The sequence below is a fragment of the Loxodonta africana genome, chromosome 6 (genome assembly GCF_030014295.1).
Source record: "Loxodonta africana isolate mLoxAfr1 chromosome 6, mLoxAfr1.hap2, whole genome shotgun sequence".
Classification (NCBI taxonomy): Eukaryota; Metazoa; Chordata; class Mammalia; order Proboscidea; family Elephantidae; genus Loxodonta; species Loxodonta africana.
In genome coordinates this window covers 31,511,655-31,800,012 of record NC_087347.1, presented here as the reverse complement: position 1 = coordinate 31,800,012, position 288,358 = coordinate 31,511,655, and the positions used below count along the sequence as shown (strand labels likewise).

The window sequence follows — 288,358 nt, the reverse complement described above, 5'->3', positions numbered from 1 at the left end:
GAGGTAATTCTTTGTTGTGGGGAGATGTCCTGTGTATTGTTATGATGTTTAGCAACATCCCTGGCCTCTATCCACTAGATACCCAGCTGAGACAAGTAAAGGTCTCCAGGCATTCCCAAATCACCCCAAGGGGTGGAGATAGAGCTAAAATTGTACCTAATTTGAGAACCACTCATCTGGAATGATCATCTTAGAATGGACTCTGACAGGAAGCATCCCGGGCTAGTTCTGGCTGTGGCTTTGGTGAGCCAAGGGACATTTTGGGACATTCACAAACAGCAGCCCCTGTTTGTGGAGGTTGGCCTCCTCCGTAGTGAGTTAGTGGCCTCTAATGCCATAGGTCTGACCTCAGGACACATATTTCTTTAGTCTCCTCAACCAATTTTTCATTTCAAATCAACAGCCTCTCCTCCCCGGAAGCACCTCCTGTCATCAAGAAAAAGTTGTCATTTCCAAAATTAATGTGTTGACAAGTTGGGCCTGACATTTCTTACACACACTGTGCTTGTATTTGTTATGATACAAATAGCATGTCGGTACCATCCTGAGGAAGAACATCAAGCCACCTTCCCTTAGAACACCAATTTGCAGCAAGCGTGGTGCCTTTCAGTTGCCACCATGGATACATCATATAGACAGTCATGAATCATTCATGAACAATTCTGAATGATTTATTCCTGCACTCCAAAGTAAAGGCATAACACACTTCAGCTTGTGTCTAGACAGAGATGTATTATAGAGATTTCTATGTCCTGAGGTCGCCTGTTGCCAGCTTCAAAAATCCACACTCTTGGAAAGAATAATAATAATAAATGACAGGAATAAGGTTTGAAACCCAGAAAATATCATTAACAGAGCCATGTAGCATAGTACCCTATCTATTATTAAGGAGTTACCATGTCTTCTTTAGAGACAGAAAGAGCGCAACTGGGAAGCTGGGGCACAGATATTTGCATCAAAGTCTTGGCACAGTAATAGTCACAGCAAGAATTTTCCAGAACAAAGTATAGAACATCCATCAAGAAACACTCTCTAGAGAGTATGCAAAAGGAAGGCCAGAGAGAGGGATTTTTGTTGTTGTTGGATTTTTTTTTCCTCAGAGTTTCACTACAAGCTGTTTCTTTTAAGACTTTGTAGCACTGACGTCTTTCCCCCTTTAGGGAGAAGGTGAATCTATACTGTGACAGAATTTCTCATAAAATGATAAACATTTTACAACTTCCTTCTATCCAGGTCATTGAGAAATTCTTTCCAAACTCTGAACAACAAAGTTCCGGTTTCATCTGTTGTTTTCCTTTGAAGGCTTTGTTTGCATCCAAACTGTCACCTATCTGCTCCCATCTCTCTTCTGCTTTTGGTTCTTGGCTTTAAGTACAGCTATGTTTGAATAAGGGATCAACATCCTGTTTGTCAGCTGATGCCTGTTGAAAATTATTCCATTTCTAAGATCTTAGAGAAATGGTGTGCCTGAAAACTAGTGAGAAAACAAAACAACTAAACACTAAACTGTAAAAAGGCGATTCCAGCAACAATATTTGATGTGTAAAAGAATATATTACTAAAAAATTATTTTGTTAAATATAAAGTGTGTTAACCAGCAAACATTGTTTGTGGCATATTTTCCTTCCCCATTTCTCCCCTCTCTCTACCCTCGTTAGTTGATATCTAATTTTCAGTGGCTTCAATCGTCTGAAAGGGCGAGTATCATTGGACAATACTCAATTATAATTAAAGCTTAGGCTTAGCATCTGCCTATGTGTATTTTCATTTTTTATAAATCAAGACCTGACTCAGGGATCAGAGCCAGCCCTTTGCCAATGAGTCAATTCTGACTCATAGTGACCTTATAAGACAGAGTTGAACTGCCCCATGGGGTTTCCAAGGCTGTAATTTTTATGGAAGCAGACTACCACTTCTTTCTCCTACAGAGCAGCTGGTGGGTTCAAACAGTGACCTTTTAGTTAGCAGCCAAGCGCTTAACCACTGCGCTACCAGGGCTCCTAGGGATTGGAGAGGAGGCTCAAATAAACCAGCAATGAGAGTGTAACTATGGGAAAAGTTTTCTCTGACTCCATAACTGTACACAATACTAGTGATAATAACTATTGAGCATTTGCTCTGTGGTAAGCCCTGTGCTAAGCACTTAATTTTTAGTACCTGATTCAATCCATAGAGCACAACTAAGAGGGAAAGACTCTGCTTTGCTGTTGAGGAAACCAGCACACAAAGAGTTTAAGTGATTTGGCCAAAGTCATAGGTTAGGTAGTAAGTGGCAAAGAGGGAACTTTTTCTTATTATAAAGAATTCCAAACGTGCACAAATAAAGAGAAAATATTACAAAAATTTCCATATACCTATTGCCCAGACTCCAGTTACCAAATTTTGCACAATTGCATCATCTTCTTTTCCTTCAATATTGTAAGTCAAATCTCAAGCATCATATCATTTCACCCTACACCTTGCAGTCATTAGCTCTTAAAAAAAAGAAACATTTTCTTACTTAACCACAATATTATGTATTATCAAACCTAACAAAATTAATAACTCTTTAGTATAATCCAATATGCAGCCCATGTTAAAATTTCCTAGACTTTCTAACAAATAAGGAGATGGGAAGCTTTTGCATAATCCAAACCATCCATAACATTGCATTTGGTTGTTATGCTTCCTAAGTTCAAAGTACAGACTTCAACTGTGCCAACTGACAGCTCTGGTGGTGCAATGGTTAAGCAGCTCAACTGATAAACACAAGGTCGGCAGTTTGAACCCACCCAGCAGCTCTGCTAGAAAAAAACCTGAGCCTCCCGTAAAGATTACAGCCTAGAAAGACCCTATGGGGCGGTTCTACTCTGTCACATGGGGTTGCTATGATTCAAAATCAACTCAATGGCCCCTAACAACTGACAGCTATGAACTCTGACAGAGGCCTGGGGTTTATTGTTGATATTTGAGGCCTTGTGCTGTGAATAAAGGACCTCTGGTAGCACAGTGATTAAGAGCTAACCAAAAGATTGGTAGTACAAACCCACCAGCTGCTCCTTGAAAATCTTATGGGGCAGTTCTACTCAGTTCTAGAGAGTCGCTACGGTAGGAATTGACTCTACGGCAACAGGTTCTTGACTGTGAATAAAATCAGTTACCCAGTAGTCAATTCAAACTCATGTGTGTCAGAGTAGAACTGTGCTCCATAGGGTTTTAATGGCTGGTTTTTTGGAAGCAGATCACCAGGCCTCTCTTCTGAAGTGTCTCTTGGTGCTCGAACCTCTAAACTTTTAGTTAGCAGCCAAGCATGTTAACTGTTTGCACCACCCAGGGACTCCATGTTGGGACTATTACCCTTTTAAAGTTCCAAGTTAAACTCCCTCCTGGACACTGAGCAGGGCAAGCACCTTAATACCAATTAACCTCACAGGGGCTCCAAAAAGCACCAGAACAAAGACCGTTGCTGGTGACCAACATCCAAAAGACACTATGAGTGTGCAAACTTTCTTTGGGAAGCAAGAGTAAACTGTTATTCTTCTTCTCTTTGAGACAAACATTTTGCTTAATGGAGAGTACATCTGAAAACAATATTTTATAAATTGCCATCATATCCTGCCCTGTTGGAGGAAGAAAGAAAAAAGCCAACCAATAAGAAAATATCAGTATGGAGTTCTTGCACACATGAATATACGCCTCCGCTCCACCAACATTTTCTTAAAATAAGATTAGACTTCTTGCTTTTCCGTTTTCCATGCATCCAATTCTCTGCTCCTTATGTCCTTTGAGAAGGATTATATAGAGTTCATTTTAGATTCAGGTCTTATGAAGAGAACACCTCAATGCATAGGAGAGAAAGCTCTGAACTATGTCAAAGTCCTAGGTTTGTTGTTGTTGCCTGAGGGCTTAAAGAAAGGTATCTTTTTGATTTAGAAAGATAAAAATGCTATATCTCCAAGTCATCAACTTTTCCTAGACATTTTCACCACATTTGCAAGGATTTACACCTGAAGTTGGGGCACAGCCTTATCAGGGAGCCTCAAACTGTCTGGTGGGAACACCTGGTTATCCCCAATCAACCTTATACTCCTAGTAGACATTCTGTTCTTTTGAGGAACAAGACACAGCTAATGCCATCGTGCCTTTCATAGAGTAAGAGTTCAATGAATTGAGTTTAATGAATTTCTTTAATTTTAAGGACTCAAATTTGTTTCATATGTCAAATGCTTTCAGTTGTGGTAGTACAAATGGTGGCTTTCTTTTTAACGTTTGAAAAGCTTGAACTCATAGCCTTTGAAGCCCAGATTCCAATTTAATTAACCCCAGTAACTGTATTACAACCTGGCTATGAGTAAGGGCACATTTAAAAAGCTATATTTTTTGAATTAAGTGTGAATTTCAAAACCTTCCAGATGAATAATTATATAAGGCCAGTGGGTGTGGAGATGGGGAGGAATTTGTTTATAAAGCTTAGCTACCATTTCTTGAGCACCTTCTGTGTGTCAAGCATTGTATTGGCTACTCTACATGACAAAATTATTTCCATGTATTTATTCACCCATCCTCATAACCACCGTGAACTTATAGATCAGCATTCCCATTTTGCAGACTAGAAAACTGTGGTTCAAGAGATTCAATGGTTTTCTCAGGCTCACACAATCAGGAATAGGCAAGAGCAGCTCCTATATCAGAACACTGTTGTAAGGATTAAATAAAAAACGTTGTTGTGGTGGTTGTTGAGTGCTGTCGATTTGATTCTAATTCATAGCAACCTCCTGAGGCAGAGAATAACTACCCCATGGGATTTCCTAGGCTGTAATCTTTATGGGGCGCCCTGATGTTGCAGTGGTTAAGAGCTCGGCTGCTAACCAAAATGTTGGCAGTTTGAATCCACCAGCCGCTCCTTGGAAACCCTACAGGGAAGTTCTGCCCTGTTCTATAGGGTTCCTATGAGTCAGAATCGACTTGAAGGCAATGGGTTTGGTTTTTTTATTTCATTTTATTTTTTAATCTTTATGGTAGCACCTAGTCAGATTTTTCTCCTGCAGAGCCGCTGGGTGGGTTCAAACTGCCAACTTTCAGTTAGTAGCTAAGCACTTTATTATTCTGCCACCAGGGCTCCTACTAAATAAAATACTGCCTGTAAAACAGCTAATAATAGAGCCTGGAATGTAAGAACACCCTATTATGCATTAGCTATCATTATCAGGACTGGTAGTATCAGAAGAGAAATTTCACGGATAAGATGACACTGGATTTGGATCTTGCGGTTTAGGTACAAGTTGGACAGGTATTTGCGGAAATGATATTGTAAGCTGGAATATGAAAAAGCATATTTGGAGTGTGATAGGCAGATTTGATTTAAGTGTGAGGATGGAGATGTAGGTGCACTCTGGAAAATAAGTGCAAGAAGAAGGCCCAACTGCAAAGCCCTAGAAGATCATGCTAAGAAAATTGGAGTTGATTTTTGTTGATGCTGTGGTTTAATTAACACTGTCAAATAAGTGAGTGACATGGCCATATTTGTGCCTTTGAATAACAATTCTGACAGCAGAATAAAGGATGGATTGGGGTCTAGGGAGAGAAAACAGTGACAATAATGGGAAGAAATTACACAAGTCCAGGAAAGAATAATGAGGACCTGTCCCAGTAGTGTGGAGACTGGAATAGATCCACCGGGACAACAGAAACTCATGGAGGATCAAATGGGGATTCCAGAAGTAAAATCATCACATATCTAGCTCAGGTGATTAGGACGACATTGATGTTAATGTTGTTGTTAGCTGGCACAGAGTTGGCCCCCAACTCAGGATACAACAGTTCCATAGGGTTTTCTTGGCTGTAATCTTTATGGAAGTAGATCATCATGTCTTTTCTTCTCCTGGGTAGGTCTGAACAGCCAACTTTTCAGTTAGCAGCTATCTTAGTTGTCTAGTGCTGCTATAACAGAAACAACACAAGCAGACAGCTTTAAGAAACAGAAGTTTATTCTCCCACAGTCTAGTAGGCTAACATCTGAATTCAGGGTGCCAGCTATAGGGGAAGGCTTTCTCTCTGTGTCAGCTCTGGGGGAAGGTCCTTGTCATCAATCTTCCCCTGGTGTAGGAGCTTCTCAACACAGGGACCACAGGTCTAAAGCACACACTGTGCTCCTGAAACTACTTTCTTGGTGGTATGAGGTCCCTCCTCTCTTTTCTCATTTCTGTCTCCCACATCTCAAAAGAGATTGATCCAAGACATAATCCAATTTTGTAGATCAAGTCCTGCCATGTCAACATGACCACCTTAAATCCTACCCTACCGACACCACAGAGGTAGGATCCACAACACATAGGAAAATCACACCAGACGACAAAATGATGGACAACCACACAACACTGGGAATGTGCCAGCCAAGCCGACACACATTTTGGGGGGAACACAATTCAATCCATAACAGCAGCCAATCACAAACTGCTTGCACCACCCAGGTTCGTACAACAAATGCTACAAATGGAAACCTGTGTTTTACTTGGGGGTGGCTCAAAATCTTACTTTAGGACATGTACTAAAGATACTGGTAATTTATCAGGTGCTTAGGGCATGTCTTAGATGTGCTTGTCTCCAAGGCAGCCCACCTTGTTTCCATTTGCCAACACAATTTTCATCTTGATTTGAATAATTGGAATTTGAAGAGTCAAAGTTCGCCACTAATAATACGCTCTTTTGTAGTATTTTTGAAATGTAAATCACTGGTTGGAGTAGCAAGGAGAGCAGAATTCTTCACTAGTTTATGGCAAATATTGGTGAAATACAATTTGCATATTTTGATACAAACGACTTATAAGTTTCCAACATTTCTCTTGCCTTGTCAGTTCAGAATGTAAGATGTCAGTTTCATGTTCATATTGTTGTTCAACGGGGTTCTGGGAAATCAAAGAAAGGATTATCTAGTCGTCCACTGTGGTTTTTCTGTTTTCTTTCCAGAACATGTAGAGTTAAATGGTAAGTCAGGTCCTCGGAAAGCCTTTCAGTTCGAGATTTCCAACGATTTCCACCCTGTTCCCATTACATTTTTCTTTGCCTTTGTTTGTTTTTTGGTTTCAGTCCCTTTTTAATTAATCACAACTTTGGGTCAGCCAGACCCATTAACTGCATTTCTCATTTAGACCTTTCAGAGATGCAGTTGCAGATGCAATTTAATTTGTTGACCCATGATCGATAGCAATTAATAGCATCTCTTTAATCTTGTTGAAAGGTCTGACTTTGGCTTCCAGTAGCTACCAACTCAACGAAAAGGTATCCCACACACACACACAAAGGTTATTTAGCTCCCATGCAATAAGTCTCCTCAACCACCTACTTTTCTCGTGACTTAATATCCATTTTAGAAGTCACCATTCTCCACAGCATTCTCAGTTATCACACAAAGTTCATCCAGGCTCTGTTATAAGATCCCTCTACTGAAAATTCATTATGCAAACGTTATAGACCAGGAACTCTGCGAAAAATACTATAAAGTGGTTTTGTAATCCAGAAAAATAGATTAAAGCACACTATACTAATAAAGTCGATATTCAAATTTTCTGGGACATCTCCATGCTTTGTTTTGGCTAACCCAGTTACTACAATCCAGTTTTTTTTTTTTTTATTTTATCTGTTACATTAATTAAATAGCTTACTCATTTATTCAACAAATAATTCCAGCTATGAGACTAGGCACTGTGGATATAACTGAATAAAGTATTTATTTTCCATACCTCAAGGAGCTTAGAGTCTGATGGGGAAAAACAAGGCAAGTCCACAATAACAAAGCAGGAAGTGTTGTGCTCTGCAGATAAACAAGTGTGCTAGAAACATGAGAGAAAGGCAGCCATAATGTCCTGAGGCCTGCAGGAAAGCCTGCTGGCAGATGAAACTTGTAATCTTAGTTTTAAAACGGAAAGAGACCAGGTAAAGAATGAGACAAGGGTCAATGCTTGCTTTCATTTTATAAGGTGGATTTTCAGCTGATGTGATTCAGACCTTGTCACAACCCCATTTTGCTAAGAATGAAATTCATTCAAATCAGTAAATATGTGCCTGGCACAAACCAGGGTCTCTGAGCAACTCAAGAAGCAAAGACGGGTCACCGCCATATTGTAAAGGAGTCGTTTGTCTTGGTGCAATCAGCCCTTCTTTTCTATAGTCAATTCATTAACCAGTGGAATTTCCTCTCCTCTATCAACTTCTGAGCACCCAGTTCAATGCGTTTTACCAAAACTTGTCCTTGCATATCAGTAAGAATTTGAGTAAATAATGCCATCCTTCAATGGTATTGACATTGTTGGCTTCATCTGTATAATTCCTACTCAGTACCAGCCTGTGAATTAGAAGGCTGTAGCCCCTAAGAAAGCATCAGTAAGCTAGCCAGTGAAGTATTTTTGAGCAAGGATCCCTTTCTAGAATTTTGGAAATGACAATATGAGGATGACCACTAGCTCTTTACTCCCACAAGACCAGTCTTGAAATCAATTATCGAGAAGTTTCCTGTGTTACAGTTTTTACAGACAGATAATAAGATGCTAAAAGATCAGATATAAAATATTGCCTAGCATCTTGAATTATTGCATTTGAGGTAACTAAATATATAAATATAAGGCATATACTTTGTAAATTGTAAGTATAAAATGTCTAAGGTTCCTATGTATGTATATTTGTACCTATGTGTAAATAGTACAGATCTCTATAAAAATATCAATAGAAATGTCAAAAGCTATAGACATTCTGGTGGACTGATGGCTGTGTCATTAAGATCAAATACTTGCCATGTCTTCATCTTAAGCTAGTACAGGCTTTCTCTTTTACCTAACAATTTCAGGCTTGTTTAGCCTACAGTAATTCTTTTCCCACCTTTGCTTGGCTGTGAAGCATTTCATTAGTTCTGCTTGTTCATAGATTTAATTTCCCATCCCTAATCATTCGTAGCTCATGTGATCCATCGATTTCAGAAGGAGGCTGAACATGAATGAAGAAGAGTTGCTGAAGAGGCCGAAAATCAACCTGCCTGTGGAACCTAAAATCATTGCAATGACAATGAGATATCTGTTAAAAAAAAAAAAGAGAAAAAACAACATTTCTAATTAAATGTGCAAAATATTAACATAAGTATTTGGTTGGGTTTTTGTCTGAGGTGTTCTGTTTTTGCAACTAACCATCATTTCTGTCTGACAAAGCTTATCTTCCATCTACCTGCTCTGTTTACGATGTGACATAGCCCTGCAGGGCTCCACTCCTATATGATGAAGAGAGAACAACTTCTCTGGGTATCCAGATATGCACAAGGGTACTTACATGAAGTTAAAGAAGAACATTCTTAGAGCCATTTCACTTGTTTACATCCAAGCACACATATGTACCCCATTGGTTGGGCTGGATACTGTTCTCTATTCCCTAGAGAACCCAGCAATGCTCCAGAAAGTTCTTGCCACTCAACTGCCTGCTTCTCAGTCTGTCAAGTACCGTGCAGTCAAGAATGTTGGCTTTAATTGACTGAGTTTGCTTTTGATACCCGGCTGCATCTTCCGACTCATGAGCTATTGAGCAGCAGTGCCAGGCACACTTTGGATTTAAATCGTAGTACGAGAGATGCCTGCACCACTCGCAAATGAGACCAGAGCCAACCAGTGTTCCATTTCCCACTCCCTTTCCTCCAGCACAGTGCTTTCCACCAGCAGCCAGGCCACTGGCAACCAAGATTCCAGAGTCAGCAGCCTGTATTGCCTTTAGTGGAACCAAGGCTTTGAACCAGCTCATTCCAGTTCAAACCCCTGCTGAGAATTGCATTGCCACCTCAGATATACTGAATCAGAATCTACATTTGAACAAGATCCCCAGGCGTTTCTTATGTATAATAAATTTTGAAAACCACTGCTTTGCTATGGTCCTCAGAATTGCTCCACAACCAGCAGCATTAGCATGGCCTGGGAACTTGTTAGAAATGCCAATTCTTAGCAGGTGTTCAAACCAGAATGAACCAGTTCCAAGCCTTGAGTGGAACATAACGGCCGGATCTTCCTCTTGTTTAACCTCCTTGTGAATCGGCTGTCCTCCAGTGAGCAGGAAAGCTAAGGTCACAGCAGTTAGGCTATGAAATGATGCATCCAAAAAGCATGAAGTAACTCTCAAGAAATTGGAGGAGGTACACAGAATGAGGACATTTCACAACACCAATGTAGCGCGCAATGATAAATTTCCCTTTTGTACACTGGCCGAAGCGAAGCTCGGACATACAGCTGTAATCACATATTCCATCCCATTGATTTGCTCTGGCAGAAAATGGAAGACTGGTTATCAAGCCCATAAGCCTATTGAAATGATGTCAACTTAGAAAAATACTTTTTGTTTACCATATAATCTATATTCCAGCGCATATAAATCCACACCGTGTAGGCTGGGTACACAGCACCAGACCGTTTTTTTTAGCTGTCTTCAGGAGAAATAAAAGGGCGTGTTGCAAACGCATCATGTATGCATTGAAACACAACTAGAGACGTCTTCCCTAACCCTCTGCCCTGACACACAAGGAGATACAGATGCTTAAAACTGTTTGGTTAATTTCGGCAATTGCATACTTAGCATCATCAGAACTGAAGTTGAACTGAATAATCTGGTCCATAGTAATTAGATTTGAGACCTGATTTATGTCTATTGAACTGAATCAAATAAGCTGGATCATTGAAAGGCCCACTTCATTAATGGCTCTGTACATAAGGCCAGAATCAAATTTGTAAGGCCAAATACTTTTCTCCTTTATATGGATTTAAAGGATTCATATATTCTAAGTGAGTATCTTTTTATAACATTTCATTTAATTACACTATACATGCCATAGTGACGCACTGGCTAAGCACTTGGCTGCTGACCTAAAGGTCAGCAGTTCAAACCCACCAGCTGCTCCTCAGGAAAAAGATGTGGCAGTCTGTGTCCATAAAGATTTACAGCCTTGGAAACCTTATGGGACAGTTCTACTCTGTCCTATAGTGTCACTCGGTGGCAGTGGGTTTGGTTTGTTTTTGAGTATACATGTCTGTCGGTTTGTCATACTGTTGTAGCTTGTGTGTTGCTGTGACAGTGGAAGCATTGGCACAGGTATTTCAAATGTCACCCTTGGTGGACAGGTTTCTGCTCAGCTTCCAGACTAAGACAGGCTAGGAAGAAGGATCTGGCCACCTACTTTTGGAAAAATTGGCTAGTGAAAACCTAGTGAATAGCAGCAGGATTGCCTTGGAAGACGTGTGGCCAGGGTGCTCATTAGAAGCAAGAATGGTGAGATTTGTTTACATATTTTGGACGTGCTATAAGGAGGGACCAGTCCCTGGAGAAGGACATCACGCTTGGCAAAGTAGAGGGTCAGTGAAAAAGAGGAAAACCCTCAATGAGAACGATTGACACAGTGGCTGCAGTAACAGTCTCAAACAGCAACGATTGTGAGGATGGCACAGGACAGGGCAGTGTTTCCTTCTGCTGTACATAGGGTTGCTACGACGGCACCTAACAACAACAACATTCAGGAAAGTATACTTACTGTAAATATACTCAATTAATTTTCACAACCGAATATAACTGTGTTACCAGCACCCAGTTCAAGAAGCAGAATTATCATCAGCACCCCAGTAGCCTCTTTGTCCCCCCTTCTAGTCGATTCTCCATACCTCCACCAAGGATAACCCCCCACTAAACATGGCCTAACTCCAAACAGCATAACCCACTTTTGCCTGTCTTTAAACTCTATGTACAGGCAGTCCCTGGGTTACGAACTTCTGACTTCTGGACAACTTGTACTTGCCCTTTAGTGTTATGTAAATTTGCCATCACTTTGAAAAGGTTGAACTAAACCCTACTCGCAACAAATTCTTCACCGTAGTCACCTTCTCTTGCTGCATGTTTGGCTTTTAAATCATTGAAAAGGCTTCAAACCTTTTCTTGCAGTGAAACCTGTTGCCAGCAAGTTGATTCCGACTCATAGCGACTCTATAGGAGAGAGCAGAACTGCTCCACAGAGTTTCCAAGGAGCGGGTGGTGAATTTGAACTGCTAAATTCTTGGTTAGCAGCCAAACTCTTAACCACTGTGCCACCAGGTAAAGTAGAGGGTCAGGAAAAATGAGGGAAACTGTCAATGTGATGGACTGACACAATAGACATAGCTCTTAACCACTACACCACCAAGGAAGGGAGGCTAAATAAGAACAATACGCACTTGTTCCAACTTACCTACAAATTTAACTTAGCGACTTAAAGACGCAGTTAGGGATGGATCTCGTTCCTAACCCTGGGGCTGCCTATAAGTAGTATCTTACAGTATGTGTCTTTGAACCTGGCATCTTTCAGTCAACATTTTATTTGTGGAATTCATTAATATTGTTGCATCTCTCTTTCTTTTTTCTGAAAAAAGGAGTTTGGATTTCATTGACAGATCTACATCCCTTTATCTTCTAGAAAATATTCAGTTATTCATATTAAAATTCCACCTAAAGATCAGATACTATAAAGAATTGGCAAAAACTCTATAAATGTATAATTTTACCCCTTCTGGGAATCTAATACTATCTATTAATTTAGGAAGGAGTCCCTGGGTGGTACAGGCGATTAAGCACTCATTATCAGCCAAAAGATTGGCAGTTTGAACTCACCCAAAGGTGCCTTGAAAGACAGGCTGGCGATATGCTTCCAAAAGGTCACCAAATTGAAAACCCTGTGGAGCAGTCCTACTCTGCACACGCAGGGTTGCCATGAGTCAGAATCAACTCAATGGCAACAAACAACAAAAATACTAATTTAGGAATTTTCTGGACTCACACATTGGGAGCTACTTCTATGCACAGGTGAACTTTAAAGAGCATCAGAGGTGAGATTAAGTTTTTATCTTTGGAGGAGAGGAATTCTCCCTCAGCATAGTATTTCATCTCTTCTAACTGAATTTATCAGTTCTTCGTTTCACTCATGAATAAAGCCTTACTCTGGCTAGAAAGGGAAGCAAGACTCCCTGACTGGTGAGCTCAGAAAGATCAGATCTGAATTGTGGTTGTTGTTGTTGTTGTTAGGTACCATCAAGTCAGCTCCTACTCATAACAACCCTGTGTATAACAGAACAAAATGTTGCCCAGTCCTGTCCCATCCTTACAATAGTAAATATGTTTGAGTCCATTGTTGCAGACACCGTGTCAATTCATCTCATTGAGGGTCTTCCCTGTTTTTGTTGACCCTCTACTGTATCAACCATGATTTCCTTTTCCATGGATTGGTCCCTCCTGATAACATGTCCAAAGTAAGCAAGATGAATTCTCACCATCCTCACTTCTAAGGAACATTCTGGCTGTACTTCGTACAAGACAGGTTTGTTCGTTCTTTTGGCAGTCCATGGTATATTCAATATTCTTTGCCAATACCATAACTGAATAGAGATATCTGAGTAGAGAGGGGAAAAAAACACTGTGTCATTCAGGGTGGGATTACTAAGGACTAGAGAGATTATCGAAGCATTTTCCGAGGAGGAGCGTTCACCCTATCAGGAATTGCCTGTTCTGTAATCTTGGCCAAGAGTGCCTTGACCTGCCTCACCCCTACTCCTTCCCCTGGCTAACTCTTTTCCATTGCTCAGTTCTCAGCCTAAATGCCACTTACTGGGGAGAGCTAGCTTCACACCCAGACTGGCTCAGTCCCCCCAGGATGTTCTTCCACAGCCCCCTGGACTTCTCTTTTTGCAAAATTCATGACTCCATTATTAGTTATTCTTTGGCTGTCCCCGCCACCAGACTATAAGTTAATGAGGCACTTAACAGCGTGCCTAGCATATAGAAAATGTTCAATTAATATTTCTAAAATGAGTGAATTAATAAAGGAAAAAAATTAATGAATGTTATAGGCATTCCCAAGATACAAAATTAATTGAATTCCTAAATCCTTTGATTTGTTTACTTCTGCTTAGTATTATTAATTCAGGGAGGATATGTAAATCTCTGCAAAAAAAATAATTAAATCCAGTGTCAGATAAATCCATTTCTTTCTTTAAAAACAAAGTTTTTTCCTCATTTCTAGGAACATGTGTATTATGCAAAAACCAAACCAACTGCCATTGAGCCCATTCCAACTCATAGCAACCCCATAAAAACCATAACCAAACCCACTGCTGTCGAGTTGATTCCGATTCATAGCGACCCTATAGGACAGAGTAGAACTGCCCCCATAGAGTTTCCAAGGAGCACCTGGCGGATTCGAACTGCCAATCTCTTGATTAGGAGCTATAGCACTTAACCACTACACCACCAGGGTTGCAACCCTATAGGACAAAGTGAAACTGCCCCATAGAGTTTCAAAGGCTATAAATCTGTGCAGAAGCAGACTGCCACATCTTTCTCCTACAGAGCAGTTGGTGGGTTCGAACTACCGAACTTTTGGTTAGTAGCTGAGCCCTATAACCACTGTGCCATTAGCACTCCTTATGCATATTATAGGTTCCTTAAGGAAGAGGTCCAGCTGCTCAGCACTTTGATGCCAAAATACACCAAGTGATTAGAAGGCCAGTAGAGCAAGCACCTGTGATTAGAAAGATGCATATTACTCCATCTGAGACAAATGGGTCAACGTAGACTATCAACAGGCATTCTTGAAGAAGACTTGTAATGTGTGCATTCCTCCTTACCTAGTGGATCCACTTAGGAAGAAGCATTAGGCAAAGAAAGGAGATGGCTAAGATGTTGTATGTTTCTGTTTTTATGTGAACCTGCTGTTTTTTTTAGAGAAATTAGACTCTTTGGGGTTTTTTTGTTTTGTTTTTCTTTTTTACTTTTGAAATTCTTATGCTGTGAGGAAATTTACTAAAGTGACCACAAGAGCATGTTAATACAACGTGTTGGGACTTTCCTTACAAGTAATGCAGACAGCCACATGATGGATCCCACCTTGGCAATTATAGATGGCCAACATGACCCAATGATGGTCTAACCTGACAGCTATGATAAAGTCACAACTTTTTTATGCTGAGGTTTCTTTGGGGGAAAACAGGGATTCCTAGAATTCCAAAACTAGAAGGGACCTCAGAAGTTGTGAATTACTCAATTTGATGTGCATTATTAATTATAATTTACACATTCATAGTACATGAGTTACTTATGATAGCAATGATCCTATGATCCTTGCAGTGTGATCAGTTCCCGGAAACTTGTAGTCAATATCTTAAAAAGCTGTGCATCACCAAAGCATATTTGGTCCAGCACTACCCAAATTCTGAAAGTTCCTTACAGACACTCTCATTTATTTTGTTGTGTATGTTGTCCACCTGCTTGTCTCCCTTCAAAACTCCAACTCCTCACTCACATCCCAATTCAATTGTCACAACCTCTTTGGAGGCTTCCCTGACTACTCCAGCAAAGCAGAAGTACTGTACTTGCACACACCTCCAGCACTCTGTCCTGTAGTTGCTTACATACCTACACTAGCATGTAAATTGTTTGCTGTTTGGGACTCTGTATTTTTACCTGTGAACCTCGAACCTGGCACATAGCCTGGCATACTGTTGGTACTCACGACATTGTTGAGGGAGTAAACGATTGAATGGAATCATTTACAACTCCTGATTATTTAAAATATAGCAGATAACTTTCAAAATTCAAAATTAATACATGTGCAACGAAGTAATTTTAGAAAATATAGAAAGGCAGAAAGAATAAAGTAAAAATCAACTTTTTCTTAAAGATCACTAATGTGAAATTTTGGTGTATATCCTTTGGGACTTTTTTAATACTGTGTTGTTGTTGTTAGGTGCCATCAAGTTGGCTCCAACTCATAGTGACCCTGTGCACAACAAAAAAAAAACACTGCCCGGTCCTGCACCATCCTAACAATCGTTGCTATGTCTAAGCCCATTGATGCAGCCACTGTGTCAATCCATCTCGTTGCTTGCCCTTAAAAACCTGTTTTCAACTTACAAGTAGCACAGAGAGGTTAAGACTTCTTCCAAGGTTTTTCCAGTAACTACTCAATCATCCAAACTTCTTAGCTAAAGAGAAGAAAATCTTACATAAAACTATTAAACATGTTAATTTAGTTCAAAGACAGTTTAATGAGTGTTAGTTAATCATTGGGGTTAGCATTAAAGGTACAAAGATAAATACAAAAAAGTCAAAATCATCTTTTTTCCCCAAATTTATTGTCTAGTGTAGGAGAAAGAGACACAAACAAAAACTCTAAATAAAATTTCAGTATTTAGAGGTTTGCATGGGATGCGATGAAGCATAAAGAGGACTAAGTATTTCAAACTGGGTTTCAGAGAGGGATTTCTGGAGAAAAGGTGCTGCAGCAGAGTCTCAACAGTAGACCAAGGGCTAACCAAGTGCGGAGAATGAGCGGGATGTTTCAGCCAAGTGAACGCCAGGAATAAGGACACGGAGTATGAAACACAGCACTGCAGAGATTTACTAGCAAATCCATGGTGTAGTCAGATTGAGAGATGAAGCTGCCAAGGCAGGTCTAGGCCAAGTCGGGAAGAACCTTGTGAGCCCTGTTCAGAAGTTAGATTTCAGTCTGTAGGTGGCAGGATAACACTGAGGGGTTCTAGAGAAGACAGCGGCATAGTTAAATATACGCCCTAAAGAGGTGTTTCCAGTTCTGCATACACCTTAAGATGCACCTGGGAGAAGTGAGACTGAACTAGAAGCAGGATCAAACAACAGCCGAACTCAGAGCAAGAGAAAATGAGAGCCCACGCTACAGCCTTGTTAATAGGGATAAAAAGAAGTGGATAAATTTAGGCAATAGAATAATGAGGACTTAGGAACTGGCTAGGAGTTGCTGGGTGGGTGACACAAATGGCTAAGTACTGAACTATTAGCCAAAAATTTGGCAGTTCAAACCCATCCAGAGGTGCCTTGGAAGACAAGCCTGGCAATCTGCATCCAAAAGGTCACAGCATTGAAAACCCTATAGATCAGTTCTATTCTGTACACATGGAGTCGCCATAAGTATGAATTGACTTGACAGCAACTAATAACAACAGGAATAGGCTAAAGGTGGGAGTGGAGAGGAAGAAGCTGCATAGCTGAGTGAGCTCTCAAATAAAAGGGGAAGAGTAAGTTTGGGTTGTTATGGGTTGGTGGGAATATAATGAGTTAAGTTTTAGACATGTTGAGTTGCTGGAAATAGTGAGATAGCCAAGTGGCTCTTTCCAGTGCACTGGATATATGAGTCTGAAGTTCAAGCTTAAGCTAGGGATACAGGTTGAGGAATTAGAACATAGGTGAGCATTAAAACCATGAAAGCAGATTAAGATTGTCCAAGAAAAGACTATAGAGCTGGGAAAATATCAATTACAACACATAAAAATAAGCCACATGAAGATACATTGTGACTATGTTGTCTGTTGTTGTTATGTGCCATCGAGTCAATTCCAACTCATAGTAACCCTATAGGACAGAGTACAACTCCCCCATAGGGTTTCCTGAGATGTAAATTTTTACAGGATCGCCAGGTCTTTTCTCCCACAGAGCTGCTGGGTGGATTTGAACTGCCAACCTTTCATTTAGCAGTCAAGAGCTTGACCATTGAGCACCAAGCCTCCTTGTGACCAGGGGTGGATTATCCAATAGGGAAGGTAAGCACAGTTCTTACCTTCCTTACTAGATCATCTGTAGTGAACAATTTCACATGGGTTTCACCACATCATTGATTAGTAAGTAAGCACAAGTAAGTCTGTGCTTACTTTTCTTACCGGGTCATCCACCCCTGGCAGGGATTGTAAATTTGAAAAGAGGCTTTGATTCTGTAGGAAGGTGCTGTGAAGTTGGGAGAGACACAGATGCCAGCCATATCTGGAGGCAGAGTCTATGATGTGGTGAAAAAATGTGCAATTGTTCACAACAGATGACCTGGTAAGCAAATGTTATATAATCTGCCCCTGCTTGTGACCATGCTTAGTAGCTCATGAATACTGTATAGTCAAATATTCTTCTATATTCTATTCATGCTAAGACCCTTTTTCAGTGTTTCCAGTAGTCAAAAATATTAATTAAATCGTATCTACCTATATTTTAAAGGAGCACAGCCAAGAGCTAATGATGGATTAATGTTGAGCAAAATTTAAGTGGCCTGAATAAAAATTGATTCTCTGTTACATCAGAGACATTCAAGAGAATGATTTGGTGTTACTTATCCATGTAGATAAATACATATATTGCTGATATAGGGCATGCGGGCAATTTATTCTCATACAAATAATTCTTCCCTATACGTGCCAAAATGCTCATTTCCCAGTCCATTAGTTTCGATTTAGTATGTATAGAACACATCTAGAATCAATAGGACTTTGAAGGTTTCATTTTTAATTTTACTCAGATGAAGAATCTTCTGTGCAGCTCGATAGTTCCAGCGCTTCGCAGGACAGACAACAGGCCCCACAGGTAGCATGAGGCCAAGGTTAAAGCCCTTCTAAGTCAAGATGCTATGATACCCAGAGAACCCATTTTCATTGTATTGTAGGTCTTCTGGTGTTTTATTGGCATGTCCAGAATCTGAGAGCAGAAAGGGTGCACTGGGACTAATTTCAGCTGCAGGTATATAACTCTCAGCATTAAATTTTCCTCAACTTTCACAAAATTCAAGGTTACTGCTTTAGCTTATCAGTCTTTAGCTAACTTTTTGTCATGTACGAGAAAGAGAAATGGAGTACTATTTTTTTCCCAAAGTACAAAAGACAACAGTGTAATGGGAGATGTGGCTCCCAGTTTCTGCTGAATTAGTAAGTACTTTCTGAAGTAGGAATGGCTCAAATTATCATTCTTCATGAATAAAGTATTGGTTATTTGTGTACAAAGTCATTTCCCCGGCAAAGTGGTATTCCCTTGAGTTGTTTCTTTATTGTTAAAGATGGGTTTGCATATCCCTATCTATATTCATGTCTCCATTTGCAAAATGTCAGAATAGGGGTAGGACTAGGTTTGGAAAAATCAATCAAGTGTATAGTATATGAGAGATAATCCTGGTAGCAACTCAAACACAATCCAGAAAGTGTTCTTGTAGCAAAAATCCTCCAGTACCACTCTACTAGCTCATTTGCCACAAATTGACCCTTTACTAGCACATGAACAATATTTCATACCTATATTTGTATAAACCAGACCAAACTCACCACTGTCAAGTTGATTCTGACTCATAGAGACCCTGTAGGGCAGAGTAGAACTACCCCATAGCTTTCACAAGGCTATAAATCTTTGCAGAAGCAGACTGCCACGTCTTTCTCTCGAGGAGCAGCTGGTAGGCTTGAACCACCAACCTTTCAGGTAACAACCTAGTGCTTTAAACACTGTGCCACCAGGGCCTCTATATTTGTATAGTACTTAGCAATTTTCTGCATATTTTCCAATAAGCTATTTAATTTTTATTACCTTAACAACTCACTACAACAACAGGGCAGCTGTTATTATTGCATTACCTTATTCAAAAAATAGAAGCTCAAAGAAGTTAAATGGTTTGTATGGAATTATATGATTAATAATGGTGGAACTAATTTAGAAGCTAAGCTTTCAGATTTCTAGGCAAGACAAGCATTATCTTTGCTCTATACTAGGCTTTCTGCAAAAAAAAAAAAAAAAAAAAAAACAAGGTCTTCCCAGAGCTAGCAATGGAGCCTACTGTCACAGAATAAGGGATTTCTCTTATATTTACTAACTGGCTGCAGCAGATGACAGCACAATTGTGAGACAAACTTCATCTTTGACTCCCCTCCCCCCTTTCTCAGACTCCTATTTCTCTCCTCATCTGCCCACCTTCCACATGCAAACTTAGTGTTTCCAGAATGCCTCAGTCATAAGAAGTGTCATTCCCATCTCTTCCTACCAGAAAAATTCCTACTGGTCCTTCACAGACTCAGAGCAAATGTGGCTTTCTCTCTGAAGAGTCTCCTGATTTCTCCTGCAATCATTCATGATTCTCTCCTCTAAGTTCTCAGAGCCTTTGGTTCATATATTTTAATAGCACTTATTACATTATGTTTTAATATTTTATTCTATCCATTTTCCCACTGGACTGTGAATTCTCAAAAGATAAATGTCATCTTTCATCACCCCAAATCCTAGAAGAGTGAATCGCACATAACACATGCTCAATAAATGTTGCTTGAATACAACTCCTTCATACCTTACACAACCCTATCTATAAAGTAGGTATTACCTACATTTTATATATGAGAAAACGAAGGCTCTGAGAGTTTAAAAACTTACCCAAGATCAGACAGATATTAATAGAAGGACCAAGGTTCTTTCCAATTTGTCCCCAGTGTCCATTCCCTTAAACTATGGTGCCATACTGTTAAGAGCATCAAACTGATTTTGAGAAGAATGAAGCCGGGACCAGGGGTGGTGAAATATCTTTATCACAATAGCTTGACATAGTGTGATATTAATGTATAAATAACTAAACAAACAAAAAAATTGAACTGTGGAAAGTGTCTAGGGGGCCCTCAAAAATTTAAATATAGAACTACCATATGATCCAGCAATCCCAATCCTAGGTATGTACTCAAAAGATGTGAAAGTGGAAATGCAAACAGGAACTTGTACCCCAAAGTACACTGCAGCACTTTTCACAATAGCCAAAAGGTGGAAACAATCTAAATGGCCATCAGCAGGTGAATGGATAAACAAAACGTGTTAAACACGTACAGTGGAATATTACTCAGCCATTAAGAAAAATGAAGTCCTGATACGTGCTACAACATGGATGAAGCTTGAAAAGATTATCCTGGCTGAAGTAAGTCTGGTTGAAGTAAGTCAATCACAAAAGGACAAATACTGTATTATCCCACTTACATGAAACAGGCAAATGCATAGAGGCCACAGCTTACTGATGATTACCAGGAATGACAGAGAAGGGGAAGAGGGAGTCATTGCTTAAGGAGGACTGAGTTTTGGTTAACAGTGGTGGAATAATTTGGAAAAGGATAGTGATAATGGTTGTACAACATGACAAACGTGATTGATGTCACTGAATTATACATGCAAAAATTCTTCAACTGGCAAGAGTTTTGTTAAACATGTTTTTATCACATAAAAAAAACTTTTAAAAACTGAAGCTTTAAACAGACTACACATTTGATTTCTGAGAGAGGTGGCATTTTAGATCAATGAGAAATGAATAGCTTGTTAAATGCTCTGGGGCAATTGAAATAAAACCACTGCTCATTCCATACACAGATCAATTTCAAAAAGATTGAAGATCTTAACATATGAAACAAAATTTTAAAATGCTTAAAATAAACATGGGAAAATATTTTTATAAACTTAAGGTAGGAAATAATTTTAAATACATATACAGAGCACAAACCATAAAATAGAAGAATGATGAACTTGCCTACATTAAAATTAAAAACACCTGTGCATTTAAAAACACCATAAGAAAATGAAAAGACAGGACACACTGGAAGGAAATATTTGTTATACTTACCAACAAATAATTTATATCCAAAATACGTAATGAACTCTACCAGATCAATAATAAATAGATCATAACCTAAAAGAAAAATGGCCAAAAACATGAAAAGGGATTTCACAGAATAAGAAGCACAAATGGTGAAAAAACATGTGGAAACATGCTCAATCTAACTAGTAATCAGAGAAATGCAAATATAACCAACGGTGTGCTGAAACCAGCCCTAACCATCACCCTAGAGCTGATTTTACACACCCCTTCCCAACTCTGCATTTCCACACTTAGTTTATATCATGTTGGTAGCTTGAAATTGGCCATAGTGGGAGGATTTATACCGTGGAAATGGGCAAATGCTATAATTTTCTTTCTTTCTTTTTTTTCTTTTTGTCTTTTTTCAAGCTTACCAGCACAAGCTGAATTTAACTTAGAATGAGATATTATTTCATATTTATCAGATTGGCAAAAAGTTAAAAACATAACAACGCTAAATGTTGACAAGGATGCAAAATAATGGGAATGACAATTCTCACTACTCTGCTGGTAAAACTATAAAATAATAGAATTTGTTGGGACAACTTGGCAATAGCTGTAAAGTTGATGGTATATTTATTCGATAACCCAGCAATTCCACCTCTGGGCATACAGAGAAGCCCTTACATATATCTAGAAGAAGACATGTTCAGACATGTTTGTTGCAATACTGACTGCCATGGTCAGGAAATCAGAAACATCCTACATGTATAGTAAGAGGGGAATGGATAAATTGTGATGTTTCCACAACAAAATATTACGCAGCAGTGAAAATAAATGAACTAGAGCTGCAGATATCAGCTTAGATAAATCTCACAAGTATGTTCAGTGAAAAATTATGTTGCAGTAGAATATATAAAGCACAATACCATTTTATGTAATTTTAAACCATGGAAATAATTCTATATGCTGTGTATGCAGATATGTGTATGTGTATACAATTTCTAAATTATATCACATTGGCAAGCGCTTAAAGTCTGACAATATCAAGGACATGAGGACGCACTAATTCTCAGACATTGTTAGTCTGTTAGTAGAAGTATAACTTGGTACAACCCATTGAAGATCAATTTGGCAATATTTAGTAAAAATGCAGAAGTGCCTACTAGTACTCCATCAATTCAGTATCAAGGTACCTTAGCCTAAAGAAAGATTTTGCACACGTTGTTGTGTTGTTGTAGAGTTCATTCAGACTCATAGTGACCCCACGTGTGCTGAGTAGAACCGTTCCATATGCTACCCATAATCTGTCAATTTGGCTTCAAGGTATGTTAACCTAAAAAAAAAAAAAACTTGCACATGTATGTGAAAGGCATACTCGAGGATCTCCATCGCAGCTTTACTTCTGCAGGATTATTTTTGTGGTCGTACCTGAAGAGTGGTGGAATGTGGTTATTGATTTCGGCTCCTTCCTTTTCAGATGCAATATGACACCTGTGTTGGTGAGACCTGTGGCCAAAGAAAATGCTGGCCATGCCAGCTTCTCATTTGTCGCTCGAATCCAATTTGCTCAGGTGAACAGAGGGAAATGTTAGCAATGCCAAGATCCTGTGTCTGATTCCCATCAGAGCTAATTAGCTTCACTCATCTCTGTATGTAGCCAGCCACTTAGCTGTTGCCTGCTGACCCATGGAGCAACAGAGGCCAATAAAAAGACAGGGCATTGGCTGTTCAAAAGGTATAACTTCTATTCTTAGTCCCAGAATTTATAACCTAAGAATAAGAAAGAGGCAGTGGAAGGCTACCTTTATCCCAGATCAAGTGGCCCCTGTCATGTTAGTCCAGTCTTCTATGGCCAGGTGATTAACACTGTGCAAAAAAAAAAAAAAACTTTAACATAATGGAACAGCCAACACAAAGCAAGGAAAGGGAGAGGAAATGTAACAATGTTCCAATTTCTCATGAAAGCATTCCTAATTTCCAGGTTTTTCCTCTTTAAACGAGAATCTCTTAGCTCCCTCTTGCCTCAGGAACTCTGAACTTTAAAATTGACATGGATTATACTTCAGAGAAATCAGCAAGGGACACAATACACTGAACTCCTCAATACACAGACATTATTTTAGGAAAATCTATTTGTACTTTTCTCCTTGTTAATTTCACAGATACGATGATGACAGAAAGCGTATATGAGAGGTCTTTTTTGGTTACAGATAACAGAAAGCCAATTCAATTAGATCAAAAATAAGGGGGTGGTTGGCTTAAAATGCTAAAATCCAGGGATCTACTTCAGGCACAGCAGGATCTAGATGGTCATACTTAGGCATCTGTATCCCTCCAACTCTCAAGTCTACTTTCTTCAGATAGGCTCTCCCCAAACAGTGACCCAGATGTCCACAGGGGCTTTTGAATTACGTCCTACCAGTTTGGCAACAATAACAGAAAAATACACAACTTCTCCAAAATCTCCAAGAAGAATCCCAGGTATCATGATCACATGCCCGCCACTGAAACAATCAGTATTTCTAGGCTGATGCAGAGATCTCACGGACCATGCCTGGTTCATGTGCCACCACAGAGCCTTGGAGAGAGATGAAACCCCACCCCAACTGTGTGGATTGAAACAGATGAGGGCTGGTTTCCCAAAGGAAAATTGGCGCAGTGTTATCAGAAAAGGAAATGATAAGCAAAAGCAATACCCATTAAACCCCTTGCCATAGAGTCATTTTCAACGTATAATGATCCTATGGGACAGGGTAGAACTCTCCCACAGGGTTTCCAAGAGCAGCTGGGGGATTCAAACTGCTGACCTTTTCGTTAGCAGCTGAGCTCTTAACCAGTGTACCACCTAGATAAGTACAGATAAGCTGGAGGTTTCTGCTGCCAGCTCAGAAGGAAATATTATTAGTCAAAAGAAGATGGGCTCAGAAAGCATGGTAAGCTCAGTACAAAATCTTCATCATAACTAGAAAAAAAAAATCCAAATCTATTTTTTACTGAGTGGGTCAATATTGCATTTTCATATGGACAACGTATTTATGATAAGTCATAGTTATCATCTGAAAGCTGCTTCGTGGATATGAGAAAACAGCAAATACAGAATGATATTAAACAGGTTGTTTAACTCTTCCTCAGCCACTGTTAATATCACATCTAAGTCTTCAATTTTTGAAGACCAACAGAAACAAGGGGCTATAGCAATCAGTCCATTATAAATAAATTATTAAGAAAAATCATACGTGCTGCCTTTTCTAGCTCTCTCCATGCAAGGAATACCTCCTTCTGTATGTGTAATTAACAAATTTGTTTGAACAATTAGTTCCAATGCCTTTGTGTAACTTACTCTCAGCAGGGTAAAATGAGGCACTGGGATGAAATTTGTGCTTCTGGGAGGTATGAATTTCCAAACTGATAGTGCCCATTGATCAAAATGTGTTCTCTCACCCCAAGGACTGTTCACACGAAGTTGAAAAGGGTGTGAGAGGATAAGCTCACCACGTGTGCCCTATCAACTGCCAATTAGGAGGAACATTCCCCAGTTTCAAACTTGGCCTCTTTGGGTTATCTTTCCAGCCACAGGAATTAGGCATTTTTTGCCCTCATGGTAATGCTCTTTCACAATTAATGGCCGTCTCACACTGTACTTGATGTAAATTAATTCTGTGTTTGCCCAAATGACCCAATACCATTTCTTTAAGTGTCATATGGAACAAGCTTTTTGAATGTATTATCTGGAAGATGGAAAAGACATTCATCCGTGCAGGGTTTAGGGTTTTTTTTTTTTTTTTTTTAAACCCAGAATTAAATAAATAAGGGGCTCACCATATGTGCAGCCTGGGACATTGCTTGCAGCATTTAGTGGGGTCAGATTATCAAATTTCATTATTTGACACATTTTTCAGCCTTGCAACAGAGTCACAAAGAATTGATGGGAGTAGTAAATTCATTTTAAAACAGGTTTGTCACTTCATCAGGTATTCATTTAAGTAGAATTCACAGCATAACCGGATCTCTTTGGCCCTATATGACATGTTTTTCCAGAAGAAATAATAGTAAGTATAGAGATGTAATATGTAGTTAGACTTCCCATCTCCATGAGGTACCCAGACATTTGAAGGAAGAAATTACTTTCATTCTCAAGTTGCCACTCACTAGGGGATCAATGATCAGCTGTTTTAGGGCCCTGCTAAAGAGAAATCTAGAGGTGCCACAATCCTTTTGATTGTTAGCTAATGAAGCTAACAGCTATATTATAGAGAAACCATCATAAGAGATTTTGTTTCTGGTGAGAAAAAAGGATGAGTTGAACATTAAAAAAGTATTATAATACATTTTCTTACAGCTACTAAGCACGATCAAATAGAAAAATAGCATGAAATTAATTAAGAAAATAAAATTCAAAGAAAATGTTATCAAGAAATTTCAAGCTATTTCGGATTTCCTAAGCTTAGTAAATTATGTGTGTGATACGCACACCAGTCTGTAGTCAGTAAAATCCAACTTCTACTATGAGCCAAAGATTGTGAATTCAGTGGGTTCTTATAGAATTTTTTTTATAGAATGGCTTCCATTTAATCAATTCTCTCATGACCCCCTAAAAAAGCCCTTCAAAATATAAATTGTTGATTTCCCAAATACTTATTGAAATTCTATTTTGAAAATATAAAAAGCCATGATGTGTACAATTGTTTTGTATAACAGGCTTCTCAGTTAATAGCTTTCACATGTCATCATCATTAGAATACCACAGATGCAATAAATAATGTATAAAATGTCACCTTTATTACTGATAAAGATATATTGAAGGGCAGAGCTTAGATGTGCTGGCTAGATGGAACTGACTCCTGCCCCACAGTTTAAATGGGCAGTTCTCAACCTTGGCTTCATATTAGCATTCTCGACCACGCCAATTAAAAGAATCCCTAAGGATTTGCCCCAGCCGTCAGTATTTTTTAAAGCTCCCTAACTGCTTCCGCTGTGCAGCCAAAGTTGAGAACATTGAATTAGAGCAATTGTTCTCATAGCATGGTCCCAGGAGCAACAGCATCAGCACCACCTGGAGCTTGTTAGAAATGCAAATCAGGTCACACCCATATCTACTGAATCAGAAACTTCTGGGGAGGGGGAGGAACAGATCCTCTAGGTGCTTCTCACAAATGCTGAAGTTTGGGAACCACTGATCGAAAGCTTGGAACACCAATCCAGGGAAAATTTGGATCTGCAGAGCAGACACACTTACCTTGGATCTTCACTTTTCATTGGTCTAAAGTAGAGAGGGCAGGAAGTCAAAGGTGGATCCAGGTTTTGAGGATCTCAAAGCCTATGTAATTTGAAGACCCTTTTTGAGAAAAAGGAATACAAAGTTAGATACAAAAGTAAATATTTCAATGAGAGAAATCTCAACAAATGTTTAAATTTTAATGGTATACAAGTATCACAAATTACAATACACTATAATACATTTATTAATTAATTCCCTGGATCACCCCTCTAAAATACTCTTTTGATATATATGTATATATGTGTGTATATACATATACACACATATATATATAAAACCCGTTGCGATCAAGTCAATTCCAACTCAAAGCAACCCTAAAGGACAAAGTAGAACTGCCCCATAGGGTTTCCAAGGAGCAGCTGGTGGATTCAAACTGCCAGTCTTTGGCTAGTAGCCAAATGCTTAACCACTGCTATATATACCTATACCTATACCTATACCTATACCTATACCTATACCTATACCTATACCTATACCTATACCTATACCTATACCTATACCTATACCTATACCTATACCTATACCTATACCTATACCTATACCTATACCTATACCTATACCTATACCTATACCTATACCTATACCTATACCTATACCTATACCTAAAACCAATCAGTAGTTGGAAAATACAGCCTTAGTGATAGAAATGACATGATAGAATTTTGCAAGACTAACAAATTATTCATTGCAAATACTTTCTTCAACAACATAAACAGCGACTATACATGTGGACCTCGCCAGATGGAATACACAGGAATCAAATGAACAACATCTGTGGAAAGAGATGATAGAAAAGCTCAATATTATTAGTTAGAACAAGGCCAGGGACTGATTGCAGAACAGACCATCAATTGCTCATATGCAAGTTCAAGTTCAAGTTGAAGAAAATTAGAACAAGTCCATGAGAGCCAAAGTACAAACTTTGAGTATACTCCACCTGAATTTAGAGACCATCTCAATAATACATTTGACCCATTGAATACTAATGACCGAACAACAGATAGGTTGTGGGATGACATCAGGGACATCATATGTGAAGGAAGCAAAGGATAATTAAAAAGACAGGAAACAAAGAAAAGACCAAAATGAATGTCAGAAGAGACTCTGAAATTTGCTCTTGAGCCTAAGGTAGCTAAAGCAAATGGAAGAAATGATGAAGGAAAAGAGCTGAACAGATGATTTCAAAGAATGCCTCGAGAAGACAAAATAGAGTATTATAGTGAAATGTGCAATAAAACCAAAAGGGAAGAACACACTCAGCATTTCTCAAGCTGAAAGAGCTGAAGAAAAAATTCAAGCCTCTAATTGCAATGTTGAACAATGCAGGAAGCATCAAAAGATGGAAGGAATACACAGAGTCACTATACCAAAAAGAATTGGTCAAAGTGCAACTATTTCAGGAGGTGGCATATGATTAAGAAAGAACCAATGGCACTGGAAAAAGAGGTCCAAGCTGCACTGAAGTCACTGGCAAAAAACAAGGCTCCAGGAATTAACAGAATACCAATTCAGATGTTTCAACAAGCGGATGCACTGCTGGAAGTGCTCATTCGTCTATGCCAAGAAATTTGGAAGACAGTTACCTGGCCAACTGACTGGAAGAGGTCCATATTTGTACCCATTCCAAAGAAAGGTCATTCAACAGAATGTGGAAATTATCGAGCAATGTCATTAACATCACACACAAGTAAAATTTTGCTGAAGATCATTCAAGAGCAGTTGTAGCAGTACATCGACAGGGAACTGCCAGAAATTCAAGCCGGATTCAGAAGAGGTTGTGGAACCACAGATATCATTGCTCATATATGATGGATCCTGGCTGAAAGCAGGGAATACCAGAAAGATGTTTACCTGTGTCGTAGTGATTATGCAAATGCATTCAACTGTGTGGATCATAACAAATTATGGATAACATTGGGAAGAATGGGAATTCCAGAACACTTAATCGTGCTCATGAGAAACCTGTACATAGACCAAAAGGAAGCCATTCGAACAGAACAAGAGGATGCTACATGGTTTAAAGTCAAGAAAGGTGTGGGTCAAAGTTATATCCTTTCACCAGACTAATTCAATCTATATACTGAGCAAATAAGCTGGATCATATGAAGAAGGGGGCATCAAGATTGGAGGAAGACTCATTAACAACCTGCAATATGCAGATCACACAACCTTGCTTGCTGAAAGTGAAGAGATCTTGAAGCACTTACTGATGAAGATCAAAGTCCACAGCCTTCAGTATGGATTACACCTCAACATAAAGAAAACAAAAATCCTCACAACTGGGCCAATAAGCAACATCATGATAAATGGAGAAAAGATGGAAGTTGTCAAGGATTTCATTCATTTTACTTGGATCCAAAATTAACGCCCATGGAAGGAGCAGTCAAGAAATCAAATGACACATTGCATTGGGCAAATTTCCTGCAAAAGACCTCTTGAAAGTGTTAAAAAAAAAAAAAAGGAAAGATGTCACTTTAAGGGCTAAGATGTGCCTAACCCAAGCCATGGTGTTTTCAATTGCCTCATAAGCATGTGGAAACTGGGCAATGAATAAAGAAGACAGAAGAGCTGAAGCCTTTGAGTTATGGTGTTGGGGAAGAATATTGTGTGTACCATGGACTGCCAGAAGAACGAACAAATCGGTCTTGAAAGGAGTACAGCCAGAATGCTTATTAGAAGCAAGCATGGCAAGACTTCATCTCACATACTTTGGACATGTTATCAGGAGGGACCAGGCCCTGGAGAAGGACATCATGTTTGGTAAAGGAGAAGGTCATCGAAAAAGAGGAAGACCTTTAATAAGATGGATTGGCACAGTGGTTGCCAACAATGGGCTCGATATAACAACAATTATGAGAATGCCATAGGACTGGGCAGTGTTTCATTCTGTTGTACATAGGGTTGCTATGAGTCAAAATATACTCAAAAGCACCTAACAACAACCACAATAAAACCAAACCAAACCCACTGATGATGAGTCAATTCTGACTCATAGTGACCCTATAGGACAGAGTAGAACTGCCTCATAGGGTTTCCAAGGCTGTAAATCTTTATGGAAGCAGACTACCACATCTTTCTCCCACAGGGAGGCTGGTGGGTTCAAACAACTGACATTTGGTTAGCAGCTGAGCGCTTAACTACTGCACCACCAGGTCTCCATCTATATATATATATACAGATGAATAGTCTTTGTCTTTTCATATCATAAAAATTTGGTTATGTTTTCTATAGACAGAAAAATGATAATTCAACTTTTCCTCTAGCATGGTTGACCAAATATTTTATTATTGTTATTACTGAGAGCTTAGAAAAGGTGCCTTCAGCTTCATAAGTTGTAATGGCATCTACACGTTTAGGGTTGTCGTTGAATCTGGGAAAACCTCTATCAGCTTTCATTCATATATGATCTGTAGGATTTTTGGGCGTTTTAATTATTTCATTACAGCAATTAATCTTAAAAGAGTCTCTAACCAGGACCTTGGAAGTGACCTGTGCTAATGAGGGGTCCTAATGCTTTATCAGCTTCATGCTAAATCCATCTTGCACAGATTTTAATAAATTAACTCCCCTAATCAACTCACCACCTAGATAACTGATTCTGCTTTCATGGGGAGGAGAAAGAGATGGTGCAGAGAGTTTACTCCTATTTGAGTTTACTCCTAAAGCAGCAAATAAGCATAGCAAAGATATACAAAGGGACAAAGATACAAAAACTGATACAAACAAACAGCACTGCCTTATCACCTCATAAGGGTGTAGCTTAGGCACAGAATGAAATGACTGCTACTTTAGAACAGCTTCAACCTTGGGCTTGCTGCCTTTTATACCTCCAGCCACATCACCAGCCAGACATACCTTATTTACATATATACAATAATACTGCTACTTAGTGAACACATATCCAGGTCCCAGTTTTTAAAATTCCTTCCAGGCTAGTAATGAGACAATCTCTTCTTACATATACTTGCTTTATGGATGCAAGAGTTTTCCATTTTTGTCTATTCAAGAGCACCTAGAATATAACAAGTATTGAACTAATATTTACAAGGTGAATGAATGAATGAGCTTGAAGTTTATAAGAATTACAAGATAGAATCTGATAAGTATTATACATGAAAAGGAAACCCTAGTGGCGTAGTGGTTAAGGACTACGGCTGCTAATCAAAAGGTCGGCAGTTCGAATCCACCAGTCGCTTGTTGGAAACCCTATGGGGCAGTTCTACTCTGTCCTGTAGGGACACTATGAGTCGGAATCGACTCAACAGCAATGGAATTTTTTATATATATATACATACACATGAAAAACAAAATGTGTGCCTGTCATTTTTTTGTTTTTCTTTTTGTCTGATAGTTCAATAAATAGCTGCTGAAATGAACACCTGTTTACAAGCTGTCTTTTATCAGTATCTGTCTGCTTACAGACTTAAAAAAAAAAAGAAAATGAGAGAACATATCTTGTTGGAAAACTCAAGAACAGTTTAATAAAGTAAGTGGCATTTTGGATGGGTCTTAACGGTTGTAATTTGACAGATGACATATTTGAAGAAGATATTCCAGATGGAGGGAACCTCATTAGCAAAAGACGAAAAGGTAAGAAAACATGAGATGTATCTGAAGAAGAAGAGTAATACGGTTTCACTGAAATGTAGGGTGCCTGGAGGAGAGAAAAACTGGACTGATTGGGACTGGACTGTCAAGACGAAGAGTTGGGATTTCATTAGGATGATAGCTTTGAACACAGAAAGGAGGGATGGATGAGAGGAATATGGCATGGGAAAATTCTGCCAAACACCTCAAGTGGGAGAATTTATTCTCATGGGTAAACAAGACGATAGGTCATGCAGTGGAGAGGGAGTGATCAAAAAAAGGCTCTAAAACTTGAAATCTGAAATAATCACAGTAAGCTTACTGGGGACATGCTGCATAATTTCCAAGTCTCATTCCTGGAGTTGTGTCCAGCAGACAACTAATGAACAGACCTGAATCTTTGAAAGTCATCTCCAGACCTAAACTGTAAGCTCCATGAAGACAGGAACTATGTTTTTTCACCACTCAATGCTTAATGCACAAGATGATACCTACTAAGAGTAGTTATCTACAAAGATATTTGTTGGATAAAAGAATGAAGATTATTTTTGAATCAATGGAGGAGATTAAGATAGCTAAGTATGATAAGTGTAGAAATTTTTAAAAAAGGATCAAATGCAGAATATTAAAATACATCTATAAGTTGTAGTCTGCAAGAAGGAACAAGAAGAGGAATACTATCTAAAACCAACAACAGTACTATGATAATGTTGTGATGTAATAACTCCTAACACTTAGAGTAAGCAGGTTATTATTTACAGGCTTAGAGTTCACTGGAAGATAGAAGAGCATCTGTCCCTAGGACAGTTGTGGACCCCGGGAGCAAGAATTTACACTTGAAGTTGATATAGTTAAAAAGAAAAATTATGGATAGAAAGGGAGAGAAAATTTGAGTCTCCCACAGTGTCCCATTCTGAGTAATCATACTACAGAGGTTAGGGAGGGAATGTGAATATTACAATCCCAGAATGGTCTTTTTTATGACATAAATTAATTCTGTCACTCCTTTGTTTAAGACCCTCCAATGAGTTGCCATTGCACTTAGGAAAAATCCAAACTCCTTAATATTGCCCATAAGGTCCATCAGTATCTGTTCCCCGTCAACCTCTCCAACACATTTGGTGCCTCCATCTCCTATAGCCATGATACTCCAGACACACCTACTGCCTTGGCTTCTCCAACAGGCTCTGCTTCCTCCTGGTTTTCCCACTGATTGGAATGCCACCCTCCCCCACCACCACCACCTTCACCACCAACCACCACTTCTTGTCCCACTCACTCTTCTTCATGTGGTTAATATCTACTTATTCTTCAATCTCAGCTCAAACATCACTTCTATGGGGAAGCCTTTTCCCCTGTCCTTAGTCTAGGTCAGATACCCCTGTTACATACTATTAAAAAATTTAGAGTCCTACATATCTTCCTTTTACAGTCTTTGTCATTGTTTATAATTAGACACTTACTTGTATTTTTTTTAATTTCACTTTTTAAAAATTTATTTTATGTTTTGGTGGCTGCTGTTGAGAATATACGTAGCAGAACATGCTCCAGTTCAACAATTTCTAATGTACAGTTCAGTGACACTGATTACTTTCTTCAAGCTGTACAACCATCCTCACCCTCCTTTTCTAAATTGTTCTTCTCCCATTAATATAACCTTACTGCCCCTCTACCACCATCTCCACAAAACCAAACCAAACCCACTGCCATTGAGTCAATTCCGACTCATAGCGACCCTGTAGGACAGAGTAGAACCATCCCATAAGATTTTCAAGGACCGTCTGATGGATTTAAACTGCCAACCTTTTGATTAGCAGCCAAGCTCTTAACCACTATGCCACGAGGGTTTCCATCATCTCCACAAGGGTAGTGTAGACTTTGGCTCATTTTTATACTCCCAGCAGCTAGCAGAGTACCTGACATATAGTGGTGTTCCACAAATGTTTTTTACGTAATAAAATAATAATGATAACTCATTTCCTCACATATATTAAGCATTTACTGGGTGCTAGTCATTGTTGTAAGTGCTTAAAGTTAGTAGATAGTAGTGTAAAAAGCATGGACTTGAGAATAGATAGCCTGGGATCAAATCTCAGTTTTACCCCTTATTAAATGTATGAACTTAGAAAACTTATTGAACTCTCTGTGCCCCACCTTCCCCATCAATGAAATGGATATAATATAGAGTTGTGTGACAATTAGCTAACTAAAGACCAGAAAGAAGAATTAACCTGCTTAAATTCTCATAGCTACAAGCAGCAGGGTTGAGAACTGAACCCAAGCAGCCTGATTCTGCTATTAGCCACTACATGAAGGGATAAATAAGATTATTTCCACCTCAAAAATTACTGTTTAGAAAGCCAGAAACATCTATAAGTGCATGCCTCTTCTCCCTCACACTCAAGCCTGCTCCTTTCCTTCCTCCAAAGCAATAAGTTAGGCCATTAGGTCTTAGACCCACGGGAAAATATCCAAAGAACTGAAATCAGGCTAACATCTTCTTTCCCAGCAATGCCATAGAGGCAGAAGTACACAAGGAAGACAAACCACCATAGGTGGCCTGGAGTGGACTTACGACAAGCACTGCTGCATTTGTATCTTGCTTTAAAGTGGAATGTCACTTCTCTAACAGATTTCAAATGCCTTCTCCTTGCACACACGCACAGCAATATGCTCTATTTGATATTTATAATCACTTAATAAACACATGAAAGATTGCCCAGAATCTGTGTCCAATGATCCGTGATGACAAAGCATTAGTGACCAAATCCTTTTCCAGACCTGATGATATTTTGTTCCGGTAGCCAAGTGCTGCATCTCACATGAAACAAATAAGGCAACCATGCATAAAATTAACACAGTAAGCTCTCTAAAAAATTTGGAAAGGAAACAGGCCCACAAAATCATTCCATCCCTTCTGAAGGCAGGTTTCCTATAAAACTTTGAGTCACCTGTCTTAACTTGTAAGGCTATTTTGGAAATTATACCATCGTCTCCCATGAAACGCAATAGGGCATGTGCAGTCAGGGTGGAAATAAAGGGTGCAATGAAGCCGTTGAGAGGATGCTCAAAAAAAGACCACTTCATTTTATGGGGAAAGGCAACTGATCTCTAAGCATTGAGGGAGCTCTCAGCTCGCCCTTTGCTATTAAGTTAGCCTCACCACTCAGGTTTCCTTGATTTCTCCAATAATTCCCATAAAGCACCTCTGCCTCTGAAATCAGGCTTCTCAGGAAGACGTTCACAAATAAACCCCATGTGTCCTGGGAAAGATGTCTTAGTCACTCACACAAAGAACCTTACTGCTGAGGTTTGAAACAGAAATATTCGAAAACTGAACAATGATTTGATTTATTTACGGATGTATTGAGGAATACATTGTTAATTTCCTGCATGTGTCATATTATACTTGGGCAACATCTGAGAAGAATCACGGATCCTGGATGAAATGATGTTTAGAATGGCAATGGCTGATTTTACCTCTCCAGGCTCACACTAGCGTCTCTTATGAACTTCAAATGCCTGCTATGCCAGTTTTTATTCTCATTTACACTCCGGTTGCAAGAATGTGTTTTCAGAATGCATGTGTCTCAAGTCACTGCTGTACACTCACTGAATTAAATATATGAGTACGTTTGATGGAGTCATTTTGACCTTGTTAGTATTTATGTTCTTATGTCATTTTGAAGAAGAAATGAAAAACAAGCCTTGTGTTTCAAGGTTCTCTTTTCCAAAAGGGGACCCAGCAAACATGTCCTTTGTACGCCTTCCTGGTGGAGGTCCTGAACCACCACAGAGTAGTTTGCATATTAAATTGATAACATGAGTCTCTACGGAAAATGAAAGTTAAGCTAAAACACACCCCGAGGGGATTCTGAGGTGCAGAAATGTGATCTTGCTTCTGTATAACTAAAGCATTAATATTAATAGTGGGGAGGTGTACTGACTGAGCAAGCAATTCTTCTCCCCAGGGTGTTCTCACAGCTCTGACAATCCCACCTTGTGCTGAATGGTTTCCTGACTTTGAAGTCCAGGCACCAGGAAGTTAGCATTTTCTTGCAGATCCCTTCTTTTCCTTACAGATCAAAAAGAGCCCAGATTCCTTATTCAATTATAATACATACTTGCTTCCATAGTTACTCAGGGATTTCTCTGCCTCCGTCCTCCCTTTATGGAGCCCTGGTGGCACAACAGTTAAGCGCTCCACTTCTAATCAAAAGGTTGGCAGTTCGAACCCACCCAGCAGCTCTGTAGGAGAAAGACCTGGCAAACTTCTGCCATAAAGACTGTAATCAAGAAAACCTTCTGGGGCAGTACTACTCTGTCACATGGGGTCGCTGCGAGTGGGAATTGACTTGACAACACCCAACAGAAATAACGCTTCTTCTGTTGTGAGCTAACTCCTTCTATTTCCCAGTCCTCATGTTATAGTTGAGTTATATTATTTCCAATAGTAACTTGTCCTAGACCTCTGAATTATGGGAGCTTATGTTTAAGTTTAAGTAGGAAACCCTGGTAACATAGTGGTTAAGAGCTACGGCTGCTAATCAAAAGGTCAGCAGTTTGAATCCACCCGGTGCTCCTTAGAAACCATATGGGGAAGTTCTCTGTCTTATAGGGTCTTTATGAGTCAGAATCGACTCGATGGCACTGGGTTTTTTGGGTTTTAAGTAAATGTTAAGTAAAAAATAACCCATATTTTTGAACTGCACATATAAAGTTTCCAGAAGTTCTGAGAACCATAGCAGCCCCTCTGAAGAGAAACTGCATGCCACTCTGCCTTGGTGAGGATTCCCACTCATAAGCACAGCTGTGCCACCTCTCACTCCTTTTTTGGTGATAAGTATGTTTGGAAATATGGAGACAATGTGTGTGTAAATGTTGTAATTACTGATAAGTAACATGAGGCACATTGTGTAGGATGGTAGACTTCCATGTATCACTACTTCCATTTATTTATAAAGCATTTCAGTGAACGATCATGAAGACTACCCTATTTTGCACACTGTAAAAAAATCGTTTTAAAAAGTTACACACATTAGACCATACTTAATGGTCTGACTGAGACTAGAGGAATTCCGGCGGCCATGCTCCCCAGACCTTCTGTTGGCACAGGACAGGAACCATCCCTGAAGACAACTCATCAGACATGAAAGGAACTGGACAGTGGGTGGGAGAGAGATGCTGATGAAGAGTGAGCTAATTATATCAGGTGGACACTTGAGATTGTGTTGGCATCTCATGTCTGGTGGGGGGATGGGAGGATAGAGAGAGTGGGAAGCTGGCAAAATTGTCACGAAAGGAGAGACTGGAAGGGTTGACTCATTAGGGGGAGAGCAAGTGGGAGTACGGAGTAAGATGTATGTAAACTTATATGTGACAGACTGACTTGATTTGTAAACGTTCACTTGAAGCTCAATAAAAGTTAATAAAAAAATAGAAACTTATCTCTAGTAATAAAAATCCGTATTACAAACTAAAAAAAAAAAAAAAGTTACACACATTAGAGCTGCCACAGCCCATATTGATTTAGTTTTAGATTATGAGGGGCTGATTCAGTTTCTTAACTTCTATTCTGGCTTCTTTGAAGAGAAGTAGGACAAAATGGACACAAGGACTTTCTGTGTAAAAAGGTCACAATATTCTTCTATCTTATTCATAAGCTGCTAAGGGAGCTCTTTTCTAGAACATATCAAAAACTTACTTAAATCTAAATCATTCATTTCTCTTCCTAATAATTGTATCTTATAGTAGAGGTGCACAAATAAATATTTCTCAACATCAGAAAAATAAGTCTGTCTGCTTAGAATCCCAATGTACTTGAATATTAAGCCTGAAACAATATTTTAAGTTTCATCTTGCCCGCACTCATCATTTTATAGATGAGGAAAGTGAAGTCCCACAAAGAGAAGTGGTTTTGCACAAAATAACAGAATATATTGTATAATAATAGTACAGAATTGGGATACTTAGACTATTATAATGTAAGTTCCAGTTAAAGATAATGGATTGGGCCCATGTGTTCATCTCCTTGCTAGATACCCACAAAATATTAAATACCACTAAAGCATTAGCAAATAAGTGTTTTTAAATATGAACTATAACAGCAAGAAGAATGGGAAAGGGGAAACCTATAGATGAGAGATTCCACAATTCTGGAATATAGGAGTGGATGAAGAAGGGATAACTATGGAACAAGGCAGAGGGAGCCAGAGTTCTTGATGTTCACATGTGTGGCAGAGTCAAAAGAAGCCTTAATGTGCCAAAATGCAACAGGCCCAGAGAAAAGCAAACCTGGAATATAACAAAAAGACAGATGGTTATAGAAAAGAAGGTTACTGGAATAAAAGATGAATGGCAACAAAATGGAGGTATTGTGAAGTGTGGGGTGGGGTGTTTATGACAAGAAAATCATATCACAGGAATGTTATAAATCTTGTGATAATTCAACAAAAATTTATTGAGCATATAAAGAACTGCAGGAGTTAAAAGGTAAGCAAGAAAGAGTCTTTATCCTACAGGAACTTAGGTCCGGTGCAGAAGGCAAAGATATACACATCTAATTACAATGTAAAGAACCCTAGTAGTGCTATGGTTAAGAGTTGGCTGCTAACTGAAAGGTTGGCAGGTGGAACCCACCTGGTGGCTCCAAGGGAGAAAGATCTGCAATGTGTTTTTGTAAAGACTGCAGCCTAGGAAATCCAATGAGGCAGTTCTATTCGGGCACACAGGGTCACTATGAGTTGAAAATGACTTGATGTCACCTAACAACAACAATTATACTGTAAAGCACACTAATATAGATTCTAGGAGAATGGTACAAGCAAAGAAAAAGATTAATTCAGACTGTGGAAACCAGAAGGATTTTTTTACTGGAATTTATGGCCTAAAAAGACAAGTAAGATTTGGTAACTAAAAAAGATGATGGAAAAGTCTTTCATAAGGAGGAGTTAGGGAAAGCTTAGTCGTGGACAGAAACCCTGGTGGCAAGTGGTTAAGTGCTACAGCTGCTAACCAAGAGGTCAGCAGTTTGAATCTACCAGGTGGTCCTTGGAAACTCTATGGGGCAGTTCTACTCTGTCCTATAGGGTCGCTATGAGTCAGAATCGACTCGACGGCAGTGGGTGGGTAAGTCACGGACACTAAGAAGAAATATTCATGTTTGGGAACAGTTAATAAAACCAAAACCAAACCCATTGCAGGCCAGTCAATTTTGATTCATCGTGACCATATCTGTAGGACAGAGTAGAACTGCCTATAGGGTTTCCTAGGCTCTAATCTTTATGGAAGCAGACTGCCACATCTTTCTCAAGCAGATCACTGTATCTTTCTCCCACCAAGTGGATAGTGTGTTTGAACCACCAACCTTCCAGTTAGCAGCTGAGTGTTTAACCACTGTGCATCCAGGGCCCCTTCAAACTGTGAGTAAAAAAACAAAAAACCAAACCCCTTGCTGTCAAGCCAATTCCAACTCACAGTGACCCCGTAGGACAGAGTAGAACTGCCCCCATAGTTTTCAAAGAGGACCTGGTGGATTTGAACAACTGACCTTTGGTTAGCAGCTGTAGCTCTTAACCACTACACAACCAGTGTTTCCAATCTATGAGTAGATTACTAAAAACTGAGCTTGATATGAATGAGTTGCCAGGGATAATGCATTTACCAAACCGTGGAGGGCCTACAGTTCCAGAGAAAGGAATTTGGATGTTATATTTAAAATGTATCATGCCATTGAATGTATTTGGTATAGTAGAAAAGTATTCATATGTTATTTTTATATCAGCCTAATAGACATATCCCCCACCTGTCTGTCAGGTTGTCGTACTGTGGAGGCTTGCATGTTGCTGGAAGCTATGCCACAGATATTCAGATGCCAGCAGGGTCACCCATAGTGGACAGGTTTCAGCTGAGCTTCCAGACTTAGAAAGATTAGGAAGAAGGACCAGGTGATCTACTTCTGAAAGAATTAGCCAGTGAAAACATTATGAATAGAAGCAGAACATTGCCTGATATAGTGCCAGAAGATGAGCCCAGGTTGGAAGGTACTCAAAAGACGACTGGGGAAGAGCTGCCTCATTAGAGTCCACCTTAATGACATGGATGTAGTCTAACTTTTAGGACCTTCATGCTGATGTGGAATGACTGAAAATGAGAAAAAACAGCTGCAAATATCCATTAATAATTGAAACATGGAATGTATGAAGTATGAATCTAGGAAAATTGGAAGTCATCAAAAATGAAATGGAATTCATAAACATTCATATCCTAGTTATTAGTGAGCTGAAATGGACTGGTATTGACCATTCTGAATCTAACAATCATATGGTCTGCTATGCTGGGCACAACAACTTGAAGAGGAATGGGGTTGCATTCATCATCAAAAAGAACATTTCAAGGTCTATCCTGAAGTACAACACTGTCAGTGATAGGCTAACATCCAGATGCCTACAAGGAAGACCAGTTAATACAACTGTTATTTAAATTTATGCACTGACCACTAAGGCTAAAGATGAAGAAATTGAAGATTTTTAACAACTTCTGCAGTCTGAAATTGATCGAATGTGCAATCAGGATTCATTGATAATTACTGGAGATTGGAATTTGAAAGTTAGAAACAAAGAAGGGTCAGAAGTTGGAAAATATGGCCTTGATCATAGAAACAATGCCAGATAGCACATGATAGAATTTTGCAAGACCAAGGACTTCTTCATTGCAAATACCTTTTTTCACCAATATAAATGGGTACTATACAAATGGACCTCACCAGACGGAATACACAGGAATAAAATCGATGACATCTGTGGGAAGAGATGATGGAAAAGCTCAACATCATCAGTCAGAACAAGGCCAGGGGAAGACTGCAGAACAGACTATCAATTGCTCATATGCAAATTCAAGTTGAAACTGAAGAAAATTAGAACAAGTTGATGAGAGCCAAAGTAGGACCTTGAACATATCCCACCTGAATTTAGAAATCATCTCAAGAATAGACTTGACCCAATGAACACTAACGACCGAAGACCAGAGGAGTTGTGGAATGACATCAAGAACTTCATATAAGAAGAAAGCAAGAAGTTATTAAAAAGACAGGAGAGAAAAAAAAAACAAAATAGATGTCAGAAGAGACTCTGAAACTTGCTCTCGAATGTTGAGTAGCTAAAGCAAAAGGAATAAATGATGAAGGAAAAGAGTTGAAAAGAAAATTTCAAAGAGGGGCTCGAGAAGACAAAGTAAAGCATTGTCCAAGACCTGGAGATGGAAAACCAAAAGGGAAGAACACTCTCAGCACTTCTCAGGCTGAAAGAACTGAAGAAAAATTTCAAGCCTTGAGTTGCAATATTGAAGGATTCTATGCAGAAAATATTAAACCACTCAGGATGCATCAAAAGAAGATGAAAGGAATACACAGAGCCACTATACCAAAAAGAATTGGCTGATGTTCAACCATTTCAGGAGGTAGTATATGAGCAGGAACCAATGGTACCGAAGGTAGAAGTCCAAGCTATACCGAAGGCATTGGTGAAAAAACAAGGCTCCAGGAAAAAAAAAAAAATTTTTTTCTTTTTAGGAATTGATGGAATACCAATTGCGATGTTTCCGCAAACGGATGCAGTGCTAGAAGTACTCATTTATCTATGCCAAGAAATGTAGAAGACAGCTACCTGGCCAACCAGCTGAAAGAGATCCATATTTATGCCTATTCCTAAAAACAGGTGATCCAACAGAATGCAGAAATTAACAATACCATTAATTATCACAGACAAGTAAAATTTTGGTACAGATCATTCAAAAGCAGCTGTAGCAGTATATTGACAGGGAACTGTCCGAAATTGAAGCTGGATTTAGAAGAGGACGTGGAACCAGGGATATCATTGCTAATGTCTGATGGATCCTGGTTGAAAGCAGAGAATACCAGAAAGATGTTAACCTGTGTTTTATAAGCTATGCAAAAGGATTTGACTGTGTGGATTATAACAAGTTATGGATAACATTGTGAAGAATGGGAATTCCAGAACACTTAACCGTGTGCATGAGGAACCTGTACATAGATCAAGAGGCAGTTGTTCAGACAGAACAAGAGAATACTGCATGTTGTAAAGTCAGCAAAGGTGTGCATCGGGGTTGTATCCTTTCACCATACCTATTTAATCTCTAAGCTGAGCAAATAATATAAGAAATTGGACTATATGAAGAACGGGGCATCAGAATTGGAGGAAGACTCATTAACAACCTGCACTATGCAGACGACACAACCTTGCTTGCTGAAAGTGAAGAGGACTTAAAGCACTTGCTGATAAAGATCAAAGGCCACAACCTTCAGTCAGGGTTACAGCTCAACATAAAGAAAACAAAAATCCTCACAACTGGACCAATAAGCAACATCAGGATAAATGGAGAAAAGATTGAAGTTGGCAAGGATTTCATTTTACTTGTATCTGCGATCAACACCTATGGTAGCAGCAGTCAAGAAATCAAATGACACATTGCATTGGGAAAATCTGCTGCAAAAGATCTCTTTAAAGTGTTGAAAAGCAAAGATGTCACCTTGAAGATTAAGATGCACCTGACCCAAGCCATGGTGTTTTCAATCACCTCCTATGCATGTGAAAGCTGGACAATGAATAAGGAAAACCAAAGAAGAATTGACGCCTTTGAATTTTTTAATTGTGGTGCTGGAGAATACTGAATATACCATGGACTGCCAAAAGAATGAACAAATCTGTCTTGGAAGAAGTACAACCAGAATGCTCCTTAAAAGAAAGAATGGCAAGAATATGTCTCACATACTTTGGACATGCAGTCAGGAGGGATCAATCCCTGGAGAAGGACTGCTTGGTAAAAAGGAGGGTCAGTGAAAAAGAGGAAAACCCTCAATGAGATGGACTAACACAGTGGCTGCAAAAACGGTCTTAAGCATAACAACAATTGTGAGGATGGTACAAGACCAGGCAGTGTTTCGTTCTGTTGTACACAGGGTCATTATGAGTTGAACTGACTCTATGGCACCTAACAACAACACAATAGAGGAATGATTAACATTCAATATAATTCACAAAAAAATTTCATGAGTTTTGACAAATATATGTACTTAATGTAGCCACCATTCCAATCAAGATATAGAACATTTCTATTACCTCTGAATGCTCCCTCATGGCTTTTTTCCAGTCAATCCCAGCACTCCCCACCAAGGCAACTATTGATCTAATTATGTCATTATGGATGAATTTTCCCTGTTCTACAAATTTACATAAACAAAATTACATAGTATGTACTCTGTGTCTTTGGTATTTGTATTTATTCACTTAGTATAATATTTCTTGAGCTTTATCCTATCTAGCTGCTTCCTGCCCATGTACCACAGAAGGAAGCCTCTCCAGCAATTGAACTTGTCCACTTTCACAGACCCTGTAGTCAGCCATCCAGTTACTTATTGCAGTATATAACAAGCCACCTGTCATGGATTGAACTGTGTCCCCAAAAAATATGTGTCAACTTGGCTAGGCCATGATTCCCAGTATTGTGTGATTGTCCACCATTTTGTCATCTGATGTAGTTTTCCTCCGAGTTGTAAATCCTACATGTATGATGTTAATGAGGCAGGGTTAGAGGCAGTTATGTAAATGAGGCAGGACTCAATCTACAAGATTAGGTTGTGTTTTAAATCAATCTCTTGGGGGATATAAAAGAGAGAAGCTACCAGAGAGATAATGGGACCTCACATCACCAAGAAACTAGAGCCAGGAAAATAGTATATCTTTTGGACCCAGGGTCCCTGCATTGAGAAACTCCTCAACTGGAGAAGATTGATGACAAGGACCTTCCACCTAAGAGATAGAAAGTAGAAGTGAAATCTGCTGATATTTTAAGACCTGACACAACATCACATTCACTGTATTCTAGAAATTAGGCAAGCAGTCACAGAGCTTGTCCAGATTTCAGGAGCAGAACTATGGAAACCACTTTTCAATTTGTAGCCATTTCGAATCTATCATAGCTTTCCATTCAAAGGCAAGGCCTATTGAATAAAATATTTACTTAACGGTAAAGGAAAAAAAGCAAAAACTCCAAACCTGTTGCTGTTGAGTCAATTTTGACTCATTGCAACCTCATGTGTCACAGAGTAGAACTGAGTTCCATAGGGTGTTCTTGACTGTAATCTTTACAGAAGCAGATTGACAAGACTATCTTCCATGTTGCCACTGCATAGGCTCAAACTATCAACCACCGACCTTTCGATTAGTAGCCAAACGCAAACCACCACTCTACCTACCTGCACGGATTAACTTACACTTCTTCTCTGTATCAGCAGACATTCGATGAAAACAAAAGAAAGGACAAATAAACAATAAAAACAGAATTACACTGGAGGGAACAGAGCTAATGCAAATAATTAGAGAACTTGTTTTTTAGTTCTAATTTTTATTAAATTCTATTTAATCTGTAATTTTCTCCAAAGATTATATTGAGGATATCGTATCCATAAAATAATCACGGGTTGCTACTTTTAGAAAAAAAAAAGGAATCTGAAAACAAAAAGGATTCTTGGAAAATATAACTACCAAACTGTAAAATTGACTCGAGATATTAGATTTTAGGAAGGACATGGCTGAAGACCAAGTTAGAGACCCGAGAGATAACAAAAAAATAAGTTACTCAGAATTTAAATTTAGAAGACAAAATGATGAAACAGAGAAAAATTAAGGTGCACAGAAGCTATATCCAGAAGGCACAACACCTGCCTACTAGGAGTTCCATGAGGAGAATAGAGTTCAAATTAAAACAAAGAGATGAGCAGAGAAAAGAAAACAGTTTCTCTCTAAAATGATGCATTTTCAGGTCTAAAAGTCACGTAGTATCAGGAAAAGTAAATGATAAAAGGTTGACTCTTGGACAGTTTCTGGTGAAATGTCTGAACCTTAACATTAAAAAGAAAGTTCTAAAAGACTCCAAGAGATGGGTGGGTGGGGGGTGGGGGTGGGATCGTAAAAGGAAGAAGAATCAGATAAACATCAACATTAACAGTAGTGATACTGAATTCTAAAACAGAATAAAATAATGCCTTCAAATCTTTGTGGAAAAATGATATAAACTTATGCTTTATGGCCAGCCAAACTATCAAGCAAATGTATGGAAAATGTAATTACATTTTCAGACATGAGGGGACTCAGAAAACTTATCCTTGAAGGTACTTTCTGAAAACAGTATTAAAAGTTATATTCTAGCAAAACGATTTAAAAAAAAAAAAAATCCAGGTAAAAAAAACTGGAGCTAAGAAATAGTGGAACTAACCCAAGAGTACAATGAGGTGATATTGCAAGATCATAGCAGTAAAGCAGGCCAAATTAGGATAAGAAGTTAGAAGTCTTGCTTAAAGAATGTAGAAAATCTTAGCAAAGATTCTGTTAAAAGAAAAAAAAAAAAGTTCATTTAGACATCCTGGGGGAAAGAATACCAGAAAAGCTCTATGAGAAAGTTATGCTCCAAATATGAAATTTACTATTGAGTAAAATACAGAAGAATCCATTTGATCTTAATGGTGAGAATATGGCACAGGCTTAATGACCTAGCATTACTTTTCTTTTTCTCTGGATCTAATCATGTACTTCTTGGTTTAGCTCTGCAATGAATAAATAGATATTATAATATATTGTGTAATGGTTACTGTTTTATTTTTTAGATTCTACCTATGGACAGATATCAAAAAGCCTGGAATCAATCAATCTTTCTTTCTCTCTCTGAAATATGTGTATATTTGTATATGCATATATAAAAACCAAAACAAAACTCATTGCCCTCGAGTTGATTACTCATAGTGACACTACAGAACAGAGTAGAGCTGCCCCATAAGGCTTCCAAGGAGTGGCTGATGGATTTGAACTGTCAACCTTTTGGTTAGCAGCCGAGCTTTTAACTAAGCGTATAATACACACACACACACACACACATATATTTCCTTATACATGTTTTTTCTGCATAATCAATGGAATAGCTGACTAAGAGGAGTGAAAAAGAATTTTAGAGAGTGTAGCCATGCTAATTTTCTAATTTTACATACATAGATAACTGCTTAAAATTTATGGCTCAAAAAACAGAGGTTTAAGTATAGTATTTACAATTCTAAGGTAATAATTAGAAGGACATAAGATAATAATATAACTTAAAAATCCAAATATGACGGCAAGGTAGCATATGTACAGTAAATTTCTCATCTTTTGCAGTGGCTATTATTTAAAGTCAATATATCAAGAAATAGCGCTATGAGAGTATGACATTTAACGTTATGGGGTAACCACATTTTTTGCAGATGTGAGAGAGGGAATGGTCCCCAAAATACACTCTATCGCCCCTAGTAAGGAGCATGAGCTTTTTTGAAGCAGCTTTCTTGAGCTGAAAGCAGGTTCCAGAGAGACCCAGCTGAGCAGCTAGAGGGAATTTGGGTGATACCCCACAGCATCCACTACCGTGAACAGCGGCTACATTCGTTGTTGTGCTCTTGTTAATACTTCTGAGCTCATATCCAAGTGCTTCCATAATAAGGGGTTTGGTTGTATATAGGTTTCCAGTGTTACTTAGTTATAAGGTAGTTCCTTCGCATTTAATTTAAAAACATTACCAGTGTTAGGAAGAGTATAAAAATATTTTCAAATAATTTTTTTCTAACAAGAATGTCTTTTTGAAATAGACTTTTTGTAATACCATAGGTGGTTAGGAAATATTTGCTTAAGCCCTCTGAAACAAGACATATTCCTCTTCTTATGCAAGATGAAGTCTTGAAAAATGTGTGAAAGTTTTATCTCTACTAAAGACAAATTCTCTGTTAAATTTATCCTACTTCTACTCTGCATCCTGATAGGATAATAGTTCATATTCAACTGTATCACTCATATGCTTATAAGGCACAAAAGCAGTGAAGTTTTGTTAATTTTGTTTTTGCTAATTCAGATTTATAATTATTACAATAGAGGATGGGTTGGCATCTGTTTTTATTCTATGATTTTTAAAATAAAGCCTTTATAGTTTTTTATTAAAATGATACATGCTTATAAAATATTCAAAAATTACAGCAAAGTATAAAGAATTAGGCAATTAATCACTTAATATCATACCACTAAAAAATATCCAGTATTAATATTGCTTTAGTTTTTTTCTCTGTACAGATAGGTGGGTGGATGTATGGATTGATGGATGGAAAAGGATGGATAGACGGATGGACGGACGGACGGATAGACGGATGGATAAGTGGATAGATGGATAGGGAGAGAGATAGTGTACAGATAGGTGGATGGATGTATGGATTGATGGATGGAAACGGATGGATAGATGGATGGACGGACGGACGGATAGACAGATGGATGGATAAGTGGATAGATGGATAGGGAGAGAGATAGGTAGGTAGGTACAAAAAAATATGTATATGGTATTACATGTACATACTAATTTATAGGAACTTTTCCCCTTTGCAATAGAGTAATGACTAGTATATCAAATTCTTAAAATATTTGTAATAATTTTCTAGCAAAGTTTTTTCATTAAAGCTCATTATCCTTTTGACCTGTGGAATTTTTTTTTTCAGTTTAATATGAAACTGTTTGAATTAAATGATTTTTAAGATTATAACTTTTTTCATAATAAAAATATAGTTAACATACAGTAAATATTTACATAGGGTTAGGCAATACGTTGTGCACTTTTATAAGATCATCTCACTCAATACATCCAAAGAGCCCATAAATATTTCATTTATTACCTCCATTTGACAAAATAGGACTGAGTCCTAATAGAGTTAAGCTATGTATGTGTCTGAGGCCACACAGCTAAGTGGTAAACTGGGTATGAACCAAGGCATTCCAACTCCAGAGCCTGCACTAAAAAAAAAAAAAAATGTTGCCATCAAGTCGAGTCCTATTCATAGCAGCCTTATAGGACAGAGTAGAACCGCCCTATAGAGTTTCCAAGGAGTGGCTGATGGATTTGAACTGCGGACCTTTTTGTAAGCAGGTGAGATCTTAACCACTATGCTACCAGGGCTCCAGAGCCTATACTAACCCACACAAAATTCATAAACCTCTTGTTAAAATAGCCCAGCATAAGACCAAGCAATTAATCATTTTTTTTTCCTCTTATCTGAATTTAGAGTATCTTAAACTCTTGGCAATACACTGCCATATCTAGTTAATAATTATTAAGAATCATTCTCAATTAGGTACAGTGCCATGAAACAAAGAACTAAGAGGAAAAAATAAAAGGAAAAAAGGAAAGGAAGCTTCCCTAAAGGATTTTATCATAAAAGAACAAAGTAATAACCAAAGGAAAATTTTCATGTTTTTATAATGTTCATATTTATACTCTTTCAAATATATACATATATTTTATATTTTTACATAAAAACCCATTGCTGTCAAGTCGATTCTGACACCCTATAGGACAGAGTAGAACTGCCCCACAGAATTTCCAAGGAGCTCCTGGTGGATTCAAACCACAGATGTTTTGGTTAGCAGCCATAACACTTGACCACTTTGCCACCAGGGTTTCCATATTTTTACATATATATTTACAATCATAAAATGAATTGTGGTCTATTTCTTGCCTTCTCTTTTTTATGTACCCAATGCATAAATATACACTTTCTAGTAGCTAAGAGAATACTTCTATTCCATTCTGTACTCCGCTTCTTTTCCACAGAGCATTATGTATGAGCATTTCCCATGTCGTTAAATGTTATTGTAAAAAAAGCAATTCTTAGTAGCTCTTTGGATACAATATTAATGGGTACATTCTAGCATATAGTTGTACAATAAAATAGTTTAATTAGTCCTCACTTGTTGAATGTTTATGGTGTTAACTTTTTTTCTGTTATAAAACAGGATCTTTAATAAACTATAGAAAGGTCCTAGGGCAGAAATAAAATGATTCAACTTTTTCAATTATTCAAGGCAAAACGAGGATGAAAATGTGTTCCAACAAAGAGGTTCTGATACTTAGAATCCCAAACTCTTTTTCAGAATATTTTTCAAGCTTAAACAGCATCCTCTCCGCTTTCTATCTTTATATGAGGTAACCATTTCATTTTCTTCTTTAAATCTCATTTGTATTCAATGTATTATTTTCTTCATTTCTTTTTGTTTGCTTGTTTATTTGGGGTTCCACCTTTGACAATGCAAATAGCCAGTTACAGAATATCTAACTTTTGGGGCAAAGCAACTCTTATTTTTCTTACTATTTTACTGTCTTTTGTTTTCCAGTTAACACAGGAGGATTCAAACAGTATCAGTCTGTATCCAATTGCCCAGTCTGAGACTTTACCATTATTACTGAACAAAATTTCAGGCTTTGCTTTAGAAAAGTCAGGTACTTCCGGCTGAGGTCCAGTTCTTTCAATGTGATGTGATATTAAGGACTTTCTTTTCCTTAGCAGAGGGAAATAGTTGAGTGGATTAATTTTTCATGAATTTAAAAGAAAATAAACAAGATTAGCCAAAGACAGTAAATTATTCACCACGTTGCTTAATTTTAAATCCCCAGTTAATTTTTTTCTATCATTTTCCACATATACCTTTTCCTGCTTCATAATACTTCAGATACTAGTTAATAAATAAGTGTGCTTGCATGTTGATCACTGGGTTTAATCATGTGAATAAGTTCATCAAGTCCAAGGGACTAATTATTATAAACTTTCCACTGCATCAAGGAGCATTTTGCTAAGAATTGAATATTAAAAATGCAAAAGATCTCGCTCCGTGCAAAATGGAAACTGATTTATTCTCACAGGAAAAGGTAGTAGAAGCAGGAAGAAAATCGGCAAAAGAAAGCAAAATGTATTCTAATTGGCTTCCTTGAATCCATTTTGTTTTTCCTTCTTAATAAAGAGTTGGGGGAGAAGGCATTGGAAGTAGCAATCACAAGAAGACCAGAAACTGACCATCAGATAGGAAATTTAAAAAGCTTCTGGAATCCCAAGTGCCAAGGTTAGTTGTTGTAGCTATAATCTTTGGGTAAGAAAGTAGCGATCCATGTTTAAATTCAGAGTATGACTTCTCATGTATGAAAATGCATCTCTCGTGCATTTTCAAATTAATGCAGAACATTTGCTCCAAGGTTTTTGCCAATGTAAGTATAAAATATAAAACTGGCAATGGGAGAAAAACCTGCACTGAAGTTTCCGTTAAATGCTTATCAAGATCATGTTAAAAATAACAGTAAAACATGGGTCACAAGTTAAGAGAGCATTGGTATTTGACAACATTGTGCAATTTTGAGAATATCTCTATGTATTTTTGCTGGCTAGCAGTGCTGGGACTAGGTCTCAGGGATCTTTTTTTTTTTTTTCAGTAGTGTTTAAATTATGTTTCCTGGAACCCTGGGAATGACCACTCTGGGGATAGAGAAGTTGTTTTGATCTGTCTTATAAATTAGAGAAAAGCAAAATGTCATTTGAGAAAAAGTTTCTCTGTTTTTAAAAAATAAACTTCTCTGGGCCAACTCCCAGGGGAGAAAAACAAATACAAGATAGGTTAACCGTTGTTTTACCAACACTGTTGTTAAAATTAGAAGTACAACCCAGCTTTTACCCAGCCCAGCACCATTTTCTTTTTTTTTTTTAAGGATCTAACTCAGATACTCTCAATGGTCCACTTTGAATTAAAAGCTTCCGGAAATCAGATTCTATTTGGTCAACTTTCTTTTCATAAGTTGCCAAACATAATTAGAAAGTCAGGTTTGGAGAGAATTATTGAAAAGGAAAATATGTTATTTCAATGACCCAGCTTTCTTCTTCTCTGCTCCAAGAATCTCTACTAGGTCTATGACTTTGGCAAGCTATTAAGCTCCTTTCATAGACCATAGGATATATATGCCCATGTTACAATTTCTGCCTCTGGAGGTTTATTGGCAGGCATTTGAGCCAATTTAGTACATTCTGACACCATGGGGGATATGGGTGCAACTGCCTAGAAAACAAGGAAGTGGTTCTGTGCCACATTTGAGTGTTCAGAGCCATTCGTATGAGGGGATGCTTCCTGGAGGAGTGATCATGTAAAGCTTTTGTGTCTTTTGTCTTCTGTACAGGGAGATATGGCTTGCAAATATGTTTACTATTTCCTTTGTGTTATTAGGAAGGTACAGTTAACAGCATTTGGAAATATTTGATTAAATGAGTTTTTTGGGGAATGAAAGCAGTTTGTGATGAATTTCCTGGGCCTTGGTACCGATATGTCCTATGAGTGTGACATGCTTCCTGGAACATGGTACTGATATGGCCCATTCTAAATTTAACTGATAGCAATTGTGTGCAGGAAGTGCAATGTTTATTTAGCATTTCATGTATATTTTTGTGTGTTTTTGGAAAGTTGAGTAAGATATTTTACAGCTCAAGTGTATCCAGGGAGTGTAATATGCCATGGGGCATGGTACTGATATGTCCCACTTGCAACTGGCGCCCCATTTTTCCAAATAATAAAAAACTACCAACAAACAATGATTCAGCATCCATTCCATTAGTGAAAAAACATGGCATCACCAAAAAAATCCCAAAAAAAAAGAGGTAATAATGATTCACCCATGAAAGGGCTAAGTCTTAATGTGTTCAGTTTTTAAATGGGGATAATAATTATATCAACAAATTAAAATAATAGTAAGATATAATTTTATGTCTATTAGATCAGCAAAAGTAATAAAGTCTGACTATATCAAGTATTGCTGAGAAAATGTAAAGACAAGAACACTCCAGCACTGCCCATGGAAGGGTAATTGGCTTTAACCTTTAGAGAACAGTTTGCCAAAATCTACTACAGTTGAAAATATAGGTACCTTAGAAACCAAAGAGGCTGCTTCTAGTTACATAAATCTATGTATCTTATGGGAGACCTGTATGAGGATGCCCATTGCAGCATTGTTTCTTAAAGTGGAAAATGGGAAACAGATGTCCATCAACAGGAAAATGGACAAACCGTGGTATATTCACGTGGTGAAATATTATATAGCAGTTAAAATAAATGAACTGGAGCTCTGTGTATACAGAATGACTGGACAAGTTGCTTAATCTTTTTGTACCTCAGTTCCTCCATATGAAAAATGGGGATAATAATGGTAAACTATTTCATAGGGTTGTTGTAAGGATTGAATATGTTAATATATGTAAAGCCCCTAGAACAGCATCATACATAGTATACATACATAGCATCATACATAGCTCTACAGAGGTTCCTGTAACTATATACCTTAAAACAATGTCGAATGAGAAAAGTAGGTAGCAGAAACATACCACACATTATGGATTGTTTCAATATTCTGGCAAATATTACTCTTCAGGGTTTTAGCACAAGAAAATGAAATCCCGAGGGTATCTCAAATTCATAACGTATTCTGTATTTTTCACAAAAGTTTATCACAGATTTTAAAATAATAATGAGTGGCCACAATAACAAATAGTGAATCATTTTTATGTGATAGGGCTATATTAAAAGTTTTAGAGGTTTTTTGCAAATAATAACAATAAATGCATAGTTTTTTATCATTATGCATCAATTTATGTGACACAATTATATATTCAATGACATAAGAATAATCTCTAGCTGATATATTTGATAATAGAAAACATTCAAAAGGGGAATCTCAACACAAAAAAATGCCAATAAAATGAATTCTAAAATTAAAAAAAAAAAAGATAGCAAATATTCTAGACGTAGAAAACTTGCTTTCATTTTATCTTGACCCTGGTCAAATTTTTAGAGTTTGTTCAAAACCATTTTCAAGTTGGGCATAGGGTACATGTTACTGAATAGAAGTCATTTCTTTTGTAAACAAGTAAAATATTTTGTCTGCTTTACAATGAATCACAACGCTGGAAAATGTCAGTGAACTTCACTGGATAATTTTCAGATAATGTAAAACATTTGCATCTCTAGCAAGTTTAACAACACTACACAGAATCGTGTGCCGAAATTGCCAATTTAAGGACCTATTTTGCTTCTAAAACTTATTATCTCTTGTAACACTACTGATAGAATTTGTCTAAAGTATATCATTTTTTTATAAAAAAATTTTTTTTTTTATATATCATGCATATAAACTTACAAATACTTCTTTTATTTTCAAGAACCACTCACTGTTAGCATATAGAGCCATGGGCATCATATTATGTCCATGGCCAAAAGCAAAACTGATGAGATTGTGATCACTTGTCTCCTGTACACTTCTGCCCTGTTCCCGAAGATATCAATCTAATCTTCCACTCCGTTGTCCGTGTTTCCTGCATGTAACCTCCACTTGACATCGATGGATTCTTTCAAACCAGCAATGTCTCTATGTTGATCTTTAAGCTTTACTTTCTGCAAGAGAATTTTACTGTGAAAACCAGAATCTGTGTAAGACGAAAAACTGTCAGAGAAGGAAAACTCAAGTATTTTCCATTAAAGCGATAGAAAAGTGGTAACACTGCACCTTGGTAAAGGTGGAAAACTTGTGAGACCCAGAAAAAGAAGTCAGTCCCTATTCAGTTCTGGCTCTCGCAGGTTTCAATGTAATATTCTTTTCATTTTCCCAACTTTTCAAATGATTTTTCTCAAGATTTGAGGTTCAAAAAAATATATATATAAATTTCCCAAGGAATGATGGGAAGGAATTTTCACATTGTCTTACGCTGCGTTCTCTATAGAAGCAAAACCAGTGAATTGTATATATAGAGAGAGATTTATATCAAGGAAATGGCTAAGACAGTCGTAGAGGTTAAAATGTCCCAAGTCCATGGGTCACGATAGAGGCTTCTCCTGACTGACCTAGCCACAGGGGCTGGCGAACCCAAGATTGGCAGGTCAGAAAGCAGGGCTTTTACTCACAGGCTGAGAAGATCGATAGAGGATTGAGGAAATCCGAGATTGACAGGCAAGACCGCAAGTAAGCTACTAGCTGAAGTCCCAAGAACCAGAAGTCAGATGTATAGGAGCTAGCTGCAGGATCCAGAGTCAGCGAAAGCCCACGAGCCTTGCCAAAATGTTCACTTACACTTGATGCTGGCTGCACGCCCAAGGAAACTCCCTTTCAACTGACTGGCTACTCACAGCAGATTCCATGATGGAGGTGATCACATCACACCAGATCTCGTCATGGAAGTGATCACATCATATGACTGCCAAACCACTGAGAATCATGGCCCAGCCAGGTTGACACACAACCTTAACCACCACACACGGAAACCCTAATACTCCTGTAGAAACATGGACTAAAGAAATACATATCATATTCATTACTCTGACGGCAGCTAAGAAGTGGGAGGAGGATGAGTATGGATAGAGAAATAAAAGAAACTTGTATTTGCAATGCTCTATTTCATCTCTGAAAATTCAAAGAAAAAAATTATCAGTTATGTTTGTTAATGCTAGGTGAGGGGTACATATGTGTTTGATACATTGTTTTACTTTTTTTTGCTTTTTAAAATCCTTCCAAGCTGATCGCCTGGGCAGTTGATCATGTTGATTCCTGGGTCCCACTGCCAGAGATTCTGGTTCAGTGGGTCTGAGGGGGAGGGTGTGGGTGTTGGTGTTATGTGCCATTGAATCAGTTTTTGACGCATAGTGATCCCATATGACAGAGTAGAACTATCCCACTGGATTAATCTTTACGGAAGAAAATCCCCAGGTCTTTCGCTCAGAGTGGCTAGGTGGGTTCAAACTGCCAACCTTTCAGTTAGCAGTCAAGCACCACCAGTACTAAGAATCCTCATTTTTAAGCACCCCAGAGGATTGTGAAGCAGATGGCCAATGCAGAGAAACCCAGAAGCAAACCAGAGGCATTGGCAAGGGATCCTAAGTCATGGCCAGATGAGATTTACAAATCACATTCTGAGGCCGGAGGAACAAGTCCCATCAGCAGGAGTAGCCGGATGCTTTTGTCCTGGATGTGTGTAGTAGGAAAGTCTTCCTGACCCTTTGGAAAGCCACCATGGAGACACCTCTCCCACTTCAGTGAGACCAGCACTGCTGGGCTGACTGATGCCACAGCTCTTCACTAAACGCAATTCAATAAAAACAAGGGCTGATTGGGGAGGTCAGGAGAGGCAGAAAATGAAGGTCTATACTGGAGGGGGCAATATTTTAAGAATTTCCAAAGTCCTTCCTTATTATAAGAAAAATTTCAAGACATGTTCATGTATTTTCTTTCTTTATGATGTATTTAAAGGCACTGTCAGACCTCACTGTGTTTCTTCCAAAGCTTTTTCATAGCACTTTATATTTTCCAATTGCTTTGAAGTCATGAACCAGTTAATGATTAAATTATTAGTTTCAAACCCTCATCACAGAGTAATAATGTCAACTTCCTTGTTTCTCTTGATTGCTTGATTTTAAACTTTTTTTTAACTCAGTACCATTAGTTAGTCCATATGCTAATATTTGAGAAATATTTATGCCATGGGAAATTTATGTGTGTTTTATGATACCACTAAGTGCAGCAAGAAACAGGCTTTAGGGCTTGTAATGATTAAGAGAAAATAAATCCAGACTCCTGAATTCTAAAACCAATGTATGCTCCCCCTTTATTATCTCTCTGTAGAAAAATGGGGTCCTGCTGAAAAAGACACACAGCTACTTGGAGTCCCATGTTCCAGCTCTCAGAAAAAATCCTGGTTTTTGCATCAATCCTTTGTCTTCTGACAGCAGTGCTACTGAAAGCTTCCTGAACTGGACCTAATCTTCCGACTTCTGGGTCTTTATCTTGCTCACTTTCCTCCCATTTCCTTCTAGCTGTTGATTTCTGATGCCAAACTGCAGGGGGACTTCCCCTCCCAATTGACCTGACAAGGTTCATTGTCATCCTGATCAAAGCTACATCATGTGGAAATTATCTGAATATTTATCCAAATGCCACGGAGTAAGTCGGATGCCATCTGTACAGGGGGTTTCACAGACTGTAGCTCTGAGATTAGCATTTAAACGGTGACACGAGCTGCTATCGTGGTGTATTGGACAATACCAGCTATATACACAAATTTCCAACTTCAAAAATTGGAAAAAAATTTAAGCTGCCACCCATGACTTCCAGTTAATAAAGGCATCTGCCTTGCAGCAGCTGAAGCACTCTTTTCCCACTGTCCACATAAATTCAGCATCTATGATTAACAGTTCCAATTAAGAGTACTGGATATCGCAATGCCAGAATCTGGGTGGTCACTACCCTAACTCTGAAGTAGGTGGGTTGAGATGCTGGACATGATGCTGGACTGGGGAAAATCTGTCTGGGCTTTATTTGTCTCATGAAACATAACTAAAAATTACCCAGCTTCCATCAAGTCGATTCTGACTCATGGTGACCCTATATGTGTCAGAGTAAAACTGTGCTCCGTAGGGTTTTAGGTGGCTGATTTTTTGGAAGTATATCACCAGGCCTTTCTTCCAAGGCATCTCTGGATGAACTCGGTCTGTCAACCTTACAGTTAGGAGCTGAGCGTTGAACATTTGTGCTACATTTGTGTTTCACTCTCATGAAACATTAAAAAATAAATAAATAAATAACCTGTTGCCATAAAGTCGATTCTGACTCATAGCAACCCCTTAGGACAGAGTAGAACTGCCCCATAGGGTTTCCAAGGAGCAGCTGGTAGATTCAAACTGCGAACCTTTTGGTTAACAACCAAGCTCTTAGCCATTGTGTCACCAGGGGAAGCCAGAAAAAAGATAAGAAGACATGTCAATTTCCCTTACTATCTGTCCCCTAACTCCAGAGCTCTAAAGTTGATGTCAACCAAAACACTAACACTCAACCTTCAACTGCATGGAATTGCTTTCTGCAAGAGAACAGAGCATCATACTCATGCCTGTGGCTTCACCCTCATCATTTTACCGTGCATTTGAAAGACAGCATCTTCCAGAATGCAAACAGGCAGCAGCCAGTGTAATGGCGAAAAGCTGATGGAGAGAGTCATGGGAACAGCCATGATAAACTGCACAAGAAGAGTGCTACAAGCTGTAAAAGTACGACACATGGAAGCGAAGAAAGGAAAAAGTTTGCCAGGAATCCATGCTGAGAAATACTGATTTTTGATCCATTAGTGTAGAGATTTGAGGGGAAAAAAGGAGAAAAAGGAAAAAAAAAAAGTAGAAGAAGATGGTTTCTTGTAAACTAGAACTAAACCCACTCCTCACTTACCGACTGTCTCATTATCTGACATTTTGCATTTATGGCAATAGTAAAAAAATCTGCTATTCAACATTTTGTGCATTGATGATGTCTGGCAGTAATGAACGTTGAGGTGTGAGATTAGAGTAACGCTGGCTGTGATGGTTAAGGTTATATGTCAACTTGACTGGGTCATGATTCTCAGAGATTTGGCAGTTATGTAATGATGTAGTCATCCTCCATTTTGTGATCTGATGTGAGCAGCCAATCAGTTGAAAAGGGAGTTTCCTTGAGGGTGTGGCTTGAATACAATATAAATGGATGTTCCAGCAAGGCTTCTTCTCATTCTGGATCCTACATAACCCTGATTTTCTCATAACAACATGACCTTTGGAACTTAACCAAAGTGAGGAGTGGGTGTAATAGATTTGGTAAATGTAGGAAATTGGAGAACTGCATGTACAATAAGGGGATTAAACCTTCACTCAAGTGAAAATACTACATTGCAGGAGCGTGACACATTCTTTCTACAAGAAAATTTCAAGGTGACATTCGGTCACCTCATTGGAAAATAAGCAAAGGGAAAAATGAAACTAAAAATGATCATAGCAGCTACATAGTCAACACTGAGATTGTCTCCACAATATCCATTCCGCCCCCTTCCTTCACTGTAGCCTAGCCAAGCAGTTTGGTGGACTGATTCACCCACTCCCAGCTCAGGGTTGGGCTCAGTAATAAGGAATGGCACAATCAGCACAATGTTCAGGGCTTGGAAGTGGAAAGTTTCCTCTCTCCTGTTGCACAGAAACTGGGAACCATGGTTCATCTTTCCTATCATCAAAAAAGGATCCAGGCAGGTAGAGAAATGGAAAGAAACTAGCCCTTGCTGACATAATTATGGCACTGAATCAAAAAGAAACAAACAAATAAAACCAACCAACCAACAAAAACCTTAACTCCACCCTATTCCTAGGCTTTTCAGTCATGTGAATCAAAACACTCACGCGCCACATAACATCCATTTGGGCTATGTCTGACCACATAAACATCCGTGGTCCCATAAGGTTATAATAAAAAAATATATATATGGTTATAATAGAGTTCATAAATCCTGGTTGGAGAACATCTTTAACATAATAATACAGCTATAATAATATAAAGTTTTAATGGGCATTGAAAAGTAGTGCCCATTTGTTATTATGAACCATTGTACGTGCCTCGAATTTTTAATATAATAAGCATTATGGGGGTTGGTTCAAAACTACAGGTTGTAGTAATTTGGATGTTTATAACCCAGGCACTGCCTGTATATAATATGGTGTTCACACAATGTCCAAATCACATAACGTCCTGTTCCATAGAACATATCATGGACATTAAGTGATGCATGACTGTATATTCCGTTTTATCCTAAGTCTATTTGAGTTAGATTTTCTGTTACTTGCAATCATAAGCATTCTAATAAACTTGTGTTCATTAATATTTACTCTGCATGAATAATTGGACTAAGCACTTTGCATGTATCATTGCATGAATTCTTATCACAGCCATATGAATTAAATACTATAGGCTGGGAAAGTTAATTTCTCTTCTAAAGTATAGATTTTCTGATGGGAGTTGGTCCCAAAACCCTTTGGAATCTGTCTTAGTTTCTAGGGCTGCCATAACAAATTACAACAAAGTGGGTGGCTTTAAATAAATGAAATTTATTTTCTTACATTTCTGGAGCCTAGAAGTCCAAATCGGTATATCGGCCATGTCGATTCCTCCTGAAGGCTTTGAAAGAGGAATTGTTTCAAGCCTCTTTCCTAGCTTCTGGTGGGTGCAGGTAATCCTTGATATTCTTTTGATGCTTATAGATGGATCTGCTTCTGTTGTCCCAAGGCGTCTACCTTCCCTCTGTGTGTCTCTCTCTCCATGTCTGTTTGTCCATTTTTTAAGACACTGCTCAGAAGGCATTAGGATTAGTGTCCATCTTACTCCAGTATGACTTAATTGAAAATATCATCAAAGAAAGACCCTATTTTCCCAACCAATGTCACATTCACAGATACAGGGGTAGCACTGTTTCTAACAATAGGAGGTTAGCAAAGAATGGATTATAGGGAAGGACTGAAGGAAAAAGTGAGAGAAAAATGTCTATTGAAATAGCATGAGTGAGATTTACAGAAAGCCTGATCTGAGATTATGTTACATTGCACAGATGCAGAAATGACAGCACAGAGAAGTTAGTAATATGTTCAAAGTCACAGAGCTGGTTAGTTACAGAGCCACAATTCAAGTCTGGGAAATCTAATTCAGAGTCCATGTTCTTAACTACCCTGCTATATGTTGTTGTTAGGTGCAATCCTGTCAGTTCCAACTCATAGCAATCCTATGTACAAGAGAACCAAACACTGCCCGGTCCTGCGCCAACCTCACAATCATTGTTATGCTTGAGCCCATTGTTACACTCAGTGTCTCAATCCATCATATTGAGGGTCTTTCTCTTTTTTGCAGCCCCTCTGCTTTACCAAGCATGATGTCCTTCTCCAGGGGCTGATCCCTCATGATAACATGTCCAAAGTATGTGAGACATAGTCTTGCCATCCTTGTTTCTAAGGAGCACTTCTTCTAAGACAGACTTGTTCATTCTTTTGGCAGTCCATGGTATATTCAATATTCTTCACCAATACCACAATTCAAAGGTGTCAGTTCTTCTTCGGTCTTCCTTACTCACTGTCCAACTTTTCCCCACATATGAGGTGATTGAAAACACCCTGGCTTGGATCAGAGGCATCTTAGTCTTCAAGGTGACATCTTCACTTTTCAACACTTTAAAGAGGTCTTTTGCAGCAGATTTGCCCAATGTAATGTATCTTTTGATTTCTTGGCTTATGCTTCCGTGGGCATTGATAGTTGATCCAAGTAAAATGAAATCCTTGACAACTTCAATGTCCTTTCCATTTATCATGATGTTGCTTATTGGTCCAGTTGTGAGGATTTTTGTTTCCTTTATGTTGAGGTATAATCCCTACTTTGATCTTCATCAGTAAGTGCTTCAAGTACCCTTTACTTTTGGTAAGCAAGGTTGTGTCATCTGCATAAGGCAGGTTGTTAATGCATCTTCCTCCAATCTTGATGCCCATTCTTCATCATAGAGTCCAGCTTCTGGGATTATTTGCTCAGCATACAGATTGAATAGGTATGGTGAAAGGATACAACCCTGACACATGCCTTTCGTGAATTTAAATCATGCAGTGTCCCCTTGTTCTGTTCAAATGACTGCCACTTGAACTGTGTACAGGTTCCTCATAAGCATAATTAAGTATTCTGGAATTCCCATTCTTAGCAATGTCATCCATAATTTGTTACGATCCACACAGTCAAATGCCTTTGCATACTCAACAAAACATGGATAAACATCTTTCTCATACTCTCTGCTTTCAGCCAGGATCCATCATCTGACATCGGCAGTGATATCCCCAGTTCCACATCCTCTTCTGAATCCAGCTTGAATTTCTGGCAGTTCCATGTCAATATACTGCTGCAGCTTCTTTTGAATGATCTTCAGCAAAATTTTACTTGCATGTGATATTAATGGTATTGTTTGATAATTTCCACATTCAGTTGAATCACCTTTCTTGGGAATAGGCATAAATATGGATCTCTTCCAGTTGGTTGACCAGGTAGCTGTCTTCCAAATTTCTTGGCATAGACAAGTGAGCACTTCCAGCATTGCATCAGATTGTTGAAACACCTCAGTTGATATTGCCTCAATTCCTGGAGCCTTGTTTTTCACCAATACCTGCAGTGCAGCTTGGACGTCTTCCTTCAGTACCATCAGTTCCTGATCATATATGCTACCTCCAGAAATGGTTGAACATGGACCATATATTTTCGGTATAATGACTGTGTACTCCTTCCATTTTCTTTCAATGCTTTGTGCATCATTTAATATTTTCCCCATGGCAAATATTCACTATGGCAACTCAAGGCTTGAATTTTTTCTTCAGTTCTTTCAGCTTGAGAAATGCCGAATGTGTTCTTCCCTTTTGGTTTTCCATCTCCAGCTCTTTGCACATGTCATTATAATACTTTACTTTGTCTTCAAGAGCCGCCCTTTGAAATGTTCTGATCAGTTCTATTACTTCATCATTTCTTCCTTTTTCTTTCAAGAGCAAGTTTCAGAGTCTCTTCTTACATCCATTTTGTTCTTTTCTTTCTTTCCAGTCTTTTTAATGACCTCTTGCTTTCTTCATGTATAATGTCCTTGAGGTCATTTCACACCTCATCTGGTCTTCAGTCATTAGTGTTCAATGTGTCAAATCTATTCTTGAGATGGTCTCTAAATTCAGGCGGGACATACTCAAGGTTGTACTTTGGCTCTCGCGGACTCGGTCTAATTTTCTTCAGTTTTAACTTGAACTTGCGTATGAGTAATTGATGATCTGTTCCACAGCTGGCCCTTGGCCTTGTTCTGACTGATGATATTGACCTTTTCCATCCTCTCTTTCCACAGATGTAGTCAATTTGATTCCTGCATATTCCATCTGGTGGGATCCACGTGTGTAGTCGCCATTTATGTTGGTGGGGAAATGTATTTGCAATGAAGTAGTTGGTCTTGCAAAATTCAATCATACGATCTCTGGAATAGTTTCTATCACCAAGGCCATATTTTCCAACTACTGATCCCTTCTTTGTTTCCAACTTTCACATTCCAATCACCAGTAATTATCAATGCACCCTGACTGCATGTTTGATCAATTTCAGACTGCAGAAGTTGGTTAAAAATCTTTGATTTTTTCATCTTTGGCATAAGCGGTTGCTGTGAAAATTTGAACAGTAGTCGTATTAACTGGTCTTCCCGGTAAGCATATGAATATTATCCTATTACTGACAGCACTGTACTTCAGGATAGATCTTGAAACTTTCTTTTTGAGGATAAATGAAACGCCATTCCTCTGCAAGTTGTCATTCTTGGCATAGTAGATCATAGGATTGTCCAATTCAAAGTGGCCACTAATGCCTAGGATATCGATGTTTATGCACTCCATTTCATTTTTGAAGATTTCCAATTTTCCTAGATTCATACTTTGTACATTCCTTGTTCCAATTATTAATGGATGTTTACAGTTATTTCTTCTCATTTTGAGTTGTGTCACATGAGAAAATGAAGGTCCCAAAAGCTTGACTTCATCCACGTCATTAAGGTTGGCTCTGTTTTGAGGAGGCTGCTCTTCTCCAGTTTTCTTTTGAGTGCCTTCCAACCTGGGAGAGCTCATCTTCCAGCACTATATCAGACAATGTTCCGCTGCTATTCATACGGTTTTCACTGGCCAATTCTTTTCAGAAGTAGACCACCAGGTCCTTCTTCCTAGTCTTTCTTAGTCTGGAAGCTCAGCTGAAACCTGTCTGCAATGGGTGACCCTGCTGGCATTTGAATACTGGTAGTATAGCTTCTAGCATCACAGCAAGATGCAAGCCCCCATAGTATGACAAACTGACAGACAAGTAGGGGACTCTGCTATATGGCTTCTCAATATTAAGATTTTCAGAAATGTACTGTCCTTCCAGCCACTCCAAAACCCAAGTGCATAGCCATGGCACGACATTTAATAAACAAATACTTCAATGCATATGTAATAGTCAAAGTAAAAACATAGGCAATCTAAAAATTCCATAGTAGCCAAGAATGAGGGCACCAATTATGAATGTCCATATCATAGGTATTAAAGATGATATTTGAAAGAATATTTAATGTCATAGGAATAGTTTCATAATATATTAAGTGAACAAAATCAGATACCAAGCTATATCTACATCCATATATACATAAACAAACATGTGAATGATTTACACAAAAATATTTAGTTATTGTTTATCTCAAAGAGAGGATTTAGAGTTAGTTTTATTATCTTCATTTTTCTTCATTTTACGATTTTTCTACTGGACTTCTGCAATAATAGTGCACAATTTGGTAGTGCTAAATAACCCACTTGCTCTGATTTTTCATCTTTCCTACATACATCTTATATAGACAGAGCCTCACTATCTCATGCTTGGTTTCTTTAATATATTTGAGCACTAAACAGGTGCCAGAGCCTGTGCCTAGCACTGAAGTTACAATTGTAAATCAGACAAATATAGTCCTAAACCTTACAGCCTAGTGGAGAGCAATATATTGAACAAATAAATTAATATGTGATACCTGTTTCAAAAAGGAAATTACAGGATGCTGTGAGACTACCTAGGAGTACAAAGAAGGCCTGGCTGAGTAAAGAAGTTTAAGATAGAAAATATGGAAGTGAGGCGAGGGTTAGGGAAAGCATATTCCAGGAAGAACAAACAGCGTGCATGTTGTCCTTAGGAAAGGGAGTATGGAAATGGAGAAAGCCTGCAGAGGGATTCTAGGAGAACCACAGAGACCCAGGAAGGTCTGGAAGGGCCTTGGAGAGATGTTAATTACTGTGAATTGTGTCCTGAAGGTAATGGGAAGAGTCATCTGGAGTAGACCAAGAGATGTTGCAGGGAGACCAGTTAGGAGGTTGTATAGAAAGATGTGGCTTCAGCAAAAAGAGTGGTGGTAGATAAGGAAGAAAGCAGATGGGTCAAGAGATATTTAAGAAGTGAAAGCAATAGAATTTATTGATTGGATGTGGTTGGGTGGATGTGAGGAAACCATCAAATATGACTACTGATAACTGCCTTAAACAAATGGATAGAATGGATGTAATTTACTGAATAGAAGACACTGAAATTGGAGGAGGTTAGCAAAGAATGAAACAGAACCCTCACCCCTAAAGTTTAAATGAGTTTAACGTAATTTTGAGGTAATATCTACACTTTCTAATGAAAGGTTAAACAAGCAGAATAAGCAACTGATCTAGAACGTAATTTTCAGGGACATGTGAGTTAGTGGTTGTGTTTCAAAAGCCTTCATAAAGATAACTGATCCTTCTGACTGCTGGAATTTGCAAAGAAATCTATAATTCCAACAAGTGAAATAAACAATGTCTGAAGTAGTTCTTGCCATTATTTTATCAAGCAGAGTGTCCTTCCAGACGAATAGGCAGGTGCTCTTTGTGCATCAGCTCTAACTGGAATCTGAAGGTACACGGCTCAGTTTCCTTACAGTAACATGGTAAGTCACTTGCTTTCAGAGCTGGGTGACACTGTTACTGCTTCAAGTTGGAGCCTGTTTTTGTTTTATTTAGTAAGGAGCTTTAAAAATACCTTTTGTTTTCAAATCCTTTTCTGCTACTTCCTTTCAAAACTGACTATTTTGCGGCTTCATTGCCTCAAGGGTTCTCGAGCAGCACCACTCAGTGATACCCATGATTGATTGATCAGATACCTGGATTGGCACCTCATAACTGTTGAACAAGCAGATCAAGAAAGCCATGTGGGTGAGGACAGAGCTTGGAAAATTAAGGTGCCTACAGGGACAAGGCAAGCTGTATAAATGAATGAAGTAGACTGCGTATGGAAAAAACAAGTCAAGTAACAATGGAAAGTAACAGCCACAGTGGGTAAGACAGAAGGGAGTGATGGGGATTGTAGCAACCTAGAGTGAGCATGCCTTATCCGGAAGTGAAATAGCTATGGGGCTGATTGTTGCCATGCAGGAATTATGAACCCTGAGTTGCAACTCTTTGTTTTCCAAGAATAACCTGAAATCTTACATTTTTATGTGAGCCCCTGATTTGTACATATCATCAATTAATTCAATTTTTAAAAGAATGTGCAAACCAAATAAAACAAGCCTATGATAGGCTGTCAATTTGCAACTATGATAAGAAAAAAAAAAAAAACACATTCCCAAAATTTCTTGTTGCACATTATTTGAAAAGGGTGCTCGCTTCCAGTCTATGATGATCTTTAATGCCTCTCATTCTCATTTCCAAAGAAGTCATGAATCCTTTGCCCATAGGGCCTTGTCAGGAGGAAAAAAAAAAAAAGGAGGAGACACAGAAAATTAAAGCTTTAGAACATACTATCTTTGCCAGACACAACTGGCTGAAGAGTATCTGTGGCATCGTCATTCTTTGAAGGAGAGTCCTTACTGTATGAATCAAAACCATTTTTAAATATTCTTCACTGTTTGTTACTCAATGGCACAAAACAAGACAAAATGGAAAACATGCTCCCTGCCCAAAGGGCATGAAGTCTACACAAGAAAGACAAAACATTCCAGAAATAAAAACACCAGCTGGAAAGGAGGCATAATTAATGAAACAGTGCCAAGATTATTGTCTTGCTGCAATTACCAGGTGTTTCTGATGCTTCAACAAAAACTGATGACTTGTGGTGAAGGGAACAGATGAGGGAGTTACACACCCCTAGTCTACATAGGACTGAAATGGACTGTAAAATTCTCAAATGCTTCAGTGTCTCACTTTTGTCAACAAAATGGAGCAAGTAAAACTGATTTGCAAAGCACCATACCCATTGCCATTGAGTCGATTCTGGTTCATAGTGACCCTATAGGACAGAGTAGAAATGCTCCATAGGTTTTCCCAGGCTGTAATTTTTTTTAATCTTTATGGGAGCTGACTACCACATCTTTGTTCCGTGGAGCCGCTGATGGGTTTGAACAGCTGACCTCTAGGTTAACAGCTGAGCTCTTAACCACTCCACCACCAGGGCTCCTTGGAAAGCACCATAATAGTCCCTAATGACAGGCATTCTACAATTGCACCATTTTCTTGACTGTTACAGAAAATTAATGGTAGCAAATCGCCTTACCTTTTCCAGATTCTTCTCAACTTACTTTTTAAAGATATTTGCTGTTGCTGTCTGATGTTTTTAAGACTTTACTGAAGTGTTAAAGAAAATAAATGGTAAATATACACTGTAAACAACATAATATGAGCCCAGTTTTGTTTAAAAAAAAAAAAGAAGTATGTAGTCAAAGAAAAAAAAAAATTGGAAAGGCATAAATCAATGTGCCCTGGCTCTCTCTGGGTGGTTTTTATCTCAAGTGATTGTTATGATAAAAACAAGGAGAAACCACTCATATTGTATCTTGGTACTGCTCCTGAAAATCAACTTTGTGAATTTGTTCTGCCCTGTCCCTTGGGTGAAATTTCAGACAGTTCCCATACATTTTCTGGTGACTGTAGATAGTAAAGAAATAGTCTCTTTCTCTAAATAATAAAAAGTCCAGTCCAATCTAAGTCAGATTAATATTAAAACTCCAAACTGTAGTCTATTTACAAGTCTCCTCCCCCACAATGAGTGGTGTTGCTCAGGCCCTCTAGAGACCAGAGATTGTGTGATAGAAAAGGGACGAGAACTCAGCCTTTTCTCTTTCTCACTTTGTGCCCACCTCAACTTGCTAGATAAAATGTGAGCCTCTTCTCTGGGGCCAGTTGAGTGTAAAGACAGAGAAGAAGTAAGGGTAAAGGAGAGGTTTTCACTGATCTACAATCTGGTGTTGATGCCCTCTGGACATGGAAGTTGACAGTTTCTGTCAAAGAGATCTTTTGAAAATTCCTCAGACATTCATCTCTGGGCACCTCTGATTATACAATCCCAGAGCTCTGCCTTCCATGCCTTTGTCCCACCTTAAGAGGAAGCAGAGCTCACTCCCAAAGTGGGCTTCTCTCTTGGCTATGGCAGCTCTGGTCAAAAAAGTCTTAGGATTTCTCTAAGAAAGGATGAGATACCAGTTCTGAGTCCGCCAAACTCCAGCAGACAAATGTGTCCTTATCTCACTTGGCTTGAGTGAAGAAGAAGCAACCTAACTCTTCTAGACTCTTAAGACAGGAGATCGCCCTGGGTTAGTGCTGTTGACTGGTTCCTCTGTCTCTTAGTGTACCCTGTACAGGTGATCCCCACCTCATTTTAGAATGTGAGGTACATGGAATCTATTGTATTATTCTCAGCCTTCATGGTTGCTGTTGAAATTCTACCATTAAATATCCTTTTAACACATTGCTGCGTTATCTTCTTCTTTATATTTTTCTCTTTTTTTAATTTTTCTACATTAGTATGAATTATTTGACTATAAAAATGGAGTGCTTCTTTTTAAGGGTATCTGTAGGGTCGCTATGAGTCAGAATCGACTCGATGGCAGTGGGTTTGGTTTTTTTTTGGTTAGTGGTAATTTTGTGAGAACAAGCTGGCAGATATTGCATATATTTGTTTTTAAAAATTAAAATATTATTTCTTGACTAAATCAGTTATAGGATAATTCCCTTGAAATTTGTATTTTTTTTTCTTTTAGAATTTTGCCATGCATATAACCACCACAAACCACTTCTATAACACGTCACCACGCCCATGTACCATGTTCTCCTCCTCTCCCCATCAATATCACTTGCTAAGAAAAACTTAGTACTGGATATTTCATGGCGATCTGTTGATTTGAGTTTTCATAGTCTATTGAGGGTATCCACACAGAATTGGGGGTGTGGGGAGTGGCTGGCTTACATATCTCAAAGGCCTGGAGGGAGGGCAATTTGGCCGTCTGCTATCCTCGATGAAACACCTCTTCCTCCTGAAAAGAGCACCTCTCTTGTGATGACAATCCCATGTCCTACTCACAATCCAACTCCAGACATCTATGGTCATTTTTATCTAGACTTCGTGCCGCCACTCCCTTGTCCAATTAGGGCACAACACAACTCATAAAATTGCAATTCTATTACCAATTCTGCCTTTCTGAGATGATGATTTCCTTCGTTTTTCCCATAGTTGACTAATTTCATCAATTGTGTATAAATTTTACTAAACTAACCCCGAGATGGCAACCTGATTTTCATGATATTCTGGGACAGTTTATGGATCATCCATGTTCCCTATATGCGTTATCATTCAACAGGCCGGTAGTTTTCAAAATGGTCTGGTTAGTGAGAGGCTGCTACTTTATTTTTCCACATTAGAATTGTGGTGTTGGTAAAGAATATTGAATAAATCTTGGACTGCCAGAAGAACAAACATATCAGTCTTGGAAGAAGTACAGCCAGAATGCTCTTTAGAAGTCAGGATGGTGAGACTTCGTCTCACTTACTTTGGACACCTCATCAGGAGACAGCATTCACTGGAGAAGGACATCATGCTTGGTAAAGTAGAGAATCAGTGAAAAAGAGTAGACCCTCAGCAAAATGGATTGACACAGAGGCTGCAACAATGGGATCAAACATAACAACGATTGTGAAAATGGCATAGAACCAGGCACTGTTTCATTCTACTGTACACAGGGCCACTATGAGTTGGAACCAATTCAATGGCACCTAACAACAACAAAGGCTACTCATATAACAAACTCACTTTGATAAACTCAAACATATAATTTTAAAGGCTAAAACAACAAATAATCTAAAAAATTATAAATGCTTGCCATTTTGGAAGTCACAGCCTTAGACAGTTAAAAGCTTACCACGGGCAGTCATTAGTATATCATAGATGAGGTGTATCAATGAACACACATGAGTCCTTCTTGTTACATTTTAATGTGATCCCCATGGTGATTCAATATCCCAGAAAGAAAAAGTACAACTGTCAGAAATGTGATAAAACATGTAATATTTTTAAATTTTTATTTATTTTGTTGTTGCCATTAAGAATATGCACGGCAAAACATACACCAATTCAACAGTTTCTACATGTACAATTCAGTGACATTGATTACATTCTTTGAGTTGTGCAACCATTGTCACACTGCTTTTCTGAGTTGTTCCTCCCTCGTTAACATAAACTCATATATAACATAACAGAAACCCTAAGGTTTCTATCTAATTTTTCCAGTTGTCAGTTTGATCCCGTACAGATAGTTCTTAAAAGTGCATAATGTTCAAGGCAGACCCTTTTTACTAGTTAAGCTAAACTATTGTTTGGTTTTAAGAAGACTTCAGGGGATATTTTTGGTTTAAGCTTCAAAGGATATCTCAGGGCAGTAGTTTCAGGGGTTCATCCAGCCTCCATGGCTCTAAAAAGTCTGGAGTTCATGAGCATTTAAAATTCTGTTCTGCATTTTGCCCCTTTTGATCAGGATTCTTCTATAGAATCCTTTGATCAAACTATTCAGTGATGGTAGTTGGACACCATCCAGTTCTTCTGGTCTCATGGCAAAGGAAGCAGTTATTTATGGAGGCAATTTGCAACACATTCCCTGCCCTCCTTCTTTTCCTGACTCTACTTTTTCATTTGTTGCTCCAGGCAAACAGAGACCAATTCTTGTACCTTGGATGGCTGTTTGCAAGCTTTTAAGACTCGAGTCACTACGCGATTAACTAGGAGGTAGAGTTGTTGTTGGGTAGGACAGAAGCACTAAACACATTATTAGATCAATTAACAGGGATGACCCATGAAACCATGACCCCAAACCTCCAAGGAAACAAATTCTACAAGGCTTTTGGTCGTATATAGGCAGGCTCAGCAGCTACTCTTTTTTATTTTATTTATTTATTTTGTCATTGTTATAAATATGTCTATCACACAACTTTTGCCAGTTCAACTTTTTTACTGGTATACAACTTACGGACAGCATTTACAATAGTTGGCTGTGCAACCCTACACTTAATCAATGCAATTTTTCCATCATCAAGCCAAGTAAATTGTACACTATATCATTGTATTTCATCTCATCCATACATAGTCCTTATTTTAAAAATAAGGAACAAAGAGAACTCAATGACTTCTTCAAAACCTCAGAGCTAGTTAGCGGCAGAACCGGACAGGCTAACTCCAGGATCTGTGTCTTTATTCACTGTGCTGAACTGGCTCGAAGGCATCCATAGCTCTGTTATTTAGCTCCTCAGTACACTGAAACATTTTTAAGAAGCACTGTTTTAATTCTAAAAGTCACTGAAGTTCTGAAACTGGTAGAGTATGCCAGATGTCCATCCAATTTATTTTTCCCTTTTTTTTTTAATTAATTCTCCTCAATTTCTCTTTATTACTAAAAAACACAGCACTCTTTGTAGTTTGTTTTGGGGACTTTGGGAAAGGCTCTGGTAATTTGTTCACACAGTCATTTTCCGTTTGTTTTCTTAACCCCACCTCCCGTTTGTTTTCTTAACCCCCCCTTCCAAACTGTGTCAGGCCCAATAAAACCTAGATCCATCCCTGCCAACATATCAATTGCTTTCCCTGGGCCGCTATCTTGCAAAGGGACGATGGTATTTAAGATTTTTGAAAGAATCATCTTCTTCATGTAAACACCTGTAGCCATGAATAGTTCATGACCTGAAGAGACTTCTAACATTAATTAAATTCAGGCTTCCCTTTACTTGTTTTTTTTTTCAAGGGGAAAATACTCTGGCTCTACATTATTGACAGAATTTAAGAGGGCAGCATGATATAGTGGGAAATTAACTGTATTATGAATCAGGAGACATGAGTTCTGGCTAACAGTCACTCATAGTAACTCTGTGGTCTTGTTGTTTTAACCTCTCTGCAGCCCCTTGATATCTGAATTTATAAACTGAATGAGATAATTAGCATTTCCTAACCTGTCTCTCAAGTATGACTTGCTATGATGTTCTGATTCCTTCTGCTTCATTCCATTTTATTCTGAAGAAGTGAAGAACCAACTTCTTGACATCCAATGCCACCAAACGAGAAAACAGATCCCTGGTTTGTTCCTCCCATTCTAAAAAACCTTCCCTGGCTCTTTCTCCCTAAACTCCCACCCCCTCCCAAACCCTCACACTTTGTCATTAACAGAAGTTGGCAGCTCCCCCAACTGAATCGCTCTAAAAAATAACCTCAAGCCAAGCTGTTCATGGAAGAATAATATAAACAAATAAATCCGAGGGGCAAAAGGCAGAGCAGAAAAATGGGTTAAATGTGATACGAAGTTTAAAATTTATCCCATTGCCTGCAATTTGAAATGCCATTGATAAATTGCTTCACCATTTTCTAGCCTTAGAGACATCCACGTGGATTTAAGGGCTACTATGTTTGTTTGTTTGTTTTTTATGGCAACAGGCTTTTTGTTTGTTTGTTTACCAAGAAAGAATTTACAATTCCCCCCAAAAGAAAGAAGAGTGTTAACTATGAATAACTCATTTTAAAGAAAATAACTGAGTCCAGAAGAGAATCATTTAATAAATTATAGCCCTTGTGCACTAAATGGTGCTTCTGTGGCCTGGGGAACTTAATTTTTGTTTTTTTGTTTTTTTGTGAAAGTTCAATAGGCATCAGCTGTATAACTATCCTGATGGGATCTAGCCCAGAAACAGTATTGGATCCAACTCTTTAATAGAACATATTTGTTACAAGCCTACAATGGAAAATACCAAGTCAGATCAGAGACAGAGTGTATTTATGGCTGGGCTCCCAGAGAGCACGAATAACCAAAGTATAAGGCAGAAGGTAGTAAATGCCAAGAGAAGAAAAGATGAAGTATTACTGAAGCTGAAAGGAAGGTATAGAGTATTTCAGGGAAGGGAATTGGGGACAATTTCCTATGGATTTGAGCTGAGTTCTAAATGACAAGGACCTGGGGTGTGTGAGGTGAAGGGGAATATAAGGGACTGGCACAGAGAGGAACCGTAGAAAAGGGAGGGGGTTGTAGAAGGAAGAACGAATAAGATTGGAAAGGTTGCTTAGGGCACAGACATGGAGGGCCTAAAAAAGTTCACTTAAAGAGTTTGGGTGATTTTTGTTTGTTTTGTTTTTCCATAATAGGGAGTCTCACGTGATCCTTGAGTAAGGGAGTACAAATATCAGAACGTGCTTTAGAAAATAATAGGAAGGGGATTGTAAAATGGATTAGGGGTGGGCTTGGAGATAGTGAGAAACAAAAGTCTACTGAAATAGTCCTAGTGGAATCTGCAGAAAACCTAATCTGTGACTATGCTGTCCTTATTCTTTGGTGATCTTAGCACCCACCACCACCAGCACTGATCAGGATGCAATTCTGTGATTATTAATGACTGAGGAGTTGAGGGAGGGAAAGAGTGAGTCACAGTCTTTTCATAGTAAAAGACTGGAAGGTATAACCTCGTATTAGTTCTCTAGGGTGGCTGTGGCAAACTACTACAAATTGGATGAGTTTAAACAGCAGAAATGCATTGTCTCACACTTCTGGAAGCTAGGAGTCCAAATCAGGGTATTAGTCATATTGATTCCTTCTGAGGGCCCTGAGAGAGGAAGTATTACATGTCTCTCCTGGCTTCTGATGACTACCTGCAATCCTAAATGTTCCTTGGCTTGTAGAAAATGTTCACATGGCTGTCTTTCCTGAGTGTGTGGGTCTCCTCTCCTCTTTTTTAAGGATAGCATTCATATTGGAATAGGACCCACCCTACTTCAGTATGACCTCATGTTAACTGAACATCTTCAAAGACCCTGTTTGCAAACAAGGTCAAGTTCACAGGTACTGGGGGTTAAAGCCAAACCCGTGGCAGTTGAATTGATTCCAGCTTATAGCAACCCTATAGGACAGAGTAGAACTGTGCCATGCTTTCCAAAGCTGTAATCTTCATGGAAGCAGACTGCCACATCTCTCTCCCTTGGAGTGGCTGGTGGATTTAAACTGCTGACCTTTTGGTAGGCAGCCCAGTGTTTTACCACTGTGCCACCAGAGCTCCTGACTAGGGGTTAGAACTTCAACGTATCTTTTGGGGGGACACCATTCAATCCATAACTTAAGCTTTAAGAAGACAAATGCATTTTGAAAGGACAATCTTGATTCCTACAAATTAACTGAAAACTAGAGGAGGTTAAGGGTACCTGACAGGTGGGAATATAGGTTCTTGATTACTGAAAGGGCCTCAGAATCCTCTGCTCACTCATTCACTCACTCATTTACTCACCCATTCAGTCACTCAAGTGTGTGTCTGTCTGTCTGTCTGTCTATCAGGTAACAGGAAAAATAATTCAACAACCGTGTTTTCTTTTTTCCCTTGTTATCCCACCTACCTGTCTCAGCCTCTGAATACATGCAACTGTCTTAGTTATCTAGTGTTGCTATAACAGAGATACCACAAGTGAATGACTGGTTTTAATTTAACAAAGAGAAATTTATTCTTTTATAGTCTAGGAGGCTAGAAGTCCGAATTTAGGACACCAGCTCCAGAGGAAGGCTTTCTCTGTTGGCTCTGGAAGAAGGTCTTTGTCATCAACCCTCCCTTGGTCAAGGAGCTTCTCAACTCACAGACCTCAGGTCCAAAGGCTGTGCTATGCTCCCAGTGCTTCTTTTTTGGTGGTATGAGGTTCCCATGTCTCTTTGCTCACTTCTTTCTTTCATATCTCAAAAGAGATTGGCTTAAGACACAACCTAATCTTGTAGATTGAGTCCTGCCTCATTGACATAATAGCCTGTAATTCTGTCTCATTAGCGTCATAGAGGTAGGATCCACAACACATAGGAAAATCACATCAGATGACAAAATGGTGGACAATACTGGGAATCACGTCCTAGCCAAGTTAACACATATCTTGGGGGGACACAGTTCTATCCATAACAGCAACAAAGTACAATTGTCAATTAGAAAAATGAAAAAAAAAATTTTTTCATTGTATTTCTTCTAGATACAAAAGCAATATTTGCTTATTAAAAAATAAATAATTTAACTCAATTAAATAATTTGGATAATTAATAAAAAAATAACTGTAATCCCATCACCAGAGACAAGCATCTGGAAAATAGGCTTTTCCAATTGCATATATAGCTGTATGAACTATAAGTCACTAGATGGGTAGATTTATAGGTAGAACAATATGTATTTCTAGGTAAATGTTTCATTTGGAGTATTCATATAACCAATTCATTATCTGAGATAAATTCCTGTAAATTTAAGCTACTTTAAAATTTTGTTATTGCAAGAACTCAAGAAATAATTTAAACACAGAAGAAAATATTCTTTGATGGTTACTTGGGTGGGAAGGGAGAGTGAGGGGTATTCACTGATAAGATAGCAGGCAAGAACTATTTTAGGTAAAGGGAAAGACAACACATAACACAGGAGAGGTCAGCAAAAGTAGACTAAACCAAAACACAAAGAAGTTTCCTGAATACAACCGAATGGTTTGAAGGCCAGAGTAGCAGCGACTGGGGTCTAGGGACCATGGTTTCAGGGGACATCTAAGTCAATTGACATAACAAAATGTATTAAGAAAACATTTGGTGTCTGGGTCTTAAACGCTAGCAAGTGGCCATCTAAGATGCATCAATTAGTCTCAACCCACCTGGAGCAAAGAAGAATGAAGAACACGAAAGACACAAGGTAAATATGAGCCCAAGAGACAGAAAGGGCCACATAAGCGAGAGACTACACCAGCCTGAGACTAGAAGAACTAAATGGTGCCAGGCTATAACCAAGGACTGCCCTGACAGGGAACACAAAAGAGAATCCCTGATGGAGGATAGAAGAGTGGAACACAGACCTCAAATTCTCATAAAAAGGCCAGACTTAATGGTCTGACTGAGACTAGAGGGACCCTGGAGGTCATGGTCCCTGGAGGTTATGGTTCCCAGACCCTCTGTTAGCCCAAGACTGGAACCATTCCTGAAGCCAACTCTTCAGACAGGGATTGGACTGGACTATAAGACATAAAATGATACTGATGAGGAGTGAGCTTCTTGGCTCAAGTGGAGACATTAGCCTATGTGGGCAGCTTCTGTCTGGGGTGGGGGAGATGAGAAGGCAGAGGGGGACAGACGCTGGCTGCATAGATAGAGGGTGGAGAGAAGGAGTGTGCTGTCTCATTGGAGGAGAGCAGCTAGGAGTACATAGCAAGGTGTATATAAGTTTTTGTGTGACACAGTGACTTGATTTATAAACTTCCACTTAAAGCACAATAAAAAGAAACTTTTTTAATTTTTCAGTAGTAACCATGAACTTCCAAAAACAAAACAAAAAAAAAGCCTGTTATTGTAGCTTTAGCATCTCACAAAGTCATCACAAGTTTAAAACCTACACTAAAATTAAAGAACTCTGTTTAGCTCCCTCTTGGACCACATTATTGTCCTTACTTTAATTAGTTATAATATGCATATAGGACATTTGCTGTGAGGGAGCTGGCAGCCCTCATCAAACTCCAGGAAGTAAATAGGAGGCGCTTTTAATCTCAGTAGTCAGACTCATAAACGGAAGCATCCAGCAGTTCATAATGAGCTCAAGGTCATCCAATACATGAAAAGCAGGCCTGGAAATCAAAGCCAGGATTCTGCAGCCTGAAACTTTTCCGCAGGAACAGAAATCTCTTCATAGCATGTCTGATCTGATAGGTCTGGGCCTGAGAAATCATCTAATTCAACCTCCTCATTTTATAAATATGGCACCAAAGGTACTAAGAGGTTTTATGCTTGTGTGGGTTATGTGGTGGTTCATGACTGATCTAGAAAATTCTTTCATTGTTTTAAAACTGACCAGTGTACAGAACTTCCTAAATAATAGGGAGAAAAAAGAATCACAGGAGGTGATTTTCAAAATGAAAAAAAAAAGAAAGTTAATTAAAAACAAACTGTTAAGTGGAAATTAGAGTTCATTAAAAATGAAGAAGAGAGCCTATTTTTGACTTGATGAAAGTGATTTAGAAGTTTCATTTTTTTCAAACTCAGTGTCTGTTACTTCAATGAGTTTTTTTTTTTATTAACTTTACCTCAATGAGTTTTTAAATTATTAAGTCAATACATGTTTTATGATTTTTAATTAACTTTACTTTTTAAACATTGCATTAAGCTTTTCTACACGTGTAAAATAGATCCTGTCACTGTGTAATGTATTCTATTTTTGAGAACATGCATATGGGGGAGACTGTGTGGGGTGTGGTGTTGGAGAATGTTTGAAAGTTTATACATCAAAATATTGACATTGGATGCTGGGATTTCAGATGATTTTTATTTACCTTTTTCTTATCTGTACTTGCTTATTTTATAATTTTTCTTCAGTAAACATATATTTCTTATGCAAAAGGTATTTTACCAGCCAATCAATGATTTTCCCAGCATTGTGGGAAAATAACCACTTATTGTGCTTGAAAAACAACGTGCTATTAGCGTATTGGGGTACATATTGTGGATTGCCTGATTAATGCCCATTCAGCCTTCTTCTAGTATATCTTTCTGTACCACATTGTTTCGAAAGCTTTAAATGATATTTAAATCTCTCTTACAACTAGGGTTCCAGATGAGACTTTGGTTCTCCCAGTTAGACACTGCCAATGACATCCTCATTCAAGGGCAGAGTTTGCACCTGAGTTGAATGGGAGGAAGGCAGGCTGAGGCACCTATTTTGTTAGCGCAAATCTTGGCAGACCCCAGCAGAGGTGAAGAGGTCGTGTAGTCCCAGCCTTCTGACCCTGCAGCCACTTGCAGCAGTGGGGGCAACTGTCTGGATCTCAACAAAGGCTGAGTCTTTTTCTGGAAAGTCCACCTACGGCCCGCTTCTCTGGCTTTTCTGATGATATTATAAGCCATCTAATACATGGTAATAAACCCCGTTTCACTTAAAGCTAACTATAATAGTTCTGTTGCCTGCAATTGAACACTAACCTATGGAGTCATTTCAAAATGTTTTTATACCCCCTCTTTCCAATCCTCAAATTCTGCCATTAATTTTTCTCCTTTTCTAATGACAGTAATAATACCTGCCTCTTGCAAAGAAAAAAAAATTCAGGAAATACTAAAAGTTATACTTTGTTGTTGTTTGCCAACAAGTCGATTCCAACTTACGGCAACTCTGTGACACAGGGCAGAACTGCCCAATAGGGTTTTCTTGGCTGTAGTCTTTTCGGGAGCAGATCGCTAGGTCTTCTCTCCTGCAGAGCCCCTGGGTCGGTTCCAATCGCTGACTTTTCAGTTAGCAGCCAAGCGCTTAACAAGTGCTCCACCAGGGCTCCTAAAAGCTATACATTAAAAAGTGAAAACCTGTCCTCACGCTCCCCACCCGCTACCCTATATATACCCTGGAGGAATCCACTGTTAACAGTGTGTTGTTTCATCTCCTTTTAGATATTTTTTATGCCTATAGAAAACACAAATGCACAAAAAGTTTTCCCTTTTTGTCATTTTTACAAAAATGAAATGATATTATAGGTAGTCCCTGACTTACGATGCATTCGAGTTACCACAATCTGCTCTTAGGACCATCTTTTTTTTTGTACATCTTATCATTAATAACATGAACTACATAAAATGTTGCAGTGTGTAATTTGCTGATGTTATCATTCTCAGATGTTCACTTGAAGATGTTCAATGTTACGATTTACTGTTCAAAACGCTGTCATATAGCAGGCTATAAAAATTTAGAAAAAAAAAAAAGAGAGAGAGAGATATTCGACTTACATCAGAACCGATTTACAACGGAGTTACCAGAATGAACTCCGATGTAAGTCGGGGACTACCTTTAAAAAAAAAACAAACCCAATCGATCACATACATAACAATCTACGAACCCTGAGCAACAAACACAGATTTAGAGATGGAAAACAAACAAACACGGGGAAGCAGCGACTGTTTTCGGAGCCTGGAGCCAGCGTCCCAGTCAGTGGATTTTCTGGAAAAACTAGTTTCCCAGTGATGGCTCGGGACAGCAGTCCATATCAAACCACATAAAGAAGCAGACCATGACAGCTTCTACAACCCCCCAAACAAAAGAATCAAAATCTTTCCCAAATGAAGATACAATCCTGGAATTAGCAGATACAGAATATAAAAAACTAATTTACAGAATGCTTCAAGACATCACAAACAAAATAAGGCAAACTGCAGAAAAAGCCAAGGAACACACTGATAAAACAGTTGAAGAACTCAAAAAGATTATTCAAGAACATACTGGAAAAATTAATAAGTTGCAAGAATCCATAGAGAGACAACATGTAGAAATCCAAAAGATTAACAATAAAATTACAGAATTAGACAACGCAATAGGAAGTCAGAGGAACAGACTCAAGCAATTAGAATGCAGACTGGGAAATCTGGAGGACCAGGGAATTAACACCAACATAGCTGGAAAAAAAATCAGATAAAAGAATTTAAAAAAATGAAGAAACCCTAAGAATCATGTGGGACTCTATCAAGAAGGATAACTTGCGTGTGATTGGAGTCCCAGAACAGGGAGGGAGGACAGAAAACACAGAGAAAATAGATGAAGATATCCTGACAGAAAACTTCCCTGACATAATGAAAGACGAAAGGATATCTATCCAAGATGCTCATCGAACCCCATTTAAGACTGATCCAAAAAGAAAAACACCAAGACACATTATCATCAAACTTGCCAAAACCAAAGATAAAGAGAAAATTCTAAAAGCAGCCAGGGAGAAAAGAAAGGTTTCCTTCAAGGGAGAATCAATAAGAATAAGTTAAGACTACTCAGCAGAAACCATGCAGGCAAGAAGGGAATGGAACGACATATACAGAGCACTGAAGGAGAAAAACTGCCAGCCAAGGATCATATATCCAGCAAAACTCTCTCTGAAATATGAAGGTGAAACTAAGATATTTACAGATAAACACAAGTTTAGAGAATTTGCAAAAACCAAACCAAAGCTACAAGAAATACTAAAGGATATTGTTTGGTCAGAAAACCAATAATATCAGATACCAGCACAACACAAGGTCACAAAACAGAACATCCTGATATCAACTCAAATAGGGAAATCACAAAAACAAATTAAGATTAATTAAAAAAAAAAAATTGCTCATAACAGGGAATCACTGAAGTCAATATGTAAAAAATCACAATAATAAAAAAGAGGGACTAAATACAGGTGGCATAGAACTGCCATATGGAGAGTGATACAAGACGATATAGAACAATACAAGTTAGGTTTTTACTTAGAAAAATCGGGGTAAATAATAAGGTAACCACAAAGAGGTATAACAACTCCATAACTCAAGATAAAAGCCAAGAAAAACGTAACGACTCAACAAACATAAAGTCAAACACTACGAAAATGAGGATCTCACAATTTACAAAGAAAAACGCCTCAGCACAAAAAAGTATGTGGAAAAATGAAATTGTCAACAACACACATAAAAAGGCATCAAAATGACAACACTAAACATTTATCTATAATTACGCTGAATGTAAATGGACTAAATGCACCAATAAAGAGACAGACAGTCTCGGACTGGATAAAGAAACACGATCCGTCTATATGCTGCCTACAAGAGACACACTTTAGACTTAGAGACACAAACAAACTAAAACTCAAAGGATGGAAAAAAATATATCAAGCAAACAATAAGCAAAAAAGAAGAGGAGTAGCAATATTAATTTCTGACAAAATAAACTTTAGACTTAAATCCTCCACAAAGGATAAAGAAGGACACTATATAATGATAAAAGGGACAATTGATCAGGAAGACATAACCATATTAAATATTTATGCACCCAATGACAGGACTGCAAGATACATAAATCAAATTTTAACAGAACTGAAAAGTGAGATAGACACCTCCACAATTATAGTAGGAGACTTCAACACACCACTTTCGGAGAAGGACAGGACATCCAGTAAGAAGCTCAATAAAGACACGGAAGACATAATTACAACAATCAACCAACTTGACCTCATTGACTTATACAGAACTCTCCACCCAACTGCTGCAAAGTATACTTTTTTTTCTAGCGCACATGGAACATTCTCTAGAATAGACCACATATTAAGTCATAAAACAAACCTTTGCAGAATCCAAAACATCGAAATATTACAAAGCATCTTCTCAGACCACAAGGTTATAAAACTAGAAATCAATAACAGAAAAACTAGGGAAAACAAATCAAATACTTGGAAACTGAACAAGACCCTCCTGATAAAAGACTGGGTTATAGAAGACATTAAGGAGGGAATAAGGAAATTCATAGAATGCAACGAGAATGAAAATACTTCCTATCAAAACCTCTGGGACACAGCAAAAGCAGTGCTCAGAGGCCAATTTATATCAATAAATGCACACATACAAAAAGAAGAAAGAGCCAAAATCAGAGAACTGTCCCGACAACTTGAACAAATAGAAACTGAGCAACAAAAGAATCCATCAGAAGAAAACAAATAATAAAAATTAGAGCTGAACTAAATGAATTAGAGAACAGAGAAACAATTAACAAAACCAAAAGCTGGTTCTTTGAAAAAATTAACAAAATTGATAAACCATTGGCTAGACTGACTAAAGAAATACAGGAAAGGAAACAAATAAACCGAATAAGAAACGAGAAGGGCCACATCACAACAGACCCAACTGAAATTAAAAGCATCATATCAGATTAGTACGAAAAATTGTACTCTAACAAATTTGCAAACCTAGAAAGAAATGGATGAATTCCTGGAAAAACACTACCTACCTAAACTAACACATTCAGAAGTAGAACAACTAAATAGACCCATAACAAAAAAAGAGATTGAAACGGTAATCAAAAAAATCCCAACAAAAAAAAGCCCTGGCCCGGACGGCTTCACTGCAGAGTTCTACCAAACTTTCAGAGAAGAGTTAACACCACTACTACTAAAGGTATTTCAAGGCATAGAAAATGACGGAATACTACCTAACTCATTCTATCAAGCCACCATCTCCCTGATACCAAAACCAGGTAAAGACATTACAAAAAAAGAAAATTACAGACCTATATCCCTCATGAACATAGATGTAAAAATCCTCAACAAAATTCTAGCCAATAGAATTCAACAACATATCAAAAAAAATAATTCACCACAATCAAGTGGGATTTATACCAGGTATGCAAGCCTGGTTTAATATCAGAAAAACCATTACTGTAATCCATCACATAAATAAAACAAAAGACAAAAACCACATGATCTTATCAATTGATGCAGAAAAAGCATTTGACAAAGTCCAACACCCATTTATGATAAAAACTCTCACCAAAATAGGAATTGAAGGAAAATTCCTCAACATAATAAAGGGCATCTATGCAAAGCCAAAAGCCAACATCACTCTAAATGGAGAGAGCCTGAAAGCATTTCCCTTGAGAACGGGAACCAGACAAGGATGCCCTTTATCACCGCTCTTATTCCACATCGTGCTAGAAGTCCTAGCCAGGGCAATTAGGCTAGACAAAGAAATAAAGGGCATCCGGATTGGCAAGGAGGAAGTAAAATTATCTGTATTTGCAGATGACATGATTATATACACAGAAAACCCTAAGGAATCCTCCAGAAAACTACTGAAACTAATAGAAGAGTTTGGCAGAGTCTCAGGTTATAAGATAAACATACAAAAATCACTTGGATTCCTCTACATCAACAAAAAGAACATCGAAGAGGAAATAACCAAATCAATACCATTCACAGTAGCCCCCAAGAAGATAAAATACTTAGGAATAAATCTTACCAAGGATGTAAAAGACCTATACAAAGAAAACTACAAAGCTCTACTACAAGAAATTAAAAAGGACATACTTAAGTGGAAAAACATACCTTGCTCATGGATAGGAAGACTTAACACAGTAAAAATGTCTATTCTACCAAAAGCCATCTATACATACAATGCACTTCCGATGCAAATTCCAATGTCATTTTTTAAGGTGACAGAGAAACAAATCACCAACTTCATATGGAAGGGAAAGAAGCCTCGGATAAGCAAAGCATTACTGAAAAAGAAGAAGAGAGTGGGAGGCCTCACTCTACCTGATTTCAGAAGCTATTATACAGCCACAGTAGTCAAAACAGCCTGGTACTGGTACAACAACAGGCACATAGACCAATGGAACAGAATTGAGAACCCAGAGATAAATCCATCCACGTATGAGCAGCTGATATTTGACAAAGGCCCAGTGACAGTTAATTGGGGAAAAGATAGTCTTTTTAACAAATGGTGCTGGCATAACTGGATATCCATTTGCAAAAAAATGAAACAGGACACATACCTCACACCATGCACAAAAACTAACTCCAAGTGGATCAAAGACCTAAACATAAAAACGAAAACGATAAAGATCGTGGAAGAAAAAATAGGGACAACCTTAGGAGCCCTAATACAAGGCATAAACAGAATACAAAACATTACCAAAAATGATGAAGAGAAACCAGATAACTGGGAGCTCCTAAAAATCAAACACCTATGCTCATCTAAAGACTTCACCAAAAGAGTAAAAAGACCACCTACAGACTGGGAAAGAATTTTCAGCTGTGACATCTCCGACCAGCGCCTGATCTCTAAAATCTACATGATTCTGTGAAAACTCAACCACAAAAAGACAAACAACCCAATCAAGAAGTGGGCAAAGGATATGAACACACACTTCACTAAGGAAGATATTCAGGCAGCTAACAGATACATGAGAAAATGCTCTCGATCATTAGCCATTAGAGAAATGCAGATTAAAACTACAAAGAGATTCCATCTCACTCCAACAAGGCTGGCATTAATCCAAAAAACACAAAATAATAAATGTTGGAGAGGCTGTGGAGAGATTGGAACTCTTATACACTGCTGGTGGGAATGTCAAATGGTACAACCACTTTGGAAATCTATCTGGCGTTATCCTAAACAGAACTACCATACAACCCAGAAATCCCACTCCTCGGAATATACCCTAGAGAAACGAGCCTTCACACAAACAGATATATGCACACCCATGTTTATTGCAGCTCTGTTTACAATAGCAAAAAGCTGGAAGCAACCAAGGTGTCCATCAACGGATGAATAGGTAAATAAATTGTGGTATATTCACACAATGGAATACTACGCATCGATAAAGAACAGTGACGAATCTGTGAAACACTTCATAACATGGAGGAACCTGGAAGGCATTATGCTGAGCGAAATCAGTCAGAGGCAAAAGGACAAATATTGTACAAGACCACTATTATAAGATCTTGAGAAATAGTATAAACTGAGAAGAACACATACTTTTGTGGTTACGAGGCGGAGAGGGAGAGAAGGAGGGAGAGGGTTTTTTACTGATTAATTAGCAGATAAGAACTGCTTTAGGTGAAGGGAAGGACAACACTCAATACATGGAAGGTCAGCTCAACTGGACTGGAGTGGACCAAAAGCAAAGAAGTTTCCGGGATAAACTGAATACTTCAAAGGTCAGCAGAGCAAGGGCGGGGGTTTGGGAACCATGGTTTAAGGGGACTTCTAAGTCAATTGGCAAAATAATTCTATTATGAAAACATTCTGCATCCCACTTTGAAATGTGGCATCTGGGGTCTTAAATGCTAACAAGCGGCCATCTAAGATGCATCAGTTGGTCTCAACCCACCTGGAGCAAAGGAGAATGAAGAACGCCAAGGTCACACAACAATTAAGAGCCCAAGAGACAGAAAGGGTCACATGAACCAGAGACCTACATTATCCTGAGACCGGAAGAACTAGTTGGTGCCCGGCCACAATCGATGACTGCCCTCACAGGGAGCACAATAGAGAACCCCTGAGGGAGCAGGAGATCAGTGGGATGCAGACCCCAAATTCTCATAAAAAGACCATACTTAATGGTCTGGCTGTGACTAGAGGAATCCCAGCGGTCATGGTCCCCAAACCTTCTGTTGGCACAGGACGGGAACCATCCCCGAAGACAATTCATTAGACATGAAAGGGACTGGACAGTGGGTGGGAGAGAGATGCTGATGAAGAGTGAGCTAATTATATCAGGTGGACACTTGAGACTGTGTTGGCATCTCCTGTCTGGAGGGGGGATGGGAGGATAGAGAGAGTTGGAGGCTGGCAAAGTTTTCACGAAAGGAGAGACTGGAAGGGCTGACTCATTAGGGGGAGAGCGAGTGGGAGTAAGGAGTAAGATGTATATTAATTTATATGTGACAGACTGACTTGATTTGTAAACGTTCACTTGAAGCTCAATAAAAGTTAATAAAAAAAAAAGATCAAAAAAAAAAAACCCATTGCCATTGAGTGAATTTTGACTCATATAGCCGACCATAGAGTAAAAAAAAAATTTTTTTTTTATAGAGTACACATACATAAATCCCGCAAATTTCTTTCTTATCTTGCTATAATTATATGTAGAGACACTATACCTGCTTCAACCTTTCCCTATGGATAGACGTGTTACAAGTGCACAGTAACTTTGCAATCATCATTCTTTATCATATATCTTTGTGATGATGCTTGAATATTTCTTGATGGATTCAAAAGCTAAATGCAGAAAACATTAAATGTTAGCAGCTTGCATTTAGCAGTTTTTTTTTTTTTAATAATGTCTGCTTTTCTTATTACTGTATCACCAATGCTCAGAACAGCATCTGCCACGTAGAAGGCACTAAATAAATATGTGTGAAATGAATGCCAAGTGAATGATTCAAAATAGATTAGGAAATGTATTAATGTAATTCACCACATGAATGAATTAAAGGAGAAAAATAAACACACATACAGCCATCTTAATACATGTCCCCACGAAACTGGTAAAATTCTATATCCATTCCTGATTTTTAAGAAAAATTATTCATCAAGAAATATTAACTTGATAAAAGGACTTATCAAAAACTAACCACAAAATGTATTTCTAAATATTCATGAAAGAAAGAAGAGTTAACCACCTTCAAGAGCTCAGTTATAAATAAAAATAAACTGGCAGCCCTGAGATAGGAAAGAAGGCAAAAATATTAAAATAAAGCATAAAATATTAAATGACCTATTCACTTCCAAATAGAAATGCAAAGTAGGCCTAATCAAAAAGGAGAATCAGCACCCATAGAGATGTATTGAGCTTACTCTGAAGAAGTTCACCATATTGGGGGCAGACCTGTAGTCCAATTTTAATATCTGGAAAACTGTGGAGTCAGACAAGGGGGGTTCTCGGGGGCAGTGGTTGGGCTGCAGCTTTTGGGCCTCCACTAAGGTACTCCAACCCTCACAAATATATCCCCCAATATTCTGCTTTATTAGTTCTAAATGCTTCTCATTCCCTAATGACTGTCATTTCCAGGATATGAACAGGCCAAGACCAAGGTTCTTTTCTATTCAGGACTCTGTGATAGAAGATCAAATTACAGGAAACAATTAAATATTCCATAATTTGGGATGTTATATATCCGTTAAAAAACATAGGCAGCTTTATATGTGTTTATATGAAAAATACAAAACAAACAAAAACAAGATGTATTAAGTGGTGGAAAAAGGAAGGTGGCAGTAGGTATAGTATGATCATATATTTATTTCCTAATGGAATTATTAAAATCTAATTTATAATACCCCCACGTGTCTGTCAGTTTGTTGTACTGTGGGGGCTTGTGTGTTGCTGTGATGCTGGAAGCTATGCCACCGGTATTCAGATACCAGCAGGGTCACCCATGGAGGACAGGTTTTAGCTGAGCTTCCAGACTAAGACAGACTAGGAAGAAGGACCCGGCAGTCTACTTCTGAAAAGCATTAGCCAGTGAAAACCTTAGGAATAGCAGTGGAACATTGTCTGATATAGTGCTGGAAGATGAACCCCCCAGGTTGGAAGGCACTCAAAAGATGACTGGAGAAGAGCTGCCTCCTCAAAGTAGAGTCGACCTTAATGAAGTGGATGGAGTAAAGCTTTCGGAACCTTCATTTGCTGATGTGGCATGACTCAAAATGAGAAGAAACAGCTGCAAACATCCATTAATAATCGGAACCTGGAATGTACGAAGCATGAATCTAGGAAAATTGGAAATTGTCAAAAATGAAATGGAACACATAAACATCGATATCCTAGTCATTAGTGAGCTGAAATGGACTGGTACTGGCCATTTTGAATAGGACAATCATATAGTCTACTATGCTAGGAATGACAACTCGAAGAGGAATGGTGTTCCATTCATCGTCAAAAAGAACGTTTCAAGATCTATCCTGAAGTACAACGCTGTCAGTGATAGGATAATATCCATACACCTACAAGGAAGACCAGTTAATACAACTATTATTCAAACTTACGCACCAACCACTAGGGACAAAGATGAAGAAATAGAAGATTTTTATCAGCTGCACCAGTCTGAAATTGATCGAACATGCAATCAAAATGTATTGATAATTACTGGCGATTGGAATGCAAGTGTTGGAAACAAAGAGGAAGGATCAGTAGTTGGAAAATATGGCCTTGGTGATAGAAACAATGCCGGAGATCAAATGGTAGAATTTTGCAAGACCCATGACTTCTTCATTACAAATACCTTCTTTCGCCAACATAAACGGTGACTATACACATGGACCTCACCAGATGGAAGGCGCAGAAATCAAATTGACTACATCTATGGAAAGAGACGATGGAAAAGCTCAATATCATCAGTCAGAACAAGGCCAGGGGCCAACTGTGGAACAGACCATCAATTGCTCATATGCAAGTTCAAGCTGAAACTGAAGAAAATCAGAGCAAGTCCACGAGAGCCAAAATATGACCTTGAGTATATCCCACCTGAATTTAGAGACCATCTGAAGAATAGATTTGACTCACTGAACACTAGTGACCGCAGAACAGATGAGTTGTGGAATGACATGAAGGACATCATACATGAAGAAAGCAAGAGGTCACTGAAAAGACAGGAAAGAAAGAAAAGACAAAGATGGATGTCAGAGGAGACTCTGAAACTTGCTCTTGAGCATCGAGCAGCTAAAACAAAAGGAAGAATTGATGAAGTTAAAGAGCTGAACAGAAGATTTCAAAGGGCCTCTCAAGAAGACAAAATAAAGTATTATAATGACATGTGCAAAGAGCTGGCGATGGAAAACCAAAAGAGGAGAACACAATCAGCATTTCTCAGGCTGAAAGAACTGAAGAAAAAATTCAAGCCTCGAGTTGCAATAGTGAAGAATTCCATGGGGAAAATATTAAATGATGCAGGAAGCATCAAAAGAAGATGGAAGGAATACACAGAGTCATTATACCAAAAAGAATTAGTTGATATTCAACCATTTCAAGAGGTGGCATGTGATCAGGAACCGATGGTACTGAAGGAAGAAGTCCAAGCTGCTCTGAAGGCATTGGCGAAAAACAAGGCTCCAGGAATTGATGGAATATCAATTGAGATGTTTCAACAAACAGATGCAGCGCTGGAGGTGCTCACTTGTCTATGCCAAGAAATATGGAAGACAACTTCCTGGCCAACTGACTGGAAGAGATCCATATTTATGCCTATTCCCAAGAAAGGTGATCCAACCGAATGCGGAAATTACAGAACAATATCGTTAATATCACACGCAAGCAAAATTTTCCTGAAGATCATTCAAAAATGCTGCAGCAGTATATTGACAGGGAACTGCCAGCAATTCAGGCTGGTTTCAGAAGAGGACGTGGAACCAGGGATGCCATTGCTGATGTCAGATGGATCCTGGCTGAAAGCAGAGAATACCAGAAGGATGTTTACCTGTGTTTTATTGACTATGCAAAGGCATTTGACTGTGTGGGTCATAACAAACTATGGATAACACTGCAAAGAATAGGAATTCCAGAACACTTAATTGTGCTCATGAGAAACCTCTACATGGATCAAGAGGCAGTTGTTTGGACAGAACAAGGGGATACTGATTGGTTTAAAGTCAGGAAAGGTGTGCATCAAGGTTGTATTCTTTCACCATACCTATTTAATCTGTATGCTGAACAAATAATCCAAGAAGCTGGACTATATGAAGAAGAACGGGGCATCAGGATTGGAGGAAGACTCATTAACAACCTGCGTTATGCAAATGACACAACCTTGCTTGCTGAAAGTGAAGAGGACTTGAAGCACTTACTAATGAAGATCAAAGACCACAGCCTTCAGTATGGATTACACCTCAACATAAAGAAAACAAAAATCCTCACAACTGGACTAATGAGCAACATCATGAAAAACGGAGAAAAGATTAAAGTTGTCAAGGATTTCATTTTACTTCGATCCACAATCAACACCCATGGAAGCAGCAGTCAAGAAATCAAAAGACGCATTGCATTGGGCAAATCTGCTGCAAAGGACCTCTTCAAAGTGTTGAAGAGCAAAGATGTCACCCTGAAGACTAAGGTCTGCCTGACCCAAGCCATGGTATTTTCAATCACATTATATGCATGTGAAAGCTGGACAATGACTAAGGAAGACTGAAGAAGAGTTGACGCCTTTAAATTGTGGTGTTGGCGAAGAATATTGAATATAGCACGGACTGCCAAAAGAACGAACTAATCTGTCTTGGAAGAAGTGCGGCCAAAATACTCCTTAGAGTCAAGGATGGCGAGACTGCGTCTTACATGCTTTAGACGTGTTGTCAGGAGGAATGAGTCCCTGGAGAAGGACATCATGCTTGGCAGAGTACAGGGTCAGCGGAAAAGAGGAAGATCCTCAACAAGGTGGATTGACACAGTGGCTGCAACAGTGAGCTCAAGCATAACAACGATTGTAAGCATGGCCCAGGACCGGGCGGTGTTTCGTTCTGTTGTGCATAGGGTCGCTATGTGTTGGAACCAACTCAACGGCACCTAACAACAACAATTTATAATAGGTCAAGTTTACACATTTAAAGTGTACAATTCCATGATTTTAAGTATATTTACGAAGTTTTGAGCTTATCACCATAATCTAATTATAGAATATTTTATCACCCTAAAAAGAAACCCTATACACAGTAACCTTCACTCCCCGTCTCCCACCCCACCCTTCCCCCTTGCAAATACTAATCTCCTTTCTAACTCTATAGACTTGCCTATTCTGGTATTTCATACAATATATGGCCTTTTGTTACTGGCTTTTCTCACTTAGCATAACGTTTTCAAGTTTCACCCATGTTGTAGCATGCGCTTCATTGATTTTATGGGCAAATGATATTCTATTGTGTGGATATACCACATTTGATTTATCCATTCACCTATTGATGAGTAGATGGGTTGTTTCCACTTTTTTGTTATTTTGAATAATGCTGCTATGAATATCTGTGTGCCCGTGTTGGGGTGAACATATGTTTTTATTTCTCTTGAGAGTGGAATTGCTGTGTGATATGGTAACTCTTTAACCCTTTGAGGTCCCACCAGGCTGTTTTCCAAAGTGATTGTACTATTGTTCCCACCAGCAATTCCCGAAGATTCCTGTTTCCCCACGTCATCACCAACACTTGATGTCATTTTGATTATAGTGAGTCTAGTTTTTAGTGGGTATGAAGTGGCATCTCATTGTGGTTTTGATTTGCATTTTCCTAATGACTAATGATGTTGAAGAGAGCCCTGGTGACACAGTGCTCAGCTGCTAACTAAAAGGCCAACAGTACGAATCTACCAGCCACTCCATGGGAGAAAGATGTGGCAGTCTGCTTCCATAAAGATTACAGTTTTGGAAACCCTATAAGGCAGTTCTACTCTTCCCTATAGGGTCATTATGACTGAATTGCAAAAGGTTTAATGATGTTGAGCATCTTTTCACGTGTTTGTTACTCATTTATATATCATTTTTGGAGAAATGTCTATTCAGATTCTTTGCTCATTTTTAATTATTTATCTTTTTATTGAGTTGTAAGAGTTTTTATACATTCTAGGTACAAGTCCCACATCAGGTGTATGATAAGTAATTTCTTTTAATATGTGAGCTGTGTTTTTATTCATCTTAATGGTGCTTTTTGACACAAAAGTTCATTCTCATGAAGTCTTACATCGATCTTCTCTTTCATGGCTTTTAATTTTGATGTTACATCTAAATGTAAAGTGCAACTACTAGTAATAGTAGTAATAATGATAGTAGCAACTAAACCTGTCTAACTTCAAGGGGGGAGAATGACCAGGATTGGCCCAAAGCTGATTCCCACAAGGTGAAGATCACACATACCTCCATCCTTCAATCCTTTTTAATTCTGACACCAGCTGTCCCTCCCACGGTACTCTCTATGTCTCTTTTGGGTTCAGTAATTGCTGCAATGGCAGTACAGAACTCATAGACCATACTTATAGGTTAAGTGGTTTATGAAGGAGGTAACCACTCCAGATCATGAGCAGGAAGCACGTCGGCAAAGTCTCCTTTCTTCAGTGCAGGACAGCTCTCTGGACTGTGCAAGCCTCCTCTCAGGCCCTGAGTACGGGCTCCTCTTGGCTCTGCCGTCTGTCATCGTGGGCTCTGCCACTAGTCCCCTTCTGGGCCTGTTGCTGTCTTCAGTGTTACAACCTTTGACCAATGTTACAGCTCTTTTAGCAGTTCCCTTGCCTCCTCTCTCTCTGCTTCTTTCTGCTTTCTTCCTTCTGCTTCTTTCTGCTGTTTTTCTTCTTTCTTCTTTCTGTCTGACAAACCTCTATGGGGTTGGCTGTATATATACATAAACCCCTTATAAATTTCAAGGCACGGCCCTCCCACTGCTGCCACAAACTGACCAAGCCCCTCTCAGTAGGCCACAGACACCCCATTTGCATAGTAGGCACAGCTAGGCTACAACTCATGTCATTTGAATGGTCTATTGACCAATCCCTGCAAGGTGCATTTCCAATTACAGGGCAGGCTACAGCCCAGGACCAGGTAAAAATTATCAAAATCAAGTTGTTAACAACTTACCCAGGAAATGTCAATCAATCTGGCAAAAGTAACAGACCCTCTGAGGTAGAAAACTAGTGTAAAGTTAACTCCTCAGGCCTTAGGAGAAAAATCTCTCAAGTTGTTTTTCCACAGAACCAAGGCAAAAGGCCACATAAAGGAATTCGTTTCACCATACTAAGAAATCATTGCCTAACCCAAAGCATACAAAACATATGTAAGCATGTGTATTTTTTTTTTTTTTTAATCTAAGGATTAACATGAAATGTTAATAGTAGGTAACTTTGTGAAGGGGGTCAAGGAGTTGGAAAGAGAATTTTATTTTTCATTTTAGTCATGTTTATGACTTGACTTTTTTTACCATCTGTATCTAGCATTTCTATTTTCAATGTTTTTAGATCGAGATTGAATGCTGAGAGATAGCAATTGAATATTGTTGGTATCTTAAAGGACTTAATAAACTGAATCCTTCTTTTCTGATTGAATTCAGAACCAATTGAGATATACATATAGTAATCAAAAAGGTAGAAGTCATAATATCATCTTGAATTCTGATAAGGCCATAGTGGGTGGGATGGCATAACGTAAGAACTCACGGATCTGTTCAAACACCCTGACTTCCCTCACTCTGGTTTATACCTTTGAACAGTCAACCCAAGGAAAATTCTAAGAGCACATGCACTTCTTGAGGGTCAGTAGCTAACCCCGCTTCGGAACAAAGAAGAGAGAAAAAAAGACAGGAGGACCCTGCAAACCAAAGGACTTTTAATATATTGACTCCACTTGATAGAAAATTATGAACCAATGACTTTCACCCACCAACTAATTAGCTCATACCACATCCATGACAAGGACTAATGGTTGAGGCAAGAGGCTGAAAACATTTATAAAAACCTCTCATCATAGTCTCCAGAGAAGTGGGAATAAACATGCCCCCTAAAATGTTACCATGAAATTTTACCATGAAACAATTACCTCCTCCTCTTCTCATAAGAAAGCAGTCATATTGGATCCTCCAGTATGACATCATGTTCCCAATAACCCATTGCTGGCGAGTTCCATTCCAACTCATAGCGACTCTATAGGACAGAGTGGAACTGTCCCATTGGGTTTCCAAGGCTTTATGATAAATGGGGAACAGATTGAAGTCAAGGGTTTCATTTTACTTGGATCCACAATCAACACCCATGGAAGCAGCAGTCAAGAAATTAAAAGATGCACTACACTGGGCAAATCTGCTGCAAAAGACCTCTTTAAAGTGTTGAAAAGCAACGATGTCACCTTGAAGACTAAAGTGCACCTGACCCAAGCCATGGTGTCTTCAACTGCCTCCTATGCATGTGAAAGCTGGACAATGAATAAGGAAGGCTGAAGAAGAATTCATGCCTTTGAATTGTGGTATTGGAGAAGAATATTGAATATACCATGGACAGCCAAAAGAATGAACAAATCTGTCTTGGAAGAAGTACAACCAGAATGCTCCTTAGAAGCAAGGATGGCGAGACTACATCTCACATACTTTGGACATGTTGTCAGGAGGGATCAGTCCCTGGAGAAGGACATCATGCTTGGTAAAGTAGAGAGTCCTCAAAAAAGAGGAAGACCCTGAATGAGATGGATTGACACAGTGGCTGCAACAATGGGCTTAAGCATGACAACAATTGTGAGGATGGCACAGGACTAGGCAGCGTTTCATTCTGTTGTAAGTACAGTTGCTATGAGTCAGAACTGACTCAATGGCATCTAACAACAACAATCTTTATGGAAGCAGACTGCCACATCTTTCTCCCACAGAGTGGCTGGTAACTGCCAATCTTTTGGTTAGCAGCCAGATGCTTAACCACTGCATTACCAGGGCTCCTTAACTTCATGTTAACTTAACTAATTATATATGCAAAGACTCGATTTCCAAACAAGGTCACATTCTCAGTAACTGGGGATTAGAACTTCAATACATCTTTTGGGGGACACAAATCAAACCCATAACAGCAAAAAACAAAAAGGCTGTATAAACAGAGTGCTGATAACATACATTTGAAAGCAGTCACGGTATTGCCAAAGAAAATAAGGATTTATAAAGGGTCACAGTGTCTGTTCAGGACAAAAGAACATTGCGAATCTATAAAGAGGTCTCAATCTCTGATCAGAAGGATAACGTATTAAGGATTTCTTGTTAGGTGGTATTTTCATTTTTTTGAAAACAGGGCATGCATTTTGTTGTTCTTGAAGGTTTCTTCCTTTTTCAGTACAGAACAGACTGTGAGTCTAACTCCCGAAGGGCAGCTTATCTCCCTTTACTTTCTTCATTGGACAAGTTTTCGTATACTCATGGATTGAATTGCCCCCCAGAAATACATGTTGAATTCTTCACACCTGGACAGTGGATGTGATCCTGTTTGGAAACAAAGAGTTTTCTTTTGTTATGTTACTGAGATTTTAACAGTGTAGGGTGGATCCTAAACTTAACCACTTCTGAGTTATAAAAAGAGCAGAATAGACACATAGACTCACATGAGGAAGTTACCAAGGAACACCAAGGACCACAGGCAGACACCAGAAACTAAGACAAAATCAACAAGGCCAAGACCCTGATTTGGATTAGCCTCCAGAACTGTGAGAAAATAAATTTCTGTTTGTTCAAGCCACCCACTTGTGGTATTTCTGTTACAGCATCACTAGGGAACTAAGATACCATGTGTACAGCTGTTTCAGTCAAGTCTCATGTTCCCACTCATTCTTTAACCACAGGGGACTTTTAATGTTTTAATGTGGCAGGGAGTAGTTTCAAACTATCATTACTAAACCAAGTCTCATATTTAAAATAGCTTTCTACATATTTACCTGGAGCTCTGGTGGCAAAGTGGTTAAGAGCTCAGGCTGCTAACCAAAAGGTCGGCAGTTTGAATCCAACAGCCTCACCTGGGAAACCCTATGGGGCAGTTCTACTGTGTCCTATAGGGTCATTATGAGCTGGAATCGACTGGATGGCACACAACAACAATGTGTATTTATCTGGCTATTAAATTGAAATCATGTTAAGGACTTGCTGCTCTCTTTTAAAAAGTCATTTTTTGCCATTTAGTAATGAAACATAATTGCACAAATCAATGTTAATTTATGACAATGAAACAATAAAATATTGATGAAATAGAAATCCCTAGACTTAAGTAATGAGGACAGGCATTTAAATCAATTCTTCACACTGGCACTGAAGTGATCTTTCCAAAACACTAATCAGCAGTTTGTTCTTCTTACTTAAAACACTTCACTGCTTTCCACTGTTTATAAAATGAATTGGAACACATTAGCAAAATAAAATATATACTTCTTGGTCAGCTCTTAGAAACCCTGGTGGCGTAGTGGTTAAGAACTACAGCTACTAACCAAAAGGTCGGCAGTTCAAATCCACCAAGCACTCCTTGGAAACACTATGGTGCAGTTCTACTCTGTCCTATAGGGTCATTCTGAGTGGGAATTGACTCGACGGCAAAGGGTCAGGTCAGATCTTGCTTATTGCTCATCTCACACTACTCTGATTCCTCGTTTTATACTACAGCATACTAAGTTACTAGTAGCTCTCCAAGTACATGCTATTTTATTCCTCCTTGCTTGTATGTTTATCATTCTAATGGATCCCCTTCTCTGGTACCCACCCAATAAGATTCCATTCATCCCTCAAAATCCATCCCAGATTTTACCTACTCAGGAAATCTTTATACTAACTCGTCTACAACAAAATCCATCTCTCTTTTCTCTTCACTACTTGTGTACCTCATATATATTTCTATTGTTGCCCTTAATGACAATATATTGTGTGCTTCTTGGGAACAAAATAATTTTTGCATCAAAGTACATAGCACATTTTATAAAAGCAAGAGTGCTAAAAATTTTTTTAAATTAGATGGTACAGTTCTGATTATTTGATAAAGAAATACTTTATATTTCCACACATTCTGAAAAATTATGACAAATACTTACATGCTATATAGATCAGACTTGATCCTCACAGCCAGCTTGCAAAATGAGCAGGAAAAATATTTTCATATCATTAATACAGAACAGCTAGTAGGTGGCAACACTAGAAACAACACTCAAGACTTTTGAATCCTACGTTGTCCAATGCTCTAGATGCTACCTACTTTGACAACAGAGCATTCACTATCAGAGAATCTTCTGATCAGGTAGCCTGGTGAAAAAGGATCCTTATGAGATGAATCTCAAAATAACTACACAAGGGAAAGAAGCCAGGCAATAAGGAGTATCTACTGTATGATCCTATTTAAATAAAACTGTTTAAATAAAACAGTGGTTCTCAAACAAGGACAATTTTGCCTTCCAGAAGACATTTGACAATGTCTGGAGACATTTTTGTTTGTTACAACTGAGGCAGAGGTGCCACAGACATCTAGTGGGTAGAGACCAGGGATGCCGATAAACCTCCTGCAATGTACAGGAGACCCTCAACAACAAAGAATTATCTGACCCAAAACGTCAATAGTACCAGGTTGAAAAACCCTACTCTAGAAAATACAAACTAATCTATAGTGACGGAAAGCAGATCAATGGTTGCTTGGAGATGGAGGGAAAAAGGAGAGTTGGAGAGAGGGATTACAAAACAGCACCAGAAAGCTTTTCAGGGATGATGGATACATTCACTATCTTGATTGTAGGGAAAGTTTCATGGGTGTATACACATGTCAAAACAAATTAAAATGTACATTTAAATATGTAAAGTTCGTTATATGCAAATTATGCCTCAAAAAGCAATTTTTAAGAAAATAAGATAAAATGATACAACAACAAAAGGGTCCCTGTGGCATGAGTCAAGGGTCTCAGTGATCCTCTCTTACACAAGAATACCACACTCACCAAAGGGACAATAACCTAGCTACAGGATGTCATCATGCTGCACTGAATAATAAGTTTTCTTTCCAAGTATAATCCCGGGCATGGCAGGATCTGTTATCACTTCAGATGATGGAGTAGAGTTGAAAATCACATAGAATTATAAAAGGAAAATTTAGAGGCCAAGATATGGGTGAAGTTCAGATAAAAAGCACAAGTTGTTTCTTTATATTTCAAACAAACCAAGTCAGAACAGAGATGATTAACATGTTCTATCATGGGGGAAATTCTATTGCTCAAACTAAGAAGTTTGTAAACACCCATCAAAGTGGATGGCTTAAGGATCCTATGGAGCCACCTCCAAGCAATGCCCCAGCAAATACCCAGTGATGATAATACTGACTCTTACATGCTCCCTTTGTTGGCCAAGGCTATCACAGTAGACAACAAAGTAAAGTGGTAAATGGCAGTAGACAGTAAACCTCACCAAAATTAATATAACCCTGCTTCACTTGGACCAGCCTAACTGTGGTAGCCAGTCTCCAAGATGGCCTCCAACAATCCTACTTTCTGGTATTTACTTCTTTGTGCAGTCTCCTCCCATGCTGTACCAGGGTTTGACTGTGTGACAAATAAAATACAACAGAAATGATAGTATGTTATTTCCAAGATTAGGTTACAAAAAGCACTGTGGCTTCCATTTTGTTCTCCTTCTCTCTTTCTCTCTCTCACTCTCTCTAGTTCCCTCTTTCTTTCTGTCTGTCTCTCTCATCACTTACTCTGGGGTAAGCCAGCTGCCATGTCATGACCAGCCCCATGGCAAAGCCCATGTAGTAAGGAACTGAGTCTGTTGGCCAATAGCCAGCAAGAAACAGGCCTACCAACAGCCACAAAGACTGAAAATAGATCCTTTAGCCCCAGTTGAGCCATCAGATGGCATCTTGACTGCAGCCTCATGAGGGATCCCAAGACAGAAATACCTAGCTAAATTACTGCTCCATCCATGACCCTCAGAAACTGTGTGAGATGTGTTGTTCTCAATGGCTAAATTGTTGCTTAATTTATTGTATAATACACCAATCTACTCCTAAAACTTGGGAGTTAGACATAAGCCTACATTTGATGTGTCCCTAGTCTTGAGGTCCGCAAACTCTGACCCAATAGCTACTTCTAGGCTGGCATTCAGGACCTAAAACAAAACAAAACAATAACTACTTTGAACAAAGGAAGAAATACAGGAAGGATGTGGGGTGGTCAAAGGAGCAGATGTAACCCAATCTCCACTCTCTGGGTCAGAATAAAGTATCTGAGTAAAGGAAGGACAATGCTCTGATCTGAAAAAAGTATCTGTAGACATGGAGAACTTAACAGAAGTTTTTCTATGCACCCTTTCAATCTAATGAACTAAATGGTGGAATGTGATTCACATTGTTAAGTAGAGTCCTGTGGTCAATCAGTTTGCCTAAAATCTGCACCATTATACCTACAGCTTTGGATTAAGGGACAAGGCATTATCTCCAGAAGTCCCCACTTAAAATTCACCTGCCACCTGGGATGGGAGTTAGAGCCCTCTTACATTTATACTGATAGCAAAAGAGGGATCATTTAATAAGGTTAATTGATATTTTTACAAAAGGTACAAAAAGAAAACAACAAAAAGAGAGAGTGTGTAGGGACCAAGCTTAATTTAAATGGAGTGCTATCAAGAGCGCTTGATTAAAAAACCAAAAACAAAAACCACGCGTTAGTTTACAACCTTAGCATCTATGGGAATTACCTAGGGGAACTTTAAACATCCTGATGCACAGAACATACCCTAGATCTCTTACATCTGTGTCTTTGAGGGGAAGTCCTAGGCAGCAGAGCTTTTTAAAGCTCCCTGTGTGACTCCAATGTGCAGCGAAGTTTGAGAATCACTGAGCTATGGGATATGAAACATCCAAGAAGGATGTGGAAAGAAAACCAAACCAGTGAATTCACAAATTTGCCCTGTTCTTTTCATGAGGATAATCTAAATGCTGTAGCTGCTGCTGTTTACTTGACAACATAAAGACACCAAGCTATCTCAGTATTGTATTGCTCATTTTTTACAGCACCAAGCATGCTGTTGACATGCTCTAAACGTTAAATAATAACAATGGTTTGCTGTCAGCTACTTCTTTATAGCCGTCATTACTGTTGAGCTGGATATCAGGGAAGAGGCTTTGTTCAGCAAGTCCCAATTATTTGGACATAACAGGTGCTGGTAAAATCACAGACCTAGCGGAGAGATGGAAAGAGTGGGGTGTCAACAAAAGCAGGTTCTGGAGTACTACCTTGCTCTTCCCGCAGCTACCCTGGCTCCACTGGCATTCCAGAAAATCTGGGGCTATATCTCTCCTGCCTGATCTTGAAGCCATTCTATCCCACTCCTCATTGCTAAGATGTGCTGTGGCTTGGACCGAAAACCAGATAGAATGTCTCCCAGAGAACTGGTCCACTGGCTTTTCTCGCTTTTACCAAGATATTGCTGAGATCACATCAGGCATTGTCCAGAAAAATAAAGCCAATAAGAGATACATATGTATGTATAGCCAAACTCATTGCTGTCAAGTGGATTCTGACTCGTAGTGACCCTACAGGACAGAGTAGAACTGCCCCATAGAGTTTCCAAGAAGCAGCTGGTGGATTTGAACTGCCGACCTATTGGTTAGCAGCCAAGCTCTTAACCACTACCCCAGCAGGGCTCCAAAACCAAGCCCATTGCCATCCAGTTGATTCCAACTCGTAGTACCATATAGAACAAAGTAGAACTGCCCTATAGTGTTTCCAAGGAGCTTGTCTATCAGTTTGTTGTACTGTGGTGGCTTTCATGTTGTTGTGATGCTGGAAGCTATACCACTGGTATTTCAAATATCAGCACGGTCACCCTTGGTAAACAGATTTCAGGAAAGCTTCCAGACCAAGATAGACAAGGAAGAAGGACCTGGCAATCTACTTCCAAAAAAAAATTGGCCAGTGAAAACCTTATGAACAGCAATGGAACACTGTTTGATATAGTGCCAGAAGATGAGCCCCTCAGGTTGGAAGGCACTGAAAATATGACTGGGGAAGAGCTGCCTCCTCAAAGTTAAGTTGACCTTAAAGCCATGGGTGGAGTCAAGCTTTCAGGACCTTCATTTGCTGATGTGGCATGACTCAAAATGAGAAGAAACAGCTACAAACAGCCATTAATAATTGGAAAGTGGAATATATGAATCTAGGAAAATTGTAAGTTGTCATTAGTGAAATGGAACCCTTAAAGATAGATATCCTAGGCATTAGCGAGCTGAAATGGATGGGTATTGGCCATTTTGAATCAGACAATCATGTGGTCTACTATGCTGGAAATGACAAATTGAAGAGCAATAGTGTCGTGTTCATCATCAAAAATAATGTTTCAAGATCTATTCTGAAATACAGCACTGTCAGTGATAGGATAATATCCATACACCTACAAGGAAGACCAGTTAATATGACTATTATTCAAATTTACGCACCAACCACTAATGCCAAAGAAGAGGAAACTGAGGATTTTTACCAACTTCTGCAGTCTGAAATTGACCAAACATGCAATCAAGATGCACTGATAATTACACATTGCAACATGAAAGTTGGAAACAAAGAAAGAGTATAGGTAATTGAAAAATATGGCCCTAGTGACAAAAATCAAGCCAGAGATTGTATGATAGAATTTTGCAAGACCAGCTACTTCTTCATTGCAAATACCTTTTTTCAACAACATAAACAGCAACTATACACGTGGACCTCACCAGATGGAATGCACAGGAATTCAATCAACTACATCTCTGGAAAGAGACAATGAAGAAGTTCAATATCATCAGTCAGAACAAGGCTGGGGGCCGACTATGAAACAGATCATCAATTATTCATATGCAAGTTAAGTTGAGGGTGAATAAAATTAAGACAAGTCCACGACTGCCAAAGTATGACCTTGAGTATACCCCACTTGAATCTAAGACCCTCTCAAGAATAGATTTGATGCATTGAACGCCAATGACTGATGACCAGACGAGTTGTGGAACGACATCATACCTAAAGAAAGCAAGAAGTTATTAAAAAGACACGAAAGAAAGAAAAGACCAAAATGGATGTCAGAAGAGGCTCTGAAAGTTGCTCCTAAATGCAGAGTAGCTAACGCGAATGGAAGAAATGATGAAGTAAAAGAGCTGAACAGAAGATTTCAAAGGGCTCGAGAAGACAAAGTATTTTAATGAAACATGCAAAGACATGGAGATAGAAAACCAAAAGGATAGAACACGCTCAGCATTTCTCAAGCTGCAAGAACTGAAGAAAAAACTCAAGCTTAAGTTGCAATATTGAAGGATTCTATGGGGAAAATATTAAACTACTCAGGAAGAACCAAAAGAAGATGGAAGGAATACACAGAGTCAACGTACCAAAAAGAACTGGTCAACATTTAACCATTTCAGGAGGTAGCATATGATCAAGAAACGATAGTATTGAAGGAGAAAGTCCAAGCTGCACTGAAGGCATTGGCAAAGAACCAGGCACCAACAACTGGCAGAATACCAATTGAGATGGTATTCCGCCAGTTGTTGTAGTGCTGGAAATGGATGTAGTGCTGGAAATGCTCACTCATCTATGCCAAGAAATTTGGAAGACAGGTATCTGGCCAACTGATGGGAAGATATCCATATCTGTGCCCATTCCAAAGAAAGGTCATCCAACAGAATGCAGAAATTATCAAACAATATCATTACCACAACCAAGCAAAATTTTCCTAAAGATAATTCAAAAATGGTTGCAACAGTACATTGACAGGGAACTACCAGAAATTCAAGCCGGATTCAGAAGAAGAGCTGGAACAAGGAGTATCATTGCTAATGTCAGATGGATCTTGGCTGATAGCAGAGAATATCAGATAGATGTTTACCTGTGTTTTATTGACTACGCAAAGGTATTCGACTGTGTGGATCATAACAAATTACAGATAACACTGCAAAGAAAGAGAATGCTAGAATACTTAATTATACACAGACCGAGAGGCAGTCATTCAAACAGAACAAGGTGATACTGTGTAGTTTAGTCAGGAAACATGTGGGTCAGGGTTTTAACCTTTCACCATGCTTATTCCAGCTGTATGCTGAGCAAATAATCCAAGAAGCTGGACTATATGAAGAAGAACATGGCATCAGGATTGGAGGAAGGCTCATTAACAACCTAGGAAAGCACTTACAGATGAAGGACAAAAACCACAGCCTTCAGTATGGATTGTACTTTGGGATATACAAAAAAAAAAAAAAAAATCCTCACAACTGGACCAATAAGCAATGTCATGATACACAGAGAATATACTGAAGTTGTCAAGTATTTCATGTTACCTGGATCCACAATCAATGCCCATGGAAGCAGCAGTCAATAAACCAAATGACATATTACATTGGACAAAACTGCTGCAAAAGACCTCTTTAAAGTGTTGAAAAACAAAGATGTCACTTGGAGGACTAAGGCATGCCTGACCCAAGCCGTGGTGTTTTCAATTGCCTCATATGCATGCGAAACCTGGACAATGAATAAGTAAGACTGATGAAGATTTGACACCTTTGAATTATATACTAGTGAAGAATATTGACTATACCATGGATTGCCAGAAGAAGGAACAAATCTGTCTTGGAAGAAGTACAGCCAGGATGTTCCTTAGAAGCAAGGACGGTGAGACTTCTCGCTTACTTTGCACATGTTATCAGGAGGGACGAGTCCCTGGAGAAGAACACCATGCTTGGTAAAGTAGAGGGTCAGTGAAAAAGTGGAAGACCCTCAATGTGATCGATTGTCACAGTGGCTGCAACAAATGGCGCAGGACCAGGCAGTGTTTCGCTCTGTTGTACATAGGGTCACTATGAGTCGGAATCGACTCAAGAGCATCTAACAACAATGTATATATGTTGTTGTTAGCTACTGTCAAGTTGATTTGTGACTCATAGTGACCCCATGTGACAGAGTAGAACTGTCCCATAGGGTTTTCTAGGCAATAATCTTTATGAAAGCAGTCACCATGTCTTTCTCCCATGGAGCGCTATATTTTTTTTTCATATTTTATATCATATTTGTACCTTATATCCTGTATTTCTTATATATTTATAGGGTACAAACGATTAAAATACTCATGTGCTGACCAAAAGACTGGAAGTTTGAGTCTATCCAGAGATGCCTCAAAAGAAAGGCCTGGAGATCTACTTCCAAAAATTGAAAACCTATGGAGCACAGTTCTACTCTGATACACATGGGGTTGCCACGAGTGGGAGTCCACTCAACAGCAACTGGCGACACACACACACACACACACACGTATATGTATATGTATATCTAGAGAGAGATTGATTTTAAAGAACTAGTTCACCAAATTTTGTGGGCTGGCAAGTCAAAATTTACAGGGCTGGAAACTCAGGCAAGAGTTGATGCTGCAGTCTTGAGTCTGAAATCTATAAGGCAGACTAGGGAACTGCAAACTGAGGCAGGATTTCCATATTACAGAAGCAGGAATCTATTTTGAGGCAGAATTCCTACTCCTTCTGGAATCTTCAGTGTTTGTTTTTAAGGACTGCAACTGATTGGAGAAGGACCAGTTTTTTGATGGTAATCTTCTTTACTTTAAATCAACTGATCGTAAATGTTAATCACGTCTATAAAATACCTTCACAGCAACATCTAGACAAGTGCTTGGCCAGTCTGCTGGGCACATAGTCTAGTCAAGTTGACATATAAAATTAACCATCACAGATCATCTGCTCTGAATGTTTTGGGTAGTTGTAAAGGGAACATGGTGAAGTAGACAAGGCCTGAGGAAAACCAAAAAATAAAAAACAAACCTGGTGCTGTCGAGTCGATTCCGACTCATAGCGCCCTATAGGACAGAGTAGAACTGCCCCCTAGGGTTTCCAAGCAGCGCCTGATAGATTCGAACTGCTGAGCTTTTGGTTAGCAGCCATAGTTCTTAACCACTACACCACCAGGGTTTCCAAACTTTCCAGGTATTGATAAGGAAAAAACAATTAAGGATCAAAGCCTTAAGAAAATTATATTTCCAATGTCATACAAAATGGCCTTTAATTGTGAGTAGCTAAGAATTATTCCACTTTCAGGCTCCTGCGTGCCTATCAAGAATCTTTACAGTGCAAAATCTCAGCTTCTGTTTTGTTTTTATAATGTCTTCAGGCTTCCACTGGGAATTTCTTCAATACACAAAGGTGTTAATTGGAGAACAATAAAAGTATTTGAAGGACTTTATGACCTACCATTACTGTTTGGGAGAGCTGAACCTTTTTTTTTTTTTAACCTAGGAAAGAATATTTGTGCCTCAGCTTCTCAGGGAGGTAACTTCTTGTAGCTATAATTCTATCTGCATGAAACTATCACATATTTTAGACTTGAGGACAAGAGTTTCCTTTGTCAGAGATGGTGTCCCCAAACAATTTAAAGAGAAAATAAAGGAAAGGGAAATGCAATTCTCTTGTGAATGCAAACAGCCAATTTAATGAATTACATCGCAGATAAAAAAATGAGGAAAATGCAAACAACATTCTAGCTCTTCATTTACGTGAAACACAAAATAAAGGCTCAGAATTTCAGGTTTTCTTCTTTCTAATCCAGAGACCAATGAAGTGCAAGGATGTCATTTCTTAATAAAAAGGATTTTACCATAGTAATACCACGTATTATTACACAGAGCCGGTGGGGAAGAGGTAAGGGTATACGATAAAGTAGTGTTAATATTTTGGGGTAATTTTGAGTGCCCACAGTCCCTTGGAGCCCTGGTGGTGCAGTGGCTAAGCACTCCTTATTATAATAATTTAAACTGGGGAGATGTGATTATTTGCCACAATAAAGTATTTTACTGAAGACTTGTTCGTTACCTGATTTCGGGTACATTTTTCTTGCTCCTTTGTGCAATTATATGATGAACTCTGTGGCACATGAAAGCGCAGTGACATATATGCAAGGCTGTTAATAGCAGCACTGTTTGTACCTGCAACTCACTGGAAAAAGAACTAAATAGCTGTCAACAGGAAATTTGAAAAATGAATTGAGATATATCTATTCAATTAAATACAGTTGTTTTGGCGTGCTATGGAATCGACCCTAACTCATTATGACCCCATGTGACAGAGGAGAACTGTCCCATGGAGTTTTCTAGGCTGTGATCCTTATGGAGCAGACTGGGAGGTCTTTCTCTCAGGGAGTAGCTTGGATGTGTTTGAACTGCCATTTGGTTAGCAGCCGAGCTCTTAATCATTGAGTCTCCCAAAACAAACACCAACACCACTGGCATCCAGTCAGTTCCGACTCATAGCTACCCCATAGATTTTCCAAGGCTGTAAATCTCTATGGAAGCAGACTGCCACATCTTTGTCCCGCAGAGCTACTGGTGGTTTCGAACCATCGACCTTTCAGTTAAAGCAGTCAATTGCTTTAACCACTGTGCCTCCAGGGCTCCATATTGTACCACCAGGGCTCCTTAATTAAATATCAAGGTTTTCAGGCAAGATGCTGCCAGAGGGCCTATAAGAACAAGAGAAGTAACTTCGAGCTTTCAAAATACTATGTAGCTGTTTTTGTGTCTGCTTGCTAATGAATATTTTCATATGTGACTGAATTGGGCCTAACACTTGTTTTCAATGTAATATACTACCCAGTAAGGAGATTGTGAGGGAGGAGACTAAACCAGGGTAACCATATAATTTAGCATCCAAAGCAGGACACCTTTAAGGGTGCTAACCTACTAAACTGGACAGAGCAACAGGAAAACAAGCACAAACTGAGTCCATTCCAGGCAAACTAAACCAATAGCCCCTCACTTCTCTCTGACTATTGTAAGCTATAGACCCCTAACCCCATTGTCACCTAGTCAACTCCAACTCATAGTGACCATATAGAACAGAGTAGAACTGCCCCATAGGGTTTCCAAGGAGTGGCTGGTGGATTCCAACTGCCAGCATTTTGGTTAGCAGCCAAGCTCTTAACCACTGCGCCACCAGGGCTCCAGATACACCTCCCCCCCAAAAAAGTCAGTTTGTGATATTTTCTTTTGAAAATTTTCTTTGACTATATACATATCTTACTTTTTCAAAAAAATAAAAATATAATCTGCTGCTGAGTTTTTTTTTTTTTTTTAGTAACAGCCTGATAGTCATTTCAGATATAGTTTTATTTGGGAAATACTGAAGATGTGATTTTAATGTCACTTTGTACTCAAAAGAGATAGATACCCAAGAACAAAATGAAGGGCTTTTTTTTTTTTTTAAGGCAAGATCATTTTATTACTTGCATTTTTGTCTTCTTTGTGGAACCTAATTCTCCATTATTAGGCACAATGAGAAGACTACAGATTTCAGTGCTTTCTCAAAACCCTGTCAAGGCAAAGGCCAGAGTAGATGACAAGAGATATATTTAAGGGGCCTGAAAGCAAGAGCCACGTTAGGTGTTTCTGGGTGTCTGCTCTCTGCAGTCCCTAAAATTCCCTCTTTAAATGTAGCTATTTTTTTATTCCCAAAAGGAATAAGATTCAGGAGCAGTATGAAGTTCTCTTCATTATAATCCCACGAAATAAGTAAATATGACTAGACTTCTTTTCATCTTCCATTTTGGAAAAACTACTTCAGAAGCAATTTTCTTAGACACTAGAATTTGAAGTCAAACAATTGTCATAAAAACATCAGAATTTCGGCATATATTTTTTAAGTTTTCAAAAATCTCAAATATTACTGAATCTCTGTGTCTGTTTCCTATTTGGAAAGAAATCTCTCACCTCATATTTCCCAAAATAGTTGCCAATGGCCCTTCATCAGGAGAGATTTTGGTCACAGGTGTCAGTCAACACCCAAGTTTCTAAACGGAAGGTGAGTGCGGAGTCATTGGTAGAAAATACAGACTTGGTATAACTTGGCACTTGAGTATTTTTTGGCTTCTTGTTTGACAAGTACGTTAAAGATGAAGATTTGCAACACAGAAAAAACAAAACCACTCAATCCCTTAGTGTTTCTGATTAAACTAACATTTATATTAAGGACAACATTTTAAAAATAGACTCTTCTGTCTATGGCTGTAAGGAAAAGAAAAAAAATCATTCAAAGGCAGTTTTGCTTTTAAATAGAAGTTGGAATACAGTCAACAAAAAAAAAAACTTTTTTTTTTTTTAGTAGAGAAAGGCGTTGGGCTTGTTTCCTGTTTTGTCAATATTTCTAATAATATCTGTACCGAGTGTACTCACTGTGGTTATCCTCATTACTCTCATCAGCAATAGTAAACTCAAAGGGAAATTTTCTATAGGTTGAATGAATGAAAGGACTATTCAAGTGTAGGGAATCATAAAAGTGATTTGCTTTTCTATTCAGTGCATGCCTGAACTGTGACTCAGGTCTCCTTACTTCTAGAAGGTCCTTTCAAACTGGAGTCTCTCTTTTTTTTTTTTTTTGCTTTTGCTTTTATCTTAGGTGCACAGAATTAAGTTAATGATACTCTGCTTATAGCACACCATCATCACTAGTTTATGTATTTATGTACACAATTTATTTTGTTTAATCTTATTTCATTATTCGTCCACCTGGTTCCTGTCATCATCTCCATCCCCTTCCCCTCCATTGTAGCCACCCACTTTATACATTTAAAATATGTCCTTCTAACCTACCATTCTTATGTGTATTTAGATAAATATGTATCCTTAAAATATGCTTTTGTGTTTATAAAATTGTATAAATGATATTGGGTTTAAACCTAATTAATGATTTTTTACTTCTTTTTTTTACCTTATACCACACTGTTATCTGACAATCTAGTTTAATTCTGATAGCAGTATAGTGTTGCACTAGTTGCACCATGTGGTTATACTACAGTTATGTACCTCTTCGTTGTCAAGGGTCCCAACCTGTCAAGGATCAACTCTTGCCACATATAAAATGCTGCTGTGAGCTTCTTCAAACATGTCTCCTTATGGGTCTGTGCCAGAATTTCTCTGAGCTATATACACTGGAATGGTCTTATACAGTCTAAGGGGACATATATACTTAATGTCACTAAGCACTGCCTGGATATTCCCCAAATGACTATATGTGAGGGTTTACTCCCTCACAACCACCCCACCCTTGCAATGATTTTCTCATTTTTGCCATTTGGAAAAATTAGTGCTATCCATAAATTGAATTTGCAATTCTCTAGTTACTAACAAAACTCAACAGCTCTTTCTACGCTTGTTAGCTGTTAGGTGTCCCCTTCTCTGAATTATTTATTCACAGTCTTTGCCCAATTTTCTATTGGGTTTCCTTCCTTTTTCTTGTTAATTTTCAAAAAACTCCTCTATATTCTAGGTATTAATTCCTTCTTATCTTTTAGACATATTGCAAATATCTTCTCCTAGTCCATCACCATATCCTAACTTGATCTATGGTAAACTTTGTTAAACAAGAAAGCTTAAGTTGTGGCAAATGTCAAATACATGAATTTTTACCTAATGGTTTATGCTTTGGGGAAACTGGTTTAAAAAAAAAAATCCTTCTACAATCCAAGGTCATATAATAGTCTCATACTTATTTTATTTTGCTTTATAATTTTACCTTTACCATTTGTGTCTTTAACTCATTCAAGCTCCATACGGTGCCAAGTAGCAATTTAATTTTACTTTTTCTCCAACACAGAAGGCCAACTTCACTTACTCAACATCATCTATAAATAATCTCTCGTATATGTACTGATTTGCCATGTTACAGTTATTATATACCAAATTCCATATATACATAGAGCCACTTCTGGGTTCTTTATATTGTTCTATCACTCAGTTTCTCTTTTCCCACACCAGTATCACACAGCTTTATTTCTTTGTAGTACAACCCAAAAGATAAGTTCTCTAGAAAAGCAAAACCAGTAAAATGTTTAAATATGTGTAGAGATAGATATTAAGGAAATGGCTCACACAGATGTAGAGGCTGGAACATCCCAAGTCCATGAGTCAGGCTGGAGGCTTCTCCTGATTGACATAGCCACTGGGACTGGCAAACCCAAGACTGGCAAGTCGGACAACGGGGCTCTGGCTCACAGGCACAAAGACCTACGAATCCTGAGATCAGCAGGCAAGATGGCAGGTAAGCTGCTAGCTCAACTCTGGAGAACCAGAGGTCAAATAAACAGGAGCCAGCTGCAGGATCCAGTGTGAGCAAAAGCCCATGAGCCTTACCAAAAAGTTCACCTATATTGCATGCAGGCCACATACCCAAGGAAACTCCCTTTCAACTGATCTGCTACTCACAGCAGATCCCATCATGGAGATGATCATATTATATCAAATCTCATCATGGAGGTGATCACATCATTACATGACTGCCAAACTACATTATAACTGCCAAACCACTGAGAATCATGGTCCAGCCAAGTTGACATACAACCTTAATGGTTGCAGACACAGCCCCTATTTTTACTCTTTAAAAAAAACAAAGGTTTTTATTCATTCATGACTTTTATTTTTCCTCATAAATTTTACAAAGCCAGTTTCTCGAATTTCATGAAAGAATCCTGCAGATATTCTAACTATAAGTGCTTTCAATTTAGATTAATTTGGGGAGAAACTAGGGCTTTACTAAGTTAACTCAGCTCATCCTTGAATGGATCTCTTGATTTATTTAGCTCTTATTAACTTTAGTAATTTAAAAAAAAATTTCTACATAAAGACCTTGTATATTCTGTCAGGTTTATTCTTGAATATTTTATAGTTTCTGTAACTATTATGAAAGCTGTCTTATTTACATATACTTTCTACTCAGTTATTACCTTTTGTAGAAGAAAGCTATTGATTTTTATATGTTGCACTTGTACCCAGCATTATTAGACATTTCATCCTCTCCATTAACTCTCTTCTCTCTTTCTGGCTTTCATATTAATTGGCCATTGGTATTTCCACCTCTAGCCTTCGTGTCTCTTGATTTTTCCTCATTCTTTCCATTTTTACTCTTTGTTGATGATTTCACAGACAGTTCTTGACCTGATCATCCAACTCACTAATTCTTACTTCAGTTGTGTTCATTCTGCATTTCAACCCATCCATTGAGTTATTTCAACAGCTTAGCTACCAAGTGAAAAACGGTAGTGACACCAATTGATAACACATGGTACAGAAGAATCCCCCAGGTGAGCTCTGCCCAAATCCATGACCCACAAAATCATGACATATAATGAAACATTTTCTCTAAGTCACTAAGTTTGGCATAGTTTGTTGCACAGTAATAGATAACCAGACCACCATACAAGGGTAGTAAATGAAGTTGCTACTTTGACAAACAGATGAATCAAATTCCAATCTACATATTGAAAAGAAAATAAAAACACCCTAAAACTGGTTGGATCTACACATAAAAGAGAAAATAAAAGCAGCCCAGACTAGTCCCAATGCAGACAATCTTCTCCCAGTTCTTACCTCTCAACTGTGTCACAGGTGTCATTGCATCATAGAAATGTCAAGCTGTCATGGGCCTTCAGGATCACTAGACTCATCTATGTGCACCATTTGGGGTGCACTTCTGTTCACAGTGCTGTGGCCTGTTTATTAACTGAAGTAGCTAGCCTCATTATGAATACATCAAAATGTGCTTCTGCTTGCTATTTGGAGTCTCAGGGTGATTTTTAAAACACCTTTTTGATATGCTAAGAGCCTCTAATAAATAAATAAATAAGGACCCCAAAAAATAAGGACAGAAACCATCAATTCAACAATGCAAAAAAAAAAAAAAAAAAACCAGCTAACTACCTTTTTTGCAGTTTGTTGACAGTTGACATATAGGGACTGACCAATGGATTGTCATTCATCAGCAAGCCCCATAAAGAAGACAATCTATCACTGACCTTGAAGAAAATACACGTTTGCCTTTAATTTACCTCAATTATGCAAATTTCAAAAGCCAGTTGCCCAGGAGAGAGCACTAAGTGGTAATGAGATAAGGGTCAAGGGGGTGGGGAGTTTTTAGATATGCTAAGACTCGACGGCAACAGTAACAGGTAAGCCCAATGTAGCATGCTTAAAGGGTGGAAAGGTCATTAGGAAAATTTTGTTTATTTATTTGTTTTCCTTCTTAGCCTCAGTTTTCTCACCCATAAAAGGGAGATAATAATACCCAATCTCAGAATCAGTGTGAGAATTTAGTGAGAAAATACATCTAAATTGCCTGGCACATAGAAACACTCAGCAAATGCTAGCTGTCACTTTTATCATCATCATCTTCATTATCATTCATAAGATAGAAATTAATCTCAGTAATACAGAACAAGAATAAAGCCTAGAAAGATCATGGAGAGGAAACACTTTGTCGAGATGTCAATCCAAAACCAGAAAAGCTATAAGTTGCCTAGAAAAACACCAGAAGCACTTTAACTTGAGTCACTTGAGGTTGCCAGAACAGAATTCAGAAAGTCAGTTTAGACAAAGAATTCAAGAGTGAAAAGCTTGTATAGACAGCGTATTTTTAACCCTACAGCCCATCTCACTCCCGATGCCATTGTTAAAGGGCAAAGTGTTGATTTACCTCCCAGTATAATAATCAGCCACCACCCATCTGTCAGTTTCTTGTACTGTGGCATCTTGCATGTTGCTGTGATGGTGGAAGCTATGCCACCGGTATTTCAAATACCGGCAGGGTCACCCATGGAAGATAGGTTTCAGCAGAGCATCCAGACTAAGACAGACTAGGAAGAAAGGCCTGGTGATCTACTTCTGAAAATTAGCCAGCAAAAACCTTGTGGATCGCGACAGAACATTGTCCAACTCGCTAGCTTTGGACACGTCCTTGGGAGGGATAAATCTTTAGAGGAGGCCATTATGTTTGGTAAAACAGAAGGTCAGTGAGGGAGAGGGAGATCCTCGGTGAGATGGATGGCACAGTAGTTGCAACAATGGTCTCAAACATGCTGGCAACTGTGAGGATGATGCCAGACCAGGTAATATTTTGTTCCATTGTACATAAAGTTGCCATGGGTCAGAGTAGACTCGATGGCAGCTAACAACAACATAATAATCAGGGGCAAGGAAAGCTTTTGGAAAGGCGCAGTGAGATGCAGGGAAAGATGTTTGTCTTCAAGAATTCCTCTTGGAGAGGGCACTCACTACTTAGAAAAAAATATTTGATAAGTGCAGCAGATGAGTGTTATTATTCAGCAGGGAGCCTCTTAGATCCCTCTTCCTGTTTCTGTGTGCTCCTTGCCCCAGCTTCAATGTGTACTTACCTCTCAGGGCCCACAAATATACCCCGTATTTGAGGGACTCCTCTTAGGCTACTAGAGGCCTTTGCCTGAACATACAGGGATCTGCAAGTTCATGAGAGTTAATAACCCTTCAGGTTGACCCTTGGCCAGTGATTGATGGTGCCCAAGTGTGAAAGCCCAGCTGTCTTGCCTCACGTCACACAGGATGAGGTGTAATTAATACTCCTCAGGATCAGGCCAAGTCTAGCATTTCACCTGAGCTTACACTGTTGCTTGGCTTCTTCCTCTTCCCTGTTCAGCTTCCCTACCTCCTTTCCAGTTTCTCCTGGGAGCGCTACCTTAATCACTTGCTCTCGAATACGTATCTCCAGGTGAGATATGTTGGCTCCTTTGTTGTTTTTAGGTGCCATACAGTTGGTTCCAACTCATAGCAATCCCATGTACAGCAGAATGAAATACTGCCCAGTCCTGCACCATCCTTACAATGTTGCTATGTTTGAGCCCATTGTTACAGCCCCTGTGCCAACCCATCTCATTGAGGGTGTTCCTCTTTTTCTCTGACCCTCTACTTTACCAAGTACGATGTTCTTCTTGAACTAATAAAAGGTAATCACTGTCCACCCTCTAACTTTGGTGGGTCCCATTAATTGGAAGGCCCTTCGTTTCAAAGGGGTTGAGAATATAAAGGAAGTAGTAGTTGCTGAGACAGAACTGCTTTGCACTGCGTAATAGAGAAAAAGCTAAGGAAGTTTGAAATTAATCTTGGCAACGGGTGAGAATAATGAGAACACACACGCACACACACACGCCTCTGGTGGCAGAACAGCTAAATGGAGGAGTTGGAGAACGTAAATGTCTATTAGAGATTTTTAACATACCAGCTTTGATTTGTGTGATATAATGACTCCCTCCGCCACACACGCACACACATACACACACCATCTCGTATATGGAATGTTAAGGAATGTCTACGTCACCCTCTAACGTGTTCACATGCAAGTAGACTCTTTTGAAGAACTCTACCAAATGCTGAGTTCTACACTGGGTTGGGCAAGAAGCATAAACAGAGATTGCTCTAGTAAACTCAGTCAAGGGCAGAGAATAACGGCACATTTGAAACTGTTTACACACATAAAAGACAATATTTTAAGTTGTGAACAACAAGGTGGAGTAGAAAAATAACAGTAATATTGTTGTTGTTGTTGTTAGGTGACGTTGTGTCTGTTCCAAATCATAGAGACCATATACACAACAGAACAAAACACATACCTGTCCTGTGTCATCCTCACAATTGTTGCTACGCTTGAGCCCACCATTGCAGCCACTGTATCAGTCTATCTCATTGAGGGCCTACCTATCTTTTGCTGACCCTATACTTTACCAGGAAACCCTGGTGGTGTAGTAGTTAAGAGCTACAGCTGCTAACTGAAAGGTTGGCAGTTCACATCCACCAGGCACTCCTTGGAAACTCCATGGGGCAGTTCTACTCTGTCCTATAGGGTAGCTATGAGTCAGAACTGACTTGATGGCAATGGGTTTTTTTTTTTTAATGCTTTACCAAGCATGATGTCCTTCTCTAGTGACTGGTCCCTACTGATAACATGTCCAAAGTACATGTGATGAAGTCTCGCCATCTTTGCTTCTAAGGAACATTCTGGCTGTACTTCTTCCAAAACAGATTTGTTCATTCTTTTGGCACTCCATGGTATATTCAATATTCTTCACCAACACCATAATTCAAATGTATCAATCTTCAGTCTTCCTTATTCATTGTCCAGCTTTTGCACGCATGTGAGGCTATTGAAAACACCATGGCTACAGTCAGATGCACATTAGTCCTCAAAGTGACAGCTTTGCTTATTAACAGATTGCCCAGTGCAATACAGTAATATTGGTCTAATCCAAGTCTATTTAGTCTCCTCTTTCATTAACCCTTTAGTTAAAATTTTCAACCATTTTTGCCAAGTTTCAGGCTCTGTTATTCAAAGACTAACATAATTAAAACATCTGATTCTGTCCTTTCCGTGATGAAACCCTACCCTTCACCATCCCAAGTCCTTGGCAACTGTTTTGTTACTTTTCCCTATTCTCCTTCCTTTGGGTGTCCTACCCTCCCATAACTGAAGGCTGATGTCATCTTGGGTGAACATGCACTCTCTATTTTCAGTGGCTCTATCCTCCACGCAGCTGTTTGGTATCCTGTCATTGTCCATCTTTGTCAGTTAACACAGGAACACAAATCTTAGGGGACATTATGCAAATGTGTGACCTTCCCTGGAGACTTTCTGCCTGCATCCCAAGGTCTAAGTTGCACTGACACATCACATTGTCCACTTAGGCAGCTGAAACTTACTCCAATGTGTGTCACAAAAGCACAAATAAAAATTATTTTGACCTCAGTTTCTAAGTGAAACTGTAATTTCAGGAGCAAAGCAGCATTCTGGACCAAAGTTCCCACAAAGAAAATGCCTTCAGGATTCCATAACCCATCTCATTTAGGAGAAGCCCTCAACAGAAGGAGAATTTGATACTCAACTATGACTCGAAATTGACTCAACAGCAATGGGTTTGGTTTTGTATTTGAGCAAAGTTGCCTCCCCTGATGCTCCAGTAGCAATGTAGACTTTCCCGAGTCCATATCATACCCTAACTAAAAAAAAAAGAGAGACAGTCCATTCTTCCCATTTTAATCAAGTACTCCTTCTCCTCTCCTGAAGGTTCATTAGTCCAATGCAAGGAATCTACCTTCTCCCTACCAGTTGCTGTCAAGTGGATTCCAACTCATGGTGACCCCATGTGTTTCAGAATAAAACTGCACTCATTAAGGCTTTCAATGGCTGTGATCTTTTGGAATAGATCACGAGGTCTTTCTTCTGAAGCTTCTCTGGTGTGTTCTGAAAAAGGATAACAGTAGTAGTAGCGTCAAAACCTAAGTTCAGGGAGGCTTAATGAACAGGACCAGCCCAAAGCTGATTCCCACAAGGTGGAAGTCAGATATACCTCCACTCTCCAACCTTTTACCAATTCTGGCACCATTGTCTGGTACAGCAGTCTCTACTTCTCTTTTTGGTTAGACAATCCATTCCGATGGCCACACAGAACTCACAGACCATACTTACAGTTAAGTGGTTTATTAAGGAAGTAACGGTACAACTCAGAATCAGGATCAGGAACTACATAGGCAAAGTCTCCCTTCTTCAGTGCAGGACAACTCTCTTAGCTCCTTTTGGCCTGTTCAAGCAAGCAGGGCCTTCTCTCTGCTATGTATGCCCCCTCTCAGCTGTGCAGGCCTCCTCTTTGCCCCCTCAGGACATACTTCCTCTTAGCCCCCTCAGGACATACTTCCTCTTAGCCCCCTCTGGACACGTTCCTCTTGGCCCTGCCGTCTGTCACCGACTCTGCCACAGGGCTCCTTCTGAACTTGTTGCCATATTCAGCACTACAGCCCTTGACTTGTGTTACAGCTCTTTTAGAATGTTCGTTGTCTCGTCTCTCCCTGCTTCTTTCATCTTTCTTCCTTCTGCTTATACTTGCTGCTTCTCTTCCTGCTTCTTTCTGTCTGAAAAACCTCTGCAGGGCTGGCTGCATATATATACAACTCCTTGTTAATTTCAAGGTGTCGTCCTCCCACCAGGGCCACTAACTGACCAATCCCCTCCCAGTAGGCTACAGACATTCATTTGCATAATAGGGTACGGACATTTCATTTACCTAATCTGTAGTCACTTCATTTGCATAGTATATTGCCCAATCTTTGCAAGGTGCTTACCAATCACAGGGCAAGCAAGCTACAGCCCAGGGCCAGACAAAAAGTATCAAACCACGAGTTGTTTACAGCTTACTCAGGAAATGTCAATCAACCTGGACAAAAATAATAAACCTTCTGGGGCAGAAAACTAGGGCAAATGTAACTCCTTAGGGCTTAGGGGAAAAAAATCTCTCAAGCTGTTTTTCCAAAGAACCAAGGCAAAAGGCCACATAAAGGAACTCATTTCACCACAGATTTGATCCCACAACCTTTTGGTTAGCAGCTAAGTGCTTAACCATTTACACTACCCAGGGACTCTATAAGTAATTAAAAAAAAAAGATACACTAAAATTCCAATTTTAATCATATGCAAGAAATATGAACTATCATTATGCAGGCATCCTATTAGACTTGCTCACCTACAACTGTTCCTTATGGCCATTTTGGCCACCAATACCCCTAGTTTTCTCTTCTATTCCTTCTTCCTTTCATTCAACAAATAATGTCTTAACCATTTACTGTATTCTAGTATTTAATAAGACCTGGAAAAAAACAGAACACTGAATCATAAAGGACTTGTTCTCAATGAGTTTACAATCTAGTAGAGGAAAGACATATACATACACATAAGACCAGTGAAAGGCTGTGCACTTCTTCAAAGACCTAGAAGAGTTTCAGGAAGACAGTAGCATTTATAAGCCGAAGTAGAGAAGGTAGTAGTATTAGTTTCCTATTGCTGCTGTAACAAACTCCCACAAACTTAGTGGCTTAAATGACAGAGATTTATTCTCTCTCTGAAGGTCAGAAGTATAAAAACAGTCTTAGGGGCCTAAAATATATCTGTTGCCAGGGCTGGTATCTCCTGAAGTTTCCAGCTTTTTGCCTCTTCCAGCTCGTAGAGGCTGGCTGCATTCTTTGGCTCTTTGACTCATAGCCTCTCCCTCCAATCTCTGCTTCCATCTTCACATCACCTTCTCCCAGTCAGATCTCTTTCCTCACTCTTATAAGGACCCTTGTGATTGCAATGGGTCCCCTGGGTAACCCTGGATAATCTCTTTATCTCAAGATTCTTAATCACATTTGTAAAGTTATTATTGCTACATAAGATAGCATACTCACAGGTTCCAGGGATTAGGACATGGAGATCTTTGGAAGGCTATTACTGAGCCTACCGGTGTTCCATTCCAGGCCAAGGAAGTTTTCTGATCCAAGGTGTGGAAGCAGATGAGGATAGCACCATTTGAGGAATGACAAGGCAAAAGATACACGTAATAGAGGTAGTGAATCTCCATGTATGTGGTAAGGGAAAATGCTACTAAAGATGTATTTCAAAGACAACTAAAACACCTGGGGTCTCCATGAGTCAGAATCAGCTTCATGGCAGCTGGTTTGTTTTTTAGAAGCCATCAAAAGTGCAGAGTGGAACAATGTTTTTAAAAATTATTCTGGCAGCCATCTAAGATACTCCACTGGTCTCATCCCTTCGGGAGAAAGGAAGAATGAGGAAAACTAAAGATACAAGGGAAAGATTAGTCCAAAGGACCAATGGACCACAACTACCACGGCCTCCACCACACCGAGTCTAGTACAACTAGATGGTACCCAGCTACCATCACTGAATGCTCTGACAGGGATCACAGTAGAGGGTCCCGGACAGAGCTGGAGAAAAATGTAGAGAAAAATTCTAACTCACAAAAAAAGACCAGACTTCTGGTCTGACAGAGACTGGAGAAACCCTGAGAGTATGGCCCCTGGACACCCTTTTAGCTCAGTAATGAAGTCACTTCCAAGGCTCACCCTTCAGGCCCATAAAACAAAATGAGACTAAAGGGGCACATCAGCCCAGGGGCAAGAACTAGAAGGCAGGAGGGAACAAGAAAGCTGGTAATAGGGAACCCAAGGTCAAGAAGGGAGTCTGTCATAGGGTTGTTAACCAATGTCATAAAACAATATGTGTACTAACTGTTTAATGAGAAGCTAGTTTGTTCTGTAAACCTTCATCTAAAGTACAATAAAAAAAAAAATTACTTTGGCAGCAACATATAGAATGATTTGGAATATAAATGCTACAGGGACCAAACATGTAATTAAATGAGAGAGTTGCTCTTGGTCTAAGCAGAACATGTCAAATCCCGGGAGCATCATGGAGCTTAGGAAAGCACAGGCTCCATTCAAAACAGGGCAGCACTGGGCAGTCCTAGCCAATTGCTGCTCCCAAGGCTGTGGACACAGTGGTGTCAAACTATCAGATTTATCCGAAAACATGTGGAATCAGGATTTTATATAAGACCTCCGAATTTTTAAATGTTAATAACTATTTTTTTGAAAGACATTGAAATGTTGAAATAAAGCACAGCTGTGGACCTGCTACAGCCCACAACTGAGTTTGCAGCCCCTGGATTAGGGGAAGGAAAGACCAGTCAGCAGATCTCTTCCCATGCTCAGGACCAGTCTCTGTTCTGTACCTGGAAGTATGACTGAGATTGTTGCTGTTAGGTGTTATCGGGTCGGTTCTATCATATAGTGACCCCATATGACAGAAGAGAGCTGCCCCATAGGGTGTTCTAGGTTGTAATCTTTATGAAAACAGATTATCAGTTTCTCGCTCCCATAGAGCCTCTGGGTGGGTTTGAACCACCAACCTTTTGGTTAGCAGCGGAGCAATTTTGGGACTGAAATCAGGAAGATAGTTATGGACCTAGTCCCTAAATTGCCCTCTCACTGATTCACCTGCCGAAACATTATCCACAGCTATCATCTATTTGTGGAAAACAGAATATACACATGAAAGGATATGCTAAGGTCAGATATGCTAAGTGTCAGTGACCACTATATCAACAATTGCTATATGAATAAAAAGAACGTTTGATAGTTTAGCCTGGCAGAAGGCTGTGCAGGTAGCATACTTCTCCAAGTCTGATCTCAGTTCTTTAAGCCCCAGCTCTTACAGTTACAAAAAAGAGAAACCTTTTCTTTGCTGCAACAGACATGGCTGCTTGTGCCTACTAATAGCCAGCTCCATTCCCAGCTTCTTCTTGCAAATGGAACCTTGATTCTGCCCAACGATCAGTGTCCATATGTCCACTTCACAGGAAAAATGCAATCAAAATGACTAGCTTAACAAATCTTAATCTACTAGGAGCCAATATATTCCATTCTTACGGAGTTTGAGTAGATTGGTAAGGGGTAGCTGTTTGCCTAAATATCATGATATTTCAGGTGTCTCATGTAATACAATTTTATGTATGTATAAGATTTTTTAATACTATAAAACAATTACATTATAATTTTGTTTAAAGATATGTACTTATTCGTTGCCTATATTAGTGGTTCTCAACATTTTTTTCTGCTTTAATATATGTAATGAATAATGCTCACATGTTTATATTCCTGTGGCTACACAGATTTTGCCTAAACAAGCCAAAAAAAAAAAAAACCTGGGACCTAAGGCAGTTTCAAATAGCCCCATGAATGTAATGTAGAGATAATATTCACATTTCTTTTCACATGTCCGTTATCCTTACTTCCCTATTATAAATGTACCCATTTGGTGAAATTAAAAAGAAAAAATAATTAAAATTGCCACTTACAAGAATTTAATGATTCATAATCCCCCAAGTATTATCAGTACACTAACAACAGTTGCATTCCAAGGACAAGGCTGTGAATTATGTACAATTTCTACCAACCTCACTAATTATAACTCAGTGCCTGTTTTTCTTATATCAAAAAGCAAGCAGTAGAGATAGCCTTGTTGTTTTTGTTAGGTGCCGTCGAGTTGGTTCTGACTCATAATGACCCTATGTACAACAGAACAAAACACTGCCTGGTCCTGCACCATGTCCACAGTCGTTACTGTGCTTGAGCCCATTGTTGCAGCCACTATGTCAATCCACCTCATTGAGGGTCTTCCTCTTTTTAGAGATAGCCTTGAGTCCACCTTAATTTTTTTACCAAAAGGTAACTCATTTGCAGACTCTGGTACTATTGTTAATAACATATGACCTAGGTTTCTAAGTGGTCTCACAAACCTGTTTTTCATCACAGATACATAAGCGTTTCTTGGCATCATTTTTGATACCTGTTAGCCTATTAATTGGAGCCCTGGTGGTGTAGTGGTTAAGAGCTTGGCTGCTAACCAAAAGGTCAGCAGTTCAAATCTACCAGCTGCTCCACGGAAAATCTGTGGGGCAGCTCTACTCTGTCCTATGGGGTCACTATGAGTTAGAACCAACTTGATGGCACCTAACAGTAACAATAGCCTATTAAATGCAAACTAACATATGGTTGCAAAATAAAAAAAGAATTTTATATGTTTGTACCTTATAGTGGTTCAAAAAAAAAAGGTACTCAGCATAGTAATTCTGGATCATTATAGAACATGCATTTGGAGAGCAGGGTCAGTGTATACTAATAATTTTTATTATTTTCTGTTTCCCAAAGTTATTGCATTGATTCTACCTATGGATCAGAGTTTAATGAAAATATGAAATGTTATTATAGAAGGAACTGCGTAAGAAAATTCATTCATCTAGCAGGTACTATACAGATTTTTCAATCTCATTATGACCTTAATATGCAATTTGTGATGTTTCTTATGCCTGGTGATACACAATGAGGAATGGATAAGTAGCTTAAAGGACATATGAGTCTGAGTTGAGAGTAAAGTTCAATATGAGTTAACAGTGGCATGAAGCAATCAAAAAAATCTCACATGCTCTTTATTAAAAGTGGAAAATCCAGAATGAGTTCTTGCCTCTGCCTCTCAGACTATGCCTGGATGAATTCTGTGCTATTCTGGTCCCCACACTCTTGACTGGGACACGAACAAACAGGAGTGGTTGCAGAGAAGAGTTTTCAGGATGGTAAAGAGGCTTGAAATCCTACAAAGGAAACAGCTAAAGGAACCAAGAATGCCTAATTAGGAAAAAAGAAAGATTCATGGAGCAAAAGAAGGAAGAAGAGGAACAAATATGTTAGTAAAAAGCCATCATATGTTAAACTTATTCTGTGGACCTTAGGACATAGGAAAAGCCAGTACCCAGTAGTGTTAGCTACGGGGTTACAAATTTCAGCTCAACATAAAAAAGAACTATTTAACAGAGTGTAAGACCAAAAAAGGCATATAGAATAAACAATAGCTACATGTGGTCCCTTGGAGCCCTGGTGGCACAGTGGTTAAGCGTTGGGCTGCTAACCAAAACGTTGGCTGTTCAAATCTACCAGATGCTCTTTGGAAACCCTATGGAAAAAAAAAAAATTTTTTTTGATACTACTGTATGACTGATCCTGGAATAATTTATGTCCCAGGAACCAGTTAGTAGCAGGATAGCTGTGGTGTAGTATGAGATAGGATTAGGGAAGGAGTCAAAAGACCTAAGTGTAAGTCTACATTTGCCATTTATTAGCTATGTTATTGCTGTAGTTTTTGGCCACCATTGAGTCAGCCCTGACTCATGATGACCCCACACATAATGAGATTAGACTGTTGTGGTCCATAGGGTTTTCATTTTCAGAAGTAGCTCTCTAGGCCTTTCTTCTCAGTTGTATTACTACCTGTACCTTAATGTCTTTATCTATAGATTAACGGCTTAGACCAGGCCTCCAGGTTAATTGGAAATTGAGATGGACATTTAACTCAACACAGATTCCTACTGAAATGATCAAAAAGGGAAGAATACTTAGCTTTGCAAGAAGTTAGGAAATTTTTGCCTACATGGGTCAGAACAAAGGAAGATAGCAAGAATATCACAAGCAAATAAAACTAGAGACCTCTATCCTTTATGAATATAGATACAAAAATTGTCAACAAAACACTAGCAAACTGAATCAAGAAACATTAAAAAGGATTATACAACATGACCAAGTGGGATTTATCCTAGGAATGAAAGGTTGGGTCAACATATAAAACTCAATCTATGTAGCACATCATATTAGTAAGGATAATGGACAAACACCACGTGATCATCTCACTAAACAAGGAAAAAGTATTTGATAAAATCTAACACCCTTTCATGATAAAATCACTCAGTGAGTTAGGAACAGAAGGGAACTTCCTGATAGAATACATCTGTAAAAAAATCTACGGCTAACATACTTAATGTTGAAAGATTGGATGATTTCCCCCTAAGATCAGGGAAAAGGATGTCCACTCTCAGCACTTTTGTTCAACATGTACTAGAGGTTCTAACCAGGGCAATAGGGCAATAAATAGAGAGATGGATATATAGACAGACAAATAAATAAATAAATAAAAGGCATCCAGATTAGAAAGGAAGAATTAAAATTATCTGTATTTGTACATGATAGAATCTTTTATATAGAAAATCCTAAGTAATTCAGAAAAACATTATTAAGACAAATAAATGAGTTCAGCAAGGTTGCAGGACATATGACCGATATACAAAATACGGTTGTATTTCTATGTACTAATAATGAACAATCTGAAAAGTAAATTAAGAAAACAATTCCATTTACAATAGTATCACAAAAAAAAGTCAAGTTATAAATTTAACAAAAGAAGTGTAAGACTCATACACTGAAAATTTCAAATCATCAATAAAATAAATTAAAGGCCTAAATAAAAGGAAAGACATCCCATGTTCATGGTTTGAATGGCCTAATAGTGTTAAGATGGCAATACTCCCCAAAGTGATCTACAGATTCAATGCAAACCTTTTCAAAAACCTAACAGCTATTTTTGCAGAAATGTAAATTTAGCTGATGCTAAAATTAATATGGAATTGCAAAGGTCACAGAATAGCCAAAAACTATCTTGAAAAAGAACAAAATTGGAGAACTCATTATTTCCCAAATTCAAAACTTACTACAAAGCTACAGAAATCAGTGTGGTGCTGGCATAAGGCTAGATGCATAGATCGAGGAATAGAATTCAGAATCCAAAAAATACCCTTACATTTATGGTCAATTTATTTTTAACAAGGGTTCCAAGGAACAATCAATGGGGAAAGAATAACCTTTTCAACAAATGATTCTAGAACAATTGGATATCCACATGCAAAAAAAAATGAAGCTGGACTCCTACCTCACACCATACACAAAAATTAACTTAAAATGAATAATAGACATAAATGTAAGAGTTAAAACTATAAAACTCTTAGAAGTATAAAAAAAAAAAAGTATACATAAGAGTAAATCATCATTTGGATTTGACAAAGGATTCTTGATAAACACAAAAGCATAAGCAATAAATGAAAAAAAGATAAATCGGAATTAAAAACTTTTGTGCCTCAAAGAATACCATTAAGAAAATGAAAAGACAACCCAAGAATGCGAGAAAACATTGCAAATCATGCATCTGATAAGACTCTTACATCAGGAATACACAAAGAACTCTAAGAATTTAACAATAAAAGCGACAACCCAATCAAAACCTTGACAAAGGATTCGAACATTTTTTTCTAAGAAGATATACAAATGGTCAATAATCACATAAAAAGCAACTCAATGTTAGTAGTCATTAGAGAGATGCAAATCAAATCCACAATGAGATACAACTTCACCCCCACTAAAAACCAAAAATGCATGCCATCGATTTGACGCCCCCTCATAGCGACTCTATAGGACAGAGTAGAACTGCTCCATAGAATTTTCAAGGAGTGCCTGGTGGATTTGAACTGCCAACTTTTTGATTAGCCACTGTAGCACTTAACCACTAAGCCACCAGGGTTTTCTCACCCCCACTAGGATGGCTAAAATCAAAAAGTCAGATAATAATAAGAGTTGGTAAGGATGTGGATAAATTGAAAGACTCATACGTTCCTGGGGAATTGTAAAATTGTACAGTCACTTTGAAAACCAGCTTGGCAGTACTTCAAAATGTTAAACATAGAATTACCGTATGACCCAGTAATTCCACTCCTAGGTGTGGACACAGAGAATTGAAAACATATGTCCACACAAAAAACCCTGTGCACAAATGTTCATAGCAGCATTATTCATAAAAGCCAAAAAGTGGAAAGAATACACCTGTCCATCAACTGATGAGTGGATAAACAAAATGTGCTATATCCATATGATGGAACATTATTTGGCAATAAAAATGAATGATGTGCTAATACATGGTACAACATAGATGAACCCTGAAAGCATCGTGTTAACTGAAAGAAGCCAGTCACATAAGGTCACGTATCGTATAATTCCATTTATTTGAAATGTCCGGAATAAGCATATCCATAGAAACAGATAGTGCATTAGCAGTTGCCAAGGGCTGGAGGGAGAGGTAAAGGAGAGTGACTGCTAATGGGCAGGAGGTTTCTTCCTGGAGGGACGAAAATGTTCTGAAATTAGGTAATGCCGATGGTTGCACATATCTGTGAGTATACTAAAAGTCACTGAATTATATACTTTAAAAGGGTGGATTTTATGGCATGCAAATTGTCGCAATAAATCTGTTATTAAAAAACATTGGGAACCATGAACATAAAAACACATACAGCTCAGAAAAACAAAACCCCTTTTTGATCCTTATTTTAAAATTTCTACTTAAAACATTGCATAATTTCCTTTGTATCAACCCTTGATTATATGTTAATCATATCAATGCTAAAACATCTAAGTTTCTGCTTGATTTTAATTAGACTTAGTCATTTCCTGCTTGGGATGCTCAGTAGTGCTTTGGTAATGAAGGAAACACACACAAAGAATCAACTTTCTTGAGTGTAGTCTTTGGCCAGTTACAACTTGGCAAACAACAACCAGAATATTATCTGAAGCCAGTTTTAAAGATTCCTTGCATGTAAATAAGCACCTGTGCACACAAACACACCATGTTACTCTATTCTTTCACTGAAGCCACTAAGAAATGCCAGCCCCCCTTTCCAAAAAACAACAAAAAAGTGAGCGAGAAACATGTTTAGCATGCCATCCACAGAAACAATATCTACCAACATTTACTATATTATCATTAAGTTTAGGTCCAGGACGGAGGACTTGCTTAGCAGGGGAATTAATTCCAAATCATTTTTGGCTCCTTCTAATAGCAAAGGAAACCCTGGTGGTGTAGTGGTTACATGCTATGGCTGCTAACCAAAAGGTCGGCAGTTCAAAGCCACCAGGTGCTCCTTAGAAACTCTATGGGGCAGTTCTACTCTAACCTATACGGTCACTATGAGTTGGAATTATCAGCAACAGGTTTTGGGGTTTTTTTTGTTTTGTTTTATAACAGCAAAATCCAAGTAAAAGCAGGTTATCCATGACAGAAGATTCCTGGATGGCACAAATAGTTTGTGCTTGGCTGCTAACAGAAAGGTTGGCAGTTCAAAACCACCCAGTGGCGCCACGTAAGAAAGCCTGGTGATCTGCTTCTATAAAGATTACAGCTAAGAAAACCCTACGGAGCACAGTTCTACTCCGTAACATACGAGGTCTCCATGAGTTGGAATGGACTGGACAGCAATGGGTTTGTGTTTTGCTGTTTTGTTTTGCTTTTTGGTGTACAAGGTGGAAGTTTATTTCTCTCACATAAAAGTAAGTCCAGGTACAGGGGCTGCACAAAGTCATCAGGGAACCAGACTCTTTTCAGCTTCCCACTCCACAATCTCTGGATGTGATCCTCCTTCTACACTTCCAACCACTTTGAATGGCAAAGTGAAAGAAGAGCTTCAACACCTCTTCTGACAGGTCATTGACATAGTCACAAAAATAAGTGCAAAGGGCATTGAGAAACGTAGACATTTAGTTAGGCTAAAAATCTGTCTGCATTAAAAAAAAAGGGGGGGAAACTAAAGGATAAGAGGCAACAACTAGTAATCTCTGCTATGAAACGTTTCTGAAATCATTATAATTTCCATCAGTCCATTAAATCTAACCAACAAACAAGCATAAATAATTTACATTTATAAACTGCACTTAGAAATTTGTGATCACGCCCATGAATTGAGGAAATTTTAAAATTTTTCTGCTACTTTTATGTGTTGATGGTGTTCTTTAGTCTTTTTAGATGTATATATTTTTCCAAACCTATATGCCAGATTTAAAAAGTCATAATATGCCATGTATACAGTAGCCTCTGTTTTGAAAAATCCTCATTGGAAGGATTTTTTGAAAAAGGAAGCAATCATTTAAGTAGTGGCCAGAATGTGAAACAATTTATTGGGTGCCACTACAATTTCTCACAAAACACTAAGACTTTCCCCCCTGTAATTGATTGAAGATGGCTACAAATTCTTTGATCGTCCTTTTATTGAGATGTGGACTCTATATCCCTCTCCGGAACCAGGGTGGGCTGCTTCAGTCAACAGAATGCACCAGATGTGACGCTGTGTGACTTCTGGAGTTAGCCTCGAGAGATTCGCTGTTCCATCTTCTTCAGTGCTTGAAATACTCCCTTTGGAACCCAGCCGTCATACTCTGAGAAGTTTAAGCCAGTCGAAAGGCCACGTGAAGAATTGAGACGTATAAGTCATGTGGCCAATACTATCTGCCAGCTATGTGAGTGGGCCATATTGGAAAACCCAGCGCAGTCAAATCCACAGATGACCCCTGCAACCCCTGCTGACATCATGTAGAAAGTAACTATCCAGCTCAGCCTAGGCAAACTACAGAACCATGAAATACGGTATGTTTTTTAAACCCATGTTATTTTGTTCTTCTGAAGTATACAACATCAGACAATATTTTGTTGTGACTTATAGGGTTTTCATTGGCTAATTTTTCAAAAGTAGATCACCGGGCCTGTCTTCCTAGTCTGTCTTAGTCTGGAAGCTCCACTGAAACCTGTCTACCGAGGGTGACCCTTTAGATATTTGAAAGAGTGGTGGCCTACCTTCCAGCATCATAGCACCATGCAAGCCACCACAGCACAACAAACTGACAGGTGGTAAACTCAACATACCAGTGATCACGAAGATGGCACAGGCTGGGCAATGTTTCATTCCGTTACATATAAGGTGCCATGAGTTGGAACCGACTGGATGGCAACTAACAGCAACAACAATATACAACTGGCACACACACACATTCCTGTGTTAAATTTGTGACAAAATGCAATTTGTTTTCATCTGACACAGATTAAAATATTTGTTGTTTTTTTTAAGATATTGATTCTTAAGCTTCTTAAATCATCAGGAAATGTAGTTTCCCCTCAGAAATCAAAAACATGTCTTCTCAGATTTAAATTCCTACTGCCTTGACTAGTAGTAGACATGGTCATCATGTAAATATTTATTGAAGAAATGAATGCTTTTAAATAAGAGATACACGTTTAGAATGTCAAAATAAGTGGGTTGTAAAGAATGAAGGCTTTTTGATAAGCAACATAAAACTCCCAATAAAAGACTCATTCTTTGCAAGCTATTTGAGCGTTTTAAGAAGAATAACATTTACAGATGGAATATTTTCCTTCAATAATAAAAAACAAAAAAATAAAGGGTAAAAGAAAACCACTTTTGGTAATCTCTTATCGTTAGTCATATTTAATTGACCTTTGATTCCCGACTACTTTTCAAAACATATTTCCTATACCATTACATAGGGTTCTGCAAGTTTAAAAGTTCAGAAAATTTGAATTTCACGTATTTTTACTACATTGTAAAGAACAAAACTTCAGACATTTTCTTTAGATCCCTGTCCTGTGATTACTTTGTGAATTTAATAGTCTCTGCCATTTAAAGTCTGCCTTTCTAATTCTTGAAGGTGATACAGGATCTACGCATGACTGAGAATCCAATGTAAAGATTAATCTTGATTGCAATTTATGATTCTCCTCTACTACTGAGAGTATGTAATTATGAAAAATAGCTCAAGAAAATATTCTTTAAATTCTGTGAGGTTAAAATTATGAGGCTTAGGAATAAAAGGGTTTTTACCTAAGACTATCTCCTTATTTAAGAATGTAAATAACATCTTAGAAAAATAACTCACTACTTTGAAATCATGTAAAGGAAGGAATAATCTGAACTATTCTCAAATCTATATAACAGTTGTCCCTTGGAATACAACAAAAATTACCCATGATTTTAACAGTTTAAGGCATTTACTAAAGATATTGATTTTACTTACCTTCTAGTAGATGGTATCTATAAATCATTTCCAATTTAGGCAGGTTGTAAATAGTTTGACAATAATATTACAATCACTGCAAACCTCTATTTTGAGTCTAGAGAGCATCTCAAGATGCTACCCATCTCCAAGACATCAGACTTATTTGATATCAAAAGCTTTTCCCTGTTTCTCATGACAGCCAATAATTTGTCTTGGTCAAGCACATCTATCAACTATTTTGTTTCCTGAATTTATAATAAGTCCTTAACTTATAAAGGTCTGTATGGTGTCAAAAGTCTCCAAAATTATAATTCCTTATGCCTAGGTAAGACCTAACAATTTACACATGCATTATCTTACTTGATGTTCAAAGCAACCCCATGGAATAGTCAGAGCTTAATATTTTTGTGAGACAGGTTAAGAAAATGAGATTCCAAAAGGCCTTGTCCAAGTCGACAGTTAGTAGATGACCCAGGGGGACTCAATCTAGAACTTCTTACTCCCGATCGAATGCACTGACTGCTACATTATGCTGCTTCAGACCACACGATATGCTTTTAACTGGAGGGACTGATTGCGGGACCTACAATTGCTGACTTCAAAAGGAATGTGTAAATTTATTTTATGTTGTATTAGAAATTACAGAATATTGTAAAGGACAGGGATATAAAGTCTGGTTGTTGTCAAAAAGAGCCTTTGCAAAAGCAGTATCTCAGAAGAACATCTATCTCCCTCTCATGTGTCTTCTGATTCATGTCTCCTCACTTTACTCAGAAAAATAAATTTTTTACTACCACCTCCGCTGCAGAACCAATATTGCTACAGAAGAGCAAAATGCATGCTATTCTGCCTCGTGAATCAAAAATACTGCTGGGTAAATTTTGATTTCAGCATCACCAATGTTGGTAATGATATACAAGGGGAAAGGAACCCTATGTTAACAAAAACAAAATATTAATGCTTTCAATGCTATGTTCTTAACACATAAAATAAAAATAAAAATTTTGGAGAAAAATGTTATATTTGAGCCTGGTCTCAGAAACATTTGAATTTATTCTGAGAGACAGAAATTCTTGGCATCTCAAGTCACGGATGTGGGAGTGTACTCCGATGTAAGAATGGCAGTCACAGATCTCATTATCAGAAGGCAGTGATTTAATTTAATAAATCCTTGACTTTTATGTGGCAGATATATGTAGCACAGCTCTGAGAAATTGAGAAGCGTTGTACTGGCTCAATCATGCCTAGCAGTGACTTGAAATTAGGTAAAGCTGAATTCTTCAAACCATAGAGCATACATCTACATAAATATCAGCGGGCTTCCCTATGATTGCATCAGCCCGTATCTTTATAACGGCACAAACCCAGCAGCTGAAGCCGGCAAATTCCATCAATGCCACTGTAAATCTGGACCGACTCTTAACTGCAGAACACAAATACGCCTATCTCCTTCAAGGACAATGATTACTTTTAAACCTGCAACATCAAAGGCTCAGTTCTGGACGTTCGGGTAAAATCCAAAGGCAGCCCAACATTTAAATATTTCTCCAAATTTTTGAATGTTCCTTTTCACCAGATGGGATAATTTTACCTTTTTTCCACACTCTTTTGTTACTGGTATACTTCATTGAATAAGCAAGAATTTTCTCTGAAATAGCCTCTTGTGAAAGGATAAAAATGATTTCATCAGACCAGAGGCCACTTTCATCTCTCAAATTCAGGTATATTAAAAACACATTATCTTTATATTTCAAAGGAGGTGAGGGAAAAATCATGGTTATCTTTTTCAGCGAGGCCATTTCCCAGCATTATAAGATACTTACCAACAGCAGTGGACATTCATGGGGTATATTTTCCTTCATGGGTTATGTTCTATCTTTCATCCATCTGACATTGGGACTCTGGAGCTTCTTTTATATAACTCTTTTAAATACATGGTAAATAAAATATCTCATTTACCTGTTGTTTATTAGCTGTTAAATATTGCCACCTGGATTTTTGACTGAAATTCAGGGTCATTAAAATTCCCTTGGAAACTCTGGTGGTGTAGTGGTTAAGATCAGTTCAAATCCACCAGGCACTCCTTGGAAAGTCTACGGGGCAGGTCTATGCTGTCTTGTAGAGTTACTATAAGTCGGAATTGACTCATTCTGTAGAGTTGCCATTTTCCTGTTTTATACCACAACCTTAGAAATTTTCTTGGCATAGCTGTATCTACATGGGTCCTCAGACAAAATCAAGCTTCATCAAACAAAATAACACCAAAAAGCTATCTAAATATAATCTGATCTTGTTGTCATTCTTAACCTTTGATTGTATACTTGGTTTGAACAATGAAGCCTGGGCATTGAAAGTCTGTATTTTCTACTTCCATATCAGTAAGGCTAATGAAATCAGTCATTTGCAGGGTGAATACCAAGTGATCCACAGGATCATCTCAGGGATAAGGAGGCCTCTAATACAAAAGGGTCACTCCAAAAAAGGATCCAGTAAACAGCAGGCTGATGGCAAACAGGCGCGTTATCATGGCTCCCACACCTGAAGCCAACTGTATGTGGCCCCAAAACATATAACACTTCCTTTTATAGTGAAGATGGTGCTATTGGTCCGTTATCTATTAAATGAGTTATTTTGTGATTTCAGTTTGCTTTCCCCCCTGGGAGTGAGGATAGATTGAAAAAAAGAATCTACATTATTGTTTGGACTATACTCGCTTATGAAAAGGTTGGCCAAGGACAGGAGATAAGGGAGAAAATTCATCACTGTGGAGTTCAAGGCCCAATATGGAGACTTCAGTATCACTCAGCCTAACCAATTAAGGTAACTTCTCAAGACCTGAAAGTGACCTGTACATATAGATAGATGATACCAGAGACAGATAGAGAGAGGGAGAGACGGGTATAGAGATGCAGTTCTTTTGCAAGAGACAAGTTCATTTTTTTTTTTCTCAATCATATTTTAACTTATCAGGAACATCTCATTCCTTCCCCTAGCTTACTCCTTCCACCTCTATTAGCTGCTGCTGGTGTTCAGGTTTGCTGCTGGTTAGACCCTCCCCTTCTTCCAATTGTTTTTTTTGCCTCTACTTTTGGTATAGAATACACACATATAACCACCATGTATAAATGCATATCCACACACATATACCTGTTAGCCCCCTCTTCTTTGCTAACGGTTCCATTTTTGTTGTTTTTAGAGTCAATAGCTTATGATAGGGTGACCACATGACTTTTTGGCCTAAGTCTTGGATGGGACTGACAGAGCAGGTGGGCTTCTTTCACCTTAGAATGCAGATGTGGTGGTCAGAACCTCGTGGAACCTTGTAACAATGATGCAACGTGAAGCACGGGAGCCCCTGTGTCAGCCTTGGACCAGCTGCCTCCAGACTTCCTGCTACGTAAGAAGAAAATAATTCCCTAGACAGCACAGACAGGGTAGTGTTTCATTCTGTTGTACGTGGGATCACTATGACTCAGAACTGACTTGATGGTACCTAACAACAACAAACCTGGTTTAAGACAGTTTTTTAGATTCATGTGACTGATTATTCCTAATTGGTTTTAAAAAAAAAACAAAACAAAAAACCCTCTTTATCCCAAACATGTTTCGTGTTCTCACATAATCTTCATAATTCTTCAAGATATTATTTCCCCCATTTGACAGATGAGGACACTGAGTGTCAGACATGAAGTTATCTGCCACAAGTCATTTCATTCAGGTTAAGTTTTCTAACTTAGATATATTGCCTCTTTTTACAGTCTTTCAGATCTCATTCTCTTCACATGTCTTTCCGTCAGTGAGCTGAGGGGCTGGTTCGTTGCACCAAAGGCTTCTGTAGCCACGTCTGGGCTCAGAGTGCTGTGGAAGGCTGAAGTAGTAGTTAATAGTTTGGGCTCTGGAGTCAAGCTGTCTGGGTTAAACTCTCAGCAAGAGTAAAACTAGCTGTATGAGCGTGACTAATTTACTGAAACTCTTAGAACCTGTTTTCTCATCTCTAAAATGGGGTGAAAACAGTACCAAGGAAATGAGGGGTGATGGGAGGGAGAATTATTCAGCATACATGAAGCCATGAGAACAGTGTGTGTTCATGGGTAGGCAGGCAAAAAGAAAGCAATCACTGCTCTGATTTTACTACACAGTCCTAGCTTTAAGGGGTTTATACAGGTCTGGTCACGACTTCTTCATTAATATGAAACAAAGGACCACTGACTTTCATCAGTAACTGGGAAAATAAGGTACATTTTTGAAGCTTCACTGAGTACATGCTGAGTAAAAGCCACACTCTGGGGAGAAAAAAGAGAGGAAACTAGTAATTTATAAGGCAAATGGTAAAAAAAAAAAAAAAAAAAGTGTCCCATTTATTGAAGTGAGTGAATTCCTGATGGCTTCATACAATTAGGCAAGTCCAAGAATCCTGTAGAACACTTCTTCCCCTGAGATGAGAAAACTAAAAAATAATTCTGAAGAACATCTAAGCTCAGAACTTTTGACACTAAATGCCACTGAATTGTCAACAAGGGGTAAGCATAACAGCAAAGCAGGGGAATGGTGGCACTGGGGTGAATGAAGTCTGGCAGAAGCATAAAAAAAGATAAACCAAAGACAATGCAGTCTTCTGCTCAAAATATTGAGCAGAAATCAGGGAAGAAATCAAGATTTTTCTATTAGGAAGACCCTACTGAAAATATCTAGAATATCTAGAATTTGTGAGAAGAAAAATCCAAGTATAAAATGCAACAAAAAGAACAATCTAATGATCAGGGGAGAAAAGTTTTGAGCTCCAATTCTGTTGCCTTTTAGCTTACCTTTGATACATTTCTAACAAGACAACTGAAGCAGCATCACTCACTTTAGCGATGCTGACGATCACCTCAAAATGGAAATGATTTATACAAGAACAAATTTTTGGAAAAGGTTCAAAACAAGAGAAGGAAATGGCTCAAGGTCAAGACTTTAATCCACTGTTCCCTAACATCAAGCACAGCCTGACAATTTTAGTAGGGTTGGTGTCATCAAGGATGTGTTCAACCCTTAAGTTCCTATTTTTTATTCTATAATTTTTTTCCAAAAATTATATTCTAATTAATATATTCACCGAGGGTAACCTCATAAATATAGTTATTTCTATGCATTTACTACTCAAAGCAGGCTAAATTCCTAACTTAGCTCCTAACTCCCAAGACGTACAGTTGTAATCAAAATTGAATTTTTAAAGATGAAAAACCACAAAACCACAAGCTTATCTTCCAGTGAAGAGGAAGAGGCTACGTGGCAATTATTAACAAGTAATAGTGTAACAATAGAAGATACAAATCAATTATTATCTGTACTCCAATTCATTTGTTCTTTCGTCCTCTTTCCTCAACCATGGTTACAGAAGATTGGCTTTCTATTTGTTATTCCGCCCCCTGCAAATGTCCAATTCGTCATCATTAAGTGATAGTCTTATCTTTCTTGTGTATGTAAAGCTTTTTCTCAAGTCTTTAAAGTCCCCCATCACCTCTCCAATACCAATATGACTTTGATTTGCATTTTAGCGGATTTTCTGTCAATACTGCCTTTACTTTTGGGCTACATATACCCTGGGTGCTGCAAACGGTTAACACCGTCAGCCGCTAATTGAAAGGTTGAAGGTTCAAGGCTCCTTGGAAGAAAGACCTGGAGATCTACTTCTGAAAAAGAAACCACTGAAAAACCTGTGGGTTGCAGTTCTACACTGACATGCATGTGGTCACCATGAGTTAGAATCCACTTGACAGCAACTGGTACTGGTTATAGTATTACCTAAAGTACCTGGGCAGGAAATATTGGAAAAGCTTGTTTCTAAATAGATTAGCCACGAATGTACAGATATTTTGTATATAGAATTCTACAGACAGAATCAGTGAGCTTTTCTGGGCAGGGAATGATTCAATCATTTTAAATCATGATTCAAGGGCCCAAATCTCATTCAGAAGAGTAACGATTTCCTTAAGTTCTATTAGCAAGTTGCCCAAACCGCATGGGACTCACATGGCTGATTTTGTCAAACATTACTTTCAAAGGTAAGATCGCATCATTTTAAACAAAAGCATGCCTAACTATTTCCAAAAGTTGCAGAAGGAATAAAAAACCTTTTATTAAAATATATATTAAAAAGTAAGAATTTATAGTTTTCAGGAGAATAAGCACAAATGTTAAAGGCATTGCTCCCTTGACTGTCCTCTCTGCCTGAAAACCATACTGACACAACCCGATGAACAATCCAGTGTAACCCGAAACCACAATACATGGTCGCTGAAATGACTTAGTAGATGGAAGGAAGATCAAACCCAAGAGCCCATGGGAGGGCGTAAGTAAGAAGGAAGAAGCTGATTTATCACTCAAAATCCCACTCTAGGAGAAAAAAAAAAAAACTACCAATTTAGAATTCTTGGTAAATTACCAATTTACCAAGCCAAATAGCCAAATGTGATTTTTCAGACATGCTGAATCAAAATATTTACATATTCTTTCTCAGAAAGCTACTGGAGGATACACGCCATCAAAATGTATATGTAAAGCAGTAAACAGGGAATCCAATAAAGAGAGGCAAAGGTGTTTCCCAGGATCTGAGAAAAAAGAAGGGAAGTCACCGGATAATAGCTACGCAGCAGATCTCACTGGCAATGAGTCATGATTGGAGCAAGAAGGCAAAGAACAGCAGGAAGGAATATTTCCAGGAAAAACAGAAAACAGACTATTATCTGAACAGGTTTGTCTTGAAGGAAAAGTCAAGGTAAATACAACATTTCAATTAACAGAAATGTTGGAAAATTAAACATAGGTTCAAAAATTCAAACATAGGATCCCAAAACAAAAACCCAGTGCCGTCAAGTCGATTCTGACGCATAGCGACCCTATAGGACAGAGCAGAACTACCCCATAGAGTTTCCAAGGGGCGCCTGGCGGATTTGAACTGCTGACCTTTGGTTAGCAGCCGTAGCACTTAACCACTATGCCACCAGGGTTTCCAAACATAGGATAAACAGACTTAAATATAAGCTAAAAAATTTAGACAGAGGTTTGAAAAACTAATTTAAAAAACCAAGAAAAACCAAGTGATACAAAAAAGGAAATGCAATCATTGCAACTAAGTTGGAATAGCAGTGAATGGTATTTGCAGTCATCATTGTGAAAACTCTGCAAACAGATTTAAATTGCCCATTGGGAAGATGAGTAGGAGAGAAGGAATCTGAAACGCTAAAATCATCATCTACCAAAATAGGAAATCAAGAGATGTCTAAAACGGATGAACCAAGAGAATACATTACACTCCCCATAGGTATGCAGAGGTAAACACCAGAAGTACCAAAATAAACTACCGAAGCAGTACAAGGTGGTTGTTTCTAGGTAGAGGTTGAGGAACTGACTTTTTTTTAGTGTAAATCTTTTAGCACTATTTAAAATTTTAAACTATGTACACAAATTGCTACAAAATGCAATTAGGAAAAAAAAAAAGGAACACTTCATTTTAAAAATCTTTTTGACATTAAAAAAAACTTTTAATGACTACATTTGAATGCACAGAAAACAAGCATGAATATTAAAAAGATGAATTTTTTGGAAAGGTTGATGAAACAAACCTGAGAAGATTTAACTACTGTTTAAATAATCTTGAGATTTTATTCGCTAATTTAGCAAATTAAACACTGAATGGAAAATGGCAAAATCTCATTTCCCATTCATGGCTTCAGCAAGCTGCGTTTCCTATTTCTACTCAATTACCTAATGAAAGGAAAAAAAAAATGCTCTAGTAAAATATTGATAAAACATCACTCCCTTCTGCAAAAGACCAGAGGTATCATAACTCAAGCGGAATAAAAAAATGTTTAGTGTATATCATGGTGAATATTAATTTATCTGTTCCTAAGAATAAGGTACAATGCGCCCTGGTCGCACAATGGCTAAACACTCAGCTGCTCACTAAAAGGTTGGCGGTTCAAACCCAACAGCAGTTCCACACGAGGAAAGACCTGGCGATCTGCTCCTGTAAAAATTACAGCCTAGAAAACCATGAGGCAGTTCTACTGTCACATAGGGTCACCAGGAGTCAGAATCAACTTGATGGCATACAACTATCCTACCTGCTTTTTCAAGAAATACTTATGCCCAAACACTGATTTGTTATTCCATCAAGTGTATCAGTGCAGTGAGGTGGACTTCTTTGAAGTATATGCTGATATAGAGATGCCCCACTACTGCGCAAGCGTCCACCAAGGCGTTCCTCCGTGGCAGGATAACAGGGTACTGCCTTGGCAAATGATCCCTGAAGAGTGCAAACGGTTAGCATGTTTCGCTGATAACTGAAAGGCTGGTACTTTGAGCCTACCCAGCGGCTCCTCAGAGGAAAGGCCTAGTGACTCACTTTTGAAAAATCAGCCACTGAAAACCCTACAGAGCACAGTTCTACTCTTGACACACATGGGGTTGCCATGAGTTGGAGTCCATTCAGTGGCACCTGGTACTAGTGGCCTTGCAAAACCATACCTGTCCAATCCTCTGTTAACTTATTTAACTCTCCTACTTGAATGTAAGCACCTTAAAGACAGTGGCCAAGTCTTATTCAACTTGGTTGCTGCAAATATCAGAGCCTGATACTCAATAGATTCTCAATAAACATTTAAAGAATCAATGTACAAATTAGGGAATGAATCACTACCACTCTTGTTTAAGCTCCTCTTAAAATGTAAAGTCAGATCTACATATAGTTAAAGGAAAAGGACAAAATGCATACATACGATTGTTTGCTAAGGAACTTTGTATAGCACTTTAAATAAGAGGCTTTTTACTGAAAAAGTTAATTGCCTACTCTTTGTGCTGTCATATATCTACACAAAACAGGTCAACAGAAAAAGAAAAACACTATGTTCAGTCTTTATTTTCAGAATGTATTAATTCTCTTAATATGAACTAAACCTTATACTTGTTAATCGTAATTTCCAAAGCCTAGAAAAATAATCTGAATTCTTACCACCAGGTGTCAGAACCTCAGCATTCATTAGAAAAGGAAAATAACTATTACAATGAGAATAGTGATGATTTTAAGGCACATATAACATGGTATTCCATAGCAAATTCTACACAAGGAATGTGCAGATACATTGAATACATAAAATAATGGTTACATTTAATCAAGCACATATAAAATTGCGGCACACGCACACACACATACATACATTGTGCAATGCAAACGGTATCTGAAGCAGAAATAGAATCTCTAAATGATGTGATCGTGTCAAAATTTCCAACAATAAATGGTGTTAAAGCAGTGACTCGCAACTGTGGGAAATGCAGGCATAAAAACCACCTAGAAGGCTTTTTTAAACTGTAATCCTCCCTCCCCTTCTCCTGAATATTTTTTTTTTACTTCTTTACTCGACAGCACTGGTTTTTTTTTTTTTTTTTAACCCCTAACTAGGAAGGCATGGACTCACAGATAAGAATCACTTCTGTGTTATTGTTAGGCGCCATTGTCTAGGTTCCAAATCATAGCAACCCCACGTACAACAGAACGAAACACTGCCTCATCATGCGCCGTTCTCACAAGTGTTGCCATGCTGGAGCCCATTGTTGCAGCCACTGAGTCAATCCATCTCGTTGACGGTCTTCTTCTTTTTCCATGACCCTCTACTTTACCAAGCATAATGTCCTTCTCCAGGGACTGATCCCTCTTGACAACGTGTCCAAAGTATATGAGATGAAGTCTTACCATCCTCGCATCTAAGGAGCATTCTGGCTGTACTTCTTCCAAGACAGATCTGTTCATTCTTCTGGCAGTCCCTGTCTATTCAATATTCTTCACCAATACCATAATTCAAAGGCATCAACTCTTCAGTCTTCTATTCATTGCCCAGCTTTCGCACCATGTGCCTATGATTACATTTTTTCTTTTTTCTGGTTTGTATCTAACCCTTAATAGCTAGAGTGTTTTGAGCCTTACATGCAGTCTCATCAACTCATAAAATCATGACAATCAGTTAAGGCTCATTTTCTAATTTTTATATTTTAAGCACAACTACAGGCCTTAATTTAAATATGTAGAGTGTGCACTGCATTCTGGAGAGATGGAAATGACAGCGAATGGCTTACCTTGACATTTTAAAGAAAATGCCACCCACCCCAGAGACCAAAATTTATTATGAAGATGCTTAAGAGTTTTATGTATAACCTAGATACTTAGTAAAAGGTATTAAGTAAATTACAATACACCTTGGTGTTAGGGTACTATGCAACTATTTGAAATTACCTATCAAACCCAAAAAGGAAACCCTGGTGGCATAGTGGTTAAGAGCTATGGCTGCTAACCAAAAGGCTGGCAGTTCAAATTCACCAGGATCTCCTTGGAAACCCTATGGGCAGTTCTATTCTGTCCTATAGGGTCACTATAAGTCAGAATCGACTTGACAGCAAGGGGTTTGGTTTTTTTATCAAACCAAAATCAAACCCATTGCTGTTGAGTTGATTCTGACTCATAGCGACCCTACAGGACAGGGGAGAACTGCCTCATAGGGTTTCCAAGGCTGTAATCTTTGCAGAAGCAGACTGCCACATCCTTCTCCCACAGAGCAGCTGGTGGGTTTGAACTGTCGACCTATCAGTTAGCAGCCAAGCACTTAACGACTGCACCACCAGGGCTCCTTGAAATTATATATAAAAATATTTACTTACATAGGAAAATATAGAAAGTAAAAGTATATTCGTGGTTTAATCCCTTAGTTATAAAAGCCATATATGTTGTACCCAAATAGGAAAAAAGATAAGAATGTTAGTAGTTATTATTGGGGTGTGGGTTTTTCAACTTCATGTCTCCAAACCCAGAATAACCAAACCCATGGCTGTAGAGTTGATTCCGACTCTTAGCGACCCTAAAAGGACACAGCAGAACTGCCCCATAGGGTTTCCAAGGAGTGGCTGGTGGATCTGAACTGACAGCACTGAGTTTGGTTTTTGGTTTATGCCTGTGGTTATAACCCCATTTGGGAATGGGTTGTCTTTCTTACGTTAATGAGACAGGATTAGTGTAGGGTGTGTTTTGAGTCAATCTCTTTTGAGATAGAAAAGAGATTAAACAAGCAAGCAGATTCCTAAACTGTGAGAAAATGAATGTTTGTTAAAGCCACCCATTTATGGTTTTCTGTTACAACAGCATTAGATAACTAAGACACTATATAATATTTTCGTAAGCATCTTATTTAAAAACTCAAAGGTAGCCACATCAGTAAAATTCAGAAAAAGACCTTTATGTTTCATTCATAGCAGAATATTCAGGCAACATTACTTTAGCCAGCAGGCAAATGGGGAGTGATTTTGACAAAGTCATAGCTATAGGGTGGCTATGAGTTGGAATAGACTCAACAATGGGTTTGGTTTGGTGTGGCACTAATAATGAAAATATAAGAGCCTAAAAATTATGAACTAAAGGTAGAAAAGATCTACCTCCTTTGAATCCACTTGATGGCACTGGGTTAAAGCGAGGCTGACCAAGGTCACACAGCAGAAGGGCTCAGACTGGGTTAGCAGGAAGAGTTTGGGACACAATGCTGACAGGAGGAGAACTGGGGCCAGTGTTTTCTAAAGTGAGTAACCTAAGCCTGGAGGGCTAAGCAGTCTTGATATTCAAAGTGAATCCATTCAGGGATGAAAGCAAAATAAAATTGTAGTTGAACGGGCAGGAGAGGGTCTGTGGATGGGTAAACTTGACCATTGCAGATGGGACAGAGAGAAGTCAGAGGTGAGAAATTAACAAGACAGGCTGTGTTCTGGTTGTTGTTAAGGTTAATGCTAACCAAAGACATAAGGGCAGTCATTAGTTAAGCTAGGCTTGGAGACAACAGCTAGGTCTGAAGAGACGTGCTACCAAAAGCCACCTTTAACCAGCTGCTTTTAAAGATACCTCTGAACCATCCTGCTCACAGTGATACCGAATGGAGGTGATCCTGGGAGGCCTCCCATGTGCTCAATGCTCTCCTACCTACTGGTATCCTGTGAGATGCATAGTATTTCCCATTTGTAACTCAAGGCACAGATCAGGTAAACTAGTAAAGAGACGGTATATAAACCCAAATGGTATATAAACCAGTAAAGAGATGGTATATTGACTTCAAAGCCTATGCAGAAGTCATGCATTCCTGTGTCTTTAATCTAATCTCTCCACCTTATTGACCTTCATCGGAGTGGCCTAGGCAGGAACTCTGATCAGCACTGGGGTTAAGGGCTAGGATGTTAGCCATTAACCTGTTAAGACAATTCAGTTAGAACAGTCTAGTGCTTTTCCCGCTTCTCCCACAATGCCATTCTAGTAGAAACTGACAGGTATCCAAAGGGGCACACTGGCCTGAAAAAGCCGTACGAATAATCAACAGTCCTTAATTCCTTAGAGTGAAAGCAGCTTAAGTAGCAAGGCCAAACATAACAATTACTAGCTGACTACAGAAAATTAGAACTCTTAAAAGGAACTGCTCAAATCTTTACCATGTATTACATGGTTTGATGCACTTATCTTTGAAAACAACTGACTTACAATGACAAACCTTAGCTTCACAGCTTGTAGTTGAATCCATCTTCAAACAAAATAGTGACTTAGTTATTAAATAAACATTACCTTCTGCCATATTAATGTATTCTGGTTAGGGGACAGAATAGTCACTTCTGACTATAATGAGGTCCACAGAACCTTTAGAACCCAATTGACCTTTTTTCTACCTGGACCTATGGAAGACTTAACAATTAATATGCCCCCTCCGCATCTTCTTAGCAGTTGTACCAGCTGGCATCAAGTAGATTTCAACTCATGGTGACACCATGTGTGCAGAATTGAACTGCACTCCATAGGATTTTCAAGGTTGTTTCAGAAGCGGATCCCCAGGCCTTTCTTCCAAGGCATCCCTGGATGAGTTTGAACCACCAATCTTTCTGACTGACAGTCAAGCTCTGGACCTTTTGAACCACCCAGAGGGTTGCCCCCCACCTTTTTACTCCAACAGATAACATCAAACTTGCTAAAAAATAATCTTCATCTATGCAACAGAGTTCACCTAACTATTCAGAGTAGGCAGCCCCAAAGGAAATCCAGGCAGAGGAAATAAATGGCAAATTCTAGCTATTAAAATGTAAGTATTTAACTCCTAGGTGAATCACTAAAACCCTCACACATTGCTTATTTATTCTTGTATCAGTCATAATTCTAATATACTTGCTATCTGGTTTTTCTATTTCTCAGTAAGTCAAAAGAAAAAAAAAATTAAAAGATAGGGTAAAGTATTACTCGAGGTAGATAAAAAGTAACAGCTGTCATGGAAAAGAGGAAAAGACTACAAAAAGCAGGCAGAAGAACTAGAAAAGAGCCAGGTGAAACGTACTGTGGGGAGGCCACAACCTTCTGACTGCAACAGAACCATGAATGAGTAACTGTGTAATAACTGAAAATTGATGCTCTTAATGGTGACTCAGAAATATCAAGTTTACACTGTATTCAGAATAATTTACTTCATGTAAGAAAGCATCCAGTATATTTTAGAAGTATTTCTAACCAAAATTATTTAATTAAAACGTATTAGTATTTGAACAGATAAGCTTTTGTTACCCGAAAAATTTCCTCCCACGTCTTATTGAGTCTCATTCTTCAATAGCGCAGAATAAATCACTTCTATGGAAGATACACAGGAAGACCAATAATTTTAATGATTTGTGGTAAATAAAAAGGAAACTTGAATCTTACGACTCAGAAATGAAAATAATTACAAGTGTATCAATATAGCAAGTACAACTGCGAGTTGCAGGAGCTTCCATAAATCAACTGCTGTCAAAATAAACATTTAGAGAGACAAAGCTGAAACTGCTCAACGATGGCGAGGAACACAGAGCAGAGAGGGTAAATCGAGACAGCAAACGCAACAAAGTGAACGGAGAACCCCAGAGGTGTCTTTGGAAACAGAGATTCCGATCGGAGCAGACACACACCTGTCTAGGAATGTGACCCAGGAAGCAACAGAGTGACTAAAAGTCAGCTGTAAATCAGAAACGACAACCAAAAGCCCAGGGAGTCTTAAATTATTTCATCCAGACATTATCTAACCCTGTGGAGTTGTTCGGCGCCATGGCACTCATCACTCTCTGCCAGAATGAAATGCGGGCCACGCACACTATGGGTTGTAGATCGCATTTCAGAGCTCCTTCACCCTGGAAGGTCAGCATCAGCAGTATATTTTTTGTTCACATATTCCATTTCTTAATATGGAAAAATAACATGGCAAAAGAAGGATCAGCAGAATCAGACTTTCAAATAAATGGATCTCAAAATGGTGATTAACTTCACAGTATTTTAAAATTGAGGATCGTCTAATCCAGTGGGTATCCAACTGTCCTCTTTGGCCCCCAGGGAACCAAGCCGAAAGATCTCACAGTTCCCCTCCTCACACATTTAATACCATAACTACATTCAGCTTCTAGGAAAGATTTATTTAAAGACTTCTGCTTCTTAGAAAAAAAAAAAATAAGACTTAAAATGATCTAATCTATCAATTCTCCAATGAGAACACTCAGACCAAAATAACCTACCGAGGTCTCTGCCTTCTCAGGGTGGTGTCCTGCCCACTACCCTGCTGCCTTCTCTACCTGGGTGTAAGTAAGCCCTTCCGACTCCTGCCCTCAGACTGTCCGTCACAGCCTTCAGTGTTGTGAAAAAAATCTGATTTAAAACAATCTCCAACTAGTACCTCCACACTAACCTAAAATCTAAAAAATAAAAAAATTACGTAAGAAGAAATCAGGACCTCAAAAAATAGTTTAGCAATACCTAGCAAAGTTGACCAGAAAAAGACTGCTTCCCAACTTACTGACATTCGATTAATAATTTGCTAGTGTGGGAAGCCTTCTAAAAAATGTTGATACTAAAATGTGTTAGAGCAAATTCTCTAAGCATATATATTTTAGATAAACACAGTTATAAACTGCTAGTTAACCATTAAGCAAGTGTACATAATAATAAAAATAGGTACCCTGAGCCCCATGTTGATTTTCACCACCAAAGAATAAATAATAAAGTTCAAATCATGATTTCCTGATGTATGGGCAAGATCAAAATAAGGGACAAAAACTCAGGACAGACATCCGAGTAAACTCTTATAAGAAACTAAATATAATGTAAGGCAAAGACAACTACAGACGGAGAATTTAACACGATGGCAGCATATTTAGACCAGGTACTCTACGTTCATTACAATAAAGCCAGAATAAATTATTTAACAATATTCTGTTTACAAAAGGATCTGAAGTATTTTGCTGATGGCAGTTGTAAATATTTTTCATCAAAGAATGTTAAAAGGACGCGACAATAATGATACCACTTGTATACCTAACCAACAGATCCAATACCCTCTCATTAATCTTTGATAGCTAATAATTTGAATAGAAAGACATGATGAATCAAACCATACACCAGCTATAGAAAGAAAAATCCTTCAAAGCAATCCTAACATTTAAAAGTGGTAAATAAATTCATAATCTGGCAGAAGGTATGTTTTTTAATTCAAAAGAAGAACAATATACGAATGGCTACCTATTCGTAAAGAAGTGAAGGACCAAAGCAGCACAGTGACTGGGTTCTCCCACACTGCAGAGACTCGGAATGACACACTCATCTGGTACACCATTCAGCTGTCAAGAGGGAGCAACTCAAAGGATATCACACAGTCTATAAACCAGCTGGAAGGAGCCATCCAGACTTTGCCCTGCCGAACCCTCTCTGGGCGATAATTAGAAAAATCCTCGTAGATGATATACTGCGTGCAGAAGCGCTGGTCAGAGTCAGGCCTGGCGTGGTACGCAACGGTGTTGACGGTCTGAGTCACGTCGCTGTCTGGCTTCGGCTTTCTGCTGAGGATCTGCCCCCCGGCTGCAGTGACCAGCTTCACTAGGTTGTCCTTCGGATGGTGCTTGAAGGTTCCCCCAAAGTAGAAGTAGCACCCATCGAACAGCTTTGGCAACTGAAGTAACAAGAATAAAACTCGTTAAAAACTGATCAAAATATTTTAAAACACTGCATATGAAGGACGGCAATAAAAACAATCACACACTGTGTAACAAACTACGTCAAGAAAACTACTTATGCAGATTTAAGGGTTTTCAGCTCATAATTTTTTTCCCCTAAGATTCAGTCTACTTATGCGGATAAGGGTTTCCAGCTCACAATTTTTTTCCCCCTAAGATTCAGTCAACACTCCTCACTCTCCCAAGATTTCAGGTATGTTCTGTACTAAGAAAAACAAATACACAAAAACTGTTCATAAGCTTCTTGTATAAAGATGCTTATTCATATTTGTTAGGACTTAAAGCCCCAAGAATCCCTAAAGTATATATATACTAAATATTCCTAGAGTATCTGAAATATGCTTCAAGGACACCTAGCTAAACAGAATTAAATCACAAGAGTAGAAGCTTTCCTGTGGACCTTTATCTAATCCCACCCCTACACATTCAGGTCCTTATACACGGTATCAGCAACGAACAGTCTCCAGGGCAGCCATGGTGGGACTGCGGCCTCGAGGGTCCAAGGACTCCCTGGCTGGAGTACCACAGATTATGAAGCCATGCCTAAGGGTCCAATTAGCTACGAAACACACTTCCGTGTGCTTTAAAAAAGAGAGAAAGTTGCACAATTCCCTTCCGTAAAAATTTTTCATCATTTCTAATATGCTTATATATCAACGAGATAATGGAATATTATCTGTTAAAACTGTAATATGGGGCAATAAAGACATATGGTAACTAAATCCGAGCAGCAGCTGTAAGTCTTCTTTCCAGCTACTTCCTGTATCTGAGACTTACCTCAGCTTCTGAAAGGTTTATGGGAATGTTCAAGATGCCAAAAATCCATTAACAGTATGAAATTATTGCCTTTTGGACTTTACTGATCATGATCACCTTTCAGAATCAAGTGCTTGAAATAAGCACAATTAAAATTTTAATCAGTCACCTGTACTTGTTGAAAGGGCAGGAGCAGTCTTTCCTGATCACGATAATGATATTAAGTCATAATAAGAACAATGAAAGTAGCATCAAAAGAAAAATACCAGCTGTTCTCTGTTGAGTCTGCTTCTCTGAGGACCTTCAGGAATTTCATACTTTTCTTCCTGTTCATATACTTTTCTTTGCAGACATGCTTTCACCCCTGACCAAAAAAAAAGGATAAAGGCAAAAATAAATATCAAGTAGGGATTATCCCTTTATCATTGAAATTTCACAATTCGCCTAAGCGTTTTAAAACAGAATGTCTTTTCTTCTTCCTATTGTTTGGAAATAGAAACAGAAATTTTACTTATGCAAAAAAAAAAATGTGATAAAAACTGGAGAGAAAATCTAAGAAAGTTCTCCTTCAGAGGATTGAGTACTGAACAGTAACTGCAACTTTAGTCTCCTTTCTGAGAAAAGCTAAACCAATACATTATTTCAAACACAAGAATAAAAATCCACAGTTTTACACAGCTATTACCAGAATTAAGATGAATTAAAAGTCCATCAAGTTCAGCCACAGTAACCTGAACTTGAGCACTTATTGTCTGCACCACTCCTTTTGGCAGTCATGTGTCTAATCTCCCGTTACACTTAAAATAATGCGACATTAAGGAAATTACTCCATAGCACCTAGCTCAGTGGGCCTCACAAGAGGGACTCAACAGTACCTGTGAAGATAAACAATAAGCAGTGCTAGAAAACACATTTAGGATTTCACAGACCTCAGTGAAGTCACAAGCCTAGAGATGAGTAGGTTGGGCCTTGTATGAAAAACAGCATTTTTCTGATGGCTCGGGTAAGTGCTCACAGTTCAGGTTAAAAAGCAAGAGTGGCAGAGGGAGCCCAGCCTGGCACTGTTTACAGTCATTCCATTAACTGGCTCCTGGGTTGTGAAGTCCTCCAGCAGGAGGGCCATTTGCTGCCAGCCAGTATCAACTGTCTGGCAAAGCTCTAGAAATCAAGTGAGTCCTCAGGCATACCCAGAGCCGATAATAGATGGGAGGACACAGTTAGCTTAATCTAGAGGCCTGGTCTTGCAATACTGCCTGTCATCATCAAGGAAGGAATTCACAGCATGACATATGAGCCTTGGTGGCACAATGGTTAAGTTCTTGGCTGAAAGGTTGGCAGTTTGAACCCACACAACTCGACTCTGTGGGAGAAAGACCTGGAGACCTGCTTCTATAAAGATTACGGTCTAAAAACCCTATGGGGGATGTCCTACTCCATCACATGGGGTCACTATGAGTCAAAAGTTGACTCGACGGCATCCAACAACAATATACCTATATATCTGTATCTACGTTGTTGTTAGGTGCCGTCGAGTCGGTTCCTACTCATCGCGACCCTATGCACAACAGAACGAAACACTGCCTGGCCCTGCGCCATCCTTACAATCGTTGTTATGCTTGAGCTCATTGTTGCAGCCACTGTGTCAATCCACCTTGTTGAGGGTCTTCCTCTTTTCCGCTGACCCTGTACTCTGCCAAGCGTGAAGTCCTTCTCCAGGGACTCATCCCTCCTGACAACATGTCCAAGGTATGTAAGACACAGTCTCGCCATCCTTGCCTCTAAGGAGCATTCTGGCCACACTTCTTCCAAAACAAGTTTGTTCGTTCTTTTGGCAGTCCGTGGTATATTCAATATTCTTCGCCAACACCACAATTCAAAGGCGTCAATTCTTCTTCGGTCTTCCTTATTCATTGTCCAGCTTTCACATACATATGATACGACTGAAAATACCATGGCTTGGGTCAGGCGCACCTAGTCTTCAGGGTGACATCTTTGGTCTTCAACACTTTGAAGAGGTCCTTTGCAGCAGATTTACCCAATGCAAGACATCTTTTGATTTCTTGACTGCTGCTTCCATGGCTGTTGATTGTGGATCCAAGTAAAATGAAATCCTTGACAACTTCAATCTTTTCTCCGTTTATCATGATGTTGCTCATTGGTCCAGTTGTGAGGCTTTTTGTTTTCTTTATGTTGAGGTGGAGGCCATACTGAAGGCTGTGGTCTTTGATCTTCAATCTGTATCTATACATACATACATATAGACAGAGCTAGCTCTTGTTTTGATGAAGTATAACTAGGCTAAATTTGGGATCTGGAGTCAAATGACTCGGCTACCCCTGTTACTTACTTTGGAATAGTTACTTAAACTCAGAAACTTTGGTGGCATAGTGGTTAAGTGCTACAGCTGCTAACCCAAAGGTTGGCAATTTGAATCCACCAGGTGCTACTTGGAAACCCTATGGGGCAGTTCTACCCTCTCCGGTAGGGTCACTATGAATTAGAATCCACTTGAAGGCAATTGGTTTTTTGTTTTGTTTTGTTTTGGTCTTCTTTGAGACTAAGTTCCCCTGCCTGTGGGAAAAAGAGAAGAAAAAGGGAAGATAACCGTATCACTTGTTTCACAGGGCTGCTATGGAAAAACTGTGACATTCTCTGGAAGCTGAAAACTGTACTAAATTATGTTCATCATAAAAAGAAACCCTTCCCACTGTTTGTTATTGGTGTTTGAGATTACTTTGTTCAATAACTTAAGTTTCATCACTGAGGAAACTCTGTGATGGCAGGAATCATACATTATTCACTTTTGCATTCCTCCAACATCTACTCTGGTCTTGCATGGAGCAGGTGCTTGATAGCTTGATATTGGCAAAGCTGGGACAAGAGCTCAGGTCTCTTCACTCATTGTCTAGTGCTATTAATATAAAAAAGTTTTTATAAAGTTCACTAAAGATGTAAACACTAAAGAATTTTATCCACACAAATAACGAAAAATAATTACACAGCACCTATAAATCAGCTCGGAATTATAGTCCGAACTTGTAACTATTTCAACCTATTTCTGGATATCAAAATGTTACCTACCTCGTGTATCTCATATCTAATGATATTTAATGCCTTGAGACTTAATCAGAAAGACTTTATGGCTGCAAAAAAAAAACATACTTGGGGTTGAGAATTTGAAATATAGGCTGGAAATATATGATTTAACAGTATTTTGAAAAACCTGTGAAAGATGCCAGTGATAAAATTCTGTCCAGCTGATCCCTACGTGATTCAACAATGGGATGATGTCAACACAGGAGAAGAACCGCTGCTAGGCCTGTGATCCATTCACACGCCTATCAAAGGGCTGCTTCCTGAAATGAAGGATGGCCCCAAACCAAAAGTTCACCGGCTACATGTACCAGAATTATCTGAGGACTGCACTTGAAATAAATGAAGATCATTTTTTTTAACACTAAGAGAAGGCCTCTTGACCTATAAAAATCATCTTGACAGTAAAATCCAACACTGGATAAGACAAAAGAACTCAAGACTTTCTAAGAGTTTCTATCCAAGAGTCCACTTTAAATTGATCCAGATTCATGAGATATCATTTTTAAACATGCTTCTCTATTATCCCAAACTGACATAATTAAACTCTATCTCTGTCTACAATAAGTCAATCTGTAGAATTGAAAGAAGAGAGGAGAAATCGAAAAACAAAACAAAGCAATGGTAACTTTCAAAACAAAAAATGTGCTTGAGTCTTCATTTATTAGGTATATTTCAGCTTATTCCAAAGTAATCCTCTAACACTAGGATTTTCGAAGTATTTAAAATCATAGAATTTAAGAGGTAAAAAAGATCCTAAAGATCTAGTCCAGCTTTGTCTTACAGATTTGGAAAATCAAATGCAGAAACATAAAGTGACCTGCTAAGATCACCAACAACTACAAACTTAAAGTTAGCCACTTCCTAACACATACAACCTTCTACTTCAATGCTCTTCTCATATACTTATTGAGTGCCAATTATGTACAAGAAGCTGTGGTGGCACAGTAGTTAAGAGCTTGGCTCTGAATCAAAAGGAAGGCAGTTGGAATCCACCAATCCCTCCTTGGAAACCCTATGGAGCAGTACTACTACAGAGTCACTATGAGTTGGAATCAACTTGACAGCAATGGGTTTGGTTCTGGTTTATTATGTACAAAGTCATAGCCTCTGCCCCTGAGAAATGAAGTCGTATTCATTTTTGCATTCCTGTTGTTTTGCCTTCTCATTCCATAATCCAAATTAAAAATGATGTTGTCGATGTTTGCTGCCTTTGAGTCAGCTCCCGACTTGTGGGGACCCCATAGAGTTTTCTTGGCTATAATCTTTATGGAAGCAGTTTCCCAGGCCTTTTCTTCCAGGAAGCCACTGGGTGCATTTGAACTGCCAACCTTTGGGTTATCAGCCACTTGCAAACCACTTGTGCCAACTGAACACCTTCATTAAAAAACTAGAAGGCTGTATTTTACTTCTGAGGACTTACTTGTAAATGTATTTTTAATGCATTCTTTCTCTCTCAATAAATACTTAATCCATTATAAAATTCAGTCATCATAATTATACCCATATTTCAAGGAATTAAGGGTGCCACTGAGACAATTTCAAGTCATGGCATGTATCGATGGCAAAGAAAATCCTCATTCTTGTCCAAAAATTTAGAACTTTCTATGACTTGAATTTCTGTTACAGAGTCAACTAGAGAAGACAAGTCCAGAGCTACAGATAAACATGACGCAGATTCGTGCTCTCCAGATTCAGCTTCTCCCCATTGAGAATGTCCTGCCTTTTAAAGAGTAACAGACGTGGGAGCAGCTCTGATTGTCAGAAAGATAATAAAACAGAAAAACATTTGTTCACATTTCATTTTATTTTAAATATGGTAAAAGTAAAAACAATTGTTTTCTTAGGTAAATGTCTGAATGCATAGTTGTTTCTGAAAACAATGTAGGAACAATATACCTTAAATATAAAAAAATTCGCAAATATTCTGGAAGTATCAGTCATTCAGATATACTAGTGATGTGGGATTCTGAAATACGAGTAAAGCAGGAAATGGTACACAGCCAGGGTCTGAGTTATTTGTGTTTCTGGCATTGAACAAACAAAATGCACAAGGTATTAAATATTAAGAAAAAGTAGAATATCATTAAGAACTATGGAGCATCAAGAAGTTGTTTTATTGTTACTTCCCTGGGTATAAAGGAGTAGAATGTATCTATCAAAAATTGTTGTATGTGTTATGTTAGCTGTATATAAGTTTATTCTTCTTACACTTGTACATCTTCTAAGACCAAAATCTCTTTTTGTAAATGTTCATTAGCAGAGACCTACCCTAGTAACAATTTTATTTTATAAAAACAATTAATGCTATGCCAAAAGCAGAATGCACCATTATAATCTGAAAGTGTAAACATTGGCTAGTACACTGAAAACTTTAATTTTTCATAATTTAAAATAAAATACTTATAATCATAAGGTCTAACCAAAGGACTTTTAGAGGAATATGTTTTTTAAAAGCAGAAACCAGTGCTTAAAAGTCATATACCAATATTTTCTGGTTAAGGAAGAGAAAAAAGAAAGCCAAAATTCTTTAAAAGCCAGTTCATTCTATTCCATTGTCTTTTTACCTTTCTAACTTTAAATGACCAAGGATATAATTATATGTTCTAAGGAAAGACCTTAATAAAAATTATTATTATAGCTACAGTCTATGGGTTTGATTTTTTTTAATGTCATATGTACTTGTACCATACCCCAAATCCAGCAAGACTGATACATTATTCCCATTTTAGGGGAAGGAACAGAAATGGAAAGAAGTGGCAAAACAGAAAGAAGTGACAGAACAGAAATTTGAATTTAAATCCGCTTAATTTTCTTAATCCTATCTGCTTTTTTACACTAAAATGTAACATTCTGGCACACAAGGTAAACCCTGAGGTCTAAAAGGCACAATGTGGCTACTTCAAATGCTTTAAAGTGGTTAGACATTCTCTAAAATGATGCTTAATATATTCTAAAAAGCCAGAAGAAAAGATTTTAACAGTTGACTCTTCATTTCTCCAAAAGCAGAGCTCTGTCAAGAGCCTGGGTTCTCCTCAGCTTGGGAATGTTAGCACAAACTCAAATTCGGAAATCAACCTAGGGTATCTGTAGTCACCTATCATGCCATATGTAATTCATGTTAGCTTTGCTTACGCTTTGGTGACCATGTCCCTTTTCTCCAGTGTGGCCAAGTCTGCTATGCTGAGCCTCTGAATCCTATATCACGAGTGTAATGGTGCCATAAAAATTAATTGCTTCTTTTTATATATAAAAAACATTTTAAAAATAGCATAGCTTTTAATAATCACTAAGTAAAAACTATTTAATGAAACTGGTATTAAAATATTAACTTTACTGTATATCGAAAACGAGTCTCAAAATAAGTTTCGGCTACGTCAAGATATACTAGAAACACTGCCAGTGTGTTTGCATTAACGTGCTCGTATATGGTTTCTATATTAAGAACCAACTCCAAAATAAATCTCTGACTTAACTCAAACTCATTTATTTTACAAGTAAATTATTATTTACTGTTCTCTTCATTTAAACACATCAGCCCTTTTCTAAATCTCCTTTCCTAAGATACACAGAGCATTTATAGCAGTATCTTACATCAGTGAGTAGACCAGCACATAAAGTCAAGGACTGCCTACTGAATGCTCTTACAGCTACTGGAAGAAATGAGTGGCTAATGTTAAATTACAGAAATAATAAATGGACTGCACCTATGCAGGTGGCTTATTCATTTTATGGGTTTATTTTGCTGATTGTTTTTAAACTCTCAAGAGATGTACATTCAAATGGTATTTATGGATCCTGACAATGTGCTGGCATTAATCAATTGAGAGAATTTAGTCTTAACAGATACTAGCATGAGGTAAGCATGGCACCAAGAGACATGAGATGGCGGGCACTAAGAGGACAGCATGGCACTTCCATGGGAAGGTGCCAGCACTTTTATAGTTGGCTATGCCTCAATCCATAAACCTTTCAGCTTTAGAGTCGTTGGTAAGTAAATTTCTGTAAAAAACTAAACCCAGTGTCAAATTGATTCCAACTCATAGTGACCCTACAGGACAGAGGAGAACTGTCCCATAGGGTTTCCAAGGAGCGGCTGGTGGATTCCAACTGCCAAACTTCTGGTTAGCAGCTAAGTTCTTAACCACTATGCCACCAGGGCTCCAAATTATTGAGGCACATAAGGAACACTGACATTCTCTTTATTCTGGCAACAACTTGCCTATGTCACCTAATATCAACTATGAAAAAATACTTTTTTTTTTTAAACTAAGGAATAGTTTGCAGTTCTATAACATGTTTGAGTTAGAGTTTCTGCATCTAGAATTTTCTGAAAGCTGGGATTGACATCTAGTTCAAGGGTTGTACCTGGAATGCCTACAAGGGCCAGTTGAATTACATTAAGTGTGAGGAATCTGGTGTTAAGTGGTAGGGAGTTGTACAGATGTACAGGAAAATGCACATCACACCCAAAGGCATAAAAATTAATGTTTATTCCACATTAAACCTGAAATAAACATCAATTTTGCCTGCTTTGGCCTTTAGACTGACAATCTGATACTCCTGGTGCTCATCTAATCGTACTCTTCATGTCACAGATAAGGAAACTTAGTCCTGAGAAATTTAAGCAGCTTTCCTACCGACACAACTGGAAAGAACACATACATGCTCTAACCTCTGCTGTTGTCGCTGTTAGGTGCCACTGAGTCAGTTCCAACTCACAGCAACCTTATGTACAACAGAACAAAACACTGCCCAATCCTGCGCCATTCTCGCAATCGTTGTCATCATGCTTGAGCCCACTGTTGCAGCCAGTGTCTCAATCCATCTCATCGAGTTCTTTTTCACTGACCCTCTACTTTAACAAGCATGATGTCCTTCTCCAGGGCCTGGTCCTTCCTAATAACACGTCCAAAGTATGTGAGATGAAGTCTTGCCATTCTCGCTTCTAAGGAGCATCCTGGCTGTACTTCTTCCAGGACAGATTTGTTTGTTTTTCTGGCAGTCCATGGTATATTCAATATTCTTCTCCAATACCATAATTCAAAGGCTTCAATTCTTCAGTCTTCCTTATTCCTTGTCCAGCTTTCACTTGCATATGAGGCAACAGAAAATACCATGGCTTGGGTCCAGCACACCTCAGTCCTCAAAGTGACATCTTTGCTTTTTTAACACTCTAAAGAAGTCTTTTGCAGCACATTTGCCCAATGCAGTATGTCATCTGATTTCTTGACTGTTGCTTCCATGGGCATTGATTGTGGATCCGAGTAACATGAAGTCCTTGACAACTTCAATCTTTTCTCCGTTTATCATGATGTTGCTTATTGGTCCAGTTTTGAAGATTTTTGTTTTCTTTATGTTAGGGTGCAATTCACACTGAAGGTTGTAGTCTTTGATATACACCAGTAAGTGCTTCAAGTCCTCTTCACTTTCAGCAAGCAAGGTTGTGTCATCAGCATATCACAGGTTGTTAATGAGTCCTCCTTCAATCCTGATGCTGCATTCTTCTTCACACAGTCCAGCTTCTCAGGTTATTTGCTTAGCATACAGATCAAGTAAGTACGGTGAAAGGATACAACCCTGACACACACCTTTCCTGACTTTAAACCATGCAATACCCCCTTGTTCTGTTTGAACAACTGCCTCCTGTTCTATGCACGGGTTCCACATAAGCACAATTGTTAAGTGTTCTGGAATTTTCATTCTTTGCAATGTTATCCAAAATTTATTAGGACCCACACAGTCGAAGGCATCTTCATAGTCAATAAAACACAGGTAAGTATCTTTCTGGTATTCTCTGCTTTCAGCCAAGATCCATCTGATAACAGCAATGATATCCCTCTTTCCACGTCCTCTTCTGAACCTGGCTTGAATTTCTAGCAGTTCCTTTTTGATGTACTGCTGCAACCGCTTTTCAATGATCTTCAGCAAAATTTTAATTGTGTGTGGTAGTAACGATATTGTTCGGTAATTTCCACATTCTGTTGGATCACCTTTTTTTTGGAATGGGCACAAATATGGATCCCTTCCTGTTGGCTGGCCAGGTAGTTGTCTTCCAAATTTCTAGGCCTAGACAAGTGAGCATCTCCAATGCTGTACCTGTTTGTTGAAACATCTCAATTAGTAGTTCCATCAATTCCTGGAGCCCTGATTTTGCCAATGCCTTCAGTACAACTCGGACTTCTTTCTTCCATACCATAGGTTCTTGATCATATGGTACCTCCTGAAATGATTAAACCAATTCATTTTGGTGGATTGACTCTGTGTATTCCTTCCACCTCCTTTCAATGCTTCTTGCCTCGTTCAACATTTTCTCTGTAGAATCCTTTCAATACTACAACTCAAGGCCTGGATTTTTTCTTCTGTTTTTTCAGCTTGAGAAATGCTGAGCATGTTCTTCCCTTTTGGTTTTCCAACTTCAGGTCTTTGCATAGATCAGTTTATTTTTAAATCTTTATGCTTACTTATAAAAAATAAATCATGCAAGAAAATGCTGGGCATTCTCTATTCAGCTTTAATATATTCTGCCTCTCTTACAATAAATCACATTATCACTTAACACAGGACTATACAGGAGGACTGCTATTTTTAAACAATAGCTAAAAAGTACATCAAATGGCAGAAATTGCTGACTACCTTGGTGGGGAGCAAAGGAAAGACAATGTGTTTGGCTTTGTCTTCACTGGATGAATGAGCTTATTTACTCTAATGGCAAAGTGCCACTCTCTAACTTGAACCGTACAAGTTCCAGAATGAAGACTTACTTTTCAATAGACATTTATAATAATTGTAAATTCATATCAACTTCCTAGTGAACTACTACTGAGATAAACCAACTGAGCTGATTTATTTATAATAACAACTAAACACGGTAATAAAATACTTTAAACTTTTGGCAATTTAAATGGTGACACAATAACGCCATCAAAGAACCGGTAAGAATCTACCTGCCAAAACATTTCCCAATTAACTAGCATATGTAGTAGATGACATTTAAAGGTTTTATTTATTCGATAAAAGTTAAACTATGGCAAGAATTCTTAACCTATTCTCCATTTAAAACAAAATATCAAAATTTTCATACTTCCTAGTCATAAACTAACCCTATGAGGCAGTTCTACTCTGTCCTATAGGGTAGCTATGAGTTGGAATTGGCTCAACGACAGGTTTTTTTTTTTGAGTCATAATAAACTCATCTGAAGTATAATCTATGCTATAATCCTTAATTTTGTATATCAAGATTTTAAAACTGGTAGGTTATTTTCTACCAATATAAAGATACTTCTTTAAATTTAACCAAAATACTTCATATTTGCAATACATGTTGAATAAAATTCACATTATTCTATCTGCCACTAAAATAGTTCTGCAGAAAGATGGACTCTTATTCTCCCTTTTGAAGAAATAAAAAGCAACTGCATAACCACATTCTTGTTGTGAATAATTTCCAAACTAAAATGATTTAACATGAATAAGTTATTTATGTAAACACAGAATTCCGCATATGCCAGAATGATATATCCTTCAAAATGTGTTAAGCCACATTTTCTATTATACTTAAAATTTTGACTGAAGCTTTCATTTTGCAGAAATATAGAGATGAACTATTTATCTTATTAAAACTAAGAGACTCTTTTAGCCCAGATGTATTCTTGATCATATCTACCATTTCATGAACTTTCCTTTTGCCCTGATCTTATTATTTTTTTATAGGTAAGCAGCCCAATTCCAAAACACTCCTTAACTCAAAGTCATTAAGGCAGCTCTGGCTACCTGAGCAAAGCCCAGACTCTGCACACTAATGCAGCTTATGAACTCTGGCGCTACAGTATTTTTTTAAAAGGAAGTTTTTCCTATTCAGAAAGGTGCTCCTTTATTCTAAATCATGAGTAAACCACTCTTGCCTCCCATCTCATAAAAGCATATGTATCAGCGAATGCATACCTTCATTCTTGAGCTGTATGAACCACTGATGATGTCTGTGGATTTATATTAAGTGCAGTCACTTCTCCTACTTCCAGAAGGAAAAACAGACCATACAAATGGGAGGGAAGGGAGCAGAAAAAACAGGCTTTCTTGAATTCACAGCTTCATACAAATGATCAGAGAATACAATGAAGATGGACTAAAGTTTATACTGGAGTTTTGTTAAATGTCTAAAGGGGGAAGGATTATCCCTCCCCGTAAGGCCACAGAATTTCCTTACTTTCTCTTGAATTTGATTTCACAGGCAAACACTGTTCCTAAAACTGCCAAAGATGGAGAAACGGGCCTCTTTGGTAACCTAATAATCTACCACTGTTTTCTTTCTTTGCCATAGGAATTCACACAGTTTGTGTTGTTGAAAGTAAAGATATAATTGTGTCATGATTTTAACTTTTAAGCAATTCTGACTTTTCCATAATACTTCAGTAGTCTTAATATTTATCCTCTAAGCATATACACTGTTTCAGAGTATCTTAAAGAATCCATAATTTTCCCATTCCTCTCATATTTAGCATACTCCCCTACTTCCTGCTATTAGAAATAGCACTGCTAATAGTTTATTTTCTCTGTATTACTTGCTTAGGGTAATTCTCAGAAGTGGGACTAATGATCAAAGTATGTTGATTTATTTTTGTTCTTAGAGAATCTTTAGATCAATCCCTGCTCAACTGGAATCGAAACAAAACAAAAACACCCTGCTGCACCTTCCCCACCTTACTGAGACAAGTCTGAAGTAAAACGTCTGACACATTCCCCTAGCAATTCGCCTCAGTGTTGAGGACACATAAAACTTCCACAGCAGCAATTTTACCTAACTTAGATGAAAGTGAGGAAGACAGAGAAATTACTAAAGAAAAGATGACAGCCACCTCTCCCCTCTTCACAGTGAGGTGAGAAATGAGGAAGCAGAATCAAATTGGAAAAAAAAAAAAAAAGGTTAGGCTAGAGGAAACTCCAAAAGTGGGGCATTAAAATAACAGGTCAATAAAAGATATTTTATTTTTTGAATGCTACTTTGCATTTTTAGGATGCAATTTTACCTTATCCCTATTCTCTTACCATATTGGTAAAGTATAAAAAAAAAGTATAGGGTCACTGAAAAAGAGGAAGACCCTCAAAGAGATGGACTGACATAGTGGCTGCAATAATGGGCTCAGGCATAATGATTGTGGGCATAGTGTAGAACCCGGCAGTGTTTCATTCTGTTGTACACAGAGTCTCTGTGAGTCGGAACTGACTCGTCGGCACCTAACAACAGCAACATATTCTCTCCAGGAGATGAGTAAAATTATTTATTATATATCTTCTATTCCCCCAACATAGTCGTTCCTTAAATTACCAAAATTCACCCTTGTTTTTTTATGAGGATGGTCATTAGGTGCTTGTAAGGCACTGGCACCAAAAACTAGAGCTAAAACAGAATCTCGGCCACAGATGTGACCTTGAAGAGGGAACTTTTCCTATCTATAACTTCTATTTCTGTAAAATACCTGTAAGATAAAACATCTGTCAGATAAATATGGTGTGAAAGAATGGCTGATACGGTAGTATAATTACAGCCTGTCCTCAGAATCTACATGCTTAGCCCATTAGCTATGTAAGATACCCGACATACTTAATGTAGAAAAAAGAGACTTTAACCAAGACAAAAGATTTTTAAATGGAAAACTTCGGAGCCAAAGGATCCAAATTCTTATTGTTAATTTATTTAAATGAGTCAATTATCCTACACAGTTACAGAAAAATTTAAGATACAATTTCCTACTGAACTTACTTGATTTCTGGAAAATTCCATGTGAAGTTAATATTAAAGTTTCTATATAGGTAACCCAGTTCAGGCTTTGTCTACCAGCAAGTCATATCCTCAAACACAAGACCTAGTTTTAATAAGTCATAAATCTTTACAACTAATTTTGAAAGCTTTGGTCTACTTCATCTTTCTTTAATATACATGGGTTTCAGATAGTTTTTGAATAGCTCTGAAGCATTTTTTAAAATCAAACCGAGAGGCTTGACACTGAGCAAAATACAGAAACTGTGAGAAGTATATATTAGGAAGAAATTATTTGAGGGGTTTTGCCTTCCTTTTATAAACCCCAGTAACTATTTAAAGTAATTGTTCCAAACCTTGAACCTCTTTCTCTTGGGGTTCTATATTAGAAAACATGGGGATATGAACTTCATTAAGAGATTCCATCCATCCTTTATCCTAAAAGAACCATTGAGAGTATGTTATTCACCACTGTGAGAATCACCAAATCTCACACTATTAAATCGGCTTGAGTCCATCAATGATTCTATAAAAATGACATGGCCAAGCCATTAAAGTGACAAAACGTTCATTTCTTAAAGAAGCCAAATTTTATGGAAATGAATCATGTAGCCTGTATACGTAACCAAGTGCAAGTTCAGCATATTCACAAGAACTAGATAAAGTTAAATGGTAAATGCCTTAACATTCAAGATTTCACATGGCTTCTTTATTACCGAGGCCTTATTATTGTGCAAGTCTATTCTTTCCTATAACCACTTGCAAGGTTTCAAAGGTTTCTAGTGTAGGTTCAGTACAAAAGCTTCTATAATCATGGAACCATTTTAAATGAATTTTTTTTAACATCAAGGCTCAGTAAGATGTGCCACAGATTTGACAGGAAAGGAAGGTACAAAAATAAGAAAGTAAGACACAGTGAAAAACTTTTTTTTCTATGTAAATGGTCAACAGTCCAATTGCTAATCATACTTCTGAAACTGGTAATGACTGGGAAGGACTAATAACAAAGGCTGATGAAGTCTTTTAAAAAACCAAACAATAGTATAGCTTAACTGGTAAAAAAAAACGTCTGCCTTGAGCATTATGCTCTTTTAACAACTACTTATATGGGATCAAATGGACAATAGCAACTTGAAATATTAGGTAGGAACCTTAGGAGGCAGAGAGTTTATGTTAATGAGGAAGGAACCACTCAGAAAAGGAGGGTGAGAACGGATACACAACTAGAAGAATGTAATCGGTGCCACTGAATCGCACACATCGAAACTGTCGAACTGGTCTATGTTTTGCTGTGTGTACGCTCAACAACAAAATAAATAAATAAAATTCAAAATATAAATAAATAAAAGCGGCTTTGGTCTAAGCGCGCGCGCGCACACGCGCACACACACACACACACACACACAAACAGACTGATGAGAAGAGGTGCCGGGGCATTGCTAGTCACAGCCACTTAGCGGGATCAGACAGCATCAGCGGAGACTAGCCTCACAAGAAAGAAGTGGTAGCTGCATTTAAACAGGACACAAATATCAACTGCTGAAAAGGAACTGTTTTAGAAGCTCAATGTCACACTACAGATTAAATTAATAATATAAGATCTTGATAAATCAAGCATTTCTACCATAAAAGCTTCAAAGCACAAAGCCATAAAACACAGTTTATAAAAACAAATTCTAATCCATCATTTGCTTCTTGAAAAGAAAGTTTCATTAAAAATACCCACTATTTTTTTTTTCTAACTTTTTTTTTTAAATAATTATAAATTGGCATGAGATTGTAAAGAAATGTACGGGGAAGTTCCACGCACCTTTCACCAGTCTCTCCCAATGTTAACATCTCACACAACTATACTTCAATATGAAAGCCAAGGAAGTGGCACTGGTACAACTCATGGGACTTTTTCAGATTTCACCAGTTATACAAGCACTTGTGTTGTATGTGGGTGTGGGGGTGTGTGTGTGTATGTAGATACTGGAGCCAGGAAACTTTATCACATATGTAGCTTTATATAACCACAATCAAGATACTCGATAGCATCATCACAAGACTCTGCCATGAGAAGAGGGCACGGCCATCAAACAAATACAGAAGGCATGCGTTATTTGCGTAAAACAATATGGTAGTTAACAAAAAAAGGTCGCTTCAATGTACTATTTAGCCATCCTAACGAAAGTAGATTCTTTAGCTACTGAGAAGAAAATAACTCTGTATAAGCTTTCTTTTTTATTTTGCTTTAAATCCTAGCAAGGATAAGAAAGGCAAACAAGTGACAGTAGGGAAGGTGAAGATAGGGTGTTTGGAAGGTGATGACAAGCAGTTCTGAAGGTGGTGGTGGGGTGTTTGACTACTAAGAAGTGGGTAACAGGGAAAAATTTCCAGGGGAGGTTTAGATAACAGCTTGTGTAGTCACCTCAAATCAGGTAGTACAAGGCAGACTAAACTTCCCAACGACTTCATATAATACACTGGATAAAGCAAAAGGGTGTTATACAGGTAAATTTTTAAAAAATCATTAAAAGAAAAACTACTTCCATTTCATATACCCACCCTGCAGTATATTTAAAACATGTGTTTATTAACAAGTTAAATATATCATATAAAGGAGCCCTGGTGACACAGTAGTTGAGCATTTGGCTGCTAACAGAAAGGTTGGCTGTTCGAACCTACCAGCTGCTCCACATGAGAAATATGTGGCAGTCTGCTTCCATAAAGATTACGGCCTTGGAAGCCTTGTGGGGCAGTTCTACTCTGTACTACAGGATCACTATGAGATGGAATCGACTCGAGGGCAAGGGGTTTGGTTTTTTTGGGGTATATCATGTAATGGAAATACAGGCTGCTTAGGCTTAAAAGTCTAACTATATAAATCATTGTACTCTGTATTAAAATAGTTGGCATAGTAGGAAAAAGCTTTTAAAACCAGAACTTATTTGCACACACTTACCAAGAACATCTAGATGATACCATTAATATAGCTTTTCAAATGCACTGACTAAGGGAAGAAAAATTAGCATAAGTTCTTTAAATAACTATTGGCAGCAATGCACTATGAGAAATGAAATTAGCCTACTTAATTTATTTTGTAATTCTCCCAAATCCAAATACTTACATTCAAATTTTAGGACCCAGCATCCATTGAGAATCCCAAGCATACATTTTAGGGTACTTTGAACAGTGTCACCAGGAACAACAACGTGAGTTACTAGAATACAAAAGAAACAGTAAGAAAAACAGAGATGTAAACCAAAACAATTCTGTTATTAGCCTGCTCTTTATAACCAGACTGTATCTTACAAACTAATACCTGAATTTACTTCAATGGCATCCCTTTTTACACTTAAGCACAAGACTTCTTTTATTTAGCCAACATTCTCTCACCTGGCTACCAAGATAAAAAGTCAGATCATAAACCATAAATTTTAAAGCCATGTTATCATAATATTTTCTTAATTTTCCAATTATAACAAAGGAATTACAGCAATGCATTGCACTACAAATTGTCATTAGCAAACACATAAATTTGCTCTTCTGACATAGCCTTCTGTCTTAACACGTGTGCAAAGCTTTAAATTTCCTCACTATATTAAGCCTGTAAGTAATTTATAACTTACACAATTTAAATTTATTGCAAGATGCATGAGTCATATTCCAATATCTAAAACATATATACATTGTCAAAGTGAGTTCTCTAAAAGGAGTTATATACTTTAAAAAAAAAAAAAAATTCCTAGAGAAAAGTCAAAATCCTCACCTGTACTGTCAAACTCAGCACATTTTTTAGCCTTAAGAATTGCTGCAAGCTCACTGAGCATTTTCTGTTGTTCTGAGGAAAGGCCACTGCCTATAAGCACAAGGGGCCTATCACTACGTTGGACAGTGTTCATCTGTTAATGAAAAAGAAGCCACAGCATTACAAACATTTAAAGACAAGAGAAAAGCATTAAACTGACTGTCACTTGATACAAGCTCGAAGAACGTCATTACTTAGCTTACTCTATCTAGTAATTCCCAGTAATTTCTGTTGATCAATTATTTTTCCATTTCTTATTTTTCCCCAATAAATAACACTAATTGTGATAGCCCTCTACATCCAGGACATTTTGCTTCCTTGATACTAATCTGGGTCTCTCTAGAGTTTTATGTCTTCATTTTGTCACCAGTAAGCCTTTTTTTCCCTGCTTGTTTCAAGTAACCCAAAATACCCATATCATTAATTTCCTAACCCCCCGGGGCTAACTTCTTCCAATGGAGTTACCTTTAACTTGGTCAGTTTAGTTTAAACTAAAATTATCTTGTTGTTGTCGTGTGCTGTTGAGTCAGTTCCGACTCACAGAGACCCTATAGGACAGGGCAGAACTGCCCCAGAGGGTTTCCAAGGAGAAGCTGGTGGATTTGAACTGCCGACCTTTCGGTTCACAGCCAAGCTCTTAACCACTATGCTGCAAAAAACCAAGAAAACCAAACCCATTGCCGTTTCGTCCATAATGACTTATAGCGACCCTATAGCACAGAGTACAACTGCCTCATAGAATTTCCAAAGAGCGCTTTCTAGATTTGAACTGCTGACCTTTTGGTTAGCAGCCGTAGCACTTAACCACTACGTCACCAAGGGGCTCCAAAATTATCTTACTGACGAAAAATCAGTCTTAGAACACTTGAGACTTCTAGAACAGTGGTGACCCCAAAGATAGAAAACACATTTTTAATATCAAAGCAGTTACCCCTCTCTAAATATCACTTCAGCTCTATTCCGGTACTACTCTGACACTAACTGCAATGCAGTTAGCTCCTCCTCTTCCGACCCTAACCACGCAGAGCTTGTTCAGATCTCACAGAGTTAAGGGGCACAGTCCTTCAGACTGCCAAATCTGCCCACGAGTCAGCCACCAGCTACAAGTTTGGGGGTTCAGACCAACTGACTACAAATCCAGGGGTTCCTCCTACACCCTCAGTGTAGTCCCTGGGTGGCGCAAATGGTTAAGCACTCGACTACTAGTTGAATATGTGGCTGTACCCGCCAAGAAGCATCTCAGAAGAAAGACCGGGTGACCTGTTTCCGAGAGGTCACAGCCTTGAAGAGCCCATGGAGCAGTTCTACTCCGTACATATGGGGTCACCCTGAGTCAGAACCAACTTGATGGCAATTAACAACAACTAGTACTACCAGTCCAAGTTCACGACAAGTCCCCAGGACACCTGTACTTCTAACCTGCTGGCTAAAAACCTAGGGGTCCCCTCTACCCTCTCATGTTTAATAATTTGCTAGAATGACTTACAGAACTCAGCAAAGCCCTATACTTAAAATTATAGTCTTACTGTGACAAAAAGGATACAACAGAAATTCATAAGACGAGGTATGGGAAGATCCCCAATGTGGAGCTTCCTTATTCCCAGGAACCAGGAATGCATTACCCTCTGGGAGCACTGTCACCTATTATCAACCAGAAAGCTCAACCGAATGGAGTTCTTATTGAGGTTTCATGACATAGGCATGGTTGATAGAATCACTGATCACCTGACTGAACTCAATCTCCAGCCTTCCTTTCACTCTCTAGAGGTATGGAGTTTGGATGATATCCCATGGCCAGCTCTTACCATAAGTTACCTTTCTAAACATAACCTGTCTAGTGGCCTCCATGAATAACAAAAATATTCCAGTCACTCAGGAAATTCCAAAGGTTTCAGGGCTGCCTCCCAGAAACAGGGACAAAGACCAAATTTGGGGGGTAAAGCACTTCATCCTACACCCTCAAAACCAAGAAACAATAAAAACACACAAGAGAATTCAAAAGTTAGAAGATCAGATCCTCCAACAGTAGTAAGTCAACGCAGCGCATGGGAATGAAAAAGTGCTCCAAGAGTCGTTTTTTACTTTATTATCTAGACTTAACTTATAGGAAACAAAACAGACAAAAATAAAGGGAAGGCAGCAATGGGGAGCATCAAAGACAGAGATTAGATGTGAAAGATTCAAAGGGATAGTGTTTATAATAGCAGCCAAAAGAAATTTAAAAAATAAAATTGAATTGGGAGTTAGCCGAAATCTACCTAATAGAAGAGAAGCAACAAACTACACAAAGAAGAAAGACAGGTAAATCAGCACTAATGTATTAAAGGACAAAAGTCAAACACAATGCTGCAATTCTCAAAGGCAAAACATAGAATTCTCCTATGTACGTGAGTATATATGTACACGGAACATCTGGGCTTACAAGCACCAAAGAACATGAGGGAAATACTGAAGGCATGACTACCAGCACAGTTTGGCAACTAGAGGAAAGACAGTTAGCATTCAAATACTTCACATATCATAATAGCAATCATCTTATAAATTTATTCAGTCTGATGTCCTACATATATGACATCTAAATCTTCTGCTTTATCTATAAACAGACCAATCACAATAATTCATTCACTAGTATACTGCAGTATACTATATTAGTATGCTATAGTATACTAGTATAATTCATTCACTTGTATATAGGAAGTATAACATTTTCAAAGATTTCCATAAAAAAATTACATGGTAATATTTCAGCACTTAAATGTTCACCTACCTGAATTACTTATTCCTTCCAAGGTTCAAGTAACAAAGCTTTTACCGGATATGCTATCTATCTATATCACATTTCTATGTATGTGTCTTTCCTATTCACTAATTTATAAGATGATGTAACCATATCTAACATAAACTCTGTAAACAGTCTGTAACATAAAATAGTTCAGTGTACCTTATGGATTATTCAATTACTATGTGGTAATATATTAAAAACAGTATTTTTAAAATCCTTGTCAGTTACACTGATGAGTGCCATAAATATAACTCTAAATGGAAGATAACCAAAACCAAACCAAACCCGTTGCTGTCGAGTCGACTCCGACTCATAGTGACCCTAGAAGACAGAGTAGACCTGTCTCACAGAGTTTCCAAGGAGCGCCTGGTAGATTCGAACTGTTGACCTTCTGGTGGAGCAGCCGTAGCTCTTAACCACTATGCCACCAGGGTTTCCAAATGGAAGCTACTACTTCTTAATTTATATAACTCCACTTCAACTATAAATTAGTTCCCTGCACAAATACAAGAGTGAAAAGATATCAATTCTAAATATAGCCTATGAGCTATTTCCACCAAGCCAACGAAAGCACCAAAGTGGGTCAAGCATTTTCCAAGCATAGTTTGTTTGTTTGTTTGTTTGTTTTTAACCTCAATACAGATAGAAACTGGCCCTAATTCCTCGCAGTTAAGGAACACTATAATAAAACATAGAGCAAACAGCTGCTAAAGCCACACGTCTGATTTGGGGTGAGGGCAGGAGAACGGCATTTGATTTGAATAAACAGAGGCCTCAGAATCATGATGCTCAAAAGAAGTTCAAAAAACCTACAAGGGTTCAACATACTTTAGAAAGATTAGGTGTTACGTACACTGGCATTAAACAAACTTCAAGAATAATCCACATAGTACTTTTTCTTAAATAAAATTATTAGCTATTCTTAATGAGTTTACCAAATAAAAATAGTTATAAAACTTCTGGGGAAAACACAAAAAAAGATGACAACCCGCTTGAAAGGGATCACAGTCAAAGAAGTCCCAAAATGAACATGGCAAGCAGCTTTTTAAGTCTCTTTGGAAGACCAAAGAAGAATTGATGCAGAATTATGGTGCTGGTAAAGAATACCATAATGAATATATCATTGACCATAAGAAGAACAAACAAATCTGTCTTGGAAGAAATACAGCCAGAATGCTCCTTAGAAGGACAGAGAGACTTCATCTCACATACTTTGGACACATTATCAGGAGAATCAGCCCCTGGAGAAGAACATCGTGCTTGGTAAGGTAGACAGCACCAACAAGAAAAAGGAAGACCCTTAACGAGATGGGCTGACACAGCGGCTGCGACACTGAGCTCAAACATAGCAATGACTGTGAGGGTGGCACAGGACTGGGCAGCATTTTGTTCTGTTGTACAAAGGGTCACCATGAATCAAAACCAACTCGATGGCACCTGATAACAACAAACTTTAAAGAGTTTACTTCTCATATTTATAGTAGTGCTTTCCAAGCATCACTAACCTTTACCTGAAAGGTAAAAAAAAATGCAAACAGGGACAGAGAAATTCAAACCCTACCTACTTATTACACTTTCCCTTGTGCATGATGCTCCCTGGAGAAGCCTCTCAGAATAACTTGGCAACCACCGATTCGAAGGATTTTAGCCTCAGCAACCCAGCACTTCTGCTTGTTCCCAGTGCAAAAATTAGTCATAAAGGGACTGCAGTCCTCATATCCATGCATCAACATACACTTCTTGAGCGCTCACTCTAAGCCAGACACCGTCCTAGGTGCTGGGGCTACAGTAAATAAGAGTCAAGTCAGCTCTCACAGAGTTTATATACCAGCTGGCAGGAAAAAAAAGAGTAAAATAAAAACACATTAAAGCAGATATAAGTGGTATGGTAAAAGTAAAGCAAGCCAAGGGGATAAGAAGTCTTAGAGATTGCTATTTCATATATGATGGTACAAAGACCTCTTGGATAAGATGACACTGCAGAAAGATGTGTAGGAAGTAAGAAGCATGCCGCATGGCATTTGACTTCTTAGATTTATTCCTGATAAAGAAAACAGCTGGTACAACAGCCCTGAACTGTGAGCATGTTTGGTGGTTTCAAGCAAAAGCAAGGTGGCTCATGTGTCTGGAAAAAAGTGGGTGAATGCGAGTTTGGTAGCAGCGCAAAGAAGGCAATTCCAGTTCTTCCGTTTTAAGAACTGCACGTAAAGAAACTCCTCTTCAATTCAGAGGGACGTGGTGTCATTCGTTAGTCTTCCTTAGGCAAGTATATGCAATTAAGAGAGTAAAAAATGATACTCACAGGCCAGGTCCCCGTACCATGCAAAAAGCATAGTTTCTTAAATTTTATAAAAACACAAAGGGAGCTGAGAGGTAGAAGTGAGAAGAGGATAAACATTTTGGTCTTTTCTGAAAGGCACTGCCAACCTCAGATTCCAAGAATACCATTAAAAAATCTTTATTTTTGAAACCTTTAAAATAATCCTTTTCCAGCTTTTAAATAAAAGAACATTGGCAAAAGACAACTCAGTTATGCGATGCTCTGCCAGGAGAGTTCAAGTTCAAGTGAATAAAATAAGTGCTGATTTACAGTAGCTACGTGTGGTGAGTGTGGTGAGGCTGAATGCGTACAGACCTGAGATTTAACAAATTTGAGTTCTAACTGGTCCATTCAATTTCTTATGGCTGGTTAAGCCCAGGCAAATCGCAGCCTCCCTAGGTCTTGGTTTCTCAGCTGCAAAAGGAGAAAACTGAACTGCTGATTTCTAGGTTCATTTCCAGTTCATTACCAAAATTATAGTTGGGGGCACACCTAAAGGGCTCCAGTGTAGAGCAGGAGACTAAGAATTTCCAAGCATTAAGGTGAGTAGCTCCTGACAGCAACTATGACCACATCAAGTTGTAAATACCTTATGCTGCACCTCCCCATCTTAAACAATGGCGTCACTACTCCACTGCCTTTACCAGTAAAGAAGTTGCCTCTGAATGGTCCCAGACAGCAACTTATACCTTGCTCTCATTTTCCCCCATCTGAGCACTTAGTAACAAAATACATGAGTTCCACCCCCTAACCTCTAAAACCCCTTTTCTTCTCTCCATGGGCACATCACTATCACTACATGTACTTCCAGTCTTCACCACTTCTCACCTGGACTCTTATTACAACCGCCTCCTAACTAGCCTCTCCTGGTGGCGTAGTGGTTAAGTGCTACAGCTGCTAACCAAAGGGTCAGCAGTTCATATCCGCCAGGTGCTCCTTGAAAACTCTATGGAGCAGTTCTACTCTGTCCTACAGGGTCGCCATGAGTCGGAATCAACTCGACGGCACTGGGATCCTAACTAGCCTTTAGTCTTTTCCCATTTTCTAACTGTCCTCTACAGTCTCAATCCATTTCAAAACACTCTGGGAAATAGATAACTAGGGAAATGAAGTTCAGACTCCTTATCAGGAAATTCAAAGCCTTTCACAGTCTACTCCCAACCTAGCCCTATAGCTTCAATTCCTCTTGAACCTATCTTCTGCTCCTCTCACAACAAAATCTACAGTTTCTGAAATTTCTAAGATCCTTTATGCCTTCTTGTCGCTGAACGGCTGTTCCCTAGATGTAGAATGCCACCTCCACATTTATACATGGTGGTAGTAGGTAATGGCTGTCACTCAAAGTCCAGTCCTCGTTTCCTCCATACTAAAAGAACCCCAGTTTTGTTCAGGTATCCATCCTTCAAGGACTGACCCTATCCCCAACTCAAGGGGGTGGCAAAGCCAATCGTGTCACCCAGTTCTGACCAATAAGACATAAGGGGACGTCTATTGGAAAGTCTTTGAAAAAGGCTTTCACCCCTATTTTTCAACTGGGTACAGTCACATTTGGAATTGTGGCAATCATCCTAACCATGAGGAGAGATTGGTGAGGACAAAGCTGTCACACGGCAGATGGCAAAGCAGAAAGGATTTGAGTCCTCGATGCAGTCACTAACCGCTGAATAAACTAAATGCAGAGCTATCCTACATTGAGATTAGCTATTATTATATAAGATAATATATTCTTTAAGCATGTAATAAAGGTTTACATTATTTGCAACCAAAAGCATTCTATTAGATTCCCTGCCAAGCTTTTACCATTAAGGCTTAGATCACCTTCTCGGTCACTTTCTCTGTGAAGCTCTAACTAATCCCTACTGAAGTCAGCTTCTCCCTTCCATATGCTTCTACTGCATCTTCAGGCTCCTATTTTGGAAACCCTGGTGGTGTACAGGTTAAGTGCTACAGCTGTTAACCAAGAGGTGGGCAGTCTGAATCCGCCAGGCACTCCTTGGAACTTCTATGGGGCAGTTCTACTCCATCCTATAGTGTCGCTATGAGTTGGAATCGATTCAACAGCAATGGGTTTATCATAAATTTATTACAATGTATAATAAAAGTTTTTTACATCTGTATTTCCCACTAAGGTATGGGGCTCCTAAGGAATAGAAACTCCTCCTACTTTGTATCTCTAGCTTGTACTTCCCTCCTAAGCTCCTGGCCATATATCCAATTGCACATTCAACATCTCCAAATGATGCCTAATATGCATAAAATTGGCAAAAAGAATCACTAATTCCTTCCCTGCAGCAGCAAATGGCTCTACCACCTACACCATCACTTCATACTTACTCTGCTCTTCCACCACACCTCATACACAATCCATCAGACGGCCCTGCTGGCTTTAACTCAAAATACACACTAATTACTTCTTGTAATCTCCACCACTATTACCTATATACCACTACTACATTATGGCATCTCTTTCCTGTCACAATGACTGCCCTACGTGGTCACCTGGTTTCCCCTCTGGCCCCTCATCCCATAGGTCATCTTTCACAAAGCAGCCAGGGTTAGCTTTCAAAAACATCAATCAAATCACGTCATTCTCTTGCTTTAAATTCTTCCAATGCTTTCCCAATACTCTTATTCACTAGTCTCCAGCAATAACTTCTTTCTAACCTTCAAACATGCGAAGCTCATCTGCTAAAGGGCCTATACACTTGGCGTTCCTTCTGCTTCGAACACGTGTCCTCCAGATAGTCACACGGCTGCCTCCTTCTCATCATTCAGGTTTTGATTCAAATATCCGGTCTTTAAAGGCTCTCCCCCAACAACCCTAGTTAGGCGGTGTCCCTTCAGGAGCCTTCTACTCTCACCCAATTACACCGTACAAAATACCTTCAAATCACTCCCTGAAGTTCTTTTATATATGTTAGTTTACATATTGACAGTCTGTCTCTTTCCTATCTCTTGCTAGAACGTAAGCTCCTTGAGAATAAGAGCTCTGTCAGTCATAGTCATTGCTGCATCTGTGACACTGTGTTGTAGAATGCAGCCTAAAATATAGAAGGAGCTCAATAAAGGTTTGCTGATAGACTTCTTGTTATTGTGTCTTTGAATCCACAGTAGCTAATAACAGGAAGTGTTCAATAATTGTTTGGCAAATAAAAGCAATTTGCTAACTAGAAATTTTTCCATTACATTCCTTTCATAACCAATTTCAATGAAAGATATAAATGTCCTGAGGCTAAATCCATACTTACAACTGAGCACTGGCTGGCTGATGATACATTCTTCTCTGGTAGCAGCAACAGCGATTTCATATCTTCACTGTCTGTATAATCCACAGGCCGCAGACCAAATATGTTACTGGTAAAATAAGTACAGATGGGTTTAAGTAAATAAAATCTGTGACTTGATTCTTAACTAAATGGATGCACTAGTGGAACAATTTTTCAGCTGCCTTTTTTTTTAATATGCAATTTTAAGTAAAAGAAACTCAGAAACCACATGAAGCAACCAGGATCCAGAATCACAAGCTGCTGAACTCAATGAAAAGATGTGAAATTTTAATTTGATACCAAACCATAATACAGCATTTGTAATTCAATATACTGCTACTTCCAAAACGTATTAAATATAGTGTTATTTATATTGTTTCACAACTCTGTATTCTGTAGTCATATTCATATTTAAAAATATGGCTTTCATAATCATTAATCACTATGGGTGAGGTTCTTTCCATTTCAAATAAAAACCATTTACTGTAGTTGTTACAGGCTCACAAGTCCATATAAGTAAATATACAAATTAGATAAACTCATAATATAAGCATTTGGATCCACCAGAAGGAAAACTTCATCACATGAAAGACAATATAATAAAGTAGTGAAGAAGGTGCTCTTAAAATTCATTTTAATATGTATCTACAATTTAATCTATAATAATCATGGCCATTATAGCACAAACTAGTAAGGTTCAGAGAATAATTTGATATAGACTTCTCAGTATTTATCAGTTTACAAGTCACAGAATATTAACACTAGAAGAGACCCTAGAGGTCATGGTACAACCCAGTTATCTTATAGAAAACAAAAACAGAGAGGTTCCGACCACTTAGGGTCACCTTTTCTTTGTTCATTTGAATAACACTGTCCATCATTAAGGAGCCTTGGTGGCACACTGCTAACTATAAGGTCAGCAGTTCAAGCCTACCAGCCGCTCCGTGGACGAAAGGTATGGGAGCCTGTTTGTATAAAGATTTACAGCCCTGGAAATCCTACAGGGCAGTTCTATTCTGTCCTATAGGGTCACTATGAATTAGAATCAACTCAACAGCAGTGGGCTTGGGTGTTTTTGTTTTTGTTTTTTGCGGGGGGGTGGGGATCCATCATTAGTTTTTCAATGATAAGTAAATTTTTAAAACAATGACTCTTGTCTACTAATTTCCCAATTTCTTACATACAGTTTGAAAATATGATTTTGCTATATTATCTAGTATGTATAATATATATAAAACAGTGTGTGTCAGGGTTGTATCCTTTCACCATATTTATTCGATCTGTATGCTGAGAAAAGATTGAGGTTGTCAAAGATTTCATTTTACCTGGATCCACAATCAACAACCATGGAAGCAGCAGTCAAGAAAACAAAAGACACATTGCACTGGGCAAATCTGCTGCAAAAGACCTCTTCAAATAAAGTGCTGAAAAGCAAAGATGTCACCCTGAAGACTAAGGTGCACCTGACCCAAGCCATGGTGTTTTCAACTGCCTCCTATGCATGTGAAAGCTGGACGATGAAAAAGACAGACCAAAGAACTGCCATCTTTGAATTGTGGTGCTGGCGAATATACCACAGACTGCCAAAAGAACGAACAAATCTTGGAAGAAATGCAAGCAGAATGCTCCTTAGAAGCAAGGATGGCAAGACTATATCTCACATACTCTGGACATGTTATTAGGAGGGATCAGTCTCTGGGAGAAGGACAAAGACCCTCATTGAGATGGACTGACACAGTGGCTGCAACAATGGGCTTAAGCGTAACAGTGATTGCGAGGATGGTGCAATGTTTCATTCTATTGTATGCAGGGCAGCAATGAGTAGGAACTGACTCGAAGGCACCTAACAGCAACAACATATTATTGACACGGCGGCTGCAACACCGGGCTCAAACAGCAATGACTGCGAGGATGTTGAAGGACCAGGCACTGTGTCGTTCTATTATACACAGGGTTGCTGTGAGTCAGAGCTGACTTGACGGCAGCTAAAAGCAACACAACATATATGGTAGTAAGTTTTTTAAAATGAGCATACTTCTCTTTCTAATCTTTTCTGATTTTTTTAAATGATAGTCTATCCATACAATGGCCATTAAAGTTCACGTGAAAAAGCAGTATGTAAGTCAGATATAAAATGATATATGTGGTACAATATCAATTTTGTAAATTGTATTGCACGTAGAGAAAAAAAAAAACCTGGAAGGAAAAAGGGTGAAGCATTAGGAGAATAGGAAAGAAGGTGTCAACTCTATCTGATGCTGCAGAGAAGTCACATATGGTGAGGGCCAGTAAGCACTATTGGGTTTAGAGACAAGATCGTTATCGTGATCTTGGTGAAAGTGGTTTTGGCGGCACAGGGAGAAAACAAGCCTAGAGAAAAAAATAATAAATGAACCACAGCAAATTTAATGACTGCCATTCATGACTATCAGATTTAATCCCTCATTCTTCTTTGGACCCCAAAACCAACTGCCATACTGGATAAACACTGAACGTCTGTATATTCCCCTTTATGCCCAGTAACCTTCCTCCAGCAAACAGTCTTTCTCCAGTCAAGATATAATGCAATCAGCTGTATTTCAGTTTTCTGATTTACAACATGACACAAGTCAATATGCTGGGATTTGGATCTTCCCATATTCCCATACAATCAGAGCAGGCAATGTCTTAGCTTATTTCAAAAGGCAGCTTATCTCATCCACTATACTTGTTACGTGCCAATTTCATCCTTGACGTTATTATGCCCAGGTACCAACTATGCAACACATATCCCAAAAACATGACAATTAAAAAACAGAAATCTAAGTTGAAGAACCAATATCCTAGGCTTTAGATGAAGTGCAAAAATGAACAAACAAATCTGTCATGCTACTATGCCGTCAAAAAAAATCACTGCACACACAAGTATTTTTTTAAAAAAGACAAACTTAGATTTTACTCCTTAGAGAAATAAAACGTAAGAGCTGGACAAATGTACTTGAATGCAGTGTAATTGGATGTTATTCTCCCCAGAGCTTCTAACCAGTTCATTCCTGGTTTGAAGCCCCTGCTGAGAATTTTCATTTCTAAGAAGTTGGCAGGAAGTTATACATAAGAATCACCGGGGGATCTTGTTGGAATGTAGATTCTGATTCAGTATATCTGGGGTGGAAACGCAAATTCTCAGTAACTTGTTAGAAACACAAATTCTCAGAAGGAGTTTAAACTGGGACAAACCAGTTCAAAGCCCCGTTTTACACCAATACAAATCAAATCAACTGCAATCGGTTATGACAACACTGAGAACTGTTAGGTGGAAGTACTCCTTAAAAAAATCATATTAGCTATACTGTGGACTTTAAACTAAAAATAACCAATAACACAATAGTCTGAACCAGTAAGACCTTTTTATCTTCTAGAAACTACTTCATAAAATGACTAGCAGGGTTCCAGTCTATATTTAGGGTGCTTACTATCTCATGGAAACCCTGGTGGTGGTGTGGTTAAGTGCTACGGCTGCTAACCAAAAGGTCTGCTCCTTGGAAACTCTATGGGGCATTCTACTCTGTCCTATAGGGTCGCTATGAGTTGGAATCGACTCGACACCAGTGGGTTTTTTTTTTACTGTCTCATAAGGCCTTTAAATATGTGGTTTCTCCACTTGGATTATGGATGGCTCCTGGTTATACACAATTCACTAAACAGCCCTCCAGTATCGCTAATGAACTGCAGAATGGCACAGTACAAATGCTTGAGTGAACGGTAACTGGTAAAACGTCAGTCATGCACCATGGGAGACGGAGTCTGTTAAACCTGTAATATTGTTTCTGCTTTGCTGTAACCGACGACCTACTGCCATCGTAGACCACTGAAATTTAGAATCAGACATAAGTTTAAATGTGGCACTACAAGAACACATAGCAAGAGAAGATGAGGCATATTTCAGATTTCTCCTTTATTACTTATCATAAAACAAAACTTTTTCTATGATTTGAATGTACTAACACTTTTCTTAGATAATAATAGGTCGAAAAATCAGTTTAAAATGCACAAATTTACATTTATTCTCTTTTTAAAAACAGTTAATACATGGAGAAAAAGTTTGTTGTCACATATCAGGGACTATCAATGTGACTGATTATTAATTGAAGTCAATGGTAAATCTGTTATTCTCTACCACTATAGAAAGGATAAATTTTTTTTTAAGATTTACTGCAACACCATGGACTTAAGATAGACATCAATAATAATTTAATTTGCTATTTTACTGGGATCAGCTACCAAGGGAGATTATAGAATGATCTTTTTTAAATGTACTTAACTATACGCTGTTCTCTTATTTTCTGGCATGATACAACCTAAAGTCTTAACAATTAAAGTAGGTACCCTGGAAAGATACAGAAGATTTAGAAAACACTGCCTTTGCCTGTAATCTTACTGAGGACAAATACTCATTCAAGAAGTAAGCATAAAAGTGATAAAATGTAAACCAAAGCATAAATAATGAGGTGAGATGTGGGATGGATTTCAAAGGAGGTAAAGAATATTGTTATTGCTGTTAGCTGCCATTGAGTCAGCTCCAATTCTCAGTGACCCTACGCAATACAGAAAGAAACACTGCCTCGTCTTGCACCATTCCTCACAATTGTTGCTATGCTTGAGCCCATTGTTGCAGCCACTGTGTCAATCCATCTCATTAAGGGTCATCCTCTTTTTCGCTGACCCTCTATTTCACCAAGCATGATGTCCTTCTCCAGGGACTGATCCCTCCTGATAATATGTCTAAAGTATGTGAGACGTAGTTTCACCATCCTTGCTTCTGAGGAGGAGTCTGGCTGCACTTCTTCCAAGACAGACCTATTCATTCTTTTGGCAGTCCATGGTATATTCAATATTCTTAGCCAACACCACAATTCAAAGGTGACAATTCTTCAGTCTTCTTTACCCATCATCCAGCTTTCGCATGCATAGGAGGTGACTGAAAACACCATGGCTTGGGTCAGGCACACCTTAGTCTTCAAGGTGACATTTTTGCTTTTCAACACTTTAAAGAGGTTTTTGCAGCCAATTTGCCCAATGCAATGCATCTTTTGATTTCTTGACTGCTGCTTCCATGGGTGTTGATTGTGGATCCAAGTAAAATGAAATCCTTGACAACCCCAATCTTTTCTTTTTTAATCACGATGTTGCTTATTGGTCCAGCTGCGAAGATTTGTTTTCTTTATGTTGAAGTGTAATCCATACTGAAGGCTATGGTTTTGGATCTTCATCAGTAAGTGCTTCAAAGTCCTCTTCACCTTAAGCAAGCAAAGTTGTGTAATCTGCATAATGCAGGTTGTTAATGAGTCTTCCTCCAATCCTGCTGCCCCGCTTCTTCTTCATATAGTCCAGCTTCTCGGATTATTTGCTCAAGTTTACAGACTCAATTAAAAAAAAAAAACCCCACTGCCATCGAGTTGATTCTGATTCATAGCGACCCTATAGGACAGAGTAGAACTGCTCCATAGAGTTTCCAAGGAGCGCCTGGCAGACTGAATACGTATGGTGAAAGGATCCAACCATGATGCACGCCTTTCCTGACTTGAAACCATGCAGTAGCACCTTGTTCTGTTCAAACCGCTGCCTCTTGAACCACATACAGATTCCTCATGAGCACAATTAAGTACTCCAGAATAACCATTCTCTGCGATGTTATCCATAATTTGTTATGATCAACACAGTCTAATGCCTTTGCGTAGTCAATAAACACAGGTAAACATCTTTCTGGTATTCTCTGCTTTCAGCCAGGATCCATCTGACATCAGCAATGGTATCCTCTTCTAAATTCGGCTTGAAGTTCTGGCAGTTCCCTGTCGATATACTGCTGCAGCCACTTCTGAATGCTCTATAGCAAAATTTTGCTTGCATATGATATTAATGATATTGTTCACTTCACTAATTTCAAAATTCCTACCTTTCTTGGAAATAGGCGTAAATATGGATCTCTTCCAGTCAGTTGGCCGGGTAGCTGTCTTCCAGATTTTTTGGCATAGACAAATGAGCACTTCAGCACTGCATCTGTTTGTTGAAACATCTTGATTGGTATGCCCTCAATTCCCGGAACCTTGTTTTTCGCCAGTGCCTCCAGTGCAGCTTGGACTTCTTCCTTTAGTACCATCGGTTCCTGATCATATGTCACCTCTTGAAATGGTTGAACATCAACCAATTCTTTTGGTAGAGTGACTTTGTGTATCCCTTCCATCTTCTTTTGATGCTTCCCACATCATTCAGTATTTTCCCTGTAAGGTCCTTCGGTATTGCAACACAAGGCTTGAATTGTTTCTTCAGTTCTTTCAGCTTGAGAAATGCTGAACGTGTTTTTCCCTTTTGGTTTTCTATCTCCAGGTCTTTGCACATGTCATCATAATACTTTGTCATCTGGACCCTGCCCTTTGAAATCTCCTGTTCAGCTCTTTCACTTGATCATTTTTTCTTTTTGCTTTAGCTACTCGACGTTCAGGAGCAAGTTTCAGAGTCTCTTCTGACATCCATTTAGGTCTTTTCTTTCTCTCCTGTCTTTTTATGACCTCTTCCTTTCTTCATGTATGATGTCCTTTATGTCACCGCACTGTGCATCTGGTCTTCAGTCATTAGCGTGCAACCCATCAAATCTGTTCTTGAGATGGTCTCTAAATTCAGGTGGAGTAAACAAAAAAAAAAAAAATTTTTTTTTTTTTTTTTTGTACTCAAGGTTGTGCTTTGGCTCTCATGGACTTGTTCTAATTTTCTTTAGTTTCAACTTGAACTTGCATATGAGTAATTGATGGTCTGATCCACAGTTGGCCCCTGGCCTTGTTCCGACTGATGATGTTGAGTTTTTTCATCGTCTACTTCCACAGATGTAATCGATTTGATTCCTGTGTATTCTAGCTGGTGAAGTCCATGTGTATAAAAATAGTCGCCGTTTATGTTGGGGAAAAAAAGGTATTTACAATGAACAAGTTGTTGGTCTTGCAAAATTTAATTGTGTGATCTCTGGCATGGTTTCTATCATAAAGGCCATTTTTTCCAACTACTGATCCTTCTTCATTTCCAACTTTTGCATTCCAAACTCCAGTAATTATCAGTGCATCCTGACTGCATGTTCAATTTCAGACTGCAGAAACTGGTAAAAATTTCTTCATCTTTGACCTTAGTGGTTGGTACATAAATTTGAATAAGAGCTGTATTAACTGGTCTTCCTTGTAGATGTATGGATCTTATCCTGTCACTGACAGCGCTGTACTTCAGGATAGAGCCTGAAATGTTCCTTTGACCATGAATGCAGGTCATTCCTCTTTAAGCTGTCATTTCCAGCATAGTAGGCCATATGACTGTCCAATTAAAATTACCAATACCAATCCACTTCAGCTCACTAATGCCTAGGATATCAATTGCTATGTGTTCCATTTCATTTTTGAGGATTTCTAATTTCCCTAGATTCATACTTCATACATTCCAAGTTCTGATTATAAATGGATGTTTGCAGCTGTTTCTTCTCATTTTGAGTCATGCCACATCAGCAAATGGAGGTCTCGAAAGCTTGACTCCATTCACATCCTTAAGGTTGACTCTACTTTGAGGAAGCAGCTCTTCCCCAGTCATCTTTTGAGTGCCTTCCAACCTGAGGGACTCATCTCCTGGCACTATATCAGACGATGTTCCGCTGCTATTCATAAGGTTTCCACTGGCTAATTCTTTTCAGAAGTAGACCGCCAGATCCTTCTTCCCAGCCTGTCTTAGTCTGGAAGCTCAGCTGAAACCTGTCCACCATGGGTGGCTCTCCTGGTATCTGAATACCACTGGCATAGCTTCCAGCATCACAACAACACACAAGCCCCGACAGCATGAAAAACTAACAGACGCATGGGGAAAGTAAAGAATATACACTGGCAACCAAAAAGGCCTGGAGCCCAGGACTAGAAACTGAAATGTATCAGATGAATATGGGGGCTTGTAAAGGGAATGATCATGGTATTTCTGAAATTGATGAAACTGATAGAAGAATGCCTCAGTCAAGGCTGAAGCCTTCTATCAAGGCTGAAGAGTCTAAACACTGTATGCTCAAGGATAAAACCAAAAACCGTTGTCATCGAGTCAATTCCAACTCCTAGTAAACCCACAGACAGTGTAGAACTGCCCCATAGGGTTCACAAGAAGCAGCAGGTGGATTCGAACTGCCAACATTTTTATTAGCAGCCTGAACTCCTAACCACTGAACCACTAGGGCCCCATGCTCAAGGGTAGAGGTCAAAAAAAAAAAAATGTCTTAAGAAAATTACTAGGATTAAATAGAATGAAGTACCGCAGAAAAAGATGGAAAATTGAGGAAATAATCAGGCACAAAGCAATGGGCATTAGAGAAAAAGTAAAGTGTCTGAAAACGGAAATGCAAATATTATATGATATGGACAATGCAACACCAATATAATTAAACCTATTTTCAGAATATAGGAAAACTTCAACATTTTTTTAACTGCTAACATGTACTGCTGGAGAGTATATTAATACATCTTACATGCACCATTTCTGAGAGTTCAATTCTTTTAAAGTCCTTTCAAAGAAGGCCTTTAATAATTCAATGATTTCCAAATGATTATATGTAGATAATCTATATTGGATCTCAAAATTTTTATTTCTTCTGGTTACTGAAATATTTTACATGATCACTGACCAAAAAGATACCTTTCTCATTCTTAATTTTTTTTTTCCCTCTTCCTTCACAACACAAGTATATAGGCAAATTTTACCAGTTTTTTCTTTTTTTTTTTAATCTAACATCTTCTTGCCCTATTTCTTTACCTGCAATTTTAAATCATAATTATGAAAATATGATTCACATAAAACTTTTGAAGAAATGACTGAAGATTTGAAACTTATTTATATAATATTTAAGACCTCATAAGTTATTGCTTTTTGCTATCTAAAAGCTGCTAAGAAATATTGGTGGACTGTTGCTTGATATAAGTTGCTATATATCTATAGAAACATGGATATATGTATTAATATACTTATATAAAATACACATACATCAGAACTAGAAATTATTAATTCATATATACAGCTATACATATATAAAGAGTTGATTCCAACTTATAGCGACCCTATAGGACAGAGCAGAACTGTCCCATAGGGTTTCCAAGGAGCAGCTGGTGGATTCAAACTCCCAACCCTTCAATTAGCAAGAGAGTTCTTAACCAATATGCCGCTATATGCATATTTATACACACACACATATATAAAACATACATGGAGTAAATACACACACAAAAAAAATACATAGAATAAGTAAATGTGTATATACTTACAATGGAAAAGTTATAAACATCACTTGGAAATTAGTTTGGCAAATATTCATTCATTCAGCCAGTACTTTTTCTTTTTTTTTTAATGTACCAGACACTCATTCAGACAGTAAAGAACCAATAAGATAAAAGGCAGTTACTGTCCTTTCAGAGCTCAGTGTAGCAAAGCGGAGGGTAGTACACAAGAAGGACTTAGAAATCTGGCAAAACTTCTCAGACTTGAAAGGAGGAAAGAGGAGAAGGGGTGAAGAGGTTGAATAAGAGTATCCCAGTAGAGAGAAAAGTTTGTGTAAAGTTGAAGTGAAACGGCAATGGCAAATTAGCAACAAAGAGAGAGAGAAGAGAAGACAGAGAGAACAGGAAGGAAAGAAGGGAGGGAAAACGCACAGGGAAAGAAGGTGTTCATGGAGATGTAAGCTGTGGCCAGCTCAAGCAGGAGCTAGTGGGCCAGGTTAAACAGCTGGATTCTTTCCTAAGGCAAAGAAGCCCTGAACAGCTCCCAGGTTTTAAGCAGGAGGGATGGTAGTTAAGAGCTGCGGTTATGGAATCAGACTGAGTTCAAATTCCAGTTCTGCCAGTCAACAGTTGTGTGACTTTAGACAAGTTACTTAATCTTTCCATGCCTCTGTTTTCTCATCTGTAAAAATGGGCATAATACTACCATCTATTTTATAGGATTGTTGCAAGGACTAAATAAATGAATTAGTTCATCATAAGCAGTTAGGTCAGCACCTCGCAGACAGTAATAGCTCAAAAATTGCTAGCTATTAATATTATTAGGTTTGTATTTCTGGAAGATAAATGCAGAATAAAGACAAGGGAACATAAGAAGTTACATCTGGAGAACGTGTTAACCTCGAAACTTCATTTCCCCCAATTTTATGATAGGCTTCATATAGGCTTTGTAATGATAATTTGTATGTTTACTAAGGGAAGCTACAAAAGTAGGTCTTCTTAACAACTTTAAAATGGTAGAAGATCTTCCTTTTCGTGAATGGTCTACTCTAAAGACAAAGTATAAACTAGATGACTCTAAAAACCCTTTTCCTCACCAGGATTCTTTTTGATCGCTAAGACTGATGAAAAGCAAAACAAACAAACCTACTGCTGTCGAGTTGATTCTGACTCATAGTGATCCTATCGGACACAGTAGAACTGCCCCACAGGGTTTCCAAGGAGCCCCTGGTGAATCTGAACTGCCGACCTGTGGTTAGCGGCCGTAGCTCTTAACCACTATGCCAGCAGGGTGCTTACCAAAAGATTAAAGTACAGTGTTAATATTTCAACTTCACCTCAAAGGCAGAGTTCGGAATATAGTATAACCCTTTAATGTTCTTTTCCCCTCAAAAATGATATCACAGACACCTGCCTACAACGGTGCCCCTAGCAAGTTACACCACTAATAAAAGGGGGAGAGGAGAGACGAGCAATGTAAACCTGCACTTGCCGATACAGATCATTCAGCACCAAACACAAACGCAAAAAGGCATTTTCACTAATGTGAAACCTATTACACAGGACAGGATACCAAAGTGGACCTTTATGAACAACTGTGAAATTACAAATGCATGGATTTAACTTTTCAAGATACTTGGCTTGCTGTGAAGCAAAAAAAAAAAAAAAAAAATTAAAGCTATAAAACATAATCATCTTGGTTGTAAATTAATGTTTTCTTGAATTAACTAGGCCCGTATGACAATTAGTTGGCAAATATTCATTCATTCAGCCAGTACTTTTTTTTTTTTTAATGTACCAGACACTCTTTCAGACAGTAAAGAACTAATGAGATAAAAGGCAGTTTCTGTCCTTTCAGAGCTCAGTGTAGCAAAGCGGAGGGTAGTACACAAGAAGGACTTAGAAATCTGGCAAAACTTCTCAGACTTGAAAGGAGGAAAGAGGAGAAGGGGTGAAGAGGTTGAATAAGAGTATCCCAGTAGAGAGAAAAGTTTGTGTAAAGTTGAAGTGAAATGGTAGCATTGTATTATATGGGTCTACTGGCCCAAACAATATTTTCTACTTAGAGTTCTACATCCTTCCAAGGAAAACTGTTAATGGCCAAATGCCAAATCCTAAACCCTACAGATCTGCAAAAAAAAAAAAAAGGCACATGCCTTCTTCATACATTCAAAATGATCCTGATGCAACCATAAGAGCTTTTGTCCTAGGTTCATGCTGCGATGTACAGAAAACTCTTATTTTAGCTACCAGAGATAAATTTCTTATAAAACAATAAATTCAGAGGTGAATAAATTAATGCTCCGTTCAAAAGCAAGATGCCTATAAAAATGCCAAAGTTTGCATAGCAAAAGCTCAAAGCACATTATAAAGTACTCTGTGACTTTTTTTAAAAAAAGGCATTAGAATATTAAAATTAAATCAAAACAGAAGACAATGTCTGAAGGAGATATGACCTTATACTATATACATATTCTCTCCACAACCGTAAGACCTCACAGTTGGAAAATTCACAGTTGAAGAACATAGCCTCCATGGGGAAAAATAATATTGCGAAACCTCACCGGTCAGCCTATGAAAGCTTCTGTATTTTTTAAATTAAATAAAGATAGCAAATAGAGTATCAATGATATTTCAACTTAGTACTGCACGCAGGTTAATTTCTACACGCCACTATTTTTTTTTTTTTTTTACGACTAAGGAGAGAGCTCTTGACTGTTCTCTCCAATACTTATACGCATATGGTCTTAGCACCATTCATGAGAACTTAGTATCAGAATACAGAACTATCTAACCCAGATCACTTAGCCCTCTTACACAAGCTTCCCTTCCTCCTAAAGACTTTCAAGAGTAACTCTAAGGCAGGACTTTCTTTGTTTTAGTTTTTCTTTTCTTTCTCATGGCTACATTACAAAAACCTTTATTCCTCTCTACATTTTGTTTTACCCCCAACTGAAATAATTCAAACTAAAATTCTTACAGCAGAAGAAAAGGCAGAGAGTCAATTAAAATATACCACATGTGGAGCAGAAGAACCAGCACTTGATGTCAGGACATTAGTGCTTTGTCAAACATGCCTTCAATAAAAAAAAAAAAAAAAAATTTTTTTTAATAGATCTCCATTAACTATCATTCCTATGTCTATAAATCAAAATTCATTATCATTGAGCCGATTCAGACTCATAGTGACCCTACAGAACAGAGGAGAACTGCCCCACAGCATTTCCAAGGCTGTCATCTTTATGGAAGCAGACTGCGTATCTTTGTCCTGCAGAGCAGCTAGTGGGTTCAAACTGCCAACCTTTCTAAGAGCAGCCAAACACTTAACCACTGTGACACCAGGCCTTCTCCTCAGGTCTATAAGGCAATAAAAATCAACGGATACAATGCTGGTCTACAGGCCTACTTCAGCTTGCAGGGTCCTGAAGTACGTGAAAACAAAGGCGGTATTTTCTAAAGTTTAGTATACATAGACTACCACAATATTTTACTAAAAAATATATCAAGGATGACTTGAAGTTTTATGGGTTTGAGATACTCTGATATACATACGGATCCTGAAATATGCTAAGGATGTATTTCCTCACAGACCCTGATTTACTATTATGCCCTATGTTAAGTATCAGTAAAATGATCTTCCTGGGTATCCTCCTAAAATCACAGTCTCAAATAAAACTGCAAAGTAGGCACATTTTGTTTTTATAGACCACAGGCTTGATAAACTTAATGGGATAACAAAAAGTCCATATTCTCTTTAGTACCTGTATTCTATTAATACATTAGCATTTGAGAATGATAATTAATAATAACAAAATTAGAGAGAGCTCTAAAAAGAATACAATATATAAGTTACAGAATATATAATGCTGTGCCAACAACTGGGTCGGGGAAAGGACTTATTTGTATAAGATACTCCATTCGTGTATCACAGGCCAGATAAAGTAGAAAGAATCCTGATGGCTTTTAAGAAGCTACTAGTATAATTTTGATATCAAGATGTGAGCGCACGAAAATGAAAGATAAAACAACTATTCTAGATTATAATTAAAAATGCAAAAATCCTAAATCAAATCCAAACAAACTAACTTAAAATTATTTGTTTAAAGAATAACACACTACGGCAAGTCAAATTTAACCCAGGAATGCAAGGATAATTTAATATTAGAAATTTATTAATGACATCAAAAAACTATAAGATCATCTCAGTTATTAGCTGAAAATCATTTAATAAAATAAAATTCAACCTTGTTAAAAAACAGTAAATGAAGACCAGAAGGAAGCTTCCATAGACAATGACAAACTCCAATCTCAAACCTATGGCTAAAATTTTTAAAAAATTGAGAAACAGCATGTCAACTATCACATTATTTTATAATATTGTTCTGGAAGATTTGGCAAATGCAGTAAAAGATGCAACAGAAATAAAAGCTAATAAATGATAATTATATTCTTAAAATCAGGTGTTGGTTGGATGTAAGAGAAATGTACTAAAATCAACAGCTTTCCTTTGTTATTAAGAACAGCCCGTTGTACTTCTTAACAGAACATTCAGTTCACCAAGGCAACAAAAGAATCAAATACCTAGGCTAACCTCAATTAATGAAGTTATATGCATGTATGCATGTACACACACACACACACACACACACACACAGAGTATCTTTAAAAAATACGAAACTTTAACGCTGTTGTGGAGCCGCCACTCAGTTCTGACTCGTGGCTACCCCAAGTGTTCCAAGTAGAACCACACTCTGTGGGGTTTTCGAGTCTGTGATCTTTTGGAAGCAGCTCACTAGGCCTTACTTCCCAGGCATCTCTGGTTGGGTCTGAAATGCCAATCTTTCAGTTAGTAGTCTAGCGCTTAACCACTTTGTGGCACCCAGGGAATACTAAAACTTTACTAAGATAAATGGAACAAAAGACTTAAAGAAATGGAGAAACCATGTGAATAGGTAAGAAACCAACTTTATTAATCCATTGTAATCTACACATTCATGCAATTTCAATCAAAATCCTAATAGGATAGTTGTGAAACTTGCCACATCCACCAAAAAAAAAAAAAACTTCATCTGAAAGAACAAGTTGATAAAAATAGCTAAGATCCCACCTCCCCTCCCCCCACACCCCCGTACCCCATTGCTACTATCACTATTTTAATTCAGACTCTCCTCATTCCTCCCCTGGATTATTAGACATACCCTGTAACTGAGCTCCCTGCTAGAGTGAAGAAGAAAGCTCTTAATTTAAAATCTGACCTCTTTAGCACACAAGGCCTTTCATGGTCTCTGCCTACCTCCTCCAGCCTCTGCTCTCATCACCCTCCCCGCTTTCATTCCAGTCTTCTATCACTAACAGACATTCCTAGAACTGAATGAACACGCAGTCTGGCCTTAGTGTATCTTGTCTTAGAATCCTTATCTCCTCTTTCTGAAAATTCTATCCCCTATTCTTTTTGGTCTTCAAAACTCATTAGAAGTGCTTCTTCCTCCAGAAAGCTGTTCACGACTTCCTCCAGTCTTATTCAGAGCCTTATCGTAGATTTTCGTAGAAACCTGGGCAACGTTTTATGAAGGCATCTATTACTCTATTCTGTTCTGTAATCAGCAATCTGCGTTCACTCCTACTAGAACATAAGCAACCAGAGACAACAACTGGGGAGGTGGTGAAATGAAAGGAGCAATGGAGGGAGTATGAGAAAACCTAACACGGCTTCATCAAAGACCCAGGAAGGGACGGCTCCTATATAAAAAGAAGACTTCAATCTCTAAAATAATAAAGATTGCCAAAACATCTGTTTCAGAACTAAAGGATGTCATTTAGAAACTTTAAATAAGTAAAAGGACCCTTCTTAACTACAACTTCTATTAATCCAAGTACCAGGCAAGAATGATGGAAGGACATTTGTTCTATCTGAATCTCATCCTTCTAGGGATGGGAAGAGTCTAGTCCTGGTCATTAAGAAAAGATTTCCATCAAGAGTAAAAGAGATATATGGTAATAACCAGAGAAAGGAAAAGGAAACATGCTTATCACCTCAGATTCCAAAGTCTGAGACACGTATGGCTTAAAATGAGCAAGGGTTTCAGATGACAAAAGGAGGATAAGTAGTAATAACCATAGAGTCTTCTTGCCCCAGCCCTCCTTCCACACTCCCTTAAGAACCGGAGGAAGGCACAGGAATAAATTTCATCTGATCTCATCTGTCAGTTCTTAAATCTAGAAAAACACTGACAGAGGGAAAGAGAGACCTCACAGTGTTAAGGCTATAGAATTTACATTGGATAACCACGAATCCACAAAAGGTAACAAACTGTGGGTACCTATTTGGAAAAGAGACTCAGAATTCTACCCAGGGAGCACACATCATTTACTCAACAGCTATCAGAAACCAGTTCAATCACCCTAGTAAAGGAGCAGTCAATGGGGAACATGGTTTTAGGCATTCTCTTTAGACTTACAGTGATGGTGGGGGGCAGAGGGAGGAAATTCCTATTTTCAACTCGTTTGATTCTTTAACAAACACTAAGTTAAGGCTTGGGAGAGCAGACCAGCCTCTGGTCCATAGAGCTCACAACCTAATGAGAAGATAGTAAGTAAAGAAGTAAATATACTACCTTCTAAGTTCTATGATTAGAGGAAGCACCATATACATAAACTTGTGGAGTCAGGAAAGTAAGTCAAAATGAAACAATCTCTAAGATGAGATCCAAAGAATGTGAAATCAGCCACCACAAATGAATATTCCTGAGAGAGGGAAAGGATGTATAAAGGCTAGGAGACAAAACAGCCTGGAACATCTTAAGGAAATAGAAATTCAAAATGGCTAGTGCAAAAAACACTTGAAGTGAAAGGGCACAGGAGAAACTGTGGAAAAATGAGAGGTAAGTAGCATCAAATCATCCAGGGTCTAATAAACCATGTCTGGAGACTGACTTTTATCTTTATTGAGAGGAACCCATTGAAGGGTTTTAAACCAATACGTGATATAGCCAGACATGTTTTTTTTTAAATCTCCCTGGGGAATAAATTAATCTAAAAAGAAGGATACCAGTCAGGAAACTAGTGAAGCCAATCGACTGAACCACAACTCTGAGAAAATAAAACACAAAGCAAAAAACACAGAAAAATGCTTACTATGATGACCAACTATCTGGAACAGCAGGAATAACAATGTTTAGAAACAGTTACCATACTGCTATACTCTAGATTAAATCTATACCTGTATTTGCCCTAAAAACCCAGAACCCAGTGCTGTCGAGTCAATTCCGACTCATAGCGACCCTATAGGACAGAGTAGAACTGCCCCATAGAGTTTCCAAGGAGCGCCTGGAGTATTTGCCCTACAGTTGTCTTAATATACATTATTCAACATCATCCTCATCCCTTTTGCCAAAGAAACCCTCCTTCCCCACTATCTTAACTGTATCAACCAGGTATCCAACACAGTAGCCACTTGCCACATGCGGCTATTTAAGTTAATTAAAATAAATTAAAAAATTTAGCTCCTCAGTAGCAGTAGCCAACATTTCAAGTATTCAAGATGGGCAATGGCTACTTTAAGGCACAGAACATTCCCATCAAAGCAGAAAGGTCTACTGGATAAATCTGGGCTACAGATACAATTAAATCTGCCAGGTGACTAGGTAATCCTAACTTAAAACAACACAGATCTATCTCAGGCACCTGCGAAGGTAGGCTTGCTCACTGTCTTATGGCCACACCTTGTATATTAAGAAGCCTTCACAGTGCAGTGAAGAATCATGGCATACAAACCACAAGACAGGCCTGTGCTTTGGCTCATTAATCCTCACGATACTTGGAAGAAATAGAAAAGCAGCAGGCATCACCCATGTTTTATAGGTGAGGACACCAAGGCACAGAAATTAACCTGCCTGAGGCTATAAAGTCAATAATGGAGTCACAAATAAAAGCTGCATTCCCTAACGCTCTAGTCGGTGCTCCATTCATTAAAGTAGTCATGGCTGATTTAAGAACCCCAGGACGGAAACTATCCAGTTTCACCTGGCCCAGGCAACCATTTGCTTTATCAAATGGCTTGCTTCATCCACAGAAGTGTCATATCTATTAGGTCCAATATATATAAAATAAAAAATTTAAAAAAACAGAAGAATATGTAGCCCCTGAACTTGCCCCAACTATCTTCTAACAGAAAATGGAAAATAAAGGAAATGAGACTTATTTACTGAAACTAACAGCACCAAAGCATGGTACTTTCCTGCATTATTAATTGGCTTTTCAATTATATTACACAGTTACCTATAAAACATTACAAGCTAGAAGCTCTGCATTTTGTAATTCTTATTTGCTTCTGTACCAGGGCAAGCCTGACTTTTGTATGCTCTTTCTAAACCTGTAGAAGCAATGAGGGCCCAGGGAGGCAATTCTTGCATTTTCATTTCAACTATCCCATTAGCTGGAAAGAGTAAATTAATATATAGGGAGACATGAACCAAGTTACAGATTAAGGACATAAAATCCACACATGGCACTTGCTTGTGACACTCTTGACAATAGCAATTTTAAAATGCAGCCGCCAGAATTCACTAATGCTTCTCTGTGCCCCAACACTGCAAAACCATTTACCTAGAGCCTCATTTGGATGATGTGAAAAATCTAAGAAATAATCACTGCACTTGCCTAGCATCAGAATTCTTACATACTTTAACTGTTATACCAAATAGGCAGAGAGACAACATAAAAGAAATAGAATATATAAAACAGTTTTAAAGTATTTAGAAGCATACAAAATAGTTATTTCTACTCTTCTAGTTCTTATTTATAAACATGAATCTACTAAATACAAAAACTAAGTGGCTTTGTCCAGAAAAATAAAAGCTTCTAAAATTAATTGATAAATGTTTCTGAATTAAAAGAGCAAATCTTCCCAAGTATATAAGTATCATAAAAGAAAAGAACGTGAACACTAATTTTAAATCCAGAACATAATGGTTACCTCTAATTTTAGTTGTGAATGAAGAGAGAAAGCCACCAACTTGGGTAATAAAGTCTTGGTTGTATTACATACCTTAACTCAGGAAAGCAAGTCAACTAAAACAACGTTTTAAAATTAAACTACTTACACAGCGTTCCTGGAGGCTCCATAGGAAAGTAAGAGCTTGACTATGTCCATGTGCCCATTCTTGGCCGCGTCGTGAAGTGGCGAGTCATTCTGATACCCAGTGCTGTTTACCAATGCCTTGTGCTGAAGCAACAATTCCACTACCTTCAGGTGCCCATGATTGCAGGCCTCATGCTAAATAGATAAAAAGAAGAGTAATGAGGAAAAGCAATGACTAATGTTACAATGAAGCAATGAATAATATTATAAAAAATAAATGTGAAGCTCAGTCAGTGAATTTATTCTTACCTAAACACTCATTCAAATAAATCGTTGACAAAGTGAAAGCAACAATTAATAATCTTCATGATGATACATGGTAATTCACAGAAAAAGAAGAGGCTATTATGGGAGCCCTGGTGATGCAATGGTTGAGCACTCGGCTGCTAACCAAAAGGTCAGCAGTTCGAACCCACCAGCCGCTCCACAAGAGAAATACGTGGCAATCGGCTTCCATGAAAGATTATAGCCTTGGAAACCCTATGGGGCAGTTCTTCTCTATCCTACAGGGTCACTATGAGTCGTAACCTACTTGACAGCAACGGGTTTGGTTTTGATTCATTTAAGCCTTGTGTCAACTGTTTTTGTTTTTGTATTTTTTTTAAGAAGAAAATGTAGCTTTATACTCACTATAACTCCTAGTGTTCTTTCTTTTAGATGAAAATGTAGGTTTAAACCTACTAAAGCTCCTAAATTGTTACAATAAAGAATTTAAAAAAAAAAAAAACACCCTTAGAAAGTAGTTAACCTGATCTTGCAAAAAATCTGAAATTGTCCAAGGCTGAATGGAATGCAATGAATGGGGTGCCTAGCCATGTACTAAGGTGTGCACCAGCACACATACATAGCCACGCGACAAAGTGAAGACGCGGGAACAGCAACCGCATCTCCAAGACATGCCTCTCCATTTGCTGAAGCTACAGACAGTGGTATGGCTGGTGTCGGTGAGAACAGAAATAACACAGGGCAGGTGTTCAAAAAAGTTCACTGGAAGAATGGCACAGCTGGTAACTCAATGGAATATTCCAAGATGTTTCACATGCAAACCTTTCCTTCATGTCTCATGAACTGCTAATAATGCTACTATGTTGTAATCTAATAAATCTCAGGCATGTTGAGTTTTTTAAGTACATCTATTTCAATTCTTAATAGGCAATACTACAGTGAAATCTGTAGGTCTATTTCTAGGAGAAAGGAATCCAAATGGGGCATCAGGTCCTTTAAATCACCCACTAGCCTTTACTACAATTTGCCTAAGTGTCTTTAAAAAAAAAAAAAAGAAAGAAAAAGTGACCTTCTTGTGAAAAAGATAGCCAGCCTATAGAGTCCAAACAACAAAGTGACTCTGATCCAGGCTAAACCTTCCCAGCTTAAGAATTTGGCAAGGAGAAGTCATTCTACAACTTTAAACCTTTTTTTGCACCTGACCTAATGAGAGCCTTCTAAGTTCTGTACTGAATTTCCTGCTTACAGGACAAAGGGATCCACCACATTTGTTGACACTTTGTGGCTGCACTCAAATCTCATACTTATTATCTAATGTAATTAGCCCACACAACACTTGTCTCCAAGTACCTGAGCCATTCTTTTTCCACAGTATTCTTCACACTGCATTTTTAGTAATAATAAGCAGACTTTAAAAAAAAAAAAAAAAAGGTTACTGTAAGCTTTCTATTGCCTCTATATATTTGCAAGTAGACAGGGTACAAGTGAGGCTAAAGACAGAGCCTCAGTGAGAATCATTTCCTTATGATACATTTCTTCTATCAAATTTCTATGACCTTTCTTTGTTCCAAGAACCCTGGCTCCGCTGGCATACAATGCTGCAGAACGAAGCCTGGTGCTGGTGGCAGCCACTGCCCCCGTTCACTAGCTGAAGTCTGCAGTACAGGGAAACCACATTCCTGACTCTACAGGTAGTCAGTCAGTAAAGCCAATTTCCCGCCTGTCAGCAGTAAAAAGCTAGATGGAAAATCATCATTTTCTCATACTGAGTGAATAAATTCTTTAGGTTAAAAAGAGTGTATATGTGGCAGAGGAAAATATACAGACAACTACATAAACTATAAAACATAAACATAATTATAATAAAAACAAACAAATAGAAAACTACCAATGGTGTCCATCCAGCATGGTCTTTAACATTTGGGTCACTTCCATTTTGTAAGAGGTATTCAACAGAAGGTACGTCGCCCTATTAGAACAATGAAAAAATAAAAAGAAATTAAAAATATCAAGAAAAGTAAATATTGAGTTGTCGCGGTTGATTTTTTTGTTTGCTTGTTTGTTTTTAAGACCCTGTCTTCTTCGATCTTCAATGTATTTATTATGAGCTAATACATAAGTTCGCCGTGAGTTAGAATTGACTCGATGACAACAGGTTTGGTTTTTGTTAGGCACCAAGTAATGGAAGTCATATGGACATTCTTTCAACCCATATTCAAAATTCATTTCAAGATACCAAATAAAGTGCCGAAGATGACCTGATCATAATAAAGTTTTTACAGACATAGTCTCATTGGTGAAAAAAATCCTGAACATTCATAAAAATGGTTTCTGAACACTGTCTACAACAAAATTAAAGCCAAGAAGACTGACTGGTGAAACTGTTAAAACTGCCAGAAACTATTATTGATGTTATTCTATTTATCTTCATGCATCTATTTAGTTTATATACACCTTATTTGCTCAAAGGTATTTTGTAGGCAGAAGCAGTTGCTTTGTTTAAAATGACAGAAAGGGATGAACAGAAACCTATTCAAATGCCCTGTGGAATCAGCATTCAATTTTTTTCCTCCTGGTTCAAGACTAAAACCACCACCCATCACCAACTAACAGAACTACAGGAAATGGAGCTGATACACCCTAACAAATTTTTTCTAGTAGACAAATGGTTTTCAACCCCCCTTTTTTTTCCTGTTTCAACACTCTGAAAATATATAATTTTATAACAGTGGGTCCCTGACCTAGTGAAAGGAGAAGGGGGATGGGAAGAAGTAACAAATGCCGCAACTTTAGTTTAGAATTCATAACTTTTTTTTTTTTTTTTGAAGGAAGTGAACCAGGTATGCGGAATAAGTGAATTAAAATGAGGTACAAGGCAAGGAAAACAAACTAAAGGCAGGCAAGGTTAATTCTACTTTCATATTATCAAGGCACTTTCAATGCGATTGTCAAATAGCATTAAAGATCCCTTTCCATTTTGAACTTTCTATGTCTTGTTTGTCATGATTTACCTAAGCCCTAACAGTTAACCCAGTTACTGGACTTAAAACCTATCTTTTAAAGGAATAAATGAAGGAACTTGCTTTGGAAGTCAGGCTTCCATCTCTCGTGGGCCTCCCATGAAAATGAACCCTGTTCATAGGAGTTAAGTCTGGGAACTGGTCTCAAGAAATCTCTCTCTCTCTTATTTTTGTTCCTTTACCCAGAGGTGAGAAATCACCACACCAGGAAGATCTGATAGCTATCCTTCATATTTGATTATATCTTAAGTTTAAGTACTAGTCAACTCTTAAAGCCTTTTGAAAATTCTCTATAAAAGGTAAAGCCTCTTTTAAAACAATGTCAGGCTTCAGGAAGATGTGTGACATTTATACAGTGGGACGCGGGTGAAATTCCCTTGAAACTACACTAGTATTACTATCAAGGCAGTCACTCCGAATAAAACTAATTCAGTTCTTTTAGGATAACGGAGGAAGGGATATCTAAGTCCATGAAGATAAAAACGAAGCAAAAACCACCGACAGAGCTTACTCTGAAAAAGCCTGAATAAATAAAAGTTATATATGACAGTTGGGTTCCATTACTTTTATGATATACTTCTTTAGGGAGAAGAAAATCTCCTCCTACTCCCAGCCCCAACAATCTTTTCTGAAATTAGTTTTTCTTTTTTTTTCTCTATCTGTTTGATAATGGAGAAGTCACTCAAAAAAACAAACGAAAAAAACTGTTGGTCAAGTTGATTCTAACTCACAGCGACCCTACAGGACAGAGTAGAACGGCTCCACAGCGCTTCTAAGGAGCTGCCAGCAGATATGAAAGGCTGACCTTTTGGTTAGCAGCTGGCGGGAGCTCTTAACCACTGTGCCACCAGGGCTCCAGAGAAGGCACCTATGTTCCCTAAATACAGTAGCATTCACTTTTATTAGACTGTTTCTTCTTCTCTTTCTTCTATTTCCACGTTTTGGGCTACTTCTCAAATGCAGCAAAACTTTACTAAGGTTTTTCTTAAAAAAGTAAGTCCACATGCAGTGTGGATTTTTACATTCCTAAGGAAGCCCTGGTGGCATAGTAAAGTGCTACAGCTGCTAACCAAAAGGTCGGCAGTTTGAATCCGCCAGGCGCTCCCTGGAAACTCTACGGGGCAGTTCTACTCTGTCCTATAGGGTCGCTATGAGTCTAAATCGACTCAGCGGCAGTGGGTGGTGGTAAACTAACAAAATGACCTTATAACATTTAATAGGTCTAAAAATAAGCATTATATATGTTTCTAATTGATTGCCAGTTCCAATGAAAATTTTCCTCAAGGTTCCTAGGGGTGCAAATCCTGCACTTCCAGGGCAAGTGAGCATGTGTTTAATAACTCCTGCTACATATCCGAGTCAGTTCCAAATGTACTCAAGAACATCTGTCAAGATAAAAATTTGAATTTTTTAAAACAATCCCACGAATATTCTACAGGTGAACTGCCAGAACCACACACATTTCTAACCTATAACATGTGTCATGGATTCAACAGTGTCCCCCCAAAATATATGTCAACTTGGTTAGGCCATGATTCCCAGTATTGTATGGTTGTCCTTCACTTTGTGATTGATGTGATTTTCCTAAGTGTTGTAAATCCTAACTCTGTGATGTTAATGAGGTAGGACAGGCGGCAGCTATGTTAATGAGGCATGACTCAAGCTACAAGATTGGACTGCACCTTGAGACAATCTCTTTTGAGATATAAGAGAGAGAAGCGGACAGAGAGATGCGGGACCTCATACCACCAAGACCTCATACCACCAAGAAAGCAGCGCCCAGAGCAGAGTATGTACTTCAGACCCACGGTTCCTACAGAGAGAAGCTCCTAGTCCAGAGGAAGATTAATGAGAAGGACCTTCTTTCAGAGCCCTCAGAGAGAAAGCCTCCCCCTGGAGCTGATGTCCTGAATTTGGACTTCTAATCTACTAGACTGTGAGAGAATAAACTTTTGTTAAAGCCATTCACTTGTGGTATTTGTTACAGCAGCACTAGATGACTAAGATAACATGTAAGTAACCACAAAAAAACATACAAAATGCTTCTCAAACATTTGCACATTTTAATCCACATGGTAATCACAAAAGAAGGAGCCCAGGTGGCACAGTGGTTACAAGCTTGGCTGCTAACAGAAAAGTCAGCAGTTAGAACCGTCAGCTGCTCTGTGGGAAAAAAGATGTGATGGTCTGCTTCCGTAAAGACTACAGCCTTGGAAACCCTATGGGGCAGTTTCACTCTGTCCTACAGGGTCGCTGTGAGTCAGAATCAGCTTTACGGCAATGGGTTTGCTTTTTAATCACAAAAACCTATGAACCCTAAGAAACCCAAATAACAGTACAAAGAAAACTGTGGAATGGAAGAGTCACACAGGAACAGAGTGACAATGTGGAGAACAAAAGCAGATTCTCTTTTAAGGTGGCTAGACAGCTGAGATTCTTCTTTCCTATCTCCTCTTCATGTTATCAAAGGTGTTTTCTGGTAACATTTCCCTTCTAGGCTTCCCCCAAATGTGTAGCTGATTAGCAAACTGCTGGCTTATTATACCCCATCTGCTTTCTCCTCCCCAACACTTAAAAATTTGTCATGCTTTCATCCTTCTATTTTATGTAAATTTAATGTCATGCACATAAATAAAATTATGATAATTAGGCAGGGTTCACAGTAACTGGGTAAGCTTGAACCGATAGGAAGTTTCTAGGAAATAAATTAACTTCTCCTATTTCTGATTTCTTTAAATTACTTTCTTCTTTAAGAGAATATTTTCTGAATAATAAGCACTCACTTTTGGGCTCCTCACAACTTAAAAGAATAATTGAGGTCTTCTTAGACTACAGTTAAAAAAAAAAACTAAGGAAAGTATTTACAAAGGTTTATAAGAAATTTTAAATGGATTTGGGATAAGTCACACTTAAAGACTGAAAAAAAGAAAGTGTACGTGTGTCCCATTGCTAACCTTTCATTCAAAGAAAAAAATTCTTTACGCATTTGTGCATATTTCACATGTGCATAGTTCAGTAATACAGAATAACTTTTCAAAAACAAGCACGCATATATAAAACCAGAAACTTTTTCCTTATAATAAAGATTAGCTCTTCTAAAATATTATTAATAAACATCTTTATAAAAAAAATACAGGACATATCAAATACAATAATGATAACTTAACCAAATATGGTTAAGCTTTTCCGCATAAATGAACTTATCAGGTACCTATAGCTTCCTCTTTTAGCAACTAAATGTTATTAAGAAAAAAAATTTATCCATCTCGAATGGAGCTCTAAAATACGTTCGACAATTTCCTGGCTTCTTATTCTGAGTTTACTGAATAAAACCACTGAACAGATGATTGTGACAACTTAACCATCATTACAGTAAGTTATGGGTATTACAGAGGCAGGTTTATACACACGTGGTGAATGACATAGGGAAAAATGGATACTGACTCTAAGAGCTGTTCTAGAAATTAAAATCTTACAAATATCACAGATGTCTTGTTTGTTTTGTTTTTTAATCCTTTGCAGTTTTCTCATAAAGCTAGTATGAAGAATACATAAGAGTAACACGACCTTCCACACAATATAACAGGGTTGCCTTGAAGTCTAATGATTTACAAAGTCAGACCCTCCAGGAGACTCTTTAGCAGGGATTTTCTCTTTATCCAGGGGAGCTTCCCCACCTTTGTTATGTTCTAAGCACTCAAAATATTATCTATGATTTCTGCATTACCAATACATCATGACATGCCAGCTTCAAGCCATTTTTCTATTTCACAATAAGTTTATCAATGTGGCATGAATTATGAGTAATCTTTATCATTTTAAGAATTTGTGCTAGGAGCTTTGGAAGGATTTATTCCAGCAACTACAAATTCTCAGGCCAAGGTAGGGGGGCATACATTGAACTCAAAATAAATTTTTAAAAGAAGGGGACGCTGTCAAGTAGCAATTTAAAAGACAACAGAAATCAATTAACTTTTCTTAAATGTATTAGAACTTGCTAACTAATGACAATCACAGTATTTGATAAGTTCAAGAGAATCAAAATGGGTAACTGGCAAGACTCTAAGTAAACTGACAATCTGACAAAGCTTGTATAAACTAATTTTAAACATTATCAGTGAGGAAAATTCACCAAGACAACCTCATGCCACCATATTTTTCTGTCTTAATATGCTATTTTGGCTTTTTCTATGGCCTTTGAGCCACTTGCCTGTTTTTGTACTTAAAAGTTCATTGGTTTTTTATATTGTCTATGGCAACTTTTACACTATGTGGGCAGCGTTGAGCAGTTTTACCAGAAACCATACAGCCTGCAAAGCTGAAAATATTTATTCTGGCCCTAAAACAAGAAATTTTTAAACCCTGGCCTAGACACTAGGCCCTACAGGTCCTCCTTAATAAAAATAAACGATCCTTATGGTTGGAAGAAAATTCTCTACCAACTGCAGTAGATGCTTGCCTGGTGGTCTGAAAATAAGTCCCAGAAAGCAAAATACAGAAACTCAGGCAAGATATATTCTTATATATTAGTCAGAGAAATGAAGAAAAAAACCATCATTATGCTAGCAACTTGTGTCTATGAAGCATTAATATTAATAACATCATGATGCTAAGATTATAAAAAGATGACAAAAATATGTAGTCTGATTTTTTAAGTTATGCTTTGCAGAAATCAAAACGTAACCAGGGCCAGCTCAGAAAATTCAAGTTATCTCAAAGGTATTCAACCCCTAGCATGTAGTCGTATTGCAGGATCCATAAACTGACATCAGGCATAGAATACTCTACGTCAGTTTGGGAAATAACGAAAAAAAACACCAACACTAGGGAAGAGCCTATTTTTGTGCTTTTCCCCTTCTTTACACACAATTAAATAGGGGAATCCTTGGACTACAATCAACATCTACTCATTGTTTTTCCCAGTAGATGTTTTATGTTGTCCACCGCCAGCCTCACGTTTTGGGACTTGCAAGGGGTTCCTTCTAAACCTCCCAAATTCCTCCCTCATCCAAAAGACCCAAGCATTTTCTGGGTGAATGTACGTTATCAAGTCACTGAGAGAACATAAAAGCGATTCTAATTTAGCACTAAGTTACACCATATACCAAATGCATGAAATCACAGATTAAAGTCTATAAAAAGGGGCTAGCTGATCCCCTCCAGAGTAAACCTTTTGTCGGCTTCAAAGATTAACCACTGCAAGTATACCTCATGCCCAGCAAACATGGGCCAGGTTCCAAAAAAACTAACAATGCCACAGACCCAGGTGTAGAGGCAATAATTACAGAGAATTGGCTTCAATAACCAGGCCAGTAAAAGCAATGGCTGACTGTGGCGTACACAGCAGCTCCTTCGTATTGAACTCACAGGGGCTACTTCTAACAGTCAAATGTCCACGTCACTAGAGAACTGTACAGATCACACCTTTCAACCTTGCAAATTCTAGCAGAATGGCCCAGTAGGAATACCAAGCACACATAGAAGCTTGTCCCCTCTCATACTGTCCCCAGTTCTTCTGCTAGGTCAAAACGTACTGCCAGCAGTAACTTGGCTATTATCTATATTCATAAAGCATAAGTATGGGCAAACAAAATGATGAAAGCTGAAAAAAATTATTCTGGAATAGACAAAAGTGAAAGCACCTGGCAAAGTAGAAGGTGAAATACCAAAATACTGGTTTTCTCCTGAAAGTCACGGTCCTTGGGCCTGGGGCCACTGCTCTAACTGAGGTGGGGACACGTAGTCTCTGTGAACTTTGCTTCTCTGTTTCAGGGGAAGCATCACATCTGTGGTAGGTGAATTAGTCTAGTAAGTGATAAGTGATCTTATGTCACTATTCATAAACCCCAGAGAAATTGTTTTATAGCTGATTTCCTTCCAAAATTGTATTTCAGAGCAAACATCTTACCTTAATAGAAGCAATATGAAGCAAAGTCTCTCCTCTATGGTTTCTTTTCACAGCCATACGACTATTGGGTGATAGCTTCATTGCCAAGGGGCTAGACAACATTCTTCTGTAACTTGGACTATTCAATGCAGAAGGTGACATACTTGGTGAAAGGCTAATGGAGTCATCTGACACATTACTATTTTTTCTCCCGAACGTGCCACCAACTTTAAGTTTGCTTGAAGGTGGGGAAGAACAGTCAGGCAATGACTCAGGCAATGAGAGGACTGTGTGCTTGACAAGCTCTTTACTAGTGCCCTGAAGGCTACTTCTACGACTTTTAGAAACGGGACTGGAAAGTCTGTTGCGACGCCCATGTTTTCCTTCACTGCCGAATGGCAAGGATTTCTTAGATGTGAGATCACTTTCACAGGGCTTCTCCTCAGGAGTCACTACTTCACTCCTGCTCTCAATTTCGGGAGACACTATTTGCTCAGCCAATGGTAAAGAGATTTGACTTAAGCTTCCGAAACATTCAGATTCTGATATAGGGTCACTTGCTAGTAAGTCTATTTCACCATTTAGTTGAGGGCTAGCAATAACAGATGGTTGGCTGCAGAAGGATACCAGCTTTTCCTTAAATTCCTCTTTGGAGGCAGGTTCACCACCTTCTTTTTCTGTCTCTAAATTCCATTTCTGGTTGATTTCAGCTAAAGTTTTCTTTTTTTGCTTTTTCTCAGATTTTCTAGAAGCCTTTTTAGCCTTCTCTGATAAATCTACCGGAGGACTTGCGGAAACAAATTCATACATTGAGGCCTGCTGAGCTTTGTCATCATTTACCATGTGAGGCTGGGTTTGCACTGAAGCTTTACTCACAACGTATCTGACCTTCTTACTGCGAGGACTAAACCACATTTTTATTGATTTCTTCTTGTTTTCTGCATCACTGAATATACTTGTCCTATGTGTATCTTCTTTCAAATCTGATAGGAAAAAAGAAATCTGTTACATGAAGTTAATCTCTTCCATCTTAGCACTTTCAAACAATTCTGTTTATAAATCTCCTAAGGAGTACCACCCATTGACCAATTTGTTGTACTGCGGTGGCGTGCATGTTGCTATGATGCTAGAAGCTATGCCACTGGTATTTCAAATAACATCAAGGTCACCCATGGTGGAGCAGCTTCAGTGGAGCTTCCAGACTAAGGCAGACTAGGAGGAAGAAAGGCCTGGGGATGTACTTCCGGAAATTAGCCAATGAGAACTCTGTGGCTCACAACACAACACTGTCCACCCCTCTTGCTTTGGAAACGTCATTGGGAAGGATCAATCTTAGGAAGAAGACATCCTCTTTGATGCAGTGCCCAAAATACTCATAAAATACTTAAATATGAATCTTATCTCAACTCTTATTCTCCCCTCCTTACTAACTCTAGCCATACATATGGGCCTCCTTTTTTTTTCCTCAAATACATCAAGCATGTTTCTGCCTCAAGGCCTTGGCAATCACTGTAGCTTTGCCATGAAAATGTTTCCCCAAACAAGTGCACAGCTCACTCCCTCACCAACCTCAGGCAACTCATTGCTCCAAGGACACGTTTTTTTTTAAGACTACCCAGACACTCTATTTCAACTTACAAATCTTCACCTCATACTAATTTTGCTTGTTTTTATGTCTTGTCTGTCTCTCCTCATTAAAATGCAAGTTCTATGAAGGTAAAAATTTTGCCTATACCCTGCTATATCCCAGTGCCTAGAACAGTGTCTAATACATAGTAGGTGCTCAGTTAATATTTGAAGGAATGAATAGGAATTTATAATCTAGGTAAAGCAATCTTGATCTGACTCAGCTCAAATGCAGGGAAGGTATACAATGTTTTAGGCTTTAGAAAAATGACTCTGGGTACTATGACTAGGAAGAACTTTAGAAAGGAAACAACGGACACAGTGAGACCAATTATGTGGCTATCATCTAAGAGAAAGATCACAGTGACTCTGACTAGCACTTTATCAAAAGAAATGATAAAAAGTGTCAGATACGAAATCTATAAGGACGTTAGTTAACTAGGCTAAGAGGCAAAGGGAGACATAAAGTGATTGAAGATCCAGTAGCAGGAGAGCATATATTTAAGGAACTGAAAGATGGCCAGCATACCTAGCTTGCAGACACAAAGAAAGAAAGTAGTATAAAGATAAACCAAAAACCAAACCCGCTGCCATCGAGTCAATTCCTATAGGGTTTATAGTACAGAGCAGAACTGCCCCATGGGGTTTCCAAGAAGCAGCTGATAGATTCGAACTGATGACCTTTTGGTTAGCAGCCTGAGCTCTTAACCACTGAGCCACCAGTGTAAAGATAAGGCTACAAAAATAGGCAACAACCACACCACACGAGTTCCTGCTGGCAATGTTAATAACTACACTACTGAAGCTAACAGTAATGGAAAACCACTAAAGTGTTTCCGAAGATTTAGGTGGCGTGACTAGATTTGTGACTTTATCTGGCTGCAGTGTACTGCAAAGACTGTAGGATGCCAAGGGTGAATGCAAGAATAATTGTTAAGAGGCAAAACAGAGTTGGCTTCTTAACAACTATTAATTAAGGAGACTAATCAACACCCATGGAAGCAGGAGTCAAGAAATAAACGAGATATTGCATTGAGTAAATCTGCCGCAAGAGATCTCTTCAAAGTGTTAAAAAGCAAAGATGTCACCTTGAGGACTAAGGTGTGCCTGACACAAGCCATGGTATTTTCAATCGCCTCACGCATGCAAAAGCTGGGCAATGAATGAGAAAGATCGAAAAATTGATACATTTGAATTATGGTATTGGTGAAGAATACTGAATACACCATGGACTATCACAAGAACGAACAAATCTGTCTTGAAATAAGTACAGCCAAGAATGCTTCTTAAAAGTGAGGATGGCGAGATTTGATCTCATACACTTTCGACATGTTATCAGGAGGGATCAGTACCTGGAGAAAGGCATCACGCTTGGTAAGGCAGAGGGTCAGGGAAAAAGAGGAAGACCCTCAACGAAATGGACTGATTTCGTGGCTGCAAAAATGGACTCAAACTTAGCAACAACTCTAAGGATGGCACAAGGCCAGGGAGTGTTTCGTTCTGTTGCACACAGTTACTGTGAGTCTGACCTGACTCAACGGTACCTAACAACAACAAGTAAAATATGATGCACTGGGGAGATGGTGGTAGAAAAATGAAGTGGAATCATTTCAAAAATACTTAGATAAAATTTACAACATTTTGTGATGAAATTAATAAAAGAAGAATGGAAGGAAGGTGACAAGAATGATTCATGTTACTGACTTAAGACCACTGAATACACCTAGAGCAGGCACACTGGGGTTAGGAAAGAGAATTTGCCATGCGTCCTGAGCACCCTTGCTGGGTCCTGTGGGATATGCTGAGAACGCAAAGCCCTGGCTGCTCCAAACCCATGCCATTTCTCCGGATTTTGCAGCAAGCACCTCTATGGATAAGGTAGTGCCTCCTCCTGGGAAAAGAACTGGATTGTTTCTACATACTATAAAAACAGTAAATTCCCCAAGCTTAGAGTTCTTTTCCTGTAACGCAACCCACTATATGTGCAAGAATCCATAATGGGCCCTTTGCATTTCCCCCCTTGGAACAACGCAAACCCACATGAAATCTTGTTGTCGTGGTTAGGAGGTGCCGTTGAGTTGATTCTGAGTCATAGCAACCTTATGTACAACAGAACGAAACACTACCTGGTCCTATGCCATCCTCACAATCATTGCTAAGTTTGAGCCCACTGTTTCAGTCACTGTCTCAATCCATCTTGTTGAGGGTCTTCCTCTTTTTTGCTGATCCTCTACTTTACCAAGCATTATGTCCTCCTCCAGGGACTGGTCTCTCCTGATAACATGTCCAAAGTACAAGAGATGAAGTCTTGCCATCCCTGCTTCTAAGGAGCATTCTGCCTGTACTTTCTCCAAGATAGATTTGTTTGTTCTTCTGGTAGTCCACGGTATATTCAATATTCTTCATCAACACTATCACTCAAAGACATTGATTCATCTTGTCTTTATTCACTGTACAGCTTTCACATGCACGAGGCGAGTGAAAATAGCACGGCTTGGGTCAGGCGCACCTTAGTCCTCAAAGTAACACCTTTGCTTTTTGACACTTTAAAGATGTCTTTTACAGAAGATATGTCCAATGCAATGCGTCTTTTGATTTCTTGACTGCTACTTCCATGGGCGCTGATTGTGAATCCAAGTAAAATGAAATCCTTGACAACTTCAATCTTTTCTCCATTTATCATGATGTTGCGTATTGGTCCAGTTGTGAGGATTTTTCTTTTCTTTATACTGATGTATAATCCGTACTGAAGGCAGTGGTCTTTGATCTTCATTAGTATGTGCTTCAAGTCCTCTTCACTTTCAGCAAGCAAGACTGTGTCATCTGCATATAGAAGGTTGTTAATGAGTCTTCCTGCAATCCTGATGCCCCGTTCTTCTTCATACAGTCCAGCTTCTCAGATTACTTGTTTAGCATATAGGCTGAGTAAGTATGGTGAAAGGATAAACCCTGACGCACACCCTTCCTGATTTTAAACCACACGGTATCCCCTTGTTCTGTTTGAATGGCTCCCTCTAGGTTTATGTACAGGTTCCACGTAAGCACAATTAAGTGCTCTGGAATTCCCATTCTTCCTAATGGTATCCATAATGTGTTATCCACACAGTCAAATGCCTGTGCATAGTCAATAAAACACAGGTAAACATCTTTCTAGTATTCTCTGCTTTCAGCCAAGATCCATCTGACATCAGCAATGATATCCTTTGTTCCACGTCCTCTTCTGAATATGGTTTGAATTTCTGGCAGTATTCTGTCAATGTACTGATGCCAACCATTTCTGAATTACCTTCCACAGAATTTTACTTGGGTGTGATATTAATAATATGGCTCGATAATTTCTGAATTTTGTTGGGTCACCTTTCTTTGAAATGGGCACAGATATGGATCTCTTCCAGTCAGTCAATGCAGTGCAATGAATTACTTAATATGACCTTTCTGGCCATGGTCTTGTAATTTCCACCCAGGTGACTGGGCAGGACTGTACAGACAGGGTAACTGAAGCCCACCGAGGGGAATGGTCAGTTTTGCCATCCTGCTGGGCTTGAAATAAGCCATCCCAGGGGTGGGAAAGAGAAAAACTCACCACTACCAAAGAAGGAGAGACCGGCAGGAGAGACCCACAGAAGAAGGTACAGTGGGCTTCCTGGCCCACAGAGGAAGAAAGCTAAGGGCCTTTAATCACAGATTGAGGGTCAGGGAGAGATGTGTCTACACGCACAGCTGAGACAAGGCTGTTCTGATGGAAGAACTGTATTCTTGAGTGTTCCTGAGCCTGAATTTTAACCTGTTACTTCCCTAATAAATCCCCTAACAGTTGTGTATTATCTGTGAGTTCTGTGTGCCTAGTGTAATGAACTGTTGAGCCATCAGAGAAGTAAAGAGTGCTGTGGGAGGGATGGTTGGTGTCAGAATTGGTAAAGATGGCGGACAGAGGAGGCATGTCTGACCCTTGCCTCATAGGAATCAGCCTTGGGCTATTGATCTTGATTCTCCTTTGGCTTTGTGAAGTTAGAGGAAGTCAGACACCGCTCCCATGCCATTTCTATAGTTGGCCAACTAGCTGTCTTCCAAATTTCTTGGCATGGACAACTGAGCACCTCCAGTGCTGCCATCCATTTGTCGAAACATCTCAACTGGTATTCCATCAATTCCTGAAGCCTTGTTTTTGGCCAATGCCTTCAGTGCAGCTTGGACTTCTTCCTTCAGTACCACTGGTTCTTGATCATATACTACCTCCTGAACTGACTGACCGTCAACCAATTTGTTTTGGTACAGTGACTCTTTGTACTGCTTCTATCTTCTTTTGATGGTTCCTGCATTGCTCAATATTTTCCCCATAGATCCTTCAATATTGGAACTTGAGGCTTCAATTTTTACTTCAGTTCTTTCAGCTTGAGAAATACCAAGTGTGTTCTTCCCTTTTGGTTTTCTAATTCCAGGTCTTTGAACATTTCATTTTAATACTTTACTCTGTCTTCTCAACCTACTCTTTGAAGTCTTCTTTTGAGTTCTTTTACTTCATCATTTCTTCTGTTCACTTTAGCTACTCTATGTTAAAGAGCAAGTTTCAGAGTCTCTTCTGACATCCATTTTGGTCTTTTCTGTCTTTCCTGTCTTTTTAATGACCTCTTGCTTTCTTCATGTTTGATGTCCTTGATGTCATTCCACAACTTGTCTGAACATTTTTGTAATTAGTGTTCAGTGCGGTCAATCTATTCTCGATATGGTCTCTAAATTCAGGTGGGATATATTCAAGGTCGTATTTTGGCTCCCATGGAATTGCTCTAATTTTCTTCAGCTTCATCTTGAACTTACATAGGAGCAATTAATGCTCTGTTCTGCAGTCGGCCCCTGACCTTGTTCTGACTGATGGTATTGAGCTTTTCCATCATTTCTTCTCATAGATGTAGTTGATTTGATTCCTGTGTATTCCATCTGGAGAGGTCCATGTGTATAGTCCGTTTATGTTGTTGAAAAGTGGTATCTGCAATGAAGACGTTGGTCTTACAAAATTCTATCATGCAATCTCCAGCGTTATTTCTATAACCAAGGCCATATTTTCCAACTACCAATCTTTCTTTGTTTCTAACTTTCATATTCCAATCACCAGTAATTACCAATGCATCTTGACTGCATATTCAATTAATTTCAGACTTTAGAAGCTGGTAAAAATCTTCAATTTCTTCACCTTTGGCCTTAGAGGTTGGTGGAAATATTTGAATAATAGTCAATTAACTGGTCTTCCTTGTAGTCGTATGAATATTATTCTATTACTAACAGTGTTGTACATCAGGATGGATCTTGAAATGTCCTTTTTGATGACAATGTAATGCATTTCCTCTTCAATTTGTCATTCCTGGTATAGCAGACCATAAGAATGTCTGATTTAAAATGGTCAATACCAGTCCATTTCAGCTCACTAATGCCTAGGATATCTATCTTTATGCACCCCATTTCATTTTTGCTGACTTCCAATTTTCCTAGATTCATATTATTATTAGATGTTTGTAGGTGTTTCTTTTCATTTTGAGTCATGCCAAAGCTTGATTCTATCCACATCATTAACGTCGACTCTACTTTGAGAAGACAACTCTTCCCCAGCCGTATTTCTAGTGCCTTCCAACCTGAGGGGCCCATCTTCCAGCCCTATACCAGACAATGTTTCCCTGCTATTCATAAGGTTTTCACTGATGAAATTTTTCAGAAGTAGACCGCCAAGGTCCTTCTTCCTAGTGTGTTTTAGTCTGGATGCTCCACTGAAACCTGTCTACCATGGTGGCCTTGATGTTATTTGAAATGCTGGTAGCATAGCTTCCAGTATCACAGCAACACCCAAGCCACCACAGTACAAGCTCTGGCTACTGCTTTTGCCATGAGTAATAAAGTTCTTCATCTGTGACCAAGGAGTCTTGTGTCTTCTGCTAAAAAAAGACAAACAAAAAAAAAAAACAACAGTTGCAGCTGAGTCAATTCCAACTTATGGCGACTCCATGTGTCTCAGAACAGAGCTGTGTTCCACAGGGCTTTCAGTGGCTGATTTTTTTGGAAGTAGATCACCAGGCCTTTTTCCAAGGCATCTCTGGGTGGACTCGAACCACCAAACTTTCCGTTAGCAGCCAAGTACGATAACCATTTATACCACCCAGGGTCTTCTGCAAGCATCAATAAAACACAGACTAACTTGTAGGCAGAGTAAAATTCTAGGTTCTGCACAGTTCCTGGCAACTGGAATAAGATCAAAATCAGTGACCATGTATCAGACAAAAAGAAAGTTTCAAATCTAAAATGCGGAAATCATACAAGCTACATTCATTGGAATACTATGAGTACATTAGACTGTAACTGCACCAAGTTCCTCTTGCCTTCCTACACATATCTAAGAATTTTAAAACCCTCCTAAATGGCCCTTAGATTATAAATTAAGTCAAAATAGAAATATTATATGCTATTTAAAAATACATAGCAATGAAAGCACCATTACCTGAAGACTTGCTGGAAGTGGCAAAAGCAGTAGTCAAAGGAAAGCATACAAATGCAGTTTAGAAAAAGACTGAAAACAAGTAAACCATGTTTTCCAATTCAAGAAGCTAGAAAATGTACAAAATAAACCTAAGAATGCAGCAGGAATAAAGCAGTTTTCAATGAAATAACATTCACCAACAAAATCAAAAATTGATTACTTGGGGGAAAAAAGAATTGGAACACCAAATTTGGGCAAGACTAAACAAGGATGAAATAACATAAAAGGGACAATTAGTATTAAGAATAAGAAAGAACAGTACTAACAACAAAAAATTTCCAACACCTTATAAACTGATACAATGAATAGCTATATGAACAAGGTTCAAAATGTAGTAAAAATGAGTAATTTTCAGGAAAAATAGAAATTACCAAAACTGACTAGTAAGAAAGAAACAACCAGAACAGATAACCACCAAAAAAACCTGAAGATTATTAAAACCAGTCCCAATAGTTTAGTAGGAGAGTCACATCAAACCTTCAAAAAAAAGATTCCCTAAACTTTCAGAGAAAGATGAAAAGGGTCTCATCTCATTTTGCAGAAGCAAATTTTGATGATGTTAAAAAAAGGAAGAAAGCTTAAGGACAAATTATGAAATAATACTAAGATATTAAATAAAATTTTGAAGTGTTGCTGCTTCTTGAAGAATTTTAATACTTAAGAGATACAACAAAATTTTAATTTCATTTTTCTTACTGTTTCTAGAGATAAATTTCTTTTCAATATTCTTATGTTATAAAATATCAGAAAGGTAAAAGGAAGTTATGAAATATTATTTTCATATATTCATATGCAACATTTTACTTTACTACTGCAACCAGAGGATTAGCAAACTAAAATTTCAAATCCCCAAAATTTCTTTTTGTGTCTATCCTTCTATCAACACGTATTTCTTGAATATAAAAGTCCTATCTTTATAAATAAATCTGCCAAGTAAAACACAGCACTTTTAACAGGTAAGAAAAAATGAAAAATAGTAAGTTTTAGAGGCAGAGCCAAGATGGCGGAATACACAGACACTTCCGTCCAGCCCTCTTTACAACAAAGACCCAAAAAAACAAGTGAAACGAGTATATTTGTGACAAGCTGGGAGCCCTGAGCATCAAAGGCAAGCTTAGACAATGAACTGAGGGGCAGAGGAAGGAACAGACCGTTCAGAACGGAGAGGAGTTGCCGGACCTGAATTGCGGGGAGCCCTCAGGCACCATTTTCGGAGCGGCGGTGGCGGTGGCGGTGGCGGCCTGGCAGAGGCGGCAGGCTGGTCCCAGTGTTGGGCCACAGTTTCCTCAGGGAGAAGCTGCCAGCCACACAGCCCACTCACACCTCCGGAACCTGAGGAGAAGGGCGCTCTCGGCAAAAGCTAAGTACTTGCGTATATTTTACTGCGCCCCCTCCACCCCCAACCCAACTTCAGCGGCTGAATCCCTGGGCCTGAGATAGACCCTGGTGAGCACCTAGAGCCATCCTCCCGGACTTGGGGAAGGAAAAAATTTGCAACTAGGGGGAAAAGATAATTTGCTAGCTCCATTAACTGGGGGAGCTCAGGACAGAAACTGCTCCTGTCCAGGCATAAACCATCCATGGACCTTGAGTACCTTGCCCTTCTGCATGGACCTGTGTGGGCCTATTTCGGGAGAATAGGTCCTTGTTGGCAAACTCCAACCATTTCAGCTGTGCAGCGGAAAGGTGGGTGTTTGACGTTTGACATTGCTTTGCCTTTTAAACAAGGTCCTCACCTACCCACAACAGGGACATAAGGACTGGTGGCTCCACTTGGGTCACCCTGCCACCCGCAACAGGGGACCAGGGATAACTGGTACTTCCCAGCCCTTACAACAAAATCTTTGGGTGCCCATGGTCCCTCTGCAGAGGCCACCCACCAGCACGCTCTAGGGAACAGAGACACGTTTTCCTCAGAGACACTTGGGGGTCGGTTCTCAGCCCCCTGCCTTGTTCAGAGCGTAACCCCCTACTGCAATCAGATACGGGTATATACGCCAATCGCCTCTGCCCCTCTAAGACTCTAGACAGAGCCTGTGCCACACACTTGAGGTCAGCTACCTAGAAACCTGAGCTGAATTCATACAAGAAAACTGAAGGGACTCCTAGACTGATATACCTGATAACAGTGCTAGCCAGCTGGGGACATGACATCAGAGCTCCAAAGGAGAAAATAATCAAGCTAGCTCACTCAAGCAACCCATAGGGGTATACCAAAACAAAACAAAGCAAGCAGCTACGACACAGTAAGCAAGCATAAACTAATACAATAACTTATAGACGGCTCAGAGACAACGGTGAATATCAAGTCACATAAAGAAACAGCCCATGATCACCTCAACAGGCTCTCAAAACAAAGAATCCAGGGATCTTTTACACGAAAGTGCATTCCTGGAATTACCAGATGCAGAATACGAAAGTTTAATATACAGAACCCTTCAAGACATCAGGAAGGAAATGAGGCAATATGCACAACAAGCCAAGGAACACACAGATAAAGCAACTGAAGAACTCAGAAAGATTATTCAGGAACATAATGAAAGGTTCAATAACCTGGAAAAATCCACAGACAGCAATCAGAAACTGAGAAGATTAACAATAAAATTACAGAATTAGACAACTCAATAGAAATTCAGAGGAGCAGAATTGAGCAAGTAGAAGCTAGAATTTCTGAACTCAAAGATAAATCACTTGGCACTAATATATTTGAAGAAAAATCAGAGAAAAGAATTAAAAAAAATGAAGAAACCTTAAGAATCATGTGGGACTCTATCAAGAGAAATAACCTATGAGTGATTGGAGTACCAGAACAGGGAGGGATAACAGAAAATACAGAGAAAATTGTTGAGGATTTGTTGGCAGAAAACTTCCCTGATATTATGAAAGATGAGAAGATAGCTATCCAAGATGCTCATCGAACTCCACATAAGGTAGATCTTAAAAGAAAGTAACCAAGACATAATCAAGCTTGCCAAAACCAAAGATAAGGAGACAATTACAAGAGCAGCAACGCATAAAAGAAAAGTCACATACAAGGGAGAGCCAATAAGAAAAAGCTCGGACTACTCGGCAGAAACCACAAAGGCAAGAAGGCAACGGGATGACATATTTAAAAAATTGAAGGAAAAAAAATGGTCTGCCAAGAATCACATATCCAGGAAAACTGTCTCTTAAATACAAAGGTGAAATTGAGACATTTCCAGATGAACACAAGTTGAGGGAATTCATAAAAACCAAACTAAAACTACATGAAATACTAAAGGGAGTTCTTTGGTTAAAAAAATCAATAATATCAGGTATTAGACCCAAGACGAGAACACTGGGCAGAGCAACAAGAAGGCAACCCAGACAGGGAAATCAAAATGACAATAAAAAAAAAGCACAACACAGGGTAACAGCGATGTTATTATATAAAAGAAGACAACATTAAAATAATAAAGAGGGACTAAGAAATGTAATCATACACCTTCCATATGGAGAGAAAGATACGGCGATAAAAAGAAACAAAAGTTAGTTTTAAATTTAGAAAAACAGGGGTAAATAATAAGGTAACCACAAAGGAGACAAACTATCCTACTCGTCAAAATAAATACAAGGGAAAAATAGAGACTCAGCAGAAACAAAATCAACAACAACAAATATGAGGAAAGAACAATATATAAAGAAAATCTACTCAGCACATAAAATCAAGTGGGAAAAAGAAGCTGTCAACACGCAAAAAAAGACATCAAAATGATCGCACTAAATTCATACCTATCCATAATTACCCTGAATGTAAATGGACTAAATGCACCAATAAAGAGACAGAGAGTGGCAGAACGGATTAAAAAACAAGATCTGTCTATATGCTGCCTACAAGAGACACACCTTAGACTTAGAGACACAAACAAACTAAAATCAAAGGATGGAAAAAATATATCAAGCAAATAACAATCAAAACAGAGCAGGAGTGGCAATACTAATTTCTGACAAAATAGACTTTGAAGCTAAATCCATCACAATGGATAAGGAAGGACACTATATAATGATTAAAGGGACAATACACCAAGAAGATATAACCATATTAAATATTTATGCACCCAATGACAGGGCTGCAAGATATATAAAACGAACTCCATCAGCATTGAAAAGTGAGATAGACAGCTCCACAATAATAGTAAGAGACTTCAACACACCACTTTTGGTGAAGGACAGGACATCCAGAAAGCTCAATAAAGACACGGAAGATCTAAATGCCACAGTCAACCAACTTGACCTCGTACACATATATAGAACACTCCACCCAACAGCAACCAAGTATACTTTCTTTTCTAGTGCACATGGAATATTCTCTATGATAGACCACATATTAGGTCATAAAGCAAGCCTTAGTAGAATCCAAAACATTGAAATATTACAAAGCATCTTCTCTGACCATAAGGTCATAACTGGAAATCAATAACAGGAAAAGCAGAGAAAAGAAATCAAACACTTGGAAACTAAACAATACCCTGCTCAAAAGAGACTGGATTATAGAAGACATTAAGGATGGAATAAAGAAGTTCAGAGAATCCAATAAGAATCAAAACATATCCTATCAGAACCTTTGGGACACAGCAAAAAGCAGTGCTCAGAGGCCAATTTATACCAATAAATGCACACATTCAGAAAGAAGAAAGGGCCAAAATCACAGAATTATCCCTACAACTTGAACAAATAGAAAGAGAGCAACAAAAGAAACCCATAGGCACCAGAAGAAAACAAATAATAAAAATTAGCGCTGAAGTCAATGAAGTAGAAAACAAAAAAACAACTGAAAGAATTAACAAGACCAAAAGCTGGTTTTTTGGAATACCCAACAAAATTGATAAACCGTTGGCCAAACTGACAAAAGAAAAACAGGAGAGGAAGCAAATAACCCAAATAAGAAATGAGAATGGGTGATATTACAACAGACCCAACTGAAATTAAAAGAATTGTATCAGATTACTATGAAAAATTGTACTCTAACAAATTTGAAAACCTAGAAGAAATGGGCAAATTTCTAGAAAAACACTCCCTACCTAAACTAACACAAACAGAGGTAGAAAAACTAAATAGACCCATAACAAAAGAAAAGATTGAAAAGGTAATCAAAAAACTCCCCCCAAAAAAGCCCTGGTCCAGATGGCTTCACTGCAGAGTTCTACCAAACTTTCAGAGAAGAGTTAACACCACTACTACTAAAGGTATTTCGGAGCATAGAAAAGGATGGAATACTACCAAATTCATTCTATGAAGCCACCATATCCCTGATACCAAAACCAGGAAACCACAAGAAAAGAAAATTATAGACCTATATCCCTCATGAATGTAGATGCAAAAATCCTCAACAAAATTTTAGCCAATAGAATTCAACAACATATCAAAAAAATAATGCACCATGACCAAGCTGGATTCATACCAGGTATGCAGGGATGGTTCAACATTACCAAAACAATGTAATCCACCACATGAATAAAACAAAAGACAAGAATCACATGATTTTATCAATTGATGCAGAAAAGGCATCTGACAAAGTTCAACACTCATTCATGATAAAAACTCTCAGGAAAATAGGAACAGAAGGAAAATTCCTCAACATAATAAAGGGCATATATACAAAAGCTAACAGCCAACATCACCCTAAATGGAGAGAGCCTGAAAGCATTCCCCTTGAGATCGGGAACCAGAAAAGGATGCCCTTTATCACCGCTCTTATTCAACATTGTGCTGGAGGTCCTAGCCAGAGCAATTAGGCTAGATAAAGAAATAAAGGGCATCCAGATTGGCAAGGAAGAAGTAAAAGCATCTCCATTTGCAGATGACATGATCTTATACGCAGAAAACCCTAAGGAATCCTCCAGAAAACTACTGAAACTAATAGAAGAGTTCAGCAGGGTATCGGGATACAAGATAAACATACAAAAATCAGCTGGATTCCTCTACACCAACAAAAAGAACATCGAAGAGGAAATCACCAAATCAATGCCATTTACAGTAGCCCCCAAGAAGATAAAATACTTAGGAATAAATCTTACCAGAGATGTAAAAGACTTAAACAAAGAAAACTACCGTACACTTCTGCAAGAAACCAAGAGACTTACATAAGTGGAAGAACATACCTTGCTCATGGATAGGAAGACTTAACATTATAAAAATGTCTATTCTACCAAAAGCAATCTATACATTTAATGCAATTCCAATCCAAATCCCAATGACATTCTTTAATGAGATGGAGAAACAAATCACTAATTTCATATGGAAGGGAAAGAGGCCCCGGATAAATAAGGCATTACTGAAAAAGAAGAACAAAGTAGGAGGCCTTACTTTACCTGATTTTAGAACCTATTATACCGCCACAGTAGTCAAAACAGCCGGCAACGGGTTACACCGTCACAGTAGTCAGAACAGCCTGGTACTGGTACAACAACAGATACATGGACCAATGGAACAGAATTGAGAATCCAGACATAAATCCATCCACGTATGAGCAGCTGATATTTGACAGAGGTCCCAGAACAGTGAAATGGGGAAAAGACAGTCTTTTTAACAAACGGTGCTGGCATACCTGGATATACATCTGCAAAAAAATGAAACAAGGCCCATACCTCACTCCATGCACAAAAACTAACTCAAAATGGATCAAAGACCTAAATATAAAATCTAAAACGATAAAGATTACGGAAGAAAAAATAGGGACAACGTTAGGAGCCCTAATACATGGCATAAACAGTATAGGAAACATCATAAAGAATGTAGAAGAAAAACTAGATAACTGGGAGCTCCTGAAAATCAAACACTTATGCTCATTCACAGACTTCACCAAAAGAGTAAAAAGACTATCTACAGACTGGGAAAAAGTTTTTAGCTATGACACTTCTGATCAGCGCCTGATCCCTAAAATCTACATAATACTGCAAAAACTCAAGTGCAAAAAGACAAATAACCCAATTAAAAAATGGGCAAAAGATATGAATAGACACTTAAGTACAGAAGACATTCACGTAGCTAACAGACATATGGGGTATTGTTCACGATCATTACCCATTAGAGAAATGCAGATCAAAACTACAATGAGATTTTATCTCACTCCAAGGAGACTGGCATTAATCCAAAAAACACAAAATAATAAATGTTGGAGAGGCTGTGGAGAGACTGGAACACTTCTACACTGCTGGTGGGAATGTCAAATGGTACAACCACTTTGGAAATCGATTTGGCACTTCCTTAAAAAGCTAGAAATAGAACTACCATATGATCCAGCAATCCCACTCCTTAGAATATATCCTAGAGAAATAAGAGCCTTTACACGAACAGATATATGCACACCCATGTTTAGTGTAGCACTGTTTACAATAGCAAAAACATGGAAGCAACCAAGGTGCCCATCAACGGATGAATGGATAAATAAATTATGGTATATTCACACAATGGAATAGTACACATCGATAAAGAACAGTGAGGAATCTGTGAAACATTTCATAACATGGAGGAACCTGGAAGGCATTATGCTGAGTAAAATTAGTCAGTTGCAAAAGGACAAATATTGTATAAGACCACTATTATAAGAACTTGAGAAATAGTTTAAACTGAGAAGAAAACATTCTTTTGTGGTTACAAGAGGGTGGGAGAGGGGCATTCACTAATTAGATAGTAGATAAGAACTACTTTAGGTGAAGGGAAAGACAGCATACAGCACAGGGGAGGTCACCACAATTGGACTAAACCAAAAGCCAAAAAAAGTTTCCTAAATAAACTGAATGCTTTGAAGGCCAGTGTAGCAGGGCCAGGGGTCTGGGGACCATGGTTTCAGGGGACATCTATGTCAATTGGCATAATAAAATCTATTAACAAAACATTCTGCATCTCACTTTGAAGAGTGGCATCTAGGGTCTTAAACGCTAGCAAGCAGCCATCTAAGATGCATCAATGGGTCTCAAACCACATGGATCAAAGGAGAATGAAGAACACCAAGGACACAAGGCAATTATGAGCCCAAGAGACAGAAAGGGCCACAAGAACCAGCGGCTACATAATCCTGAGACCAGAAGAACTAGATGGTGCCCAGCTACAACCGATGACTGCCCTGACAGGGAACACAACAGAGGACCCCTGAGGAAGCAGGGGAACACTGGGATGCAGACCCCAAATTCTCATAAGACCAGACTTAACGGTCTGACTGAGACTGGAAGGACTCTGGTGGTCATGGCCCCCAGACCTTCTGTTGGCCCAGGATATGAACCATTCCCGAAGCCAACTCTTCAGACATGGATTGGACTGGACAATGGGTTGGAGAGGGACGCTGGTGAGGAGTGAGCTTCTTGGATCAGGTGGATACTTGAGACTATGTTGGCATCTCCTGCCTGGAGGGGAGATGAGAGGGTGGAGGGGATTAGAAGCTGGAGAAAAGGACACGAAAAGAGAGAGTGGAGGGAGAGAGCAGGCTTCCTCATTATGGGGAGAATAATTGGGAGTGTGTAGCAAGGTGTATATGGGTTTTTGTGCAAGAGACTGACTTGATTTGTAAACTTTCACTTAAAGCACAATAAAAATTATTTTAAAAAAAAGTACGTTTTGAGAAATAATTAGTATTTAACTGTAGAAATTTTAGAGATATGATCCCCACCTAATGAAAGAATTCAGTCAAACTGCACTCCACTCCAAAGAAGCTGTCACTTCCTCTTGATGAAAATGAAAGCATCCCATTACAAAGACAGTAAAGTAACTACCTAAATAAGGACACGCTCTCCTACACCCCTTCTGTCCTAGCTGAACATCGCCTGGTCTATTAAGTGTTATTAAGACAGGATCTTGGCGACTAAAACACTCAGAATGAAATACCCATTCACATAGAGACTTTATGTCTAAATTCAACAAGGTCTTTTCTCTGTAGTGATAAGCAGATTTTAAAACCAAGCTATCTCTAACATAAACTCAAGTCTCAAGAAATGGTCAAAATGAAATATTATCTAAAAGACTTAAACAATGAAAATTATAAAACACCACCACAAGAGACTAAAAGAGGCCTACAAAATGGAAAGCCAGTCCATGCTCATGGATTAGAAGACTTAATATAGTGAAAATGTCAATTCTACCTAAAGCAGTCTTCAGATACAATGCAATCCCAATACAAATCCCAGCAACATTCTTTACTGCAATGGAAAAGCTAATGACCAACCTCATATGGAAAGGAGAGAAACTCTGGAAAGCGAAAGCAATGTTGAAGAAAAAGAACAAATATACAGCCACTGTAGTCAAACAGCCTGGTACTGGCTCAACAACAGACACACAGACCAGTGGAAAAGAATTGAAAACTCAGAATTAAACCCAGCCATTTAAAAAATTTTTATTTATTTTTTATTTATAAACAACTGATTTTCCACAAGGAGTCAAAGTCCATTCAGTGGAGGCAGGAACAGTCTCTTTAATAAATGGTGCTGGCAAAACTGGATATTCACCTGAAGAAAAACGAAACAGGATCCATGCCTCACACCATACATAAAAACTAACTCAAAATGGATCAAAGACCTAAATGTTTGACCTAAAACCATAAAATTACTGGGAGAAAACCATGAGACCTAATCTTTTGTAAAAATAGGATAACAAACATAACAACAAACGCACAGCTAGAAGGCAAAATAGACAGATGGACCCTCAAAAAATTAAAAACTGATGTTCATCAAAAGACTTTTAAAGATTGAGAAGAAATCTTCAAGAAAGAACTGATCTGAAAAGGGTCTAACCTCTAGTCTACAGAAGTAAATAAGTATATACGGACAAATATTATATACAAGAATAGGTGTACATATACAGACCGATATTCATTGGTGGTTACTGAGGGGATGGGGGAGGGGAAATTATGCTTTAGATCATAGAAATTCGTTTTTTTTTTTTTTTGGTGATGGGAAAAGTGGCACCAAATGTAGACACAGAGCACAACCAAGTAAAAAACTAGTGTTTGAGCACATATGGATAGGTATAAGCATACTGGTATATGGGTAGATACAGTTGTATATACAGGTGAGAACAGACAGAAGTACTTATACCAAACCCGTTGCCATCGAGTCAGTTCTGACTCATAGTGACCCTATAGGACAGAGGAGAACTGCCCCATAGGGTTTCCAAGGAGCTATGGGTGGACTCAAACTGCTGACCTTTTGGTTAACATCCAAGCTCTTAACCACTGTGCCACCAGGGCTCCAGAAGTATCTATAAAAAACAAAACCTGTTGCCATAAAGTCAATTCCGACTCATAGCGACCTTATAGGACACAGGAGAACTGCCCTGGAGGGTTTCCAAGAAGCGGCTGATAGATTCGAATTGCTGAGCTTTTGGTTAGCAGCCACAGCTCGCATAGCTCTTAACCACTGCGCCAGGGCTCCAGAAGTATCTGTAAGTTACGTGTAAATACAAATATGTGGGTGCAGGCACATACACCCATTGAAGACACAAATACAGAAACTCCACAGACACAACCACATTCCAATGTTGGTCTTCTGAGTTTGAAAGCATAGGACCATAATCTCACGGGACAACTCAGTCAACTGGCACAACATAGTTCACAAAAATCATCTGTATCCTAGTGAAGTGATTAGCGCCTGGGGTCTTAAAAACTTGCGTATGGCCACCTAAGACACTACAGGTCTCTACTTACCAGGAGCAACAGTAAGAAGGTAAACAAAAGCTCAGAGAAGAAACAAGTCTACATGATCCACAACTTCATGTACCGTGAGACCAGGAGAACTAGATGGTACCTGGCTACCACTACTGACCATTCTGACCAGCATCACAACAGATGGTCCAGGGTAGAATGGGAGAAAAATGTGGAGAAGAACTCAAATTCTTATTTAAGAAAAAAAAAAAAAAAAAGGCCAGACAAACTGGAACAGTAGAGAACAGAGGACTCCCTGAGGCTATCCCCTGAGACATTTTTTAAATCTAGAACCTACCCTATCCTTTCAGATCACACTTTAGTGAAACAGCAGAGTGGCACACAAAATAAAGGGTATTACCCATAAATCAGTGCTCTACTTAAAAACCATCAGTATGAAACCAAAAGGTCAACAGTTACCCAAAAGCAACGATGAGAAGATGAAGGGGCAGGGAAACTAGAGTACTAGAAAAGGAACAAACATAACACAATTAAAGAGAATGTTAACACATTGTGATAAACGGATAAACGTAACTAATGTCACTGAACAATGTGCAGACACTGTCAAATGGGAACCTAACTTGCTGTGTAAACTTTCATTGAAAACTCAATAAAACAGTATTAAAGAGACAGAAAGAAAAAGTCAACTGCACACTGTTGGTAACAGAGCACCGGGGATTGATTTGTTACAAGTACCACAGCTCTTATTGGCAACTCATCCTGTGTGTGGCCCTGGACTAGAAATCTATGCCTTCAGATTATTATTGATTAGCTTTACACATCAGATGGGTGGCAGCCACTTTTGATCTTGTCCAGATGCCAGTCTGCTACCTTGCAGTTTCAAAAGTCCCCTGGAACTCACATGGCCACATGGAAGGAGTCAAAGTTTTGTCTTCTTCAAGAAGAGATGCTGAAGTGATCTAACAGATGACGTGTGATCTGTCCTGATCCTGGAAAGAAGCAATGAACACGCCACTAGCAGATCTGGGAAGGGTAGAGAGAGGCTTCCTGACAGAACAAAGTGTGTGGAGCTTGAGCCTGGTTCTGGCAGCTACTCTCTGTGTGACCTTGGGCAAATAAGTTTCTCCACCTACAAACCTGAAATAAGAATAGTATCTTGTGCACTGGGTTGTCGTAAGAATTAAATTACTGTGAAGTGTTTAACACAGTTCTGGGATGTAATAAAAATAATATTAAAAAAAAAAATCTTACCAGGATTACTTTTTAAGAAAGACTCAGGGTTACAAAGGATTAAAGGTTAACCCTCAGGTAGTCTGTAAAAACTTACGTTTGATTTTTTATTTATTTTAAACAAAGGTGATGACATTTTCAACTAAAAACAAGTCAAAATCCTCAAGTCCTCGATGTTTATAATATATACAAAATGTAGCGTAAGGCATTTCAAGAAAACTTAAGGCTTGTAAATGGTAGCAAAACACTCCATCTACTAAGAAACCTAAATCTGCCAAACAATTTCACACTCGGGTGTACACATTTCCTAACAGTAAATGAAGAGTGTACATATTCATGTAATTTATATGTACACAATCATTTCACTCATCATTCAGGAATAACAACTTTACTCAAGGAGATTTTGATTACGTATCCTGGTATGAAAAGCAAGGACAACAACAGCAAACACGCTTGTGAATTCTGGATTTCAGACGGCGTACTCTCAGATAAGACTGTAAAAAGCAAAAACAACAACACTGCTGGGACATAAATCACACTATTAACGGCTACAAGAGTTCTGATGGGTGAAGGCCTCTAAACAGGATAAATTATCATATTCATTCCATGCAGAAAAATATTGGTCCTTCCTCTACATAGTAAATTTCTTAATGACGACACTCAAAAGAATTCTATTCTCTGAATTTCAATATCTCAGAATATTCCACAAAACATCGAGGACTGGAGATGCACGTGTTCCCAAGGAGCTGCTTCAGCCAAGTGTTTTTTCTTAAAATTTAGTAATAAACTATAGAAAAAAGAGGCAATGAGAAAATGTGATTTAGCTATCATTAATCTACATCAAAGGATTATAATGATGCACATTGTCTTTCAAATTATTTTCTATTATAGGTTTCACAACAGAAGTTGAGAAATCTCTTTGAGAAACTAGTCCCTTATTAAAAATCAAAGGGAACTACTCTGCTGCCATCTGTGCAACATTAACGCCTTCAATGAAGAGGGATTATCGTCTAAGTAGTATTCACTCAGTTTTAAAAAGCACCACGACTACAGCTACTGGAACACTCACCCTCATCCATTGTAAAAAGTCATAGCATATACAGAACACTGTATAACTCACTACAGAAGACCAGCCTCTGTCCTTAAACCAGAAAGCAGGAGAGGAAATTGTCAATCTATGAAAGTATAATCAAAGTTTTTTTTTTCTTTATTGTCACCAATGCCAACAGACACTTCATGAAACCTGACCAGCACCTGCAAGGTCTGATTTAATATGACAGGGTGCAAGAGAAATAAAAACTTTTCAATTTAACTCCATTAGTAGAAAGCAGATTATGTTATAAAGAATAAGGTAAAATTATCCATGAATGGTTGTCAGAAAAATTTATGACAATCTCTTCTCTTTAAAGCATACTGAACCGAGAAAAATTCGTTCAAGTGTTTAGAGAGCTCATTTTAGAAAGTATTACTATAAATCAGGCTTCTTTATCTCCAGTGTACCATATACTATGTCCATGATTTGACAAGTTCTTCCTAATTACCCACCTTAATTACAGTAATTATATATTTTATAGTAAATGCAAGTAACAAGGTTCATTTGGAAGATAAATTGTGAACTACAGGGTTTTCCAAAAAAGAAAACATGGGAGATGCTCAACCATTTCGCTTAATTCATCATCTTCAACACTTCGCCATTTAACAAAAATCATACGATTTTGGAGCTAGACCTTAGAGAATACTTAATTGAATACCTTTATTATTTTTTTTATATATTTTATAATAATAAGATCTTTTCCCAGGCTTCTCACTAGGAGAGGATCAACCACCATATTTGTCCCCAACTATTGGTTCCCTCTACCTACTTTATAGTTCACCTCATGCCGTTTTAGTTTTAGAAGTTATTTTACAGTTAAGGCACTACATAAAATAGTAGATAGTTTAAAAAAAAGAAAACCTCAAATGTCCATCAAGCCTAATTTGGGGGGTAAGATTTGGGGAGGAAAGTTGGTGACAAAGCAATTTACATTAAACAGAAAAAGTTTTGCACCATGGAGATTACAGATCTGGGCAGGAATTCATATTTCAGTGTGTTTATACTCTAGATTTACTGTTATTATCTTCTAGCACAATAGCAAAGGAGGATATTACCATTACAAAACAGACTGTTGAAACCAATACCTAAGATTGTGTTTTATAATCACTTCAGGTTTAGTCTTTGGGATATGAATTCGTTTTAGCACTGATAGTTTTTACCCAACTCAATACAACAAGCATGTAATGAATACCTATATCCCTAATGAAAGCACTGTGCTAAAACACAAAAGAGTAAAAAAGGAATTTACAAGATGACCACCCTAAGTAATCTAGGCTAAGACCTCCGCTGCTAACCAAAAGGTTGGCAGTTCAAATCTATGGGGCAGTTCTATTCTGTTCTATAGGGTCGCTATGAGTGGGCATTGACTAGGCAGCAACAAGGTTTAACTACAATCAAATTTCTGAGGAGGCGTCTACCTCATTCTCCCATGCAGCCCATGGTATCAGTGCCCCACTATGGCGTAAGTGACTGCAGTCACTCTGCTCTCGCTTTGTCACCATTAAAAACGTCATGTTACTATACAGTAACTGAAGAAGAGTTGAATCAAGATACCATGAAAGCCACAAATCTCAAAGCAGCACCCGAAATTTCAATGCATGGCCAATAATTCTAACTTTTTTAGTGCTGCACAATTTTTGCAATCTGATGAAAGCCACTTTCCCCAAGAAGTGAACATTTTTCATATTGTACACTTAACACAAGGAGTTCACTAATTCCCTCCATAAAAACTACCAAAGACATGAACCCTCAATGAAGGGGAAAAAAGCCAGATAACATACCAGTCTTTCCAGCTAGAAAATAAACACTATTAGAATTGTCTTTGATTTGAGTAAGAAGAAAAACAATGCTGAACATATTAATGACAAAACTTTTCCTCATCATATTCTTAAAGAGGTTTACAACCACAATATTTTTTTAATTAAGTGCCCTAAACATGTGTATATATAAAAACCAGTTCCCAAGGAGTCAATTTCAACTCATAGTGACCCTATAGGACAGAGGGGAGCTGCTTCACAGAGTGCCTGGTGCATTAAAATTGCTGACCTTGTCGGTCAGCAGCCGCAGCTCTTAACCACTACGCAACCAGGGTTTCCAAGTATAAAAACCCCCAAATATAGATATAGATATATGGATATAGATGTTGTTATTGTTAGGTGCCATCGTGTCAATCCACCTTGTTGAGGATCTTCCCCTTTTCTGCTGACCCTGTACTCTGCCAAGCATGATGTCCTTCTCCAGGGACTCCTCCCTCCTGACAACAGGTCCAAAGTATGTCAGACGCAGTCTCGTCATCCTTGCTTCTAAGGAGCATTCTGGTTGTACTTCTTCCAAGACATTTATTCGTTCTTCTGGCAGTCCATGGTATATTCAATATTCTTCACCAACACAATTCAAAGGCATCAATTCTTCTATCTTCCTTATTAATTGCCCAGTTTTCACATGCATATGATGCGATTGAAAATACCATGGCTTGGGTCTGGCTCACCTTAGTCTTCAGGGTGACATCTCTGCACTTCAACACTTTGAAGAGGTCCTTTGTAGCAGATTCGCCCAACACAATGTGTCTTTTGATTTCTTGACTGCTGCTTCCAAGGCTGTTGATTGTGGATCCAAGGAAAATGAAATCCTTGACAACTTCAGTCTTTTCTCCATTTATCATAATGTTGCTCATTGGTCCAGTTGTGAGGATTTTTGTTTTCTTTATGTTGAGGTGTAATCCATACTGAAGGCTGTGGTCTTTGATCTTCATTAGTAAGTGCTTCAAGTCCTCTTCACTTTCAGCAAGCAAGGCTGTGTCATTTGCATAACACAGGTTGTTAATGAGTCTTCCTCCAGTCTTGACGCCCTGTTATTCTTCATATACTCCAGCTTCTCGGATTATTTGTTCAGCATACAGATTAAACAGATATGGTCAAAGAATACAACCCTGACACACACCTTTCCTGACTTTAAACCAATCAGTATCCCCTTGTTCTGTCCGAACAACTGCCTCTTGATCTATTTAAAGGTTACAATTAAGTGCTCTGGAATTCCCATTCTTCCCAGCGCTATCCATAGTTTGTTATGATCCACACAGTCAAATGTCTTTGCATAATCAATAAAACACAGGTAAACATCCTTCTGGTATTCTCTGCTTTCAGCCAGGATCCATCTGACATCAGCAATTATATCCCTGGTTCCACGTCCTCTTCTGAAACTGGCCTGAATTTCTGGCAGTTCCCTGTCGATATACTGCTGGAGCCATTTTTGAATGATCTTCAGCAGAATTTTGCTTGCATGTGATATTAATGATATTGTTCCACATTCGGTTGGATCATCTTTCTTGGGAGTAGGTATAAATATGGATCTCTTCCAATCAGTTGGCCAGGAAGTTGTCTTCCATATTTCTTGGCATAGACAAGTGAGCACCTCCAGTGCTGCATCCATTTGTTGAAACATCTCAATTGATATTCCATCACTTCCTGGGCCCTTGTTTTTCGCCATTGCCTTCAGAGCAGCTTGGACTTCTTCCTTTAGTACCATCAGTTCCTGATCATATGCCACCTCTTGAAATGGCTGAACATCTTCTTTTGATGCTTTTGATGCTTCCTGCATCAAAATCCTTCACTATTGCAACTCTAGGCTTGAATTTTTTCTTCAGTTCTTTCAGCTTGAGAAACGCCGACTGTGTTCTTCCCTTTTGGTTTTCCATCTTCAGCTCTTTGCACATGTCATTATAATACTTTGTCTTCTCGAGAGGCCCTTTGAAATCTTCTGTTCAGTTCTTTTATCTCATGAATTCTTCCTTTTGCTTTAGCTGCTCGACGCTCAAGAGCAAGTTTCAGAGTCTCCTCTGACATCGACCTTGGGCTTTTCTTTCTTTCCTGTCTTTTCAGTGACCTCTTGCTTTCTTCATGGATGATGTCCTTCATGTCATCCCACAACTCACCTGGTCTTTGGTCACTAGTGTTCAATGCGTCAAATCTGCTCGTCAGATGGTCTCTAAATTCAGGTGGGATATACTCTAGATCATATTTTGGCTCTCGTGCACTTGGTCTGATTTTCTTCAGTTTCAGCTTGAACTGGCATATGAGCAATTGATGGTCTGTTCCACAGTCGGCCCCTGGCCTTGTTCTGATTGATGATATTGAGCTTATCCATCGTCTCTTTCCACAGAGGTAGTCAGTTTGATTTGTGTGTGTTCCATCTGGCGAGGTCCATGTGTATAGTCGCCGTTTATGTTGGTGAAAGAAGGTATTTGCAATGAAGAAGTCGTTGGTCTTGCAAAATTCTATCATTTGATCTCCGGCATTGTTTCTATCACCAAGGCCATATTTTCCAACTACTGATCCTTCTTCTTTGTTTCCAACTTTCACATTCCAATCGCCAGTAATTATCAATGCATCTTGATTGCATGTTCCATCCATTTCAGACTGGAGCAGCTGATAAAATCTTCTATTTCTTCATCTTTGACCCTAGTGGTTGGTGCGTAAATTTGAATAGTCATATTAACTGGTCTTCCTTGTAAGCGTATGGATGTTACCCTATTACCGACAGCATTGTACTTCAGGATAGATCTTGCAATGTTCTTTTTGACGACGAATGCAACACCATTCCTCTTTGAGTTGTCATTCCCAGCATAGTAGACTATATGATTGTCTCATTCAAAATGGCCAATACCAGTCCATTTCAGCTCACTAATGCTTAGGATATCGGTGTTTATGCGCCCCATTCCATTTTTGACGATTTCCAATTTTCCTAGATTCATACTTCGTACATTCCAGGTTCCGATTATTAATGGATGTTTGCAGCTCTTTCTTCTCATTTTGAGTCATGCCACATCAGCAAATGAAGGTCCCGAAAGCTTTACCCCATCCACGTCATTAAGGTCGACTCTACTTTGAAGAGGCAGCTCTTCCCCAGTTATCTTTTGAGTGCCTTCCAACCTGAGGGGCTCATCTTCCAGCACTATATCAGACAATGTTCCTCTGCTATTCCTAAGGTTTTCACTGGCTAATGCTTTCAGAAGTAGACTGCCGGGTCCTTCTTCCTAGTCTGTCTTAGTTTGCAAGCTCAGCTGAAACCTGTCCTCCATGGGTGACCCTACTGGTATCTGAATACCGGTGGCATAGCTTCCAGCACCACAGCAACACACAAGCCCCCACAGTACAACAAACTGACAGACATGTGGGGGACTGAATAGGTATGGTGAAAGAATGCAACCCAGACGCACACCTGTCCTGACTTTAAACCAATCAGTATCCCCTTGCTGTGTTCAAGCAACTGCCTCTTGATCTATGTAAAGGTTCCTCATGAGCACTATTAAGTGTTCTGGAATTCCCATTCTTTGCAATGTTATCCATAGTTTGTTATGATCCACACAGTCAAATGTCTGCATAGTCAATAAAACACAGGTAAACATCCTGCTGGTATTCTGCTTTCAGCCAGGATCCATCTGACATCAGCAATGATATCCCTCGTTCCACGTTCTCTTCTAAAACCAGTCTGAATTTCTGGCAGTTCCCTGTCAATATACTGCTGTAGCCAGTTTTGAATGATCTTCAGCAGGATTTTGCTTGTGTGTGGTATTAATGATATTGTTCTATAATTTCCACATTCGGCTGGATCACCTTTCTTGGGAATAGGCATAAACATGGATCTCTTCCAGTCAGTTGGCCAAGAAGCTGTCTTCCATATTTCTTGGCATAGAAGAGTGAGCACCTCCAGCGCTGCATCCATTTGTTGAAACATCTCAATTGATATTCCATCAATTCCTGGAGGCTTGTTTTTCGCCAGTGCCTTCAGAGCAGCTTGGACTTCTTTCTTCAGTACCATCGGTTCCTGATCATATGCCACCTCTTGAAATGGTTGAACATTGACTATTTCTTTTTGGTATAATGACTCTGTGTATTCCTTCCATCTTCTGTTGATGCTTCCAGCGTCGTTTAATATTTTCCCCATGGAATCCTTCACTATTGCAACTCAAGGCCTGAATTTTTTCTTCAGTTCCTTCAGCTGGAGAAACGCCGAGCCTGTTCTTCCCTTTTGGTTTTCCAAGATGTAGATATAAATATAGATATGTATATGTGCATATACATATGTATGTATGTGTATATTTAATTATATCTGAAATACATAAAACTTTGACCCATGTACTGTATTCTGTTAACAGTCACATAATCTAATTAGTGGCCATACTACTCAAAAACAGTATCACTAGCATATATTTTATTATAAAACAATAGAGTCTAATACAATGATCCAATAACTAGATGAAGGTAAATTTTCTTAGGTCGACTATGATTTAATTCTTCTTAATCATGGATCTCTGGTCAATAAGACTCAATGTATTTTTGCCTTGTATCTTTATTTTGTCCAGTCAACTTCATCTTTTGTAATAATGCATTATGTCACATATCTGAGAACATAAGATTTAAAAACAGAAATCTAACAATTTTACGAGAGCACTGTCAATCACTTACAGCATCCTGTCAGTTAAGAAAAAAGGTTCTCCTGTAAACACAAGTTGAAATGACGTGATCTGGTCAATAAAATGACAATTCCAATATCCAACTGCAAAGATCCAAAACACTTTACTTTCTTTCCACAGCTAATTAGTTCTCAGCAGAAAGCACAATGGGAAGACATACAATTAATATACAGAGTCTATGAACAATTTGAAAAACATTAACCCCCATTTAAATAGAAAATAAGACTATTAGAGTTTTGCCATCTCAAAATGTGCTCAGCTAATTAATTCAGCCTAGGAAAGTGATCCTTGGAAGAAAGTTATATTCTACCTTTTAAAGGTGCATTTAAGCAAGTTAAGCACTATTAAGGACAAAACCACTATTCTATACATATTATAGAGAAATTATCAGAACTGTAAAAAGCAGGCAGCACAGAGTGGTGGGGAAGTCTGGACTGACAATCAGAAGAAATACCCGATTCTGGTATTAACTACATGTACGACTTTTGTCAAAATTACTTAACCTCTCTGGACCTTGGTTTCTCATCTATAAAATAAGGGCGTTAGACTTAACAATCTCTTAATAATCTCTAAGGTAACTGTCCCCCCGGCAGGTCTATTTCATTTACTTGGATCCACAATCAACACCCATGGCAACTGCAGTCAAGAAATGAAAAGACTCATTGCATTGGGCCAATCTGCTACAAAAGATCTCTTTAAAGTGTTGAAAAGCAAAGATGTCACTTTGAAGACTAAGGTGCACCTGACCTAAGCCATGGTGTTTTCAATTGCCTCATATGTATGCGAAAGCTGGACAATGAATAAGGAAGACCGAAGAAGAACTGAAGCCTTTGAATTGTGGTGTTGACAAAGAGTACTGAATATACCATGGACTGCCAAGAGAGTGAACAAATCTGTCTTGGAAGAAGTACAACAAGAATGGTGAGACTATGTCTCACCGATTTTGGACATGGTATCAGGAGAGATCAGTCCCTGCAGGAGGACATCATGCTTGGTAATGTAGAGGGTCTGTGAAAAAGAGAAAGACCCTCAATGCAATGGATTGACACAGTGGCTGCAACAATGTGCTCAAGCGTAACGACGACTGCGAGGATGCTACAGGACCAGGGAGTGTTTTGTTGTTGTACACAGGGGTCGCAATGAGTCGGAACTGACTTGACGACACCTAATGACAAGGTAACTATCATTTCTCCAGATGACTCTATACAATATGTTGTATATACAATATGTTGTTGTTGTGTGTCGTTGAGTCGATTCAGACTCAACCTAGGCTGTATTCAGACTCAAAAGAGCCTAGGCTGTAATCTTTACAGGAGCAGATCGCCAGGTCTTTTCTCCCCCATAAGGGCCAGGGGTTCAGTTAGCAGCTGAGCACTTTAACCACTGCATCCTAAGCACTACAGATCTTAAAAAAATCTAAGCTTGTCATTCAGAATTCCTGAGAACTCCTTTTACATATTTAATGTAATCAATATGAATTCATTGGTTATTTAAATGAGAGCCAGTGGTATTTCTCACCTGAAAGATTATTGTCATGCAGCAAATTTCGAAGCTTACTACAAAGCTGGATCATGCTGTCCAACTGTCTATTTATCTTCACATCTTGTATCCAGGCTGGAGTATAACACACTGGACATTCGGTTCCAATGCAGTCACTAACGCAACCACTTAAAAGAGATTAAAAAAAAAAAAATCAAACATTCAGCACGGTCTGAATTCTAAAGAATAAATAAGCAACCATCAGAGTTTGATAAGTTAAATGAAGCAGAGATTTTTCTAAGAACAGTCAATTGTAAAATACTTGCTAATAATATTGTTTTTGAAAGAATGTGATTCTCTAACATGTACAATTTAAATCTACCTTATATAATTTGCTACAAAGAAACTGTACTTAGCCTGAAATCAGGCTGCATAATCTTTTTTCCTGCAAACAAACGTACAGCTTCTGTAGGATGAGTAAAAAAAGGGCTGTAAACAGATTTAATTATCTAATGCACAGCAGCCATGTATCTCAACTTTTCCTATCTTAAACTACAACACACTACATCGTGGAAATACTAAAATTACTGCAGAGACTTGGGAAAGTAGTTTTTTTGTTTTTGGACAAATGTCTACAGACGTTACTTTTTGAGAAAGGATCTTTGGGTCCTTTAGACAATTTTAGAACCTGTAGATCAGTCTATTTTATACTCCATGTTTGTTCTATAATTGTCCTCATATTAGTTTATACATATATTAATCCAGAATTCTGGGGAAATAGGGCATCTTTCAATATCTCTGCTTTATTCAGTGAGACAATATTTTCCAAATGACCAATGCATAATATCACACTAGGTAAAAGATCCATTCAAAGTATGAGATAAACCAATGGAACTTACTGTAACATTGTTATGGCTTCAGATTCCACACTGCAACTAACCTACAGAAACTACCGCTTGTCAACTTTTGCTGTAGAATCAATGAACACCCACAATTACCTGAAAAGACTAGTAAAACAGTCCTCCTTTTTCCAACTACTGATGTGTGTAATGTCAGATTTTCTTCATCTACTTCAATCGAAGCAACATATGACAACAGACTGAATATATAAGCAGATAAGAGAATCTGGCGGTCTTCTACCCAGCAAGACATTGAAGAGATTTGCAAAAATACAAAGCTGTGCCACTTTTCTCAGTAACTATTACTTCTTTAGTTTGTAAAATATTTTTCTAAAAGTTGTTATTTATGTTAATAATTGGTTTATTGTTGTTATTTTAATGAATTAATATTTTTTAAATTTCTCCATTTATCCTATCTATAGGGTCGCCATGAGTTGGAATTGACTCAATGGCAATGAGTTAGTTTTTTTAATACTATATCTATACATCTTAAACACACACACACACACACACACACACACACACAATGTTCTTTGTGGTCCTCAATTTTTAAGAGTGTAATGGGGTCTGATTCCAAAAAGTTTGAGAAACAATGCCATATGTCTTCAATGAATTTATCTTAAAGAAAATACATGGACTACTTTCATCAGGAAATGGCATGAAAATACCTTGAAACCACAACACTGTCAACATCAAAATCTGGGTTCCATTCCGCCTCCTCCCCACTTCCCCATGTAAGCTGGGCTGAGGTATGTCAAAACCATCTTTAAAAACTGTACGGCACTGCCCAGCAGTTTGCGGTAACTCTAAATCTGCAAAGAATATAAACATCCGTCCTAATTCTTCACAGCATGTAATCAAAATGAACCAACACTGCACTGAATCATCCATTCTTCCTATGATCAGGCCATATACAGATGACCGCTTTCTCTTTAAAGATGTCCTCCAGCTCTTTAAGTCACAGAGCTCTTTAGAATCTGATTAAAGTACCCCACACACACATTCTGCATACATTTTCAGGGGGTTCACCATCCTTGAGCAGCTGTGTCATTGATCTACTGTATCCAGTGAACAAGCCCATGGTACCTCTGTTGTGCCAGGACATCTGCAGCTACAGGGAGGGGGCCAGGAGTAGGCAACATTCAAAGGAGGTCATGGGAGGTCTCTTCAAGGAGGTGACATTTGGGCTGGAATTTAACTGTCAGCCTCACAGCAATCTGGCAAAAGTACATTCCAGGCAGAAGGAACAGCAAGCTCAAAAGTCCTGAGGCAAGAGTGAGTTTGGTGTGTTTCATAAACAAAAGGACTGCATGCCTGAACAGTGCGAGGTAGAAGAGAATGAGGGCCAAGGGGAAGGCAGGAGTGAGGTGTCCTGCATAGGGCCTTTGGGATTTTGCCTGGAGACTGGATTTTATTCTAATTACAACAGGAAGCCATTGAAGGATTTTAAGCAGGGGAATGATATGGATGTGATTTATATTTTTAAAAAACCACTGACAAAAATGTGGAAAATGGGGTACAGGTGATGATGGCAAAAAAGGAAGCCAGGAGGCCAGTAAAGAGGCTATTCCAATAGTCTGGAGCAACATGATATGATGGGAGCTTGGGCCAAAGCATTAACAGTAGTAAACATAGAGAGAAGTGGGAAAAATCGACTTAGGGCACATTTTGAGGTAGAACTGACAGAACCTAATGATAAGGGATAGGAAAGAAAAAGAGCAATCAGGTATGACGTGTGGTTTTTTGTTTTGGCTTGAGCAGCTTTGAGTCTGTGGTACCATTTACTGCAATGAAGATTAATACGGCAGGAATACATTCAGGGGGCGGATCTAGAGCTTGTTTTGAACATGTCAAGTTTGAAATGCCTTTTCGTCATCCAAATGGAGATATCAGGCAAGCAATAGGTAAAATTTTCTACCTGATCCTCCTGCTGGATATGCCCCATAAAAAAGATCTATGTTTCTAGAAACAAGATTGGGAACCCCAAGCAAAGCTGCCTCCCACACATTCTCAGCCCACTTAAGTCGCATGCTAAATGATATCCACGTATGCTCAAACTTCAGAATGTAGTTTGCTCATGCTAGATAGTCACATGCTCATATCTTGAAATAGGTTATATTACCCCTGTTTCAGGATTAAACTAAGACATGCAGCCCCTCAACTGATTTCTCCTGAACAAGAAATAACCATTTGCAGTGGAGTACAGAGTAGAACTGCCCCGTAGGGTTTCCGAGGCTGTAAAATCTACAGAAGAAGACTGCCACATCTTTCTACCATGGAGCGGCTGGTGGATTCAAACTGCCGACCTTTTGGTTAGCGGCTGAGTCTTAACCACTGTACCACCAAGAAATACGATGAGATAAAAATCTAATTTTCTAACCTATAAGCCAGGACTTTTGCATTAGAACACAGATATAATTTCATTATAACTTTAAGAACCAGACTCTCACAATTTTGAAAGGCCAGATTCGAAACTGGAGAGAAAAAAAAAAAACAATAAAGACATATTTAAGTTATATAAAAGACGTATTGTTTTCCTTCAAGGTTAGCAAAGCTATTAACTAAGCTTTTTAACTTTGGACAAATCATATTTGAGCTTTGATTTTCATATATGTAAACTAAGACAGTTATAAAGATCAACATGAGGTAATACGCAGTAAGTTACTTTGAAGACTATGAAAGTTACACAAACGTAAAGTACCATTATCATATGATTACATGATTATTCTCTAATAAAAATAATTACACTACATATATCAAGCCATTATTACTTACCTGCAGAAGATATGCTCACATCCACCTAAGCACACAGGCTCCCTCAGAATATTGGTGCTGTTTCAAGAAAGGAAATGATCAAGACTTAGGTCATTGTTAGATAAACATTTCATATCAGATATTTCATAAATTCAAGGCCCAACACGACCATATCTCTGTCTCCCTCAAAGCACAAAGTATTAAGGGTGTGTTTATTTGAAAGGCTGTTACTCCCTGGTTAACTACTGTGTCACAACCACCTGCTGAATTTCAATGCCAACTACTAAGTCTGGTACAAGTTTTAACACTTTTCATAATGTATACTCTGTGAAGCCAGAGAGGAAGGAGCAACTTTGGTCAGCCATCTCTAAACCTCTTATGGTCAAAGCTAACCACTCTCAGAAGTGTCTTCGTTTGTGCTGTAAGTTCAAGATCATCTACTCGTGGCTTTCATTTTGAGACCCAACAGCAACGGGTTAATGATGCAAAGTGTAGACTAAAAATCTCAAAAGGAGAGCCAGAAGTAGATGATCTTGTAACTTATGGTGCATATGAAGACACTTCTGAGAGTGAAACCAAAAACCAAACCCATGCCATCAAGGGGATTCTGACTCATAGTCACCCTATAGGACAGAGTAGATCTGCCTGATAGGGTTTCCAAGAGGCAGCTGGTGGATTCGAACTCCTGACCTTTTGGTTAGCAGCCAAGCTCTTAACCACTGCACCACCAGGGCTCCTCTGAGAGTGAAGGGGGATGATAGCTAGATAGGATGCTAAGACAAAAGGTACAAGTCAGGACTGTCCCAGGCAACCAAGACATATGGTCAACCTTGCGCCTAAGAACCCAGTTTCACATAAGGAAACGTTTGTTTCTGGCTATTGTTAAATAACCATCTCCTTTTTCACGGATGTCTTGTCAAAATAGTCATTCTTTCCGTTCACAGAATGCTATTTGCTCTTTAAGCAACTGCAAACAGGAATCATCAGGCCAGCAGTCTGGAGACTGAATAAAATTCACTATATTGGGGGAGGAGACAGAAATAAAATATCCCCAATTTAGTCCAGCAAAATTCCTGATACATTTGATAACACTAAAAAAAGGTAATAGTACTTACTAATAAACATACATCAAGTCACTACACTCAGGGGAAGTAATGTAGCAAGAACAAACAGAGGAAATAACACTTTTAAAGGATGAACATTTTTTGTGCTTGGTTCATTACACTAACCCTAAGGACCTTTAGGTATTTACATCACTATTACCCACTTATCTCTGTAAACATAACACACATCAATAAAAGCAGTTTTCCACATTTCTTAAAAGATCAAAAGTATCACTCTGCACACTTTAATATATATGAACATTAAAGCGAAATTGAGCTTTCAGAAAGCGTGCTAAAACACAGTACAGACCCACGTTATTCTCAAGATACTGCAAACAGTGCTCACTGACATTATAAAAACTATTACTTTTTAAAAACTCGCAATATCTGATTTTTCTATCACACTACATGGAACACACTGATGAAACGATGACTTGTAATGCACCAGCCACTTTTGTGATTCTCGCAAATTAAATAAGATGAACTTTTTTACACTGTGAGTGCTGTTCCTATCATAATTTTGTTCATTATTTGACCTACCAAACCTAACCTGTCCTTTCCCCATCAAGTGTGTTGAACTCTACTTCACCATGAGTTCTGCATCTAAGATATCAAAAGCGGTGTTATATTGACTACTTCTCTGCCTATCACAACATCCTTCCTCTGTCTTTTCTATCATGTCTCCCTGGCCAAACCTTCAGCTTTTGCTCACTCTCTGCCTTGAGAGGGCTATATTCAGTCCATTAGCTCCTGGAATCCCTACCCATCCCAGACCACAAACTCAACTACTTCAGAACTATCTTCACCACCACCCTAATTCTGTTGAGCTCCTAGACACTCATGGATGCCAATCCATAACCCTTGATAGGCTTCACAGTCCACTTCTACCCTGCCATCTCAGGTTCCAAACAACCATTACAGAAAGACACAGAGATATACAAAATTACCTCTATACATTCATTTGGTAGCTTCTTCATCTTTGTATCTCTGCCAAAGTGGCATATTAAATGATCTATGAGTTAACAAACAAATGAATAGATGGCTACTGAAAATAATCCCCATGCTCTTCAAGCACCTCAACCTTACTGGAGCAAAAAGGTGTGATCTTTTCAGCACCAAACCACATTCCTACCTCATCATCTTATCCTTCATTCTAGATTGAGGAAAAGATCTCCTACAGTCATTCTTCCTTCTTAAAATATGTTGGCCCTCACTATTTGCCCTATCCTCCATTATCTTCCCTGTCCCTGAAAGTACCCTACTCCCATTATTATAATCACCTTTTTTCTTCCAGGAATCCCTGGGTGGTGCAAACAGTAATGTGCTTGGCTGCTGACCAAAAGGCTAGAGATTCGAGTCCACCCAGAGGCTCACTGAAAACTCTACTGAGCACAGTTCTACTCCTACACACATGGGATTGTCATGAATCTGAATCAACGACAACTGGTTGGTCTTCTATGTGCATCCAAACATGCATAGGTAATCAAAAACCACTTTCTTTTGAGCCTTCCTTCCACTCTACCTTCTGCCTCAGCTCCTTCCTTTCTTGCACAGATTAGACTTCTTAAATGCATGCTCTATACCTGCTAATTCCATCTCCTTACCTTCCTAGCCTTAACTCCCACCACTCTGCTACAATTGATCTCCAAAGCATTTTTGGTCCTCATTCTCCCCGACCTCTCTGTGAAATAACACTGACCACATACATCTTTTCTGAAACCTTTCCTTCCATTGAGTTTTAATTCTCCTATACTGCATTTCTCTGCTTATTTCAGCATTTCCTTAGCTGCTGCTTTTCCTACCTCTCAACCAGGACATTCCTCCTAGGACACGGTCCAAAGGCTTCTGGCTTTTCTCTAACAACACTCGATTCATTGCCTTGATTCTGTTTCTCAGCTTTAAATTTCCTTCTTAATATGACTCTGAACCTGTTATCTGTAGTTCTGACCCTTCATCTTCACAATAAAATATTATAATGTAATTAACAATAAATTTAATACCTATGAATAATTGTACTAATTATTCGAACTAGTGAGCTAGAACATATTTTTTGCTGTTAATAGGTGAGGAAAGACATTGGAAAAAGGGAGTGAATGAGAAATGTATGCATGTAAATGTACTGGGGAGGGAACAGGGAGTGTTACAGGGAAAGCTGGGTGAGAGTAGTGCCAACATCAGAAGCATTTCGATGGAAGAACTCCAACAGTAAACATACTACACAGAGGGTGCCACTGATCTGTGCCAAAGCAAAACTTTCTGAGAATGGCTAGATCTTAGCTGACGAGGTACCCTGGAATAAAAGAATCTGTATTATATCTAGGCAATATCTATCAAAATTTCAAATGCATCCAACTTTGATTTAACTAGTCCACTGCCAGGAATTTATTCCACAGATTCTTGTAAAAAAGATAGATCACTGTGAAACTTCAAAGCACCAAAGACATATAAACAAAATCTTATAAACTTCCAGAGGTTAAAAAATAGTAATAAAATTAAATATGTCATATATTAAAAAATTAAGAAATCAGAATGGCACAGGACGTCTCAAGGGTAGCAAGGGATATTAGAGAACAGTGGAGTAAACCTTTAAAATTAAAATTGAAACTTATTTTGTACTTAGAATTCTATATCCAGTTACCTTCCATAGTATTAAAAAACTAACCCGTTGCCGTCGAGTCGATTCCAACTCATCGCAACCCTAAAGGACAGAGTGGAACTGCTGCCCCATAGGGTTTCCAAGAAGCGCCTGGTGGATTCGAACTGCTGGCCTTTTGGTTAGCAGCTGTAGCTCTTAAATGCTATGCCACCAGGGTTTCCTCCATAGTATAAAGTTAATAAATAACGGACAATGAGTTACAAAGTCAACAGACAATGTCTAAAAAAGGGAGGAGGAAATCAAGAAACAGAGATATAAGCATATTACTCGAAAATATAAAGGTAAATGCTAGAAGAACTAAAACATATGAAAGAGGTCGTGTTTAGAGGCTAGAACTGAGTGGTGATAAAACAAAAGAATGTTTTCATTATAATTTTTGTCCTATTCATCCTGTAAACTATATTCATGTATAATTTTAATGAAATATTTAAAAGTATAAAGCACATGGACAAGGACATTCACTCCAACACTGCTTGCCACAGAAAAGGACCGGAAACAACCTAAATTTCTACCAACAAGGAAATGGTTAAATTATGATACATCTGTTTGATGTATACATAATATCCTCTCATCTGAGGTATATAATGCTTATATAAACACATACCACCTCTTAAAGTATACATAATAAATTTATAATAATTCTTCGAGAACTCACGCTTGTCACTGATTTTAAAGTAATATTTAATGAGCATAAACTGTATTATTTAGCATAACCCTGTGCCATTGAGTCGATTCCGACTTATAGCGACCCTATTACACATATTATTTTCAAATTTTTTAATATTAAAAAGTTCTTCACAATCCACCCAAGCCATGCCACCTTTCCTCTCACTGCCCCTCAGCAAAAACCATCTGTGCTCTGGTCAAGTCAATGTCTTTAACATTTCACAAATGTGCTGTGTCCAAGTCAACCCCATGATTTGCTCGGACTACTCTCCCCAACAACACAGAGAAAACAAAAATCCTCACAACTGGACCAATTAGCAACATCATGAAAAACAGAGAAAAGACTGAAATTGTTAACAATCAATATCCATGGAAGCAGCAGTCAAGAAATCAAAAGATGCACTGCATTGGGCAAATCGGCTATAAAAGACCTCTTTAAAGTGTTAAAAAGCAAAGATGTCACCTTGAAGACTAAAGTGCACCTGACCCAAGTCATGATGTTCTCAATCGCATCATATACATGCGAAAGCTGGACGATGAATAAGGAAGACCAAAGAACAGTCAATGCCTTTGAATTGTGGTGGTGTCGAAGAATATTGAATACACCACGTACTGCCAACAAAAAAACAAATCTGTCTTGGAAGAAGTACAACCAGAATGCTCCTTAAAACCAAGAATGGCGAAATTACGTCTCACATACTTTGGACACGTTATCAGAAGGGATCAATCCCTGGAGAAGGATATCATCCTTGATAAAGTAGAGGGTCAGTGAAAAAGAGGAAGACCCTCAATGAGATGGACTGACACAGTGGCTACAAAAATGGGCTCAAGCATAATAACTGTGAGGATGGCGCAGGACCAGGCACTGTTTCATTCTTTCATACACAGGTTTGCTGCAAGTTGGAACCAACTCCATGACACCTAACAATTCTCCCCAACCCAGAATACACTGCCTCTTCCCCAGCAACTATTCAAAAACAACTCATCATCCAAAAACTGTTCAAGATTGTATAATGAAAATGTCACTAAACAAAGTGGTATGGGAATTTTTGAATTCTAGTCTCCTGCTCTTAATTATACAAAATCTATACCATACACCAGGCACATAAAGGAACACAAAGTTGACTCTGACACACTCTTCGCTAATGGGTTTATAATGTACCTGGGCAGTCTTATAAACCAAATTAATATATGGCTTAAGATAGGTACAAAAGGCTAAGGCTTCAAAAGAAAAGAAATGGCATCTAGTTGGGGCTTTGGAAATCAATGCTGAAAAAGAAGTATTTTGTATTGTCACCGCCCGATTCCCTATTTTTCTTGGTTCTAAATAGACAGTAGCCCTACATACAAGGGATCTTGACTCTCAATTTTTCTGAGCTTCCCAACCCACCATTACCTACCTAGCATGGTGCTAGGAGAACAGCAGGATTCCAATAAATCCTTAGTGAGTGAACCAAATGGAATACTACATACAAAAACGCATTTGTATTAACAACTCAATTTTATCCTTACTCTACTTTCAGTATGATATATATATATATTAAAAATAAAAAGTCCAGAAGAATAAGACATTTATTTCCATGATAACAAGATTTCTATACCTTGAAACTTCAAATTCTTTACTTTTTCCCTAACTGCAGTCATAACTCTGTGACTTCACATGTAGTTGATTTGGAAGGACCAATGCAGTCAAAGGCTTTTAAGTCAGGGAACTAGTAAGTATTGAGAGAAAATTCTTTTTTTTTTTTTAAAGAAGGTCCTACTGATAAAAAATTTTCTTCACAAGAAAAAAAGGAAAGCAAATTCAGTTGAGATCATAATACCGAAGCAGACTTATTTCTTAACTGAACAGCTCCCTAAGCTTCCATGAGATAGCTTAAAAAAAAAAAAAAAAAAACCCATTCCATTGAGTCAATTCCGACTCAAAGAGCCTACAGAACAGGAGCAGAAATGTCCCATAAGGATTCCTAGACTTTAATATTTACAGAAGCAATATGCCCCATCTTTCTCCCACAGTCTGAACTGCCGATCTTTCTACTGGCAGCTGAGCACTTTAACCATTATACCAGCAAGGCTCCTTATGAGATATCAACTGCTATTTAATATTTAGCAAGATGGTTACCATAGTGCTTTCACATTTTAAAGAATTCCCACGGTATTTTTAAGTTGTGGACCATTACATTTAACACCAAGATGCACAGGTTCTCTAAGTCAAACAATTTGTTGTGTTTTACCTTTAGGAGAATTAACAAAGTCATTAACAAGTAAGGTATGTTAATAATGAAATTGATAACAAATCATGATAATAGTAAAAATGATAATAATGAACAATGAAATTGATACAACCTATTTTGTGTATTTTGTATGTTAGATGCACTTAAAACACAAGGGGAAAAGAATAAGAAATCATGCCTAATTGCTTAGTGTCAATCAATGCTGAGTAAGTGAACAAGACAAATATCCCAAAAGTCAAATAGGCAATAGAACTCCACTAATGACTAATTATAAAAGATTTTCCTATATGAGACAGATAAGCCACAAAGATTATCGTGTATCCCCAATTCAAAGAGTTTTGGCTATTATGTCTTCATGACGGCACTGGGTTTGGGTTATGTCCCTTCTATTCTACTTCCTTGAAAGCAAAACAGTATCTAAATAACTGCTGATATTCCTCTGTCCTTTAAGGCTTCAACTCTTTACCTACTTTTCAAATTTTGAGTTTCAAGGTTCAGGTTTAGGCATTCTTGTTTATACCCTCTTCCCTGCTCACTTCCTCTAGAAGTATGCCTGCAGATGACTCAAATTTCTACCCTAGCCTAAAATCTGAGTTCCAGACCTGTATACTCACAACCATACTTGTAATACCACCCCTTTATGCTATGAGGTACAGTACTAAAGGGTGCTCAATATGTCTGGTAAGTTTCTCTGTGAAGCACCAGTTGTACACAACACCAGCTGTGTACACTTGTAATGGAAACTGTGCCATGTCATGATTCTAGCTCTAAAGTCCCAGATGGAAAGATCTGTGTCTTCTACATCTGGTCTGAGTCTTTGGTCACTATTGATTATGGGTAATTAACCCCAGGGACCTACTGAGGATTTCTGGAAATTCAGATGAGACATTTTTAATCAGCTCCTTCTGGTATTTCCACTTAAAAATGTCCCTTAAATGTTAACTGAAGTTCATTCATTAATTTAATGAACCCTAAGAAATTATGTATCCAACACTGAGACAGCTATCCATCAAAGAATCAAAATATTTCACAAATAACTCATGCAAATAAATAAGAAACCCTAATTTGAAAAAGAGCTCCGTAGTGCCATGAAAGAATTTAACACAGGAAACAGACTAAACTCCAAACTCAAAAGAAGGCCTTCCAGGGTACATGGAATGGCTGGGCTGAAATATGAAAGTTACATCAAATTCTAAGTTTTCATTAGTTACTTTAAAACAAGGTCCCCATGCGTTTATCTCAGCTACCTACTCCCTCTCTCTTGAAAATAAACATACAAGAGTAACCATTTTACTAAAACACAACATGGATAGCACTTCACTTATCTCTTTTCATACTTATTTACAGTAAAGAGTTCTATGAGTGGAAAGAAAGAAAAAATATAATTACATACAGCTGATTGTTTGCTTTCTACCTCTCCTGCATAATGAATATGGAAACTCGGGTAAGTAAGTAAATGAAGGTGAAAAAGACTGTATAAAAAAAGCAATCAAGGAATGGCAACTTTAAAGAGAATAATAGAGCTTCGGCCAAAAAGCAATATAGATAAATGAACCAGCTACTCAGATCACATGCAAATACACCATTGACAAGTCTAACAGGTTATTAAATTGTAACTTTAAGCTAGCCTTAAAACCATCCTAATATTTCTTCAGCAAAAGGAAATAATTCAAAAGTAAACATTTATTTAGCACGAAGGCAATGGGTTTGGTTGGTTTGGTTTTGCTCATAGAGGAAACCCTGGTGGCATACTAGTTAAGAGCTATGGCTGCTAACCAAAAGGTGGGCAGTTTGAATCTACCAGGTACTCCTTGGAAACTCTATGGGGCAGTTCTACTTTGTCCTATAAGGTCACTCTGAGTCAGAATTGACTGGACTAAACGGCAACGAATTTGCTCAAAGTAAGAGTTCCTGGATGGCATAAACAGTTAAGCACTGACTACTAACCTAGGTGGCACAGCAGTTAATTAAGTGCTATGGCTGCTAACCAAAGGGTCGGCAGTTCGAACCCGCCAGGCGTTCCTCGGAAACTCTGCAGGGCAGTTCTACTGTCCTGTAGGGTCGCTATGAGTTGGAATCGATTCGACGGCACTGGGTTGGGTTGACTAACCTAAAGGTTGGTGGCTTCAACCTACCCAGCAGCTCTGCAGAAGGCCTGACGATCTGACTGTAAAGAATACAGACAAGGCCCTATGGAGCAGCTCTACTCTGTAACTTGTAGGATTGCCATGAGTCAGAATTGACTCGACAGCAATGGGTTTTGTTTTTTGGATTTTTTTTTAACAACCTTATGAGGTAGAAACTACTAACTCAAACAGATGATGAAAAGAAGATTAATAACTCGTCTAAAATCACCCAGGATTCGAACTTGGGGAGTGATTCCAGAATCCATGCTTTTAACCACTAAACTAAGCTGCCTCAAAATATAAAAAGAAAGTAAAATAAATCTTGATAATCTTGATATCCTTTTAAATAACAAGAGGTAATTGAAGGGGGGGAAGAAAATCACCTACCTGGAAAGTCACAAGGTTACTTTTTAACTTTTTACCAAAAGTTGATTTAAAAGGCCCTAGAACTCCAAGTTACAATTGTATATAGATGCCCTCTTCCTCAAGATGTGCCAAGAGGTACCTGTCTTAGTAATCTAGTGCTGCCGTAACAGAAATACAAATGGATGGCTCTAACGAAGAGAAGTTTATTCTCCTACAGTCCAGTAGGCTAGAAGTCCGAATTCAGGGCCTCGGCTCCAGGGGAAGGCTTTCTCTCTCTGTCAGCTCTGAAGGAAGGTCCTTGTCATCAATCTTCCCTTGGTCTGGGAGCATCACAGCACAGGAACCTCAGGTCCAAAGGACCCACTCTGTACCCGGCAATGCTTTCTTGGTGGTATGAGGTCCCATGTCTCTCTGCTTGCTTCTTTATTTTATATCTCAAAAGAGACTGGCTTCAGACACTATCTAATCCTGTAGACCTCATCAGTATAATGGCCACTAATCCATCTTATTACGTCACAGTGATAGGATTTACAACACATAGGGAAATCACATCAGAAGATAAAATTGTAGACAATCATACAAAAGTATTATGACCTAGCCAAGTTGACAGATACTTTGGGGGGACACAATTCAATCCATGACAGTACCTAATATTTTAATTCACAAAATAGTATCTTATGACACCTGGGCTTATACATATACTGCAGTGCCTATTATTTCCTGATTCCTTTAGCAACACATTATTACTGTGCTCTCTGCCAGCCTCTCAAATGACACGGTCTTCCTGTCTCATTTTTCCAAGTCTTTAAATGGCCTCTATCTGGTTGTAAGGCTTAGACCTAACACAAATGTCACACCTGGCCTCTGGAACAGTTTCATCAGCTTCACCTTGAAGCCATACTTACATTAAAGGTCAAGAAAGGATGCCCTGTATTGTAACCAATCCCCCCCTCACCAGCAAGTAATGCTTGCTGCAAAATAGATCCAATGTGCTAAACAAGACAGATGACAGCTGGAAACACGAGCTAGATGACAGCTGCAAGCTGAGTGTGAGGGTAATCACTGGCCCACTGGGTAAAACTTTGAAACTATGTAAAAGGACATTCTGACACACAATTTCAAATAATATGACACTACTTTGAATGGTGGGTAGCAAAACAAGAAGCAGACCACCCTGAGTTGCTCCTTTCGTGCAATGTCAGGCAGCTACTAAGCAAAGGCAGAGGTAGAAAGAAGGGTCTTCTACCCATGGGTAATACACAGCTGGCAAGCTTTACTCACTATGTTGTTGTTAGCTGTCATCAAGTCATCTGACTCACAAAGACCCCCATGTGTGCACAACAGAACTGCTCCACAGGGTTTTCAAGGCTGTGGCCTCTCAGAAAGAGATCGCCAAGCCTGTCTCCCAAGGTGCCTCTGTGTGGGTCCGAATTGCCAACCTTTCAGCTAGTAGGCAAGCATTTAACCATTTGCGCCACACAGGGACTACAGAAACTGCATAACTTGTGCACACACCAAGATAGGAATCTAATACCATTTCTAAACATCCATGTGATATAAAACCTTAAACTAAAAAGGATTTTTAAAATTCAGATATTTTACTTGTTAAAGCAGAGTTCTGCAAAGTAGAGCCTCCCAGCCAAATCTAGCAGTAACCTCTTTTGTAAGGCTCTCAACTTCAGAATGGTTCTTACATTTTTAAAGGGCTGTTTAAAAAAAAAAAAAAAAGGCTATACAACTCAGAGATTATGGCCAGCAAAATCTAAAATATTTACTATCTGATCTTTGACTGAAAAAATTTGCAGAGCTATATCTCAAAGTTCAAGATAAAGAAAACAAAAACCCTCATAACTGGACAAATAAGCAACATCATGATAAGCAGAGAAAAGGCTGAAGTTGTCAAGGATTTCATTTTACTTGGATCCACAATCAATGCTCATGGAAGCAGCAGTCAAGAAATCAAAAGATATACTGCACTGAAAAAATCTGCTAGAAGAGACCTCTTTAAAGTCTTAAAAGGCAAAGATGTCACTTTGAGGACTAAGGTGTACCTGACTCAAGCCATGGTATCCTCAATCGCCTCATAAGCATGTGAGAGCTGGACAATGAATGAGGAAGACCAGAGAAAAACTGATGCATTTGAATTACGGTGTTGGCAAAGAATACTGAGTATACCATGGACTGCCAGAAGGACGAACAAATCCATCTTAGAAAAGTACAGCCAGAGTGCTCCTTAGAAGCGACAATAGTGAGACTTTGTGTCATGTGCTCATCAGCAGGAACCAGTCCCTGGAAAAACACATAATGCTTGGTAGAGGGTCAGCAAAAGAGAGGAAGAGCCTCAACAAGATGGATTGACACAGTGGCTGCAAGGATGGGCTCAAACATAGCAACAACTGTGAGGATGGCACAGGACCAGGCAGTGTTTCGTTCTGTTGCACAAAGGGTCGCTATGAGCCAGAACTGGTTCGCTGGCATCTAACAACTACAACAATAATTCAGAGGCTGCCGGTTCTCAGCTGTGGGCTGTGTCAGTCCACAGCTGTGCTTTGTTTCAACACTGCAATGTTTTTCAAAAAAAAAAAAGTAGTTATTAACATTTGAAAATTGGGAGATCTTATACAAAATCCTGGAAACCCTGGTGGCATAGTGCTTAAGTGCTATGACTGCTAACCAAGAGGTTGGCAGTTCGAATCTACGAGGTGCTCCTTGGAAAGTCTATGGGTCAGTTCTACTCTGTCCTATAGGGTCACTATGAGTTGGAATTGACTTAACAGCAGTGGATTTTTTAATATAAAATTCTCATTCCCCATGTCTTCGGACAAATCTGATGTTATGACATTACTGTGTCCACAGCCTTGGGAGCAGCAATTGGCTGGAACTCCCCAGTGCTGTCCTTTTTAGAATGGAGCCTATGCTTTCCTAAGCTCCATGACCATTAACAGCTTTGGTGAGAGGGATTCCATACAGACTACATCTTTTTGTTTTTGGTTTTTAACCCAATACCGTTGTCAATTCTGACTCATTGCGACCCTATAGGGCAGAGTAGAACTGCTCCATAGGGCTCCAAGAGCACCTGGTAGATTCAAATTGCCGACTAGTTACCGGCCATTGCTCACCGTGGCTGTTAACCACTGCACACCAGGGCTCCATATTGTTATACCTATCATTTATCAATCATTCTATGACAACCACCATGCTAAACATTTTATACCTATAATTTCATCCAGTTTCCTCCTTCCCACAGAATCTAAGTTTCATAAGGTTTGGAATTTTTGTCTCCTTTGCTGACTAATGAATCACCAATGCTTACAACAGTGTCTGGCACTTTGGAAAACTCTTGTGACAGTAAGCCCTTTTCATTTTTAAAGAAAAAGCTGTAAAGGGAAATATGCACCTAAGTAAACAGCAGTAACTAAGTTCTGCAAGTTGGAGATCAGAGGGAAAAAAAATCAAAACAAAACAAAATCCAAAAAAGAGAGGACCATGACGGCTACAAAAAAAACACAAACCAAACCCGTTGCCATCCAGTGGATTCCAACTGATAGCGACCCTACATGACAGAGTAGAACTGCCCCACAGGGTTTCCAAGGAGCGCCTGGTTGATTTCAACTGCCGACCTTTTGGTTAGCAGCTGTTGCTCTTAATCGCTACACCACCTGGGTTTCCATGATGGCTGCAAGCAGGAGAAAACCCTCCAGGGTGATCTTGATGCAGAAATACTGGGTTGTGCTCAGAGCAGGTGTTCAATAAATCCTTTCGAAAGAAATGAAAAGTGAACCAGGCCCCAGATGCCTGGAAAAGAACTAGAAAAGGAAAGGCAAGGAGTACCAGTCATGAAAATCATGTCTTCAAATGGATGAAAACCCTTGACTCCCAGAGTGTAACAGATTGCAAGAAAGTAAGAAGCAAAAAATAATAGTAACTAGCATCTCTCATGGTCTTACATTCTTAAACAGAGCTAGAATTCCACACCGTACAGTTTCTGGACCAACTAAAACCCCATTGCCTTCAAGTTCATTCCGGCTTATAGCGATCCTATAGGACAGAGCAGACCTGACCAAGTCAATGGGAAATTGAAAAAGAAATGGCGTCCACCCCACTGCCATCTCCAATCTACCCCGGAAAAGGCCCCCCCCACCAAAATAAAAGCTGACACGGAAAAAGTGTCAACGGGTCCAGCTTAGCAAAGAGTGACAGCTGGCTCAAATGTAACAGGTCTCCAGGGCAGTACTGCAGCTGTCAGTGTAAATTTCAAAGATCACCTTCATCAAAATTACTCGCTGCCCTGTAAAAAAGTGCAGATGCGTCAGTTTCACCCCTGCTCTACAGACGTAAACGCTAGAGGCGGGGCCAGGAACCGTATTCCCATTTTTTAACCCTACCTCCAAGTGATTTTGCTGCCCGCTAAAGTTCGGTAACTACCTTTTCAGCTGGTTTTAGTGCAAGAAGCGCTAGCAAGCCGCCCAGAAAAGCTGCTAATGGGGCCCGGGAGGGGATTAGGAACAAGAGATGCGTGGTCAGGTACTAACTGCACACCGGCCCACCGCGGGGCGAGAGGGGCGTAGGAAGCCAGGAGTTCGAAAAGCGCCCCGCCCCACCCCACCTCCGAGACTGCCTTCACTGGAGCCCCCCGGGGCAGGCATTACCAGCGCGAGCAGCGCAGTAGTTTCTCCAGCCGGTCGAGCGCCGCACGGCTGTGGGCCCAGACCCCGAGCCCCGCCGGCTCCATGTTGGGCGCGGGACGAGACTCGTTACCGGAGCGCACTCTCGGCTGCCGATCGCGCAGCATCGCCCTGCCTTCGCGGGAAAGGCTCGTCGGAGAACGGGAGAGCCGGCGGACTCGGGCAACGACGGAAAAGCGCCGGCCTGTGACCCGACCCGGGCCCCAACCGCTCCCGCGGGTAGGCAGTGGGGTGGGAGGGGCCGGGCGCGGAACACGCGGTGTTGGCCGCTGCAGCCCGCCTAAACTTCCTGCGCGGGGCGCCGGGCGGGGCGGGGCCAGGGGCGGGGCCACCGAGGCCCGCCTAAAGTTCCTGCGCGGGGCGCCGGGCGGGGCGGGTTTGGGGGGCGGAGCCACTGAAGGGAGCCTGAGGTCCCTGCACCCGGGGCGGGGCGGGGCCAGAGGGCGGGGCCACCGAAGCCCGCCTAGAGTTCCTGCGCGGGGCGCCGGGCGGGGCGGGGCGCCGGGCGGGGCGGGGCCCCTGAAGCGAGCCTGAGGTCCCTGGGGCGGGGCCAGGGGGCGGGGCCACCGAAGTCCGCCTAAAGTTCCTGCGCGGGGCACTGGGCGGGGCGGGGCCAGGGGAGGGCGGGGCCAGGGGCGGGGTTGCCAAAGCCCGCAAAAACTCTAGGGTTAGGGGCGGGGTTGTGGAAAAGCAATTGAAATTGGCGGGAATGTGGGGCGGGGCCCGGGAATGGGGGGCGGGGCAGGGAAAGCCGTTTTCCCTCCCGGGGCGGTGTTCCGGGGTAAAGCCCAGAAATAAACAAACTCCTTGCTTTCTGGAGCAGAATTTTTAGGGACCCTCAGGTAGTCTTGACTCGTGGGAAATTGCAAACCGAGAAATTTTCAGTTGAACGTTTTCTAGAAAAAGTGCTGTTCTGACTACTGTGAAGCCTGGAAAAGTTTTGCTCTTGACTTAAAGTCGTTTGATTTGTAATCGCTTGAAGGTGCCAGCTCTATATTACTAGGAAAGTAACTTTTTTCTTTCCTTTTTCTTTTTCCAGTACTGGGATATAAGTAAAAATAAAAAAAAGACTTCTATCTAATTTAACTAGTTACAAATATCTACTCAAAGGGTTGTTAAAGAAATCCTGGCTTATTTTTAAAATATTCCTGGAATAAAATTTTTAAAAAGCTTTGCTTGCTGAAGAATGTGTCTACTTTGTAAGGATCATCCATTGATCACCATATTTCGAAGATAATAACACTTACTGAGCACACCTTCATACCCCAGCTCTCAATTCAATCTATTTCTAAATCCTTCCATTCGTCCCGTCTCAGTTATCTAGATTGCTATAACAGAGTAAACCCTGATGGTGTGGTGGTTAAGAGGTAAGACTGCTAACCAAAAGGCCGGCAGTTCAAACCCACCAGGTGCTCCTTGGAAATTCTATGGGCAGTTCTACCCTGTCCTATAGGGTCACTATGAGTTGGAATTGACTTGACAGCAAGGGGTTTTTTGGTTTTGGGCTGTAACAAAAACTCCACAAGTGGGTGGCTTTAACAAATTTATTTTCACACAATTTAGGAGGCTAGAAGTCCTAATTCAGGGTGCCAGCTCTCAGGGAAGGCTTTTTCTCTCTGTGGGGTTGGAGGAAGGTTCTTGTCTCTTTGAGCATCTGCTTTGGGCAATCTTCATGTGGCTTGCCATTTCTCTTTGCCCACCTCTGCTTCTCTAGCTTGCTTTTTTAATCTCTTTTATATCTGGAAGGAAACCCTGGTGGCATAGTGGTTAAGTGCTACGGCTGCTAGCCAAAGGGTCGGCAGTTCAAATTCATCAGGTGCTCCTTGGAAACTCTATGGGGCAGTTCTACTTTGTCCTATAGGGTCGCTATGAGTCGGAATCAACTCCAAGGCACTGGGTTTGGTTTGGTTTTGGTTTATATCTGGAAAGAAATTGGCTCAAGATACACCCTAATCCTGCATCATTAACATAATAGACATAACCTGATCCTGCCTCATTAACATAACAAATACAACCTGTTCGGGGAATGGAATTATAGGCAGCCTTTTTAGAATTTGCAACACAGATTTTGGCAGGGGAGGACACAATTTAACACTTAACACCCCCTAACTTTTTCAAATCTGCCCACTTCTCTCCACCTCCACCACAGTTCTCACTGACATCATCCTAACCTCGACTGCTGCCATATCCTTCTAGCTAATATCCCTATGTCCCACAGAGTCCCCTCCAATCCTTAGGCTATACTAAAAACACACAGCCTTCTAAAACATCTCCAAACAACAAAACTCATCACGGCACATTCTCTCTTAAAACCCTTCAAAAGCTTTTCCCAGCTCTAAGGATAAAGCCCAAAATGATTAACATGGTCTACAAATTTCTTATCAGCCTCTTGTCAAAACATTCCCCAGCCATCACACCCCCACCCAAACAGGGCTTTCCTTCTGGGCATTGAAAGCAGGGACATCCTGCTTCCTCAGGGCTCTTGCACAAAGAATCCCTTTAGAATCCGGAATGTCCTCTTCTACAGTTTAAAAGAGATGCATTCCTCAGATCTCAGTTCACAAGTCAATCCTTCAAGGAAAGTTTTGAATTGAATTGTGTCCTCCCAAAATACCTGTCAACTTGGCTAGGTCATGATTCTTAGTCTTACGTGATTGTCCACCATTTTGCCATCTGATATGATTTTCCTATGTGTTGTAAATCCTATCACAATGATGTTAAGGAAATGGGATTATCTACAGTTGTATAGACTCAAGCTACAAAATTAAGCTACAGTTTAAGCCAATCTCTTTTGAGATATAAAAGAGAGAAGCAAGCAGACAGACAGGGTGACATCATACCACCAAGAATCCAACACTAGTAGCAGAGGGCATCCTTTGAACATGAAGTTCCTGCACTGAGGAGCACCTGGACCATGGGAAGATTGATGACAAAGACCTTCCCTCAGAATCAACACAGAGAAAGCCTTTCCCTAGAGCCGACACCCTGAATTTGGATTTCTAGCCTCCTTTTAATTAAAAAAAAAAAAAAATTTCTTTTTATTAAACTGTGAGAGAATAAATTTCTGTTTATTAATGCCATCTACCTGTGGTATTTCTGTTATAGCAGCACTAGATGACTAAGACACTCCCTCAACTAGATGACATCCCAGGTGCTTCATATCACCACAGTTTGCAAATATACATATACATAGGTTGCTGTTAGCTGCCCTCTAGTCAGCTTCCACTCATGACAACCCCAAGCACAACAGAAGGAAATGTTGTCCAGCCCTTCACAATTGTTGGTATTCTCCAGTCCATCGTTGTGGCCACTGTGACTGCGTATTTTGAGTTCCTTATAATCTAGGGGGCTCATCTTCTAGCACTAGATTGGACAATGTTCTGTTGAGAACCATAGAGTTTTCCCTGGCTAATTTTCAGAAGTAGATTGCCAGGCCTTTGTTCCTACTCTATCTTAGTCTGGAAGCTCCGCTGAAACCTGCCCAACATAGGTGACCCTGCTGGCATTTGAAATACTGGTGGCATAGTTTCCAGTGCTATAGCAACACACAAGTCACCACAGTATGACAGACAGATGAGTGGTAGCCATAGACATACACATGAGTATGTGTGTTTTCCCCTTCTGGATCAAAATCTCCAAGAGGCCAGAGACAGCTGCATCTGTCTCATTCCCTACTTGGAGCACCTGACTCCAAGTAGAAACTTAGTATTTGTTCAATGATTGGACTGCCTATATGACAGGCCCTGTTCTACATAATTTCCTACGTTACCTTCTCCAAACTTCAAAGGAATCCTATGAAATGGAGATTAGTATCTTTTACAAGAGGAGGCAGCTGTGGCTAAGAGACAAAAACTTACTTGCTCAGGGTAGAGGCCCACATAAAGACAGAGCCTGAATTTGAACCCAGATCTGTCTGATTCTTAATGGCTACACTAAATTATGGAGAGTCAAGGAATTTAAATGACTTATCCAAAACCAAACACCTAATTAGTAGAAGTAGAATGGGTAAAACTAAATAAGGTTCTTTTATAAGATGTTTTAACGAGACCTATGATAACGCCTTGTCATGGCATGAATTGTGTCCTCAAAAAACATATGTCAATTTGGCTAGGCTGTGATTCCCAGTATTGTGTGGTTGTCTCCTATTTTGTGATCTAATTGTCGTATGTGTTATAAATCCTAAACTCTATGCCTTCAGTATGGATTACACCTCAACATAAAGAAACAAAAATCTTCACAACTGGACCAATGAGCAACATCATGATAAAAGGAGAAAAGATTGAAGTTGTCAAGGATTTCATTTTACTGGAATCTACAATCAACATCCATGGAAGCAGTAGTCAAGAAATCAAATGACGTATTGCATTAGGCAAATCTGCTGCAAAAGAATATGTCACTTTAAGGAAGGACTAAGATGCCCCTGACCCAAGCCATGGGGTTTTCAGTGGCCTCATGTGCGTGCAAAAGCTGGGCAGTGAATAAGGAAGACCCAAGGAGAATTTGTGCTTTTGAATTACGGTGTTGGTGAGAAATATTGAGTATATCACTGTCTGCCAAAGGAACGAACAAATGTCTTAGAAGAGGTACAGCCAGAATGCTCTTTGGAAGCAAGGAGGGCAAGACTTCCTCTTACATACTTTGGACGTGTTATTAGGAGGGACCAGTCCCTGGAGAAGGACATCATGCTTGGTAAAGTAGAGGGTCAGTGAAAAAGAGGAAGATTGCAAACAAGATGGATTGACACAGTGGCTGCAACGATGAGCTCAAGCATAACAACGATCTTGATGATGGCGCATGACCAGGCAGTGTTTCGTTCTTTTGTACACAGGGTTGCTATGAGTTAGAACCAACTCAATGGTACCTAACTAACAAACTGTTGTATCATAAAGTGGTTTACAAATAGTAAATCTTTCTCATATTCACATGGATAAACATATAGCAAGAAAAAAGGGAGATCCACAATACCCAGACTCTGCACCCATGGAATGTGAAAATATCTAACAATGTTGGCCTTTGTTCTAATTTTGAATTACGGTATCAGGCTATGATAATAACCTATTGTACTTACAAAGTAGTTTTCTCATCTTAAATATAATTCTTACAGGGTCATTGGTAATAGACCTAATAATCTTTCTCCCCTAGTGCATGTTTCTCTCTCACATGTGGTGGGATCAACCACTTTGATTTTTTTGAGTGCATTCTCTTTGTCAGGTTTAAATTTCGTTTACAAGGACCTGTATGAAACCTAGAATTACCTCCAAAAAATGCAGCTTGAAAATCAAATATGATCTAATAGGGCAATTGGTGGAGTAGAACCAACAACAGCACCTAGCAGTGTGATGTCTGGTCTCTGCATTTGACTGTGCTAGCCTGCCTATGTGAAAATGCTATCAATCGAAGTTAAAGTCATATCCTTTGCATTCTTTTTTGCAATCAATGTGACATAATGATTAAGAGCACAGAGCTCTGTTTATAAATCCCTCCCTAACATTTCCTAGGGTTGTATCCATGAGCCAGTTGTTTAACCTGTCTTGGAACTCAATTTCATCTTTTGTAAACTTAGGGTTAGTATACTACCAACTTCATACTTACAGAGTTGTTTGTGAGGAAGTTATTACAAACTATGAAGCCATTCTAAATCAGTGATGCATCATAACCAATAGATATCCCTTCATAATGGACTGTACTGAACTTTAATATATATATATTAAAGCTTAACTCACAATAATCATTCAATAAATTTTTCCATTTTTAGGACTGATTTTAATATTGTTGAGTTGCACCAAACCAGTTATAAACCCAAAAGCCCTTTGCTGTTAAGTTGATTCTGACTCATGGCAACCCCATGTGTTATACAGTAGAATCGCTTCAGAGGGGTTGTAATTTCTATGGACGTAGATAGCTAGGCCTTCCTTGTTCATTGCTACTAGGTAGGTTTGAAGCACCAATCTTTAGGTTAACAGTCAAGTGCAAACTCTTTGCACAACCCAGAGACCTAAGCCAGTTATACTTGCTTTAAAAATCTCTCATGAAAAAGTACACACTCTGAACAAGAAGGAGCTGCTCATTCTTCGACTTGGCATAGAGACTCTTTGACTTGATCTAGCGCTTCCTTTGCAAATACAATGCAATAAGCCTGAAGAGAATCTTAAATTCTATTTAATGATCATAGTCTCTTTTACTATCATTTCAAATAAAGTATCCACTGGATTTCTAACCCTCTCCTTGGCATGATTACTTGAAAAGACCTATGATGAGAATCTTTATAATGTTTGTTTAGCTAACTTGGGGATCATGCGTTTACAACATTCTGTTGCTCGTTGAAAAGCAAAACACCTCAGCAATTAAAAACAGTAATTTTGTCTTCTGTACTATAAACAGCTTATATAAAATCAAACAAAACTAATCGGTACCCACTACCCATGAGCGTCTAAATGATTCATGTGTATCTCCTCATGATCAGTACAAGTGTGTATATGTATTGATCAATTTATTGGCTGCAATGGACTATCCTGAACTGTTTTGATGAGCAGTAGTCTCTTTGGCTGGAACACAAATACAGAGTCTTGATGTCATGTTAAAAAACCAAACCAAACCCGTTGCCGTCGAGTTGATTCCGACTCATAGCAACCCTATAAGACAGAGTAGAGCTGCTCCATAGGGTTTCCAAGGTTGTAAATCACAGAAGCCGATTGCCACATCTTTCTCCCTAGGAGTGGCTGATAGGTTCAAACCACTGAACTTTTGGTTAGCAGCTGCGTGCTTAACCACTGTGCCACCAAGGCTCCTACCAATGTCAGGTAGACCTTGGCATTTAGTAAAAAAATACTAAGTCTCTAGAAGCATCCAGATGTTTTGAGATGGTTTTTGGAAGGAGGTTAACTCCATTTTTGGGGTCATCTGCCAAATTTGTGTCACAGGGACAAAAGTAACCAGTCTAAGGACACAGTTGCATTAATATGTCCCTACAGCAGTTGTTTTAAAGGTTTGGGTATCTTCTGTATTTCCTGATCATTTATCAAATTCGATCTAACACAGATATTTCACTGGTCATTGTTTTTTGTTCAATAGACTTCAGAGTTCAGCCCATTCCACTGCTTTTTATTGCTTGCTATTTTTAAGGAGATACCTCGGTGGAAACCCCCTTTTTCTGTGCATTGTAATTACTGAAGCACATAAAGTGGTTATAGCAGGAATTTATCACTTTCAGGTGGAAATACTCCCAGTCAAATAAAAGATAGAGTAGGAATGCCAGAAGCAATTTATAACAGGCTCACTGACATTTTGTGTTGAGGCGCTCTACCAGTGAATAAGCATCAAGTCGTAAATCTCTACAAACGTGATTAAAACAAGCAAGTTATTCTTTAAGGGGACACAATAATAAAGGAATGCTGTGATACAATGCAGGAAAATTCCGTGGACAAAAATCACCAAAAACAGCTGTCAGGAAAATTTACAAACAGCTTGTTTTAAATTCTGCTAGCTTCCAGCAGCTGTTTGTGTGCACATAAAATGTTCATTTAGGAAATGAGTGTTGGCCCTAGTTTGGGTTCCATTGTGTTTCAAAATTTTGTAATCGGTTTAAGAAAATTCATGGGATGATTTAGCTTTCTTTCAAAGTACAAGTGAGAGGTAACTAGTATATTTACGTATGCCTAGTATCCAGTGCTATTCAGTAAATACAGGAATACACGAGTAGGTGACTACATAACATACCTGTGAAAGCAGTGATCAATTACACAGTGCATTTCAACTTTATTATTTCTCCATCCACATACGCCATTTTGAAAATTATTCCTTATACATTGGACTCATTTTACTAGTGTTGCTAATAGCCCTTAATAGCCCTTCAGTAACACAGTTTAGATATTAGAAGGCTGAATTAAAATTTAGTTACTATTATAAAGTCAAAGAGCACTGGTGGTGCGGTGGTTAAAGCGATCGACTGCTAACAGAAAGGCTGGTGGTTCTAAACCACCAGTGGCTCCTTGGGAGAAAGACGTGACAGTCTCCATCCTAGAGATTTACAACCTTGGAAACCCTGTGGGGTTGCTATGAGTTGGAATTGACTCTATGGCAGTGGGTTTTTTTTTTTATTATAAAGTCACTTGCTTTGAGAGAGAGTTTATTAAATCTCTCCTCAATATTTTTACCTGTGCCTTTGTTTAGTTAATTTTCTCACTATTTCAGGAGACAGCTTATATATTTTTTTCATCTGTGAAGTAGGAATAATAGAAAATACCTCATTGCTGTTGCATGGAAATAGGCTGATGCACTTAGCAAAGTGCCTGGGACACAGTAAGTGCTTAACACATGGTAGCAATTGATACTTATACAAAAAAAAAAAAAAAAACCTGCAGTTTTAAGAATACTAAAATGATAAGAAATGTAACCTTAGGTAAGAAAATCCACAGTGTCCTCATGGATACTCAACTACACAGGAATCTAATGTGTTTTGACTTCTAAAAATATCTGTGATGTATGTATGTACACATATGCCGTTTTTAGATATTAATATGGGAAGTTGAGAAGTTAGGTCAAATTTATAAACATTATTTTAAAAATAACTTTAACAACACTTTTCATCCTTAAACCAGATATACACAAGAGTAATCTTTCCTTCCCTTGAATTACTCAAATCATTGGGAAAAATACATTCCATTGGTATGAATTTTCCAGTAAAGGCTGTATACAGTCCAGATTCATCATAAAAGCCTAATAATCACCTGGTGACATAGGCACCATTACCACTTCCATTTTACAGAAGAGGAAAGGGGCTTCAAGTTGTTTAGTAACTTTCCCGAGGACACAGAGTTTACGATTGGCAGAGCAGGATATTAGGCCCAGGTCAGCCTGACTTCAAAGCCCAAGCATTTGAGCACCTTCATAGCCTAGTTTTCATTAAAAGCAACTTCAGAAAACGTTGTTTAAGGCCAAATCAGTTGCAATACTAGAGTGCATACTAATTGTCAGCACAATTACGCATTGCAAGGTTACAGAAGAATTTTAAGTTATAGTCCTCCTCTCAGAGAATTTGCTCTCCAGCTACAGAGAAAACCAATTCAAGGGACAGTACAAATAATAGAAGATAGATTATAATTAAGTGTTCAGTTGTGTGGTATGCATGTAACTATCACAAGATGCCTGGGGAGAGAATGCTTAAAATTGCTTAATGAAGATTGGAGTGGCCATGGATAGCTTTGTGGCAGAAGTGAAAGTGGGAGCTAAGTCTTAGAAGAGAGAGAGGTTTGAAGTAATAGGAGAAATGAGGAAGAATATTTCAGATGGGCAAAATCATATGAACACAGAGACACAAATAATAGGGGCGCATGGGCCCCATTTCAACTAGAGCAAAGATATTAGGTCGAAACATATGAAGTTGCTATTTTTGCAGGCCAAAAATAGTTGGATAACAGCTATTTCATCTGGTTCAGCCTAATATATATGAGATAGTAGTGATTATAGTTAGTACATAGCAGAACGAAGTAAGAAACTAGGGAGAATTTGGGGAGGAATCAATGAAAAGTCACCTTCTGAGAAGGAACCTAGCAGCGATTAATAATAGCTGAGATTCTTATCTGTTCATTACGTCACCCTAACAAAGATTTGGAAACGGTTGCTAGGGTATTCAAAGAACAGCCCCAGACTCATCAAAGTAAAGAGAGTAAAATTAAAGGATTGAAATACTAAGAAAAAAAAAAAAATTGCCTTGGAGGATAAGTAGAACCTAGGAATAAAAACTAAGTCACATCATTAATAAGTTAATAATAACAACCCACACTTGTACAGCTTTGACATTGAGTGTGGTAGCTGGCTTGTACCGGCTCACAGAGACAATTGCTAAATTTTCAGGAATTTTGCGAGATAGTTGTTAAACATAGCCATTACTAAAAAAAAAAAAAAAAAATTGATTATGTAAACTTAGAATAAAATAAATTATTTTTTAAAAACAAAGGTAAGTAATTATTGAATGTTCATCACTTCCTAAATGTTTTACTTTATTTTCTTGTTATCTACCCTCTTGGTGTTATTTGCATCTTTCCTTATCTGTGTGGTACAAATACTCTAGCATATAATGGTGTGCTGTTACACATTTCTTACCAACTCTGATACCACATTGGCTGCTTGAAATCAGTCTTGCCAGGAGTATTTAAACCACAGATAGCAAATGCAACAAATCAGGGCTTGATAGATTATTTTGTTGATCGTTTACTCTAGACTTAAGAAAGTGGTGAAGAAAATGTCAATAATATACATTGAACTTAAAAATATGTCATATCTATAGCTGTTACATTGCGAATAGGCACAAAAATTATAGATGATACATTCTTCCAGTATTCAAAACTGATTCAGCAAACCAGTCTTTCATGTTACTGATGAGCACGTTTCACTTTCATCTTATCCGTTAACTTAGACAAAAAATATCAATCAATATATGTGTTCAAGCTAGCTTGGAAGGCTGATTGGTCAACACTTATCAGCACTTCACTGCATCCACCAATTATGTCAGATCTCCTGTCTTCCCTACCTACCACCCTGTGGAAACCCTCAGACTGTATTTCATATTGACTCACAAACACAGCTGTTGGCTACAACATGGTATCCAGAACTTTTCTCCTCTCAGCCTCTGTCTCTGAGCCTTACAGTGATTTCTGCTGCCTAGATCTCAGAAGCCTGGCATGCTGCAAGGTTGTGAGATTCATACTCCTTTTGGCCCCACTATCCCTCCATCAGAGACTCTCTCTAGCTGCTACCTTTGGAAGAGACACCATGTTAACAATGATCTATTAAAATAGTACTTTTTGTGTTATCTTGTGTCTTTAGTATTTCTCAGAAATGCTGTATGAAACAGGATATTTTGGTTTTGTTGTGTGTGTGTGTGTGTGTGTGTGCGTGTGTGTCTGTGTTTAACATTCCTATTACAAGCCTATGAGGGGCTGGGTTGGAGGAATATTACCTACCCCCTTCCCTGCTTTATATTTCTCTAGCATTTATCGCTAGCTAACACATTACATATTTTACTGACTTATCTAATTTACTGAGTGTATTTCTTAGTAGAATGTGTGCTCCAAAAGAGCAGAGATTTTTGTCCATTTACTGCTGTATCTCACAGCACCCAAACCCGTACTGGGGACATAGCAGGTCCTCACTTGAATGAATGAGTGAAGGCAAAGTGACAAACACCATGCTGTAGTCAAAATTAACTTTGCCCTTTGATGCTGGGCGCATTATTTCTGGACCAAACTTGCTCTATTTTCTCTTTACTTAGGATAAATTTTTTTTTCCCCGAGAGATTCCTACAGCACTTGTGCATTAAAAGTTCTGTAAGTATGACTAAAGACTTCTGACTCCTTGGTGAGTGCTCTTAGATTTAATCTACTTTCTCTCCCCACACCATACATAAAGTTGTAACTGGTACAATTATAATATAACCTGAAAATATGAAGAAGGAAAAAAACTATGAATATATAAAATTAAAAATATATATATTTTCTTGATAGTTCAGACCAGATTTATTTTAAGAGATAGTTGGGAAAATTCTTGATAAGATGCTTGATTAAGAGGAGGACTGGCAAAGGCCAATGTAACAACAGACAATAGATAAACCACTTTCCATGAAACAAGGTGAGAACTTAGGTTTGGGGCCTATGAGGGAGGATGAGGGGAGAGAAGGAGAAGGGACAAAGAGAGGATGCAACAAAAGGCCATGAAATTGGACTTGCAACAAGGAAACATAGCCAGTGAAAAATCCCAGGGAGTTGAGTGACTAAAGAACTTGAAGAACAAAAGTGCATAACTATGGAATGCTTTAGTAGGATATAGGATTGCTATGGAAACAAACCTGGAATCTATGGATTTATCAAGCCAGGCTTCTTGAAAAAAGTCTTGTAAGATATGTAACTGAGTATAAAAGTAAAGATGTTTCTGGACCCTTTTGTGTTAAGTAGATTAGCTATGCACATTGTTTAGATATCAGGGCCAGGGCTCACTACTATGGGACAAGAAAAGTAGCTGGCAATCCGGGACCTTGAAATTATTAGCACAACTTGAAATTGTTATCAGATTTGTGAGTCTGGTTTGAAATCCAGTCATTTTGGTTTTATCTCAGTAAGTCACTTTGAGGACTAAGGTATGCCTAACTCAAGCCATGGTATTTTCAATTGCCTCATATGTATGTGAAAGCTGGACAATGAATAAGGAAGACAAAAGAAGAATTGATGCATTTGAACTATGGTATTGGCAAAGAATATTGAGTAACCATGGACTGCCAGAAGAACAAACTAATCTGTCTTGGAAGAAGTACAGCCAGAATGCTCCTTAGAAGCAAAGATGGAGAGACTTCATCTCACGTACTTTGGACACTTTATCAGGAGGGACCAGTCCGTGGAGAAGAATATCATGCTTGGTAAAGTAGAGGGTCAGTGAAAAAAAGGAAGACCTTAATGAGATGGATTGACACAGTGGCTGCAACAATGGGCTCAAATATAGCAATAATTGTGAGGCTGGCACAGAGCCTGGCAGTGTTTCATTCTGAAGTACATGGGGTCACTATGAGTCAGAACTGACTCTCTGGCACCTAACAAAAACAAACAAACAAACAAAAAAGTGGGCCTGTGTAAGAAACGTTTCTGATTTTTTGTTTGGTTTATTGTTGTTGTTTTTAATGTGAGCTGTTTTCTCACCCTCAAGATGGAATATTTTGCAAGCAGAACAAAATGGACAAAGGCTATGGTGCTAAGGAAGGTGTCTCAGGTTTCTGTTATCTCACTCTAGAAACTGTCCAACTAAACCATAAAATGAAAGCTTATCCTTGCAGAGGCAAGAAACAACAGTCCTTGTGTGTAAACTATACCACCTGATTTTTTTTCTAATTATATTACGTTCACAATAGAGTTCTATTTTCATACTCAATAACTGGATTTCAAAGATTTTCACATCTTTCTAGCTTTTTGCTTTAGGTAAATTTGGATGCTGTGATGCCAGTAATTATTAAAACCAAGAAAGCACAGGAAAAGGAAAAAATACCTTTTGTTTTCCCACCTATTTGTAATGGTTAAACGTACCTAAAACTAAAAGGAGAAATACACTTTAAAATGAATATATAATTTTAAGAGATTCCATGAGCATATATTTTTGCGAAGGTGGCGGGGGGCTGGAGGGATGGGATAACTACCAATGAATTGGCAAAAACAAAATAGGGTAGAAATCGTAGGGCTATAAAAACCAAACCAAACCTATTGCTGCTGTCGAGTCGATTCCAACTCATAGCGACCCTATGGGACAGATTAGAACTGCTCCATAGGGTTTCCAAGGAATGCCTGGTGGATTCGAACTGCCAACCTATTGGTCAGCAGCCATAGATAGCTCTTAACCACTATGCCACCAGGGTTTCCCTTAGAGCCATAAGAGGTATATTTGAGCCAAGGCCCTCCCACTTGCTAGCTTTTTGATCCTAGTTAAGGTACTTAATGTATCCTTTCATTTGTTCTCATGGATCAAATACATCTTGGAGGCCTCTTATACGCCAGTCACTATGTTAGATGGCGCAAACGGTTAAGCGCTCAACTACTAGTCAAAAGGTTTGTGGTTCAAAATCACCCAGAGGTGCCTTGGAAGACAAGCCTTGCAACCTGCTTCTGAAAGTTCACAGCCTTGAAAACCCTGTGGAGTAGTTCTACTCTGCACCCGTGGGATTGCCATGAGTTGGAACTGACTCTGAAGCAACTAACAACAACGTTGTAAGGCGCTATAGCTACAAGGCTGAACAGGGTGGCCTGACCCTGTCCTCATGCAGTTTACAATCTGTGTTGCCCTTTGATTCACTTTGAAATGGGGAAAACAATAACTGCCCTCTCAGTGTTGCAGGAGTCTCTGAGTGATACAAATATTTAAGTGTTTGGCTACTAACTAAAAGATCAGCTGTTCAAGTGTACTCAGAGGCACCTCGGAAGAAAAGCCTGGCCATCTATTTCCAAGGGGTCACAGCCATTGAAAACCCTGTGGAGTGCAATTCTACTCTGAAACACATGGGGTCAGTATGAGTTGGAATCAACTCTATGGCAACTGGTTTGACTTTTTTTTGGTCAGAGTGTTGCTGCGAGGATTAAATGAGAATGCCTTATGTGAAAGCAGTTTGTAAACCATACACGTGAGAGATTATTATTATATCTCTCTGTCCAAACTCAAAAAATAAGAAGTACTCAGCCCGCCCCACATTTATTAAAATAAAAAAAAAATTATTAGCTTCAATTGTCAATGCACAATTGCCTCTGTAGAAGAAAATACCTTCTTTAAAAACCCCGACTATTAAGGTTTTGTAAAACTCCCATTGTGATCAATAGACAATGTGACTTGCTTTGAAATTTATCCTCCACATTTTATTTCCAAGTAGGAATTAAATTTCCTTTCCTGAATTATAGGATCCCAAAATAAATGGTTGAAGCATTGGATGAGTATCATTAAATCTAACTCATTCTGTCCTGGTGCCTAAACTGCAGACAAAAAAAAAAAAAAAACCCTGTAATTTAAGTACAGATATCTCAGGCTTAAGGTAATTTTTCATTACGCATCATAAGTAACAACATAGTAAAAAATCCATACCTACAGGTAATTTTTTTAAATATTGAATTAAAATAACCACTTTTCTGCTCACTCAAAGATTAAATTTAATATCAAATCAAACAGATCCATAGCCCTGTGTCCCCGTTTATTCTTATTTATATACCATGTCTTATTTATATACCATGTCTCTTTAAATAAAATTACAGTACTAACATGTTCACGGATCAAGCACTCTTGACAAGTTCAGCTCTGCTAAGTGTTTTATAATTATTCAAAAATCATTAAATATTACTTGAAATGAGTAGATTTAGTAAGCATACCAGTTTTGAAATAGTGGTAATAACAGTTTCAAACAGTATTTGATCCATTGATTTTCTCAAAGTTGGTATTAATTTTTGAAAACAAAGGATACTAATATAGACCTCCTAGGACAATGAAAGAGATAAACACATGATCTTCTCTTCTACAAGCTGAAATATGTTTACAGCCTTTGTCAGTAAATCAGTATGTGTGTGCATTTCTCCATTGTGCTTTACTTAAATTTACAGCTAAGATATATAAGACAAGCCGCTACACATTACAACTGAGACCAAGTGTATAATAGCATGCACATACATATATATTATTGTAGCAGCATATAAGATTAAATTGACTCATTGTTCTTAAATGCATAAGGTTAAAGAACTGCAGATTCTAGAAATAAAGGAGGGTTTTTCTGTAGTACATTATTGCAGACAACTGGACATTCCAAAGTGAAAACAACTTGGCCTATGAAGACGTGAAAAATAAACAGATCATTAAATTTGGTTTACGCAATGCTTAAGCACAAGCAATGCAATTTTTGCCTTTATAAGACACATGCATTTTAAAATCAATCTGTAATGTGACAGAAAGCCAGTAAAATATTTTTAGCAGTGGTATGATATACTGTGATAGTTTAGTTCTATCCATACATGAATCAAGACCTCCATATCCTGTCAAAGCAACAAAGAGCCCAATCTTGCTAAGACAGCAATATGAATTCCAAACAATGTGCTTCTTAAAGGAAAAACTTAAGGTGAAAAATGGCCTCAAGCTTTATGGAAGAGAAGAGAGGAAAAATCATATTCCAGGTAGATCATACTGCAGCTTTTATATTTTAAAGTAGCTCCACAGGCTACAGTTTTCAAATACTGTTATTGTCAGGTGCCAGAGAGTCAGTTCTGACTCATAGTGATTCTATGTACAACGGACCAAAAAACACTGTCCTGTGCACAATCATTACTATATTTGAGCGAATCATTGCAGCCACTGTGCCAATCCATCTTGTTGAGGGTCTTCCTCTTTTTCTCTGACACTCTACTTTACCAAGCATGATGAACTTCTCCAGGGGCTGGTCCCTCCTGATAATATGTCGAAAGTACATGAGATGAAGTTTCACCAGCCTTGCTTCTAAGGAGCACTCTGGCAGTCCTTCCTTCAAGACAGATTTGTTCATTCTTTTGGCAGTCTATGGTATATTCAATATTCTTTGAAAACAACATAATTCAAACCATCAGTTCTTCTTTGGTCTTCCTTATTCATTGTCCAACTTTCCCATAGATATGAGGTGATTGAAAATTCATGGCTTAAGTCAGGTGCGCATTAGTCCTCAAAGTGACATCTTTGCTTTTTAACACTTTGAAGAAGTCTTTTGCAGCAGATTTACCCAATGCAATGCATTGTGAGGGTATGTATTAATATTTCTTATTCCTCACTTGTATGAACGGCTTTGGCTGAATCCTAATGAGCAAAGCTGTTCAATCATATTCATTTTTTCAGTTACTCAAATCAGAAAGAAGCTGAAAATTTATTCAGGAAATTGAGTTCTCTGACATGTAGAATTAAAAAAAAAAATTGAATAGGAAAGGGATTAGGTTTCAAATACAGAATGTAAGGGAAAAAAAGAATGTGAGAAAATTGTTTCCATACACTGAGAAATACTAATACAACAGGAGGGCTTCCTGGGATTTTCACATTGTATCTGTTTGATTTCTTAAAACTTCATTTTACCTAAACATAAAACCAAAAACTATAAAGAGGATAGAAGGAAAAATAAAGTCAATTTTAGAGGCCCTAATACATGGTATAAACAGGATACAATTCATAACCGACAATATGAAAACACCAGAAGATAAACTATAACTGGGATCTTCAAAAAAATTAAACACTTATGCTCATCAAAAGAATTCACCAAAAGAGTTAAAAAGAGAACCTACAGACTGGGAAAAAAATTTTGGCTATGACAAATCCAACAAAGGCCTAATCTCTAAAGCCTGTAGAAAAATCCAACACCTCTATAACAAAAAGACAAATAATCCAATTAAAAAATGGGCAAAGGATATGAACAGACACTTCATCAAAGAAGACATTCTGGCAGCTAACAGACAGGGGAGAAAATGCTCCCAATCACTAGCCATTAGAGAAATGCAAATGAAAACTACAAAGAGATGCCATCTCACCCCAACATTACCGATACAAATCAAAGAAACAGAAAATAACAAATGGTGGACAGGCTGCATCGAGATTGAAATTCTTATGCACTGCTGGTGGAAATCCAAAATGCTATGAACATTTTGGAAAACCACACTTCGCTTCTTTAAAAAGCTAGAAATAGAAATACCATATGGACTAGCAATCCTACTCCTAAGAATACATCCTAGAGAAATAAAAGCTGTCACACAAATAGACATATGGACACCCATGATCAATGCAGCATTATTCACAATAGGAAAAACATGGAAACAACCTCAGTAACCATCAAAAGATGAATAGATAAACAAACTATGGTACATACACACAACAGAATACTATGCAACAATAAAGAACAATGATGAATCTGTGAAACACCTCACAACAAGGGAATTATGCTGAGTGAAATAAGTCACACAAAAGGACAAATACTGTATGAGACCACTATTACAAAAACACATGAAAAAGTTTACACACGGAAAAACAATCTCTGATGGTTACTAGGGAGGAGGGGGTGGGGAGGGAAAAACACCAACTAGATAACAGATAAGTGGTAAATTTGGTGAAGGGTAAGACAGTACACAATCCTGGGGAAGTCAGAGCAACTTGACCAAGACAAAGTCATGGACGCTTCATAGACAGATCCAAACTCCCTGAGGGATCAAATTACTGGGTTAAGGGCTGGGGAACACAGTCTGAGGGTGACATCTAGTTCAACTAGCATAACATAGCTTATAAAGAAAATGTTCTACATCCTACTTTGGTGAGTAGCACCTGATGTCTTAAAAGCTTGTGAGTGGCCATCTAAGATACTCTACTGGTCTCAACCCATCTGGAGCAAGGGAGAATGAAGAAAACCGAACACACAAGGCCAAGATTAGTCCAAAGGGCAAATGGATCAAAACTACCACAGCCTCCACCAAATTGAGACCGGCACAACTAGATGATGTCCAGCTACCATCACCAATTGCTCTGATAGGGATCACAATAGCGGGTTCCAGACAGAACTGGAGAAAAATGTAGAACAAAATTCTAACTCACAAAAAACGACCAGACTTACTGGTCTAACAGAGACTAGAGAAACCCTGAGAATATGGCTCCCAGACACTCTTTTAACTCAGTACTGAAGCCACTCCTGAGGTTCACCCTTCAAAGATTAGACAGGCCCATAAAACAAAATGAGACTGGATGGGCACACCAGCCCAAGGGCAAGGACGAGAAGGCAGGAAGGAACAGAAAAGCTGTTAACAGGAAACCCAAAGTCAAGAAGCAGAGAGTGTTGAGATGCTGCGTGGTTGACAGCCAATGTCACAAAACAATATGTGTATTAATTGTTTAATGAGAAACTAATTTGCTCTGCAAACCTTTATCTGAAGTATAATAGAAAAAACAAAAACAAAAAAAGCCAAAAACTTGGTTTTCATGTAGAAAGTAGTTTGTTGGGTTTTTTTGTTTTGTTTTTCTTTTTTCCCTTGGTCAGAAAGTATCCAGAAAGAGCTTTGCAATGTACTTGTTTATAGAGAATAAATGCATAAATTTAGAAGCATGGTCCCTGATTCCTAGGACATTCAAGGAGAAAGTATTGAGAAAAGAGAGACAAATACCTGGAGGAACAACTACAATTAGGAGGTAGAAGTAAGGTGACTCAAGAGAATAAAAGAAAAATATTAAACTTCACTCAAAGATAAGGCATAGAAAAGATATTATTTAAGCCTGAAAAGCTGTATTTGAAAGAAAAGTTTGGGATTCTGAGAGAAGCTGGGTGTGGGGAGGAAGAGGCTGAAAAATATTACTGATAAATTCTCCTTTTTAAAATACTCTTCTCCAGTACTGCCTTAGTTATCTAGTGCTACTATAACAGAAATACCATAAGTGGATGGTTTTAACAAAGAGGAATTTATTCTCTGATAGTCTAGAAGGCTAGAAGTTCAAATTCAGGGTACCTGCTCCAGCGGAAGGTTTCTTTCTCTGTCAGTTCTGGAGGAAAGTCCTTGTCATCAATCCTCCCTTGGTCTAGGAGTTTCTCAGCACAGAGGTCCTGCATCCAAAGGACGAGCTATTCTCCAGGCTCGTGTTTCTTGGTGGTATGAAGTCCCCATGTCTCTCTGCTGGCTTCTTTCTTTTATATCTCAAAAGAGATTGGCTTAAAGTACAACCTAATCTTGTAGATTTAGTCCTGCCTCATTAACATAATTGCTGCTAATTCTACCTCATTAACATCATAGCATTAGGATTTATAACACCTAGGAAAATCACCTCAGATGACAAAATGGTGGACAATCACACAATACTGGGAATCATGGCCTTGCCAAGTTGACATATATTTTGGGGAAACACAATTCAATCCATGGCAAGTACTAAGAACTGAGAAAAGACCAGGTTGTTGCTGTTGTGTGTCATCAAGTAGATTTCAACTCATAGAAAGACCAAAGAATTTGGGTATTTCACCTGAAAGGACAACGGCATTCCAGAACAAGTGTTAATGTCTCTGCCACAAGAGTGCCTGTTCTTTTATCTTTTTCAGGATATTGAGATGTGGAACGGCTCTGGTTCTGGTTCCTATTCCCTGTTCTGAGTTTGCACAGAAGGTCCTGACGATCTGACACTATTTGATACTGGAAAAAGCCCACTTAAAGTGAAATTTTAAACTTAAATTTCACTCTAAGTTTAAAGTGAAATTCTATCTTCAGGGCAGAAATTTCATAAATACTGAAGAAGCCCAAGAATAAAAAAAAAAAAAGAGAGAGAGAGAGAGGCAGGAGAAAAACAAAGAGTAAAAAGAGGAAAAGGAAGATTAAAAACATTTGATTGGGCCTTTAGCTTGAAAAATGAAATAAAAATTGTAAAATAAATTGTTGTATATAACATCATTTAAGTTATAACTGCAATTATGTTCCGATTTTTAGAAGGAACAAAGAATGAGCCAAGATTTCGTTGGTTTGGGGGTGTAATACTGTAGAAAAAATGTTTTCCACAGCAGAACATGACATCCTCCATTTGAATTTTCCCAAGGGCCTCTCTTAATCCTTAGATATTCATATTATTGTCTTTTGAAGCTTCTAGTTTGTCATGAAGCCTGTTGCTTTTCTCTTCTCCAGTTATTAAATGGAGTTCTCCATTATTTAGCACTTTTAATGATTTCGAGAAAGTTTGCATCTTGTGGAATATCTGTGTTTTCACTTTGAATTTGATTTGTATTGTATTTCATATCATATAATTTAAATCTGTATGGGTGTTTTAAACACTGGGAAGGAGAGAGGCTAGTGTTAGGCAGAGAGGGTTCTGTGTCATTGAGTGGTGTCATGGACTGAATTATATCCCCCCAAAAATGTGTATATCAACTTGGCTAGGCCATGATTCCCAGTATTGTGTGGTTGTCCTCCATTTTGTGATTGTAATTTTATGTTGAGAGGATTAGGGTGAGATTTTAACACCACCCTTACTCAGGTCACCTCCCCAATCCAAGGTAAAGGGAGTTTCCCCGGGGTGTGGCCTGTGCCACTTTTTATCTCTCAAGAAATAAAAGGGAAGCAAGCAGAGAGTTGGGGACCTCATACCACCAAGAGAGCAGCACCAGGAGCAGAGCGCGTCCTTTGGACCTGGGGTCCCTGCTCCCGAGAAGCTTTTGGACCAGGGGAAGATTGAGGACAGAGACCTTCTTCCAGAGACGACAGAGAGAAGAAACGTTCCCCTGGAGCCGACACCCTGAATTTGGACTTCTAGCTTCCTTTACTGTGAGGAAATAAATTTCTCTTTGTGAAAGCCATCCAGTTGTGGTATTTCTGTTATAGCAGCACAAGATAACCAAGACAAGTAGTGACTTATTTCGTAAGTAATCAATTTTGCGACCAGTGTTGTTTTGTAATACTTTTGCTTCCTTACACAATCTTATCTAAATTCAGGAATTGATTCTGAAAATTCAGATAGACGAAAGGCCTCTCTGATCTCTACATAATCAAGAATGGCCTGCCTTTTCAAATATCCTACAAATGACTAGATTTTTACATGAAGGGGATGTAATCTTTGAGAAGTATTTTTTTTTTTTTATCTCACTCACAGAAATATTGTTATGCTATTCGAAGACATAGTAGTAAATTGTGGAAATATATGCTTAAAAAGTCAATTGCTTATCTCGAAATTTAGCTATAAAAATTAAAATAGAAAGGATAATTGCTTACTCATTGTCATAGTGTGTCTGGTGACTTCTCAACAGCCACACAAAGCATTGTCTATTTTAATTGTGTTTCTCTGTGGTAGGTTAACTTGGTAAAGATTATTGGTCAGTTCATTAGGTTTGCCTTTAACTTTGCTAAATTGTGTGCATATGTAGGAAAAAAAAACCCAACAAGTTATGAAAATTTGAAATGCAACTGTAATCTTATACTACAATTCATATTCACAGCCAGAAAAATATAACATTAGAATCAGACTTGAAGCTAGGAAACAAGAAGCCTCTGACCAATCATAGTTTGTAGCTTTCTCTATCAATTAGTATTTCTAGAAGTTGATTATTAAAGGATACATTAATTCATTTTTGAAAGTTTCTCTTGATTAATTTGAATTTTCAAATCTATTTGACACAGCGAATTAAGATGATAAAAAATGAAAATCAGATTAAATCTATCCAGTGCTGTTCAAAAAATAATTAAGAATAGGCAATCTGGCCAAACGCCATTTATAATTTTAAATCTAGACAGTCTATTCTTACTATTAATGCAGTAAAATCATTAGAACATGACATAATATTCATTTGTTTCGCTTTACAAAAAAAGATTGGTATTTGAAAGAAGTATCTTCATTTGTAAGAAACAATTCCATTTCCCAAATTGCTTTCTACTTTACATTCATAGCCAAGTCATTGTTGGCCAAGAGGAAATCATTAAATGATAAGAATACAAGTAAAGAAGAACCTCTTTTGTGCCATATTTAATGCTGTATCATTCTAGTAATTTGATCTATATGATGCCCTTCTGAAATATTCGTTTATTCATTTCTTTATTTGGATTTCTATGGACCTTCTGTTGCTTTGAAGAGTGGGGGCCATTTCTGACACACACGTTTGTTGGCTTTTCCCTTACTGCCTGCCTTCAGCATGCTCTCAAAACTAGAGGTGGCCAACCAATTTCCCTAGGGCAGTGACCGTACAATATTTTCAGCCTTGGCCCATTGGAAGGGCAAACTACCCTGTGGTCCATACATACTACACCACCCATTTCCCAATTCATTCCAAACCAAGAAGTATCACTGTATAAATTATACATCAGGAGAATAATATGAACATTAATTTTGTCTTAAGATGATTTTCAATTACTGCTAGCCTTGCTTTAAATTAAATTCCTCAGTAAACTCTATTACACAGTAGTTTTAGTTCATGCATTTCAAATTTTAGGAACTCTCAACTCAGTAAGTTCCTGGAAACCTAGCAGAATATAAAAATTAATGAATTATTTAAAATTTCCCAAAGCGGTTTACAAGATTATACATGATTGTGAGAGGTGCATGCAGAAAAAAAAAAAAAAGATTATTGAAAGGTTGGACTATTTTAACTGCTGTGTCTTCTGTCCAAACAATCTCTACTCTATGGAAAGTGAAAACATCATTTTATTCCACTTTTCTGAAGCCTACAAATTCATGACAATGTAAATTACAATTATCAAGATACAATAGAAAGAACCTTGAATTGAGGGACCGGATACTGGGGTGTCAAGCCTGGCTCCCACTCACTAGACAAGTCATAATACTCATAAATTTAAATTTCTGTTGTGTCTCCTCACTGACTTTGCTCCAACTTAATTTATCTACTTAAGTCAGACAAATTGCAGCTTGGTCTTTCATTTGTTCCTACTTTCAAGTATTCTTCCCTTCCTTTCTTCCAAACAAAGGAATCTTTCTTTTGCAAGAAAAACAATAAAGGAGGCGGAGCCAGGATGGCGGAATAGACAGACGCTTCTGGTGAGTCCTCTTTATGACAAAGACCCCAAAAAACAAGTGAAATGAGTATTATTTGTGACAAGCTGGGAGCCCTGAGCATCAAAGGCAAGCTTAGACGACGAACTGAGGGGCAGACGGAGGAAGAGACAGTTAAGAAGTGGAGAAGAGTTACCGGACCTGAATCGTGGGGAGCCCTCAGGCACCATCCCTGGAGCAGCAGTGGTGGTGGCGGCGGGCTGGTATTAGCATTTGACCACAGTTTCCTCAGGAAGAAGCAGCCAGCCACACAGCCTATGCACACCTCTGGAACCTGAGGAGAACGGCGCTCTCTGCAAAAGTACTTGCGTATATTTTACTGCGCCCCCACCCCACCCCCAAGCCAGCTTCAGCGGCTGAATCCCTGGGCCTGAAATAGACCCTGGTGAGCACCTAGAGCCATCCTCCTGGGCATGGGGAAGGAAAAAATTTGCAACTGGGGGGAAAAGATAATTTGCTAGCTCCATTAACCGGGAGAGTTCAGAACAGAAGAGGCACCTGTCCAGGCTTAAACTGTTCGTGGAAATTGAGCACCTTTCCCTTCTGCATGACCTGTGTGGGCCTATTTTGGGAGAATAAGCTCTTGTTGGCAGACTCCAACCATTTCAGCTGTGCGGTGGAGAGGTGGGTGTTTGACGTTTGACATTGCTTTCCTATTAAACAAGGTCCTCACCTACCCACATCAGGGACCTAAGGACTGGTAGATCCACTCAGGTCACCCAGCCACCCATGACAGGGGTCCAAAGATAACTGGTACCTCCCAGTCCTTACAACCCAAAACTTCGAGTGCCCATGGTCCCTCTGCAGAGCCCACCCACCAGCACACTGTAGGGAACAGAGATGCATTTTCCTCAGAGACACTTGGGGGACAGTCCTCAGCCCCCTGCCTTGTTCAGAGCATGAACCCCTGCTGCAATCAGATACTGGTATATATGCCAATCACCCCTGCCCCTCTAAGACTGTAGGACAGAGCCTATACCAAACACTTGATAATTAACTGCCTGGAAACCTGAAGCTGAATTCGTACAAGAAAACTGAATGTACTCCTAGACTGATATACCTGATAACAGTGCTAGCCAGCTGGGGACAGGACGCCAGAGCTCCAAAGGTGAAAATAATCAAGCTAACTCACTCAAGCAACCCATACTGGTATACCAAAAAAAAAAAACAAAGCAAGCAGCTACGACACAGTAAGCAAGCATAAACTAATACAGTAATCTATAGATGGCTCAGAGACAACAGTCAATATCAAGTCACATAGAGAAACAGACCACGACCACCTCAACAGGCTCTCAAAACAAATAATCCAGGGATCTTCTAGGTGAAAGTGCATTCCTGGAATTACCAGATGCAGAATAAAAAAGTTTAACATACAGAACCCTTCAAGACATCAGGAAGGAAATGAGGCAATACGCAGAACAAGCCAAGGAACACACAGATAAAGCAACTGAAGAAATTAGAAAGATTATTCAGAAACATAATGAAAAGTTTAATAAGCTGGAAAAATCCATAGACAGACAGCAATCAGAAATTCAAAAGGTTAACAATAAAATAACAGAATTAGACAACTTACTAGACACTCAGAGGAGCTGAATTGAGCAAGTAGAAGTTAGAATTTCTGAACTCGAAGATAAATTACTTGGCACTAATATATTTGAAGAAAAATCAGAGAAAAGAATTTTAAAAAATGAAGAAAACTTATGAATCATGCAGGACTCTATCAAGAGAAATAACCTATGAGTGATTGGAGTACCAGAACAGGGAGGGATAACAGAAAATACGGAGAAAATTGTTGAAGATTTGTTGGCAGAAAACTTCCCTGATATTGTGAAAGATGAGAAGATATCTATCCAAGATGCTCATCGAACTCCACATAAGGTAGATGTTAAAAGAAAGCCACCAAGACATAAGAGCAGCAAGGGATAAACGAAAAGTCACCTACAAAGGATAGCCAATAAGAATAAGTTCGGACTACTCGGCAGAAACCATGCAGGCAAGAAGGCAATGGGATGACATATTTAAAAAATTGAAGGAAAAAAATGGTCTGCCAAGAATCATATATCCAGCAAAACTGTCCCTTAAATATGAAGGTGAAATTAAGACATTTTCAGATAAACACAAGTTTCGGGAATTCGTAAAAATGAAACCAAAACTACGTGAAATACTAAAGGGAGTTCGTTGGTTAGAAAATCAATAATATCAAGTATTGACTCAAGACTAGGGCACTGGGCAGAGCAACAAGAAGGCAACCCAGACAGGGAAATCCAAAAAAACAAAGCAAGATTATTAAAAAAAAAAAAGAAAGCCCAAAACAGGGTAACAGCGATGTTATTATATAAAAGAAGACAACATTAAAATAATAAAGAGGGTCTAAGAAATGTAATCATACACCTTCTATATGGAGAGGAAGATGTGGCAATACAAAGAAATAAAAGTTAGTTTTAAAATCAGAAAAATAGGGGGTAAATAATAAGGTAACCACAAACGAGACAAACTATCCTACTCATCAAAATAAAATACAAGGTAAAAATACAGACTCAGCAGAAACAAAATCAACAACAACAAATATGAGGAAAGGACAATATATAAAGAAAATCTACTCAGCACATAAAATCAAGTGGGGAAAAGAAACTGTCAACACACAAAAAAAGACATCAAAATGATAGCACTAAATTCACCTATCCATAATTACCCTGAATGTAAATGGACTAAATGCACCAATAAAGAGACAGAGAGTGGCAGAATGGATTAAAAAACAAGGTCCATCTATATGCTGCCTACAAGAGACACACCTTAGACTTAGAGACACGAACAAACTAAAACTCAAAGGATGGAAAAAAATATATCAAGCAAATAACAATCAAAAAAGAGCAGAAGTGGCAATATTAATTTCTGACAAAACAAACTTTAAAGTTTAATCCATCACAAAGGATAAGGAAGGACACTATATAATGATTAGAGACAATACACCAAGAAGATATAACCATATTAAATATTTATGCACCCAATGACAGGACTGCAAGATATATAAAACAAACTCTATCAGCACTGAAAACTGAGATAGACAGCTCCACAATAACAGTAGGAGACTTCAACACACCACTTTCAGGGAAGGACAGAACACCCAGAAAGAAGCTCAATAAAGACACAGAAGATCTAAATGCCACAGTCAACCAACTTGATCTCGTAGACATATACAGAACACTCCACCCAACAGCAACCAAGTATACTTTCTTTTCCAGTGCACATCGAACATTCTCTAGAATAGACCACATATTAGGCCATAAAGCAAGCCTTAGCAGAATCCAAAACATTGAAATATTACAAAGCATCTTCTCTGACCATAAGGCCATGAAAGTGGAAATCAATAACAGGAAAAGCAGGGAAAAGAAATCAAACACTTCGAAACTGAACAATACTCTGCTCAAAAAAGACAGGATTATAGAAGACATTAAGGATGGAATAAAGAAATTCATAGAATCCAATGAGAATGAAAACATTTCCTATCAGAACCTTTGGGACACAGCAAAAGCAGTGCTCAGAGGCCAATTTATACCAAAAATTCACACATCCAAAAACAAGAACGGGCCAAAATCAAAGAATTATCCCTACAACTTGAACAAATAGAAAGAGAGCAACAAAAGAAACTCACAGGCACCAGAAGAAAACAAATAATAAAAATTAGAGCAGAACTAACTGAAATAGAAAACAGAAAAACAATTGAAAGAATTAACAAGACCAAAAGCTGGTTTTTTGAAAAACTAAACAAAATTGATAAACCACTGGCCAAACTGACAAAAGAAAAACAGGAGAGGAAGCAAATAACCTGAATAAGAAATGAGATGGGAGATATTACAACAGACCCAACTGAAATTAAAAGATTCATATCAGATTACTATGAAAAATTAAAACAAATTTGAAAACCTCGAAGAAATGGATGAATTCCTATAAACACACTACCTACCTAAACTAACACAAACAGAAGTAGAACAACTAAATACACCCATAACAAAAGAAGAGATTGAAAAGGTAATCAAAAAACTCCCAACAAAAAATAAGCCCTGGTCCAGACGGCTTCACTGCAGAGTTCTACCAAACTTTCAAACAGTTAACACCACTACTACTAAAGGTATTTCAGAGTATAGAAAAGGACGGAATACTACCAAATTCATTCTATGAAGCCACCATATCCCTAATACCAAAACCAGGTAAAGACACCACAAGAAAATAATATTATAGACCTATATCCCTCGTGAATGTAGATGTAAAAATCCTCAGCAAAATTTTAGCCAATAGAATTCAACAACATATCAAAAAAATAATTCATCATGACCAAGTGGGATTCATACCAGTATGCAGGAATGGTTCAACATTAGAAAAACAGTTAATGTAATCCACCACATGAATAAAAGAAAGACAAGAACCACGTGACTTTATCAATTGATGCAGAAAAGGCATTTGACAAAGTTCAACACTCATTCATGATAAAAACTCTCAGCAAAATAGGAACAGAAGGAAAATTCCTCAACATAATAAAGGGCATTTATACAAAGCCAACAGCCAACATCACCCTAAATGGAGAGAGCCTGAAAGCATTCCCCTTGAGATCGGGAACCAGACAAGGATGCCCTTTATCACCACTCTTATTCAACATTGTGCTGGAAGTCCTAGCCAGAGCAATTAGGCTAGATAAAGAAATGAAGCGCATCCAGATTGGCAAGGAAGAAGTCAAAGTATCTCTATTTGCATATGACATGATCTTATACACAGAAAACCCTAAGGAATCCTCCAGAAAACTACTGAAACTAATAGAAGAGTTCAGCAGAGTATCGGGATACAAGATAAACATACAAAAATCAGTTGGGTTCCTCTACACCAACAAAAAGAATATCGAAGAGGAAATCACCAAATCAATGCCATTTACCCAAGAAGATAAAATACTTAGGAATAAATCTTACCAGAGATGTAAAAGACTAATACAAAAACTACAGTACATTTCTGCAAGAAATCAAAAGAGACTTACATAAGTGGAAAAACATACCTTGCTCGTGGATAGGAAGACTTAACATTATAAAAATGTCTATTCTACCAAAAGCGATCTAGACATTTAATGCAATTCCAATCCAAATCCCAACAACATTCTTTAATGAGATGGAGAAACAAATCACCAACTTCATATGGAAGGGAAAGAGGCCCAGATAAATAAGGCATTACTGAAAAAGAAGAACAAAGTGGGAGGCCTTACTTTACCTGATTTTAGAACCTATTATACCACCACAGTAGTCAAAACAGCCTGCTACTGGTACAACAACAGATACATGGATCAATGGAACAGAATTGAGAATCCAGACATAAATCCATCCACATATGAGCAGTTGATATTTGACAAAGGTCCCAAAACAGTTAAATGGGGAAAAGACAGTCTTTTTAACAAATGGTGCTGGCATAACTGGATATCCATCTGCAAAAAAAATGAAACAAGACCCATACCTCACTCCATGCACAAAAACTAACTCAAAATGGATCAAAGACCTAAATATAAAATCTAAAATGATAAAGATCATGGAAGAAAAAATAGTAACAAAGTTAGGAGCCCTAATACATGACATAAACAGTGTACAAAACATTATAAAGAATGTAGAAGAAAAACTAGATAACAGGAGCTCCTAAAAATCAAACACCTACGTTCATCCAAAGACTTCACCAATAGAGTAAAAAGACTACCTACAGACTGGGAAAAAGTTGTTAGCTATGACATTTCTGATCAGCGCCTGATCTCTAAAATCTACATGATACAGCAAAAACTCAACTGCAAAAAGACAAATAACTCAATTAAAAAATGGGCAAAAGATAAAGAACAGACACTTCACTAAAGAAGACATTCAAGTAGCTAACAGATATATAAGGAAATGTTCACAATCATTAGCCATTAGAGAAAGGCAGATCAAAACCACAATGAGATTTCATCACACTCCAACAAGGCTGACATTAATCCAAAAACACAACATAATAAATGTTGGAGAGGCTGTGGAGAGATTGGAACACTTATACACTGCTGGTGGGAATGTCAAATGGTGCAACCACTTTGGAAATCGATTTGGTGCTTACTTAAAAAGCTAGATATAGAACTACCATACAATCCAGCAATCCCACTCCTTGGAATATATCCTAGAGAAATAAGAGCCTTTACATGAACAGATATATGCACACCCATGTTTATTGTAGCACTGTTTACAATAGCAAAAAGATGGAAGCAACCAAGGTGCCCATCAACAGATGAATGGATAAATAAATTATGGTATATTCACACAATGGAATACTAGGCATCGGTAAAGAACAGTGAGGAATCTGTGAAACATTTCGTAACATGGAGGAACCTGGAAGGCATTATGCTGAGTGAAATTAGTTGCAAAAGGACAAATATTGTATAAGAGCACTATTACAAGAACTTGAGAAACAGTTTAAACTGAGAAGAAAACATCCTTTTGTGGTTACGAGAGGGGGGAGGGAGGGAGGGAGAGAGGGTGAAAGAGGGGTATTCACTAATTAGATAGTAGATAAAAACTACCTTAGGTGAAGGGAAAGACAGCACACAGCACAGGGGAGGTCAGCACAATTGGACTAAGCCAAAAGCAAAGAAGTTTCCTGAATAAACTAAATGCTTTGAAGGCCAGCGTAGCAGGGGCAGGGGTCTGGGGACCATGGTTTCAGGGTTCATCTAAGTCAATTGGCATAATAAAATCTATTAAGAAAACATTCTGCATCCCACTTTGAAGAGTGGCATCTGGGGTCTTAAATGCTAGCAAGCAGCCATCTAAGATGCATCAATTGGTCTCAACGCACCTGATCAAAGGAGAATGAAGAACACCAAGGACACAAGGTGATTACGAGCCCAAGAGACAGAAAGGGCCACATGAACCAGAGACTACATCATCCTGAGACCAGAAGAGCTAGATGGTGCCCGGCTACAACCGATGACTGCCCTGACAGGGAATACAACGAGAACCCCTAAGGGAGCAGGAGAGCAGTGGGATGCAGACCCCAAATTCTCATAAGACCAGACTTAACGGTCTGACTGAGACTAGAAAGATCCCAGTGGTCATGCCCCCCAGACCTTCTGTTGGCCCAAGACAGGAACCATTCCCGAAGCCAACTCTTCAGACATGGATTGGATTGGACAATGGGTTGGAAAGGGATGCTGTTGAGGAATGAGCTTCATGGATCAGGTGGACACTTGAGTCTATGTTGGCATCTCCTGCTGGGAGGGGAGATGAGAGGGTAGACGGGGTTAGAAACTGGAAAAATGGACACGAAAAGAGAGTGGAGGGAGAAAGCGGGCTGTCTCATTAGGGGGAGAGTAGTTGGCAGTGTGTAGCAAGGTGTATATGGGCTTTTGTGTGAGAGACTGACTTGATTTCTAAACTTTCACTTAAAGCACAATAAAAATTATAAAAAAACAAAAAAGAAAAAGAAAAACAATAAAGATATAACAACTCACGAACAGTGTTTCCAATTACATCTATCTTCCTCTTTACCCTAAGCATTTAGCAATCCTTTCAGGTTTTTATATAGCTGTAATTGATAAAGAATAAGATTTAATGATTTGTGTATTTCCCTTGGCTCTATTAACCACATCTCCTCAATTGAAACTATTTAGTGGCCCTCATTGTTCCATAGGCTCATAGAATCATGGAACTTTGTCTCCTTTTACTGAAAACCAAAACCAAAAACCCAAACTCATCGCCATTGAGTAAGTAGATTCTGACTCGTAACAGCCCTACAGGAATCATGCAATTAAACTGCATAATTAGTTTGAATCCTAATTAGACTGCCCACCTCTGAGAAACTGCCTACCATGCTCACCACCATCACTAATTGCAGCAGAGTCAGTTATGATTCATGGTGACTTCTTGTATGTCAGAGTAGAACTGTGCTCCATAGGGTTTTCAGTGGCTAATTTTTTCGGAAATAGATCCCCAGGACTTTCTTGTGAGGTGTCTCTGGGTAGATTCAAGCCACCAGCCTTTCAGTTACCAACCAAGTGCTTTAACCATTTGTACCACCCAGGGACTCCCTATCATGTGGACAGCCTCCTTTTGAGAGGACCTTTTATTGGAAATTCTTTGTGTATAAGTGGACCTACCAATGCTTATGTCACAATTATTAGACCAGGGCTAGGGACCTAGTAACAGGCAGCCTAACCTACAAGTTCTGTCTAAAGGACATGCCCAATATGGAATGTTTCTGGACAGACCAATTGATCCTTACTGTGGGAGAAGTCCACACACAGGCCAAGAGTTGCTGAATCACCGTGATGGAAGACACTGGAATTGCTACAAGTGACTGCTGCAGAGAGGTAGCAAAAGATTGTGCTCCTCAGTGCTTGCTGTGACCAGAGGGTCTTTGAGCTATTGCTGTGTATTGAACAAGGCGGCAGTCTGAAAAATAAACTGATGAAAGCATGTTATGGATCGCTGGGATGGCAACCTAATAGCTGAGTGCCCTCGTACAATTTCATGTTTGTGTCTACACTGTGTTTACATTTTATGTACCAAGTAAAGACTATCTAACCAAAAAAAAAAAAAAAATCCAAAACCATTGTTATTGAGTCGATTCCGACGCACAGTGACCTTAAAGGACAGAGTAGAACTACCCGATAGAATTTCCAAGGAGCACTTGGTGCATTCCAACTGCTGACCTTTTGATTAGCAGCTGAACTCTTAACCGCTATGCCATCAGGGTTTCCCCATACCATATTAAGATAATGTTATTAATTTCAATTTTATTAGTTTCCTTGTTTATATTTAATTTATAAATTGTTTATTTTATTTATTTATTTATTTATTTTTGATTTATAGGAGCTACTAATGTAAGGAGTTTAGGCCTAGTCTTTGTACATGATTAATTAGGTCAGTACCAGAATCTGAAACTTTTATTTTCCTTTCAATGCCATTTTAAAGATAGAAAAACATTATTCAAAGTCTTTGTGAGGCTTAACTATTCAATGGCTTTCTGCTCCTCCACACTTTCCAATGTATTTTTTTTCTCCAAAAAACTTCCGTTAATAGAATATGCCTCTTGACCTAAAAGGAGCTTTATAACACCCATACGCATGTACACCCAGCATTAAAAGTCTTCAGAGATTCTTTTGCTCAAGAATGTAATTTAAAAGCTTCAATCTTTAAAATAAATTCACCAATTGTGACTTAAACATAGTTTTCAGAGTAGCTGCATACCTGCTCTGGTGGGAACTCTCATAGCTTAACTAGGTAAAGTTTCAACTGAGACGTTACCCCTTAGATGACAGATTATGTAGTATAAACTCAACAAATAAGAAACAATGGACAATTAATAGATGGTGCTGATAAATGTCAAACATAAACTCTGTAAGTCTCACCCATCCCTGAAAACACTGCTTTGTCACCTGGGAAAACTTTCCTGATTCTGGCAGCCCCTGTGGTCTACTTGTAGGCATGATGCTCCTCCTTACACTCTCACGCTGCCTGTCCTTACTGCCTTTTTGTGTTGTTATCATCTGGTATTGTTTTCCCACTAGACAGTGCGGAGAGGATAGGCATTGAGTTTTCGTTCGTTTTTACTCAATCTCTGCATCTTCACTACCTCAAAAGTGTTCTCATTATGTTAGGTGGAGTCACATCAGTTCTAACTTCTACTCTGTCCCTGTAGGTCAGAGTAGAACTGAGCAAAAGTAAGGACTCTTTTCTTTCCCTTATGCCAGCATGTCTAGTATGCAGTAGGCACTCAATGTTTGTTGAAATGAGTCCAACTCCTACAAGTGCTATGTTCTGGGAGGAGGTATACTCTTCATGAGAAGCGACTTCTCAGGTGCTACTCAGCAAATGTTAGATCTTTAAAACTGCTGCCAAAAAAAATCTGACGCTGGCAATATCAACCTTTAAAAGCCATATTAGCATTTATTTGAAGGCTGTGTTTTGCAGGGAATAACAGGCTACATCTAAAGTCTGATAACTTGTATTCCAATAACACATGTTTAATAAAAGTGTAAAATGATTTCAGAAATTATCAGAACCACAAACTGTAATTTATTACTCTATGTTGTTGTTGTTAGGTGCTGCCTTAGTCATGTAGTACTGCTATAACAGAAATATTAAACCATATTTGTCCATGTTTGACCCTCAACCAAGCCCTGACATGTCTGTTTGTCGTATTGTGGGGGCTTGAGTGTTGCTGTGATGCTGGAAGCTATGCCACCAGTATTCAAATACCAGCAGGGTCACCCACGGCAGACAGGTTTCAGCTGAATTTCCGGACGAAGACAGACTAGGAAGAAGGACCAGGCAGTCTAAATTTAGCCAGTGAAAACCTTATGAACAGCAGTGGAACATTGTTTGATATAGGGCCAGAAGATGAGCCCCTCAGGTTGGAAGGTGCTCAAAAGACGATGGGTGAAGAGCTGCCTCCTCAGAGTAGAGTCGACCTTAATAATGAGGATGGAGTCAAGCTTTCAGGGCCTTCATTTGCTGATGTGGCATGACTCAAAATGAGAAGAAACAGCTGCAAACATCCATTAATAATCGGAACGTGGAATGTATGAAGTATGAATCTAGGAAAATTGGAAGTCATCAAAAATGAAATGGAACAAATAAACATTGATATCCTAGGTATTAGTGAGATGAAATGGACTATATTGGCCATTTTGAATCGAACAATCATATGGTCTACTATGCTGGGAATGACAAATTGAAGAGGAATGGTGTTGCATTCGTTGTCAAAAAGAACATTTCAAGATCTATCCTGAAGTACGATGCCGTCAGTGATAGAATAACATCCAAATGCCTACAAGGAAGACCAGTTATATGACTATTATTCAAATTTATTCAGCAACCACTAAAGCCAAAGATGAAGAAATTGAAGAGTTTTATCAACTTCTGCCGTCTGAGATTGATCAAACATGCAATCAGGATGCACTGATAATTACTAGAGACTGGAATGCAAAAGTTGGAAATGAAGAAGAAGGATTGGTAGTTGGAAAATATGGCCTTGCTGATAGAAACGATGCCAGAGATGACATGATAGAATTTGGTGAGACCAATGAATTCTTCATTGCAAATACTTTTCACCAACATAAATAGCAATTATACGCATGGACCTCACCAGATGGAATACACAGGAGTCAAATAGACTACATTTGTGGGAAGACATGATGGAAAAACTCAATACCATCAGTCAGAACAAGGCCAGAGGCTGACAGTGGAACAGACCGTCAATTGCTCATATGCAAGTTCAAGTTGAAAATGAAGAAAATTAGAACAAGTCAATGAGAGCTAAAGTACAGCCTTGAATATATCCCACTTGAATTTAGAGATCATCTCAAGAATAGATTTGATGCGTTGAACTCTAGTGACCAAAGAACAGACGAGGTGTGGAATGACATCAAGAACATCATACATGAAGAAAGCAAGAGGTCACTAAAAAGACAGGAAAGAAAGAAAAGGCCAAAAATGGATATCAGAAGAGACTCTGAAACTTGCATCCGAACGTCAAGCAGCTAAAGAGAAAAGAAGAAATGATGAAGTAAAAGAATTAAACAGAAGATTTCAATGGACAGCTGGAGAAGACAAAGTAAACTATTATGATGACATGTGCAAAGACCTGGAGATGGAAAACCAAAAGGGAAGAACATGCTCAGCATTTCTCAAGCTGAAAGAACTAAAGAAAAAATTCAAGCCTCAAGCTGCAATAGTGAAGGATTCTATGGGAAAAATATTAAACGAGTCAGGAATCATCAAAAAAAAGATGGAAGCGATATACAGAGTCACTATACCAAAAAGAATTGGTCGATGTTCAACCATTTCAGGAGGTACCATATGAGCAGGAACCATTGGTACTGAAGGAAGAAGTCCAAGCTGCACTGAAGGCATTGACAAAAACAAGGCTCCAGGAATTGACAGAATACCAATTGAGATGTTTCAACAAACAGATACAGCACTGGAAGTACTCACTAGTCTATGCCAAGAAATTTGGAAGACAGCTACCTGGCCAACTGACTGGAAGAAATCGATACTTACGCCTATTCCCAAGAAAGGTGAGCCCACTGAATGTGGAAATTATCAAACAATATCATTAGTATCAAAAGCAAGTCAAATTTTGTGGATGATCATTCAAAAGGGGCTGCAGTAGTATATTGACAGGGAACTGACAGAAGTTCAAGCTAGATCGTGAAGAAGATGCAGAACCAGGGATATCATTGCTGATGTCACATGGATCCTGGCTGAAAGCAAAGAATGCTAGAAAGATGTGTTATTGACTATGCAAAGGCATTCAACTGTGTGGATCATAACAAATTATGGGTAACATTGTGAAGAATGAGAATTTCCGGGCACTTAATCGTGCTCATGAGGAACCTGTACATAGATCAAGAGGCAGTCATTCAAACGAACAAGGGAATGCTAACCAAAAACCAAACCCAGTGCTATCGAGTCGATATACTGCATGTTTTAAAGTCAGGAAAGGTGTGCGTCAGGGTTGTATGCTTTCACCATGCCTATTCAATCTGTATGCTGAGCAAATAATCTGAGAAGCAGGACTATATGAAGAAGAACAGGGCATCAGGATTGGAGGAAGGCTCATTAACAACCTGCGTTATGCAAATGACACAGCCTTGCTTGCTGAAAATGAAGAGGACCTGAAGCACTTACTGATTAAGATCAAAGACTAAAGCCTTCAGTATGGATTAAACCTCAACTTAAAGAAAACAAAAACCCTCACAACTGGACCAATAAGCAACATCATGATAAACAGGGCAAAGACTGAAGTTGTCAAGGATTTCATTTTACTTGGATCCACAATCAACACCCATGGAAACAGCAGTCAAGAATTCAAAAGAGACGTTGTATTGGGCAAATCTGCCAAAAAAAAAAAAAAAAAAAAAAACCTCTTTAAAGTGTTTGAAAGCAAAGACATCGCCTTGAAGACTAATGGCTTGGGAAAGTAGAGGGTCAGTGAAAAAGAGGATGATTCTCAATGAGATGGATTGACACATTGGCTGCAAAGATGGGCTTAACCATAACAATGATTGTGAGGATGGCGCAGGACCTCTGTTGTATATGAGGTCTCTGAGTCAGAATCGTCTTGATGGCACCTAATGACAACGACTTTCCCAAGCATGATGTCCTTCTCCAGGGACTGGTCCTTCCTGAGAACAAGTCTAAAGTATGTGAGACGAAATCTCTCCATCCTTGTTTCCAAGAAGTGCTGTAGTTGTACTTCTTCCAAGACAGATTTGTTCATTCTTCTGACAGTCCATGGTATATTCAATATTCTTCACCAACACCATAATTCAAATGCATCAATTCTTTTTCAGTCTTTCTTATTTATCCTGTAGTTTTCACGTGCATATGAGGAGATGAAAATACCATGGCCTGGGTCAGGTTCACCTTAGTCCTCAAGGTGACGCCTTTGCTTTGTAGCACTTTAAAGAGGTCTTTTGCAGCAGATTGGTCTAATGGAATGTGTCCTTTGATTCCTTGGCTGCTGCTTCCATGAGCGTTGAATGTGGATCCAAGTAAAATCAAATCCTTGACAACTTCAATATTTCCTCCATTTATCATGATGTTGCTTATTGGTCCAATTATGAAGATTTTTGTTTTCTTTATGTTGTGGTGTAATCCATACTAAAGGCTCTAGTCTTTGATCTTCATCAGTAAGTGCTTCAAGTCCTCTTCTTTCAGCAAACAAGGTTGCATTATTTGTATATTGCAGGTTGTTAATGAGTCTTCCTCCAATCCTGATGCCGTATTCTTTTTCGTATAGTCCAGCTGCTAGGATTATTTGCTCAGCAAATTATTTGCTATAGCAAATAACATATTCTTCAGTTAATCTCCTTCTACTTCCCAATGATCTATGTCCACTTAAAATCTGCTCAAATCAATTACAGCATTAGTTCTTACTGCTTTCAGACAGCAGTATCTTTCATCTGCCTAAATTCTCTGGTTACCTCATGGACCCAGGTTTCATTATATTTTATTACCTGGTGAATGTTAATTTTCTTTTTTTTTCCAGTGTCCACCTGATTTAATTAGCTCACTCTTCATCAGCATCTCTCTCCCCTCCGCTGACCAGTCCTTTTCATGCCTGATGAGTTGTCTTCGGGGATGGTTCCTGTCCTGTGCCATCAGATGGTCTGGGGAGCATTGCCTCCGGGATTCCTCTAGTCACAGTCATACCATTAAGTATGGTCTTTTTATGAGAATTTGGGGTCTGTATCCCATTGGTCTCCTGCTCCCTCAGGAGTTGTCTGTTGTGCTCCCTGACAGGGCAGACATCGATTGTGGCCGGGCACCAACTAGTTCTTCTGGTCTCAGGATGATGTAGGTCTCTGGTTCATGTGGCCCTTTCTGTCTCTTGGGTTCTTAGTTGTCGTGTGACCTTGGTGTTCTTCATTTTCCTTTGCTCCAGGTGGGTTGAGACCAATTGATGCCTCTTAGATGGCCGCTTGTTAGCATTTAAGACCCCAGACGCCACATTTCAAAGTGGGATGCAGAATGTTTTCATAATATAATTATTTTGCCAATTGACTTAGAAGTCCCGTCAAACCATGTTCCCCAGACCCCCGCCCCTGGTCTGCTGACCTTTGAAGCATTCATTTTATCCTGGAAACCTCTTTGCTTTTAGCCCAGTCCAATTGGGCTGACCTTCCTTGTATTGAGTGTTGTGTTTCCCTTCACCCAAAGCAGTTCTTATCTACTGATTGATCAATAAAAAACCCTCTCCCTCCCTCCCTCCCTCCCCGCTTTGTAACCACAAAAGTATGTGTTCTTCTCCGTTTTTTCTATTTCTCAAGATCTTACAATAGTGGTCTTATACAGTATTTGTCCTTTTGCCTCTGACTCATTTCACTCAGCATAATGCCTTCCAGATTCCTCCATGTTATGAAATGTTTCAGAGATTCGTCACTGTTCTTTATCGATGCGTAGTATTCCATTGTGCGACTATACCACAATTTATTTACCCATTCATCCGTTGACGGACATCTTGGTTGCTTCCAGCTTTTTGCTATTGTAAACAGAGCTGCAATAAACATGGGTGTGCATATATCTGTTTGTGTGAAGGCTCTCGTTTCTCTAGGGTATATTCCGAGGAGTGGGATTTCTGGGTTGTATGGTAGTTCTATTTCTAACTGTTTAAGATAACGCCAGATAGATTTCCAAAGTGGTTGTACCATTTTACATTCCCACCAGCAGTGTATGAGAGTTCCAATCTCTCCGCAGCCTCTCCAACATTTATTATTTTGTGTTTTTTGGATTAATGCCAGTCTAGTTGGTGTGAGATGGAATCTCATCGTAGTTTTAATTTGCATTTCTCTAATGGCTAATGATTGGGAGCATTTTCTCATGTGTCTGTTGGCTGCCTGAATATCTTCTTTAGTGAAATGTGTGTTCATATCCTTTGCCCACTTCTTGATTGGGTTGTTTGTCTTTTTGTGGTTGAGTTTTCACAGAATCATGTAGATTTTAGAGATCAGGCGCTGGTCTGAGATGTCATAGCTGAATGTTCTTTCCCAGTCTGTAGGTGGTCTTTTTACTCTTTTGGTGAAGTCTTTAGATGAGCATAGGTGTTTGATTTTTAGGAGCTCCCAGTTATCTGGTTTCTCTTCGTCATTTTTGGTAATGTTTTGTATTCTGTTTATGCCCTGTATTAGGGCTCCTAGGGTTGTCCCTATTTTTTCTTCCATGATCTTTATCGTTTTAGTCTTTATGTTTAGGTCTTTGATCCACTTGGAGTTAGTTTTTGTGCATGGTGTGAGGTATGGGTCCTGTTTCATTCTTTTGCAAACGGATATCCAGTTATGCCAGCACCATTTGTTAAAAAGACTATCATTTCCCCAATTGACTGACACTGGTCCTTTGTCAAATATCAGCTGCTCATACGTGGATGGATTTATATCTGGGTTCTCAATTCTGTTCCATTGGTCTATGTGCCTGTTGTTGTACCAGTACCAGGCTGTTTTGACTACTGTAGCTGTATAATAGCTTCTGAAATCAGGTAGAGTGAGGCCTCCCACTTTCTTCTTCTTTTTCAGTAATGCTTTGCTTATCCGGGGGTTCTTTCCCTTCCATATGAAATTAGTGATTTGTTTCTCTATCCCCTTAAAATATGACATTGGTATTTGGATTGGAAGTGCGTTATATGTATAGATGGCTTTTGGTAGAATAGACATTTTTACTACGTTAAGTCTTCCTATCCATGAGCAGGGTATGTTTTTCCACTTAAGTATGTCCTTTTGAATTTCTTGTACCAGAGTTTTATAGTTTTCTTTGTATAGGTCTTTTACATCCTTGGTAAGATTTATTCCTAAGTATTTTATCTTCTTGGGGGCTACTGTGAATGGTATTGATTTGGTTATTTCCTCTTCGGTGTTCTTTTTGTTGATGTAGAGGAATCCAAGTGATTTTTGTATGTTTATTTTATAACCTGAGACTCTTCCAAACTCTTCTATTAGTTTCAGTAGTTTTCTGGAGGATTCCTTAGGGTTTTCAATGTATACGATCATGTCACCTGCAAATAGTGATAGCTTTACTTCCTCCTTGCCAATCCGGATACCTTTTATTTCTTTGTCTAGCCTAATTGCCCTGGCTAGGACTTCAAGTACGATGTTGAGTAAGAGCGGTGATAAAGGGCATCCTTGTCTGGTTCCCGTTCTCAAGGGAAATGCTTTCAGGTTCTCTCCATTTAGAGTGATATTGGCTGTTGGCTTTGCATAGATGCCCTTTATTATGTTGAGGAATTTTCCTTCAATTCCTATTTTGGTAAGAGTTTTTATCATAAATGGCTGTTGAACTTTGTCAAATGCCTTTTCTGCATCTATTGATAAGATCATGTGGTTTTTATCTTTTGTTTTATTTATGTGATGGATTACATTAATGGTTTTTCTGATATTAAACCAGCCTTGCATACCTGGTATAAATCCCACTTGATCAGGGTGTATTATTTTTTTGATGTGTTGTTGGATTCTATTGGCTAGAATTTTGTTGAGGATTTTTGCACCTATGTTCATGAGGGATATTTTCTTTTTTTGTAATGTCTTTACCTGGTTTTGGTATCAGGGAGATGGTGGTTTCATAGAATGAGTTGGGTAGTATTCCGTCTTTTTCTATGCTTTGAAATGCCTTCAGTAGTAGTGGTGGTAAGTCTTCTCTGAAGGTTTGGTAGAACTCTGCAGTGAAGCCGTCTGGGCCAGGACTTTTTTTTGTTGGAAGTTTTTTGATTACCGTTTCAATGTCTTTTTTTGTTATGGGTCTATTTAGTTGTTCTACTTCTGAATGTGTTAGTTTAGGTAGGTAGTATTTTTCCAAGAATTTATCCATTTCTTCTAGGTTTTCAGATTTGTTAGAGTACAATTTTTCATAGTAATCTGAAATGATTCTTTTAATTTCATTTGGCTCTGTTGTGATGTGGTCCTTCTCGTTTCTTATTCGGGTTATTTGTTTCCTTTGCTGTTTTTCTTCAGTCAGTCTAGCCAATGGTTTATCAATTTTGTTAAATTTTTCAAAGAACCAGCTTTTGGCTTTGTTAATTGTTTCAATTGTTTCTCTGTTCTCTAATTCATTTAGTTCAGCTCTAATTTTTATTATTTGTTTTCTTCTGGTGCCTGATGGGTTCTTTTGTTGCTCACTTTCTATTTGTTCAAGTTGTAGGGACAGTTCTCTGCTTTTGGCTCTTTCTTCTTTTTGTATGTGTGCATTTATCGATATAAGTTGGCCTCTGAGCACTGCTTTTGCTGTGTCCCAGAGGTTTTGATAGGAAGTATTTTCATTCTCGTTGCTTTCTAAGAATTTCCTTATTCCCTCCTTGATGTCTTCTATAACTCAGTCTTTTTTCAGGAGGGTATTGTTCATTTTCCAAGTATTTGATTTCTTTTCCCCAGTTTTTCTGTTATTGATTTCTAGCTTCATTGCCTTGTGGTCTGAGAAGATGCTTTGTAATATTTTGATGTTTTGGATTCTGCAAAGATTTGTTTTATGACCTAATATGTGGTCTATTCTAGAGAATGTTCCATGTGCACTAGAAAAAAAAGTATATTTTGCAGCAGTTGGGTGGAGGGTTCTGTATAAGTCAATGAGGTCAAGTTGGTTGATTGTTGTAAGTAGGTCTTCCGTGTCTCTATTGAGCTTCTTACTGGATGTCCTGTCCTTCTCCGAAAGTGGTGTGTTGAAGTCTCCTACTATAAATGTGGAGGTGTCTATCTCACTTTTCAATTCCGTTAAAATTTGATTTATGTATCTTGCAGCCCTGTCATTGGGTGCATAAATATTTAATATGGTTATGTCTTCCTGATCAATTGTCCCTTTTATCATTATATAGTGTCCTTCTTTATCCTTTGTGGCGGATTTAAGTCTAAAGTCTATTTTGTCAGAAATTAATATTGGTACTCTTCTTTTTTGCTTATTATTTGCTTGGTATATTTTTTTCCATCCTTTGAGTTTTAGTTTGTTTGTGTCTCTAAGTCTAAGGTGTGTCTCTTGTAGGCAGCATATAGATGGATCGTGTTTCTTTATCCAGTCCGTGACTCTCTGTCTCTTTATTGGTGCATTTAGTCCATTTACATTCAGCGTAATTATAGATAAATAAGTTTTTAGTGCTGTCATTTTGATGCCTTTTCATGTGGGTTGTTGGCCATTTCATTTTTCCGCATACTTTTTTGTGCTGAGACGGTTTTCTTAGTAGATTGTGAGATCCTCATTTTCATAATGTTTAACTTTATGTTAGCTGAGTCGTCACGTTTTTCTTGGCTTTTTTCTTGAGTTATGGAATTGATATTCCTTTTTGTGGTTACCTTATTATTTACCCCTATTTTTCTAAGTAAAAACCTAACTTGTATCGTTCTGTATCGCCTTGTATCACTCTCCATCTGGCAGTTCAATGCCTCCTATATTTAGTCCCTCTTTTTGATTATTGTGATCGTTTATCTATTGATTTCCATGATTCCCTGTTATGTGTATTATTTTGTTTATTTATTTATTTTTTAGAATTAATCTTAATTTGTTTGTTTTTGTGCTTTCCCTATTTGAGTTGCGTTGATATCAGGACGTTCTGTTTTGAGACCTTGTATTGTGCTGGTACCTGTTATTATTGGTCATCAAGCCAAACAATCTCCTTTAGCATTTCTTGCAGTCTTGGTTTAGTTTTTGCAAATTCTCTAAACTTGTGTTTATCTGTAAATATCTTAATTTCTCCTTCATATTTCAGAGAGAGTTTTGCTGGATATATGATCCTTGGTTGGCAGTTTTTCTCCTTCAGTGCTCTGTATACATCGTCCCATTCCCTTCTTGCCTGCATGGTTTCTGCTGAGTAGTCTGAACTTATTCTTATTGATTCTCCCTTGAAGGAAACCTTTCTTTTCTCCCTGGCTGCTTTTAAAATTTTCTGTTTGTCTTTGGTTTTGGCAAGTTTGATGATAATATGTCTTGGTGTTTTTCTTTTTGGATGAATCTTAAATGGGGTTCGATGAGCATCTTGGATAGATATCCTTTCGTCTTTCATAATGTCAGGGAAGTTTTGTGTCAGGAGTTCTTCAACTATTTTCTCTGTGTTTTCTGTCCTCCCTCCCTGTTCTGGGACTCCAATCACTCGCAAGTTATCCTTCTTGATAGAGTCCCACATGATTCTTGGGGTTTCTTCACTTTTTTTAATTCTTTTATCTGATTTTTTTTTCAGCTATGTTGGTGTTAATTCCCTGGTCCTCCATATTTCCCACTCTGCATTCTAATTGCTCGAGTCTGCTCCTCTGACTTTCTGTTGCGTTGTCTAATTCTGTAATTTTATTGTTAATCTTTTGGATTTCTACATGCTGTGTCTCTATGGATTCTTGCAACTTATTAATTTTTCCACTATGTTCTTGAATAATCTTTTTGAGTTCTTCAACAGTTTTATCAGTGTGTTCCTTGGCTTTTTCTGCAGTTAGCCTAATTTCATTTGTGATGTCTTTAAGCATTCTGTAAATTAGTTTTTTATATTCTGTATCTGATAATTCCAGGACTGTATCTTCATTTGGGAAAGATTTTGATTCTTTTGTTTGGGGGGTTGGAGAAGCTGTCATGGTCTGTTTCTTTATGTGGTTTGATATGGACTGCTGTCTCCGAGCCCTCACTGGGAAACTAGTTTTTCCAGGTAATCAGCTAAAAAAAATGCAGTCAGATCCCTATCTGAATTCTCCCTCTGGCTCAGGGTATTCGGATGTTAATGGAGCCGCCTGGAGAGGGTGGGGGAGGGATCAGAGAGCTAGGAGTGTAGCACCTCAGAATATAGAGCTGATTCCCGCGTTCATGCTCCGCCTGTGCCTGCCAAAATCCCAGCGGGACGGCTCCCCGGCTGGGACGCTGCTCTCCCCTCTCCAAGACCAGTCACTTCCTCTCGGGGACTTCTCCCTCCGGCGCGCCGCTCCGCTTGTGCCAACTGGGTGGGCGTGCCCACATGAACGGCTGGGCCCACCCCCGGGGTCAATTCGGGAAATATAACTGGTACCCGCGCTCATGCCCTGCCCGCGCCCGCCACAATCCCAGCAGAACGGCTCCCCAGCTGGGACGCTGCTCTCCCCGCTCGGAGACCAGTCACTCCCTCCCGGGGACTTCTCCCTCCGGTGCACCGCACCGCTCGCGCGAACTGGGTGGGCGTCGCCCTCACGAACAGCTGGGCCCGCCCCCGGGGTCTATTCAGGGGAACGCGCTCACGCCCCTCCCGCGCCTGCCAATATCCCAGCGGGACGGCTTCCCGGCTGGGACGCTGCTCTCCCCGCTCTGAGACCAGTCACTTCCTCCTGGGGACTTCTCCCTCCGGTGCAGCGCACTGCTCGCACAAACTGGGTGGGCGTCACCCGCATGAACGGCTGGGCCCGCCCCAGGGGTCTCTTTAGGGAAATATAGCTGATCCCCATGCTCGCGCCATGCCCGCTTCCCGCCAAACTCCCGGCGGGACGGCTCCCCGGCTGGGATGCTGCTCTCCCCGCTCCAGGATCTGTCACTGCCTCCCAGGTGCTTCTCCTACTGGCTGCGCCGCTACGCTGCCCGCACCAACCAGCTAGGCTCCCTCCCGGGATGAGTTCGGGGGGTAGGGCTGGGCCCCTTGTCTGTGCCGTCTGCCCCCCTGGGCTCTGCCCCAGATCGGGCTCCGAAGGTCACCTGCCTGGTACGCTGGCTCCTGGTTCTGAAAACGATCGCTGTCTGCCTGTATTTGTTCGTTCTCCGTCTCTAAGTCTGTGTTTGTTGTTCAGAGTTCGTAGATTGTTATGTATGTGATCGATTCACTTGTTTTTCCGAGTCTTTGTTGCAAGAGGGATCCGCGGTAGCGTCCACCTAGTCCGCCATCTTGGCCCCGCCGCTCGAATGTTAATTTTTAAAGCGACATATTCTTTGAGTGATTTGTTCTGTTTGAAAATGGACAAATAAGAGGCTTGGAAGTCAGGAGCAGTACAACTGAACTTAATCCCTACCTACTAAGCCTTTATCTATGCTCACCACTTTGCTAAGAGCTGTGGGGGTTATAAAAGAAGGTCAAGACACCAACCAAGCTTAATGCAGCCGTACGACACAATTTTGTTGAGAAATACTTAATAACATTTTAAAGAAAAGCCGGGTTAGTATCAAAATGAGACATAAAGTTAGTAAGTGCTTTTGGAGTTCTGCTGAAAAAGAAAGACATTAGCAGGGGTTTGAGGGAGTCAACCCAAGGCAGATTCAAGGCATAGATTTGCTACCATGGAACACAGACTTGGGTATGGTATGATGGTGGAACACTCTGAGCAATCAAGATAATATGAGCACAATTGAGGTTGAGGGAGAGGAATAACTACAAGGAGAAAATGAGAGAAAAAAGAGAGGGATGCGGACATTAGAAGGCACCCTGGTGGCACAGTGGTTAAGCACTCAGGTGCTAACTGAAAGGTCAGTGGTTAGAATCCACCTGTCACCCTGTGGGAGAAAGATGTGGTAGCCTGTTTCCATAAAGATTTTACAGCCTTGGAGACCATGTGGGGCAGTTCTACCCTGTTCCATAGGATTGCTATGGGTTGGAATCAACTCGATGGCAATGGGTTTGGTTTGATTTTGGTGGACATTAGAGACAAACTGTCTCCAGTTAACAGCTACTCTTACTTTTTTTTTTATCTGGTACAAAATTATATGTATAGATTAGTATGACTTGTTTCAATTTACTACAGTTTCTTTCTTAAATGCTTCTGGATTTATTTGTTGCTCAAGAAATTTTAGGCAGATTACAAAAAATGCTAGCTATAAAATAATATAAATTAACACACAAATTAAAAATCTATACTTTCATAAAATCAAAGGAATAGAAGAAATTTTAGAAGGTGAAGACTAGGGAGAAAACTCAACCTGAAAAGTAGACATTATAAGATTACACACAATTTTTATATTCGACTAAAAAATCTGCACCTGGGCTTCTTGGCAGTTAAAGAAAAAAAAGACATTATTATAATATTCTAATTTCTGTATTTGTTTAAACCAGAGATTCTTAAACAAAGAATCCATGTAATCTTTAAGAGTTCATGGACAGCTTTCAGGAGACCCAAGAACATCCTGAAGTTTTGTGCACAATGTTGCTTCTATGAAGATTTTTTCTGAGGAAAGAACCCATAATTTCGTCAGATTCTGAAAAAGATTTGTGACCCAAAATGTTAAGAACCCTTGGGGCGGGGGGAAGATTTTCCATTTACATAGCCTTGCAACACAACTACCTTTCCTGAGACCCAGAGGATTAAGTCCAAGGTCAAAATTAAGAATCCAAGAAGCAGATTTGGCCCATATAGATGTTTTTTTTGTTTGGGCCACAGCGTTTTCTAACAAACTTAATTAATTGCCAACAGTTAACAGTCTTGAAAAACTAGAAAATCTTGCAATATGAGACTCTCATTCCAGAATGGCAACAACTGTCTACTAAGGCTATCTCTTGGGACAAAGCAAGTACCTTCTAGTTCACTCATGTTTACCACTCCCTGTAGTCCTGAGCCCCTTAGCTCACTTATTTCCCACTTGGCCGCTGTATAAAGTTTTATTTGAGAGTTCCATAATTTGTATAGGAGCTAACAACAGGATATAGCTCTGTCTCCAATTCAAAATGGGTTCTACTGTCCCAGTGGTTCTCAAACTATTTGCCTGCTGGAACCCTGTTGTTCTGTGTTCGCCTTAGGTTTTTACTACCATTTTTCTAACAAGCCAGAGTTCATAGGCACATCTATAAATAGTTTATGATGCTTTGTTGTTTTTTTCGTAAGCACACGCACACACACAAAAACAGTTGTTGACTGGATTCCAACTCATAGCAACCCTATATGTATATCTCTGCTAGTAAAGGATTTCCTAACTTCTATGATGAAATTAAAAACGTCAGTATTTCATACTGTTCTTAAAAAGTGTCCTCTGTCACCTAAGCACAGTCCCCGCACTCACTGATCTATAATCCGTTAAATAACTTGTGCCCATTTGTTGGTCTTCTATTCATAAAAGAGATTACTCTGGAAGAATTGCTTTTCTTTTCTGCTTAGCTTCAGTTCAGCCAACAACGATTGATATATTACTTTCTTCAACCTGATAGATATTTTAATTTCTTCTACCAGGGATCCGCACTCTTCATGAAACCATAAAATCCACCAAGTCGATTCCAACTCATAGCAACCCTACAGGACAGAGTAGAACTGTCCCCATAGGAATTCCAAGGCTGTAGTCTTTATGGAAGCAGGCTACCACATTTTTCTCTAGTGGAGTGGTTAGTGGGTTTGAACCACTGACCTTTTGGTTAGCAGCCAAGCACCTTAACCACTGCACCACCAGGGCTCCTTCACTCTTGATTTTCCATCAAAAACATATCCCTCCCCATGATGGTTACGATTGTATGTCATCTTGGCTGGGCCATGATTCTGTGTTTTTGCTGTTGTATAATGTTGTGATCACTTCTCTGTTGAAAT

The 288,358-nt window shown here is 38.7% G+C and overlaps 1 protein-coding gene across 2 annotated transcripts; it reads right to left on the bottom strand.

Annotated features, from left to right (window-relative positions):
• Positions 1-135,292: 135,292 nt before the first annotated feature.
• Positions 135,293-241,609, bottom strand: BARD1 (BRCA1 associated RING domain 1). Of its 2 annotated transcripts, XM_064286705.1 has the most exons (11): positions 241,345-241,609; positions 227,566-227,622; positions 223,931-224,079; positions 194,881-195,842; positions 187,841-187,921; positions 185,690-185,862; positions 167,314-167,419; positions 158,925-159,057; positions 158,283-158,375; positions 142,587-142,684; positions 135,293-141,500 (listed from the first exon to the last, which is right to left on the bottom strand). In XM_064286705.1, exons 1-11 carry the CDS (start codon positions 241,485-241,487, stop codon positions 141,168-141,170), a joined length of 2,328 nt encoding a protein of 775 aa, XP_064142775.1. In that variant the 5' UTR covers positions 241,488-241,609; the 3' UTR covers positions 135,293-141,167. The 2 variants fall into 2 exon arrangements, with proteins under 2 accessions (XP_064142775.1, XP_023397537.2); XM_023541769.2 differs by lacking the exons at positions 223,931-224,079; positions 227,566-227,622; positions 241,345-241,609 and adding an exon at positions 214,519-214,612.
• Between the last annotated feature and the right edge of the window lie 46,749 nt (positions 241,610-288,358).

Excerpts from the sequence above, each read along its gene's own strand:
- BARD1 (XM_064286705.1), bottom strand. The coding sequence starts at position 241,487 with ATGCTGCGCGATCGGCAGCCGAGAGTGCGCTCCGGTAACGAGTCTCGT. Across the intron at positions 227,623-241,344 it reads CTACTGCGCTGCTCGCGCTG|CACCAATATTCTGAGGGAGC; the intron begins GTAATGCCTGCC and ends TTCTTGAAACAG. Across the intron at positions 185,863-187,840 it reads ATGCTGGATGGACACCATTG|CATGAGGCCTGCAATCATGG; the intron begins GTAGTTTTCTAT and ends TTATCTATTTAG.